Genomic DNA, 243,793 nt, shown 5'->3' with positions numbered 1-243,793 from the left:
CACAAGGTTATAATTAGACTGGACGTTCTTGCCTATTCCAATATTATCTGTTCACGACAAATCCAAAGTCTATTGCTTTCACTTGAATTATGTGTAACCTCTTCACTCCCCGGGCACTTAGGTTGGTTTTCTTTAAAGTTCTTTCCACTCGGCTGAATGGAATGCTCTAAACATGCACTCGTTTAACAGGCACAACAGCTGCCAAACAGCCCTGCTGGCGAGCTTATTTAAATTTTTAATCATCATGGAAGATGAACACAGAAGAAGAGAACTGTATAAATTCTCCCACTAGTGTAGCAATAAAAAGACCCAACTAGCGCTGGGAAGACCAATTCAACCAATTTCCATTTTGTAGAAATAAGCTTTGCTGGGTACATGGCACCACTTTTTTCTCAGTCAAAAAATACTTACAAGGTATATAGATTCAATTAGGTATTACAGGCTATATATTCAATTTGGTTTGTTATTAACAATATTAGTTTTCCCTTAAATACCATTTTTCCATTAATGCAAAAAAGATTACACTAAAGCAAGAATTTCACTTGGGAAAACAAGTCACTGAGGGAAATACGAGAATGATAAACAAATGCTGGGAAAAAAATTTTTTTCCCTCCCACCCATAAGAAAAAGCAAGAAAATGTTAAAATAGTGAAACAAACCCTTACTGACTTGCTCTTTTAAGATTCCAAAAATGAAAAAATTTCTAATTAGTTTTTCACTGTATTGATGATAAGAGGAGGCCTCTCCCACCTTTTGCAAACACTGGTCAAACTACTTCTCCCGTCCACAGTCACGCTGGGGCTTTATTCCCAGAAACCATGTGTTTCTGGGAGGTGCAGAGAGAGGTAGTGAGGGCCATAGATTCTGGGTCTAGACTGTCTGGATTCAAAGTCCGACTTTCGCTCTCAGAGGCTGTGTGACACTGGTCACAGAACCTTCCTGTGCTTTGACCTCCGTGTCTCAGTTCCTCCTGGATAATGAAGGCAGTGAAAGTGCCCGCCCCACAGGGGCATGGTGAGAACGAAATGATTTACTGCACACGATGCCCTTAGAACTGCGTCTAGCCCAGGGGGAGCACTCAGGAACTCTCAGGTGTTATCACCACCCTAACTCCCCTGAGGGTTATTTTCCCCTTCCCAGTGCACCAGAAGAACCGGGTCCAGCATGTACGGGATGGGGTCCCGTAGGGCCTGTATCAAATACACCCTATAATAATGGGGTAATTCAATAGTAACTACTACAAGCTGGCACTATTGTAGGTACCTAGAATACATCAGTGAACATAAATAAAGACCCCTGCCCTTGTTCAGCTTACATTTGGTAGGGGCAGATGAAAAATAAACAATAAATGAATGAATTTTATTTTATATTAGGAGATAAGTATTTGGTAAAAAAAAAAAAAACCAGAGCAGGATATAGGGAACTTAGAGTGCAGATAGAATGGACCAGTTGCATTGAGAAGGTGGTGTTTGAGCAAGACAAGAAAGGGACAGGGGCCATTGACATCGCAGGGTATGAGGAAGAAAAGCAGTCAGTGGGGGGACCGACCTGTGTGAAGTCCCTGAGAGCAGAAAGCATGCCTGGCCTGGTCCAGCAGCGTCTCAAAATGCCACACGAGGCCTGGCACCGTCTGCCGTTCCTGCACCTCCTACTCCTTACCTCTAACCTCGTCACTCCTGTAATGTGGTCAGTCTTTCCCGTTTGCCGTATTCCAGCCACACTGTTCCAGTGCTGTGCTCCGCAAAGAGCCACCCAGCGACCTGTCCTGGAGCCATTCTGTGCCTTCTGCCCAGAAGGCTCCTGCTCAGATACCCACAGGACCCTCACCTCCTCCAAGTCCTTGATCAAATCTCACCTTGTCAGTGAGGCCTACCCTGACTACCACATTCCTGCAGTTTTGTTTCTTAGCACTCATCATCGTAAGCTCTACAGAGTTGAGATCTTTGTTTCGTTCACTACTGTATCCCGGTACCTAACACAGTGCCTGGCATGTCCTGTGCTCCACAAATATACACTGAGTGAGCGAGGGCCATGCGCTGTTTTATATGACATTTTTGCTTTCTAAGTATTTATAGTAGTCTACATATCAATGTTGGTCTTGGCAGTATTTATCCTGATCATGTTTTCTCCATTTTGACTAACTTATGACATTATGTGAGTTAGGTACTGCTTTAAAATGCCAGGAATTTTGTTTTTACTCAGGTGAGGCCAGCAGATTAGATGACTGCTACTTAAAAGGTGGTTTGATGGATGTTATCTGATTTTGCAATATATACATATCAAATCATCATGTTCTATACCTAAAACTAATGTTATATAATGACAATGTTATATACCAATTATATCTTAGTAAAACTGGGAAAAAATATATTTTGTTACTCACTGTTCCCAAGAGTGGGGGGGAGTGCCACACCACGCGGGGAAACCCCCCAATCGGCTAAGAGGCAGAAGGAACATTGGGAGGATGGAAGCATCAGCCTTTGTGGTGGTTTCTGTAGAAAAGGCAAAACGAGGCAGGGTGAGCAGATGTAGGGTTGGTGCATTTGAGCGATTCCAGCAGGCTCTGGGCGATAGAGGCAGTCCGTTACTGCGCTTGGCCCTCGGGTGATGTAGGGCAAGGGCCTAGTGCCCGGGACTGCAGGAGCCTGACAAAAGGGAGCATATGAATATGGACCCAGGTTTGCCTGGTTTGCAGTCTGTAGGCATTAGCAAAACCTCAGAAGGGCAGTCTCCAAGGTCCCAAGATACCATTGCATCATAAAATACGGAAAATAAAAACACTTGATTAATTTAGGGGCATGTGGAAAACTACAACTCAAGAAGCCTTCTGTCTTATTCAGAACTTCTCATATGCTCTTCTGTTGCCTCAAATCCCTCCCCTTTCCTTGTTCCCATGACTGTGACTCATCCTTCAGACCCTAACTTGAAGGTCATTTATCAGGATGGCCATATAAGAGCAGAACTTGTCCTTTCCCTTCATTGCCACATCACCAGTGCAAAGCACAACGGCTGGCATGGGGCGGAGGCTCAGTGAACATCAGGATTCTAGAGAGAAATTTAACCCAAGTATTAAGTCTCAAATTAGCAGGCTCTGTTTGAGTGAAAATGACACATCTATTTCCCAGAGTTAAAGCAAATGCACTTAAAATATTTGGATGGCTATGAATCACACAGTTTTCTTTTCTTTTCTTTTTTTTTTTTTTGCTATACCCAAAGGGTTTATAAAATTGTATAAACCACTGGTGTGTTAGAGAGTTTTAAATTAGCGATTCACTTCATCAATTAACAGCCTGACATTCTGATTTGAAAGTAGTACATTACACAATTTCCTGAGCCTTTAAGCCTCCTATTTAAATTTAGTGGGCCAGATAACTTCTTAAAGACTTCACACCATTCACATTCCCTAATGCTGCTAATGCAAGTGGTTTCTCAACTGTGAAGCACATGCTCCTAATTCCAGAGTACTATTTTGGAGCTGTTGGAAACTTTAGAAATTTGACCTAGTTCCATCGTGTCTAAAACCCCCCAACTTTAATGTCACCCTACTTATGTACCATACATATTTTGTTCTATTGCCTTGGGAGAAAAGACTGAACTCCAATGCTCCTGCACTGTGTCCCCGTAACTCCCCGATGTGTACAGCAGAGAGTGGGCTGGCAGCACCCGGCTGCTCCCAAATGTCTGACAGAGGAGTGATACGTGGTAGAAAGTGCCATTTGATTGCGTTTATACATCGATTTCCATTCTTTTCCTTTGATGACAAACTTTCTGTGTTTTCCACATGAAGCTCTTTTGCCCCAAGCCATCAAGAAGAGGTTTTCAACTCTGCCCAGCCTTTAATTACAAGTGAATCTGAGAGCCAAGTAAGTGGAATTTAACACAAGATGACGGAGCTCCGGTGGCGTAATTGGTTAGAGCACGGTACTCAGAAAACAGAAGATGACATTTCCCAGGCCACAAATATAGAGTATTTTTCTGTAGAGTGAGTGGCGAGGGACTCAGAAATGTCCTTTTCCCTACTCCTCACACAATTATGAAAGGGGAATACAGTGCAAGTGAGAAAAAGGCAGGGCAACACACCCATCCTTCTCGGCTGTCAGAAGGTAAGCACGTGGCGGGCGCCAACCTTGTGCCCAGCCCGGGACTCCGTGCTGGAAACCTCAGCTGAGAAATGCAGTCCTTGTCCTCACAGAGATCGTTCTGAAGGAGTTGGCAAGCTTGGCTTTTCTCCTTATGCCACCAAAGAGACATTTGTGTTAGGTGGACCTTTTGGTTTCAAGCAACAGAAGTCAAGTCGATTCACATTAAGCAAAAAAGGGGGATTTCTCATAAGTGCATGGTTATCTAACAGAATTTAGGGGTAGTGCTGAGGACTTCAGCAAGGATGACAGGGGGAGCGCTTTTGTCATTGGAGTCTGGCAACGTTTGGTTGCTGTCTCCTCTCTCTGTGCATTAGCAACATGTTTTTCTACCTTGAGGCCTACTTTCCTTGCCTCCTTGGACCACAAAGCTGAAAAATGATCTCCCTCGAGCACTGAAGTTTACATTTCTTCCATGAAAAGAGACATGATTTGAGAATTATTTTAATCTCCAAGCTTTCAGGAATTGTAATATGCTTGACCCCATTTGCATCAGAAGCCCCCCTGTGGACCAAGTGACTGTCAGCAAGAGGTCAGGGTCATTGTATACACTTGGGTTCCTGACCTAATGGATTTAGAGGGGGAGTTTGGGGACATCTCCCAGACAAGTTGTCTAGCTAGACAAGTAATGCACGTGTCCAAAATAGCATTGTAAATTAACTTTTTTTAACCAAAAAGTAATAGTCACTGTGAGAAGTTTGGAAAATATTGAAGAAAAATGTAAATACTTGTAGTTTTGACGTTAAAAATCCACTAGTAACATTTTAGTATATGTACTTTAACTCTTCTGTCTATGCAGACTAATCTATTTCTCTATATATTTAAATCTGGTATTAAACATAACAATTTTGTATTCTTTCCAAAACTTAATACTATGTTTTATACACTTTTCATGTAATCAATATTCTTTAAAAACAATTATCAATGACTGCAAGGTATACCATTACATAATGGATATGTTTTGTTAACTTTATTTGTATTTTTTCCATTACCATTTAGTCCCCTTATACCCCCCTTACCCCAGCAATACCCACACTATTGTCTGTGTCCATGGGTCCTTTTTCCTCAATCCCTCCACCCCTAACTTCACTCACCACCATAGCTGTCGTCTGCTCTCCATCTATGAGTCTGTCCCCATTTTCCTTGTTAGTTGTTTGTTCATTAGACTACACATGTGAGAGAAACCATATCACATTTGTTTTTCTCTGACTGGCTTATTTCAGTCAGCATAATGTTCTCCAGGTCCATCCATACTGTCACAAAGGGTGAATTTTCTTCTTTTCTATGGCTGAGTAATATTCCATTGTGAATATATCCCATAGTTGTTTTATCCATTTATCTACTGATGGACACTTGGGCTGCTTCCATTTTTTTTTAATTTATTTTTTTAAAATATTTTTTTATTTTAATTGTTGTTCAAGTAAGGTTTCTTTTACTCCCATCCTAGCCCTGCTTCCATATCTTGACGATTGTAAATAACACTGCAGTGAACATAGAGGTGCTTCTGTTCTTTCAAAGTAGTGTTTTGGGTTCCTTTGGATATATTGCCAGAAGTGGGATCACTGGGTCAAAAAGCAGATCCATTTTTAACTTTTTGAGGTACCTCCATTCTGTTTTCCACAGTGCCTGCACCAGTCTGCATTCCCACCAACAGTGCAAAAGAATTCCCCTTCCTCCACATCCTCGCCACACTTGTTTGTTGATTTATTGATGACAGTCATTCTGAGTAGTGTAAGATTATATCATACTGTGGGTTTAATTTGCATTTCTCTGATAATTGGTGATATTTTCATATGTCCATTGGCCATCTGTATGTCCTCTTTGGAGAAGCGTCTATTCAGGTCCTTTGCCAATTTTTTAAATGGTTTTTTGATTTTTTGCTGTTTTGTAAGTTCTTTATAAATTTTAGATATTAACCCCTTATCAGATGCATTGGCAAATGCTCCCCTATTCTGTGTGTTGTATTTTTATTCTCTTGATGGTTTCCTTTGTTGTGCAAAACCTTTTTAGTCTGCTGTAGCCCTACTTGTTTATTTTTTTCTCATTTTTTTCTAGCCCTCCTGCCTTTCTCTGAGGCCCTAAACACTCCCCACCTGTAATGCACTCGCTTGCATTACACTTGAACTTGGCATTATTTTTCTGGCTAGAGCTGCAACATTGCATTCTAATTATTGACATGAGCTCATGAGTTCCTGGGACAAGGGCTGTGCATTTCTGTTCTTTGCATATCCAATATCTAGCACAGAGCCTAGTACACAGTATATGATCAATGAATTTGTGAACCAGTAAACCAGTGAGTGAATAAGTAAATAAGTGACTTGATTGATTAACTACTTCACTTCCCAGTAAATATAAGAATCTTCTTTATATGCTTTCCTTGAATATCTCTAGTGTTCTAGCCTGTGGAGAAAATGTGATGGAGTGAATTCATGATGTATTTAGTCACTTATCCAATAAACATCTACTCCACATCTATTACATGCTATGAGGACTCATATTTCTTGGTGATTGGTACAGAGCACACCTGGCTTTCTGCAGGTTCAGAGCTCTGAATTATGACTGTGACCTCCAAACATGTCTTTTTTCTCCCATATAATGTTTAATATTAAAATGTTTCACATACAACTCTAAATTTTTGTCTTTTCTCTTAAAAACTGGTAATCTATATGGTATGGCAATAATGTTCAAGTGGGCGATGTCCAATTTATTAATTCACATATCGAAGGAAAGCACATTCAGTGTCTGTCTTGTGCCTCTAAACTCCAGTAGGCCTTTGATGTTATGATGCCTACACGAGACTAATTCATCGAAATAGCTAGAAATAGTTGAAACAAAATAGAGTTTGTGATAGACACAGTTTGTGGGCAACTGAACTCTTGATTAAGAATCAAGAAGTCTGGATCTGAGCTCCAGCTCTACCATTATCTAACTGTGTGGCCTGGAATAAAACGTTTATGAGTATCAGTTTTCTTTTCTGTACAAATGGGGTGATTGGAGATGATCTCCAAGCTCCCTCTCACTCTAATATTAAGTTATGGAATTATCATTTTGCAAGTCAGGGGGAGTAGAAATTACCAACACATTTGGGGAGATGACAGGTTTTGGCCATAGTGGTGACGGTTGCACAACAGTGCTGACGTACTTAATGTCACTGAATTGTACACTTGCAAGTGGCTAGAACGGTAAATTTTATATGTATTTTATCATATTACAAATTTTTTAAATTGAAAAATGGGAAGTATCCACATAAATTTGGGCCCAGTCCTCCAGCTGAGGACCAGCCAGTCAGCTCATTAATGGATGAGGTTTCTAAGACAGTGAGGAGAGGAGCAGAGAGCCCAGAGGTTAGCTCAGGTCTGGAACTTGGATGACTTTGGTACAAGGGCACTCTGGCCTCCGTACCTCCCTCCCTCCCTCATCTGGATGCTCCTGCACTGTCTGCTTCCCCCAGGGACTGATGGGGTCTCCACACCATCCGTCTCTAACCCAAAGCAGGAAACCACCATGTCCTGGATCAATCTGGACCAAGTTACAACATTGTCCTATTTTCCTTTGCCTTTTCTTCCAGCTGAGATAGGTCGAGTTAAATCTGCAACCTACAATTCAGTAAGAAATGTCTGCAAAAAAGCCAAAATTGTGTGAACTTTCATTATGTGAACTTTCATTATGTGAATTATGTGAACTTTCATAGTTTCCTGCTCTGGCTGCTGCTACTATATCTAGATAACATTTAGGGCAGCTGTTTAAAGCCAGGAGGTTTTCTAATGCAACAATTCATTTAATCCTCATACAGACTCCCAAGTATTTTACATTTTAAATCTTTTCATTTATTTGGTTGGAAGTTGGTATCCCCTGTTAGGACTCTGGCTCAATACCCTCCCCATCCTCCCAGCATAGGTCCCATCTTTGCTGAAATTTCATGTTGGCATCCCGTTACCTTTTATATTTATGAAACATAAAGAAGGGACTCAACCTGAAAAGGCCACGGCCCTCAGAGGCCCCCAAACAAACAGCAGCTCTAAGGCTGCCTCTTTCTCCTAAGAGCTGACGCACATTCACCTTGTCTCTTTGCCCTTTCCAACTTTTCCATAATTAAAAGGCTGAGCTGGTATCCTTTTCCTATTCATTTGTTCTGCTTCCCATCTCTGTAAATTGATTCCTGAACACAAGCTCAGGCCGATCAGTTAGCGCAGTGAATGGCTCCCAATTCCTCTCCGGGGTCCCATTCGTGGGGCTGGCCGTGCAACACAGCACACGTTCTCCGCAGGCAGAGACACCTGCCAGCCACCGACAGTTAACACACGTGGCAGGTTCCTCATTTCTGCCCACCGTGCTTCTGCGGGGGCCGGACCGGCCTGGTCATTGTCCTGTGGAGTCTGAGCTGAGCTGGGTGACATGACCAATACGCAGATGGCAGAGAAGGGACATAGAGGATGAACATGTTTTAGGAGGGGCTGATTAATTCTGGGCAGAATGAGAATTTAAACTCTTTATCATGACAGTAAACTAGACACTTGTGATTTTGTTCAATCTTTGAGGTCAACTTTGCATGCATTGACATGCTCATCTCACACCTGTTGTTTTAACCAATGAATTTGTCCACATGACCCACCTTTCCATTACTCTACTGCCCCTCACCGGTCCGTCTCTCCACCCTCAGAGGAAACCACAGCTTTGATCTTTTGGGGGGCTATAGATTAGTTTTGCCCATTGAGAACTTTAGCTCTATGGGCTTACTCAGAATGCATCCTTGCATCTGGCTTCATTTGTCTAGATTATCGTCTGAGAGATTCAACTGCGATGTTTTGTGCCTCAGTAGTCCGTTTTTCGTATTGCCAAGTAGTGTCTTACTGCTGTGCATCTAATTTTAAATGATTTTAATGATAAAAACAGTATATGATTACATTTTGTCTTGCAAAAATTGTAAACATTATAGGTCAGAAGTCTCCTAGCCTTTGGCTACTGCTGCCCTTTTCTCTCCTCCTGGAGACCATTACCGGGCTCTGTCATTGTGGGTCCTCTCAGTCCTTCTTCCCTGCACACTCACATACCCGCACACTGCAGGAGTCACATGAGCAGTCTCTCTCTGCAGTGAGTCCTTGCAGCTATGACCACGTTTGTGCACAGAGGTCCACCTTCTTTTTGAAGCCGCTGCATGGTACATCAAAGCAGATATTCCACATTTTATTTAGTCATTACTGAGATGGTATCCAAACTTTCCATTCCAACAAATGCTTCAGTGCACATATTTGTCATGCTTCCTGGTGCACACAGGCATTCTGCAGGGTCCCTGTGGGGGGTGGGACTTCTGGGTCAGACAGTGCTCGCCACTTACATTTCAACAGATTTACCAATATACTAATTTACATGCCCCCAATAATGCTTAGACTTCTATAAAACTTAGAAATGTTGGCCCACCCATGGGGGGGTTATTTCATTTTAATTTGCACTTCATTAATTCTAGAAAGGTTGAACATGTTTTCATATGCTTACTGGCTATTTGTTGCTTTGATATTTTATTTAAAATGTTTTAAAGTATGTTTTATTGACTGTTATTACAGTTGTCCCATTTTTTTCTCCCTTTCATTCCCTTCTGCCCTGCACCCCTCCTCCATCATTTCCAGCCCTGCAACTTAATTCATGTCTAGGGTAATACATATAAATTCTTTGGCTTCTTCATTTCCTATACTATTCTTAACCATCCTCTGTCTATTTTATTCCTACCATTTATGCTTCTTATTCCCTGTATCTGTTCCTCCTCTCTCCTTCCTCCCCCTTCCTGCTGATAACCTTCCATGTGATCTCCATTTCTGTGATTCTGTTCCTGCTTTAGTTGTTTGCTTAGTTTTTTGTTTTTGTTTAGGTTCAGTTGTTGATAGTTGTTTGTTGTTCATATTTCCCTTTTACCGTTCTCACATTTTACTGTTCATATTGCTGATCATCTTCTTTTTCTAAGTCCCTTTAACATTTCATATAATAAGGGCTTGTTGATGATGAACTCCTTTAACTTTACCTTATCTGGGAAGCATTTTTCAGCCTGATTTTATTTATTGGGTAATTCCTCTTTTGCATAATAGTTTTATTAGGTTATTAATTATTATAAATAGGTGCATTTTAATTTATATTATTATTGGCAGCATCAAGCCTTTGTTCTATTTTTGCAATTAAATTTGCGTTGGCTATTTTTGTAGTACAGAGATTTTAAATTACACCAACCTCTTAGTTAAGACTTTTGCTTTTTCAGGTCCTGTTGAAAAAAGTCTTCATTCCTCCATAAGCACAGGGTCATAAGCACAGGGTTATTTTTTTCCTGGTATTTTTATAGTTGACAGTTGGTTTTGATGTGCTTATATGGGACATTATGATAAAGCAATTCCAATCTCTTTCACTAGTTTAACAAGTAAATCTATTCCCATCACTTTAGGCATCTTGAATTCTCAACTATTTCTAGTTCAGGAGACCTGAATAAAAAAATATGATGTTATCCCATTTTAGTATCTCTTGTTCCTTTTTCAATCCGCCTTAAATTCAGGTCAGAAAAAAAAGTGTATTCGCTCAGCAAATATCTTTACGTGCCTGCTTGAGACAGACGCCTGGACTGTAAGCTCAGTCTGGTGGGGAAGGCAGCCGAGGCGGCAGGACCTGCGGTGACGGTGACAGCAGGAAGCTGGGAGATAACCCGGACAGGGCGCTGCCGTGTCAGCTGCGGTCAGCCGAGGCCACACTGTCCTGGAGACGTAAATAAAACGGCTTGGAGCTTCTCTCCCAGGCCCTGTAGGAAATCCAATGACTGCCCCAAGATTTCTGTGAAGACCTCAGGGCTTTTTTCACCTCTGGCTTTGAATTTTTGCTTCACTCAACTGTTTCATTTGTCTCTCGCCCCCACGGATGTCCTTTCTGTCCTCGACTGCCCCTGAAGTCACTCACTCACGGCTTCTAATGTTTATGAAACTCCAGTGAAGCTGTGGAAAGGCGGATGTGTGAGCGCAACAGCCGAACTGAAATCCAACACTCCTTCTGCCTCCTGGCCACCTGGTGCCCAGCACGACTTTCCCTGGTTACCTTTCTCCGTGGGCACCAGAGCCTTTCCCTTCGGTGTCTTCTTTCTGCCTCAGGACTCCCCACATGTCTCTCAGCTTCTTGCTTTCCTAGTCCCTTCAGAAGCTCCATTTACCCCTATGGATTAGGCAGATCCATTTCACAGAATGAGGAACCTCATCCTTTCCCAGAACAGAAAAACGGGCAGAGGATTCAGAGCTTCAGGTTTTTTGTTTTTCATTTTTCCCCCTCTGTAAGTAGAAGGGGCCAGTTTAAAAATGAATTTTCCCATTAAGGATTACGGGCCCCTCTCTGTTAGCAGGCAGCAGCCGCCACAGCCAGTTTGGAGTTTAAACAACCATTTTCCCCAGCAGAGGAATGCAGCCAATGCCGCGTGGGTAGTCACTGAGGAAGTGGCATTGAAGCTGAGATCCGTGGAGGAACAGTAGTTATCCATGTGACAGACAGAGGCATGAGGGGTGGGCTCAGGAAAGGGTTCTGGGCAGAGAGCGCTGCCGTGCACCAGCCCTGAGGTGGACTAGAGCAAGACTTAATCCAAGAAATTAAGAGAAAGCCCTGGCTGGTGTAGCTCAATGGATTGAGCGCAGGCCTGAGAACCACAAGATCACGGTTCAGTTCCCAGGCAGGGCACATACCTGGGTTGCAGGCCAGTTCCCAGCAGAGGACTCATGAGAGGCAACCATACATTGATATTTCTCTCCTCCTCTCCTTCCCTTCCTCTCTAAAGATAAATAAATAAAATCTTAAAGAAATTAAGAGAAGATAGAGGAATGAAGGGAGTCGGGGTAAACTGGGGTTAGACTGACTTTGTCCCGAGGGCGAAATGAGGGTGAGGGCAATGGCAAAACATTTAAGTATATTAAGTCAGCAACGGGTTTTAATTTTACATTTAGAAAAAAGATTGCTCTGTCCCATACAATTCACACTCATTAGGATGACTATAACTTTTTTCAAAGGCTAAAAAAACAAATGTTGCCAACGAAGTAGAGAAACTGGAGCCCCTGGGCACTGCTGGTGGGAACCCACGTTGTTGCAGCTCCGCTGAAAACGGGCTGCAGTTCTTCAAAATGTTACAACACAGAATCACCACATGGCGGAGCAATGCAACTCCTAGCAACGTATCCAATAAATGAAAAACTGGTATTCGCACAAACGCTTGTACAGAAATGCTCCAAGTAACACCATACAAAACTGTCAAAAAGGTGGCAATCACCCAAACTGTCCATCCCATGATGAATGGGTAAACAAAATGAGGTATATCTGTATAATGGAGTATTATTCTACCACATAGAGGGACCGAGTACTGACACATGCTATACTACAGATGATGCCAAGTGGAAGATGTCAGATGCCAATGTCACATTTAGATGACGTGCGCATAGGTAAATCCATAGAGACAGAAAGTAGGTTGACAGCTTCTAGTGGGTAGGGAAAAGGGGAGTGATTGCTTTATGGGTACAGACTTTCCTTCTGGGGTGGTAAAATCTTTTGGAAATAGATGGAGGGGATGGTTGTAAAGCATTTTAAAAACAACTTTTATTTATCGATCAGTCTGCTGTTTCACCTAACCAAGCATCCATTGGTTGGCTTCCACACGTGCACGGCTGGGGACCAAACCCACAAACCCAGGGCACCCGGCCAGGGCACATAACATTTTAAGTGTACTAAATGCCACTGAATTGCATATTTTAAATGCTCAATTTTAAGGTATGTGCCACTTACCTCAATAACAATAAGACTACTGGGACCTCCCCGTGGAGAAGGAATTGGAGGGGCAAGAAGGGAGATGGGAGGACGATGGACACGCTGCTGCGATGGGCCTGGTGGGAAATGAGAGCAACTGGGACAGGCATCTCGGGTGCAGCCCTGGGAGGGGCAGTGTCCTGCGACTTGTAGCTGAAGTCACAGCAAAGGATAAGCTCCCAGGGCCAGGGCCAGGGCCAGAGGCCAGGAGACAGGCTGAGGAAGGAGGCCAGGGTGAGGTCTAGAGGTCTGATTTCAGATTATAAACCTACATTTCTTTTCTTTACAATTTTAAAATACTGGTTCAGAACGACAGAGGAACATCTACCAGTAATCTGAGGGAAAAGCCAGGTTCAGGGAGGTTTGTATTCGTATTAGGCTAAGGTAGCGTTTTGGCACCAGGGACCGGTTTTTCTGCAGACTGGGGGGTAGAGGGGCGGAGACAGGAGGCGGGGCTCAGGCGAGTTTCCCTGGCAGCCCAGTTCCTAACAGGCTGCGGCTGGGGTTGGAGACCCTGGGCTAGGGGACCCCCCAGCGCCTTCAGCTCAAAGAGAAGGAGGACCGGGGATGGGACTGCGGGCTGGCGTACTCCATGCAAGTCGCTAACTAGACCAAGAGGACACAAGCTGGTTCTAGAGAGGAGCTGGAACAGTCTCTCCTCCGGGAAGAGAGAAAGATGGGGTCAGAGAACAATCTGGATGTGGGATGAGGACTTCAAACTAAATGTCAGGGTAGAACGTAGGGCAGCTGTGGTGGCTGTGGCAGGACTGGGTGTGGGGCTGGGCAATATGGGAATGTGTGGGCACAGATTTTGAGGAGAATGTACCAGAGAGCAAACTGGGTCCGGATAAAGGGTTGCCAAAAGCCCTGCAAGTCAAGAACATACTTTTGTAGGGGAGCCAAGCTCTTTGTTATGTTTCCCCGCTAAAGCACCAGGCTGAAGTATGAACTAAGGCAGTCATCCGAGTGGGTACACTGTTCCATAAACAATGAAGCAGCACTCGGAGACAGAAGAGGAACAGTGTCAAAGAAACACAAGGAGTCTTATAAGGAGCAGGATTTGAAAACTTCCCATATGCAGTAAGAACCTTCTTCCAAAGAAATACCGTTTAAAACTAGATTGGACTTTGTGCCCTGGGGTGTGACCTGTGGATGCTCCCTAGTAAAAAAAGTAAAACAACAACAAAAACTATACTGGATAAGTAACTACACATTTAGTCAAGAGGAATTATTTTTTACTTTGATGTGTATATATGTCACAAATTATTATAATAAACTGTAGGTAGCCTTTCAAAGGCCTATGTACTGAAACTACGTTTTAGGGAGTTGAGACTTTTTACATCAGTGATAACATTAAAACACTTCCAAACATGTAACACTGTGTTAATTGTTAGCACAATATTCTAAAAAGCTGTTGTACTCGAGAACCAAACAAACAAAATGGAGCCGATCGAGAGAGAACAGATTGCTAGTTGCCCAAGGTGGGGAGTTAAGGATGGGTGAAATGAATAAAGAAGTTCAAAAGGTACAGATTTCGTTACAGAGTGAATGAGTCATGCAGAGGCAATGTACAGCATGGTGACTCTAGTCAAAATACCGGGTTGCATATTCGAAAGTGGCTAGGAGAATGGATCTGGAAAGTTTTAAGAGAAAAATTTATAATTATGTATGGTGATGGATGTTGATTGGACTTACATGGTGATCATTTACATATATATATATAAATGTTATATCATTATACTGAATGCATGAAACTAATGTCAATTATACTTCAGTTTAAAGAAAGTGTTGCACTAACTGATTAAGCAAATATTGTGGAAAAATCAGTGTGCTTCATCTACTACTTTAAGTGCTGTATATATTATTATATGTTGTAACTAATTAATTTATGGCTGCAGTTGACACTCTAGAACTTTAATCTTTTAAACAAACAATGAAGGCCATATAAAGTATAGGATATAGTCCACGAACATCACAAAGAGCAATAATAGTCTTTGCCCTTAGAAAACTCAAGTGTAGTTGAGTCTATAAAAGAGTTCATATGAGCCTTGGCTGGTGTGGCTCAGTGGATTGAGCACTGGAGTATGAACCAAAGGGCTGCTGGTTCGATTCCCAGTCAGGGCACAGGCCTGGGATGTGGGCCAAATTCCTGGTAGGGGGAGCTCGAGAGGCAACCACACATTGATGTTTCTCTCCCTCTCTTCCCTTCTCTAAAAATAAGTAAATAAAATCTTTTTTTTAAAATTCATGTTAAAATTCAGTGGGAACATTTTGTCTAGCATAGGACTGTATAACCACCAGACTGTATACCTGAAACTAATAGAAAATAACATTGAATGTAAACTGTAATTTAAAAAATTTAAAATTTAAAAATTAAAAAAAAATGCAGCCAACACCTAAGCCAGTACGAACTAGAAGTTCATGACTGGTGGTGCAGAAGTAATAGCATTGGAGTTGAGGGCCAGAGGTTCCTTTTTAAGTGGGTAAGTGGAGTTAAGGAAGCTGGTTGAAGAAGCTGTTTGAACTGAGACTTGCTGGAGTGAAAGGAGCAGTTATCTCTCTTTAGAGAAGAGAAAATACAAACAAATTTTAAAAATGTGCACAAAAAGCCACGGGAAAGAAGGAAATCCTATCTTTTGCAAAGAACTAGATGGACCTCAAGGACACTATGCTAAGTGAAATAAGCCAGACGGAGGAAGACAAATATGTGCAGAATCTTTAAAAAAAAGCCAAACTCACAGAAACAGAGTAGAGAAGTGTCTGCCAGGGCTGGGGGCAGGGGAAAAATGGAGAGGTTGGTAAAGGGTACACACTTTTAGCTCTCAGATGAGTAAGATCTGAGGATCTAATGTAAAACTTGGTGGCTACAGTTGACAACAGTGTTATAACTGACATTTGCTAGGAGAGCAGAACTTAAATGTTCTCAATAAATAAATGAGGTGATGAATGTGTTAACTAAATGGGGGGAATCCTTTCACGACAAAGGCATATATCAAATCATCATGATGTATACTTTAAATCTTTTAATTTTTATGTTTATTATACCTGAATAAGGCTGGAAAAAAACCTCATATGCAAAAAGTGTAAACAAAAACATGTATCACTTGGGGAAAGTCAGAAGGTATCTGGTGAGAAGGCCACTTGGATGGACCACAGCGATTGTACCGGGCGCAGCACAATGGGGTTCTGGATGTAAGCAGAACGTGAACTCAGGAACATGCCACTGAGGGAATTAGGTAAGTAAAGCAGTAAGACCGGAAGCTCTCATACGGTGCTAACTGAGCAGAGCTCATATCAAATGAGGTAGCAGGTGAGAAGAACTTTCCACAGTGCTAGTCACTGAGCAAACGTTCCATGTGAGTCAAAGTCATCAGTAGTTACTGGGCTGAACTTTGTAGGATGAATTCGACAACTCTAGACACCTCACACTAAATATATGGAACATAGTCAGCGCAAAAAGTGATACCACTTGGAATCATCTCAGTCAGGAACCCTTCACCCTGCTCCATTACCAAGCTGTGCTGTTCCTGCTTCCCAAATGGATTTTCGGCCACTCTGCTTCCCTCCACTTTACTGCCAGCATCCTGTATCTTACCTAGACGTGTGCAATGGCTTCCTATCCATATTTCCATTTTTGCCACCCCACGATCCATTTTCATCTCATAATGATCTTTTAAAAGTATAGCTTCACCCTCTGCTTTCTTAAAAGATCCTTTTGGCTTCCCATGTATTTCACCCACTTTTCCTCCATGGATTACAATATCCCATCTTCCTACATTTCACTTTCCCTTAGCTGGTCAGTTCTCTATCTCAAGCCCACTGCATGTTTTTGTTCTATTTCCTCTGCCTCAAATGTTAGCCTACTCGCCACCTTGTCCTGCGGACTGGCTCTCTCTCCTTCTTCAGCGGCAGCTTTAACATCACTTTCTCACTCTCCATGAGCATCGAATCTGAAGCAGATTCCTTCTGTGCCCACTCCCCCTCTATGGTTATTTTGTCTGTCACACTTTCTTTCCCTTCACAGTAAATAACTATATTTGGAATTGTATTTATCATTTTATATTTGCTTGTTTAATGCCTATGTTAGAAGCTTTTGGGTGCAGATATTGAAATGCCAATTCAAAAGGTCTTACACAAATAAGGACCTTTGTTATCTGCTTAGTGGAAATCCAGAGTTAGGATGGGGTTCAGATTAGGTCATATATTCTCCCAGTCAGCAGGAGGAATGCCTTGTGGTGGTTGCCTTGACTCTGAACTCAAGGCCAAGTAAATAGGATGAATTTACGATGACTGTGGTAGGACTAATGAGAAATACAACTCTGGGAATGAGGTTAACTCCTGGGATCGCATTCACCGCTACCCAGTGAAGAGTGGGGCAAACACTGTTACCCACTTACATCTCCACATTCAGGGAGAGAAGGGATTGCTCTGCTTAATTCATTCCCGTGTACTCACAAGTCTGACGTGTAGGTAAGAGCTCAGTGAGTATTTGCTGAATAAATAAGGACCTGGAGAAAAGGAGTCTGGAACCAGCTAGAGATCACTGATTCAGTGGAGGATACAGACAGCTTACAAACCAGTCCCCAAAATGGAAAGGGATAGACAAATGCAAGGATACTGCCTACTCAAGGACTTTGGACTTGGCCATGGACCAGATGTGAAATGAGAAAAGGAGATGAAGAAGTTCAGGGCAGTTCTGAGCCTGGGATCAGAGGCTTTGGTTTTAGCTCCTGGCCCCCTTGTTTTCAATTCAGTGCTCTAGCACCCCATGCAAGTACTAAAAAGGGGGCTGAGGACAGAACTTCAAGACACACATTCTCGAATTGGGGAGATACTGACCACGAAGGGGTGAAAATGGATTCTTGGCAAAGAAATCAGATATTACAATGGTTTGTAGTCCTCCAGAGCTCCACCCTCTCCAACAAAATCTTATCTTTTGGTATTTAATTTCTCTTATAAGGATGAGTTTAAATTAAGTAAAAAATTTTCTCCTTAGGAAGGGGCAATACTGAATTTCAAAAAGGGTTAAGAAATACTGAATTCAAGGATGAAAAAGATGCCTTAAGACCAGTGTAGGACTGAAGAGGGAGGCTGGGGGGAAGAGAAACAGAAAAATCTCAAATGTACACACATCTATATATATTGACATGCACCTTAGCTATTAAACAGACTGTATTATACAGTTATACATAATAGCCATAGACATATATATCTTTCCATCTGATTCATTTTTACTGAAAATTTAGAAAATAATTCTGAATATGGCACTGTATTTGAGCCAGGAAAATCTGCACTCTGCCACTGAGAAACAGGCCAAAAAGGACACACATGAGACCGGGCTGTTCTGATTATTCTACCAGACACACATCTAAAAAATGTAACCATCAGAGCGGGCCACTGCCAAAGGGAAGCAAGCTTGAGTCATCTTCCAGGATTTCTTTCCACACCTACCAGTTACTCTGACAAGCAAAATAAACCTGTCTGGGTAAATCTGACAAAGGCTTTCAAATAAAAATATGAAAGAAGTTTCGTTGAGCATTCCAATTCAATCCAGATAGAGGAAGACAAACTACATTTCCCAAAAGGTCTAAGATAAACGCATCTGAAAGGCTGATAAACACAGACCATGAGAACCAATTCGGGTCTGAACCGTTTGGGCCACCAGTAGGGAGGTTCCTTCTCTAGCTACATAACATGACCTGGAACACCTTTAGCCCTTGGTGCTTATCAACAGAGACGAGCGATGGAGGTCACAGACATCACGAGGCCTTAGTGCAGGAAAGGCACGGACGGGTTCTCCCTCCAGGACCCCTGCTTCACAAAGCCAGGTGTCAGGGGAGCAAAAGGGAACAATATTGGTCACGATGATAAAACGTTTCCAAAAACATATTTTTCCTTTTAAATAATAATAACAATACAAAAAACAAATGTTTAAACATTATATGCAACCTTAGGGAAGAGGACAAAAGGTCATTTAGAAGATCAAAACTTCAATCCAAATGTCACAAACCTGTATGTCCTATTATTCCACAGGAACCTTAAAACACAAGTTTTCTTATTCAGGTATAAGAATTCAACTGTTTGCCTCTAAAGTTCAAGATAAGGGAGCTACTTATCGCAAAAGACACAAAATATATTTCTGCTGCTATAGATGAGCAGACTGTCACATTTTTTAATTTTTAAGCTCTAAGTTTTGTAATTATTTTTTTTAAGGCACCAGATCCCCCCTCATCCCCCATGAGGAAGCTAGCATTGTAACGCAAAGGTTCTGATGAACTTGAGAAAAAAAACCAGTAAATCATGGAGAAGTCTGATTTTCTGGGAAGACAAGAAAGTCATCCATTCTCTCCAGCAGTTAGAGAATAACCATTTATTCATTATTAATGACACAACTTTAGATGTTGAGGAAGGGGAGCTACATCCCACACACTTTAAAATATTTGCTTTTCATTTTTCCCATTACATTTTTTTTAAGTTTCTTTGCATGTTCAAGATGGTCGAGAAGCCCCTGAAGTTGACTCCAGCCTTAGAAGGAGGTCTCCTTTCAGTTTGGCAACCAGTCTGCCAGGCTGCAAAGTGAATGTTACCTGCCTGGAGGCACAAGCAGTGGTACATTAACAAATCACTACAACCACTAAAACTGTCCATCATACAGTTTGTTCCACTAGACCGCAACTCCATATACAGAACGAAGGGGTGTCCTGGTAACACCCGTAGTTCACTTCCTGTACTGCTGAAGAACCATTCGTTTTTTTACATTATATCGTAATACCCTATCATTAAAACATTATTCAGTGAATTTTTGCCAACTACATATAAATGGAGATTTACCACACACACGGTGTAAGAATATCTTTATAACATATTGGAATCACAACATGTGAGCCTAAAATACATCACTGTGATTAGAACACTACTTTAAAATTACAATGCCATGTTATATTAGCCCAATTTGATTAATCTCTGTATACATCACAAAGCAGTTTGGTGGATAACTTCTTGGATGACTGGCAGCAGCTTCGAACTATGATTTCAAGAGAAATCTTTAACACACAATCAAAATTTTGGATTTTAAAAACTTCTTCCTTTGGGTATTCAATATTCTCAGACTCGAGATGGGATATTTTCAGATCTCTAGTCTCTGAAACATGGAGAATACATGCCACCCTCCCTTCGCCGAAAGGCTGGGGTTGTAATATTAGGTTTCGTAGAAACCTAAGAAAAGCGTTGTATGGGGAGTGGGTAAGTTTGAAAAAGAAACACAATTCCTTTAAAAACTTCTTGGGTTTCTCTGCCTCTCCCACCTCTGTGAAACACAGGGGAAGAATACTGTTTGCATTACAAAGAAAGGCGTGTGTCCACGAAATCATGTTCTAAAGACAGTGTGTGTAAACAAGTCAGAGAGAAACACTTCTTCATTTTCCCATTTTGTGGAGTAGGGCCGTGGGATGATACCAGTTAAATAGGAAACAGAACTCCTTAGTCAGAGAACCACGTCATCACACACAAAATAGCTAGGGATAACTGCTGGAAATTTCTCATGTTTCCTCTTCTCTCCCCCAAAGTTTGAGAATGTTTGAAAGTTCAATAAATAGTAGAAAAATAATCCTTTACTTAGAAATATTGAGATGCATCACTCAGAGCTTAACACGAGTTCCATACAGCAATCGTGGTATCTAGGTACCGCTAAGAAACAAAGTGAAATCCTGAAAGCACACAGTTCTCTCCGGCACGCCACGCTCCCAGTCCCAGTCTCCAGTTCGGCATATTTTTCCCTCTTCCAGTTAAGGAGAGCTGGATGCTTCTGGCTCCTCGGGACATTCCTCTGGCTCAGTGTAACGAAGGTTCCCAATGTTTCATCTCTGTGTTTGGAGATGGGTTTCATCTCTGTGTTTGGAGGTTTGCCTTCTGTTCCATTCCATCAGGATCACGGCAGGTTCATGTATCAGGCTAATTTCCCCTCCATTCCAGAACCAGCCTGGCACCTTCCCAAGTGTGATTTCGTTGCTTCTCCCTCTGTCAAACATATTAACAGGCAGGGTGGAGTGAAGCCACCCCGGACAAGGCCCCACCACAAGGGGTTTCTTGCTGTGGATTTCAAGCTGGTTCTTTTTCCTCTAGAATGTTCTGTATCTCCCAGGCCCCGTCTTCTCACAGAGGTGAGGGGACTGTTAGCATTCCGCATCCACGGTGTGAACCGTCACGGCCGCCTGGAGGTGGTGGCTGTGATGGAGGGTCGGGTGGTGTAAGCGGTAGTGGTGGAACTTGTTACTGAGTAGGGCTGCGGTCTGAGGCGGGGCGTCCAGGTCCAAGTCCTCGTCGTGGTTCCCCACATCCACCCCCGCTGACAAGGGGTCGTTGTTGCCCGGAGGGTTTTCACTGTCCTCTTGCGGGCTCATGGTGCTGTAGCCTGGAAAGGAACACAACCAACACATCGCTGAGAACTTCCCAGGCAGGGAGGTGGCACTTAGGGTTTCTAGGGCACCAGGAGGTCTTCCTACCTTTGGGCTACACAGATGTGAACGCTCGCGGGCTCTCGTCAGACGGTGAAGGGACATATTTTTAAAGACATTTTTGTTGACTGTTTCGTTCTTAAAACTATTACACGAGAAACACCTAATCATGTCAGATGACTGAGAAGTCTAGATAAGAAAAAAAGATATACAAGAACCCTTTCCCTAAAGGAACAAAATGAAAACTAAAATGAACTCATGTCCCATCTAATCCATACATAACCACCAGAGAAATTCGGGGAGCTTTCCGCCTACACTTCTCCCTGGTAAGCATAAGTAAGATTAAGATTATTATCTATTTTAAAGAAAGAAAGAAAAAAAGGCAGGTTCAAGAAGAAGACCCCAACAGGAGTCAGGTCAGTCCGGGGCTGGTGGGCGAAGCTGGGCTTCAAAACGCCAGGACGTGAAGTGACAGCGAGGAGAAACCGCCGTCATTACTGCCCACACATTCGGTGGCAGGCGCTGGTGGCACGTGTCCCTACATGCCAAAGGTGGCAGTGTAGGTGCACACAACTCACCTCTGCGTACAACCACGCCAAAATCACAACTAGAGAACAACCATCACTCAGAACCATCAGAAACTGAGCTGAATGGAAGTCCTAGAACAAGTACAGAATTAAAGAAGAGATGACAATGACTGGTAAGAGGGGTGGAGATGTGGAATGGGCTGGTCCCACACCCACTTGTGGCAGATAAAAATCAGGAGGTATATCTCAGGAGGGAAGGGTTCCAGCCCCACACCAGGCCCCCAGGCGTGGGGTTCCAGTGCCAGGAGGAGAAGCTGTCACAACTTCCAGCTGTAAAAACCAGTGGGGATTCAGGTTGTGGAAGACAGAAACTGCTGGACTCCTTGGCAGTTCCTTTTAAAAAGCCTATGCACAGACTCAGTCAAATTCACTGAGACTCACTCCCTCTGAGCTCCACTGTGGGGGAGCAGCAGATTGAGAGGCATCAGAGATGTACTGGGAGGAACTGGATTGTCTGGCATTAGAGCAGGAGCTGGGTGGCAGCTTTCTTCTAGACAGAAGTGCTGGCAGAGGCTACCATTCCTTTTCTGAGTCCTCCTCCCACAGAGCCACGGAGACAGCAGGTGGGTGCCACAGCTGAGACTCCATCAACATGGCTCACACGGTTTGCGCTGCCCCACTTAAGCTGTTTCCAGTGGTTTTTCCATATGAATGATCTGCCATGGCTCATGCTTTAGATTTTCTTAAGTGATCTTGATCAACCAGCATATGGCTTCGGCAAGCCCTGTACCTCTCAGTAAGCTGTCCCAGGCCCAGTACTAACAGCAGTGGGCCTTCATTCACAGCTTGGCTTCACCCGGGCACCTCCCAGCCCAGCTCAAGTAGCAGCCATCTGCTGATTGCTTTGTAGCTCATATTGTGTGACCCTGGACAGAACACAGGCTGACCTTGGTTGTGTCAACAGCAATCGGGGCTCAATTAAACCCCACAGGAGAGTGTACAAAACCCCACAGAATGGGTACACCTTGAGTACCCAGTTTGGGTAATACAGGAGGCTGTGCCACTGGACCCTACAGGACACCCACTGTATTAGGCCACTCTACCAAGCCTGGAAGATGTAGCAGCTCTACCTCATACATAGAAACGTATACAGGGAGGATGCTAAAATGAGGAGACAAAGAAACATGGCCCAAATGAAAGCATAAAACAAAATTCCAGAAAAAGAACTAATCAAAATGAAGAAAAGCAATCTGTCAGATGCAGAGTTCAAAATGCTGGTTGTAAGGACACTCAAGGAAATTAGTGAGAACCTCAACAACATAAAAAAGATCCAGTCAGACATAAAGGATACACTAACTGAAATAAAGAACAATGTACAGGAAATCAACAGTAGCATAGATAAAGCTGCAAATCAAACCAGCAATTTGAAATATAAGGAAGCAAAAAACACCCAGACAAAACAGCAAGAAAAAAAAACCAGAATAAAAAAAAAAAACAAGGATCGTGTATTGAGCCTGCGGGACAACTTCAAGTACCAACATTCGCCATCATGGGGGTGATAGAAGGAGGAGAATAAGAAATTAGAAACTTATTTGAAAAAATAATGAAAGAAAATTTCCCTAACATGGTGAAGGAAATAGACATGCAAATCTAAGAAATGCAGAGAGTCCCAAAGAAGATGAACTCAAACAGGCCCATCTCAAGACACATCATAATTAAAGTGCCAAAGGTTAAAGACAATCAGAGAATTTTAAAAGCAGCAAGAAAAAAGCAGATAGTTACCTATAAGGGAGCCCCCATAAGACTATCTGCTGATTTTTCAAAACAAACTTTGCAGGACAGAATGAATAGGTAAGAAATAAACAAAGTGATGAATAGCAATGACCTACAACCAAGATTACTCTACCCAGCAAAGCTGTCATTTAGAATCAAAGAACAGATAAACAGTTTCCCAGACAAGAAAAATCTAAAGGAGTACATCACCACCAAATCAGCATTATATGAAATGTTAAAGGGTCTTCTTTAAGAAGATCCAAAATATGAACAATTAAATGGCAACAAATACACATCTATTGACAACTGAATCTAAAAAAAAAAAAAAAAAAGAACAGAAGCAGAATCATAGATACAGAGAATGTTTTGGTGGCTGCCAGATGGGAGAGGCATCGGGGGATGGGTGAAGAGGTGAGGAGATTAAGAAGTACACACTGGTTGTTACAGAACAGTCATGGGGATGTAAAGTACAGTATAGGAACTGGAGTAGCCGAGGAACACATATGCATGACCCGTGGACATGGGCAACAGTGTGGGGACTGCCTGAGGGGGTGGGTGGGGGGTGCTGAGTGGAGGGGGACTAAGGAGGAAAAACTGGGAAAACTATAATAGCATAATCAATAAAGTATAATTTAAAAAATTCCTGCATACCAACATTGCATGTATTTTAATATCCATTTTACAGGTGAGAGAAGTAACGGTCAGAGAGTTTAATGAACCTGCCTGAAGGTCCCATACCTAATGAAACACCATCCCCACATACACCCATAGCAGCTAGCAAAGGAATCACCTATTCTCTGAGGAAGCTACCTCGTTGTATTTAAAGATTAATTTCTTTTGGTATTCTAATACATGTTTCAAGAGAAAATGTCCCTGTTGATCAAAGGATTCCATTCCAAGAACCCTGGCATGTTTTTAAATATTGCAAAAATCCCCTTTAACATTTTTGAGAAGTGACAGCTCATTAATATTTCCGCTGCATCTACAGTTAGCATCAATCAGCACTCACCCGTGGGTAGTGCTAGTCACATTTGTGGCTGCGAAACTGACATGCTTGCACACAGCCAAGCAGGAATAGCTGGTGGTGGAAAATGTGTGCTCCGTGAAAAATGATAAAGCTGATTCCGTTCTCAGTGAAACTTTTCCCAACTGACAGACTTAGTTAAGCCAGTCCAATGCAACAAGTATTTACTGGGCACCCTACCCACTATGTATAAGACACCATGCTGGTCACTGCAGGAGGCACCAAGATGAAAACCCCGACCTGACACAGGGAGCTCAAAAGTCAGGGCTTGAGAAATGTGAAAAGGTATAAACATGGCTACACTCAAGTATTCATTTATTGGAGACCACTGTGGGGCTGGAGGAGAGACTATAAAACATGAGTGAGGGATGTCTTTTTTCCTTAAGGATTTCATAACCAAGTATGAGACAGATATTCACAAGGCTAGGCTTACTCCAGTGCAGATAATGGTAAGTGTTATAATTGAGGTATAATTAAAATTCAGAACAGGGAATCACTACTTCTGGCTGGGGGAATGAGGAACCATCACAGAAGAACTCATATTTAATTGGTGTTAACGGGAAGAGTGGGAGTTTGGTAAGTGGATATGAGCAAAAGCACAGGTGAGCACAGCCACAATGGGTGGCGACCTACGGCCACTCCTGTGCCATGGGACTAGGATGAGGGCCCGCAGGTAGCTGGAGAACAAACAGGGCGGGTGGAAGGTGGAAAGGGGAGTTAAAGTCAGCTCCTAAAGACCATGCCAAAGCGCAGAAACGAGGAGGTAATACGAGATTTTGTAAAGACCCCGGCCCTGAAACAGGGCCTAATCATTTCTGTTTTAAAAAGAGTTATGATGGCAGCTTGAACGATGAGTATAAAAAGGGAGCGGGGCAGTTAGGGGTTGTTGCAACAGCCAGATGAGAGATGAAGAACTGAAAGCAGGGGTATGGAAGAGGCAGATTGAAAACGTATCTTAGGGGTGGAAACAATGGGAGTCTGTACGTAATTAGACCTGGGCATGCTGGGGTGAAGGAACTGTGACTTCGAGTCAGGGTGAACAGAAAGGGTGAACCAAGGATTCTGAATCTCGGGGAAGAAGATGAGCTTGGTTTTTGTACACCTTGACTGTGAGAGTCTATGGGTCACAAACGTGGGGGTGTCAGGGCACACGAGTTCACTGACACACAGGCCTGCTATCAGCGAGTGGCTTTTAGGAGCCAGGGGCCAGGCAAGGGCTCAACCGGAAAAGGAGTGAGGTGAGGCCCAGCCTCTGAGAAGTCCACAGCCAAGAAGAGAAACGCAGGTACTAGCACAGAGACCGACCGGAAAGTATGCCAAGGAAGGGCACCTGAGGAGGGGACACTTGCGGTGGCCCTCGTGGGACAGGCGGAATTCATTAGGAAGAGAAAGAGGTGAGGAAAGGTGCCACAGGCAGGGAGATGAGCACATGCACAGAGAGAGCAGCCGCAGGTTCCAGTGGATGGGTGCCTGGTGGGGGGGGGAGAAGGATGTGGGAGACGTGGCTGGACAGGGAGCCTGGGCCGGCTCAGTGAGGCCAGTCAAGGCTGTTGTACGAGTCAGGATTTAGGGGTGGGCAAGGGCAGGCACATGGCAAAGGTATACTAGATGCTTTAAGGTACCCCCTTGTGGCAGTGAGGAGGCTGGACAGAAGGAAAGAGGGATCAGGGGTTCGGAAGATGGGGCGTGTGCACCAGCCGGAGGAGATGGCAAGGGTGCGGGAGGGACAGGAGTAGTGTCTCCAGGGGGCAGCTGTGGTGACTAAATGGTGCACGTGACAAGAGAGTTGACATCCTGCGATGAGGTCAGTGTTTAGGCTCAGAGGCTGAGGGAACTGTGACACCTTCACACAAGGTGAAGAGATTAGGAGTGAGAGTGAGTGTCTCAGGTTCTTGGCTGGGCAGTGCTGAGTCTAGGATGTAAGAAAGGCTACTAGGCTCTAAAACCTCAGTCACAAAGTGCCACACACTCAAACCACCGCTCGCCTTCCTGTAAGGGGCTGAAGCTGAAAACGTGGCTTTTGTAAAGGGTCAGCGTGTGTTGATTATTTTCGGCCAACCGTCAGAGCCAGGCTGCCTTCATCTTTCCTCCATATACCTCCGGGCGGCCTCCTGTCTCTGCTCATCTACAGAGTAGCTGGTCATTAGCTTTCAATCCCTGATATCAAATTCACGGTGGGCCGTCTGCCTGGCTCACCTTCCCACCTCTGCTCATCCTGCTCTTGTGCTCCGTGCTGGGGGCTGAGGGTCTTCTCCTGGAAGCACGCCCAACCAACACCCCACCCCCCAGACCAGTGTCCCTGCTGTGAGTTCAAACAGCATTCTGTGCACATCTCTACCTTAGATTTTACCATATTATAATATAGGGCTATCTTGTCCACTACCAAGTTCTTTCTAAAAAAATCCAATAACAAAAGGACTTATTTATCTCTGTACTTCTAATATTCAATGCAATAACTCACACAAATCAGGCACTTAATTTTAAAAAAATCATATAATATATGCCCAAAGCAAAGGCATCAATGACTTTTTTAAAAGTTATCTGTGGTGGGATTCACCAGCCTCATCTAGTAATGAAGACAATCTGAGGTTCACTGGCCCTGCCTGGTGGCTCTGATGTGGGGCCCAGGAAGCTCTGAACCACACTGGCCACACACCCAGGGTGGTGGTGATGGCACAGCTGTCCCGAGGCAATGGGGTGGCACCCCCAACTTCCTGGTGCTTTCTACTGCGAACCCCAGCAGAGGCCCTTCCAAAGTGAACCCCTCACCGCGGGCCATTCTATTTCCTTTGCTTAGTCCCTCTGTGGCTTACTCAGGCCTCCCCTTATCCCGGGAATTAATGGAAATCTGAAGGAAGGGAGCAGCAAGCTGTGGAGAAGCAGGAGCAAAGCCAAACACATAGTCCCACTTAATGCATTAACTGTTTACTTAGTGCCATGCAATTCTGTTGGGCACCAGGAACAGTGCTGGCTAAGACAGACTCCATCTCTGACTCATGGAGGAGGACGCACTGTTCAAAACACAAAGGGTATTTACAAATACCTTCAAAGGCAACATTTCTCTACTATCCAAAAGTATATGCAGAAAAATCTCTGCAAGGGCAATCTCCATCAAGACAAAAGCTTCAGGAAGGAGGTCAGGTGTCCATCAATAGGAGAGTCAAGATTAATTAAGCTTCTGATCTTTGGAAGTCTGCTTCTATTTAGCTGATGGTTCCTAAGAAACCTCTCTTGATGGCTGCGGATGTCAGGTCTCTCTGGGACTACTCACCACCTTGTGGTCACAGAGAGTAATAACATCTGTACGGTCTCTTGCTGCGCGGTGCAGTTTTTGGTCAGGGTTTCAAGGTCTGACATTGGCCTGTTGAATCTTTCGGAATTTGATTCACTAGGGAAAAATTTCCCTCTTACCAAGAAAAATACTGCTTCATTTGCATATGCATAAAGTCTCTAATGAGATGGTAACCAAAATGTAGATTCCTAAGGAACAAATGTATATTGGTAGTTTTCAAGTTAAAAATAAACCAGCAGATGATTAGATGGAACATGGTATTTTCAGGAGGAATCATGGGCAAAGGGAGATCTCTAATGGGAAGCACAGCTAGGTGGTAACTGTCTTTAACCTCTGGTGACAGTGACAGTTGACAGCTGAGTGCTCACAGCAATTGTTTTACGCGGCCCTGGCATGACAAAGATCACCCTACTTTTGAAAAACCGCTCTTATTCGAATAAAGTTCTTTTTAAGATACAAAAATTAAGATTAGATTCTTCTGAATTACAAAACTCTTTTCCACATTAAATATTTCTATATTTTATAAAATGCAGCCTGGTAACATTTAATTTTAATTCTAGGACTATTACAAGTCTGAACCAAACCAGAAAAGTCTAGTGTGTGTGGTATTTATGTATTTATCTATGCCGCTCCTTTGAGTTCCCCTCTGTGTATCAGACCCCAAAACTGTTGTGCAAATACGCTCACTGAGTAGCAAAGAACCACAGACCCCTCTGATTTTACCAGCTCCGGGGCCGGCGCATGACACATCCCCCAGGGTCTCCCGCATCTCCCCAACCTTCTTTGTTCCACTCCTTTAAGAAAGCTGTCACATTCAGTCTTTTATCAGTCTTAGGAAGACACATTTCCTCCTAAACTATAAATTCCCTGAGGGCAGAGTGGGGATGGAGGTGGCGAGGTCCACCCTGAGCTCCAGTCTGCCAGACGTTATTGCATTTAATCCTCACAACACTACTGGGGAGGAGTTTCTAATCCTGTTGTAAGGATTAGGAAACTGAGGTCCAAAGTAGCCAGGGGAAGCTCTCACAGCCTATAAAGAGGCAGAGAGGTTCGATGCCAAGGGAGCTCTGCCTGACACTCTCCTATAAGCCCTTTGGCACCATGGCTGCCTCCCATAAATGACACCTTCCTTTTCTGCGACTCCCTGCCCTGTGCCAAGCAAAGAGCAGATGCCAACAGTCACCATGCAAGAAAGCACACAGATGAGCAAGAAGTGTGCCGACAAAACAATTAGATTAGCTCCTTTCTTTAATGTGTACACACATACAGCTCATCCTCTGGGCAGGACAGGGACATTCACCTGATGCCACCAATTTCCGTGACCCACCGTAATGGTTCAGGGACATGCAGTTAAGTGCTATTGGTTTTGTAGTGCATCTGGAATCATGTGGAATGTTAATATCTCCCACTTCTTTGAATGCTGCACTCTGTCTGCACGAGAAACTTTTTTTTATTCCTTGGGGAAAACGGGGATCCAATTATTGTGAAAAATGAAAGAAACCAAGCCCTCAGCTAGATTCCTTGGCTTTCAGATACTGACACTGCTCTCTTCCTTTTATCTAAGCTGTTGCTTCATATGCCGTTTTACTAAGACAATGGGAGAGCTAATGGAACATTGTCACCGTCACTCAGAATTCCAGTGGCACTCGGAGTTCCAATTTTGTATCGAGGCAATTTCTACTGGGGGAGAAAGAGGGGGAGGTGGAGGGAAAGAGTGAGGAAGGGAGAGATGGAGGGAGAGAAGGGGGAGGAAGGGGGGGAAGGACTCCGTATTTCTGCTGAATAAGAAATTATTTCTGTTGAACTTGAGTAGCCTCAAACCTGTTTTATTATTCAAAGGAGAAGAGGCACAGAACTGCCTGGCAGAATGCATTTATGAATGTTCAAAGGTTTTTAGGGAAAAAAAGGCAGAAAGTCAAAGAAACTGGGAAAGAAATTTTGACTCTCCATAGAAACCCAACGTTTCTATTTAGTTGGTGGGAACGATGTTATTCAGAGCTCAAATTAACAGTCTCCAGTTTACAATCAGAGCTTTAGCTTCTCTGTTCCAAAGGGAGTTTGAATAACGGGCTGGCGGGTAAAAGCCACACTGGTTGCTTTGACGAATACCCTCTCCTGCATTTCCTAGCACAGGTGTGGGAGCACTGTTTGACGATGTTTTGGGTTTTTTCCTCTCCAGGGTAGATGTGGAGAAAGCAGAGTCAAAGGCATAAATACATTATTTATAGATTAAAAAGAAACAACCGGATTCTGAGGAGACAACATTCCTCAAAAATTAAAGTAATATGAAAAATAAAAGGACTTTACAATCATAGGGGAAGTCCAAACCCCCTGATTATGTTTCTGTGGAGTTGCGGCAGTGCGGTGACCGCTGCTCTCCACGACGACAAGCTGTGCGGACCCCGGGAGGGTGAGCAGCTGAGTGATGGCCGGGTCTCCGGCACAGCATGTGGACTTCATAATCCATAGCTTGTCTGATCCTCAGCACCTTTTCACCGTTCAGCCTGGAGCCCCCTGAGCATCCTACGGGTACTGTATATAACTCTGTGGCTGCACACGTTAGTCCTTTCGCCACGAGTTTCTTTCCTTCCCCATCCTTCAGGGCTCCGAGCAAATGCCTCTTTAATGAAACTTTCCCTGAGCTTCCCAGGCAAGGCTGGAGGGCAGGAAGTGGAATGTCAGAGGACAGCAATGTCTTTTGTCATGACCCAAAAGTACGTGCCTGGGAGAGCTCTTGAGGTCGCTGGTGTTTGCCAAGTAACAACTTAGGCAAAACACCAGTTGGACAGTAGGACCTACGAGGCTGCTGATCTACCAAGAATCAAGTGGGGTGGTAAGCAGGTGCCGCTTATACAATCTGAATCCCCTATTCACGGAGAAAACCTAGGAAGCCCTCTGTGTGCCCAGAGGTCATCTCACCTATGCCCAAGAGTGCTGGGACACAAGCAAAACCACCCCAGGGCTCTTTATAAGAGGGTCGTGTTGGTATGTGTCTTTTCCGAAAACTATGTCAAAATGATGTGCTTGAGCACAGAACAGGAAAGAGAGAGAAGAGTGGGCATGAGCACTGGCCCGCAGGAGTCCATGGGTTCCTCGGGCCCCTCCCGCACAGGGAGCCAGACCTTACCGTGGTCACTTTCTGTTCCCGAGCGGCCCCAGTAGCGACGCCGCCTTTCTGGACTGTGGGCGTGCCGTTCGATGACTGCCGCTATGAATCGTGTATTGCTGACTGTGGAAGGCAAGGATGGTTAGTTACTCTCATGCCAGCACCCTCGGTGGGCCAAGTGCATTTCCTCTGAGCAGGCTCACTCACATGCTGGGGTTATTCTGTGGAGAGCTAGAATATGTAATTTTCAGAGAACTCTGAGGATTAAGGGAGTTGGCTTTAGACCTGGGGCAGGGAGAGGTCCCTAATTACCTGTCTCTGACACGCATCAAGAAGATATGCTCCAAGGAGCTGAAGGCCAAGCTATCTCAACATTAATGAAACTCCCTTTTGATAAAGAAATGCCCCTTTGTTCCTGAGTTGTATCCATTAGTTTAGGGATTAAAAAATGCACTCTTCATCAAGTGCATTCCCTTCCTAAAATACTATGCAGGGAAGTAAGAAGGAGAAAGAAAAAAACGGAAGGGTGAGGCGTCTTTGGCCAGAGCACTGAATTCAAAAAAGAACATCATGAGAGCTTTTGAGATTTTTCTGGAACAAAGCAAATACCTACACTTACTCCTAATGAAAACAGGGGGGGAAGAGCCCATTGTGTCACAGCTCCTTAAACTTTAACACCAGCCAAAAGGCTGTAACAAGGAGTATTTATTCTGGATTGGCCTCCTGCTGACACTTGCGCGGCGTGGCGTTTGTACTCACTGATGCCTCTGTCTTCGTGGCTGTCGTCATCTCTCTCATCTCTGTCGTTCTCCAGGTTGGACATACGCACTGACATTTCTACCCACCATTAAAGAGAGAGAAACATGACTATTTCATCAAACAAAACCAACTACTTCAACACCCTGCAGAGTCTCATCAGATGGCTGAGTGACAGCTTCCCATCGAGAATGAGTCCTGTCTTAGGAAGAATGAACTGATCCCCCACCCTTTTTTCTTTCCTTGTCCTTTCTTTCTTCTTCTTTTTTAATGGAGGGGACAGCAGGACTCACGAGAGAGAACAGGGGCTCAGTCAAACCTGACACTGATTTCTGAAGAAACAGGAGAAGAGAAGCTGATAGACTGACAATTCTGCTCAAATGCCCAAAACAGGAGGAAGGGGTCACACGCCACAGCTGGCTGTGTTGATGAGATGCCGTCACGCAACCTTATAAAAGGTCAGGCCTCAGTGAACACTGGCTGGCAGCCGTCCTCAGTCTAACGGAATCTTACCAAGGGGAAAGAACTTCGTGATTAGCCCTGCTGTTAAGTCAGGCCACGTTATCCCATGATCCCCCATCAGGACCTCGGTCAGAGCGAAACACACAGACATCACCCGTCTTTGCCGCTGCAAGGGTGAGCTCCGTGCTCCTGGCTCAGTGCAGCAGGACAGCTGAGAGAGCCCACGGCTCGGGTCAGCACCTCCCTGGGGGCTTTGAGGAAGGAGGGCGGTTTTGTGCCTTGCAAAGGGTAATAGGCACCATGTTCAACTTTTGGTATGGAAGCCATGATTACAGATTAATCATCTTGTACCTGGCTTCATTTACCTATCCTGTTTTAAGAGAGGTGATCATCCCTTCACATGTGTGTTCATTCACAATATATAATAAAACATACAATAACAGCTGTGGTAAGAATAATTCACATTCTTGCCAATAGTGCCCTGGGGTATCTCTGGGTTGCCAGTGTCTTTGGTGCAGCAAAGGCAACGCATCCGAGCTGAGTGAAGAAGAAATTCCCACTCGGCGTTCCAGCTGCCCAGCTGGCCTGTTCCAGAGCCAGCCTGTGGTGGGGGAATGTGTGTAAGAAAAGGGAGGACCCGGGAACTTCCTAAGGAATCAAAAGGGGCTGAAGGAGGAAAGCAGGCTTTGGGGGCTCCTGAATCCACTCTGCAGAGGATGAAGATGCAGTCCTGCTCTCATAAGCGCCGAGAGGCTCACTCAACTGGCCACAGTCCCCCAGCCCAGGAGCCACCTAGGACAAGGACGCTGCTGTCCAGCTCTGAGATTCGTTCTGAGCTCACCTTGGGCAGCCAGAGGAGACATGTGCTGATGACTGCGGCGGTGGATCTGGTGGCGGTATGCATACACGGCAAGGACCAGGACCATGATGCATCCCATGATGCCTCCGGCCACGGGGCCCACGGGGGCACTTTTAATCATGTTCAGTGTGACCACCTCGTCACCTTCGGGAAAGCAAACAAACAGATGTCCTGTGTCAGGATTTCCCAAGTGCAGTGGCAGGAGCGGGGATGGGGGCGAGACAGGAAGGAACAGTGCAGGGCAGGGGTTTGGTGAAGGTAGCAGGGGCTGCTTTCAGCTCTGACTTCCTCAAAACGCACCAGAGTATGGGAGCAGTGACTTCATTTAACTCCAGGTTTGCAAATGAAATGCTAATTGCTCAGCAGAGTGAGAGCACACTTAGCAAGACCTGGTAAAACCAGTCAGCAGCTGAGAATCAAAAATAGGTGGTGGTCAGTGCTGGGAGCCCCGCTACCTGGGCAGGGGAGGCTGCACTTGGAAGAGAAGTACGGAGGGGAGGACAATGGGACCAATCTCAGAAATAAAGGGCACCAGGCGTACTCAATATGTGCTAAAAAGATCACATTTCAAAGCTTATGGGTTCCCTTTAAAATACCACTTGCACTTTTTGGACAGAAAACTGCAGGTGGGCATATGAAGTGACTTTCTCGAGCAAGGTCACTTCCCCCATGTGCTAACCTGGCTCAGTAGTAACACGTGAGCTCAGAACCCTGCCTCACATAGGGGCTCTGCTTCTGCAGACAGGCTACTGTGGGGAGACATTAATAACCGAGGTATTAATCGAAGGCTTACATATTTGCCTCATGGGCCAGCAGAGCTTTAGGAGTTTGCGCTAACCCTAGGAAGACACAGAGAAAATCTGACCAAGGGGTGCAGGTGGTACTTTCGAGGTCCTGGGGCCTGACCCCAGGGGCTTTCTTCCCTATAGTGTCCCCACATCCTCAGCCACTCCAGCTGGCTTCTGTTGACCTTGAGGCCTTAAATAATGATTTGCAGCCACAGGACTTCTCGCTCTGCAGAAGCCGGGAGGGAGAGTGGCAGCAGGAAATGGGTGTGCAGCGGTCCCCCCCGCCGGTCACTGGCCCTGTGCTCTGACAGCTGGGACTCGCATTCAGACAGACTCTAGGGTTCAACCACGCGGACATCAGGCCTGGTATTTCTCAGAACAAGCTTTATGGGAATGAATTCCAGGCTTGCAAAATTTGGCAGGCAGAAGGCTGTTCAGTCTGCTGAGAATATCTAGCCAGCTTTGAAGGTAATCATCTGCCTTGGTTTTGTAACGAAAAACTATTGGCAAAGGGATCAAGGAAGGAGAGGGTCATTGCAAGATTTCTGTCCGAGAATTCAGACAGAAAAATGTGTGTTCAAGAATCACGACAGTGGGTTCTCAACAGACATACCTATTGCTCCCATGTCATCGACGTAGGGACTTTTGGCTCCTACAATCCCCCCAAAGCATTCTTTCTGGGGCGCACAGTAGGATTTGTCCAGGTGAGTCTTTCCGTCGCTGTCCACCATACACCACTCACAGTCCAGCACGCCAAAACAGTCCCTGCCAGAGAGGCGACAAGGAGAGTTCCAGGAAGCGGTGTCAGGCAGGCTGGGGCCTCAGACAGCACTCAAGACACCCACTACCCATTCGTGCTGTAGCTGCCTGAGCCTTCGTTTCCTTTCCTCGTAAAATGAGAATAGCAGTGACCTGCCCGCGGAGAGCTGCTGTCTGTCCCTCAACAACTGGGAACTGAGACCTGAAACTGCTCTGAGTCAAACCAGGACACCCACACAACATGGAGGAGTGCAGGAATACTCAAAACCATCTTAAAGGACCACATGGCCACAAGGTGTGTTAGACTCTGGCCTAACATCTCCCAAGTGTACGGTCATTTAAAAAGAAAAGGAAAAAAAAAAAAAAAGAAAGGAAGGGAGAAAAAAATGATCAAATAATTTTGGGAAATACCCAGGAAGTTAAACAGATTTTCTTACTGTCAATTTCTTAGAACTTTCAATAAGTTAAGAGAACTATGACTCTCCCTGTGTAGTGTTTCTCAAACTTAATGGACTTTGGCTCATTGTACAACATCTCAATTTATCTGATGTCCTACTCCTCCTTTGCCAAAATCTACACCAGAAGTAGAACTGGCTGTCCTTCCTACCCATTAACTCTGTCTCATCAAATGGTAACCTGCAGCTATATACATAATAAAGAAATCACCCCGCTGCCATCCCTGGGGAGGAGGGGGGAACAGGAGACATGCAGTTTGCAGTTCTCAAAACCAGCTGCTTGTTAAGGAACAACACTGATCAGTTTCAGTGCATCCTACACACACAGCCTTCCTTGACTGCTGGGTTCCGGTTCTGGAGCCTTTGAGTTGCTGCCCCTTGCCCTTGCTTCTTCGTGCCATGTCCCCTCACTCATTTACCTTCCTATTTTACCTCAAGAATAACTTTCCCACCTATTTGTAACATATGGTACAAATGCCAAGTAGCAGTAACAAGTGAAACCAGACACGCTTAAACCCGGTGGATAAAGGACTTACAGATATCAGTTTGGGACCTGAAAAAAATTGATGCTACTTTTTAAAACATCAAGAACAGGAATGATAAATACCAGCTGGGAAAGCTCAGTGAGGACGCCAGTCACTGGACTTTACTAGGTTCTGCTCCAGAACCATCATGCTGACGTACGAGAAGCGCTGGGCGTGGCTTACCCACTTTCCAGCCTCTGGCTGCACCTGCTGTTGACACACTGGTGAAGAGCATCTTGCAGGCCAGGGTCCGTGGCTGTGTATGTCACTGGCTCCTGATGCACCTCGCAGCTTGGGTTTCTATTCAGGAGCAAGCCTACAGGTTAGGACCACATATATACCCAGCTCTCATGCCCCTGGCCCCTGTGGTGTCAGATCTGGGTTTGAATCCTGGCTTTGCCACTTAGATATATAAAGTCTTGAGCCAGGTCACTTAACTATTCTGAGCTTCAGTGTGTTCATCTTTATGTACAAAAGAATTTTTAAAAATGAGGAAATCATAGATATTTAACAAAATAGGAAAACATACAGTCAAAAGTGGCTGTTGCCTCCCCTCACTCGTCATTCTAAAGCTTACTTTTCACAGGTGACCACTGTTAATAATTTAATGGAGTCCTTTCAGATATTTTTTCTATGCCTAAATAGACATATATAGGTGACCCTTGAACAACATAGGTTTGAACCACGAGAGTCCACTTATATACTCATTTTTTTTTCCAGTAAATACCTGTCTTGTTTTTGGTCTGAGGTTGGGAGTCTGCAGATGCAGAGGGCTGACTCTGGGCACCATTTGATGCCATTTTATAGAGTGGCCTTGAGCATCTCTGGGTTCTGGTATCCACAGAGGGTCCTGGAACCAATTCCCTGCACATACTGAGGGGCATTGAAGTTTCTGGGGACTCAAGAGTTACACACATATTTCAACTGTGTGGGGCATGGCATCCCTAACCCCCGCTTTGTTCAAGGCTCAACCGCACTAGCATGCACGCACACACTTTAAGTTCTGGACAAGGGACTTATCACAATGTATTTCACTGGCCTTCAAATTTGCCACTATTATCAATAATGCTATGTTATGTGTGAGTGTGTGTGTGTGTGTGTGTGAAAGACACCTACATATTTATCACAGGGTTCATTTGAAAACTAAGTTGCGTAATGTGTGTAAAATCTCTGACACATGTTAACGCCTGTAACAGTCTCATGTTTTTTACATATAGTACATATATCGTTAATTCTTCCACAGCATTTAAATTTAAACCTGGAAGTGAACTTTATTATAAAGCACTACGGAGCTTGAAACATGGCTCACTGAATAGTTACATCAGGAGAATGAACTATCGTCTTATGTCCCTTTCCAAAGCAAACCTACAAACAAGACTCAAGGTATATCTACCATATTTCTAGGACTATAAGATGCACCGGACCATAAGACACTCTTAGGTTTTAGAGGAGAAAAATAGGAAAAGAAATTTTGAAGCAAAAAGTGTGGTAAGATTTAATAACCTGTGACCCCACTGTACCGCTGCATCCCCCCACCCCCGTCACAGCAAGCCAGGTAAGCTACATTCAGATTATAAGACACACCCCCATTTCTGCCCAAATTTGACGGAAAAGTACGTCTTATAGTCCAAAAATACGGTATACGCTCTCAAATATAGCACATAATTTTTTTTTACCGGTTCTCTGCATTAGTGAGGTTGCCAGTACACTCATTGACCTCTAGAGGGCACTCACAGGGACATTCACATTCGTTTTGTTCCATTCTGAAAAGCAAGAAGAAAGCTACCATGCAGAGGGTGAATAACAAATTATAAATGCTTCTGTAACCAGGGCTTTCACTTTCTCCAGGACATACCCAGCATTTTGTTTATTTTGCAGATGCCACTTCAGAATGACTGGCATCAGGTAAAATATTCAATGGCAAGGTAAATAGAGAATATGACCCACTGCATTTTTACCGGTGACAGTTGAGACAGAGCCGGTCCACCATGCTACAAGCACAGAAGGCAAGAGAGTCACACGTTTCATTGACGATGCCGACAAACGCATTGGTGCCTGGGATCCTCGCCAGTCGGTATTTGGAACAGTGGCTGCCATGCACGAGGTTCGTCAAATCCCCCTGTAGACAGCCGGGGCGTCAAAAGTGATAAGACAACAATGCAAGACTCAGCCTCACCCCAGCGAAAACACCCTTCGGCCACGTGCTGAAAATACCTTGCAGCAAACCTTAATTTCTGACTACAAAAGCAGTATTGTTAAAAAAACTAGAAGATAAAAATCATTTATAATGCCATCATAGATAATTCTCATTGAACTCTTGTGTATGTATCATTTATTCTTTTATCTATGCTTATAAAAATAAAATTCTCATAGATGTTTCTGTAATCTCTTTTTTCCTTTTTAACACTTAATAATATATCATAAAATGGAAAAAAAGCACAAGAATAAATGAAAGACAGCTTTCTGATAAGGAATAGTTTGAAATCAAAGGCGAACCTAAATAACCACAAATCATGCATCTTCTTCCTCCCCCAATAAAAACATCTGTTCTTTTAAAATAATAAAATTATTTAAAACCAAAGCCTCTTTAAGAGGCCAGTGTCCTGCTTCCAGAATATTTTTTTAAAAATCCAAGGAAAGCATTCTGTAACAAGAAAATGTGATAGCCAGTTTCCCGAATTGCCCAGTTTGCCACCACATGAGAAAATCAAAGATTCAAAAGTGGTGCTGTAACACTCAGCACGGTCATTCTTCCCTTCGTGTTGGCCACAGGTAGGTGGTAGGCCAGTTGTTTAAAGCCATGCTTGTTTCCATGCTGGTAACCCTCATATGTGCTTGGTCCGAATAAGCCTACCTCTGAGAATCACAGAGTGGGTGCTTGGAGGTCTTGGATGAATCTCCCACTGCCTAGCCACTACCCGCCTCTACAATATAAGTGATGACATGGGCTTTGCATCTTGTTCGCTCTAAGACCCAGAAATGCTCCATTTCCATGTTGGGATAACTTACACTGTGAAGACATTATTCTGGTTCATACAGAGGTGGGCAGGAGTAGGCTTACAGCTGTGAGTACATGAAACAGTTTCTTCTTCATTATTTATTAACTACTGTATTATTTTCCGTACGAATGACCGTAAACCTAGTTTTGCCCACCGCTGTATTTCACTAAAATTTGAGTTTCTGAAAATTTTCTGCTGGAGTATCCTGGCTCTCTCTCAGGAAATCACTGTACAAGTAGATCAGACACAGCAGTTGAGACTTTCCGCTGACAGACCTCCTGGCCGTCTCCCTCCGACTACTCAGGCCTCTCCGTGTCCCCCTTAAAGAAAGTGTGGGGTCTGAGCACAGTAACAGCGACTTTCCTTGCTTTGAACACACTATCATTTTAATATATTCATTTTTTAAAGATTTTATTTATTTATCTTTAGAGGGGAAGGGAAGGAGAGAGGGAGAGAAATATCAATGTGTGGTTGCATCTCAGGGGTCCCCTGCTGGGGGATGCAACTCCCAGCAACCTAGGGCATGTGCCCTAACTGGGAATCGAACCGCGATCCTCTGGTTCGCAGGCCCGTGCTCAATCCACAGAGCTACACCAGCCAGGGCAAATAATATATTCATTTTTTAAATTCTTTTTTACCCCCCAAACAATTGTGGGTTTTTTTTTGCAATTTTTTTGGGGGGGTAGGGGGGTGACCAAGTTTAGACTTTCCCTTAACCTATGATATCTTTAGAATTAACATTTAATTATAAATTTAGTGATATGAATACCTATTTTTCAATGAAAAGCTTACTTCTTTTAAATAACCTTTCGTTTGGAATGCTGGTTCTGACATTACCTGTTTCTGTACGTTCCCAGGCAGGATTGTTTACAAATCATTCTAAAGATCTTAAGAACATCCTTAAGATCTTTAACCATATCCAGGTAAGTGTGCAGTACCTCAAATCACACAGTGTTTGGCTGAAAAAAAGATAGTATTTTTGGAAGGTGTACATGAGAACTCCTGTCTTACAAGGTGGATGACCAAGAACTGACTGAGGGTGGCTTTAGGAACTTCAGGAGACTGAGTGAGTTCTAGAACACGGGAAGACAGAAACCCATGCTGCCACATATATTTACACAAGAGAGTGGGAACGGACTTCAGCAGACATTCCGTGCCTTTGAACAAACAAAACTAAAACAAAATACCAAGTGTGAGAACTCGGCTTTATATTCCGCAATTGTCATAACTGCAGAGCTGGACTAAGGTCCTGTCCTGTCCTATTGCTCTATAATTCCAATTCAGTGAAACGGCCAAGGGTAAAATAGACATTAACATTGTTCTATTTTACATTCTGCAGTGGGGAGAAAAGGAGAGTGGTGAGGAATCAACTTACCACCAGGCTCGTGTTGAATTTATAAAACCTCTGGACTGTCCTGTCACTGAAGCTGTTGCACAGGTTTTTCTTCACAAAGTTGGGGTGGTTCAGGATATCATTTGCTACCAGGGGCTCCTAACAAGGCCAAGCAGAGGACAAACGTCACGTCATCAGTGAGCTGCAGGCTGCTGGAGAACGGAGCCACCAGCTTTGCAACCAATACCTTGTGGGTTATGTGCTGTTGTTCCACAGGAGCGTGCCCTTTGGGGTCAATGAGGGTGGGGTGTGCCACCAGGTAGCCCCTGTCCTCCATTATGAAGCACCTGCAGCAAACAAGTGACAAAACGCGGTCACTGGGGCTCTTCTGCACTTGTAGAGAGCACTTATCGTGTAAGCCACAAAACAAACTGCATTTATCTTAGGTTCTTAATAGATACTCATGGATAAAATGAAGGATGACCGACAGGTAGGCTGATACACTATTCTTTAAGTAGTGCATCACCTGGAGGTACAAAGTCTCAGGTGAGAGAGTCAGTCACACCTGCCTCTGAAGTCACCTACGTAGCTCATAGACAATGGGGCCACCCTGTCCAAGTAGGTGGGACTTGAAGATCTTTGGCAATGGAGTATAAGCATGAACTTTACTCTTTATTTTGAGGAAGGAGATTCTCAAAAGAGTGGCCTTGAATATTTATAGGCACAAAGTGTAAGTAAAACATACAATTCCTCCTTTCGATGATAAATACACATAACGTAGGACATTCAGGGGACAAATAGAGTTGATGGAAATACAAAATAAGTAAAGCCAGAACTGCTCTAATCAAGACTACATTTTGCTCTATCTTACTCTACATTCTTTATAACAATTTGCCGTGAATCCTGTTATTTCCCCTTTAAGGGCCAAAGTGAAATTTAGCCGTGATGTGAAGCATGGGTCGTGAGACTGAAATGAGAAAGCTGTTTCTGAAAGTGGCCTGCATGAAATCAAGGGAATGCCCTGGCTTTGATCAGACACGCTCTTTTGAAATTCAGGCGACAAAGACGTTAGTCGCAGGAGCCTCTTTCTGGGGAAATGTAAAAGGGACAGTCTAAGTGCCTGAAACGTGGCACAGAGACTTTGGTTTGATAACAAAGTTAACATCAAAAGTACATCCAAAAGTACCCTCTGGTCCTTCTAGCACCCCAAATGTAGGAAACCTATGATTACTGACTTCTAAAGAAACAAGAGCTCTCAGAGAATTCTGTGCCACCATCACTTTCCTGCTTATGAGACAAGTCTGTTTGTCTAAATCACAACTGGTAAGCACCTGAGAAAAAGAAAAAAAAAACACCCCAAAACCTTCTTAATAGAACACCAAGAACCTAGACTCAGTTTTTGGTCCCAACCTTGACAATGTGCCTGCCATTCAACGAGACATATCCGATACTGTTTTCCTGGTATTTCTCGGCTAGAGAGGAAATGATGCCACCGAGGGGCTCACCTTATTTTGTTGCCGCCATCCTGGTTACAAACCGGTAGTAAGTCCATGAGAACTTTGTAGAAGTATCTGAGCGTGAAGTCAATGCCCATCACAGCCACAGTGTGTCCAGACGACATCTGTGTGCTTCATGTGAAAAAGATCAAAGAGGAGAAGAGGCATGTTTATCTGAAGGTAGAAGGAAGGTTCAACAGGAAGAAGATCGTATGGTATGAGAAATACATGCCCAGAGTTTCCAACCCTATACAAATGAATGACTAAATAACTGAGCTGGCATAACATGAGGACGTGATGAGAGAAAAATTCAAAACTAAAGGTAGCCCTTTCTTAAAATGAGCAGCCCAGCTAACAGGCAGGGATTTGGCTAGTCCTGACTATTGATGTTCAGACAATGACTGGATTACTCGTTAGCAAGAATATGGGGGTGGGAGTTGGGATGCATAGCTACTGTGGTTCCTGACAAGGAACCTTTATACAAGGGGCCGGAGTGAGCCCCTTAATTATTTCCTTCATTTTATAGGTAAGGAAACTGAGATGTTCCCAAGGTTAACTGACTAGTGTAAGGTCACAAAAAATTTAGTAAAAACGTCTGGCTCTTTTTATAATACTAACGTTGGTTGCACTCATAACAGCACTCATATTTTACAACAACACTCTCCTGGGTCTTAGGCCATTTCTTCCATCATTGTACAATGCTGCTCTCAGAAATGGGAGCACCCAGGAAGACACAGTCGGGCAGTGTGACATGGTGCTTACCCTTTTAGCTCTGGAAACAAGCAGATCTGGGACCAAATCCTGGCCCTGTTGGTTTCTATCTATGTGGCTCCTGGGATAATACTTAACCTTTTTAAGCTTCCGTTTTCTCATCTGAAAATGGGGATAATAATAGTATCTACCTCAAAACCAGTATCTACTGGTTTGGGGATGAAATGAGAATGTGTGCTTAGCAAGTTGCCAAACATCAAAAACACCGGATAAGGTGTTATAGCAAGAGTTATGCTGAAGAGAACTGAATAGAGCTTAAAGTTCAGTTCTAGACCAAGAGGGAATCCATTATTCTTTTAGAGAAATTGATAGATATAGCGGAAGCACTGTCTTCTCACTTGGAACCAAGGTTCTTCTTAATCTATGTCTATGAGCAGCGGAAAGGGCTTGGTTACTTGGCCACTTTTTCGGCTGGGAATTCTCCAGGTCTATCTAGCACGGCACGTTCCAAGAGCTCATAACCATCATCATCCACCCAAATGGTCTCTTTATAAAGAACATACCAAAAGAAAAATGACACTGTTATTGACTAAAAAAACAACACAAAACAACAAGCCCTTCAAAAACTAATTGGAAAGCTCAGAAGGAATTTCCCCAAGTAAAATCCTATTTTGGAAAATCACAACTTGGGAGTGAGTGACATTAGCTTTGCCATGTAGACAACTGCCCCCGTCTGGTCACTGCCAACACTGACACTAACTTACAACAGCCTAAACCCCAGCCTCATCCCACCACCCGCTCCAAACGAATAACCAGTAGGGAAAAGGACCATGGCCCATAAAGACATTTCTATTGGAGCTTTGCTGTCAGAACTGAGTTTGGGATGGGATGGGGGAGGACCATGGTGTGGGATTATCTTTGAGAGGCTATTGCCTCAATATGAGCCCCATTTTTACTGAAGTGACTTAAATCCTACCATGGAAGAAATTCGAGACTTTATTGCCTTACATTATGGTACTAGAACAGCTTCTATTTAGGGAATGTTCACAATTTATAGGCACTCTGGTAGGCATTTATATATATCATTTCAATTACTTCTTCACAAAAATATACGGGTAATATCATTTCTAGAAAATTGAAGCTTGGGAAGATTAAGTACTTGGCAAAAAAGTCACACAGTGAATGACTGGTGAAGGCAAAAAGCTAAACTCAGTGTCTTCAGCTCCAAAGTTTATACTGCTCCTCATCATCGGGCTACACTGTCTCCTTAGATCTGCACGGCACTTAGGAGTTTCCGAACAATTTTACATGATCCATTCAATTTCCTGCTGAGATATCAAAAAGGAATTATAGTCACTACTTAAAAAACGAAAACTTAGGTTTGGAATGATTAAAAGACTTAAGCAAGATCGATCGCCTTTTATTTATGGTATACAGTCTCGCATGCAAATTTGGCTCTTCCTACAATACTTCAGCTGCCTCAGTTAAAAAATACAAATCTGGTATTTGGGGGTAAGTTAATTTTGTTTCTAAACTTCCCCTGTTTGATTGCCATCTGTTCCAATATGATCAATAAGCTGAAGTACAAGCATGCACATTGCCCATGTAAATCTAATGTTCATATTTTACCTGCATTTCAAAAATGTACACTGTTACCATAACCCACAAAGATTATCATAGAAAAATCAAACCAACCCTACATTTCTAAGTACAATAAAACATGCTGTTTTCTCTGTCGAAGACTCATCTGATTAGTCCCTCAGTGACTGACCGAACTTTATCATCTTTATCAGCATTATCACTCTCTCCAAAGAACACACACCTGCATTCTCAGGCCACTAATAATGCTTATGGAAGAACCACAGCTCTGTTACTATGAGCAAATGGTGAGTGAGCAAAGAGCCAGAAAAACTCCTCCCCAAGCTACCAGCCAAACCACACCTATAAACCAGGGCTGAATGTGGATGCCTCCCGATACGGTGAACAGCAGCTGAGGTTCCCTCTTCCCACCCATTAAAATGCCAGAAACTGAAAGCAGGAATAGAATGATAATGAAAATAACTGTCATTTATTTGGGATTTGATATTGGTAAGCACAGTGCTAAGCATTTTACATGTATCATCGCTAATTCTCTTATCATTTGATATGGGCATTCTGATCTCTGCTGTGCTCAGAGAGGCCACGGAACAGACTGATAGGCATTTAACCTTCACTGAGCCATTGCCATGTGCCAGGCGCTGTCTCTAAGGGCTTCCCATACATTATTTAATGTCCTCATGAAACCATCATTTGAGATAGACCCTAATATCCCTCTTTCATAGGTGAGGAAACCATAGTAAAAAAGGAACTTGTTTATACAAATAGTAAATGGCAAATCAAGTTTTTCAGAGTAGAACCACATCTTAGGAGATTAGGTTCACAAGTTGGCACACGAGGCCGAAATCACTAGTAATTATTTGAAAAAACTATCTTTGCAGAGAGTCCATCTACTAATACATCCATTAAAGCTATGGATGCTTTGGTTGAGAACTGGAAGTGGTGGCTGCCTTGCATTCTAAACTGTGCTGAATGAAAAATACAAGGCTTTAAATAATAAAAGCATGCTCAGCCAAGGAAATGTTCAAATGATCAAGTCCATGACACTGTGCACCAATCAAGGCATGAGCAGGTACTTATTCTTGGAATACACTCTCCCTGAGTGACTGGTGGACGGAATCCAGGATTTAAACAGCAACTGAACTCTTGTTAAGCTTAACCAAACTTGTATGTCTTAAACACACTATAAAAACTAACCAAACAAGGCAGCTGAACCTAGGTACTGTATTTTGCCATGTATAATGTGCACCCATGTTTTTGGCCAAAACTTTCAGGAAAAAAACCTTTCATTTTAATTTAATTTTTTATTTATTTGTATTTAGAAACAAAACCAATGATCATATTCCAGGGTATTATTTTGCATATGGATATCATTATTGCTTTCTTGCATTTTTAAGAGTTACACTTTTAACACATAAAAGAATTAAAAACATTTAAATAGATATGGAACTAGTACTACCCATGTATAATGTGCATCCTCATTTTTCCCTAAAAAATTTGGGCAAAAACTGTGCATTATACACTGCAAAATACGGTATTTCTAACTAGAAAGCCCATCATATTTTCATCATACTTCATTTGGACTGACACCATAAATATTTATAAATAAACTCAGTGAAAATTCTCCTACCCATTCCGATTCCCCCAAACGTGTACATGTACTAATGCATATGAGCATTAAAATCTGTACCTCCCAGTGGCAACCCTACTGTGCCAAGGAAAAGAACATCGTACAGAAGGGAGGAGGAGAAGCTAGTGGATATGGACGACGAGTGGCAGGTGTGAGAAGCCTGGTGGAACGTCAGAGACCAAGAAAGAAACACACGGTCACTGTTTTCAACCTGCTTCCCTACGATACCTTTAAGAGCCCGTTCCACTGGCATCAAAAACCAAGGTAACTGCCGCCCCCTTAAAGAAATCACCTATATTTATTTTTCTCAACTGATTAGTGTAAAAGTGATGACAGGTGTTGCCACTCAGACAATTGTAGGCGTATGCCTGGCAGATGGCCTGTTAATGAAAACACTGAAAAGGTCTGCTCGAAATGAGTCTTTCCTTGTTTACATGTGGAATATTACAGTATGGAAGCAGCTGACAGAGCCAAACGGATACAGTGCCCTGCAAAGAAATCAAAACTTGGCTGGTGGCAGGGCTCTGCTTTCTGCAGAGACACAGGTCACGATGAAATGCCACTCAGCCCTGCTTCCCAATTCTAACTCCCAGTGAACCTGCATTAGAAGAATTCTACCGAATGTCAGTCACTCGATATATAATGAGCACCAGTGGAAAGCATAAGGTTAAGCAAGGAAACTTGTCTCCCACAAATTTTTAAGGCAGCATTACAGGTACCAGTTAAAATATGGTCTTTCTTGGTTGCTAGGGGAAAAAAAATAACTACTTATAAAGTGAAGGGGTTAAAAATGTATTCAAGGTGTTTGACTTGCCTTCGCTTCACTGACATTTGCAGATTAAATACAGAAACTTCAAAAACAGGAAATATAAAGCACTCTAAATATATTTACAGTTGACAGTGACATTTTATAGCATTCCAAGAAAGTCAATTTTCAAAATGTCCTTTTATTTTTCAAGAGGCAGTGAGAAGACAAAGTAAACACAACAAACTCCTATATAATTCTAAAGAATTAGACCCCAGTACAAGAGGTCATAAATTTGATGTCTTGATTCTTTTTTCCCTCCACTAAAAATGGCCCTTTCATTTGGAAACTACTCAGTGATGATAACTGCCAGGCTCCTATTGCTGTTTCTTGGATTGGTTTAAGACTTGACATTTCTCCAACGTGCTCTACTGAATCTAACATCTTTCCTTTTCTTCTTCCTAAGCATCATCCTGGCTGCCAAGAACAGGGCTATGAACTCATCATGACTCAACCCTGTGAGGTAGTATTGCCCCCATTTTACAGGTGGCAGAAGGAAGCACAGGGAAGCCACAGTGACACAGCTGAAGAAGATACGCCTCAGCTTGCCTCACTGCAAAGGTCATGCTTTTGCCATTAATCTACTTAAATTTTCAAAATACCCTTGCTATGTTCAAGAAATGCCTAGAAATCACAGCATTACCTGGAGGAGTGGATGGTATGACTGATGGTCACCACATAGCCGGCTCCTCCAACATCCAAGTAAGGGCCGGTCAGAGAAATCAGCCCTGGGTTAGCGACTGCATGGAGGTACCTAATGGAGACCAAAGAAAGTCATGCTGTTTTAGGGTCTGAATAACTCTGTAAATTTTAAAGAAAAGAGAGCTTGTAATTCAAAACAATATTTATGGGGGACTGAGTGAAGAAAGTGAAATGATTGAGAAGTACAGATAGGCAGTTAAAAAATAATCATGGGGATGTAAAGTACAGCACAGGAAATACAGTGAATCATCATGTAATCGCTGGGGCCAGGTGGGTACTGGAAATATCGGGGGCAGCACTTCGTAATGTTCGCGACGTTAGAACCACTTTGTGGTCCGCCTGAAAATAACACAACATAATACTGAATGCAAGCTGTAAATGACAAAGTTTTTTAAAAAGGTCAGAAATATTTATTATTAATAGTGCCTATTTACAATAAAATTCAAAATGGCTCGTATCTTTAATGTCGGACCATAGCATCAACACAAGAGGTCAGAAAATATAAAACACTCCTTTAAAAAAGATACTGCACTGAACTTTGAATAGGCTCTATTCTATAGATGTTTTACACACTATAATAAAAATAAATGAATGAAACAGAAGCAAATACAATTCGGCACATAGAAACGTGTCCTGGGTTGGTGCGGGGGGAGGAACAGGCAGTAAAATCAATGGCCGACTCATTAGTCACTTGGTTACCAAGCAGCACAAGGCTAGAAATTTTATTTTTATGCCCAAGTTACTCTGCTGCTGTATCACCTGACCAGCACTTGTTTTTTGAAAGCCAGAGTACAAAGAAAGCCCAGAAGTAAAAAAAAGAAGTTTTCGAATTTATACATGTTCATTTTTCATAGGTCGTACATGAGCCGTAATTTGATGCATAATCACACGCAATGACACCAAGCAAGGTGTCTCTGCAGACACCTTGCACGCGAAGCAGGAATCGAGCTAACCTCTAGGAACTGAAATGGCCCAGCATAAAGCATTTCAATCTCAAAATTTCACCGAAGAGATAACACACTGTACACCGAGGAAACCCACAATGCTGTTGTTAATACATTTTTAAAAACTAATAAAAAAATGTTTGCAGTGCCATGAAAGTTATCTTCTTTAATGTGACTGCCTGAAGTTGCTTTATAGTATTTACTTATCATGTCTCTCCAGGATTTGGGGGGAACCTTTGATAATGCAAGCCCCGACAACTCACCATTGTCTCCTAGTGGGATCAAATGCTTTGTCCATGAGGGAACCAGGATAAATTCTGAGGACGCCATTGGGTGTTGCTATGTAACGGCGGACAATGTACGTGTTCAGGCTACTCATTTCCATTTGTGTCATCCATTCATCTGTGACGTGGCTGGTGGCCATTACTTCATTTCTGACAGAGAACTGGGCAACAAAGGAAGACATAGCAGGGATCCTTTAAGACGCACATGAAAAGAGAGCAGGCTGCTGGCAGGGCTTCCCAAAGCTCTCTTGCAGAGAAGCCAAAGCCCAATTACTTCTTAAAAATCTTTCCACAGCAGATGGATATAGCCAAACTTGGTGAAAACAAAAGCTTACTGAAATACAGCCAGTGGATGTGTGAATGTGTGATTTACTCCATTGTTCATCCAACTGAGGCAAGATCCTACAGTGAAACATCTCTCTCTCTCTCTCTCACTCACACACACACACAGAGCCCAGCTAACTCTCTGCTCCTTAAACTTCATCATATTTATCTCAACAGACAAGAGGGGCACTTTACTTCCTTCTCCTGGGAAAGTTTTATTGATCTGCAAAGCACACCTACAACCTAGCAAACCCCTAGTGCCTCTAAGGTCCCCCTAAAAGTCTTCATCTGGCTCACAGGGCTTCTTAATCCATCAGAAGGGTCATCACCAACCAACCTCCCCGGGGCCACACACTGTCTCTCTGGCTCTGCAGCCAAAGGCACAGACCCAGAGCTGGGCTTCCCGCTTTGACGATTCCCTGCCAGCAGCCCTCCAAGGCCTGAGGAGGGGCACAGCAGAAAAGGGCCAGCGCTCACCTTGAGCCCCGGGTTAGCGATGAGGCGGGTGTTGTCACTGAGATAGGCTGTGTAGTGCTCCACCATGCGCTTTGTCTCTGGCTGGCTGAGGTGCTCGTAGGGGGAGGAAAAACTGCCAGCGGACAGCATGACCGTCGGACTTTCTGAAAGAGAGCAGATGAAGCAGGCCTGAGAACGCTGAGGCTTCACTTAGGCCCAAACAGGAGCATCCCTAAGGATCTGCCAGTCCGTCAGCCGTGGTGGCATAGAGTCTCCCATAAGGAAAGCAAAGAACTTGACAATGAGCTAAAAAGGAAAAATGCCACATTTCTCTCCCTCCAGGGAGCTTATAGTCATGAGTGAACCAGGAGAGATACATGTACAAATACATAAATGCCCGAAATGGCCAATGTTCAAGATACCTCAGACCTACACATAATATACTTACTAGGACCAAGGAGGCAGGCATGTGACATGGAGTCAGATGGAGTTGAACCTGGGCTCCACTGTGTCCTGGCTAGAATGTGTCCTATTTAGTCTGTCCTGGTCTCCTGATCTCATATCCAGACAATATTTCACCAGGGAAACTGAACACATGCTCTCATATGTCAGCATGGTGGCTTCTATTCTTGATCCCCTTCCCGTCTGTGGCCCCTATAACTCAGTTTGCCAGCTGTTATGATTTTCGAACCCTAAGTATTTCAACAGTGGAAAAGAGAACACTTATTTTACAGTACTGTGAGCATACTGTGTTGTTTTGACAACATACACCACAAATGCCGAGCCTGGGCCTGGCGTACGGCAGCACGCAGTACAAGAGGTGGCACTGTGGCATGAGTGACAGCTCGGCCTTGCTGCTTTCTGGGTTACCTTGGGAGCGGTCTGTATTTCCAATAAGCCCAATGTCCTCATGCGTAATAAGTCAACTCAGAGGAAGAATGTCACAAACAACAAATGTAAATTCCCTTTTCCTTTTTAAAAATTATTTGCCTATTTCCTGAACTCTTTTGAAGACAGGGCCCTGTGGTAGATACAGATGTGCTATAGAGACACACAGGTTTGCCTTTCTGAGACTCCTTTCACTACTTCTCCACTCCTACACTGTATATCCCCCAGTCCCCATGTCCCGACCCCCACATCTGAGTGCTCGCCTCTTATCGGGCCATATCTGCAACTCTCTCTGATGGACAGTCTTTGGGCTACTAAGCCCTCTTCTTCAGGCACTAGCTGAAAGCCGAAAGTGACTATGGAATATGGAAGTCCTCACATTTCTTGAGCCTGGGCGAACTCTGCAGTATAATTAAACTCCAAAGCCCCCCCTACAGGATTAGGCGGAGGCTGCAACTTTACCTAAAATTAAACTCTTGCTTGCTTTCTCCTCCTTCCCTATCCTGTTTCCCTTACTTTGTCGCTGCTTTCTTCTGAGAGCCCATCCTTAATAAATCAACACACAAATCTTCCACCGCAGTGTCTGATGGAGAACCAGGTCCAAGGTAAGGCTTAAACTCTTTTCACTCTGGCATCCCCAAACTGGCACTGCAGACATGCAACATCTTTTTTTTTAAATTCAAACTGATATTTATGGTGAGCTATTATGAGTAAGACCACAGAGAAGCAGAGAGGTGCAAGGCTTTACCTAGAGTGGCCAGCTGCTTGAAGTGGAGGCACGCACTAGGCTGGCCCAGGAGGTCCAGCCGGTGGTAGAGCAGCTTGCTGCTCGGGACAGTGTTGAGGTTCTTCAGTTGTCTGACAGGTATTTCTGGTTGTATCACCACAATGCAGAGAATAAAGGAAGTGTCTTGTACCTGGGAAAAAAACGATAAAGAATTTCTAATACAGAAGGTGAAGGTTCCTGGGAATAGTGACTTTGCCCCACATTATATTCTGCTGTCTCCTAGCCCACATGGAAAAATGTGTGATGGGTTGATGAGTGAAAGAAAGACACAAAGATGGCAGGACGGACAATATCTCTGGCAAAGATTACATTTTATGTTTCTGATGTTCCTTTCTGATACAGGAAAATCAATGTGTGTAGTGGAAAATCATGAAGCTAATGAAAGGATCAGAAAATCTAGTCCCTTTGAACAACGACCCCAGCCCTCTTTTGCTTATTTAAGCTGGAACATGGCATGAGAATACAACTGTTATTTCCTATGGGGTTTGAAATGCAATTTAAAATACAGGGTCCAGCAGAAGTAAGGCCTGCTTGAGCGTGGTCAGTAGGGTAACAATACGGGTGTAATAAGTTATATTTTTAATTTGAACATTTCACCTAAAATGTCATATGGTGTGCTTGAGTGTGATATTGTGATGTTACAGAATTACATGCTCATGATTTTATCATAAAAATGGGGCATTATTTGTGCCAGAGCCTGTGTATACCTGGTTTTGCAATGAGGGTTTCAAGAAATGACTATTTTTAAAGCAAATTACGAATCCACATACACAGGCCATATAGAATCTGGTTTATTTGTCCCATCCAACCATCTCCCCTCCTGGTTGTATGTGACCGGGATTTCCGACTCACGACAAGTCCGGATCCTGTAGCCCCCTCACCAGGCCTGCCTGACATGTCACTTCAGACCAGGACAGGTGAAGTGCTGCAGCTTAGCCTAAATTATTCAGCTTATATGTGGGAGTACTTTCAAACTCACTTTGCTCCTAAGAATGAATGCTTGTATAACATTTAGTAAGAAAAATGTCCACCAAAGTATCAAAAACCAAGTTGAGCCACTCAGTTCTAGCTCCTTGACTTAAAACCAGAAAAGAGCCAAAATCTCCTTAAGTCCACTGTGTTAGGAGATGGACAGAATCTATTTAAAAGATAGTCTGTAAATACATGAAGAGTGATAACCAGCTAAATCAGAATTAAAGCAGCTCAAAGGATTTAGTTAATGGATCAAGGAGAAAACTTTAACTAGGCAGGTTAGAGTTAAGTGTAATTTCAGGTTTATGAGGATAGGGGCAGAATCTTTTTAAACATAGGAGAAATTTGCATCTTTTTGAAACTGCTTTCAAAATTGCTACTGCGGATATTCAATTAGATTAGCAAGTTTAATCCTCTTCCTCCACCCACCAAATTAGAAAATGACAGGGAGGTGCCAAGTGGCATTTACTGTTTCCTTTCTTCCAACTCACTGAGTCACCCTGCCAGTTGCTTTCCTGTGTTGCATGTTCCAAAGAGCCGAAAGATAAAAACTTTACCAGAATGACCAGAATATAAGTTTATGATCGTGTCTATTTAGCAAGAGAAAAATAAAGTGACTCCAAGTCCTGGACCTACTGGGGTTATCACTTAGTAAAGTACATAAATGTCTAATCATTATGTTGTTATACCTGAAACTAGTATAACATTGTATGTCTGTTGTCATTAAAAAAAATTCAGACAATTAGAAACCAAGTCACCCTAGAATACTTTATAAATATTTGTTTATGAATAGTTCATAGCTACAAGGAACACAGATATCAGTACAGGTCTCCCTATTATGTCCTTCTCTGAAAACCACAGTCTCTGCATTCCGGATTATAATGTCTGCAGAATGGCTCTCTGTGACTGAGGAGTGGATTTTTTCACCAGCTGCCCATGGGATTCACGTTTCCAAGTGAAGCATGGCTGTGCAATACAGGAACGTCATAATGCCTTCTGAGAGTCCACACTTCCTTCCCTCACAGCACGAAGCCTCCTCAAATGCTTGAAAATGGACTTGGATTACACAGCCATAGAGTAGTAATCTCTTCAGGCTGCTAACACAATCCCGCATATTATACTTAAATTAATTCAGTGAAATAATCCATCAATGCATGTTACATGTAAAGATGCTAAGCCATTTAACCAATTATTCTCAGCATAGGCGAAGTCTATTTGGATTATTTAGTAGAGGAATCTATTTTATTCCTAAAAACAACTTGAATACCTACTACCCTTCCCCTAAAGTAACTCAAAGAGCACTTAAAAATATTTACTCTCACTGTCAAGTAACCAGGCCAGCCTTTGATTTAAAACTCCAATCTCATTACTTATTACCCTTTCATTTGTCACTTGATATTGATGTTCTTGACAATTTCAGGACTCTGAGAGAGCTAATGCCTCTTCCTCAACTGATCACATGATTACACCCATGGGGTGGGACAGAGCAGCCAGAATTTACCGGCATCACTAAATAGACGGATAAACAAATAAAACTCCTATCTTAACAGAATAATACTTCTTTCCAAAATGTTAACATTGGGTTTATTTCTATACAAAGAAGGTCTTAAAAATGCCTACCTTTCTTTCTTTCTCTTTTAATGCCAGCACACATTAAGATAGGTATTTTCCTAGGATGTAACTGAGTTGTCTTCAATCAGGATAGACCAGAGGTAACGAACCTCCAATTTCAAGTACAAAAGTATTGTTCAATCTAGTATTTTGGTGTCTGGCTCATACTTTCTGATGTAAGAATTAAGCAACTCATCTTCACTTAAAAAATGTTTAAATATATAAAAATAAAGGAAGATGGTTCAATCATTCTTTAAAAATCCTGAAAATGAACTGCCTCAGAGAATTTGAAAAAGACTTGGACCTTCCTCAAATGTGTGTTATTAAATAATAAAATATCAGTAGAATTTAGCTTGTAAATATAAGTGTCTCAAAAAGTTTCATTTATTATTTTGTTTTCATTGTAGCTATTGCTTGTTGCCGTAAGACGCTTTCAGAAGCAAGTAAGAAGGTCAGGGGAGGGAGAGTCATGTCTGAACCATGCTGGCTACTTCTAACTCTTGTGACTCCTGTGCCAGATACAGGCACCGCATGAAGCTGTTTAATGGTCTGCACCCACCACTCGGCTGGATGCTCTATGAAGGCCGAGGGAGTATCGTTCTTTTTCACTCACCATAAACATAGTTCCTAAAGGGATGAATACATAGACGCTACTGGAGTTAACAGGTTAAACACCGGATGTGGCCATCCAAAGGGAAGCTCAAGTGTGACTGCATTTGAACATTAGTGATTAAAATTAGATGATAAAAATGGAAGTCCATTCTTCCTTTGGTCAATTGCAATATCAAGGGCCCCAACACAGTGTGGATGGTGCACCTGGAAGAGGAAGTTAAGGACAGAAGCGAAAGCACTGTGCATGGTGTGCGTTAGGCTGTGTTTCTCTGTGGCCCACTGTCTGAATGAGGCTGGTGGGAAAAGCCGTGGTGGGCGCCACAAGTTATGGCTAAACTGCCAACCCACTTGCGGTGAATCTGAATTATCTAAATTCTAACGTAAAAGTTTCTTTTCTTGGGACTATGGTAGTAGAGGGCATTTATGCTTTCACATCTCTTTCTTAAATTCTCTACTTCCAAAATTTGAGTTTAGAATAATAAAAACTAATTGGACAATACCTAAATGTGTGTGCATAGGGAACTGTTACAGAACTGTGGTCTGTCTATGTAATACCACACAGCCATTAAAAGTGTATGCACATGAATATACACACATACACTGATATACATTCCTGTGTGTAGATAAAAAATTGTTCAAAGACTTTGGGAAGGGAGAAAGAGAAGGAGCGAAACATTAGTGTGAGGGAGAAATATCAACTGGCTGTCTCCTGTATGAGCCCCAACCAGAGACTGAACCCACAACCCAGGCATATACCCTGACTGGGAATAATCGAACCCACAACCTTTTGCTTTGTAGGACAACGCCCAACCCACTGAGCCACATCCACCAGTCAGGGCTGGATGGAAGAGCACAGTTTAAAACTGATGAGTAACCTTACCCAAGGTAAGGTCCCCAGAATCCCTGCGTGACAGAGCGCACTGCACCCACGGCGGCCCTGGCCAGGCGCTGCCCTCACTCACCATCTTCCAGGCATAGCTGACATTGTAGGCCTCCTTCCCCGTCTCCCGCAGCTTGTTGATGTGCCAGGACAGGGATGAGTTCACAGGCACTGCGATGATCTGGCTGCCCAGAGGGAGGCTGCGGACAGAATGGAATGTTTCAGGTGAAAGATTAAAAATTAAGCATTTAATTAGAGGCTGGGGAGAAGCCGAGGTCAATGACTATCTCCAGATTTTCAAAAGCAATGAAGCTCATCACTTTCTAAAAAGATAATGCAAGACTTTCAATTTTCTGAAAGCATTGTATCAGCTCTGCACTAAAAACATTCCTCACTCTCCACCTCGGTACCCCCAATTCTAATTCTTTCCAGAAACTCCGCTGTCTCAAGTCACTCAGTTATTACTTGAAAACCAGTGAGCACAAAGACTCATTTCTCTATAGGTTACCATCTGCCAAACTAATGTATCATGGTTGGAAAAAATCCAATCTGTTTTTTATTTCAAGAGAAAATGTTGTATATGATTGCGCTGTCAACTTGGAATGGACATTACCTTGCCAAGCGATTTTCTGGCATGCTACAGAGCTGGTCCCGTAGCATGAACTTAACCTTTCATTTTGCCAACATTTTTCAACTTAGTACAATGGGAGTATTCTTTTTTTAAATGAGATAACATATATCTGATTTTACAATTAAAGGCAACGTAAACACAGAATTTGACTCAACAGACATTTCTCCCAAATAACAGTTCTGAGAGACCTTACCTATTACTCAAAGTAAACATGTTTTGGGCTATTATTAGTCTTAGGAAAAAAATAGTGAGTATACTATTGATAACATGAAAACAATTTGTACACTTGTTCTGCATCCTGTAATAAACACTCACGCCTGACCTCAAAGGATCCCATTCTCAGAGAAAAACAAACGCCACGACCCTCACCTTTTGCTTACCTTAGAATGTTTTGCCGAACCAACTCAAATTTGGGGATATTTTCATAATGAATGATGTCGGTATGAAGAGGGGGTTCTGATAGTAAATACGGCCTGGTGAGGGACGGGTGCATAAGTGTATAGCCTAAAATAAGAAAACAGAAACGCAGGCCATGGAACAAGGCTGCAGGCAGAATGGGATGTAATCAAGAGAACCGTGCAACACTCTGGGACGGCTGCCCAGCGCTCCCCTTCTCAGTACGCACTCCCCGGCCCGACAACAACTGAACGTGGTTTATGTGTTTTTGCACAGAGCCCCTGAAGTGTGGAAAGATGTCTTCAATTATCGAACATCTGCCTAGTGAAGAATATATTGGAGATACTGGTTGCTTGGTCTTCGTTTTATGCAATGGTATAATCCATCATATAAACCTTCATGCCAGTAAACCCAAAGACAATAATAGAGACCAAAAACGCAAAAAAAAAAATCTATCCGAAGTTTCACATTCTATGTGTCATTCAACTCTCAAGTCCAATTTCCTGATGTTACAAATAGCTGTTACCTAACCCTCAACACAACATAGGAACAAATGCATAATTTTAGATTCATTCTGTCATTTTTATAGTGCTGCACTATAAATAGTAGTCCTAGTCACATTTGTAAAAATATTATCATTTTCTATTTGGCTAGGATCAGAATATCTATAGATTATTTTTTTTCAGGTTGCTAAAGAAATGACTATGTCCCATGATTAATTTTTAGCAGTTTACCTTTGTCATCTATGAGAAAAGTATAGGAAGCCAGAGAGTCTTGGTAATACGTCACATCTTCAAGGATGTAAGCCAGGTTCACGTCCACACCTACAATTCCCAGAAGCAGGTTTCCAAAATAACAGGGTTTACTCACAGTCATTATCAGACCTATGGGTTAAAAAAAGAAAAATCCAAAGACTAGCAGAGAAGGATGAGGACTGGAGCTGCGCGCTGGTGAGTCACAGAGGCTGCTGCCACCCATCTCTTCACCGGGAAGACAAGTCTCCAGTGTGATCCAGTAACCAATCACTGCTTTTCCTGACAGCGTGAGAGTACCAGGGAAAGAGAGTCTTTTGGGAGTTCAAATGGCTCAGTTAAATTGAGGCAATGTGTACATTTTCCACTATTTTTCACCTTAAAGGACATGGTATTCCAGATCAGTGCCAATCATCATCAGCACTGCATACATCACTCTACTTCCTGGGGTAGGGGAAATTCAGCTGAACTTGAAAGACACAAGGTATCCATGTATCTGGATTCTACGCAGCAGTGCCCCTTGTGTATCATGCATATTTCACTGGATGTAACTTCTCTGAGGCCTGATTTCCACGTGTGCTGAGTGGACACAATAGTAACTGCTGTACTGATTTCCAGGGGCTGTGAGATGAAAAGATATTATGGATAATGGAAAGCTTATAAGGCACTATGCTTCATTCATGTATCCTATCCAAAAAACAGGAAGATGGAGAGAAAAAACTTAGGTAGAGAATCTTGTTTTCTGACCACTTAAAACTGAGCAGCTAAAGGAGACACTACATTTCCAAAGAAACATATTTCCTGTCACTTGGATGAGGAATTTACAAACTTACGTAAAGAACTAGATAGTAGGTATTTTAGGCTTTGTGGGTTATACAGTCTCTGTTACGTATACTTTTTTGTTTCTTTTTTTTTTTTTAAACAAGGGTTTAAAAATATTTTTGGCTCTTAGGCCATAGAAACACAACAGGAGAGCCAGGGAAAGAGAAAAGCACCCGGGAGGAAAATGTATAGGCGAGAGCGTAACAGCAGGCCAGTGCATGGCCCTGAGCATCAGGACAGCTGTAGTCCCCCGCTGGTTTCACCACTGTGCTGGGTTCAGTCGTGCCACCTCCAGGAATGAGACTTTTCATGTGTCAGATGGGGAGCTGAGACAAAATGATCTCTAGGACTCCATGCAATTCTACAACCTGATGGCTCTAAATAAGGCTCAAAATAAAAAAGACAAACAGCTTCTCTCAATCTTCCTCTAATATTTCCCTGGGCTTGACGGCACATCCATGCCTTAGCAGCACATCAGAAAGCCATCCTTCAATAAACATGTGGGAAAGGGCTTTGGATCCTCTTCAGGTTTTCTATAAGGCCTGGGCTTCCCTACAGAGAATCATGTATGAGGTCCACTAGGTAATATCAACATAATATTGCTGAGTTGCTGCAACGGTCAAGGCCAATCGCATGCATCCCACTGTAGGAGGAAGTGGGTACAACACCGCAAAACTTGTGAAAAGTTACGCCCAGTTACAAGATGAGTATGATTTGAGGCTGTAAGGTATAGCACATTGACTACTGTTAACAATACTGTAGTATATTTCTAAGTTGCTAAGAGAGATTTTAAAAGTTTTCATTACAAGAAAAATATATATAACTGTGAGATAATGGATGTTAACTAAGCCCACTGATCCCTCTTTCTCTTATCAGACTTAAATACTTGTTGTGGGGGGGGTGTCTGTCTCACCCATCACGGCTCGGCAGGATGCTGAGCTGGCACCCAGTAATACTGGTCAAATGAATGAAAGGTCACTCACATTTGAGGCTTGACATTCTCTATAAAAGAAAGTAACCTTGTCTAAAGGTGGGTATTCTTACTTACACACTTCCCTGGGGCCTGCCAGAAATAGGAAGGATAAAAAAAATCAGGGTGTAGCAGCAACTACCACATTTCTTCCTTATAGGAAAAAACACATCTACCTAATTCCAGAAAACACACTGTCTATAGGCTTGTTACTTTTTGTACACGAGTTTCCTCTGAATACCTGTATTCATGAGAATCCCTAGTTAATGGAACATGAACATCAAATCTCAAGTGGTTATTTTGTCTGTCTGGCTAGTAATTAACTGCCTCTTCAATCTTTTCTGTCAAGGAAGAGAGGGAAGGTGTGGGAAAAAGAATAAGCAAGAAAAATGAGAAGGAAAAGAAAAGAAGACCCTTTACTGGGCATCTACTGTTGGCCTGGCGTTTTCCCCGATGCTTTACAAATACTGGTGCAATTGATCTTCACAACTGCATTGAGAGCAGTATTATCTTTCCCATTTTATAGACCAGTAATTTAATAACTTGAAGATTAAACACTTCACCCAACTTGTGACATTAGGGTAATGATGATGGTAATAATAGTAATAGTAACAAAAACAAAATAACGAATAAATTGTGGGTAAATTGTGACATTAGGATGATAATGATAATAGCGATAATAACAAAGGTAAAATAAATAAAACAAGAGCAGTAATTACTATTGAGAAGAATGCCAGGTACTAACAAATCTTACAATCCTAATGGCCTCAAAAATTAATTACATGAAAAATGTTATTACACTTTTAACAGATGACCAAATGGGAATTAAGAAGATTAAGTGACCAACAACTCAGCTGTAGAGCGGGATTTGAGACCCTCTCTCATGCCACCTACGCCTGTGTTTGTTGACTACACCATGTTGCTCTGCCTTTGAGGCTGAATTCCAAGCACTGTTGGGTTTTATTCACCACCAACTATGCAAAGTTACTCTTTAGTTCCAACTCGCTAACTTTTGGATCTGGGGGAATCCTCACAAGTAGATATTGTTGCTCATTATGTCAACTGAGCTGGGGCCCAGGAGGAAGGAATGGATGCAGTGGGGTCAGGTGACCCTCTGACCAGGGAAAGAAACGTCCACTGCCTCACCTGCCCAGACCCTCCAATGCGCACAGGCAGGTACTGAACAACATTTAAAATTAGGATCCTCGTGGACTCACATCCACTCCCTTTCCCTTTCTTTTAACAGGAGTTTCCTCCAAACTCACCATCTCCCATCTCGTCAGAGAAGGGGAGGCTAAAGACAGCTTCGTCGATCATCCGGTTGGGAAGGTTGGTGTAGAACCTGCCGACCGTGGTCTCCAGGTTACTCAGCTGGTTCAGCACCATCATGCTCCCCTTAATCACAGGCAAGGCTGTCCGGTCCGGCACGCCATACTTCCCCGAGTTCTGTTCAGCCAGATCTCTCAGGAAAGCCAACTCTTTCAAACCAGTCACCCCATCTGAAATGGGAAGGCAAGGAAAGACAATGTAAGGCAAAATGGTGTATATTTCTATAATAACCTTGCTGTTTAGAGCTAATATTAGGGCATGGCTGAGGTCTTGTAATGCCTCTGCCGAACAATGACCCCTCCGCCAGAGAGGTCTTTGCAGAGACAATCTGGACTCTGGACGTGGATACCAGTTCTTGCTGAGGAACAAAGCCTGATGTGTATTCTTTCCTCAGATAGTCAAGAGTGCAAAGGGGTTCTTTAAAAGGCAACAATGATGCCCTGACTGGTATGGCTCAGTGGATTGAGTGCTAGCCTGCAAAATGAAAAGGTCACTGGTTTGATTCCCAGTCAGGGCACATGCCTGGGTTGCAGGCCAGGTACTCAATTGGGGACACATGAGAGGCAACTGGTCAATGTCTCTCCCCCTCATTCTCCTTCCCTTCCCATCTCTATAAAATGATAAATAACATCTTTTAAAAAAGGCAACAATGAAAAACACATGAGTAAATAAAGAAGCCCCATTTAGTGAAGATGTTCTTCCCTAAAAGTTTAATTATATTTAAAGTATTTTTTTGCATTTAACATTTGAAAGCAAAAGTCATGACTAAGAAGTCTGCATTTAATTTAAATTAGTAGATGAAGTTGTAAGAGTTTAAAGGACAGAGGTTTACCATTTCATTTCTTACATCCTCGCCTATTAAACACTTGCCAAAGTCTCATGCAACTAAATGAAAGAATTATGGGCTGCATTCAGGATGCCTCCAAACACTGTGTCTTTGAGCTCATTTTAATTGCAAATGTTTTCGTGGATGGTATTGTTAGGGTAATACTGGATTTGATGTATTTTATGTATATTTTTTACGTTTAGACAGTTTAAAAAGTTTGTAAAAGATTTAGGCATATTGGGATGCACTGTTCTGCAACATCTGTAATCTATAGCACAAAAATTCAATAAACCTTTAAAAATTTTGGTTTGCTATTGTTGGAACACAGTCAAGAGGATTAGTAACTGATCCCATATGGGTACCACTGTAAACAAATTCAAATGATTTCAATCACTACTGAGATTCTACCAATGAGTTTTAAAGAGGCTTTGCCTCACGTTCTTGAACTATTTAGTCATTAAAAAAAAAATCTGAAGAGTTTACGGCTCACCCACCTCATGTGACATTAGCACTGTATAATGGGGAGTATATATACTCTTAGCCTTGTGAGTTTATTTCTAAAGTCACAGTAGTATCTAATGGATACCATTTCTTTCTTAACATATACTGTATTTTAATAACTTGGCTTTTGGTCCCCTCATGCAATGCTTAGGGAAAGTCAGAACCAGGTTATTGTCCCCTTTGTGTGACATAAGGTTGAGATGGGGGGGTGGAAGTGGTACCTTTAGGAGTAAAAGACAACAGAAAACATGTGACTGATCCCTGATCCCTGATCCCTGACCTTCCTACCCATGAGAAGCTCTGATGCTCCCAGAGGTGAATGATAAAAGGAGACAAGTTAAGGCAATAAATACATTTTCTTTCTTTGTCATGTACTGCTTGGTGCTCTCAAAATATAAAAGAAAAGTATTTAACAGGAATATCCTCTAGCTAAAGAAGAAAAGTGTGGGATGCAAGGCTATCAAAGATTGGGAATTTTATATCAGCCTATCAAGAAATGTTGTTATGCAGGGCTGGCAGTAGAGGTGCAGACTGGTTTAAGTATGCTGGATGATTCTATTATCTACACAGTCATGCTAGGAACTACATTTCCCAGAATCCCCTTCCCTTTATGCCTCCAGGTTAAAGGTGAACAAAAGAGAAGTTGTGAGATTTAAGAGAAGTGAGAGATGGTGAAAGATGCAGAAGGACCAGAATGACCTAGTTTGTCTCACTCACTCTGATCTGATCCAGTTTCCTTCCCCAGCTGCTGGCTGGCTCCCCCAGAGTGATCCCACTCCAGACACTTCACTCAAAATTCACAGAGGCAGCAGCCACGAAAATCCAACAACCTCCCATCGACTTCCACACCAGGCTTCCTAAACAGCCTTCAATTTTTCTTGGTTCTAGAGATTCCTATAGGCTCTAACTAGTTCACCCATACCACAGCTGGCTGCTAAATTTTGAATCGCCAACTCTTCTGTACTTTCACCACAGCTGGCTGCTAAATTTTGAATCACCAACTCTTCTGTACTTTCCCTGTCTTCGCCATAATTTTGTGCACTGGAATCCTGACAATAAATCTGTTATACCAAACTTCTGAGAGTGGTCCTGCTTCCTTATGTAAAGCCAAACTGATAGAGCAGGGGAATGGGTCGGTGCCTGTGAACATGTGCAGAGACGGCACTCGGGAGGGGCACAGATGGCAGCAAGGCTGGGTGTCTGGCTGGGTTAAAGGGAGCAAGAAGAGACAGGGGTGGTTCGAGGGAAGCAGCCAGAGGTTTTCCAGAACGAAACTATCAGGGGCAGAGCAGGTACAGAAGATACTCTTGGTGGGAAGATTTAGGAGCAGTGAAGACATGGGTGAGAGCAAGGAAGCCCTTTACACAGCGTCTGCCTGAGCAGACCTTCAGATCTAGTGGGAAAGAAGATGCGATTACTCCCTTTTACGTTTCCTTACTCCTGTACTATTGCATTTAATGTATCTGCCTAGTCTGTCTGTCTTTCTCACTAGGTTATAAGCTTCCTGAGGTCAGGGACTTTGCATGATACAGCTCTAAAACCTCAGCTAGGTTACATTGTGGGCTTGATAAATTTTCCTTCCCATCCCCATTCTGATCCCTACCTTTCCCCTCTTTCCTTCCCTCCTTCCACACCCCCTTTCCTTACCTCTATCCCTTCCTCCCTCTTAAAAGAAGTTAGCCATATGAAAAAAGAGAGACTGGCACTTAGAGATAACACTGAAACGACCCAGCGTGGGGAAGCACCTCTGCCTCGGAGCCATCCTGGGACAGAAATCACAGTCATTCATTCTCTCATTCACCTGCTCCAAGGGACTGGTTGCTTACCAGGTGCTGTGTCAGGAACCTTAAATGCATCGTATCTTGTTTACTTATTATCATGGCAACCCTATGTATATTTTATTCTTTCATTTTACAGACAAAATTGCGGCCTAAAGCAAGGATGTAACTTGCAATAAGCCTCACAGCTAACAGATGGAGATTGGAACCCAGAACTTCCAGACCACATGCCTGGCACTCTGCCATGTGCAGGCCACAAAATACCTGGAAAGGACTGTGCAGCCCCAAATTTGCATTCCAGGACCCCACCCAAGAGGGTCTGAAAGAAAATCGGAAGGCACTGCCTGGGAGTCTGCTTTTTCACAGAAATAACTCCACGTGATCTTCAGCATGTTAAAATACGAAAACCACTGTCCCTAAAGCCAAGTGGTTCTGCATGGAACTCTGGACGCGGATGGGAGAAATGAAGGCCAGAGGCGGGAAGGGGTGCTGGATGGAGACACGGCCTCTTAGAAACAAGAGCCTACAGCCTGGAACGGAGAACGAGGGGCCTGGAGATGTTTTGAGAGAGCAACGCGTTAACAGGCGGGGAGACAAGACACAGCAGAGAGGTCAGAACACTGAGCTGTGGTCACACTGGAGGACAGGCTGGGCACAGAGCATTTTGTCAGATCTGCCAACTGACTAAATCCTTTCGTATAATTAATGTCCAATTTAACAGCAAAAACAAACAAAAAAACCCATAAGAACTTTAACGAGTTTCTTGCAGGTGTCGGGCACTGTCCTGGGTGTTTAATACGTAGGGTGAATCTCCACAACAACCCTGCCAAGTGGGTAGCATTTGTCTCCATTATACAGACAGCTCAGAAAGCTGAGGAGAAGCAAGTAGCAGATGAGGCTTCAGGGTGTGAGTCAGTGGGGAAATGTGATATTCACAGTCTCGCAGGAGAATGTCGGTCAGTGCCTCGACTTCCTTAAATCAGAGAAAAAACTTAGTTACCTCCATGCAGTATCAAAATCCAAGAATACGAAGGAGAAATGGGGGAGGGAGGGAAGGAGTTGTGCAGACTGCTCTGCAAGACCACATGATTGGAGAAGGTTTAGAAATGAGCTGCTGGCGGGAGAGATGAAGAGAAAGGTCTGTCTAACACACATCCCGAATGCCCACGAGAGAGAGAAAGCTGGGCTCAGGAAGGAAGCTGCCTAGGTGCCCTCTCCTTATGCCCTTCATCAAAGCACACCGCGAGGGTTCTTTTCTATTTTTATGAAAGCAGCATACACTTAGAGAGAACTTTCATCTGAAAGAGAAATCTCGAAACGCTACCTACCGTTCATGAGGGCATAGGTGAGAATCATCACGGAGTTGTTTAGGAAGCTATTTTCTTCATTGATGATGCGGAGAGTCGCCTTTTTATCTTCTTCCGAAGAGTCCTTTGATGTGATGCCAGCTGACAGGTAAATTATGACCATGTCTGTATCTAAACAAAAACATACAAATTGTTACATTGGATTTTGGCTCAAGGCAGCAGTTCCATTCCTTTGTCACATCCCCTGGACTTCACTGCCTCGGGGACCTGCCTGGCCCCACCGTTCCTGCTCCTTCGCATTTGATGCCGCGCTTTCATCTCCCCACCTCTGCTTCTCATCCCTGCTGCCCTTTGTTGACAACGAGGCCTCATTCATCCACTGTCAGGTAAAGAAGTGTTCCTAATAAATTTACCAGATAAAAGGAGACTTCCTTTAGGCACCCATGGTTCAGGTAATTTAGCTATCCGAAATGGAAGTCTCTTCTGCCTTCTGAAAATGAGGCTTCAGAACCTGATTTAATCTTTTCCTTAGTGACTCAGGGTTCTTGCCAAGAATGCACATTTTTTTTTTCTTGGTGGGGGAGGGACTGGCCTTTAAAAATGGTGGTTCTTCCAGGGGCTCTTGAGATGTGTGCAGTTATGTCCCCCATGCCAAGTAGTTCCAAACTGTTTTTATTTTTAAAACTCGCCAGGGTAGAAGAGCAGTAAGACACAGACGTAGGAGCCAGGCTGCCTGTGTTCAACTCCCAGCTCTGGTACCTACGAGCTGTGTCTGGGTGTTGCAGGCAAATTTCTGAACCTCTCTCCACCCACGCGTCCTGGTCCACAAGGTGGGGATGACAGAACTTGCTTCCCGGGGGTGCTGGGAAAGCTCACCGGTTAATGTAAGAAAAGACTGAAAGCAGAGGGGTGGCTGCCAACAGAGGGAGGGCAAAAGACAAAAGAAGAAACCATAACACAGACCCAAATGCAAAGCAAAACTCGTGCAGTGGTGTCAAGTAGCACCTGGGACTCGAGGTTAAAACTGCTTTCCTACCAGGGCTAATGGGTAGAGCTAATTAAGAAGTCATTTTAGCTCAGTGTGAAGAACTCCTTTCAAGTGGATTTACTCAAAAACAACAAAGATAGATTTCCTGCATTACAAACCCAGAGACAGAGGCTGAATAATGGCTTTAATGGAAGGAAGGAAGAGAACTTGATTTTTACATTTTCTTTTTTTTTTTTTAAATTAAATAAATTTATTTATTTTTTTTGAATTGTTTATGCTGTTACAGTTGTTCTATTCCCCCCTTCATTCCCCTCCACCCTGCCCCCCCGACCCCCCCATTACCCCCCCTTTAGCTTATGTCCATGTGTCTCAAGTCCTTTAGGTTCTGTATTTCCCATACTATTCTTGCCCCCCCCCATCTATTTTCTATCTACTGTCTATGCTACTTGTTTTCTGTACCTTCTCTCCCCGTCTTCTCCTCCCACTCCCCTGTTGCTAACCCTACTTGAGATCTTCATTTCTATGTTTCCACTCCTGATCTAGCTGTCCTTTTAGTTTGCTTTCGTTTTAGGTGTGGTTGTTAATAACTGTGAGCTTGTTGTCCTTTCACTGTTCATGTTTCTTTAACTTCTTTTTCTTCGATAAGTCCCTTTAACATTTCGTATAATAAGGGCTTGGTGATGATGAACTCCTTGAATTTGGTCTTATCTGAGAAGCACCTTATCTGTCCTTCCGTTCTAAATGAAAGTTTTGCTGGGTAGAGCAATCTTGGTTGTAGGTCTTTAGTTTTCATGACTTGGAATATTTCTTTCCAGCCCCTTCTTGCCTGTAAGGTCTCTTTTGAGAAATCTGCTGACAGCCTGATGGGGACTCCTTTGTAGGTGATTGTCCCCTTAGCTCTTGCTGCTTCCAGGATTCTCTCCTTCGTTTTAATTTTGGCTAATGTAATTATGATATGCCTTGGTGTGTTTCTTCTTGAGTCCAACTTTTTTGGTACTCTCTGGGCTTCTTGGATTTCTTGGAAGTCTGTTTCCTTTGCCAGATTGGGGAAATTTTCTTTTATTATTTGTTCAAATAGTTTTTCCACTGGTGGTTGTGTCTTTCCCCCTTCTGGTACCCCTATAATTCGGATATTGGAGCGTTTATAGATGTCCTGGAAGTTCCTAAGCTTCTCCTCATTTTTCTGAATTCTTATTTCTTCATTCCTTTCTGATTGATCATTTTTTTCTTCCTTCTGGTTCACTCCATTGAGTTGAGTCCCAGTTTTTTTTTTCATCTCTATGGGTTTCCTGTGGAATTCCATTCATTTCCCTTAATTTAGCCTTCATATGTTTCTCTAATTTGTGGCTATAGTCCACCAGATCTGTGAGGAAGCTGACGACCAGTGTTTTAAACTGTGCGTCTGAGAGATTTGCTATTTCTTCGTCACTTAGATTTATCTCCGGGACTTTGAGGTCCCCCTGCGACATTTTTGGTCTGTTCTGGCCCTTTAAGTGAAAGAAGCGGCGCCTTGGAGTCCCAGGTCGCTGGGTTGTGACGCTGTATATGGGGGCGTGGTCAGAGCGGGGAAAATGGCGCCGCCGCCGCTCACTCCCTCACCCGCGCGTAACCGGGCACCCACAGTCAACTCGCTGCCACCGCCTCCCCACTGACTCCTCCGTAGTCGCTCACCCGGTGGGCTGCTCACTAGGTCCAATCCTGGGTTTGGAACCCCGTGCGGCTGGATTCGCGCGTCTGGATTCCGCGCCCGCGCCCGGGTCGATCGAGTTCTCCTTTGTAACTCCTCACCCGCCGCCGGTTTCGCCGGTTTCGCCCCTTACGGGTCGGGCCGAAGGATTTGTTGTTTGCGGACTTCCGAAAAGTCGCGCGTCTGGGTTCCGCGCCCGCGCCCGGGTCCCGCCGGTTTCGCCGGTTTCGCCCTTTACGGGTCGGGCCGAAGGATTTGTTGTTTGCGGACTTCCGAAGAGTCGCGCGTCTGGATTCCGCGCCTGCGCCCGGGTCCCGCCGGTTTCGCCGGTTTCGCCCCTTACGGGTCGGGCTGAAGGATTTGTTGTTTGCGGACTTCCGAAAAGTTCAGTTTTCCGTGTTCTGGTTGTGTTTTCTGGTGCTAATATTTAGTTGTCCTTAAACTTGGTTGTGAGAGGAGGCAGGCACATCCACCTTAATCCTCCATCTTGGCGGAAGTCCTGAAGCTTGTTTCGATTTTTACATTTTCTTTCTAATCTGAGGTTCTTTGATTCAACACAGATTTGTAAGACATCCTGCATATCAGTTTGCGTTTTTTATTGAGAAATACCTGTTTATACAACATGTGATATGCTTATTTCTCCAAGCCCTAATTGTTGTCATTAATAGAGGTTACTTCAGAGTTGCTGTGGCAGGCGATCCCCCAACTGGACCCCCAGTGATCCCAGCACTGGACATCAGCATCCCTGGGCAATAGTCTCCCTGGGCGTGTAGGCTGGAGTTAATGACTCACAGCAGAGGTGACGAGAGAGGTTGAATTACAAGAAGACAGTGGCTTCTACTCCTGGTGCTCTCTCCCCCTGATGGAAGCCAGATACACCTAGTTAGCTGTTCTGTGGAGAGGCATGGAATTGAGGCCCTGAGAACTGGATCCCACCAGAACCCATTTGAGTGAACATGGAAGCCAATCCTCCCCAGGCTGAACTTCGAGAAAACAGCAACACTGGCCAAGAGTTTGACTGCAACCTCATGGGACACCTTTAACCACAGTTATCCAGCTAGGCTGTGCCCAAATTCCTGACCTACAGTTACCGAAATAATAAATGCTTATTATTTTAAGTCACTGAGTGTTGGGGTAATTGGTCAATCAGCAACAGATAATGTATACAGTTACTGTTTTAAAAAATTATCCTCCCAATGTTGAGGATACCATGCTTAAAGTTCCTGCAATTTATAGATTTCCAATTTAGACTTAGAAAGTGTCCTTTATTATACACCACTGAATAGATCACTTATGTTGAATCAATGCTGCAGGCAAATGAACTGATTCAATAACATTTGACTCAAAGAAGTAAATCCCTTCAAAGTTGCTATCCCTTAGTTACTACTAAGACTTATCATATAAACAAGTCTTTTAAAAATTTTTAATTATTTTACTGTTGTTCAATTACATTGCCCGTATCTTCTCCCTTCCTCTCCCCCTACTTCTCCCAAACCCACCTCCCTCCCTTGCTTCCTCCCTCCCCCTTGGTTCTGTCCATGTGTCCTTTATAGTAGTTCCTGAAAACCCTTCTCCCCACTGTCCCCTCCCCCCATGTATAGGCAAGTCTTAAAGCCAATTTTGATGCTTGAATAATTCTCTAATAGAACACTAACTTCAAATTTATATCACACTATCAGAAATTAGGAAGGGAATACTGATGAAATATACACAAAAGATCCATAAGCCTAGGAATATCCCTGTCTTAAACTGGGTGGTGATATTTTTCCAATGTGGCAAATTCATCCCTGCAAGCATCTCACTTAAAGTTTCAGACTGCTCTAAAGTTATGAGATAATCCATTGCCTTGTGGCGAAGGTACTGTGTATAAATTCCTGTAAAACTGACTTAAAAAAACCCACTGAGTTTCTTACTTGGCTTTATGATTCTGATTACGCATGTTGTCACTGAGACCTGGTTCTAGGGCACAGGCCCGTGCGTGGAAAGCTGGAAGGCCTGCAGCCCACAAGTTCCTTTGGCAGCCAGGGTATTTCCTCTCCATCCCCACAATAAGCTACACATCTGATGAGCATCTTCACTGTCTCAGCCCAGTCCCTGTCTCCATTCCCATCCTATCTTCAATCCAAATTGAGTTATTTTTCTATTCTTGGATACCACACCTGCAAATTTTGGTCTGATTTACTTTTACTTATTAGAACATCCCGTCTAGTCACTCAGTGGAACTTTAAACCTTGTGATGAGTAATGTCAGGGCTGAGTAACCGTAGGGACTTGGGGCAGAGCAACAACTTAGCATGGACCTAGAAGAAAATGCAATGCACTCTCCAGCTGGCAAGCCCCTGTCTAGGCTGCCTGGATGTCTTAAGGTCAACATCAAAAAGGAAAGAACAACTCAGATCTGGACCATGCCAATACATCGCCACTCCCAGCCATCTGCTATAAAGTGACCCAGCAAACAACCACCCCAATAACAAGCCCAGGACAAACAACCCAAATGTCGGTATTGATGGCATCAATTATAGATCTATTATATGACTGAAAAAGAGCCAGCACTAGATTAAAGTTTTAGATTTTTCTTATTAGTGCAAAGCTACAATAACTTATGACATGTGTCTTTTGTTTATATGGCTACTGATATGGGGCCGATATTTTACTTTCATGCACAGATTCATCCTCACAACAATCCTACTGGGTAGGTCTGACTCATTAGAATAACCCCACCCCATGGCCTTAAAGCAGTGCCAGGTACAGAGTAGATGCTAAATAATTTTCTGTGGAATGACCAGGAGTGATGTATATATAGTGCAAGCTCCTAGGAGGCGTATACAGACCCCCCACTGTGTTGTAGCCAAGGCTACTTTTGGGCCTTGGTCACAGGTAGGCTTGAGGTCAATTTAGGATGCCTGGGGTCTCTGCTCCAGGTTAGCTGGGAGTCTTGGAGGAAACTGAATATCATAATAACCGCAGCTACATTTATTTAATATTTATGATGGAATTCTGGATCTTATTATCACCCCCAGTTTGTGGATGAGGAAATCAGTCCTGGAGAGATCAAATAATTTACTCAAGTTCACAAGGTTAGAAAAATTTCAGAGGAGGAATTTGAAACCACACTGGTTGAAACCCAAAACCTGCATGTTTAACCACTATACTATACTGCTTCGGAGCACCTCAAACCTCTCCCGAGTAAACTGGACAATGCTAATTCCCGAGGTATTTGTTTATGCAACCCCATGGGCTCTTTTCCCCTCTCCAAACTGTCAGAAGAAGCTTTAAGTGGAGACCTGTGAGCTAAACCTGAGAAACATGTTACTTGGCCTAAAAAAAACTACTCTACGCATTAAAAACAAACAAAACACACAGAAGACAAATGCTTCCCATCAAAGTAGCCTTCTGCTAATGTGCAGTGTAGGAAGATTTGTAAGAAGAGGTTTAATGAGTTCTCTACTCACAGTTTTAGAGCTGGAATGTTAAAATTTGACAATCAAGGGATTTCACATAAAAATCCAGATTTCTGGCTTCTCTTGAAACAGAAGACCTGGCAGCCCTGGGCAGAAATTCCTTCCTGGAAACGCAGGCTGAACAGAAGAGCAGCCGCCCTCCTGGCGGAGCGGGCACTCTGCAGTGACGGTGCCCCGCAAACAGTCCTTGCCACCCTGCCTTGGGCTCACTGGACTCACATTCACCACCTGGCCACTGCCAGGCTGATACTTCTCTCCATGATTTAAATAATGCCCTCATCAAAATTGGACTTAAACTCCAAAGCTAGTTTGATGGCCAAAGAATCAAGTAGAAAGAACGCTTCCACTGAGGAATGCCAACAGGTGGACAGCACCTGGGAGATGACACCTACAGGTAAATGGCATTGACCAACTAGCCCATCATGAATCTTGAGTATTTAAAAAGTCAGCCTTATCAACTGGTCTTGCTGAACCTTGGGGAACTTTACACTTGGCCATCCTGTCATATTGGTCATCAGTAGCTGGCACTTTTCAGGGCTGGTTGGGAAAATTCTAAGATGAGCCCGATGACCGACACCCTTGCATAGTCCCCTCCCCTCCTGAGTGTGGGCATGACCAGTAATTTGCTTCTAACCCACAGACTATGGCAAAAGTGATGGAGTGATTTTGCAGATGGAATTAAGGTCTCTAATAAGTCAATCACAAGGGAGCTCAACCTCATTAAATTGAAAGGGAAGGTGGGTCCGATTGATCTATAGACAGGACCTTTAAAGCCTTCCCTGACGTGAGGAGCTGGAAGAGGAGATGCTCTCCTGCTGCCCTTGAAGAAGCAAGCGGACGTGGATTTTACAGTTGCCAGGAAATCAATGATGTCAATGACTGAGCTCCGAAGAGGACTCCAACCCTCCAATGAGACCACAGACCTGGCTGACAGCCGGACTGCACCCTTGTGCGATCCCAAACAGAGAACCCAGCCGGCTAAGCTCTACCTGGACTCCTGACTCATGGAAGCTGTGAGATGATAATAACGAACTATGAGATGACGATACCCTGACACACAGAACTCACATGCCATCTACCGTCACTAGTCACAGTAACTAGAGCAGCTTCCTTCTTTCAAGGGCCCACCATGTGCCAGGCACTGTGCTTGGCATTTACCGTGCTGCCTTCTTTCTAATGCACACGCAATAAAGAGTTTACCAAAGATACTCTTTAAATTTACCTCAAGGAGACATTCATTTAAAGAGAAACCCTACAAATAGATTTTCAAATATAAAAGGGAAAATTAGGCACACAGATTTCTTTCAGAAGTTTCAAAGCATGTGTCTTATTTCAAATATCCTTTTAGTATGCATCCTAATTCCAGATTTTCTTTGATACATAAAATTAAGTTAGAGTGCCTTTGTACATTTGAAGGGCGATGCCCATCTCAATGACAGCTGACTAGAAGATGGAAGGACCTCCCTCTTCCGGGACTCCCACTGTCCCGGTTACATGCACACTGGGCACAAGCAGGCGTCCACTCTAAGTCAGTGAGGAGGCAAGGCTGACAATCCCCATGAAAAAGGAAGCGGGTGTTCCCCTGGGAAATACCTGGGGACATGTTCTTAGTAAAGGGGCAGAAAGAGGAGGCTCTGGGAGTGAAGAAATTGTGCAAACTGAGTACCTTTGATAGGAAAAGAAGAGAAAATCTAGTTAGGACCCTAGCATGAGATGACCATTATGGCAATACACAAACATGTTTTCCTAAGTCATTTAAAAAAAATCCCTCTATACATTGTGGTGTGGTCCATTTATAATGTATTCCTATCACCATCCTTTATCCATTAGTTTATAAGTCCTCTGAGAAAATGCCCTTACTCGCTTGGAACTTGGTGTTATTGTTTGTGCTTCGAATCAGCTGGAACGCCTTCTGAAACCCCACCGCATGCTGCGTGGGACTGTCCGAGGACTTGACGCTGCTGACGAAGGTGGACATTTTCCTTTTTGTCTCACTGGTGGCGGGAGACAGGAACGTCTTGTAGCACTGGTCCAGCGAGCAGGCTCTCACAGTGTCGGCCACAGTCAGCACCGAGATCTGGAGGAGAGAAAAACGAAACCTGCTGGATAACACGTAATGGTGTTTTTTGTTTTTTTTTTAATTTCAAAAGAGCCCAAGGAATGAGAAGGCCTACAGATTTCTGAGACTTTAAAAATAAATGCCCGGAGGCACACATCTATCAACTTTGAAAAGGATTAGTTAAGGACTGGTAAGAGGGAGGGATCCCAGAGGTTGATTTTGCTCCAAGATGAAGTCAGTGGTATGGTGTTCACATATAACATTAAAAAAAAAAGTATTTCGTGCAGGAAAAAAATCTTAGCAAGTATTAACCATCTTGATTTTCCAACTGGAGGTGGGGTAAAGATGTGGGGTGTGTGTTGTAAACAATTACACTAGTGAGTTGGAAAAGTCAAAATGATGAAGCAGAAAATGTCCACGGGCAACAGATTATCGTTAGCTGTGAACACACCTGTCTCTGAGGCGTCCCAGAGACCAGCAAACCACAGCAGTCTTCCCTGCCCCCTTCCCTCCCACCCAGGTTCAGATCAAGTCCAGCCGGCCACCAACATCCAAGCCTCGCCCTTTTTTTCCTTAGCACAACTTTCAGTGTGAAAGTCACAGCTAATTAGAAATCTTAACAGGTGGCATAAAATAATTGCAAGCCTTGGCTGGGTGGGGGTGGTTTGAAAAGAGGTTTGGAATCAGAGTTGGCAGCTGCTTCCTCAAATACCAGAGTGAAAACCACGCCATGCTCTTTCCCCGACATCATTTTAAAGATGGACTTAAAAATATATGTCATAAAACATAAAGTGCTTTTACAAAGATGCTCAAGGCTGAGCCAATGCCAGGTGGGTCACTGGGATAACGGTCACCTTATCGTGTTCGTCGATGGCGCTGAGGATGACCTGGGCAGCATCCTTGGCGATCTGAAGCTGGGTGTCAGTGACGGAAGCCCCGTGGTCCAGGATCACTACTATGTGCTTTGACTGCGGCCGGACCGTAGAGACGTAGATAGGTCTAGAAGGAGCAGAAGCTCTCTGCAGTCAGTCCTGGTTTAAGCAAAAGGCCTCACCCTAACACAGCTGTGAGCACGACAGACATGCGGGCCTGCTGGTGCATACATGTTTCTCCACCAGGCACACAGACACGGAGAGATGGGCACAGGACGGGAAACTACACGGACACGCTGAAAACAACACCCCAAGGCAACAGTGTGGGTCTGCCGACCAGGGACTGGTAACGTAGCTCTTCTAAAGATTAAAGCAACCAGGAGAAGGTTTTAAGGAGCAAATCTTTTGAAAGACTGGCTTTTCCTCAAAAGGCAACCATCTCAGCTGCTCCTGACAATGCTGCCACCATTACCCAACATCTGGCTACAGGAAATGGAGTGGGGGGCCCCTCAAGCTGCAGAGAGAGCACCAGAGGGAGAAAAAGGTCCGCTTGCCAGTGCGGGGGTCCCTCCTTGGCAGACTGACAGAGTGGGACTCAGGCAGCCCATAATCTGGGAGCGTGCTGGGCAGCTTTGAATAGCAGGTTTGGTTTCTCTCCCTGCAAGACAAAGGCCAGTGCTAAGAGGGCCCTTTCCTTTCAGCACTGAAGCCATTCACACAGGTCAGCCACCAAAAGGCTTCTTATCTAAGCATTTAAAACTGTGCCATCAAATTTGCCCAAGCCTGTGATAGCCACTCTTCTTGCCAGGGTTTTGTTTGCCAACAGTAAGAAAAGGGGGGAGGGTAGAGCTCCAAAGGAGAAATGCCCCCCATCAAAGCAGTACAGGATCGTCTGTGAGAGGAGGTTTAATGAGGTCTCTATTCATGGCTTTAAAGCTGGAACAAATTAGGGGGAGCTTAAGAAAGCAAATCAGCCTCAAGAGAATGCTCTCCTTTATTGACACCCCTCGAACACTAGATTTTTCTGTGAAATGTTAGATGCCAGTTGAGTCACAGAAGCCTGGGCACAAATTAAGAAATGTAGGCAAAGTCCCAAACACCCTCAACGTGTGGCCAAGCGGACACCGCTGTTCTCAAGCCCAAAGTCCTGCATTAATACGACAGGGCCGCTAGTCGATACCATTGTGCCAGCAGTGAAATGGGATAAAAGAATCCAGGAGACGTGGCCGCAGAAATGAAAGATGGAACCGAAAAGAAGAAAATCTAACTATCCTAACACTGACAACCATGTGAAATATTGAACGTTTTAGGTCCTCCAAGCTATGTGAATGGATTTTTTAAAAAGGACACACCTTCCTCTTTCTAACTCAACTCACATAACTTGTAAGTAGAATATATGTGTTCACGGTGCCACAGCAAGTTGGTGAAAACTGCGTCAGTGGGGTATACAAATCACAACTTATTTATAGCTGGGATGCATGAAACCTCTCTAGTGCAGGTGAATGTTGATGTGTGACAAGGTCCGGCTTGTCCTTCTGGACTACCCCTCACAGGTGATTCATGAAAAACAGCATGCCATCTAATTTCTCCTCTGAGAAGCAAATGAAAATGAGATGAAGAGAGGCTCCAGTTAATTTAGACTCCCGAAAAGGGGGCGTGGTGCACTGACTGCAGAAGTTCTGGATCAAACACCTGGCACTGCAAACGGGAGACCCTGAGAATTCCTGGGGAGAGCATCTCTGCCCAACGGGTTTGTTCTGTAAGTTGATGAGTCTTGTCATACAAACGATCTCTCCATTGCTGCCCTTCTGGCTAAGTGGTAAAACCTCAAGTCATTTCTGTGTTAATGATGGATCTTTAATCCACTGTTTTCTAACAACCTTCACCCTTCTCGTAGCCAAGATTTGAGTGTACATTTCAAAAGGCTGGCCAAGCATAATATCACAGAAAGGCGAGCTGGGCATCACAAACTGTACTCTGAGACAGGCTATCAAGTCTTTGAGGACTGTACTTTAGAAGGTACAGTATCACCATTTCTGTCTCACCAAAGATGTCAGAAGCTCAGAACAGTTTGGGTGCTTCAGTGAATTCAATGTCTTTCAGTAAACACCTTGTTTAACTTGGCTTGTTTGATAGTTCTAGAAAAGCTCTGGACTCTATCATTTGCCCTTCCCTAACACGTCCACATTCGACCTGTGCTCACAGGTGAAGTCACTGCAGAACAAGCACAAGTTTCTAAAACCACAGCCTCGAGGCAGAGCCATGTATGTAGATGAAGAACCTCTATCTCACACAGGTCAGTCTTACGCAGGAATTACAACATTAGCAAGTAAGTCGACATACCTACTGCGATGCTCATAGCTGCCCTTACACCGGAACTTGTGTGCTGGGAAAACAGTGAAAATTCCTTCTTCGGAACTGAAATACTGCCACTTAATTCCAGGGTTGGATTTCAGGTTGTCTGCAAGAACTGGAGGAGGGGACATGAAATGCAGCCGTCGGCCCACAGGTGCGCGCCGGCGCCACTCCGCAGGCATCTGTTTTGCATAAACTGCCCATAGTATGAAGCGGTCCCACTAGATATAAGGCTGTAAATTTCCTACTAAACATATTCTTTGTGTCCCTTAAAAAATTATCCCATCTTAGAAAATGTAATGACTGTTTCAGTCAAGTGCAGCTATTACTCTCAACATTGAATGGTGACACTGTATGTCCTGGATTATTTTTTCCAACATGAATTATTCATTTGCAGGAATCGCTCCCGTTGCTGAGCTGGTCCCTGGTGGGTCAGCATATACTTACTGGCTTGTGGTACATTCTCCAACTGTGGAAACCAGTGATGTTAATAGGCCTAGTCTCCAGGGGGACTAGATGTGTGACCTTGACCTTGCTCACTCCATAATGAGGGAAACAGCATCGATGGTACTTGAAAGGCCAGACCCATAGCCATTCACTAACAGCTTATGGAATGATTCCAGTGCGCCAGCACTGGGAGACAGGCTTCCTTTCTGCTATCTCATTTAACCCAGACGCCAACGCCAGGCTCATCACACCCTACTCTTTCTTTCTTTTTTAAAGTATTTTTTACTGATTATGCTATTACAGTTTTCCCAATTTTCCCCCCTTCATCCACCCTCCTGCATCCCATCCCCCCTTAGTTCATGTCCGTGGGTTGTAAGAGTTGAAAAAATCTGCATAGAGAGCTTAAGGCTTCCTCAATAAATAGCTGAGTTGGAATTCAAGCCTAGGTGTCCCGGTTCCTGTCTTTACCTCATGCAGCATTGCCTCCTCTCCTGTGTACACTGCACCCGTCGCTGATCTGCAGCTGGAGAGACACCAGCTTACCGTGTCTCTCCATCCTGTCTCCAAAACTCTACGAAGTCTTTCTGATCGTCTCTCCCTGGAATCAGAGCGGTCTCTTTTCTCTCATGCAATTTGCTCTATTCCACACCAAACTCGTACACATACTTTGTGTGGGTTACTGACTCACATGCTGCAAAATATACCAAGATGACCAAAAAACAAGCCCTAATGTACTAACCAATATACTGAAAGAACTGTACACGGGGAAATGGAATAGAAGGCAATTCAATAAGAGAAGGAGTCTCAGCAAAGCCAAAAAGAAAGAAAAGTGTGAGATGCCTTTGAGAAAAACACGTATAAGAGCTCTGAATGCCACATGGCCACCGTCTGGTCCGGCTCAGCAGTCGGCAAACTTCTGTCAAGGGCCAGATCATCAGTGATTCTGGCTTTGCCCATCACGTGGTCTCAGATGCAATTATCCAGTTCTGCCACTGTAGTGTGTAAGCAGCCACGCACAGCTGTAAGTGAATGAGGGTGTGTGCCAATAGGAGCTTATTTACAAACATCAGTGGCAAGCTGGATTTGTTAAAGCATGTTCAGTGCCTCACACCTTGAGCAATTACCCTGCCCCCCCCGTACCAAGGAGCTGCAGCATGTTTTACCCTCATGAAAATCCTAGTAGCAGCAACATTATCATCCCCAAGGTACAGATAAGAAGCCATGATCAGAGAGGTTTTGACCTGCTTGAGGTTTCAGTGGACAAGAAAGAAGTCAACCCAGTGTGTGACCACAACACCTGTCCCCTCTTGGCTCTGCCAGGCGACGACTCATCAAGGTCATCACCTGGACTCAGGCAACCACGGTCTTTCCTGAGAGGGAAGGCAGATGTGAGTGCGTGTTCACGCGGAAGAGGTTTTTCCTCTGCCTCTTCTCCTGGGGGTCTGCAGCCTTAACCTCGATCTCATATTAGCACTGTTCTCTAGGCAGCCCTGCCAACCCAGCAATAAAAAGGCAAACACTGCCTTTGGAAGTAAAGGAAAGCTCAATGACCTCATTTAAAAATAACATCTGTAACAATAAACAGGCTACAATGAGACTATTAAAAGGGGAGCCATTGAGAGCAAGAATGTTTTAAAAATAAATCACAATTCATACAGTGCACGATACATTTGGTCTCACCACACACGAAAACCGCCACTCTGGTTCCCTATAATCACTGCAGCACGAGAGCTTAAGTATCAGGCTAGGTTCCTCAAATCCTCCCGCTGAGAACTTCTTTGGCAACCGATTAAATTTCATCCATTATTTGGTACTAGCAGAAGATGATGGATACGATGGTAATAAGGACCCCAGAGCCCAGAAGCAATCTTTCATCGTGGTGTGCACCCCAGGTGGGCCCCTCACTGACCCAGATGTGGAGGTGAATGAGAGCCCCATTATCCACACGGGCAACCCAGAGGGGGCTCCTCCATTCACATGAGTCAGTTAGGTGTTCTGGCCAATGGAAAACTTGGCCTGGGGTCCTGCGTACTCCCTTTCTTCAGAAATGCTGGACACTATCCAGGAAAAAGCTGGGTAGATGCCCAGCCCATCAGCCCATGATGCACCGCATCAGCCCCTCAGCTTCAAATGGGCAGGTCCCACATCTGTCAAAACTGCTCTGCACACCTACCTCACACAGACACATGCGAAGGAGGCAATGAATGTTTTTCTTCTTCATTGGAGGTTATTCCCAAGACAGAAGTTATTGCGCCCTCTGAATCCCTCCAGTATTTTACCTCTTCCCACCTTTTAGTTAGTATTATTGTTGTGATGGGTAACTTTCCACTTCATCCCTAGATTCTAAGATCCTGGAGGGCAGGGTCTCTGCCTGAGTTATCTCTGTACCCCTGAGGCAAAGCCCCCCAGTTCTCTCCCACTGAGGCGCACGCTCTAGGAGAGCCGCAGCATTGACGGCTGCAGCATGCAGGCTACGGACGGATGGTCTGCACAGTACTGTTTATTTCTCAACTGTTTTTCTAATACTGATGTTTGATAAATCCTACAATCTTACTTGCCTCTAATGTCAAGTCCAATAAACAATAAATATCGTGACTAAAGCAATACAGAGCAATGATCGTTCTAAATATTTTGAAGGGAAAAACACTCCCTTCTCCCAACAGCACCACTACAACAGGTACAGACCAGGCAGGTAAACAAAGGAGTAAAAAGCCCGCTCATCTAAAGATTTCACATGGGGTAAATGTGACAAAATGTATCAGCAGTATATTTTAAACATGTAAGTTTACTGGATGTCAGTGACAACCTCAGTAAAGCTGATGTGATAATAAAATAGTGAAAATTTACTTGGCAAGTTTTACATATGGTGTGCCGCCTTTCAAAATTACTCTTTGAGTTTATTATACCCATTTTACAGATGCAGAGCTTGCTCGAGGCCACTGGGGAAGAGTGATGATTTGGTCTGGGCATTTCTGTCCAGAGCCCTTGCTGTTCCCAGAATACCGGACTGTTTCCCTGTGTCACTGAATACATGCTGAAATGAGTCAGCAATCATCAGATAGAAAGCACACTGAGTATTTCTTGAGAGGCAGAATAAATATATTTAAACATGCTGGTGTTTCTCCATCAAAATAATCAGTTGCATTAGTCTGTAAATAGACAACGTAAACAAATTCAGGAGACATGATGAAAAGAAATGATTTCACAATTTCACAAATAAGATGTAAGGCTTAAGTAGCATTTAATGTTGTGAGAATAAACAAGCTGCTGAATTGCTAAAAATGGCACGTGCCAGCTGGGGAGTCCGACGTCATGGGGTTCGCCATTGACCCCACAGCTGGCGTACCTAGAAAATGGCACAGACACAAGCTACAGCTTACAGGGCAGAGTCAACAGTAATTACAGCACTCGTGACTCCGAGTGACGGCTAACAGACAACACGTTTTGGATAATAGAAGGGGTTTTTATTGAACTGAGACATTATATAGCTGAGACCTCTTAATTACTTTCTAGGTTTCTTCCCACCCCCCTTTCATGGGAGGAAGCATAAGTAAGCCATTTGGACACAGGCCCATTGCTATTCTGCACTTTCTATTTAATTCAGGTTGGTACTTAGGAACTAGAAGGAAGACTTGATTAATCAGAATGGGCTGGGAATAAGAAGCCATGTGTCGAAGTCCCACCTGACACTGACAAGCCCTCTGACCTTAAATCTACTCTTTATACAGCATTCAAATCAAAATGGAAATCAAATTCCACCATGGATATGCTTTAAACCCTTCAAGGTTTCCCACTCTACCCCCCTAGTACTAAATCCAAACTCGGGGAGGCTCTATACGAGCTGGCCCCTTCCTGTTCCCTAACCTTGCCTTCCTCTTGTTCAACTCACTAAACTGTATACGTTAAGAGCTTTTTCTTTCAGTTTTGCAAATGTGCCAAGCTGTTTGCACAAGATGATCCTTTGGTCTGGGGTAACTCTGGTCACACTCTCAGAGGACCTTCCCTCAATTATCATCCTCCCTCAGAGCACCCAGTGCTTTCCTTCCCAGCAAACGTGGGCAATGTTTGCAGTGTTTATCTTTGAAGCGATTTGATACATGTCTCATGCAGAGGAGCTGCAAACCCCACGAAGGCAGGAGCCAGGTCAGGTTTGTCCATCCCATTTCCAGTCTCCTGGCACATGCCTGGTTTGCAGGAAGCAGTCAGCCAGTGTCCGCTGAGGGACGTAGTAAATGATGATCTTCCTCTTCACCTACATCCCCTCAACTTCCTCATCTGTAAAGTAATTAATTTAGACAAGGTGTTTCCCAAAACCCTCTTTAGTAACCAAAAGAGAACACTGTTAAGACAGCAAAGAAGGAAGGCCAATAGGAGGGAAGTACACAGATTTACAACTAGAGAGAAAGAACACACAACTGGATGGGTTTGGTCCAGTTTATTTAAAAAAAAAGGAAAAAGGAGCATCTTTACTCCCTACTGACTCAGGAGCTGTAGGTCAGCAGCACGAGATGCTAATAGTGATCCAAGACCAAACAACACGTCCAAACAGGACCAAGAAGCACTTAGATGAGGATGATGGAGAAACTCAATACTGGCGTTTGAAGAATGAAGAACTACCTGTGACAGCACCTTGTTCTTTGAAGGCAAGCTGGGCCCCTCCCTCCCCCTCTGCACAGCCTTCAACAAACTGTCTTTCTTACAGTTCCTATGTTAATTCTAAGAAAACACAAATAACTTTGTAAAACACACTGGCTTATTTTTCTTCAACTACAATCAGAAAAGTACCTAAAAATGTGCCTTTCCCCTTTTCAGGCATTTATTTATTTTTTTACGACTCCTATTTACTGAGTCTCAAAATCTGCCTGCATACAGGGTGATTCTAAATTATAGGACCCAGATTCCATGACCCCCAGGTATTCTCCTTCCAATTCCACCATCTACATCTGACCTGTTCTAAAGCCATTAACCTCCTCAGTAAAAACAAAACCAACAATGCTGCCCAAGTCTTGCCCACCCTCTTCAGTGCTTAAATCCCCAGGCTGATGAGAAAGAGATGGATGGCAAACTGCGTGTATCTGGGCTGTCACTTCTGTTTTTCTCACTACTGTCCACCAGGGGCAGGAACAACAACAAAACACGCTCTGTAACAGGCTTGTTGCCTCCCACCTCAAGGAGCTCTGGACTTTCTGATGCCCAGCCCAACACCACCAAGCAAAACACCCAGAGCTATCTACCTCCCACAGCTTACCAAATACAAAATATAAAAGCTGTCCTAAATACACAAAGTTGCAGACATATAAAAACACACCTACTTCCCCAACAGACCCCAAATTACATAGTACCTTTCAGTCATATTCAGTGCAATAGCCATCATTTTGGAGGGGAATGAAATAAAATAACATTCTGGTGGCTCCTCACAAAAATTCTGGCATTGTACCCTATCACATCCTTCCAATTCCTGCTCCTCGCTCATATCCTGAGGATCACTTCACCATGTATCCAGGAGAGACTCTGTTTCATGGGCCCCAGATAATGTTTATACTGCCCCCGAAGTGCTAAACATATTCAGCATTTAACCATGTCTCAAGCGCATTACTAAGTCTTTTATATATGTTAGTTCAGTTAATTTTCACAACAGTCCTATGCGGTTTTATCTACTATTCAGGCAGCTAACAAGAGCCAGAAGGTAGAGGTTCACCAAAGAGATATTACTGTCCCTGTGATACAGTTAAAGGCATTCTGACTCAGAAAGGGAAGAGTGACTTGAGTTCTAAGCTGAACGAATCCAGAGCCTGCAGCCCAGTGATTCACCCATTACACTGCTTATGCTAGCTAAAACCCACTGCCAAAGTCACACTAATGACCGCTGACCCACCTATCCCACTGTATTTATTTTAGTGGAATATTAAGTAGAAGACATCCTTAAATCTCTGGTTCTGTTCCGAGCTTGTCATGTCTCTTCTAGGCTAATTCTCTAATGCAAAATTACCAGTCATCCCACCCCTGGTTCAGCTGAGACAGCCTGGTCAGGGGCTCAGAGTCCAGAAAACTCTCTGGGGCCATCAGAATGGGATCTACTGTTCTACCTTCTTCCTTTCCAGTAGGCCGTTCCCAAGGGACCCACAGATCCAGATGATTTCACACATTCATGGGCACAGTAAGAAAATACCAGGGATGGAGTTCTCAGGCCTGGCTGAGCATCTCAATCGGCTTTGAAACCTGCAGATTCCCAGGCTTTACCCAGCCAACATCCTGGTTCACTTTGTCTGAGCCAGGGGCCCAAAAATGGCTGTTTTTGACAAAGCACTCAGATGACTCTCACGACCACCGAGGTTTGGCACAACTGGACCAAGAGATTAAACTTCACTGTCCTGTTTCCTTAGTTTCACTTCTTTCTATACCATCTTTCTTCAGTGTATAAACACTCTCAAGTATTCCTAACTTAAAAAACTACCAGTGGCAGTGATAACTAAAGAAGCCTTCCTGTGGTGACCTCTAAGTGTTCAGCGACCTTTCTCCTGTTCTCAGCCAAGCCAACCTAAAAGCGTGGTGTACACCAATTCTCCTCTTCTTGCCAACCCACTCACTCCACACCTGGCTGCAACCCGCCCCCCCAGCCCCTCCCTCTCCTGGATGACCTTTAACAGTCTGCCACATTTTCTCCTTCCAGGCTGACTACACTTCCATCCATTCTCCACAGGGTCTCTCGTCTCCCCTGCTTAAAGTCTGTCATTTGGTTGACATCAACCTAAAAACAAGTCAAAACAAAAACCAACCCCCAAACAAAACTCTTCTGACTGATGTACAAAAGGCCCATTAAATTCAGGCTTAGCACTACCTTCATTTTCTGTTCCTTATTCCCTCTTACACAGAGATCTGTGCGGTCTGCACTTTCCACAGATTCTGAAATGGGACATGTGCCTGCCACCATCATGTCGCCGGGATGATCCCTGCCGTCCCGTAAGACACAGCTCAGCCTCGCAGTCTGGGTCGAGTGCCAGAGCTTACCTTACCATGATGGCACCCAGCACTGCATGGTGACTGTACTTGTTGATTTTTCTCCTCCTCCTCACTGCCCCAACACATACACACACGCTCACACAACTTGGCTGTGAACTCTCTGAGGGTCGGAACTCGGTCTTAATGACCTTGGTGTCTGCCCTATCACACAGTTGTCACCGGAGAGAAGTTCAGTATGAAGGAGTGTGAGGAAGGAGTTGGGGTTCATTCTGGGTCTCGAGTTTCAGTGAAAAATAAAATAGAGCTGCTATGAAGTGACACATGAAACATGAGCTGAGGAGGAGGTAGGAAGAGAGAAGACCGTGAGTTTGGCTTCAGACATTAAGGGTTTGAAGTGTCCGGAGGCAGTGATGGAGACGCACCTCTTCATCGTAAGCAGCCTGCTGTGGGGGGGCCACTGAGCTAGGAGTCAAGACACTATGTTTAGTCCTGTCACACCAAGCTCGATAGCTCAGTAACCTCCTCTGGGCCTGTTTCTCATCTGTAAGACAGAGTAGACACTTTCTTTGGTATCCAAGGTAAGAAAAGACAAAAGGTTTATGAGGTCCTAAGAAGCGACGGGCTGATTTTCGTGTGCACACTGTGTGTTTGGACTCAGGGTAGTTAGCTTCGTGTGACTAATTTACCCACCTGCACAGTCTGGGCCACTCTGCATTCCTGGGACGGTCACATGTGCACTGCTAAGTGAAGGAGACCAGTGCTACCTCATGGCAAATCACAACCACATTTCTTTCTTCACTAAGGTCCTTCAAAAGTCTTGGTTATTCCATGACAAAAATGAGGGAACACAATTACAGGAAAAAATCCTAGTGTCATTCATTCACTCACCCAGCAAGCATTTACCGCATACCTGCCTGCTGTGGGCAAGGCACTGCATTAAGCAGTAAGCACGCAAAAGCGAAGTAAGTGGAATAGAGGGTCAAATATAAGGCATCAAAATTCTACAATAAGAATGAGCCATACAGTAAAGTAATAAATGAGGCTGGGCCACCACAACTCACAAGGGCCAGCACAGCCACGGCTCTCCCGGCGGCGCCCGCAGACTCCGCTGAGACTGCATCTCAGGCCGTCTCTCCCACTGCTCAGTCCTGCTTCCTTCCCTCTCCCCACACGAGAGTATGGGGGAATGACAGAGACTGGTGAGCTGAAGAAATGAGAGTGAGTCCTTGAGGGCGGAGCTCGGAATGCTTTAGGAAAGACACAGGGGAGCAGACGATGAAGTTGAATGAAGTTGCAAGGCCTCTGCCTTTATCTCAGAGGTAAAGGGGAGCCCCCCGAGGTTTCTGAAAAGTGGGTTTACAGAGCAGGCATTTTCAAAATACCTACAGTATATGGGATATATTGGAAAAAAAGAGAGAAGAGAAGTAGGGTAACCTTTGGGGGCATCTCTACATTAGTTATTTTTCTAGAAAGGCAACGAGGATCTAAGTTTGTGGCATTTGCAACAGAGAAGACAAAGGAGACTCAAGACACATCTGGGAGCTACAAGCCCTGAGCCAAGCTTCCCCTCGCAATGAAGGGAGGATGGTGAGACTCGGCACAAATCGGTGTGGCGAGCGAGAGGAGGGCACACAGGTAAATGCCTGCTGATGTGTCTCGTACACAGTAAAACCTGACACGCAGTCACCCACTGGCACTTTCATGTGGCCACTGACTCAAGGAAAGGCAAACTGTTAACTGAAACCTGGAGCAGCACTGGGTGGAAAAGGTGAGGGGCAGTTCCCAGGGTAAGCAGGATGGCGGTGCCGGGAACTGGGACACAGTGAACCAGACTGGGAAATAAATTTAGAGGAAAGTTGATGGTTTTGGTGGTTTTATTTTTGAGAGATGTGTGCCCTGAAGTTGGTTACCTCATAACTAAGCTCAGAAAGAGGTCCTGGATGGAGGTGACGAGCTGGAATTGAGCAGCACATGGTGGGAGGGGAGCTGCTGGCTGAACTGAGAACATGCAGGGAGGGACCACGCAGTAAGGTAAGGAGAGACGTCTACCCTCAGAACCAAACGAGAAGGACAGGGACTGAGCAGAGAGGAGGGTGAATGGAAACCAAAGGATGGCAGTGAGAAGTTCCCACGTCCACTGCCACGCGGTGGTCCAGTAAAACTGGGGAAGGGCCATTTGAAATCTTTCAAGGGAGCAACGATAGACTGAACAGTTGCAACTTTCTAGATATTGAAGTGGAGCCGATTTATTAATTCAATAATCTTATGTAGTCACTGCTACAATGATATAAAAGTGTATTTATTTATGTATGCACAAAAGAAATGTTCAGATACATTTGCCAAAGTAAGAAAAGAAACCAGGCTGTATCCACTGTGATTATGTATGTTATGACAGAGTACAGATGAGGATGTATGTGGCTGAAATCTTGTGCAATCATTATAATAGGGTTGTGGGAAACTGGACTTTGGAGTAGTTCGCAGGGCAGGAATAGAGCTTGAAGGGGGGTGATGGTGAAGAAAAGGGCCCTCTATGGGCTGAATTTTGTATATGTGGGCGTATATCACACACACCGATAGAAACGGAATCACACAACCTTGAAACATCTGGACTGCTGAGTGACTGAATAGTTTGTAGGTGTTATGTAAATAATTACCACCTCTTCTATGGCACTAATGCAGCCATGGAGCTGGGGTAAGGAGGCATAACAACAAACTAGAGATTCCTAGTTTGGTTGATTCTCATTCTCATTTTTAGGTGGAAGGTAGCTTTTCACTCCATCCGTGTTCGCATATTTAACAGAATTTTCACAGCATTTTAGATAAAAGAGAAGAACCTATGGCACACAGCAAGTCTCTGCCATTCACAGAAGGAGGTGATGAAGCCGCTGAAATCAGCAGCGCAGCCTCCAGCGCCCACCTGTACCTCCTGCACATTTACTGCTGTAACGTGACTTACACATGCCCCTGACACCCCATGAATCCCACTTCTCAATGAAGACTGCAATGCTACCAAGATCGAAGTTTGCAACTTCAAATGCTCTTTAAATCAAACACCATAAAGAAAGTCCAGACACTTTTTCTTTTGGTGAGAAAGACGAACTCCCAGTTCCACTCTCACCTCAATTGCGTAACTCAAGAGAGCAAGAGGCAACTTTCCTTGGACTCTTCAAATAAACTCTCTTTGGGGATCAGGTTACGCACAAGAAAATAGCTCAGCAGGAATTTTGAAGAAAAAAAAAGAGAGAGAGTGAGCAACTAGGGATAAAAGCAAGAAAGAACCTGAACAAAACATTACCAGCACCATAATATAACACATGCACTGTCAAACATTAGTTATTTGAATGGAATCAGGGACAAGGAGTCAATTTAGAAAGTAGCGATCTGGCAGCAGTGGTTTTGAGAAAAAGAATACACATGTGTGCTGGATGGATGGACACATGACCTAGTTTTGGATAAATGAACTTAAGAAATCATTTACAATTTATGTGAGTCTGTTTCCAGCTAGTCTTAAAGGCAACCTGAAACTGTGTTATCAATTAGGGACTCATTGATGGATTATATACAGTCTGAAAGAGCCTAAGACTGGACATCTTACAGATGTAAATATCAGACATGCGATAGCCAGTGAAGTACATTAATTTTGTTCTGAAGAGGGGGCATGAGCTAGAGAGGAGGAAAGAAGGAGCTCTGGGGTCACCTTTCACCCTCTACCACTCCACTCCTATTACAAATGATTGCTCAAGAATGTGGACTTTGGGATGCAGCCACTGCCTGGTGGAATGTCACAAACTTGACATGCAAGCAAGTCAGTTCTCAAATACCTGAATATTGCCAAAAGCTGCTTGTAAATCTAGCTACATCAACTGCTGAGAACAGCTCTTGTTCGGTAGTATGTTCTACTTGAGACGTGCTCTTAGAAACAGCAAAATTCAGTATCTGATCTTTAGCTGTATATCTCCATCCTCACCACACTCTTCCTTATCAAATCCAAGAGAGAGTGTTAATCTCATTGAAGATGCTTAACATCTATTTGTTGAATAAATTTTTATTGTACTTTTTCATTCTAGTTAGTAGGTGGGAGACCATTACCCAGCAGAGCAAATGGCTTTTGCATTCACTAAGAAAAAGGCACAATAATACGACTATTAATGATGGAGATAGATCTCAACAATGCACTCCTGCTTATATACACAGATATAAAATAAGGCAGTGAGGATCTAGCCATGTCTGCAGCAGCTTCCAGATACTCCAAGATGTGGCCCATTAAGGTGAGTGACTGTGGCAGGGGAGCATTGCTCTGGCTCCCAAGTGAGCGTGCCCCAGCCTCTATCTGCCCCAGCCCACCCTTCTTACTGCCCCCATCACGCAGCCAGGAGGTTGACAGCGTGTCATCTAGAACCTCAACACTGAACAGGATATAGTACCAGAGACTTGTTAGTGAAGATATTGTCTACCATAAAAAGGTGAAAATACATTGGAAAGCCGTCTGTAATTTCTTCTTGTTTATCCTGCCCCTGCCCCCACCCCCACCCAGTTACAAAGAAATGCATGCTTAGTTTACAATGAAGAAAATTAGGAGTGAAACAGCCCACTGTTTCACCACTAAACATGAACAATTATGAGTAAATCCTTCTGGATTATATGTATATATCTACCTCTATATCTATATCTGGAATGCACTGACTTTTTGTTATTAATTCAACTTCAAAAAAATAAAAGAATGTAAAGAAAAATAACCAAATAGCCCACAAGGTAACATATACTGTAAAAATTTTATCGACACGTATTGCTGGACTAAACTGTGTAGTCCCTGAACACATTCAAATCTGATCCTGCTCAAAGACTGCTATTTCCACCTGCAGTCTTCAGACCCAGCAACATGTCTTGTGTTACGGTGCACGTCTGAAGAAAGAGGGATGAGTACTGAACTGGGGAACCAGGAGACTCAAGCTCCAGCTGTGCACCTTCCGTAACTCATTTCCTCTGCCCGTTCTGTGCCCTGCTGTAATCCCTTCGGTTATGTTTTCTATGAAAGTTATTTTCATTTAGCATCCTTTTTAGTAGTAAATATCACCTGTTCTAGAAGGTTTCCAGATTTTCAGACCAATACAAAAATAACTGAGGCCATTATATGAGTTGTTCCAGACAATATATGCCTGGCTGACTTGGGTTGAACCACTTAGCCAGCGGCCACAGTTTTAGATCTTTAAGCAACATGAAGCTTACAGTCCTACCTTTTCAGATCTAACAGATTACCTAGCTTGTGTGTACAATTCCCAAAGACTGCATTCTTCCCCTGGACCAAGACTGGATGGGCCTCGAAAAACAAATATTCTGGTACTCCGCCTTTTCTCTTGGGTTTTACCTGTCTGCAAGAGACTGGAATTTGGGACATACAGTTCGTGATATTTAAGGATCAGATCCTTCATCTCTCTGACAATCCAGGAAGTCTTAGGACCCTTCTGAACCTTTCATTTTTCCTTGGTAAAATCCAAGAATTGAGGCTAGTGGATGATTTCTAAAGCCCCTTCCGGCTCTGAAATGGTGAAGGGTTTAGGTTTTGAATTTCATCAATCAGCAAGTGTGTGTAACAAGACAAAGGGATGAGACACATAAACCGAAACTCTGGGGCAAGAAAGTAGAGACACTAAGACAATTTGGAGTTATGTGTACACAGGTACCTGAGGAATTCTCTATACAGCTGAGTTCCACTGAGACCCAGGAGGAAAGTTCAAACTCAATCTGAAGCACTATATGACACTGTTTATGAGCAAAAAAGCTCCCTTGCCATTCTTCCAAAACACCCCCTGACACAAATTGAGAATTATAAATAGAAATACAAACGAAGTTCGACACCTCCTGTTGCAAAAATAACTGGGTTTCTAAAGTAACCTTTATGATAACAAACGTAAAACTCCTGACAACGAGATGATGGATCAAAGAGACTAGCAAGGTGCTCGGCATGTGCTAAAAACAGCTAAAGAGAAAGTACTCAATGCATGGTAGTTGATGTTCTTCTTCCTTCCCTTTTTATGAATGTCAGCTTTCCAGCAAGAAATACCCTATTTAAAGCATATATTTTTCTTCAAAATTAAAAGGGAAAATGTCTAAAGCAATTCATTCATATACTTGAATGCAGTGCAATATAATTTATTTTTATAAAACTCAAAGAGCACTGACCTGAATTCAAGTCTCGTCCTGGATTGAAGGCCCGGCTATTAACAGTGGTAGAAAGTCGATCACAACTAATTGTTCTAGATACATTGGTATTGAAGTTCCCATCGAATCTGGAAGAATAGGAGAAAATTAGCAATATTTATTTGGTGGTTATTCAGTCTAGAAAAACAAACCAACAAAAACAAGAGGTTATATTGTATATAAAATAGATTAGCTCATAAACCGTAAACTTATGATTTAGATTTTAAATATTAAAAAAAAAATCACTGCAGAACAGTTTGGGGGGAAAATTTTCATGTAGAAGGTTTTAGAAATCAAGTTCAAGTCTCAGAAGATAAATAACCACCCTACAAACCAACTTTTCTTCATGAATCTGTGTCGGGTAAAATCACGAGGAGAATAAATTCAGACTAGAACATAAAAAATTCAGACTTGAATGCTAATGTTACCCATGAAACAATTCTTTAAATTACTCTATCTGAAAATCAACAACCAAGAAAAAAAAATAGACACCAGTGAAGGAGAAAGAATGGCTACAGAGCAGGAAAGGTCTGGACTGGAATCTCTGCTAGGTCACTATTAAATGTTTGTCCTGGGGCAGATTGTTGAATTTTTCTGAGTCTCTGTTTTCTTATCTAGAAGAAAAAGAAACAATAAAAACTCATTTTCCAAAGCTGTAAAAATACTATAAATAATGCCCCCAAGTCCCTCTCACTGCACACGGCACAGCTGGCACTGTCTAGACTGTAGTGTCGGTAAAGTCTTCTCTGCTTTCTGACGTTGGCATGATGCTGCTTCTAGAGCTGGGACAATGTCAGCACCCGGGCCACCGACTGACCAATAAATGCCACTACAATCTACGAGTCCTTTGCTGGAGCTAACGACAATCTTCAAGAAAACAACAGTCAATGTACCAGCTCATTAGTCACCAAGAGTATTTTTAAAACCGAATTTAATCCAGAGGTAACACAAGAGATGACAATTTTGAACTTCTAAGTAATCCATGTAGGATTTCAGGTACTGTGGGGACTCACGACATTTTTAAGAGTTCCCCCTCCCTCTAAAGCGAAATTCAATCTGAAATCAGGCTTTTTAAAGCTTGTGTTCAAATGTGTACACCTCAGATGATAAAGGCCCTGAATGAAATTCCACTACCACAGGCAGAGAGGCTGTATCACCTGTATCACCCAGGAGAAACCATTCCGGAGCTCAAAACCCACTCGCTTACTCACATGAGCTCTGATGATCTGTTGATGGGACCTCATAACACCCACAAAACTGAACAGGCTGTACAGCAAGGGGGCTGGGTTTGTACACAGTGTGTTGGCTTCCAAGCAAAAGTTAAACCTTTTGTTCTGAAACACAATCATCTCAAAGAAGGTGGTAACTGGATTTTAAGAGACCTTCAGTCCAGCCTCTCGCCCACTACAGAATTCCATCAACACTGTCAACTGTGCCTCCAAGGACACAGTTGCTTCACCACGTGGTCACTTCTTGGACCTGCTCCAATTTGTCTAGACGAGAAGACTGCTGCCTCAAAAGCCCCAGATGGAGAGAAAAGAGATTAGTACATCAGCAGCTGGCTGTGCACGTGCTGGCAAAAGCAGTGTAATCTCGCAGTCCCTCTCGTTTTAGCCCTTGAACTTGTATTGAGCAACAGCAGCATTATATGAGTGGCCCGCTTGCTCTCCATGCTCCAGATGCCACATTAAATCCATGCCCTCGTGTACTTTTTAATAAGACCAGAACACACGTAGGCTTTTGTGGGTCTGCCTGCAATTCACATCTGGACTCCGCTGGTCAAATTACAAATCCCTTTCAGACCTCCGCACTTCACAGTTGGGAAACATGACACCAAGGATCACAAAGAAAGTCTCTGGTCTAAAACAAACCTGCATCCCATCACCCAGCTCCCTGGTCCAAGGATGAGCCATGCCCCACACAGCTCAATTGAGGTGACACATAAGGAAGAACCTGCTGAAAGGGTCAACTCAAGAGTTTCTAAAAAAGTTTTCCAGATAAAGTGTTAAGTTTGGGGAGAGCCCCTTTTTCCCAGATGAAGTCTCCAGAGCCAGGACCTCTGCTATCAGCCCCACCCTGCAGGAAGGCCCAGGCCCAGTACTAGGCATACCTGGGTCCCCCTGGGCCTCTGCCAAGTTAATGCTTGCTCCTGCAGACTGGGGAGATCAGGCAGCTATTTTTATAAATTGTTTCCTTTTCTGTACAGAAAAGATCAAATCTAAGAGCATTAAAGAAAACATTCTTGTAACATAAAAAAATGACTCATTAACAAAAGTAGGTGCTCAGTAAATATTTGTCGTTATAAAAAGGCTTCACGATGTGGAGTCCGTCATCAATCACCCACCCAACCTTCTTTCTCACCGTCTCCCAACCCGCTGTGCTAACCAGACCTGTCCTTCAACTGTTGGAGCCTGACTGTGATGCTCTCCAGGGTCCACTGCCCCCCTGCAAAGCCCAGCTTTTCCCATCCTCTTCCCTGAATATCCTGCTGTCATTCCAGCCTATGATGGCCCTTCCTCCTCCAAACTGACTGGTGTCATTCTGCTTCTTAATCCATGCTTCTGTCTTTTTTCCTATTTTTTATATTGCCTTGAAATCGGGTTTAACATAGTGTCGTCATGACTGATGTCCATAGCTCAGCTGGTTTTAGATTCCATCAATACCAACAAAACACTAATCAGCAACAATTCAAAATAAGATTTTTATAAACAAGGAGAGAATTATCTCACTTACTTTGCCTTCTCTGATTTTGATACGGAAGCCTTCTGGTCTAAACCTGCTGCCAGCACCAGGACTCCCAGTGGTCCCCGACATCTGTCACGTTTGAGAGGCCTCGTTCCCCTGAAGGGACTGAAAGTTTCTCGAGGGTTGATAGTCCCCTCTCAGGCCCAGCACATTGCTGGGAAGTGTGCTCCATCAGTTCTCATCAGTGGCTGACTAATGAGGAAGGGCAGCGAGCTAAGTCACTGGAGAGGACTGATGTTCAGTCAATCAGAGCTATATGATGAAGACTTCCGGGCGAGATGCAGGCATAGGCAGACATGCTGCACCTCCTCACACAACTGAAAGAAGGACACCAATAATTCAAAAACAAATAACAACCAGAACTGGCAGAAAATCAAACCATGTGGAAGTCCAACAACCAAGGAGTTAAATAAGAAACATTCATTCTCACCAGTGGGACAGTCAGAGATGGGCAACCAGGTGGAGAGGACTCGTGGCAGGGTGGCAGAGGTAGACCTGGGCGAGCCAGGCAGCAGTGGGCAGACCAAGAAAGAAGGGGGCTGGTAGAGTGGGCGGTGCCACATTTGTGTGCAGATAAACTGGGAGAAACAACTGGGAAGTGGGACGGACCACGCAACCCAGGGCCCCAGGGCCCTAGTGCCAGGAAATAAAGCCTCCAAACACTGATTTGCAAACACTTGTGGGGGTTGAGGCAGCAAGGGAAACTTCCAGCCTCACAGGAGAGTTTGTGGGAGAGACCCACAGGGTCCTAGAACCTACACAAACCCACCCATGCAGGAATCAGCACCGGAAGGGCTCAATTTGCTTGGGGGAAGCAAGGAAAGTGACTGGAATCCGGCAGAGAACAGGGCAAGTGCCATTGTTCCCTCTCGTACCCCTGCTCCACATACGGCATCACAACCCAGCCACTGGGTTGCCCCGCCCCAGTGAACATCTAAGGTTACCCCCTCACTACGTAACAGGTGCAGCAAGACAAAAAAATGGCCCAAACAAAAGAACAGATCAAAGCATCAAAATAAATACAGCTAAGAGATAAAGAGATAGCCAACCTATCAGATGCACAGTTCAAAGCACTGGTGATCAACATGCTCACAGAACTGGTTGAATTTGGTTGCAAATTAGATGAAAAAATGAAGGCTATGCTAAGTGAAATAGAGGAAAATGTACAGGTAATCAATAGTGATGTGAAGGAAACTGGGACTCAAATCAATGGAGTGAACCAGAAGAAAGAAAGAAATGACCAAACAGAAAAAAAAAGAAAGAAACAAGAATTCAAAAAAATTAAGAGAGGCTTAGGAACCTCCAGGACATCTTTAAACATTCCAACATCTGAATTATAGGGGTACCAGAAGGAGAAGAGGAAGAGTAACAAGTGGAAAACTTATTTGAACAACTAATAGAGGAGAACTTCCTCAATCTGGCAAAAAGCAAATAAACTTCCAGGAAATTCAGGAAGCTCACAGAGTCCCAAAGAAGTTGGACCCAAGAAGAAACACACCAAGGCACATCATAATTATATTAGCTAAGATTAAAATGAAGGAGAGAATCCTAGAAGCAGCAAGAGAAAAGGAGACAGTTACATACAAAGGAGTTCCCATCAGACTGTCAGCTGACTTCTCAAAAGAGACCTTACAGGCAAGAAGGGGCAGGAAAGAAGTATTCCAAGTCATGAAATGCAAGGACCTACATCCCAAATTGCTCTATCCAGCAAAGCTTTCATTTAGAATGGAAGGGCAGATAAAGTGCCTCCAAGATAAGGTCAAGTTAAAGGAGTTCATCACCAAGCCCTTATTACATGAAATGTTAAAGGGACTCATTAAAGAAAATGAAGATAAAAAATATGAACAGTAAAATGACAACAAACTCACAATTATTAGCAACACCTAAAACAAAAACAAAAACAAACTAAGCAAACAACTAGAAGAGGAACAAAACAATAGAAATGGAGATCACATGGAAGGTTATCAACGGGAGTGGGAGGGGGAGAGAGGGGGAAAAGTACAGAGAATAAGTAGCATGGACAGTAGGTAAAAAATAGATAGGGGGAAGGCAAGAATAGTGTGGGAAATGTAGAAGCCAAAGAACTTATATGTATAACCCATGGACATGAACTAAAGGGGGGGAATGTGGGTGGGAGGGGAGTGAAGGGGGAAATGGGATAACTGTAATAGCATTATCAATAAAATATACTTTAAAAAAGAGCTATATGATGAATAAGGTACTGCCACCCTGGCAAAGCATGCTGATGTCACTGCAGGAGCACGGACCTGGGAGGTACACAGACCTAGACTGGAGTTTGGGTTTACGTTGCTTACTGATACATATATGAGTAAGTAATATATACATATAACACATGACTTATATTTCTAAGCCTCTCTTTTCCTCATCTATAAAATGATACTAATAATAGTATCTCATAAAATGTTAAGAATTAAATCAGAAAATGGTTAAGAGCTTAGTACATATTAAGCATTTCATAAATAATAACCAGTATTAATATATTAGTAATGATAACAGTTAACAGCTACTGAGTGCTTATCATATGTCAAGTATATTTCAAGTGCTTTACATGGATTAACTCATCCAATCTCCTCAAACCCTGAGGGAAATACTATTAATTATCTCCTTTTGAAGACCAGGAAACTGAGGCACAACAATTTTAAACTAAGAAGCCCCAGGTTCACAGCTGGGGATTAGCTGAACTGAGATGTTAAGATACTATATTGGTCCTCTCATTCATGAAGAATACATTAGCTGTATCTCAATAAATCAACCGATGAATCATCACCAGCATTATCTGCAACAGCAGAAGGAGAAGTCGGTTCTTTCAAAGGAAAGGATTATGCTGAAAGATTGTACAGCTTAGGGGAAATCTTCGCTTTTTACTTAATAGAAAATGACAGTAGCTAAACATAAGGCTCCACAGTGGATAACCAGAGAGAGATGTGGATGGGGAGGAAGAGGAAGAAGATATTAAAGACAGGCATTCTCCATTAAGTATAGATAACTTAGATTTACAAAATGTTCCCCACTGAGATAGCTGTGGAATTGGCCAACCTGAGTTATTTTATTATTTCATTCTAGAAAAGCCCCCAGCCCCCTTCCCATTCACCACTGAAATCAGCGAGGGTTAAGAGGCAGAAGAGCTGACAAATGTTCATTGTCTGCAGGGGACCGAGGTTCACGGCAAACCCGGGGCCAGTCTACCCCCGTTCCTGCTTTTCCTGGTGCCAACTTTCTCCTTTGAGAAGAAAACCTGCCATTCCAGTAATCTGAGGATCCTGAACAAATGGCTTATATACAATAAAGATAATATAAAATATAAGTAAGAAAAGACCAAGGAAGAGAAAACTGCACTAAATTCTGGGAAATTCTCACATGGGACAAGGAATACAGAATGCTGAGTGACGTAATGGATAATGCCCACAACTTAAGTTTTATATCAGTGTGGGCAATACCCAACTCAGGGGAACGCCAGCTGACGTGGTGCCTTCCAGAGATCAGACTTGACCCCCTCCCCAAAAAGAAACCCACCGAAAAAAAACAACAAACCATAAAATGCCCAAAGTTCTTTTCTGAAGGAATCCATAGGATTTTCCCAATGTTTTAGAGATAATCAATAAACACCTTGCAGGAGAACCTCAGCCAGAGGGCATTTGACCCCTCTGCTCTTTGGCTCAAGGACATCTGGGTTTCAAAAGTTTACTAGGAAGGGGTGAAACAGATTGTTACTCATTTCAGAATATGATTTATTTTAATCCTTGCTTCCTGATTAACCTGCATGTCGTGAATGCTGGTGGTTTTAAGTTAATTTACTCCTTTCAGCACCCCCCACCCCACACTCTGATATTTCAAGAATTCAGAAACATGCCAACCGCTCTCCTTCATCCTGCTCCTTGCTAGATGCTACTAAGTGGCAATAGTCTCATTGTGGTCTCAAGTCTGAGTTCCCTCACGTGCCATGTCTTTGCCCTGGAGCCAGCACACCCCAGCTGAGTTAACATGAAATGCCTAGAAATGAACCTCTGCAGCCGTCCCTACCTATGCCACGTGCTGGTCAGGTGGGGGAAGCAGGTGTCACAAGGGGGCTTAAGAGATACAGGAGAACAGTGTGTCCCAAGCTGGTGAGCCAGCTAGGAGAAAAAAACCACAGGAGCCAAAACCCTGTGATTATCTCTTCACCCACACTCACTAGTGCCTGCTTTTTTTTTCTGGACTCCAGACACAGGAGGAAAACGTGCTTAGCCACCTTGTTACCTTCCCTACCTCTGGGCCCCCGAGGGGTTGCCTTGACTAAGACAGGAACGCATTTCATAATGTGTGCCATTTATAAAAAGAAACATGCCATTCACCCTGATTTGGAGACTCTGAGAAATATGAAGTTCATGCTTATGATACTTTATCAAAACATGTCACTTACTCTTAGGGGTTACCCAAAAGATTTTTCATTGAGAAGTATATTAGCTGCCAGTCTCATGTATATAATTCTAGGTTTATGGAAAGGTCAGGAGCTGGTATAATAATAAATTTTCACATAAAATGTGCAGACAATTCAAATTATCTTTATATCTGTGCTTTAAAAAAAGTATTAACAATAAGAGAATAATCCTTTCTAAATCTCCTGTAGATCCTCTCCGGAAAAAAAAAAGGAGATGCTGGATTATGACTGCTTTCTATGCTTATTTTTATAAGATAAAACCAGTGCCTGAAATTCAGTTTCAAGAGAAATAACTCCATCTTTCCTACCCCCTTAAGTTAAAAGAAAAACTTCCTTCTGGATTTACTTTCATGAACAACTGATCGAAACTACATCCCGAGGGAGAAAACAGAACTGTGACTCCCACTTTGATCTCTTCCCCATGGAGAAACTCACTCCCTGCCTGGCTTGCAAGATGTTCATTTGATTGACGTTTGCTCTGATGTGCAAACTGCTTTGAACTTCAGACATTTAATTCCCATCAGGCTGCAGTCATTTTTATTCTCCTTCAACAGGATTTACAAGCAGGAGATCAGCAAATGTAGAAGATAAAATAAATTTGCAGAAGCTTTGAATCTTACATCAAAACTGTTCAAGCGAGTTCCAATTGGATTTCATTCAGCCTCGATTCACAGTGCAAATCAACTTTTCGGTGGAGTCCCAGTTTAGAAAGAAAAAGATATAAAAGGAAAGAGACACATACACCAGTTGGGGTTTACTTCCTGAATCTCTTTCTTGGTCTTTGTTTAAATTTCCTACGGAAAGTGATTTGCTTGGCAAAAACCACACCCACGGTTCTGAGGGCGGTGGTGAGATGTGATGTTATTCATGGGCACATTTTTATGGTGCTATTTCAAAAAAGCAAATCCCTGTGGATATCTCTGAAGAGCAGGGCTTAAAATTGATAAGGGAGTCCATAAACAAAGCCAGTATGATGACAGCAAATAGGGTAGTGGATATTTTTCACTTGTTTGTGGCTTGTTTTTAATCACTGCTAAAATGCTGAGACAGGTACAAACAGTTAAAAAAAAAATCCCACCACTTCTTCTGGATGCAAAACCTGGTATCAGATCAGAAGCTGGTGTGGGGCAGATGCTGTGAGGCTGCTTTCCGAGTTCACAGCACAAGGCAGGCTCTTGCTTCCAGGGTGAGAGCCTGCTTGCTCCTTAAAATGGAACCTGAATGGTCAGGTTCCATTTTAAGAGCAGCACAGAATTTCCTGGGAAGCCAAGGAGGCACAGCCCCTTGACCAGTAGCTGCAGGAGCCTTTAATAAAAGACGACCTGGACACTGAGAAACATCCATGCCTGCCAGACCCTCCAGGGCCAGTAACAGCCCCACAGTGTCTGGTTTTCTATGATACGAGGAAACGCATCACTTCACCTTCATTCAACCAGGTTCCTGCTCATTCTTTCTGGGAAGTGTCTGCTCTCCAAATATTTGAGCAACACCCGTTGAAAAGAATTAAACAAGAACGCCCTTATCTTCCACTTAACCACCCATGAGAATAAAGTTAAACAAAGAAAGAGCTAAGATAAAAATCAAACATCTGTACCAGCAAATATTTAAACTCTGTTTGAATGGTAGAGGAAGGGGTAAGAGTGAGATCACTTCAAAAAAGAACTATCACATTCATAAAGTAAATGATACTTGAACCCCCACCGACTGCGTTTACTTATTCAAACACCTAAATTAATGGGCAAACTGAAAAGCTGTCAAATAATGCGTTCTAAGAAATGGCGTTTCCTTCCATCTCTACAGAGATTGGAAAGATAAGTCACATTCTTTTTGTTCTTATCAGCAATAAGGATTAAACCTTCAGGGTTCAGCAACTCAGCCAGAGTGGAAACAAGGGCTGCTTTCAAATGCCCTTGGAAGGTAAGGCTTTCGGAGCAATACAGCATCTCTCTCTCCATTCAAGTCTAAGTATCACACGGAGCAGCCATCTTTCTTTTTCACGGCTTCCCCACCAAAACAGATCACTGAGAGGAGGGCCTGCTGTGATCTTGGGTCTCACGTCTAGATTCCAAGTATTATCCATTTAATCCGCTTTCTCACACAAGCTTGGGAGATTGCACAGGTGAACAAAAGGGGGACTGGAGGTGGATCTGAAACCACATTAAACATTTATCCTTATCTTCCTCATCACCAGGTTGGGGTCTGGTGCAGGGAAAAGAAGGAAGACGGGTCTCTGGGAAAATAAAGGGGAGAACAGGCAGGTGGACAGGGGCCTGGGGAGGGTGGGATCCACAGGCTCCGTCTGTGCTCCTCGGTAGCTCTGGTCCATCCTGCCACTTAACCCCGGAAAAGGACTTAACAGACTTTAAAATAATCTATTTGTATACTCCTCTCCCTTGCTAGTTAATACATACAGAGAGATCCTTTCATGTGTTTACCTCCAGGGCATAGCCCTGGAAAGTGGACAGGTTTTTAAATGTCTGCTGAATGAGTAAATGCAGAAAACCTAAGAGGCTGAGACTTCCTAGGACTACAGGCCAGAGATTGTAAATTCACGTGTTTTCTTCTTGCATGGGCACTGAGTAGTTAGCAAACAGCAGACAACTCTGAGTGGTAGGGCACAGACATCTCAGAGGTGGCAGATGACCTTGAAGGTGAACTGGTTCAATCTCTCAGGCTCATTACCCACAGAGGGAAGAGGCCTGTCTAGATCTCCCTCTTCTCTAGAAGAAACATAAAACATAAGATACAAAATACTTCTGTCTAACAGGTCTGGTCCTCAAAAGAAATTACTGACACAGTATTAAAAAGTTAATAAAGCATCACAGCTGGTGTGGCTCAGTTGGCTGGTCATCATCCCACAAACCCAAAGGTTGCTAATTCAATTCCTGGTCAGGGCATATGCCTCGGTTGCAGGTTCGGTAGAAGGTCAGCATGCATACGGAAGGCAACCACTTGGTGTGCCTCTCTCGCATCAGTGTTTCTCTCCCTCTCTAAAAAAAGTTAATAAAGCTGTGAGTGTGAAGATAGATTTGTACATCACCATACCAAACAAGCCACATCCCCTGAAAGGCATTATAGACAGCTTTTTAAATTGTGACCTTCTTTGAAAACACTTTGAATTTTTGCACAAGAAAACACAAAAATCCCAAGGGAAGTTTCTGGTCCTTAGCTACAATAGGGTCTATTTCTTAAGGCTGGCAGTTCCTTTTTAGAGACCAGATTTTTGGGGATGAAAAGAAGGAGGACAAGAGAGAGGGAAAATGGAAATGAAATAAGATCCCCCCCTCCCTAAAATCCATGAAAGGCACTGATGAAATTCAGTATTCTAAGCAGAGTGGCAGGTCTCCGTCCTTCCTCCAGTGAAGGTCACTCAGGGAAAATTCAGAAAGCAAGTCTGCCAGCAGCACCAAACGCAGGTGCTCTCTGCGGTGACGGCGCTCGTCAATAGTTCTAAAGGTAACAGTACCCATCTATATATACAGACCCCCACACACACATAAGTGACACAAACCGCTGTGCGAACATGTTTTTCAGATTGAGAAACAAGCTAGCCAGACTACTGGGAGCATTACATTTGGCCAATTTAGATACTTCAGAGGGTCATACAACCACCTCAAGTAAAATTCTCAGAAGAAACAGATAGTTTAGCATTTTGAGAGCCAGATAAACCATCCCAATTTTGCCGCTCGGTGAAAATATTTTATCACTGAAAGAAAATGATCTGGAATCAGGAAACCTGGATTCCACACCAAGCACCCTGGAGCCCTGGCACGACCTCTCCCGGTCTACGTCCTCCCTGGCAGAACGGGGGTGAGGCTGGGGAGGGCAGAGTCTCCACCTTACCACCATTGAGAGGGTCACACGAAGAAGCTAATGGAAGCTAAATAATGTTTACTTACAGATGTAAAAGCCCAAGACAGTATTTTAAGGAAGCGTAAACATATATAATTCTCTTACGTAAGTTAAATAATGTGGCTGAGTGGGCCTTCTGTAATGCTTCTCATTCTGCAAACTCTTTGTTGAATCCTGAGCTCCGCTCAAGTCCTTCAGGCACCAACAGCCAGAAAGGCTGCACCTGTGACATTTTGCCTGCCTGCAGGTAATAACAATTTTAAAGGGATTAGAGGTGGAAGTCTGAGATAAAGCAGGGAGAAGGACTTGAGAAACTAAGATTCACCATCCAGTATTATAAGGACAAAATGCAAAATGCACCTTTCTAGGGGAAGAATAGGACCTGAAATGAAATTAGTGGTCAAGGACCAAGCCTGTCACATTAGTTGACCTTGTGACACCAAAAGTGTCAGAAGTACAAAAGCACCTGGCTGAGTCACAATGTTGTATGTTCCATGGGAACAATAATAAGAAACAAATTCTCTCTAGGGTTAGATGTGTTACATCATTTGTTTTTTTAACGTGTGCTACCTTGAAATAGGGCTGGGAAAAAGTTGGAGCTGCCTGCATGTGTGCTGGCTGTTACATCTAGAAACGTGGTTTTATACAAAACTCATCTGCATTAGCACGTTACAACTACACATTCCAGCTTTGTCCCTGCTTTGCAACTGCCAGGCACATAACATGACCACGGGGCTGAAAACATCCGTGGGATAAAAAATGACACTACAGGCTAATCCCAACTGCGTGCCAGACACTTACTTCCCAAGCATGATCCACATGCAGGTCAAAATTAAAATCTAGATGTTTACACTGAATTCACCTTTGACCTTGTGACACCAAATGAACAAAGGAACAAGAGTAGTAAGTACAACAGAGTGTGACTAAGTCAAAATGTTGTACTGTTTTTAAATAAAAATTTCCTTTTGCTCTGATTTTCACTCTTTTGTTAATTGATTCATAACCTGAGATGCTCAATTTAAAATTCAGAACCATCTTTTAAAATGGCCCTCCCCACCCAAATCACCACTGAAAACTACTTGGCAGCTTCTAGTAACCCACCACTACCCTGGACATCTTTTGTCTCCCTACAGTCCTCCCTTGATATGTCATTACTTTTCTCCTAGACTATTAGGATGGTTCAATTTGACAAGCAACATGCCTTTGCACCACAATTGATCCCTCACTTGCAACTAATTCTTCGTCCCAAATCACAGACCTTACTTTAAAATCTACTGCTTATCGAGAGGACTTTGCCCAAGTGATCAAGGATTCTGAGCCCATCACAGCACATCTCTTATCTACCGCTCCAGCTGTGTCTTCCACCTCACTGCACTCAGTGCTTTATGGATTCTCGCTGTTTTCTGATCGGAAGCGTCCTTTACCCCAGATCTATCTGCAGAAGTTTCATTCTTCAAGGCCTCAACTGCCACTTCTCCACCAAGCCAGAGTCTAAGAAGCCTCTGTCCATAACTGTTCTTCTCTAAAGGAGTCACTGAATCCCTTTTCCGACGCTTGACAGTCTGCCTTCGCTCACTCTGAGTTCCTGGAGGTACAAAGCACTTTATTCACCTTTGTTTATCAGACAGTATCTAGTACAATGTCTTGCACGTTAACTCCCGTGAACATGATACAGACAAGTTGAGTAGAAAATGACACAGAGTAGCCCCCTCTTATCTGCAGTTCCGCTTTCCAGTTTCCATTACCTGTGGTCAACTGCAGTCTGAAAATATTAAATAAAAAATGCCAGAAATAAACAATTCATGAGTTTTAAATTGCACACCTTTCCTAGGACCATGATGAAATCTCGTGCCTTCCTGCTCCTTCAACGGGACCATAAAGCACCCCTTTGTCTGGTGCATCCACACTGTATACGCTCCCTGCTCATTAGTCACTTAGGAGCCACCTTGGTCATCAGATCAGCTGTCGCAGTATGGCAGTGCTGCTCAGGTAATCTTTATTTTACTTAACAATGGCCCCACAGCACAAGGGTCGCTATGCGGGCAATTTGGATACTGCAAAGAGAAGCTGTAAAGTGCTTCCTTAGAAGAACAAAGTGGAAATTCTTGACTAAAGGGAAGAAAAAAACATAAGATCTACAGCAAGAACAAATCTTTTATCTTGAACTTGTAAAGAAGGAAAAAGAAAGTCATGCTAATTTTGCTGTTGTACCTAAAACTACCAAAGTGACAAGAGATGCTTAGCTAAGATGGAAGAGGCACTGGATTTGTGGGTAGAGGCAAAGACAAAAAATGTGTTCTGACTGATGGCAAGGAAGACTTCAGCAAGAGATTTCCCTGAAACAATCGGCCACCTACACAGAACTTTATTGCAGGACATTGTTATAATTGTTCTATATTACCACTAATTATTGTTGTTAATCTCTTAGTGTGCCTGATAATGATAAATAATAAACTTTATCATAAGTATACGTGTTTAGGAAAAATATGGTATGATATACAGCTCAGTAATTCTTTGGTTTTTAGGTGACCACTGGAGTCTTGGACCATATCCCCTGTGGATGAAGGGAAACTATTGTATACACAGGTATTTGGAAATTTTGTGTTTTAAATTCACCTTGCATACAATCAGTTAATATTATGTCATAATAATTATTCATATCCATTATTGCTAATGACCTAATTTAGCTGATAGCTGTAATAACTAAGTCAACATCAACTTCAGTTTTGCATCAGGGCTTATAACAATGGAATAATACTCAGATGAAAACAACAACTTTCATGAATGGGTATAAAAAGTACTTGAATCTCTGCCTGTAGGAAAAGCACCTCAGTAATTCTGACATCATCACCATCGCCATTTCTCAAAAACTAAAGACAAATCTGGTTTGCTGCCACAGAGTAACACCTTCAGCAAGTATTTACTGAGGACCTGTTCAAGCAAGGTTTTGAATACCAGGTTAAATCTGACAGGGTCCCTGAACTCAAGTGAAACTGAGAAGAAGGATGAGGGGCAGAAGGGTGAGAACACGCCTTAGAACCTGCTACTGAGCCCCCTGCAGTCACCCAGAATTAACCTCGAACACCTTTGGATCCTCCCTCTTCCAACACCCAAGAGTGAGTGCCACCACCATGTCCCCCTCTTCTTCCTCACTTACATGAATGAAATCAGACTATGTCTTTTAGTCACTACATGGTTGACAAGTAAAATCCCCTAAGAGCTCATCAGTCATCATTTCATTTTGTTTCCTTTGTCAAAAACTTAAGTCAATAATCTCTTTCAAGAAATCAATATTATTGGATATGTACTATTATACAGTAACAATAAAGTATCAAGTGAGGACATTGTCCTTTACTTCATTTTCAGAGCCTATACTCTCCTGAACGAAGTTCAAGTTCTTCAGTCTGGCATTTTTAAGAGTCTCTGTGAAATGCTACTCATCCAACTTCTCAGCCACGTCTTCCATCACTTACTCCAGATGTCAGAGCGACTGGCCATTTCCAGCAATGGGCTTTTCTTCATATTGACATTTCCCTCCTGGAAATCACTTCCTCCATATCTTTGCATTTTCAAATCCTTTTTCTACTTACACACTCAGCTGAAATGCCTCCCTCTCCCATAGGCGATTTCACAAATGATAATTTTAAAAAAATGAATAAACAAATGAGTGAAGGATTTGACATCTGCAGGCCTTGCTGTATAGTATCTTTTTTCCTCCTAGGTGACTCTCAAAAAGAAGAAACTAAATTTCCTCATGAACTCCAGAATGCCCAACTTTGGGCAGTGGGAAAAGTTGTCCGTAATGGCAAATGGCTCCAGTTAAAAACAAATCTCCTAAGAAGGTTGAGGGAAATCAATGACTCTTGAGAGATGGGTCCCTGGAGGATAGTTCAAACTGCTCATTTTATAGCAGAGGAAACTAAAGACTAAAAAGGCTAAGTGTACTTCCCACAGCAAAGCGTCAGAACGGAGGTCCGCCCAGTCTTAGTACTATATTATTACAGTCAAACCTGCATCACAACTGAACTTAAACTGAAAGGAAAACTGTCTTCACTGCTAAAGGTACTTCTTTCCACCATCCTGGAGACTGAGCTGATTTTTAAAAAGGAAACAAAAAAATGTAAAAGAAGCTTGCCTTTTCTTAAAATGAGAGAAAGCTAATGTTTGAGTTTAACTTAAAGACAAACAAAACAAAACAAAACATGAAAATCTGACCTGAAGCTAAATTCCTGGAGAGCTTAGCACAGGGACGTAAACATTATAGGTCAGGAAGTTAATCATCAAAATTAGAAATAATTCTCTAAGTAATTTATTTCTGGCTCTAATGATGTCAATAACACTTAAAGAACCTGAAATGTGAATAGAGAAATATGCACACCTAAATCATGACAACAAAAGACACAATCAATTTACATGAAAAAAATTACTCAAATGCTAGGATTCCTTTTTTTCCAGGTAGCCCATTAGCAATAATATTAACATTCTTAAAAAATTTAGGAATAATTAACATCATATTAGAGTCATGTGTACTACATAATGATTAGATATTTGCATATGTTTTAACTGTTCACCACAATCATTCTAGGTAACATCTGCCACCATGCAGTGACAATTTTTTTCTTCTGCTGAGGACTTTAAGATCCACTCTTTTGGCAACTTTCTTTTTTTTTAATTCAATTATTGTTCAAGTACAGTTTTCTGTCTTTTACTCCCAACCCAGCCCACCCTCCATGCTCCCCACCTCCCTCCCATTTCCACCCCCCTTAGCTGTTGTCCATGTGTCCTTTATACTAGTTCCTCTAAATCCCTCCCCCTTTTCCCCTGAAATTCCCTCCCCTCTGGTCGCTGTCCCCCTGTTCTCTATTTCAGTGTCTTTGTTTTTATTTTGCTTGCTTATTTGTTTCGTTGTTTAGCTTCCTGTTAAAGGTGAGATCATGTGGTATTTGTCTTTTACCACCTGGCTTACTTCACTCAGCATAATGCTTTCCAGTTCCATCCATGCTGTTGCAAAGGGTAGGAGCTCTTTCCTTCTTTCTGCTGCACAGAATTCCATAGTGTATATGTACCATAATTTTTTGATCCATTCATTTACTGACGGGCACCTAGGTTGCTTCCACCTCTTGGCTATTGTAAATTGTGCTGTTATGAACATTGGGGTGCATAGGTTCTTTTGGATTGGTGTTTTAGGGTTTTAGGATGTAATCCCAGCAGTGGAATTGCTGGGTCAAAAGGCAGGGAGATGCAAATTAAAACCACAATGAGATACTACTTTATACCGGTCAGAATGGCCATCATAAACAAAGCAACAAACAACAAATGTTGGAGAGGTTGTGGGGAAAAGGGGACCCTAGTTCACTGCTGGTGGGATTGCAGACTGGTACAACCATTATGGAAAACAGTATGGAATTTTCTCAGAAAACTAAAAATGGACCTTCTAGCAACTTTCGAATATGCAACACGGTGTTATTAATTATAGTCACCATACTATACATTACATCCCCATGTTGTATTTATTTTGTAACTGGCAGTTTGTACCATGTGACCTGTTGGCACATTTCTCTGACCCCTCACCCCTACCAACCTGTTATTTGTATCCATGAGCTTGTGTTTTTTTTTAAAGAAGATTCCAAATATAAGTGAGGTTATATATTTGTCTTTCTGTCTGAATTTTTACTTAGCTTAATGCCCTCAACATGCAACCATGTTGTTGCAAATGAACAGATCCCATTCTTTTTTTTATAGCTAAATAATATATTATCCACTTCGTATAGATACAATACTACTTCTAGGTCTATTCACCCATTGATGGATACTTGGATTGTTTTCATAATTTGACTATTGTGAATAATGCTGCAATAACACGAGGGAGCAGACATCTTTTTGAATTAGTGCTTTTCTTTCCTTCAAATAAATACCTAAACTGGAATCGCTGGGTCATAGGGTAGTTCTCATTTTTCAAGGACTCTCCGTACTGTTTCCCACAGTGGCTGCACTAATTTACCTTCCCCCCATCAGTGCACAAGGGTTTCCTTTTCTCTACATCCACACCAACACTTGTCATTCTTGTCTTTTTGAGAATAGCCATTCTAACAGGTGTGAGGTGATTTCTCATTGTGGTTTTGATTTGCATTTCCCTAATGATTAGTGATGTTGATCACCTTTTCATGCACCTGTTGGCCATCTGTATGTCTCTGGATAAACAGACGTCTAGTCAGATCCTCTGCCCATTTTTAAACCAGATTTGTTTTATTGCTATTGAGTTGTATGAATTCCTTATATATTTTGGGTATTAAGTTCTTGCCAGATACATGACTTGCAAATATTTCCTCCCCTTCAGTAGGCTGCCTTTTCACTCCTTTGATGATTTCCTTTGCTGTGCGGCAGCTTTCAGTCTGAAGTATCTCACTTGTTTATTTTTGCTTTTGGAGTCAGATCCTGAAAATCCTGGACAAGACTGATGTCAAAGAGCTTACTGCCTAATGTTTTCTTCTGGGAGTCTTATGGTTTCAGGTCTTATATTCAAGTCTTTCATCCAGTTTAAGTTGTTTTTTGTATGTGGTATAAATAGTGGTCCAGTTTTCTCAACACCTTTTATCTAAGAGACCATCCCTTCCCCACTGTATATTCTTGGCATCTTTGTCATAAATTAATAAACCATACATGTGTGAGTTTATTTCTGGGCTCTCTGTTCTGTTCCACTGATCTCAATGTCTGTTTTTGCTTGTTTCCAATACGTTTGTAATATAGTTTGAAATTAGGAGAGGTCTCCAGCTTTGAAAGGTCCACAGAATGAGAGTCTATAGCATCCTCCAATATAAACATGAGTGTTCATAAAAAGTTAACTTCAACATTAGATCTTCTATCCCAATTTTCTCTTCTTTCTTTGAAAGGTGGGTATGATGGTTAATTTATGTGTCAGCTTGGTTGGGTCCTGGTACCCAGATATTTAGTCAAAAACTATTCTGGAATGCGCCTGAGAGAGGTTTTGAGGGATAAATTGGTGGACTTGTGGGTGAGCCTCATCCAGGCAGCTGAAAGGCCCAACAGGACAAAGTCTGACCTCTCCCAGGCAAGGAACTCTGCCGTCGGACTGAGACTGCAGCGCTTTCTTCAGCCTCCGTCCTGCTGTGCTACCTTGCAGATTTTGGACTTACATCGCCACAGTCGCATAAGCCAATTCCTTACCACAAATTTGTCTCTCACCCTATTGGTTCTGTTTCTTTGGAGAACCCTGAGTCACACAGAGGGTTATAACAGTGGCTATTCAGGGATTGTAACCAGGAGCCTGTTTCTTCATCAGAACCCACGCCAGCTGCTTTGCCTACAGCACAATACCCCCAACAGGTGGACTGATAAGACCTGACTCTTGAATCATACAGTTCTAATGGGCACCAGCTGGGGATGCACTAAATTTGGCTCCTCAGAAAATGACATGAGTCCTACCTGCCTTCCGCAGTGACTGTATCAACCTCAATCGATGCTCCAACTAAAAAAAGCAACTCGTAAAATAGCAGGGATCCAATTTCATAATGGTTCCAAAGTTTCTTCATTTTTTGGAATCAGGGAGCCTTTTAAAGTCTCCCCTGGTGAATATGAGAAGTCTCTATGGAGCTACCTCCAGGTGGTTGGCTTCAGAGAGCCTTGGAAAGAAGTCGCTTACTTATTCTAGCTTCATCGGAGTATCACTTTGTTATCTCAAACCTAGTCTAGATGCCTTAATGCCAATTCCTATCATGATTAACAATTAACAAGCATGAACCGAATGAGGTTAATAGCACTGAATCCACTTGGAGACACAAAAAAGAAAATCTAAGTTCATTTTCCCAGTATTCACCCTCAAGTTTACCCTCTCCATTGTTTCCTTTTCTTAAATAATGACATCAAAAATTAAAAGTAAGAATGCCACTGGGAAGGAACATCTATAGGAGAGATTGTGGACTGGGAGGAGAGAAATGGGTTAAGAGACGTGGCAGATAAAGTTGCTGATTGGCCTATGTAAAAGCCAAGTGTTGTCAGGGCCTGCTGGCTAAACAACAGCTTCTGACGCACACAGCAGAGCCCTATCTCTGTAGCAAGCCAGGTTTCTGCGATAGATGTTCTTGGTGTTATGCATAAAGGCGCTATATCCTTTACATTTAAGAGAATGAGGATGCATGCTTAAGTTGCAAGAGAAGGAAATGCATATGGACATTTTCTTAAGTGGAATTTTATTAACATTTATAGTCTTTTCAGATCATGAGTTGCAAAATCACATGTAATGGGAGCCAAGCAGGCAATGAAAAGTCTGGAGAATGGGTGCATATAATACATTATGGACTTGTGGGAACGGTGGTGAATGGGAGAATGCATGTCCTGTCTTCAAAGGGGAGATGCCCTGTGGGAATGTGGACTCACTAAGCCAGATCTTCTTCTGAATTGCAGAGAAGACTAAAATTTGGATTTTTAACATGTGTAACCTCCCAAAGTTTAAATGTTGGCAACAGATTTTAAACCTTACCAACTTAAAAACCTTTAAAGCATTTTGTGGGGCCAAGATAAACACACCTGTAGGCTACACACATCCCGTGAGTGTAACTGCGAGTCTGTGTGTTTGTGTGCTTTTTGTGGAACAGTCTAGGATCACACGCACCCTCATCACCTGACCCGATACAACATAAAGGGAGCTGTTAATGAAATTACAGGAATAAATTAGCTTCTTTCAAAATTATGTTATTGTGAGACACTGGAAATGAATTTGTCTTAGATTAAGCCTTAACTTGTCTGCTTTTCTCCATATTTCAGAATGGTAATTCTTCAGATCATTCCTTCAGCAAGCAGTGGCGGAGCACCCGAACACTGGGCAGGGTCCTGTACAAAATAATTAACTTCTAGGGCTCCTGCATAAGAATTTTAAGAGTTGACTGATTCAAGAAGGAAAGTATCAAAATCATCTGAAAAATCAGATTTTCTGCTGCCTTGCAGGTTCTCTCTGTTGTCACCATAGCATAACCTTCAGGGTGGGATCTGTGGAGTGCTCTATGCTTTAAAGCCCACCCCCCTTCAGCACTGGGAGTTTATTTTCTTAAATATGCATTATTAAGGCTTAGAGAGAAAACCGAAATACTAATTATAAATCAGTAAATATAAAAGTCTAGGCCTAAAACAAAGTGAAAAGTTTCTTCCTCATATTACTTTACACATTTGAAGAAGCAAGGTCTACAGGCCACAGGCACTTAGAATGTTTGTGACAAGTAGCTGGAGTGTCACTGGGCCAGTGCTGAATTTTTTTTAATGTTTACAGGGCCACATATAAAAAATGGATGAGATCCAGATCTAAGACCACAGACCCTTCATCTCAAATCTGGTTGCTTATATATTTTTGTAATGGCTGTATTAATACACATGCATGTGGCCAGATGTTGGAAGGACTTTAGCAACACTCTTGAGTCCATTTTTCATAAATTTCAGTCATTACCATATCTATCACCTTTAAAATTTTGGTTGCATTCACTTGATATGTTTATTTCAATGAACTCCCTTTTAATTTAGGTATATTTATTTTTTAAAAAGAAACTTTCTGTTATTGCCATAAGAGAAAAAACAATATCCCATGATATAGAGGATAATACTGAAATGCATAATGATCACATTTACAAGTTATGACCAAAACCCATCTCCCAGGTAGGAGATGTGAGGCGGGTACTGGCATTATCCTCATCCCACTGATAAGGAGTAACCCTGCACAGCAGGTACTATCTCACTGGTAAGGAAACTGAAGGTCAGAATGAAGTGACTTCCCAAGGTCAACTCATGAGTGAAAAAGGTATGGCTCAAAACCAGATTTGCCTGGCATTTAAAATATAATTATTTTTAGTGCATCTTTAAATTACTTCCCAAGCCTTGGAGTCTTCTTTTTTGAACTTACCTCCAACATGAACTCCCTAAGATTCAAATTGTAGATATTTTCAGAAGGATTGGAAATAGGAGAGACAGAACTGAAAATGTGTGCGGGAGGGCACCAGTTACAGGATGCAGAGAAAACTGTTTTAGGAGAGCCTGGAACGAAGGCAGCTAAGTATTTACCTACAACTAACTCTGTCCACTTTTGAATCTTCACATAAAAGAGGTGAGAGACTATTGTAATTTTAGAAGGTGTTATTGTTTAGCTAATGGCTAGAAAAGCATCAGCTCAGAGTTCACGCTGAAAATTCCTACACACAGGCCCCTGGAAAGTGAGCTCAATGCAGAGCCAAGAAGACTCAGTTAAGAGAAACGGTAGCCGTCACCTGCCACTTCAGTGGCAAACGGGTGTTATCAGATCTCTGTAATGTGCCACCAGAGGGGCCTGTCTTTTGCTCACCTGTACATCTTCTGATTACTCAGCGTTGGAGTCAGAACTGCCCTGGTTTTGCAAGACTCATCTCAAATGGCAGTTCTCAGCTCTGTCAACCAGTAGTGAGGAGGGAAGATTGCCTCAGAGTCTCGCCGAGTTTCCGTGCGACACAGTGCTGTGGTCTCGCCTCTTAAGGAGGAACAGCCTCTCACACTAACCTGCGTGCTCAGTGACATGCATCCTTCTAGGAGTACAATTTAGGTCTCTTGGACGTTAGACTGAAATAATGAGAAATTCCTGGAGGGCAGAAACTAAATGCAGTTTACGTTTCCTTGTATTCACTAAAAGGTAGACCACTGTGATTCTGCCAAATACCTGGATGGCTCTCTCAGACCTCGCCCTTATCTCTGCATATTCAAAATGGAAATGAATGTCCTTCTCCGAAAACATTTTGGTGTGACTCCTCCCAAACTTTTAATGAGTGTGTGTGTGTGTGTGTGTGTGCACATGTATGTATGGCCATTTTCACAAGTAAGCCAATACTCTTCTACAGCATGGCTGCACCTTATCATCTCACTTTTATAGGGTACAACCCCTTCACTAACAACCCCTATAGCTAGAAAGTTAGGGCTTTTACAATGTTCTCTCTTCTGATTGACTTTCTTCACCTGTTTATCTTTATAAACATGTCCGATAATTTTCTTGCGATATTCCTCCAAATGACCACATCAAATACCATGCCCATTTCTCAAGTTTATAGAGTCTTTAGTGATGTTACCCACCTGGTACATTTCTCACCTTTGAGGAACCACATTGCCTCTCAGCTGTGTCACATTTTGCCTTAACTATAAATTATGTTCAGTATTTGCCCCCCACCCAATAATTTTTATATTTGCTGAGGAATTCCTGTGAGGATGGAGGTGTAGGTAGACATGCTTTGCCTCTTCGCACACCCACAGAAGGCATTACAACCAAATCTCAAACTAACTAACATTCAGAACCATCAGAAAATTGAGCTGTATGAAGTCTGACAACCAAGGATTTAAAGAAGACACATACATCCAGATGGGTAGGAGGGGCAGAATCACAGACATGGGCAGAGAGGTGGCAGCAGCAGAACAATCGGTCTCACATTCACGTATGGTGGATGAAAATCAGGAGGATACCTTGGGAGTGAGTGATCCCAGCCACAGGCCAGACCACACAAACACAGGGTTGTAGCACTGGGAAGATAGATCCCATTACCTCTGACTATAAAAACCAGTGGGGGGTGGGAGGCAGAAGAAACTGCTGGATTTTTGCTGCTTAAAGGGCCCACATAGTCTTTACACATATGCAAACCCACCCACTCCAGAATTCACCACCGGGTCAGCAGCTGGAAGGGCACCAGTGGCACACAGGAAGAGGGTGAAGTGACCAGAAAAGGGGCGAGTGCCAGGTGAACCTCCAGAAGCCAGGGGGCAGCATTGTCCCCTCTCCAAGCCACGCCCACATAGATAATAAGCAGTCAAGTGGTTGTTCCAGCCTTGCAGTTACCTAAGGGTCTAACCCACACAATTTACAGGTGCCTTTTCTATAGTAGGCCATAGTACTAAGACAGGGAATCAAAGCAGCTCTACCTAATACACAGAAACTAACCCAGGGAGGCTGCTAAATTGAGAAGACAAAGAAATATGCCCAAATGAAAAAACAGAACAAAACCCCAGAAAAGGGACTAAGTGAAACAGAGAGAGCCAACCTATCAGACACAGAGTTCCAAATACTGGTAATCAGGATCCTCAGAGAACCTCCTGAGTACAGCAACAACACAGAGGAAGAAATGAAGGTTACACTAATTGAAATAAAGAAAAATTTACAGGGAACCAACAGAGAAGTGAAGGCAGCTGGGATTCAAACCAATGATTTGGAACATAAGGAAAAGATAAACATTCAACTAGAACAGAAAAAAGAAACAAGAATTCAAAAAAACAAGGATAGACTTAGGAATCTCTGGGACATCTCCAAATGTGCCAATATCTGAATCTTAGGGATGCCAGAAAGCGAAGAGTAAGAGCAAGAAATTGAAAACTTATTTGAAAAAATAATGAACAAAGCATTCCCTAATATGGAAAAGGAAATAGACATCCAAGTCCAAGAAGCATTGAGAGTCCCAAACAAGTTGGTCCCAAAGAAGAATGCATCAAAACACATCATAATTAAAATGCTAAAGATTAAAGCTCAGATATCTGGTTGATTATAGCCACAAATTAGAGAAACATATGAAGGCTAAATTAAGGGAAATGAATGGAATTCCACAGGAAACCCATAGAGATGAAAAGGAAACTGGGACTCAGATCAATGGAGTGGACCAGAAGAAACCAAATAATGGCCAAACAGAAAAGAGTCAAGGAGCAAGAATTCAAAGAAATGAGGAGAGTCTTAGGAACCTCCAGGACATCTTTAAATGCTCCAATATCCGAATTATAGGGGTACCAGAAGGGGGAAAGACACAACCACCAGTGGAAAAACTATTTGAACAAATAATAAAAGAAAATTTCCCCCATCTGGCAAAGGAAATAAACTTCCAAGAAATCCAAGAAGCCCAGAGAGTACCAAAAAAGTTGGACTCAAGAAGAAACACACCAAGGCATATCATAATTACATTAGCCAAAATTAAAATGAAGGAGAGAATCCTAGAAGCAGCAAGATGGATCACACAAGTAATAACGCATGTTGAATAGAGAAAATAAGCATACAACAACGCAAAGTTGGTTAAAAGCCAAGCGTAGGCACGGAAGAAGGACAAACAGACGATGTATGAATGTGAGCGGAGAGAGGGATGAGGGGGTGAGATACAGAAAACAATAGATAGAAATTAAAAAAAAAAGATTAAAGCTCAAGAGAGGATCTTAAAAGCAGCAAGAGAAAAGCAGATAGTTACCTCCAAAGGAGTTCCTATGAGACTATCAGCTGATTTCTCAAAAGAAACTTTGCAGGCTAGAAGGGACTGACAAGAAGTACTCAAAGGGATGAAAAGCAAGGACCTACAATTTAGACTACGCTATCCAGCAAAACTATCATTTAGAATCAAAGGGCAGATAAAGTGCTTCCCAGACACGGTAAATCCAAAGGAGTTCATTATCACCAAGCCTTTATTGTATGAAATGTTAAAGGGACTCACTGAAGAAAAAGAAGATCAAAACTATGAACATTAAAAAGGCAACAAATTCACAACTATCAATAACTGAATCCTAAACAAACACATAAACAAATTTTAAAAACCCTAAAACAAACTAAGCACTAAACAAACAACCAGAACAGGAACAAAATCTCATAGGTATAGAGATCATTTTGAGGGCTACCAGCTGGGAAGGGGAAGGGAAAAAAGGTGTAGAGAATAAAAAGCATAATTGATAGGTACAAAATAGGGGGAGGTTAAGAACAGTACATGAAATGGGAAAGCCAAAGAACTTACATGCATGACTGACCCATGGACATGAACTAAGGGTGGGGGGACTGCTGGAGGGAAGGGGGTACTGGGTGGAGGGGGGCAGAGGGGGGAAAATTGGGACAACTGTAATAACATAATCCATAAAACATACTTTAAAAATAAAATGCAGAATATAGTAAATAAAATAAAATATTGGCTATAAGTATTATAAAGAAGTATAATACTTAAGTATTACAAATAGGAAGTTTTTGTAATTGTTCCCTTTCTAGAGATGAAGACAGAGTGGCTCAAAGGCAGTAAGTATTCAAGTCCCTCTGAGTATTATGGGCTGTAGGTAGGAGTCATATCCAGAGAGTCTCCTTCCAAATGGTATATACACTTTACACTTAATTTAGTAAACAACTAATCTGAGCTTCCTTGGGTCACAGACAGGGTAAGCAGAGAGAAAGCTCATAATAATATCGCATAGATGGAGATATAAAATATCTTAAGGATAGTCTGCTACCAACATAGCTCACCAAGAAACTATAATAAATAAAAACTTGCTTGCAGAAGGCAAAGCATCATTTAACCACTAAACAAAAAACCGCAAAACTATGTCATTTTCATCTCTTGAATGATCTCAGGAGTATTTATTGTGCAAAAGGGAGTAATACATACTAATTATGGTAACATTTACATTCACAATTTTTAAAGTATGTTAATACAGTTTACTCATTCTAAATAGCCCTAGAAAATTGGCATAATAAAGACTGCTATTCACTGGTAGAAAACTGCACATAAAAACAAACATTAAGTAACTTCAGATCACAGCTAATTAATTAAAAGCCAACTCAAATTGAAAAGTAAGTTCTTTGTACCTCTAGGTAAGTGTTCTTTCCACTACAATTTCCAGCATCACGTGACACTCCACTGTTCCAGGTATAAACATCACTACCCCGATAAATGAACATATCCTCAACCATACAGATAACAATCCTCTGTCAATATTATCTGAAGCCACATTTTTCCTGGAAGCTTTAAAGGTGGTATCTACACTAAGATAAGAAGTGGGCATTTTTGCTGCTCTTATTAAAAGATGAAAAACACTTGCTGAAATTAGGCAAAGTGCCAGAATCAGAGAGATGACCTTATTCATGACTTACTAGTTGACACATGACAAAAAGTTTGCAACTTTCTAGACTGATCACTCTGCTCTCAAACAGGATCTGATGCTTCTGCACCTGAATTCCAGCCTGACAAAAAGATGAGCTCGGAGGGTCCAGGAATTCCCTGGACATAGAATATAGAGTCACACTTCTTTACAAATTACTGGTCTGTGTAGTAATAAAGGACTTATTTAAGACAAGAATACTGTATACACTGTGCAATAAACAAACACAGGTATATTGTGAATAGGAATGGAGAGTAACTCAATTCCTGGCTACAACGACAATAAACAATCATGACATCTTACTCCATCATGGAAGGTGGAATGGTACAGCAGTCCTGGATCGCAGTGAGCGGGGAGGTCAGGTGAGCTGTGTAGGAGGCTTCCACAACTTGCTTGTTCCGGTTGACCACGTCCAAGTAACGGTTGAACTTCTCTCGGATTTTTTTGGCTAGCTGTGGGGACGACAGTACACATAATAAATAGAAAGTCCAAGACAATAACCCACTGTACTTTTTCTCATAAGCTACTTTGTGTCACAAACTGTATGTATTAAACTTCAGGTGAAATAACACATACCCAAGTCTCTTATTCCACTGTGTTGAGATTAAAAATTGTAAAATGCCCAGAAGTCACAGAAGAATACTCAGATAACAATAAAGTACCATATCTTGCCCTGTACGATGCATACTCTTTTGCCCAAATTTTTGAGGGAAAAATAAAGATGCACATTATACATGGGTATAATGATTTCATATCATGGGTATAATAATGGGTGTGATAATCTCATGTGTAATGTGCACAAAAACATGAGTGTGCCTCATACATAGTGTATTGTGCACGGCAAAATCCGGTAATATCTCTTGTTCTATAATAGAGGATGATGCATTAAGAACTTTTTGCGTGTTCAAATTCAAATTCAAATAGAACAGTTATTGCCCCATAAAATGCCTTGCTAAATAGGTAAACACAAACTTTCTTGATATCACTGTCCACACGACAGTGGGCATTGGCTGCTGCGAAGCAACAATAATGACTGGAAGGAAAAACTCCACTGCTCATGGCTCTGGATTCACATAGATTTTCAGGGGAAAATACATAAAGGAAGAAAAAAGACAGTGTCTCATCCTATGCAACTTCAGGGAGCACATCAGACCTCTGTGTGAGGGGCACATCCCTGGAGTTGTGCAAGGCAGACACCCCTATAAAACAAAATAGTTAGGGACACACTTGGTCAGTTACACCTTGTAAATGGACAAATGTCTTTCTTAACTGCTGTGAACAGAACAGTTCATCATAATTTACTTTCATGTGGGAATAACAAAAGCAAATTGATAAGCATATCAATTTTCCTCCATTGTTCCCATCGAACATCACAGCTTAATTACAGATCTCCAAGGAAAACGGGTGTTTTTCTTCCCCTTCAACAGAATGTTACCCAAATGAAATGACTGACAGAATTACAGCTAATTGGTTTTGTGGAGCTATTCATTATCAGCGTGCTAGTGGAGAACTAATCATCTCCTTTGGGTCCCGCATCCCACACAATCCGATAGTTTACAGGCTAAGAACATGGAACCAACTCAAAACATCTTCATTTGTTACTTTCAACTCAATTTTAAAATCTGATCTTCCTCCAGTGATATATGGGAACTTTCAGTTTCAATTAAATAACTGAGGCTCTCGGCCTTGTTAAATATTGCACAGACTATAGAGTTTAGAAAAATTTCTGGACATAATGAGAGTGTGTATGAGTGTAATGTTTAACTTGATAATGGGCTGTCCAAATTCATTTCAGCATTTTCAAAGGAGGAGTTTTGTGTCTCAAAGATTAGGAAGCCCACCTGCAATTCTACTCCCTGAGCTAGAGTTTTCACCATTGAAAAGAAAAATACACTTTTCTCACTGGGGCCTTAGCAATAAAGTGTAGAGAAACAATTTATTTTCCCATCTTAGTGTAGACCATGGTGATTCCCTCCCCACCCACCCCCCTATCCCCCGGAATACTTGGCAAAGTTTGGAGACGATTCTGGTTATTCCAACTTGGTAGAGTGTTACTGGCATCTAGTAATGGAGGCCAGAATGCCCCTACCAGCCTACAACCTATAACGCACAGGGCAGTCCCCATAACCAAGAATTCTACAGCCCAAAATGTCAACAGTGCCCCATCTGAGACAAACTGATAGAGAAATGTCAGAGACAATTATCCCAATTTTCTACACAGTCAGTAAGTCCCAAACTGTTCTTCTAGGTTAGTTCTCCACCCATAACAATGGTACCTTAAGGAGGAAAAAAAAATCGAACAAGTTTCAATATTTACAACTTTCTGCTTTGTTCTTTTTCCTTTCTCAAAGTAATAGGAAAAAGGTTTCACATGTGTCTACAGTTCTTTAAAATGTAACACAAACACAGAGACACAGGACTCTTCCCCCGTTAGTGGATGTGCTGACGTGGTCTTTTAAACAGCAGGTTGCACTACTGTAGCGATCCATTTCCTGGCTTCTCACATTCAACGATCCCTGTTTCCTAGCCTCTCACATTCAAGTTGAGGATGGGAGACAGAGTAAGAAGTTCCAGCTTAACGTCTAGTAACACACACTACACCTTAACGCTACCATCCAACATCTGGTTACCCCACTAGACTGAATGCACCACAAGGACAGGCAATCTATACAGATACTTGTTCTCTTTATCTTCAGCACCTAGCCTACTGCCTGGCATTTTAGGCAGACAGAAATTACTGAATGAGTTAACAAAGGCCCCCCCAAAATTGAGCCTGAGACTGAGTCATCAGCCTTATCTTTTGGATTAGAGAGGTTGTGGAACCTCTTTAAAAACATGGAGTGATTTTAAAAATATGTAACGATACGTAGTTCTGGAAACTCCAACAGCAAGTTCTATCTTTTCCCTTTAGGTTCTGAAAGAAATTAAATATCATGAGTTTTCCACCTACAAGTATCAAGAACCCTGGAACGAAAGCTCTACAGCAGGATAAAAATGAAGCACACTTGAAAGGCCTGAAATTCCAAATATTTTCACGAACTTATTCCTGAAGTGAACATGGAATTTGCAGTCACTTCCTTCTCTCTGATACTTAGAAACACACACAAAACACTTGAGAAGTAGCCACATGTTTCTTCTACACATTTGGAAAATTCTGATTTAAAAAAAGTCAGATCTAGCGAATCATGGCAGACTAACCCGGCTCACTGCCTGCTTTTTCAGGAGCTAAGAACGACTGTTACATTTTCACATGTCTTTTTATAAAAAGGCATTTTGTGAAACTTAACTACTCAACATTCAAATTTCAGTATTTGTAAGTAAAAGTTTTATTACAAAGGTCAATTGTTCACATATTGTTCATGGCTGCTTTCATTTACACAGCACATCCTTAAGTAGCTGCAGTGGAGACTGTGCGGCCTGCTTTGCTGGGTGTGAAAGTCGGAAGCCCTGACAGGTCCCCAGATAGGAGCCGTAATCCCATATTTTTATATAACTTTGTCGAACATGCCTCCCCATTGAGAAGTGGGTCTTAATGTTCCTTGTCTCCCACTGCTTGAATCTGGGTGGGCTTATGATGGCTTCTTCCAGCAGAGTAGGGAGAAAGTGACACCATGCAACTTCTAAGGCTAGGTCATAAAAGGCCATGCGCTGCTTTTTGCCTGTCTCCTTGGAATGCTCTCGGCCACCCTGCTGTGAAGACGTCTGAGACCACAGTTAAGTGTCTGGTTGGCAGCTCCAGCTGAGCAAGTCTTCAAGTTACCCAGCCCAGGCTCCAGGCTTGAGTCAAGAAGCCTCCCGACAATTCCGGCCCCCCAGTCTTCCCCTGATGAAGCTCCAGATGTCACGGGCAGAAACAGTCATCCGTGCTGTACCTGGCCCAAATTCCTCACCCCGAACATTCATGGACATAAAGATACAGTTGTTCCTGCCACTACATTTGGGGTGGTTTGTTATGCAGCAACAAGTAACCGGCACATGGAGGAGAGGCAGAATTCCATCCTAAGATAAACATGCTGAAGCTAAACTAAACAAAGCTGCTCAGATCCATGCACTGTATCTACATCATCAGAATTACCAGGATAAGAGCCTATGTGTTATAAACCCATCGTCAAAGGATTTCAGGTCCTTCAGAAAATTCTAATAGCTACCATATAGTGGTACTTACCATACATTAGACCCCAAAACCCTGCAGGGCAGGTATTTCAATTTATAAAAATAAGGTTATTTTGTGGCCCAAAGCTATAAGATAAGCAAAAGAACTCACTCACTTATTCAAAATCGGAACTGTCTGGTCTACAAAGCCTGTGTATTCATCTGCTCAGCTACAGTGCCCCAGACAAACCCAATTCAAAAGAAGCTGAGAAAAGGTGGCTTGAAATAAAAATATGACAAATCACAGAGCCTGAGGAATGGAACGTCCATTAACATAGCCAAGGCACAGAGCCACGGGAATGTCTGCCGTTGGCTTCCTGGCTAGGTTGGGCCTCAAGCGTCATTCTTCATCAGTGGGGGGCAGTGCCTGGCATGCAGAACCCATACACATGTGACAATTAACAGAGTGTCTCAAATGCAAGCTCTCTCCACCTCTGTCGAAAACTCCTTGGCTTTCATGTTCTGGCACCCCATCTTGCCCTATTTACAAAAACATAATTGACAACACTTGCTGACTGCCAACTCTGTGTGGGGTACCATTCTAAGCACCCTACATACATACACCAAGCCTTCAAAGAACCCCAAAAGGCACACATCTCCATTTTCCAGAACCAGACACTCAAGGTTACAGAACTTGCTCAAGGTCACAAAGCTAGTAAGCAGAGCTGGGACTCAAACCCAGAAGTATTCTAACTTCACAGCCTAAGCTTTCAACCTTTATGCAATGCTGTTCTCTTTGTAATACACAGATTGACAACCTCCTCCCCCATTTCTTTTCAAATCTTAACAAATCCTGTGAAATTCTTGGCAGAAAACCCTAGCCACACACAGTCTTATTACCTTATAATAAGAATTAGATGTTTCAAAATTAGTATTTCATTTACAATTCTTCATGATTCCTCTGAAAATCAAGATGTTGGGGAAATTTAGAACTGCACCGATATAAAAACAGGACAGGGCCAAGTTTGACATAATGTATTCTCCAAAAACAATGCTTACCTGTTCCACTGTAGTATACATTCCATCACACTAACTTCCACCATTCCACCAGGGTGTGTATTTGTCCCCTTGTTCACAACCCGGACAGAGAACGGAGTAAACATACTGCTCCTTTTCTCTGGGAAATGAATTTCAGAATTTAATATGTTCCCCTGGACTTGCATCTGAATTGGTTTAATCTGCCACCACAGGGTTAAGATGAAACTGTACTTCCCATTGTACAAGGGAAGAAACTGAGGCAAATGGGGAGCATAAGGGTCTCCCGACGCCCAGGGGGTGAGCTGCCTCCCTTGACCCCACTGCCTGAGATGACCTCCCTGTGCCCCTCAGACAGGCATGTGATGGGGACTCACTATGGAAACCTCCATTCGTGCTCCACTGCGGGGTATTTTTTCTCTCTCTGAAAGCAATCTCTTTTAGCATGCTAACCAAATCCAGGTTGCTCGGCAAGCGTAACAGAATCTATTAGAGGAAAGATAGCCCACAGAGAGATTAAACCCTGAATGTATCGGTCAAACCGAAGAGGACCGGCTACCAGTGCAGACCTTTTTCCCAAAGGCCAGACAGATTCTGGGGCAGTCACGATCTCTGCAGACAGGAGAAAACAAAGGACCTTCTCGGCAAAAAGCTACAGGTGGACCCGCAATCCTCCTCAGTGTAATTAAAAACATTTTTCTTTCCACAGCTCAGCTTTCATCTTTTATCCTTCTTTATCCTCTCCCCTTCATCCCCTAAGGGGTTCCTGAATGCTGATGAGACAACAGGACTAAAACCATCTTGTCATCTTTTGGGTCAATTCTTCGGCTAGCTAACACCCAGCCATGGGTCAAATGATCAGTAGGTACTGCATCGGTCCCCATGGGAACGGATTCTAATTTGTCATCATCTCCAGTGACAACGTTTCATCACAACATCAATGAATTTCTTTCTTGCTGAATTTCACTTCCCTTAATTTTCCCATAGACAGTTCTGTCATTTGCATACTTCCCCAGAGCCCTTTTTTTAAAGCTCTTTTTACCTTAGCTTTATACTTCTGAAGGCTGGGGGTGGGGTGGGCACATGGTTAAAAGAAAACAAAAATGCAAAGGCACAGTACACACTTTATTTATGTCCCCTTCCTAAAAGGAAGGGCTGGAAGGAATTTCAAATGGAAGGGAAAGCTTTATTTAAAATACAAAACAATGAAGCTGACAGGCACAGACAGGAAAGGTACCCGGGGGGACCACAATTCATAGCAAAATTCCTATCAACTGTAGAAGAGTTTAACATTTGACATTCAGAAACCTTGTGCCATGATTAAGAATTTAATAGCTGATCCCCATCCTTCAGTTCCAGTCTAATTACTCAAAAATACACCTTTTGCTTTCCAGCAAGTTCCAGGATTTGGTTATTTAAATGTAGGTGGCAGAGAAATAATTTTAAGTGTAAGCAAGCAGAAACATTTAACATCACCAAGTATCACACCACGGCACTCCGAAATCCAAGTAGAAAACATCCACACTGTTCATGTTGCACACTGTATATGGGATGTGAGAATTGCTCTACCCTTGCTACTATTTTTATTAGTAATAGTTGTAACATTTCAAACAGCTCTCTCAATTACTGGTTGGGAATGTGGGCAAGTTCTTTGAATGCCTTTAGCTTCAGAGTTTCAGTTTCCTCGTGAGTAAAATAAGAATAATACCCTTTTTCAAGGGCTTTTTGTGATGATCAAATGAAACAATGAACACATAAAGCCCAGGATAAGGACCGGCATTATAGTTACTGTTCCACCCCAGGCTCTAAACTAGAAAGGGCACGTGGTGCTGATAGGGAAAAATAACGTGGGAGGTCTAGATTTTCCAACAATAGAGCCGTAAGTAAAAGGAGCAGCACTACCTGAACATTCACCGTTTTATTCATTTAACTCATATCCATGCCTAATCCTCCACAGGCAACCTGGCACAGGGGCTGGGGGTGGGGGAAACATTTTTTTTCTCCCTTAGATGAATAGCAAAAGAGGCCTTAAGCTCTGGAGTCAAATAAATGAGTTCAATCCAGCTCTATCCGTTATTAGCTAAAGGGAACCAGGCAAATTATTTCTCTAAGTCTCAACTTAATGACCTCTAAAATGGAAATACTACTAGTTGCTTCATGATGTTGCTTGAGAAATAAGAGATATAAAGTTTGTATTTAGCCGAGTGTCTAACACATGGTTAAGTGCCAGAGAAATAGTAGTGGCTGTTGCTTTACTACTGTTGTTACTGCCATTTGCTGCTGTTGTGGTTGTTATTGTTTGCAGGTCTTTACACATTGACTCAGGTACTCTGAGTGGACATCCCAAGAACGTATTTTTGGCTACTGGAGAGGTGTCAGGATGATGTGTTAACAGTGGGTTCTGACCTTCCTGGGGCTGTCAGTGCCTCTTCCAAAGCACTGTCACTCAGGTCACATAATGACAGTCTTTGGTAACCAGGGAGCATTTTGCCATGTGAAAGCATTTTTCCATAACTCATCTCACGAGTGCCTTCAGTATCCCTGGGACCTACACAGAGCAGGTATCCCTCATCCCAGAGGTTTGTGTTTTGTTTGTTCTTTTTTTTTAATTCAGGAAATCAAGGCTCAGTGGTGTGCCTAAACTCACTCTGAGTAAATGTAGAAAACAAAGAGACCATTTCTTCTAATCCCTACTCTATTCTCTTCCTGCTACAAGCTCCCCCAAAAATTGCAGAAAAATGTAAAGTCTCCCGGATGCAGCTCTTTAAGCTCTACTCATTCTTCCAGTACCAGCCCAATGTTTGCCTCTTTGAAGGCCTGCCAGACCCTCCTATTCAGAAACCACCCAGGACTGCCCATGAGCGCCACTGGTAACCTGACTCATATTATTGTATCTCCTCATTTAGGGACTCAATTTTCCCCCAATAAGACAATACATAATAATAAGCATAATAATTAGCATTTACTGATTGCTTACTATGTGTTGGGAACTGGAAAGTGCAACTTTACATGATGCCTTTTAATTCTCACAACTGTTGGTAACTGCTGTATGCTATCTTTACAGATGGTTCTGATAAACCGCCCAAGGTCACTCAGCTAATAAATAGAATAATTAGATCAAACCAATACTCTCGAGACACCGTACTATGCATTTAAAAAAAATTATTGATTTGAGAGAGAGAAAAAGGGAAAGGGGTGGGAGGGAGGAGGGAGAGAGGAGAAAGAAACATCTATTTTTGTTGCCCCACTTACAGTATTATGCATTCATTGGTTGACTCTTGTATTTGCCCTGACGGGGATCCAACCAGCAACCCCAGCATATGGGGACAATGCCACAACCACCTGAGTTACCCAGCTAATGCTTGCTTTTTATTTAATATAGTGCCTGGCAACGAGAAGAGAATTAAGAGCATTCGTTCCTGTATTCATTTGCTCCCCACATAAAAAAATATACTATTATTTGCCACACTGGAAAAATCTGATTCCAGTTTTAGAAAAGAACAGATAACCTATGAATATTGCTTATATCTAGTTCAGCCGATCAGAAATTCTGGACTTGTCGAGTTCCCGATTTTGACCTTCCTCTAGGTATCATTAGCGGCTTGGAAGTAAGCCTGGACAACAGGAGGAACATCAGTCCTGATGGCAACTGGCCGGAGTTGTGACGTAGCTGCTCCTCCACTGTGACTTTGGGCTTCACGAAGTCACTCAGCAGGGCAGAGCCTGGGTGTGGCAGGCAATGAAACGGGACAAGATCTATGAAGACCCAGAGACAGCACAGGGCCAGTCTGAATTTCCGATGGCCTGCAGAGCCTTCGGGATTGTCTGAGGGGTGTGTGGGAATAGCACATCCAGCGGAGAAGAGGGGCAGCTGCTGACAGACGAACTGCAGGTGGACCGAGAAGATTTATGAGCAAGGCTGTCTGGGCTCCAGGGTCACGCACCCCGATCCTGTGAGAGGTGAGGCCCCGCGGCCGAGCTGGGGAGGAGTGCAATGGAAAAAACAGAAGGCAAGTGCTGACATGCCAGAGAACCGGAGGAGGCTGAGCTCTGGGAAACGGTTGAAAGTGGCAGCTTCTCTCGTGAAGCAAACAAAATGCAAGGTTTGCTTCAAAGGTTACAACGGGGTTTGGTTTGGGCAGCAGTTTATATTAGGTATTCCAGGAGAGTCACAGACACACACACACCCATGTCTCCTAAAAGCCAAGGTTATCAACTCAAGGGCTCTTGCCCTGCTTTTCACCCCACTCTACCCTTAACAACCAGATCATAACAACAACAACAAAAAAAATACAAAGGGAAGGTCAGGCATCAACCCACTTCTCCTCACTTTGCTCTGTAACTGGAGCCCCTGAGCTGAGGTTCCTTTAAACCAAAAGAAGCAAGGGCTCAGGCCTTGCAAGTCTGCAGCCTGTTGCTTCACAAGGAAAAAGAAGTTCAACCTAGTCTTGATCTCACAAAGATTGAGAGGCTGAGAGAGCTGCAGAGCGGGGGAGAGGCAAGAGCCACAGCATACAGTATAATCTCTACCATTCAGTTCACAATTTTGGGAATAAGTCTGTGCAGGATATTAATCAAGGAGGAAAGGGGTAAAATGCTCTGGGTTCAAGAACTCAGGAATTCACCGGTGGCCTCTGAAGTACACAAGTGTGGAAAAGGAAAGACAACCCAGTCCTTTTACTCTTACCTTGTAAAGCTCTTATTTAGAATACAAATGTACATAGAAACACCAGGTGTAACTTAGAAGCAGTCCAAGTAAGGGGCAGAGGCACCTGAGGAACCAAGGAGCAGCTGGGAGAGCGCTGGGAACATGCAGCCTCTTTTCCCCACACCCAGTGCAAATAATACCTCATCGTGCACCCTGTTTGCAACCTGGGCCAGAGCCTGGCACCCTGCAGGGACTCAGGAAATGTTTTCTCTATAAATGCAGGACGAAACCTGACCTACTCTCCAGTTAGAGGCCAACTGACCAGAACGGTTTCAGGGCTCTTCAGGCCCTTTGAAAGCATATTGATCAAATAGTTGCCAGCCGAGTATCAATTAGCTCAGCAATGAAGTGGAAAAGATGTCACTGGCAGGGAAACACACATCTGCTGTCACTAACCACTTCCTTACCCTCAGCTTGACCAATAACTTATTAAATGCAATTCCTGTAAAGACAATCGTTGAGACACAATTTATAATAGGTACCGTGCCATTTAAGGGCTTCAATGACACCCAGTCCTTGCCCTGGTGGTGGAGCTTAGTTATACAGTAAGTATAATGTCACTCTCAGTTCCCCACTGCAAAAAGGTAAGTCAGTGTGAGGCCCAGCCTAATGCACAGTGCAGTCCATATTTGGAGTAACAGTTTTTTACAACACAGATTCCCTTTAAAACTAAGGGAAAATAATAGTGCAAGAGAAAGCATCTTGTAAACACTTGATTTCTCCAGCTGTTGAGAACTGGCGTTGAATACCCACAATCATCTGAGTCTGGAGTATGGCAGGACAACAGGAGGAGGCGGGAGCATGTTCTCTCCCCGTCCTACCTTCAAACAACGACGCCAGCTTGTAATGTGCTTATCTCAGTAGATAGAAAAGGCACTCCTTGGCTTTAGTTTCAACATGCTTGAATAGTGGCAAAGCAGCGCCTGAGATCAAGGGGTCTTTCTAATGCAGGCGTGTAGCTGTAAGCACCAATGCAGAGGTAGGATTTTTTTGGTTTTGTTTTTTGTGATTAGGAAAAACAACAACACTCACAGATGAGGTGCAAATGTTCGATGCTAACAGGAAACACACTGCTATTAAGACTTGCTAGAAACAACACCACCAGTAATGTTTCCCATGTGGGTTCCAAACCAGAGGAATGAGGATATTTGCCTCAACCACAACAATTTTATTATATCCTCCTCTCAACTATTCCGTGTGTTCCCTTGCCAAGCGGCATCTGATATCATTCTCTAACTCACAGTTGGATTTAGCAAGGTCTTCTCATCCCCGATCTGATGACAGGGAGGATTGCAAACAGAAGAACCACGGCACGTCTGCTCTCCATTGGCTGCTTGTTTCCATAGGATTCAGGGCTAACGCTTTCCTTGGGAGGCTGTGCCTGAACTGGGTGCTGGCCTCCGTGGCGGTGATACTGCTCAGTGATGACTCTGAAGGACCAGTGTGTACTTTGCAGCATATAAAAGGACTAAAGACTGCTTAAGTAACAACCAGTGTGAATGCCCACGAATAGCTATTTCAGTACAATCCTACCTGCCAGAGTCTTCTAATATTAAAGTAATTTGTAATTCTTGGTAAGCTTCCAAGTTGATGATACCATGTGTTATTTCACGGGTCCGGATTTTCAAAGCACTTAGCCAGTCCAGGAGTTCTTGGTATTAGCAACAATCAATTCCTCCATATCATTACCACAGGTATTTCCTATTGCACCGAGGAATATATTAGGGATGAGCTGGTCCCTGTTCTTAACTTTCTTGCCAGAATTTAAAATACTCTCTGAGTTGAGTTTCTGTTAGTAGTGCATTCTGCCAGTGCAGATTATTTGAAGTTATTTTATTTTTCTAGTAGGAGTGGCAGTTCTGGTGGAAGATGGAGTTGAAGTTGGGAGTGAGGGTGTGGAGACTTGGAGAAGACTTGACTGCTACCTTTTCACCGGCATTTCTGGGTGCTCTCCAACCTAAGATACTGGAAATGTGTGTAAAGTGAACTTGTTTCCATTTTTAGTGGAATATTCATTTCTCGTGATGAAGGCTTCCTGGCTTTTAAAATGACAACTCAATCTATTTCCTCTTACTGAAATGAAGCTTTGAGGGCTTGAGTCAGAAGCTTGGGCCCATAGTTTCAAGGGTCTGCTTCACTGAGGGAAGGTATGTGCACACATGTGAACTGCAGAGTTATGTGAGGAGCTTATGTTCCAGCCGGGGCAGGGTGCAGGGAGACTGCACACCACGGGGAGAGCTCACATGCCTTTTCCTGCCCTGCCCCAAAGGCCCTGCCCGTCCTCTCTGCTGCTGCAGCCTCTTTTCTCCAGCTGCGCCTGCCTGCAACACCCCGGGGTGGGGGTGGGGGGAGGAGGGCGGGGTGGCTCCCCTGCCTTTGCTGATGGAAAAACAGTACCAGCCTCTTCGTTTGTTCCCTTACCAACAGCGGAACACAAAGTGTGGGAATGGAGGGAATGAGCAACATGGACTATTCTGGGTTTTTTCAGAACAGCAACACACGAAAACTATAACCAGAATTTTCAAGCCTTAAGTATTAGTGCATGGTGGTGGTAGGGGACATAGAGATTTCTATTTTCTATCATTGGTATAGGTATAGATATATAAATGTAAAAATGAATACTGTTATAAACACTATGAATGTGTGTACAGAGCACAATTTATGTAAACAATAGATATATACAGCATGTATTTATGTGTTCAAACAGAGTACATTATATAAAATGCGCGAGTATACAGGAGGAGGCGGGGATGTGTTAGCAAGATTATCTCAGTATCTTGACACCAGGCACATACATTGGCTAATAATGTACAATATGTGCCCTTGAAGCCAGCTGGTCTATATTTAGTACAGGAATTAAAGCTTTCATGCACGCATATACACATACTTTAGCAGGCAGGCAGAACATATGCTGCATATATTTTTCCTTAAAATATAAACAAGATAGTTAACTACTTTAAATTGAAAATTACTATGTATTAAATAGTGAGCTAGGTAGCTGCCAGACTGCTTCCTCTCTCCTGGCCCATCTTGCTTTTCCCCCAAGAAGCCGGCTGAGCAGTTTTCCAAGTACACTAGTTATTGTCAAAGCTTTATATTGGGAGAGAACCTCAGAGTCCTGAGAGGGAGCTGAGGGTCTGCTCCATTCTTCAGGGAAAATGCATTAATAAAAGCTTTACCAGCCACCTTTCTACATGAAGAACGCCAGAGTTCAACTTTTCCTTGTGTGCGCTAGAACAGAAGCTCACTAGGTTCTACTTCACCCCCACATGCTGCTAGACCGACTGCCACAACCTCTCTCCATCCGCTGAAGTTCTTATTTGGGAGTACTTACTTACTATAACAACGTCAAACCCCAACAAAACACAACAAAAAAAATCAACAGCCCAAGGAAATTCCAAAATGACACAAATTAGAACCAACTGCCTAAAGTTATATTAATAATAAAGTAATGATAAATTGCAAAAAAGACAAGAGCCCTGTCTTCAAATACATCAAGGGCTTCATTTGTTTTTAGATCTTGTTTATGTTACTGCAGGATGATCCATTAGTATTAGAATGCCCTTCCTCACTGGGCACAGCTTACATCTTTTTGATTTCCCAGAGCTAAAAGGCTTTTTCCCAACAACACAGAAGGCGGTCCACACCACTTTTTAACCCATGTCAGCTGAGCATTTAAACTCCATCTTTTCCTCATTTAGCAGCTAAGTTTTCATCACAATACTTACAATGTTTAGACATTATTTGTATTACTTTGGTTGATGTGCAATACTCTCAGGAGAGAATAAACCACCTTCAATTAAAAAAATGGAAAATGTGGAAAAACTGGCAGTGGAAAAAGTATGAAAAGTAACATAGCACAGTGGTTACGAATATGGGCTTTAGAGTTAGGCCACATTGACTGAAATTCTGGTCCTACCTATTGTCTAATTCAAGAACAATTTTGGGAATGGATTAAAGACCTGAAACCATAAAACTGCTAGCTGAAAACATAGGTAGTAAACTTTTTGATATGATCTGAGCAATATTTTTTTGGCTATATCTCCTTGGGCAAAGCAACAATAAACAAGTGAGACTACATCAAACTCAAAAGCTTTCTGCACGGCCATAGAAAACAAGAGCAATGGCAAACTATTGAAGAGGAGAAGATAGCTACAAATAATGTATCTGGTAAAAGCTTAATATCCAAAAATAGATTTTAAAAAACTCACACAACTCATACAGAAAAACAAAAACCAATGATCCAATTTAAAAATGGGCAGAAAACCTAAGATACTTCTCTGAAGAAGATATACAGGTGGACAACAGACACATGAAAAGCTGTTCAACATCAGTGTGCATCAGGGAAATGCTAATCAAAACCACAATGAGATGTAACCTTACAACTGTCAGAATGGCTATTATCAAAAAGATAACAAATAACAAGTACTGCCAATGATGTAAATAAAGAAGAGGGAACTCTTGTGCACTATTGGTGAAATTATAAATTAGTGCAACCACTATGGAAAACAGTATGGAGATTCTTTTAAAATTTTTAAAAAGAACTACCATAGGATTCAGCAATTTTATCTCTGGGTATTTATCCAAAGAAAACAAAAACAATGATTTGAAAAGATGTACCATATACACTCTTGTGTTCACTGCAGCATTGTTTATAATAGCCAAGATATAGATGCAACCCGGGAGTCTATCAATAGATGAATGGATAAAGAAATGGTATATATACATAAGAGAATACTACTCGGCCATAAAAAAGGAATGAGATCTTACTATTTGTGAAAATATGGATGGACCTAGAGAGTATTAGGTTAAGTGAAACAGGTCAGACAGAGCAAGACAAATACCATATGATTTCACTTAGATATGACATCTAAAAAACAAAATAAACAAACAAAGCAAAACTCATACAGAGAATGAGCTGATAATGGTTGCCAGATGGGAAGAAGATTGGGGAATGAGCACAAAAGAAAAAAAGGAAATTAACAAGTACAAACCTCCAGTTCTAAAACAAGTCACGGGGACATAAGGTACAGCATAGGTCGTACAGTCCATAGCATCATAACTAAGCACTCTTACAGATGGCTGCTAGACTTACTGTGGTGACTGATCTCTTTGTAAGGTACATGAATGTTTGATCACTGTGCTGTACACCTGAAAGTAACAGAATACTGCATGTCAACTATAATTAAAAATAAATTTCAACATTTAAATAAAGGCATCTGAGCCTTGTTTTAAAAAAGAATAATTTTGAGAAATATACCTGACTCTCAATTCCTCGGCTCTAAAAACAGGAAGAGAAAATGTATTTGTATCACAGGGTTGTGGTAAAAAGTTAATGGAGTATCTCACAAGAAGCAGTAGTTGTTGTTAAAGAAACAAACTGTCATGTTAAATAAATAATCTTTTATAAAATATAACACAATCCAGATACATACTAGTTCTTATACCCATCCCCCATTTATAAACATTTTAGAAAACACATACATAATTTGAGCATAACCCAAAGTACTACCATACTGAATGGGATCTACTGTCTATTTAGACCACCAATCTGCTTCTCATAAATGCCCACAGAGGGCCTTTCTGTCCTTCAGGGCATCACCTGCAAGGGATTAACAACACATACCAAAATAAGAACACGTTTTATTCCGTCTTGTGACTACACTGTGTCCTTGGGATAGGCTCTTTGTTTCTCTTCTTATAATGCCAAGAACATAGTAATTCCTAAGCAAATGTTTGCTGAATTAATCAACTGCCTACCACTTACCAGAGGCATGACAGAACCTAATTTTTATTTTTGGAAGAGGTAACAAATACCAAAAATGTCCTCTTTGCTATAAAAACATTTATTTAATATTTTCTTAGTCCTTCCAAAAGTTTACAGATCATCCTCTAAACATGATATTGTTGCATTTCTTTTAAAACACATTCAAAGTCAAACTTGGATGGTTTTTCTGGGAAAGCACTATGATGAAGTGTAATGACATAAATATTTCCTTTTTCTAAAGTGATATACTATTAAAAAAATCTCATACTAAACTCCAATATACTAATCAAGTAAGGTGAGAATTGTTAGAAAAGAGATTCGAAAAAGAACAGACCCTGGTCCTTTATGTCCTATAATAAAGTCTGCCCCTGCCCGATTCCTTAGGAAAAAAATTTGAACATATATAGGGAAGCACTGAATCTAAATACATTGGAATTCAAAATCTGGTTCTCTAACCTCTTAGTCAGCTGACTTTGGATCAAATATTTCTTTGTTCATAGTTTTCTTTCTCAGTAAACCTTACAGAGTTGGTTTTGAGAATTATTAATTCATGTAGCAAACAATGACTTGGTCAAAAGTCCATTACGTTATTTTTCATATGATGGCTCTAGTAGTTGCTTAGTTGTCTTTAACTTCATGTGAAACAATTTTGTTAGATTGTATTGTGACAGCTGTCATATCAGCATACATTTTTTTAAAAAATTATCAAAACCGGTGAATTTCTGTGCAGTCATTTTAATATTGAAGATGGAAGAAATATACAACATTTTTGCCATATTGTGCTTTATTATTTCAAGAAAGGTAAAAATGCAACTGAAATGCAGGAAAAAGATTTGTGCAGTGTGTGGAGAAGATGCTGTGCCTGGCCACACAATTCAAAAGTGGTTTGTGGCCTGGCTAGTATCGCTCAGTGAACTGAGCACAGGCCTGCGAACCGAAGGGTCGCAGATTTGATTCCCAGTCAGGTCACATGCCTGGGTTGCAGGCCAGGTCGCCAGTGGGGGCCATGTGAGAGGCAACCACACATTGATGTTTCTCTTACTCCCTTCCTCCCTCCCTTCCCCTCTCTATAAATACATGAATGAATAAATAAATAAATAAATAAATATTTTTTAAAAAAAGTGGTTTGTGAAGTTTCTTGGTGCTATTGACATTCTGGCCAAACAATTCTTTGCTGAGGGCTGTCTTAATGCTTTGGAAGGTGTTTAGCAGCAACCTTGGCCTCTACCCACTGGAAGCCAATAGCAGGAGATAGCCAACATACTCAAAATATCCAAATCAATAAAGTTATTGGTGAAAATAAAAAATGTCCTTTATTTTACGAAAAAGTTTAATGGGTTTTTAGGCCAACCCAATACTTACTCGCACCTACCATATACCACTTGAGATACTTTTTCATGGTACTGGGGTCATGACAAGGAATGAAACAGACAAAAATCTTTGCTCTCACAGAACCTGTATTCTATTAGAAAGTATACACAATGAAAAAAATAGACACATATATGTCCTAGATGAACAATTTTTAAGATTTTAAAAAGCAGAAGAGAATGAAATAAAGAGGGGTACAATAAAAAAATTATAAATGGGCCCTGGCTGGGGTGGCTCAGTGGACTGAATGTTGATCTGCAAACCAAAGGTTCGTCAGTGCGATTTCTAGTTGGGGCACGTGCCTGGGTTGTGAGCCAGGTCTCCGGTTGGGAGCGAGCAAGAGGCAACCACACATCAGTGCTTCTCTTCCTTCTCCTCTTTCTTAAAATAAGTAAGTAAAATCTCTTTTAAAAAATTTAAAACTTTTAAACAAATTTTATAAATGGGTCCTCAAGGAGGGCTTCACTGAGTGGTAACATTGAGCCAACGCTGAAAGGATATACAGAAACAAACCATGTGGCTAAGAGAAAAGATTTATGGCCAGTGCTTAATTAATAACATATTAATTAGTAATATATATTCAATAAATTATGCTAGTTATTATCACAGCCAATACTATATAAACAAAGAAAGCACAAAACTAGGATTAAAAATCTGTCTCAAACACTTTAGCGTTTCTACGAGGCCTTAACTACTTAATATATCTCTGAGTTTTCCCATAGGGAAAATGAGTTAATAGAACCTGCACTATTTACATCATTAAGATGCTAAAATGAGAAAACATACATGGCAACACTAAAAAATACTTACTTAACTATTACAACTATCCCATCCCCTCTTGTATCATCTTTCCCAAATGAGAGACTACCATCCTGTCTTGCTAACCAGGCATCCTAAGATTTGATAGGTAGTCCAAGAAGAGGGTTTTCTGAAGTAAAAATTAGCTTATCCCCTGAAGAGCCAGACCAAGAACAGTAAGAGCTGAAACAGACCTGGATTGATTTCCAGTCAAGAAACCTAAACACTAACCAGCTAAACTTGCTGGGGCTGTGGTTTGAGAGAACAGTCATTTGTTTGCTCTGATCCTTCGTTGATTCATTATAATTCCCCACCTGGGCAGCTTCAATACCTCGCAACCTTTCTTTTGCCTTCTTCCAGATTTAGTGCCTTTTATTCACCCATTCAACAAACTTTTAATGAATACTTATAACACAGAGCCAAGTGTAGATTTGGCTAAGGGGTAAACTAAACCAGGATGCAGCCTAAACAAATATTCTGGGAATAGATGGGGAAAGGTTGAGGGCAAAGAATGGAATCCATCCACACCACCTCCGGGATTCCTCTAGTCTGGACAAGTTTGAGCCTTGAACATACTTCACTAGGTAATTGCAAACAAAATGAGAGCCTTCGGGCTACCACCACACGGGTTACACGTGGCAAGCCAACACCAAAACACAGCTAGGTACGAAAATATGAATATTGAGATGCAAGACTATTTCCAGTCCTTCTCCCTATCACGACGTCCCCTCCCCCCAAATATTTACTAACTTCCTAACTAGTACCAAGCATGGAAATCCAGAAGTCAAAGACAAAATTCCGAAGTGCTCAGCTCTTCCACCCCTTCTTCTCTTATCTAATCATTGTCCCTTTTCTCCCAGTGGTCCAGTGCATAGTTTGATAGCATACCTAAACTTTCCTACAGTGGGGTGTTTCTAGGCGTAGAAATACAGAGTAAACACAAACTCAAAGCCAGTACAAATCCCATGTCCAGTCTCACATTTCTTGACTATTTAAAGGTCCCATGAGTCCTTCCCGGGGCCTTTCTGTGATCATTCTCTCTTAGAAATTCTCCTAAAAAAGTTTACAGATCTTTCCTTCCAGGCATAAGTTACTTAAGAGGATTAAATAACAAGACTAAAAATAGAAATCATCTCACTAGTGTACCTTTGTATTTACACTCTACCACCATTTTTGTATTCTGAAAGCAGAACACAAAATACTGAAAGCCTACTCTGAGCTAACCACATAATCTTTAAAAGAATCTTGCAAAACACACTATTTCACATTTTATAGATCAAATTGATGTAGACGCAGAGTTAAATATCATGCCAAGAGTCAAGCAGTCATGACAATCCTGTCCGAAGCTCAAATTTTCCAATCGAAAGATAGTGTTCTTTAATTCTCCACCCCAAGCTACAAGGCGGCTGTCCAAAAAAAAAAAAAATGGAGGGAAGTTTCCTAACCTTTCTGCCCTTGTACCCATGGTCTTTGAGGTCCCTTCCAGCTTTAAAATCCTACAGCATCATGCTAATTAGGATCAATTCTTCACATATTAGCACATAAACAATTGCTACTTTAAGACTGGCTTGCTATTCATGATCTCTTTTTTAAAAATTTCCATACACACTTACTTACAAAAATTTCAGAGTATATTTTATTGATTATGCTGTTACAGTTGTCCCAATATTTTCCCTTTGCCCCCCTCGCCTGGTATCCCCCTTCCTCGAGCAATTCCGCCCATCCCCTTTTGTCAATTCCATGGGTCATTTGTGTAAGTTCTTTGGATTCTCCATTTCCTATACTATTAACATCCCCCTTTTTTGTTTCCACCAATTATGTATCTTGATACCTATACCATTTCTCCCTCCCCCATCCCCCTTCCAGCTGATAAGCCTCCAAACAATCCCCATACCTATGATTCAATTCCTGTTTGCTGGTTCTGGTTGTTTGCTTAGTTTGTTTTTGTTTTTTTGATTCAGTTGTTGATAGCTGAGAGTTGATTGTCACTTTAATGTTCATAGTTTTGATCTTTTTCTTAAACAAATCCCTATAACATTTCACTTAATAATGGCTTGGTAATGATGAATTCCTTTAGCTTTATCTTGTCTTGGGAGCATTTCATCTGCCCTTCCATTCTAAATGAGAGCTTTGCTGGATAGAGTAATCTAGGCTGTAGGTCCTTCCTTTTCATCACTTTGAATACTTCTTGCCAGTCCCTTCTTGCCTGGGAGGTTTCTGTTGAGAAATTGGCTGATGGTCTTATGGGAACTGCTTTGTAGGCAACTCTGTGCTTTTCTCTTGGTGCTTGTAAGATTCTCTTTTTATCTTTAATCCATGGCATTTTAGTCATATGTCCTGGTGTGTTCCTCTTTGGGTCCAAATTGTTTGGGACTCTCTATGCTTCCTAGACTTGTATGTTTATTTCATTCACCAAATTGGGAAAGTTTTCTTTCACTATTTTTTCAAATAGACTTCCAATTTTTTGCTCTTCCTCTTCTGGCATCCCAATGATGTGAATGTTGGACCTCTTAAAGTTGTCCCAGAGGCTGCTTGGACTACCCTCTTTTTTTTTCTTATTGTTCTGATGGGTTGCTTTTGCTTCCTTATGTTCCAAATCATTGATTTGATTCTTGGTTTTATCCACTCTACTGTTGTTTCCCTGTAAATTGTTTGTTATCTCAATTAGTGAATCCTTCATTTCTGACTAGGTTTTTAAATGCTGCTCAGGTCCTCATTTAAGTTCCTTGAGCATCCTTATAACTAATGTTTTGAACTCTGCATCTGATAGATTGCTTATCTCCATTTCATTTAGCTCTTTTTCTGGAGATTTTATCTGTTCTTTTATTTGGGCCATGTTTCTTTATTTCCTCATTTTGGTAGCCTCCCTGTATTTGTTTCTATGTATTAGGTACAGCTACTTTGACTCCGTGTCTTGGTAGTGTGGCCTAATATAGTAGGTATTTTATAGGGTCCATTGGCATAGCCTCCCCTGTCACCCAAGCTGGGTATTCAAGGTGCACCCTCCATGTGGGCTAAATACACACTCCTCTTATAGTTGAGCCTTGGTTGCTGTTGGCAGATCAGTGGGAAGGATTTACCCAGGCCAGCCAGATTGGTTGTGATCACTTACCTCCAACCTCTGCCCTCCATGGAGGATCAATTGTGCAGGGGCAGGATGGTGATGCTCTAAGTAGTCTGTAACTATCCCCTGTGTGTGCTGGCCCTGGGGTTTCCTGGGTGGTGCTGGCCAAGGGCAGCCCCAACCTGTATTTTGCCCAGGGCTATCCTTCCTGAGTTACAAAGCAATCTGAGAAGGCTACTTGTGATGGGCTTGGAGACTCCCAGGCAACGCCAAGATGTGAAGCTAGACTGCCTGCTGCTAGTGCTGGGGCTTGCTGAGGCCAGTTGTTGCTTATTTGATAGGATTTAGGAAGTTGTGAAGCATGAGCCAAGACCAACCATTTATGTGAAAAAGCAGCTTCTGTGAGTCCTTATGTTGGATGGGGTAGAGTTTCTGGGGACCTCCAAGGTAGGTCAAACAGTATTAGCCAGGTTGATGCAATCTCAAATATGGCAACAGCCTGCTAGCTCTGTAGCCCAAGGGCTCAGAAAAGGGACAATGGCCTCTGCCTGCCTTGACGCCAAATACTTCAGTCTCTCCGTGTACACCACTGGTGCCTTTCAAGCTACTACCTCAGTGCTGGACCTCACAGGTATGAGTCTGATTAGGAGAGTCCATGTGGCTTCTTTAAGAGGAACTACTTGGAGCTCCAGAAGTTTCTTCTACCCACTCAATCCCCACCGGTTTTTGCAGCCAGATATTGTGGGGACTTCTCTTCCTGGCACTGCAATCCCGGGCTGGTGGGGATGAGCTCCTGGTGTAGGGCTCCTGAGATACCCCATCCTGAATTTTTATCCACCACACATGAGAGACCAGGTTGCTCTGCATCTGTACCCCTCCTAACCAGTCTGGATGGATGTGGTTTCTTTAAATCTGTAGTTGTCAAATTTCTATTCAGCTTGATTTCTGATGGTTCTGACTGATGGTTGTTCTATACTTGTAATTTTGATGTGGTTGCTCAAAGAGGTGAGCCAAGTTTGCCTATGCCACCACCTTGACCAGAAGAGTTATAATCTCTTTAAAGAAAGAGCTATTTAGTGGAGGCCACAAGTAAATTGTTCTGCTACAGAGTATCTCTCTTCTCCTATGCATAAAGGCATATAATTTTGTGTAGGATTTAGATCTTGCTTTTCAGATGGCTCCTAATCCACTGCTTCAGACTCATACAAATTCCTCATGACTGGGGGCTCGAATTCATACTTACATAAAAGAATAATTTGGAATATTAACACCTAATAAGCATCAATTTCTTTTTTAAAAGAAGGTTATTTATTTATTTTTAGAGAGACAGGAAGGAAGAGAGAAAGAGAGGGAGAAAAACATCAATGTGTGGTTGTCTCTCGAGCACCCCCTACTGGGGGCCTGGCCTGAAACCCAAACATATGCCCTGAGTGGGAATCAAACTGGCAACATTTTGGTTCCCAGGCTGGTGCTCAATTCACTGAACCACGACAACCGGGACAGCATCCATTTCTTATAAAACCAATATGCTTCTCCTTTACTCTGTCCCAGTAAATGGTAATTGGTAATGTGAAACATTAAACTTTGAATCTTGCATGTAGAACTGTCAGTATCAATAATTCATAAAAACAATTTTAAAAACTAGACTTCTACCATAATGTTTTTTAAGTGATAGAGTGTTTGAAACACCTTTGGAGGCAGAAAAATTCTTAGATCTCTAAACTATAAATGTATACAGTAAACTACATCTAAATAAACTGAGCTGAAATTTGAGCTACTGATGCAGACACAAATTATTAGGTTGTGTCCAATAAGTTAATTGCCTACTAAAACAAACAAAATAATCAGCAAAAGCAAAGTGTAACCTCAATTCCAAAGACAATCAACAGAGATCAGCTTCAACAGATGTTAGAATTAGCAGACAGGATTCTAATGCAGTTATAACTCTACTCAAGGATACAAAGGAAAATATGCTTGCACTGAATTGAAAAGAGAAAAAATAAGTCAGAGGGTAAAAATATTAAGAGAAGAGGGTATTATCTCAGGAACTGGCTGTAAAATATCAAAAGAGCTTCCATAAATTGAAGTCCCAAAAGGAGAACACAGAATGAGTTAGAAGTACTTAAAAAAATAATGGTCAAAAGTCCCCAAATATGATGAAAAACATAATTAACAGATTCAGAAAGCTCAACAAACACCAAGCAGAATGAAAACTGAGACTCCTATGTCTAGGTAGTCATAGCCAAATTGTTGAAAACCAAAGAAATAGTGAAAAATCTCGAAAGCTGCCAAGAGGTAGGGGTGGGGTAATGACACTGCAGACAAAGTAAGAACTTGAACTGACTTTTCATCAAAAAACTATGTAGTCCAGCGCACAGTGGAACAGCATTAAAAAAAATTGTTAATTCAATATTCAACCTCAAGCCAAAACATCTTTGAAGAGAAAAGACAAAATAGAGACATTTTATGAGTAAAATACCATGAAAAAGTAATATAAGCCTCCGGAGCCTCAACCATGAGCCCACCTCTTATGCCAGAACTGCGACTGCGCACCTAACCCTGGCCCCAGGTGGGGGCCCAGCCTACCGTGACCCTGGAGGTACGCCACCAACCCAGGCGCCCTCCATCTCGTCCAGCTGCCCTGTAGTGGCTGCGCACTCTCACCCCCGAAACCCCGGAGATAGTGCACACCAAAACCCATGGCCCAGCGCCAGTCCCACTCCAGCGGAGGCAAAAATGCCCCAGCCCACAGACAAGAGGGCAGAGCGCGCCTGACCCCGCTGCCCCTGTTACCGGAGCAGCTGCAGCGGAGGCCATGCGCTCACACCTGGAGCCCTTGAGACAGGGCCCACCCAAACGCCCCACCCAGCGACTGCCAATCCCACCCTAGTGGAGGAGGCCAAGCAATTGTGGCCGCAGCCCCAGGGACTGCCAGCAGCTGAACCCGCCATCTAGTGGCTACCTGGCTCACCCCAACAGCAGAGGCTGAGAGCTCAGGCCTGGCAACCCTGGGATGGAGCATACGTGACCCCACCGCCCAGAGGTATCTCTCGACTAACCCCACCAATCCATCCTCAGTTTACTGGAGCCAGGAAGACCAGCACAGTTCCACTGTGCTGGTTTTGCTTGTTTAAATCCAGCCAGAGGCTTCCTTTTTTTTTTTCAATTCTTTCTTCCTGTCTTTCCTTCCTTCCTAATTCTTTCTTCCTTTTTTTTAATTCCCCACATGTGAGGTGATAAAACCTGGAGCTTTGAAAGTACCAGAGTTAGACCCAAAGAAGGGTCATCTCAACAACTGAGACAGTGAGACAAATTTCACTTTGCAACTCCAGAGAACTTGCAAGTTACTGTATATTTGTAATGTTATTGTTTTTCATTATTTTTACATCTTTTATTTTATTAGTATTTTTTAATTTTTTCTTTCTGTTTAGTCTTCTTTGCTTGGTGTGTTAAATTGCATTGTTTGACTGGTTTCTTTTGTTCTCTCTTTTGTAGCGTATTTTGATTTTCCATCTTTCGCTTTACTTGTGTTCCAATAGCACACTACTGTAAGTCCTGTACCTCCAATTCTTGTTATTCAGATCCCACAGATTCTGTCACATGACTGTTGCTCCATTACTACTGTAAGTAACTGCAATTCCATACAATTGTAAATACTACACAGCATCCCTCTCAGACTTCATTTCACTTCACTGTTTCCAGAACTTCAATACTGTTGAGATCACACTACACCTATTTTTTATCCCTTACTCACTTCACCTCATAATCTGACCTCCCACAAGCTCACTGCCTTCTAGATCCAACTCACAATCCTTCCCCACTCTCCCGATAACGAGACTCTCATCTCTTTTCCACCCTTCCTAAAAAGTGGTTACTTGGGTGAAATATCACAGTTAATACTACACATATCCAAAAGATTTCCTGTCTCTTCTCTATGGGTTGGTAGTTTAAATACCATAGAATACATTCCCACTGTATTAAACCAATTTGCCCTCCCCCTCCAACTGAATACAAACAAACAATGGGAAGACAAACAATCCACAAACAAAAGGAAAGGAAGAAGCCTCAGAAAGAATGCTAGATGAAATAGAGGCAAGTCAACTATCATACTGAGTTCAAAGCAATGGTTATCAGGAAGCTCAATGAGCTCACAGTGAATTACCAAAAACTAAGGGGAAACTACAATGAACTCACTGCAAACTGTATCAACATGAAAAAGGAAAGGGAAACTATCAACAATGGCCAAGAGAAAATGAAAAATATAATTTATGAATTGAAGACACAGTGGAAGGAATCAAAAGCAGGCTAGATGAAGCAGAGGATCAGATCAGTGAGCTGAAGGACAAGGCAGAAACACCCAGAAAGAGCAAGAAAAGGAACAGAGACTCAGAAAACAAAGAGGGGTTAAGAGAAATGTAGGACAACATAAAACATAATGATATCTGTATAAGAGGAATACCAGAAGGAGTCGAGCAAGAGAAAGAAAACCTGTTTGAAAAACTAATGATGGAAAATTTCCTTAATTTAATGAGAGAAAAAGTCACACAAATCTAGGAAACACATAGAGTCCCAATCAAGATGAAAGAGGCCCACTTCAAGACACATCATAATTAAAATGGCAAAATTCCAAGACAAAGAATCCTACAGGCAGCAAGGGAAAAACAGGAAGTAACATACAGGGAAGTCCCAATAAGACTAGCAGCTGACTTCTCAATGGAAATGCTCCAAGCCAGAAAGGAATGGCAAAAAATACTCCAAGTAATGAAAGCCAGAGGCCTGCAATCAAGACTACTTTATCCAGTAAGGCTCTCAATTAAAATAGAAGGCCAAATAAGAAGCTTCCCAGACAAAAAAAGCCCCAAAGAATACAGCTCCTCCAATCCAGCTCTGCAGGACATGCTAAAGGATCTGCTTTAAGAACAGGAAAAAAACCATGAGAGAGAGAGGGAGGGAGGGAGGAACATAGGTACAAAAATTGGCAATGAATAAGTAAATATTAGTAATAACATTAAATGTAAGTGGATTTAATGCCCCAATCAAAAGACATAGAATAGCAGAATGGATAAGAAAGCATGATCCATACATATGCTGCCTACAAGAGACCCACCTCAGAACAAAAGACCTACACAGACTGAAAGTGAAGGGCTATAAACAAATATTCCAAGGAAGTGGACAGGAAAAAAACAGCTGGGGTAGCCATATGGATATCAAACAAAACAGACTTCAAAAAAAGAGCCATAAAGAGAGACCCAGAAGGTCACTTCACAATACTCAAGGGAAGAATTCATCAAAAAGACAAACATTGTAAATATATATGTACCTAACATAGGAGCACCCAAATACATAAAGAAAATCTTGGAGGACTTCAAGAAAGAAATTAACAGCAACACAATTATAGTAGGGGATTTTAACACCCCACTGTCAAAAATGGACAGATATTCCAAATAAAATATCAATGAAGATATTGTGGCACTGAACAACTCCCTAGATGAAATGGGCTTAACTGATATATACAGAGCCCTTCAACCCAGAGAAGCAAAATACACATTTTTTTCAAATGCACATGGAACATTTTCAAAGACAGACCACATCACAGGACACAAAACAAGCCTCAACAAATTCAAGAAAATTGAAATTATATCAAGCATTTTCTCCATCTACAAGGGACTGAAACTAAAAACCAACCTTAAGGGAAAAAATCCCCAAACCCTCACAATCATGGAGACCGAATAGCATGCTATTAAACAATGAATGGGTCAAGAATGAGATCAAGAAGAAATCAAAAAGTGTCTGGAAACAAATGAAAATGAACATGAACTCATAATAAACCAAAACTTATGGGACACAGGGAAGGCAGTCCTGAGAGGGAAGTTCATAGCAATACAGGCCTACCTAAAAAAGATAGAAACATTTCAAATAAATAACCTAATCCTACACCTACAAGAACTAGAGGAACAACAACAAAGATAGCCCAGACCAAGTAGAAGGAAGGAAATAACCAAGATCAGAACAGAATTAAATGACATAGAGAGTAAAAGCACAATTCTAAGGATCTATAAATCCAGGAGCTGGTTCTTTGAAAAGATAAACAAAATTGACAAGCCATTAAGCAGGCTCATCAAGAAAAAAAAAAGACAGGATCCAAATAAGCACAATTAGAAATAAAAGAGAGATTACAACCGGTATCACAGAAATACAAAGGATTGTAAGGAATTACTACGAAGAACTATATGCCAAGAAATTTGAAAACTTAGGGGAAATGGACAAATTTCTAGAAAAATATAATCTTCCAAAATTGAGTGAAGAAGCAGCAGGAAGCCTGAACAGACCAATAACACCTGATGAAACTGAAGCAGTAAATCAAGCTTCCAACACACAACAGCCCTGGACCAGACGGTTTCACAGGAGAATTTACAAAGCATTTAAGGAAGAGCTAACCCCTATCCTTCACGGATATTCCAAAAAATTCAAGAAGATGGAAGACTTGGGGGTCTTCCCAAACTCTTAGTATGATCATCCTAATCCCAAAACCAGATAAAGACACAACAAAGAAAGAAAACTTCAGGCCAATATTGCTGATGAACATAAATGCTAAAATCCTCAATAAAATATTGGCAAACCGCATCCAGCAATATGTTAAAAAGATCATACACCATGATCAAGTGGGATTCATTCCAGGGATGCAAGGATGGTACAATATTGGAAAATCAATAAATGTAATACATCACATAAACAAAAGCAAAGCCAAAAATCACATGATCATATCCATAGATGTGGAAAAAATATCTGATAAGATACGGAACCCATTTATGATAAAAACACTCAGCAAAGTGGGAATAGAGGGAGCATTCCTCAACATAATAAGAGAGACCTACAGACAACATCATACTCAATGGGCAAAAACTTAAAAGAGATTTTCCACTAAGATCAGGAACGAGACAAGGTTTCACCACTTTCACCACTTCTATTCAACATAGCATTGGAAGTTTTAGCCACAGCGATCAGACAAAAAAAGGAAATAAAAGGCATCCAAATTGGAAAGGAAGAAGCAAAACTGTCATTGTTTGCAGATGACATGATCATGTACATAAAAAATCCTACAGACTCCAGGAAAAAGCTACTCGACCTAATAAGTGAATTTGGCAAAACAGTTGGATCCAAAATCAATATTCAGAAATCAAAGGCATTTTTGTACACCAACAATGAAATATCGAAAACAGAAATCAGGAAAAAATCCCATTTGATGTAGCAACAAGAAAAATAAAGTACCTAGGAATAAACCTAACCAAGGAGGTAAAAGACCTGTACTCAGAAAACTACACAGCCCTGAAGAAATAAATTAAGGAAGACACAAACGAATGGAACCATGTGCCATGCTCATAGATTAGAAGAAGTAACATCATCAAAATGTCCATACTACCCTAAGCTATTTACAAATTCAATGCAATCTCTATTGAAGTGCCAATGACATATTTCACGGTTATAGAACAAACATTTCAGATATCTATATGGAATCATAAATGGCCTCAAATAGCTGCAGCAATTTTGAGAAAGAAGAACAAAGTAGGAGGGATCACAGTATCTGACATTAAACTGTATTACAACACCACTATAATCAAAACAGCCTGGTACTGGCATAAGAACAAACACACAGATCAATGAAACAGGATAGAGAGCCCAGAAATAAACCCAAGTCTCTATGGTCAATTAATATTTGACAAAGAGGGGAGAAGCATAAAATGGAGTAAAACAGCCTCTTTGAAAAATGGTGTTGGGAGATCTGGACAGCTACATGCAAAAAAATGAAATTTGATCACCGACTTACACCATACAAAAAAATAAATTCCAAGTGGATAAAACACTGAAATATAAGCCATGACACCATAAAAGTCCTAGAGGAGAACAAAGGCAGGAAAATCTCAGACATTCCACATAGCAACATCCTCATGGATATGTCCCCTACTGCAAGGAACATAAAGTAAAGAATAAAACAACAGGACCTCATCAAATTAAAAAGCTTCTGCATGGCCAAAGAAAACAGCAATAAAATAAAGAGAGAACCACCTATATGGGAATACATATTTGCCAATGATACCTTGGACAAAGGTTTGATCTCCAAAATATATAAAGAACTCACATGACTCCATTCCAGAAAGACACAAAACCAGATTAAAAAATGGGCAAAAGACTTGAACAGACACTTCTCTGAGGACATACAGAGGGCTCAGAGACATATGAAAAGATGCTCAGCATCACTAGCCATCAGAGAGATGCAAATTAAAACCACAATGAGATACCACCTCACACCAGTCGGAATGGCCAACATAAACGAATCAACAAACAAGTGTTGGAGAGGATGGGGAAAAAAGGGAACCTTACTGCACTGTTGGTGGGAATACAGACTGGTACAGACACTGTGGATAACAGTACAGAATTTCCTCAGAAAACTAAAAATGGAACTGCCTTTTGACCCAGCAATTCCACCTCTGGGATTATACCCTAAGAGCCCTGAAACACCAACCCAAAAGAACCTATGTACCCCAATGTTCATAGCAGCACAGTTTACAATAGCCAAGTGCTGGAAGCAACCTAGGTGCTCATCAGCAAATGAATGGATCAAAAAACTTGTTACATTTGCACAATGGAATACTATGCAGCAGAAAGAAAGAAGGAGCTCCTATCCTTTGTGATTGTATTATGCTAAGTGAAATAAGCTAGATGGTGAGGGAGAAATACCATATGATCTTACCTTTAACTGGAACATAATCAACAAAATTAAAAAGTAAGAAAAATATAACCAGAGACATTGAAACTAAGAACAATCTGACAGTAACCAGAGGGGTGGGGGGAGGGAATAGTGAGGGGAAGGGTTTTCACGAACTACTTACTATGAGGGACACATGGACAAAACTGAGGGGGGAGGATGGAAGCAAGGGGAGAAAGGTGGGTTTGGCAAGGGTTGGGGGGGAGGAGTAAGGGGGGAGGAGTGGTTGGGGGAAAATGCAGACAACTGTAATTGAAGAACAATAAAATAATTATTAAAAACAACAAAACTAACACAATTTGTCACCAGGAAATCTGCACAAGTAAATATTAAAGGAATTCTTCAGATTCATTACCAGCTGGTACTTTTAGAACGAAGTGGTTAAGCACTGGAAATCGTAAATATATAGAATTTTTCTTTTAATTAGTTTAATTTATGAAATTCATATGACAATTGGAATATTAAAGGAATTCTTCAGATTCATTACCAGCTAGTACTTTTAGAACGAAGTGGTTAAGCACTGGAAATCGTAAATATATAGAATTTTTCTTTTAATTAGTTTAATTTATGAAATTCATATGACAATTGGAAGCAAAAACAATAACACTTGTGTGCAGTTTGTAACATTTGTAGATGTAACAGATACAATAACCTTAGGAAAATGAATAGTTATAGAGAAATGAACCTTTAAGGTTTTGAGGATTCTATATTTTACATAGTGATAAAATATTAACTGTAAACAGACTGAAATAAGGGTATATATTATAATTTCTAGAGTATACGTTTAAAATATGTAAAGAAATATAGCTAAAAATAAAATATATTGACATGATTTTTTTTTTAATATTCAAAAATCTGTAAGAGGGTAGGGGAAGGTGAAACCAAGAAACAAAAAACAGAGGGAAAATGAAAAACAATAAAATTGTTGACACAAACAATATTAATTGACTAATCCCAATTTCTAGACAGAAATTGTCAAAATAGCTTTTGAAATGTCTCAACTATATTCTATGTAAAGAAACACACTTTTAGTAATAGACATATTGAGTATAAGCTTACAAAGAGAAAGCAAACAAAGATTGGAGGATTATATAAATATCAGGTAAAATAGAGTTCAAGGAAAAGAGCATTACCACCAGAGATAAAGAATGACATTTCATAACATTAAAAGTAACTCATCAGGAAGGTCTAACGATGTCATTCACCAAGATAGAGCATATGCTGGGTCAAAAGCCCAAGTTTTAAAAAAATTAAGGATATAAATCACAGAGTTATATAACAATATTTGAGAAGACCTCAAATGTTTTGGAAACTACACAACACACTTCAAAGTAATACATGGGTACAAGAAGAAATCACAAGAGAAATTAGAAAATATTTAAAGAGCAATAATAATGAAAAAATATACATCAAATTTTGTGGAATGTATAAAGCCATGCATAGAGGAAAGTTTAGAACTTTGAATTCTTGTATTTGATAAAAGGGTATAAAAATCAGTAACCTAATTTTCCAATTTAAGAAGAAAAAGAACAAAATTAACTTAAAAATACAAGAAAGCAAATAATAAAAAACACAAGTTTCTGTGAGACAGAAACAAACAAAACTAATGAAACCAAGTTTGCATAACAGTTCTTTTTACCAACTTGCCCATTTCAAAAGCATTCTGATTGATGTCTTCTAAAATTAGCTGCTGCCAACAATCAATACTTTATGAAATACTGCATTAATTATAAAAATATGCTTGCCATTTCATTGAATAAAAAATTACTAGAGCATTTCAGAAAAAGTTAGAGCAAGCTCTTGAAGTAGTATGTCCACGGTGACTGGCTCCTTTGGGGATCCAATCAAGGGTCTCTAGAGACTCTTTCTCCTTTTGTTTCCTCTCTGCTGCTTTTTTCATGGACTGTGTTTTGCTATCTTCTGGAGCGCTTGATCAAACATTTATTTTTCTTGATTCAGGTTCAATTTCATATAATGCTTTCACGTGCTCACACAACTTAATTTCTCAAAGTCCTGGAAAATGGAGTCTATGGGAGGCGTTCCGCACAAGAATGTGTGCATGGGATTTGTATTTTCCTGAGGCTGTTGCCATAGTTTTTTGGCAGCACCCTACATATACTGAACTAATTAAAGATTCAAAACACACTGTTAAGCAATTCTGAACCACATTCTGAAGGTTAATTTAAAAGAAATAATGAGAAAAAGCAAAGAAAAGTCTATACCATAGAGAGTTTTGTGGTAAGAGTCAAGAATTCCAAAATGTTTTTTATTAGTTTTAATTACTTTGCTCCTCTAACCAGAAGATATAAACAACATGTTAGATTTAATGCCAAGTTATATAGAATGCACCAGTCAGATCCAACTCTCAATAAGATTTGATTAGTAAGGAGGAGGAGGGTAAGAACCCATGGGGCTCTAGTTTTCATTACCCCAAATGAGAAATGATGGATAAGAATCTCAAGTCAGGATTCCACAGACTACAAAACATCAAAAAACACGCATAAATAAGCGCAATATTTTCAACTAAAGATTGTGAACTAAAATTAAGAGCACAAAGGTCAACAATCTACTTTGATTAACTAGTCTCTTTTTGGCTTATCAAACAAATTGCATACACAGTTGTAATTATTCTTATAATTGTTAAGAAGCCAGTGTCCTGAATGAAAACCAAAATCACTGTTAGAGACACTGAGTTCCCAAACAAGGGGAGAGCCAGAAATCTGGGAAATAAAACAGTGCCAAGCCCTGCTTGCACCCTGACAATGTGTGCACGATCTGGAGGCCTTGAGGGACCGCACAGGGCACCAGGAAAGGAGATGAAGTTTAGGGCTCGGCCAGGATGGAAAAATCTGATACTGGGTGGGCCACACAATTCATTTATTTTCTTCTGTAAAATGAAAGACACATTTTTCACTTCCACAAATAACTTTATTGATTTGGATATTTTGAGTATATTGACTACTTTCCAAGGGGTATAATGTTGATTGTTCTCAATTCAAGTCTTCATTTGATCACTATCAACTTCGACTGGTCCACCAAAGTATACAACATAATCTGGGGAGAAATCTCCTGCACAAAACTTCACAAACCACTTGTGGCACATTTGACCATTCATAGCACCTTCTCCATATTCTGCACAAATGCTTTTATGAATTTTAGTTGTGTTTTTACTTTTCTTGAAATAATAAAGCATAATATGCCAAAAATGTTGCAAATTTTCTTCTATCTTCTATATTAAAATGGCTACACCAAAATTTACCAATTTTGATGTTTTTTCAAATGCACACTGATATGACAGTTGTCACGATACTGTCTAACAAAACTGTTTCCAATGAAGTTCAAGACAACTAAGTGCTACTAGAGTCATTGTATGGAAAAAAAAACAAACGAGCCCTGGCTGGTGTAGCTCAGTGAATTGAGCGCGGGCCTGCGAACCACAGGATCGCGGTTCGGTTCCCAGACAGGGCACATACTGGGGTTGCAGACAGGTTCCCTGTAGGCCAGTTCCCAGCAGGGGACGCACGAAAGGCAACCGTACATTGATGTTTCCCCCCCCTCTCCTTCCCTTCCCCTCTAAAGATAAAGTAAATAAAATCTTTTAAAAAAAAAGAAAAAAAACAAACGAACTTTTCAGCCAACCCAACAGAAGACTCTGCACAGACCTGCAAACCAAAGAGTTCAGTATGCTGGGAGAGTATAGAGAGGACAGAAAGCTTAACTAGAAAGACTGCACAGATATCTGGAAATTTTAAAACATACTTCTAAATAACAGATCAAAGCAATGATCATCAAAACTAAAATATACCTAAAACTAAACAATAAACATAATAGATACCATTTTGTGACCACTGTCACCGTACCTATGCAATACTTTTCTGGAGGTCAGTGTAGCAAGACACAGGAAAGCAATAAAAGGTGTGAGAATTAAAAGAGAGACTCAAAACTGTCTTATATGATTATGTGACTATGTACACAGAAAATCCAAAGGAATCTGCAGGTAAATTATTAGAACTAATATGATAGCTTCAGAAGATAACTACATGTAAAATATATACATAAAACACAAATGGCAACAATTAGAAAACTGTAATTTTTAAAGCTATTGTTTACAATATGAACCAGAATATCTAGAAATAAATCCCACATGCATGGATTTTCAATTTTTTGTGAACATATTACAAAACCAAGCTGAAAGGCATAGCATAGTAGAATTACTAAGTACATGAGAGCTATACATGTTAGTAAAGATATTACCTTCAAATTGATCTATAGATTCATTATAAAGCCAATTAAAATCCCAATAGGATTTTTTTCACAATTAGACAAACATTCTAAAATTCATATGTAAGAGCAAGTGGCTGAAAATTCTTATGTAAGAACAAAGAACTACACATACTCTCAAGAAAAATAGTGAAGGGGTGGATCACCCTACCAGACATATGGTACCAGCACAGTGAGAAAATTCACCAACAGAACCAAGTCAAACTCGCACATATGTGGAAACTTAAAACTAATGACAGAAAACACACTGAAAACAAGTCAGGGGAAAAGATAGATTGTTCAACAGATAGTGCTAGGACATTTGGAAATACATATGGGGGAAAAATGAGAAATTAGATACCTACTTCACATCCAATGCCAAAATCAATTTCAAGTGGATAAAAGTCTTAAATGAGAAAGGCAAAAAGTTTTAGAAGACAAGGCAGGAGAACATCTTTATATCTTTGGAGTACGAAAGAATTTCTTTAACAAAACATAAAAAGCAGAAAACAAAAAGGAAAAGACTGATTTTAAAAACTATGAAAATTAAATATGTATTCTTTTAAAAGGTATCATAAGGAAAGTGAAAGGAAAAGCACAAATTAGGAGAATATATTTATGAAACAAATCTACAAGGGAATCTTATATGATAACCACTGGCCATGTGTGGCTGAAAATTTAATAAAATTAAAATTCAATCACTCAGTAGCTCTATCCACACATTGGGTGCCCAGAAGCCACATATGGCTAGTAGCTGGTCAGTTAGCACCGATATGGAACTAATCGCCTCAGAAAATTCTCTTGGACAGCACTGATGTAGAATATGTATAGAATTTTTCAACTCTAAACTAAACAAGCAACCCAACTTAAAAAATGGACAAAAGACATTAGTAGACATTTGACAGGAGACGAAATACCTAAAAATGTATCATAAATATGCAAAAAGTCATTTCAACCTCATTCGTAATCAGAGTAAAACAAATGAAACTCATTAGATACCATTTCAAACACCCCAAACTGATAAAAGATGAAAAATCCGTCATACGAAGTACTGAAGTGGATAACGAGCAGCACGTTCCTAACACACTGCCTGCAGGGAGGTGGCCAGTTCTGTTCCAGGAGGGGTTCTCCACCCGAGCTACAGCCCTTCTCCCCACCTCGGGCATTTGGAATCTGTGCAGATATACCCACCACCACCACTACCACCACTTCACTGGCAGAGGCCAGGGATAAAAATGTTCCTTCAATTAAAAGAATTACTCTACTTCACCTATGCACCAAAAGATAGGAACAAAAGTTAAAAAAAATCAAAACACTAGAACAGCCAAATATCATCAATAAAAAATGTATACCTATACTGGGTTTAATGAAATAGCATAAAGAATTGAAAACAAATACACCGTACAGATCTCAACACAGGTGATTCTAAGGAACATAACACTGAGTGAGAAAGTAGTAAGATACATGAATATAAACAATATACTTAAAGTTTATATAAGGATATAAGGAATAAAAATAGTCAAACTGTGCAATTATTTAAGGAAGGAGGGAGATACCCTCTGGGAGGGTGACACAGGCCTTTCTACTCGTGGTTATGCTGTATTTCTTTAGATGGGTATCAGGTTGAAATATTCATTTTGATTTCTTTACTCTCTATGTATACGTTTTATATACTCTTCACGTGTTTAAAAAAACTTACAATTAAAAAAAAGCCAGCTTAATTACATATTAGCTAGGACTCCCTGACCTTTCTAAATTACAGAGTAACTGCACCTCTTACAGAATTATTCTGAAATTCAAAGGAGATGAAGGTGTGCGAGAGTGAGTGACTTGGATGGGGGCCTGTTATTTAGCAACGAACACAGGGATAAGCATTTCCCTAAAGATTTCATCCCAGGTACTGTCCGGCATCGCAGCGTCCAGAGCTCCTGGGCAGTTATTAATCAAGTCAAGCAAGATATTAGGGGTTTCTGTTTGCTCACTACAAAAGGGGCATAACTCCTGTCCAATTCCACCCCCAGGAGTATTGCAGTGAAGTGATAGCAAAGTGTTCGGTACCTATGCAGATGTCAGCTTTATTACCGTTAATTGTTTCAGTGACCACAGAACTGAAAGGAAAGTCATGTCAAAGAAGAAGAAATTATTTAGGACCTCAGGATTTTCTTTCTTTTTTCTTCTTCCAATTTCATTTTGAATTGGTTTCAGGTGTACAGATTTGTGGTTAGACAATCATATATTGATACTTTACATAGTATTCCCCTCAATACATCCAGTATCATACACTGATACTTTACATAGTATTTCCCCTTGATATATCCAGTAGGCACCATATGCAGTTATCACAACATTATTAACCATATTCCCTATGGTTTACTTATATCTCTGTGACTATTTCATAACTACTGATTTCTATTTCTTAATCCCTTCACCTCCTATGCCCATCGTCCTAACATCCCTCCCTCTGATAACCACCAGTCCCTCTCTGTGTCTATGAGTAGCCTCTGAGTACTTTCAAATTTAGGCTAAATGATAATGGTAATGACGTAATTGTCTCCAAGTACTGGATGCAGAAGAGGCATAGGGTCCGTTTGTTCAGGGCTCTTTCAGAGGACAGACACACTGGACAGACCGGAGACAGACGTACACTCCAGGTCATTATCAGAGAGAACTCTTTGGATGTTCAGAGAGAGGAGAGACAGTACTGAGTATATGGGTAATTCTCATTCATTTGAATTATTCAGACAAAAACAAGAGTTAGAAGAGATTCCTATTTTGGATGAAAACACAAATTGTTAAAATAAATTCTGTTAAAAGAAAAATAGAGAACTAGCTTACTTAACAGTCCTGAGGCTAGAGGTAACTTGTCTGTTGGAGTTTCAGTTCCCTCATCTGTAATAAGGATAATATCTTTCCTACAAAGTTATTCAGGAAAATCAATGTGATAATAAACTGAAATTGCCTAGCACCAGTGTTCCATAAGTGCTCAATCAGCTGCTATAATTTTAAAAAGATCACCACTGAACACTTCCAAACTTGTTCACAGTTAAATAAAGCAATGACATCGGTACAAGAAAACAAAACAACTTGCACACGTGAGAACAGCTGAAGGAAGAACTTGTATCTGTTACTTAAGAGAAAGAAGCAAAGCTGATATCCCTGGATCAGTTTCTTTAACCACGTTAAAGCGGCTATCGGTCTCCCCAAAAGTTTCCTTAAACATACTTTGTGCTGAAACCCTCCCCCTGTAAAACCCTTTTAAATTTCATGATTCGGAAATGCTTTCCAGTTTGCTGGAATAAAAATAACACAGGAATTATGAAGATAATAAATCATTTCATATTCATTATAATTTCAGGTCATCCATATTTTTAAATATCTAAAGCTAAGAAAAAAAAATATATGGCAGCTTACATCCTGTAAGTTTAACCTGAAAAAAAAATTAAAAAATTTTAATGTCTATAAACAGGAAATGCTGAACTTCAAGACTAAACTTCAGGAATTTATTGTAAATAACTATCCTATATATAACTTCACTCTAATGACACTTGCAAAACTTCCGAAATTCAGATCAGGTCAAGCTGTTTTCCATGAATAAAACAAAGGCAGCATCTCAGAGAGTTTAAATTATTATGTGTTTTCCTATAGTAGTGATCTCTTTACTCTGTGGAAGTACTCTGCTACACTCTGGTTTTTAGCCTGGTGTTGTTTATTACTTAAATTTCCAACCCAGCATCAAATTACCAGTTGATGGTCACATTGTGTAATGAAGTGGGTGGATTAGCTGAAATTAAAACCCAGAATCCCCTTTACCACCCTTCTTTTCAAGTGCAGATCAATTATTTATGATGAAGTTCACTAACACTATGTTTTAATTTGGGAAGCAGTCCATTTGAAGCCAGCTATAAATAAAGCGAATAGAATCTGTCCTCAGAACTTTCTGACCTTACAGAGCACTGCAAGGAGATGAAGGGAAAGAAGCAAAGAAGAATACAAGAAGAGGAAAGAGAAGTGAAAAAAATGAAAGAAGCCAGTATCTACTGAGCTGCTTCTACGGCCAAGCCTTCCACATAAGGATTTCATTTACGCTCAATGTGACATCACTTCATTTAATTCTCAGAATCTCATAGGGCAGATATTCTATTCCTTTTATGCGAGACTGGGGACCTGCAGGTCAGAAAGGCTCACTTGCTCAGTGGGGGTCACGAAGCAAGTAGGAAAACCAAAGTTTGACCTGCAGCTTGTCTGATTCTGAAACCTGGGCACTTTTTCCTATCTCCGATGAAATAATTTCCTAATATTTTAAAATATGAGTAGTTTAGGAATTTCCAAAACAACAAAAGGGAACCCAATTACATTTCCAACATAACATACAACAGGGAACCGTCCACGTAACTATTATTTCAACTGCCTGCAAGAATCTGAAGTGTGAGGCTGTTGCCATTATGTTTTGGATGTCTACGAGTTCATATTCAGAGAACAGGAAACCCCTCATGGAGACTGTGTGTAAAGAGTAACGGAGCCACATCCAAAGGCCAAGACAGAATGTCAAGTACGAAATGACCTCTTACCTGCTGCACTTCACTTTCTCCATTTGAGATTTTCTCAGTGTAAACAAAGGAGTTGAATATTCGCTGCAACAAAAGAAAATGAACACGCATTAGATTTTCTAAATAACAGCCAATTTCTATACGAGTGTGTGTGAATAATTTGTTTACACCATAAATAGAGTCAAGCACCAAAAATTTAACTGAAATAGTTATTTTTCACAGAGAAATCTAAATATCAGCCAAAGTCAATCAGACTTACATAAGCAATACCCAGGCTCCTCTGTAGTGAAATAAACCAGATGTTATAACGTATTTTTCATTTTCAAAACTACATTTAATTATAGATTTCCGGAGCCCATGCCATTTTATCCGACCAGTATAATCTGACAAAGTTGTGTTTCTCATTTAAATCCTGCACTCCCTGAATGCTGTAATTGTTTACAGACACTAACATCCAATGTAATAAAGTTCTTTCAAAAGGATTCTTTCCATAGTCTCTCATGTCCCTGTACAACCAGTACCTACCCAGTATTATCCATCACCTTCGCTATCTAAGCACCCCCTCGGGAGAGTAACAGAACAGGGCTTGCCAACTACACGCGGCCTTAAGAGAAGACCCAAGTGCTTACACGCCAGGAAATATGGCCGCCGTGCCAAGACATTAGTCCACACCAGGACACACAAGCACACATTCTTTCACTAGCTGGTCCCCACTCCTCCGTACATCGCCTGCATTTAAAATGTAGACTAAGGACTTTATCAAAACCTGTCATTACTAAGTAATCACAAGAGATTAACGTACAACAAAAGAAAAAATGAGAATCTAAGATATGTATCTGGTAGAGGCACCAAAAAAAAAAGGAGCAGCAGCCTCATCATTTATCCTAAAACTTTAAAGATATCTCTGGAACTCTCCAGATGAGTAAGGAGTCAGACCTGGAGATATCAGCCAAAAATTCCCCTTTGCCTTTCTCCCTTCCTGCCAAGGGTTTGTCAGCATCTGGGACAGCTTCCCAGACAGCCTACCACACCTGCATGGTTGTGATGAGGAAGTCAAGTGCCAAGTTCATCAAGTATGGCGCAAATGGAGGAAGACCGAGGTGCTAGGGGGTGGTGTTGGGGAGGCAGGAAGCAAACAACCTTGGAAAGAACTGAAATGGAATAGGACGGAATTATAGCCTAAAAAATTCTAACTATGAATTATAATTGTTTTGCTCCACTCATTCATTCAACAGATATTTATTTTCTCTCTCTTTCCTAAAAATGACTCTGATAGGAAAGGTACAAACTTTTAGTAGTGAGGATGATAACAGTGCTATTGGCTACTATTAATGAATGCTGATGATGGGCAGGCACTAGTCTAAGCACATTATACCTATTTACTTAAGTTTCATAAAACATGTTTGTGACAGGCATTGTTATTATCTCTATCATAGAGATGAAGAAACTGATGCATATTTATTGAGTGCCTAATGCAATACATACATCGTGCTTTGCATGCAAACGTTATTCAATCTTTATAAGAAAATGACTGCAGCTCCCCAAATGAAAAAAAATAAGACCCTGGAAAGTTAGACAATTTACCCAAAGTCACTTGGCAGGGCTAACATTGGAACCCAGGCAGTGTGGCTCCACAGACGGTGTTCCTGACTCTCTTGTCTCATAAGAATTTGCTACCTGCCCATATAAAAAGCACTCTGGTCAGGAGCGAATACCCAAACATAAAGCAGACCGACCATCCCTTCTGTGAATTCCCAAATTCAACAGACACTGAAAATCAAAAGCTTTGCGGGACACATTTGTTAGTAAAATATGACATGACCTGAACTTGTTTGGCATTAAATCCTAACTTCAACGGATGTGTATTTATAGTTTTCATCAAACCATTTAGTGTGAGCATTCATTCACTTTGATGCAAAAGTATTAATGCATTTGATTATAGGGTTCTGCTCCAGATCTTACTGGGGGTGTTTTATTATTAAGAAGCATTCTGAATCCTAAAACAAATCTTATTTCAGGAAAGGGATTATGAACCTGTACACTTCCATTCCCACAACTCTAAGTTCCCAGTTTTCTGGGAAACACCTAATGATGCTTTTAGAGGCCGGGTCAATATCACTGGCATGCACATTCCCAGACCACATTCTGTATTTTTAGAGAATTTGATTTTTAAAACCTGCTCAGTACCAAGAAAACACTTATTAAAAATTAACCTAATTCCTGTAAGCATCTCCAGTTCGTAATGAGTGTGCTTAATTCCTGATTTCATTTCTGGCGGTGATGTTCTGATGTTAAAAGAATGATGAATTTCTCAGCAGTAATAAGGAATACACATGGGCGGGGGGAGTATTTTGTGCAGCTGTTCCAGTCCTTATTTACTCATTTATTACCCTAACATTGGTAAACAATGATTGCTAAAACTCCTATATGTGCATCTTTTTATGGCTTATAAGCATTTCTATATTCTCTACACCTAATAAATGTGGGCAGGTGGAAGAAAAATTTAAAGCAAGAAAGAAGTTCTAGAGATGAGCAGTAGTGATGCTGACTGCCTCATTTATGCAGCCCTGTAACTCCTCCCTCCCCCAGAAGTGAAAAATGACCTGTAATAGTTTGGGGCTCTCACCAAAGCAAAAATTTTTGCCCGTCTCCTTTCCCCTGTGGGAAGGGGTGTTAGTGAGAAACCAGAAGAATCTAGACAAGTAACTCATAACTAAGCAGGTCGGCCAGTGGCGTCTGGTGCAAGGTTAAAAGTTCAGGCTTATGTGTGTGTGCACGAGATCTCAAGGTACAGAGGGAGTTTCCTCTGCACTGTAGGGCAGCGACTTTCAGCTGGTGTGCAGCAAGAATATTTAAAACATGCGATACCTGACTATTTAGTCAGGGGCACTGACCTCTTTCCCCTTAGACTGTCAAATAAAATAATGACAACAGCCTACACAATAGCCATCCGGTGTGACTGAATCAAAATTATACCTATTTTTTTTGTCAGATTGGCAAAATGTTCAATACATATATTTTTGGTGTGCCACAGAGTTTTAGTAATTACGTCGGGCGCTATTAGAGGAAAAAGGTTGAAAATCGCTGCTCTGGGTCAATGGGCGGTGTTCATCTGTCTTAAAACACAGGGTCCGCTAAGCCCAGCTCTCAAAGGCTTAGGTTTAGTACTTTCATAGTGTATAATGTCACATAAATGGTCACATTTGATCCCCACAGCAACCCCATGTGGTAGGAAGGGCAGCAATCTGAAACCAATTTTATAGATTTAAAAACTATGGCTCAAAAGTTAGAAAATGTGTCATAGGTAAAAAAAATTCAAGTGCTGAGCTCTGAACCTATGTCTGGAGTTAAAAACAGGCATTGCTTTTAGCAAAACTACTAAGTTTATTCTACTCACCTTTTCGGTCCAGATAATCTAGGAGCCCTAATGCCCGCATGTACGCCAAAAAAAAAATAATAATAAGGATTTGGGCTTTTCTTTCCATTTCATTTTAAGCAAGACACAATGCACTGCTATAATCTTACACATATGACCAATGTCAGGAGTAATCAGGAATCCCAGACAAGAGTTTTATATTTAATGACTTTCTATCGTCATATGAAACTGTGAAAGGAATGGAATACAGGATTCCAGGAGCTTTTGTTTTTAATTTGAGCCAAGAATTCCAAATGATATACCTAGCTGACATTTTGTTGACTTCGGAGTAAAGAGTTTCTTGGTTACTAGAGGACTTGGAAAATGGAAGTGGAAAAGTTTTCCTGAAACATGAAAATGATGAACAATCCCAGAAGATCAGCTTCTTGAGTCCTCGTGATGATTTACGCACAGTAACAAGGTTAGGGAATGGGTAGGTGGGTACCCCGCATTCTATTTCCAAGTTGTCACATTCCCTTACACCAGTTCCCTGGAGGAGCCAAGGAATTCCAGCAACTTGAACTCTTGGTCTGAGACTCCCTAGAGGGAGCCTGAACTCTCCCCTCGCTGTGCAAATCCCTCCAAGGAACGGCCAGGAGAGTGCCCACCTTTGCTGGTTACTCTTTCTCACTCCCGTGAAATACTAAAAGTGAGTATGTTTTACCGCAGTGAAAAGATAAAATGGGTGAGGAGTTTTAAAAAGTTCTTTTAACTAGAAACATTTCACCAAATCCTCTATGTTAGTTAAATTTATTTCCACAATACAAAGAAAACATCAACAACAACAAGACGCCTGATTCTGATGCTCCTGAGAACTGAGTTCTATGATCTGAAGACAGACTGACCTTTCTCTCATTAATACTTTGGAAAAGTGGCCATATCTTCTAACATTAATTATATGCATATCCCATGACCCAGCAGTTCCCATCCTTGGTATAAATTGAGCAGAAACATGCTCATATGTTTATCAAAAGAAAAGCATAAGACTTGTTCGTAACAGCACGACTCATAATCGCCCCAACCTGGAAAACATTCAAATGCATATCAGCAATAGGATAGACAAATAATTTGTGGTGTATTCACACAATGGAATACTCGGTGAGGAGAATGGACACACGAGCACACTATGTATCCATGTGATGAGGCTCACAAACTTAATACTGAGTAAAAGAAGCCAGGTACGAGAAGATAAAGTGTATGACTCATTATATCAAGTTTAAAAAACTGGCAAAACTAATACCCTCCCAGAAATCAGAACAGTGCCACCCTTTGTGAGACAGTGAACAGAAAGGGGCATAAAGGCTGCTTCCACGAGGCTGAAATGCTCTATTTCTTGATCTGGGTGCTGGTTACAGGCATGTGTTCCATTTCGTGAGAACTCAAGCTTCACATTTACGACTGTGCATTTTTCTGTATGTATGCCATATTTCAATAAACTTACTTTAAACATGCATTCTAGGCAGTCTCTTTAAAATATACCCTGGTCAAATACTTGGATATGTTGTTTGCTGTTGCTGTTGTTCCACTTATTTATGCATTCATGAGTTGATTCTTGTATGTGCCCTGACCACATATTGAACCCGCAACCTTGGCCTATGGGGACAAGGCTGTGACCAACGGAGCTACCCAGCCAGGGCCCTTGTGTGTTTTTAAAACTATACATTTTTAGAAAGGACAAGACTCTATTAACTGGGTTATTATAAATACTCAAAGAAAAACCAACACCCCGATCTGTACTCCAGATGAAACTGGGACAGTACCCACTCAAGAGTCACAAAGGAATTCACAGACAAGGTCTCCTGAGCCCTCCCTGAGGCTATGTATTAATTGCTCCCTCAGACTCGAAGTACATAACATTACTCGGTTCTTCAGCGTCCTATCCAATAGTTCTGTGCACACCTGAGTTTTCGGCAAGAAAAAAAAAGGTGTCTTTATTAGAGTTTCCTCCAACCTGGATGTTCTAAACTTATATAACACAATTGAATCAAATCTCCTTGTTGCCTATTCTGTTCCTTTATTCCCTAAGCACTGCCTTCCCCCATCTCCCTACAAAGGGAAGTTCAATTCAAATAAAGTTAAAAATTAAAGAGTCATGTACCTATTGAATACAACCCCCCTACCTCCACTGCAAGAGGAGAAGAGACAGTCTGTTCTGTCTGTATCTGTGTTTGTGTGTGTGCGTGCGAGGTAGCCTGCGCCTCCTCTCCCTCACCTCCTCCGGGCTGCTCCATAGTCCTCCCCGGTCCCCATGCCACGGACCCGCCTCCACATCTCTCTATTTAATTGGGCCTGCTTAACAGATGGCAAGAGAATCCCACTTTGCTGGAACAGGAACGATTATGTGAGTGTTTAACAAGGTGGTCAGTCCAGACAGTGGCCTTACCTTCACCCTTCCAACAGCCCTGCCAAATTTTAACTAGATATTTAAATGCACAGTGTAGCACAATACTGCAGTGAAGAAATAAATACCTTTATAAGCCTAATGAGGGTCTGTTGGTCTCCCTCCCTGATCTCTGCTAAGAAAATGCAGGACTGGATTTTTATTCAAAAGATTATTCTCTTGATGTTTACAGGTCTCTGTCCCCGGCCAATTTGGCTGACAGTTCACTAATAGCTTAATTCTGCTCTGGATTTCTTCCTACGATCTAGGAACTGTGCCCAAAGAGGAGGAAAATCTCGATTACCACTGTTATCTCAAGAAGCTAACATTAACCATTAAAAGAGAAAGTGCTGTCACTAAAACAAACTCCAACAAACACTGCACAGGGAAAGAAAGGCAACTCAATTTAAGTGTTTCGGGAAAGAAAACATGTGCGTGTCTTTATTCTGCCCTAACCAGGCCCCACGAATAATCTTTTACTAGCTTTAAGGGATCCCCCCTGCCCAGATTGGACATTGTCTGATTTTTAACAGATTATTTAACCTCACACGGTAAAACATATGGAATGTCCACAAGATGACATTATCTAAGGAGACTTATCATTCTGCATTCAGAGGTCACAAATCTAGTGCTATAAATCTCAGCCATTTTCAAAAATCTCTCAACTTGTTCATTCTGAATACAGGTAGCTCAAGAAAATAGCTTACTGAGAACATCAGAAAGGGTACCACTAAAAAGAAAAATCGAAAATAACCTAAAGGTCCCAAATAGGGCAACGATTAAATTGCTCTTCATCTAATCAAGAATATATTACACAGCTTACACAATAATTTTGTCATTGTTAGTATTTAAAAGTAGCATTTACATATACAAATATTGTTCTAATTGTGTGTATGTGTGTATGTGAGATGCATTACATATAATAATGTTAGCATATATATTATCAAGAACCAGGATGGATTCAGGTGCTTCACAACACATCTTATTTAATATTTACAACAACCTTCTATTGAGTTACTTTGTCCTCATTTTGTAGATGAGGAAACTTGACATTCTGAAAGTGGTGACGTGCCCAAAGTTGAACACAACTAAGTAAGTGGCCTTACTTCCAAGTTTATGCATCATCTTCTATGTAAACACAATATAATAGAAAAAGCTTATGTAAAACCTAGAAAGTAACCAAAATAGTAACCGCTTGTGACTAAGGAATACAAAATGTATTTTCTCTCCCAGCCCCCATCTCAAAATACAGCGTGCATTTCCTTCATAACAGTGCCAAACAGTTTTCAAAGAGTTGTCACACTCAAAAGAGGGGGCATACTTTTGGAGTTACAACTAAACTCTACAAAGAACCATCTGCATTAGATCCCCATCTGTACAGCTTTTGGAGGCAAAAATCAGTGCAAGGGCTTATGCCTGACCCTCACTACAAAAACTAGACTTTGAATATCACAGTGACTTACTAGAAACAGGGCTATTCCAGTTTCATGACAAAGGGAAATGTTTAGGTACTAAAAATCATGGCAGAGGAAGAGGCCTACATTGGAAATTTAAAACAAAACTAATCAGTACACAATGGGTGACCTTGTGCAAATGGTACACAGGGTGTCCATGTCCTGGTCTAGCAGACTTCCTTGTTCTGGTTTAAAGGTTGCTATATATAAAAATGGTAACAGCTATTGCTTATACAGTGCTGTCTGTCTTGCGCTAGGTACTTTACATGTATTCACTCATTTAACCTCATAAAAACAAATGTGAGGATGAATTTACATAGAGTACACTAGAAATATTATGAATGTATGTCACATACTATTATAATAGTTACTGAAATAGCATTGATAGTTATTTTATTGTTATTCTACTCTATTACTGTTAATCTTTCAAGACTATGCTCTTTAGTTATTCCATGATGGAGGTACAGGGAGAGAGCAAATGTATCTGAAGAGCTACGAGCTATTTACCAACTCCAGTCCCTCAGTCCCTCTTCGTTCTTAAGCAACCTCCCACGAATGGTAACCTGATCCTTTTCTGAACTTCTGTAGCAAAGACTGTCTATGTTACAAATAAAATAGTATGCTCACTGTAGAAAATTTGAAAATATGTAAAGGAAGAAGAGGAAAGAAAATCTATTGCCTGACTACTCAGTAAAAGCCAATTACTGTTTACATTTTACTCTATTTCCTTCTGTTCTTCTGGATTTCTAGGTCCTAACTTTACCCGTGCCTCAATTTCTTACCACTGTGCATTGTACATAGTAAGCATAAGTAACCATTTGTGTATCCATTAATCTAGGCATTAAATCATTCAGATCATTACTGTGGTTGGTAACTCAACCAGCTAGCACAAAAAGGAGGAAGGTATCCTTTCTCTTTAAGATAAAAAAAATGTTCCCCCCTCACCCACTTTTCCTTCCCTGTCCTGTTTTGGCTCTAAATGTACACAGGCAGCCTTGCAGATACTTCAAGTTCACAAAAGAATCAAACTATTAATTCCTTAGTCTGATGGCATTTAACTTAACACCCTTCAAACCACCACGAACTCTGAATAGTAAGAAAGCATGTGGGAGAGTCACACGTTGTGACAAGTGTCACCTTTACAAAGGGCTGCCTGTTTTGGCCCACTCTACCCCTCAAAAGAAATTACTGCCAAAAGAAGTCGTTTGCAGTCTTGATTTAGCAGGAAAAATCTAAAGCAATAATCTCAGCAAGCAAAGTTTCTAGTCTTGATCACTTGATTTCCTGTTGTAGCATTCAAAACCAGGAGAGTGGTGGGTAAATATAAACCCAGAGAACAAAGACAGGCAAAACAAGACAGAAACACTTCCCTAAATGCAATAAAGCTTCAGAAGGGTTATTGGAGTGTGTGTGTGTGTGTGTGTGTGTGTGTGTGTGTGTGTGTGTGTGTGTCGTTGTTTTGGCTTTCAAAGGGGGTACGAGGGAAAAAGGCAAGTAAATCAGTTCCACATGTTGGAAAGATTCTGCCTTTAGCCAATGTAACTTGACTATAAGTAATATTCATGACAATGCACATGGCAACCTCTCAGAAAAGGAAAGCTGAGTTGCCCAAACGCTTTGCAGACGGTGCCAAATTTCCACTCCCCTAACTCCTAATTCCCCAACTCTCCACCCCCAAGATCTCCATTAAAGTTTTTTTTGGGGGGGTTCAACCTTGAAAGAAAAAAAAGGAGGGCAGTTATTTAATGGCTTTGCATTTATTCTTGGGGTGGGGGAGGATACTTCAGGTGTATAAGCCTTCAATATTTAGTGTTCTGTGTGTGCACAAACCCTCACAAATGCTTGGGTCTTAGAGAACCCATCCATTAAGGACAAAGGCAACTGGAAATCCTGAAATGCTTAACCATCCAAACTAAGTCACGATGTTTAATTAGTAACTCAGTCAATCCATCATGTCCTTTCTGAAGGAGTCAGAAACCACGTAAAAGATGGTCCTGCATTCTTAAGAGGCTCACCCTCCAGGTGGGTGAATAAATGAAAAAGTAAGAATAGTGAACAATACAATACAGAACTTGGTATGAACTCAGTATGTTTGGCAGAAGCTCAAAGTGCTGTCCCACTGGGAGCAGGGTAAGAGGAGGGAATGAGGACTCTGAAGAGATGAGGCTAGGGCTGCACCTTGAGGTCAGATTTCAGTGGGAAGAGAGAAAAGCAGCCTGGGTGAGAGCATGTCAGAGCATTCGCAGAGAGGGTCTGTATGGAGCACCTCCAGCTGAGCAGGGTTCTAGATGAGAGGGATACAAAAATGAGCATAACGGACAAAATCCCTGACTATGTGCACACCACATTCTCTCGGCCTCAAGAAAAACCTGACAAAGGACTTACTAAGCACTGGTCTGTATACTTGCAGGGGTATTCAAAGATAAGGACATTGCTTCTTCTTAGGAAAAACTCCCATTTTTGGAGAAAGATCCCAAAGTCAATACTTACAATATAAAGCCAGCTTCCTAAGGGGAGCTTTTGGAACTAAAATGAATAAAATGGAAAAGAGATGATGGGGCCAGACCGTGAGTTATTTCAAACAAAGAAAGAAGAGTTGGATTTCATGCAGATGGTAGGAACTTAGTAGATATATCTTGAATGAGTATTTGAATAAATGACTATTTGCCAAAAAGAACGCACTGTTAAAAGGATTTTTAGCTGGGGAGTAACATGGTAAAACAGGAGCTTTAAGAATACTTATATTCCACATGGTCAGAGCCATACAACCACTCTCCTAAAACTGTCCATTTCAGGACAGTCTCCACCCCAAGGATCTGTGACAACTTTAAGAACCAAACAACCTGGATCAGTTTCTAGAACGACACTTGAAGGACCCTGAATTTGAAGTTCCCCATGTGTCTTATTTCCTCTGTAAAATTATAAAATCCTCTAAGGGACTGTTTCACTCAATTTTGCATAAATCCCTACAGCACTGGGGCAATGGTATGGATTGAGACCGAGAAATACTTGTTAAAAAAATAATTTTGAAAGAACTTAATGAAAAACAACTGCTGCAGTTGGAAGCACAGTTGCAATGTTGCATTCTGACATCAGAATTAGTTAAAATATGCTACTGTGGGGCTGTTTGGGTGTTTTTCTTTCTTTTTTAAAAAGATTTTATTTATTTATTTTTAGAGAGAGGGGAAGGGAGGGAGAGAAACATAAATGTGTGACAGAAACATTGATTGGTTGCCTCTTGCATGCCTGCAACTGGGGACCTTGCTCACAACCTAGGCATGAGCTCTGACCAGAATCAAACTGGCCACCTTTTGGCTTATGAGATGTCACCTGACCCACTGAGCCACACCAACTGGGGCTGTTTGGAGGTTTTTCAAATGAAATATTCATTTCTACCATATGCAAATAAAGAACTTTTATAAAGGCAATTCTGATATCTCCTTTTATTTAAAGGGATACCTATTTTTACATAAGGGATACTTATTTAGTACAATGATTAAGTACAGAAACTATAAATCAAAACATCACAAAATTAATAGTGTCAAGTTGCAACTCTGTACGAACTAACCCTCTGCCTGGGGAAGTCATTTAGCCGCCCTAGGCCTAGTTTCCTTCACCTATAAAATGAAAAATGGAGCTAGATTATATAAAAACTCGATGATCCTAAAAGTCCCACTCTATTGTTAGAATTGTATTGAAATACCAATTGCTAGATTTTTGAGAAGCTCCTAATGCTGGGTCTCTCTGCCATCTGGCTGGATATTTCAAGAAAATCATATTTGCTGATCTAATCTGAACTGTTTTTTTTTTAAATGTTATAAACATATCTGAAAAACACTGCAGGAAGAGTGGCCAATTATTGAAGGGATGAATTTTTTCATATGACAGTTTACATACAGAGAGAAAGCCAATCTTGAGAATGGTGGGTTTAACCGTGGACGTTTAGGACATGAATCAAAGCAGAGTGCCTTTCTGCAATCAATGTGATACTAACATGGATGCATCAATGTCTCCCTCGTCCTCCTGGCTATTGTTTTTCAGGCTCTCGCAGGCGGGGTGCTTGTCACACACATTGAGCACCATGGCAACAGCCCTGGCCTGCAAGGGCTCCAGCAGGACACGCCATGAGTCTCAACAATAATTAACTCACATCTTGATGAACGATGGCTCTCTGCACTCAGATGCACAATATAATTTTAATAAATAAATAAGTGCTGTTTAAAATGTGCCTTCCAGTTTTAGGGCTAAAACAATAGAAATGTGAAAGGAGAGTTTTAAAAAAATCCTATTGTTAGAGAGGTTAGATTAACCCCATTTCCAAATTTATAAAATAGAGGTGATAGTTAATAGGCACCTCATGGGGTTAGGGGGAGTTTCAATACACGTACAGCACTTACTCCTTACATACGATAAAACTCCATATATAGTAACTTTTATAACTCCTTCAAAAAGAACAATGATTCCCAGGAATAAAAAGTCATTTGAGAGGATCAGTGTCCCCATTCGAATGCCAGGAACTTTTCCAAGTCAGCATTTCTGAAGCTTTGCAAAGTGACAAAACTTGGTAAAACTGTTATTTCCAGGAAATGGTTTTCACATGAGTTCCCAGTGCCTTTACAAGCTTGGCTCCCAGTCTCAACAAACTGACTTCTTCCAGGTTCTTTAGAAATCCATATGCAAGCTGGGTCCTCAAAGAAAGTGACCTTCCCTCTCGATTACTGATGGGACCCTTTCCGAGCACACCCCTAAATCTGCAGTTTACCTGAGCACAAGGCTTTATAAACATACCAAAGAGGCCAAAGGAGTAAAGTGAGGTTGGCAAATAGGTTGCAGAGGTGCTTGCTGGCACTTCCCAATCTAGTAGTTCTCAACAAACAGGGTTCTCCTGACCTCTTGCAGAGCAATACCAATACCAGGAGAGGTAAGCGGTCCCTAGAAGTCAACCTGCACATACTAAGCAAACAGGACCTGCAGGAGATGGGGAAATGCAATCACCAGCTATTACCTCCAACAGAATGCAGGGACTCATCTGAGATACCTTCACAGACCTACTACTCAGAGACAAAAAGATTAAAGCCTCTTTAGTACTGTCACTAAATATTTACCTTCACATAGTACTGCACGTATTTGTTTATAAACATCAGTAGTGACCTCACAGAGGGCAAGGACAACTCCTGCTCCCCTGGATAGGAGTGCGGAGATGAAGCTCTGCGCCCTGGGATCATCCAGACCTCAGCTATCACAGTTGCACAGCAAATTATTTAAACCTTCTGAGCCTACGTTTCCTCATGGGATTTAAGCAAAATGCCTTCGACTCCACAGAGACAGAACAAAGTGATAATCACCACCACTAGGTTTGCTGTTACAACTGAACAAAATGACAAGCTAGGATGGTGTCTGGAGTATTGTTTTTGCCCAATTAAACACAGCTGGCATTGAAATTCTCATCACTTTCTCTAAATATGTAAAATCCAGTGTAATCACTATTCCATGTCCAATAAATACTTAATAAATAAAAGATTTGCTACAACTTCCTCATTTGACAGAAGAAGAACCAAGTCTCGAAGGAAGGTGACAGGTCACCAACCAGGGACACAAACACAGGGCTCTCCCAGCTTTCAGTCTTCCACAAGCATATCTTTAACATGCTGATTTTTCATGTAATTAAAAAAAAATCTGGCTGCACTTTATACTGAACTAAAAACCAAGCCCTATTTATTTACCCTATAATGCCAGTTGGAACAGAAGGGGAGACTGTATTATCTAAAACTGCTGAACAGGGATAAAACCAGAACATCAAATCATCCCCCCCCCCCCAAATAAGTATTTAATTTGGCTTGAGTGCGGGAGCAGAGCATGGTATAGTGGAAAGAGGATGGCTTTGGAAGGAAGGAAGTTGGATTATGGCCTTCAGCTCCCTGCTGTGGGGTGGGAGGAGTGCTGTTCAAACATCCACAGCCTCCATTTTCCCATCTCTACAAATGGGTGTAATAATACCTACCTTTGGGCAGGGACTACTAATGCATATAAGGTTTCTTTTGGGGATGGTTAAAATGTTCAAAATTAGATTATGATGATGGTTGTATAACTCTGAAAATACACTAACAACATTGAATTATACACATTTATTATGTGTAATTTCATATTGTGTAGAATTTCAATGGGTGATTTAATGGAATACAAACTATATCTCAACAATATTTTCCCTATGGTCATAGCAGGAAGGATGTAGTGACTATGACAGAGAGCACATAGTAGGTGCTCAGTAAGTTATATAAGGCAGATTTCCATTGCTTAGACAGTAATTATCAAATGTGAGTGGTACAAAACTAATCCTGGTTGGCCTGTTATGAAATGCAGATTCCTGGGACCCCACCCCCATAAGATACCAGTCCACTAGCCCAGGGGAAGCCAGTCTATACCATCAAGAATTACCTATACTATCTATACTATCAATTATCAAGCATGTCCTGGTGGAGGTGATCTACTACTCACCACTTGAAAGGCCTGCACTAGAGAACCTTTCAAATCGTTAACACTTCTGTGAGTCTCCCTGATAGGTCCGCAGTGGTCTCCCTATACTGAATTCCTGTAGAGATCCAAATCTCCATTAAGTATACTTTAAAGTATGGTCTGGAAAAAGAAACTCACTTAAAAAAAGAAAAGAAATTAAGAAAAAGAGGGGAGGAGAGGGAAAGAGAAGTGCCCACTCCTGCTGATCACTCAGAGGGAGGCAAAGGGGCGGGGTTTCGAAATTTTCAGGCACCAACAGCTGCTCTCCTCTACTTGCAGCCAATATTTAGAATTAAAGATGAAATAAGCTTTGGGTGGGACTTCCTGGGAGGACAAGAGGAGGAGAGGCAGGATGGGCCCTTTGATGAGTCATGCCTCTGCCTTACCACCCCCTGGAAAGGTGCGCATCAGTATCCCTGCTTTACAGATGGGGAAACTACCAGAGATGCCAATAAATAGAAACAAATCCTCTTCCTTTTATCTATTACCGCTACTACTGCTGCTGCTGCTGCTATTACTTCACTACTCATTACATAACCTTTCAAGGTAAGAATAATAAGCCTCATTTTATAGATGAGGAATCAGAGGTTTTTTAAAAAATATATTTTATTGATTATGCCATTACAGTTGTTCTATTCCCCCCTTCATTCCCCTCCACCCTGCACACCCCTCCCCCAAAACTCCCCCCCTTTAGTTTATGACCATGTGTCTCAAGTTCTTTAGATTCTATATTTCCCAGACTATTCTTGCCCTCCCCCCTATTTTCTACCTACTGATATGCTACTTATTTTCTGTACCTTCTCCCCCCTTCTCCTCCTCCCACTCCCCTGTTGCTAACCCTCCATGTGATCTTCATTTCTATGGTTCTGCTCCTGATCTAACTGTCCTCTTAGTTTGCTTTTGTTTCAGGTGTGGTTCTTAATAACTGTGAGTTTGCTGTCCTTTTACTGTTCATATTTTTTATCTTCTTTTTCTTAGATAAGTCGCTTTAACATTTCATATAATAAGGGCTTGGTGATGATGAACTCCTTGAATTTGATCTTATCTGAGAAGTATTTTATCTGTCCTTCCATTCTAAATGAAAGCTTTGCTGGATAGATCAATCTTGGATGTAGGTCTTTAGATTTCATGACTTGGAATACCTCTTTCCAGCCCCTTCTTGCCTGTAAAGTCTCTTTTGAGAAATCAGCTGACAGTCTGATGGGAACTCCTTTGTAGGTGACTGTCCCTTTATCTCTTGCAGCTTCTAGAATTCTCTCCTTCATTTCAATCCTGGCTAATGTAATTAGGAACCTTCAGGACATCTTTAAACATTCCAACATCCGAATTATAGGGGTACCAGAAGGGGAAGAGGAACAGCCACAAGTGGAAAACTTATTTGAACAAATAATAAAGGAGAACTTCCCCAATCTGGCTAAGGAAATAGACTTCCAGGAAATCCAGGAAGCTCAGAGAGTCCCAAAGAAGTTGGACCCAAGAAGGAACACACCAAGGAATCAGAATTTTAAGTGGCAGGGCTGCAATTTGAACTTAGAGGCTGACTCTAGGGTCAGGGGCTCTCGTCACTTCCAATCCCAAACTCCCCAGCAGCTTCCCAACCAATTCAGAGGAAAAGCTCAAGTCCTTGCCCTGGTTTTGAAACCCCATCCCGTCACATGTGCCCTTTGACCTCCCTCCCCCTTTCGCCTCACCTCAATCTGCTCCAGATACACTGGCCTCCAGCTTGCTGCTCTGATCTGATGAGCACTTTCCAGGCACAGGGACTTTGCACTTCCTGTTCTCTCTTTCTGAAACACATAGGCTCTGGATGGTCTTTCTCTCTGCCTCCAGGGTTCTGCTCAAGTGCCATATTATACAAAACAGCAACCCCAGCAGTTCTTGTCACATCTGACATGCCCTACACTTTACTCTCTGCTGCCTGTGTCCCCATATGGTAGGAATGCTGCATGAGCACAGGGACTTTGTTTCGTTCCCACAGTGTCCTGTTCCCAGTGCCTAGAAATGCTCAGTGAATGAATTCATGAGGGGGCACAAGCTGTACATCTACCATGAAGAAAACCTAGCCTGCTGGGAATTTATAACCCAGGGAGATTCATGCAAAGAGGTGGTTTCCTCTGCCTAAAATGCACTTTACCTCTAATTTACCTGGTAAGTTAAGGCTCTCTTAATTTTCACCTCTTGGGAAAGTCCTTCCTGGTCTCTCTGCAATGAGAGCATCCCACTGTTACACTTAACAATACGCCTTGCAATTATTTCTTTACATATCTACCCGTCCCCAACCCCCCTATCCTGTGAGTCTCTAGAAGATAGGATACTCACTAATCTTTGAATTCCCCAGCCCACCGAGTAGGCATGTTATTTTTGACTATATGGTGCAATTCTAATATGCCGCATGGACGCAATATTTAGGTAATGGTCTTAGAGTCTGGCATTAACCTAAACCGTGCCATGGAAGATCTGGGCACAAGGAGCAGTATCACCAACTAAACCAGTCAGTGCATGAACATGCTCAGAGTGTTTGTGCAGCAAAGAGACATGGCGGGGGGCGGGGGCAGAATAAGCACATTAACAAACTGACAATCACTCTAAATACATTTCTTTTTGTAGATATGAGTTCTGCCAGAGTTTATGTTCTTGTTGACCTTGTGCACCTCCCCAAAATAAATTCTTCAAGGAGATCTTTCTATTTCTTTTTTTTTCTCTTTCATGCCTGCGTGTGTGCATGCACACTTTTGTCTGTGAATCTGTACACCTGCCTATACAATCACATTTACCCCAGGTCACGAACAAGAGAAAGGCAAAGGGGCAGCAGAAGCAGAGGTACTTGCTAGAGTCTTGGGATTCCGTTTCTGATCAATCAGATGTCTGTCTGATTTCCTCCTTCCATAGTCTCTTTGACCTTAATTAAACATCGGAAGAGCCCGTAAACGCTCTAAAAATGCAGGCAGGTGAACATTTTGCTTCGTGTCAGTAGAATAATACTAGACTGCAGTGAACGAGGTCCCCTGCCGCTGTCTGATTTTCGGACTGCTGCAGCGTTTCCTTCCAAAGATGCTCAGGACCGGCATCAAATAAGGGTGCTTTTCATTATGTCTACAACAGATTAATTCCAAGTTTAAGGAACTAAGCCAGTGCTCAGTTCATGCAAGGAACAGATTTGCTCTGCATTAGAGAACTAGTTGAATGTGATACACAATTAATTGCTAATGAGATATCCTCAGACTTCTTTTTAAAACAAACTTCTGCTACAGGATGAGGCTTAGGAAAGAAGTATTTCATTCTTCCAGTAAAAAGAAGATGGGATACTAACTCTCAAGTGAGCTCATTCCTTCCCATTACCTGTTCAAGGGAAAAGTCGAACCATTACTAACAGCTGGAAAATCCCTGCATCACTCTTTACCTTGATGGGATAAGGCCAAATGAATACCTCACTCTGTATCTTCACTAGTTTTAAACTTGGTCTTTCTCTAACTTTTCTTTACAGACGCATACAATGAGGATTTCTAAGATCTTGTGGATGGCTTTGATTTTCTTCTCAAATGTCCTTTCATAAATGTAAGTTTTCACTTCTTTAAAAGCTGCTATTCTTAAACCTGTAGGAATGAATGTTGAGACTCACTGTGAAACCAGGACTGGGAAAAGTCAAATGGCCCCAGGTAACGCCGCGCTGCTGGGGTGCTGGGCAGCAGCACGGACGCACCCAGGGTTCTTCCATTTAAACCCTAAAGCTACATGTCGAACCTCATTTTAAATTTGAGAGGAGTTCCGTGCTCTCAGACACAAAGGGCACCTGGCTCTTTCTAGCCAGGCACCGTGTGCTGTGTCGGCAGATACCATGTGATTCTAATTATAGAAATCTATCAATGTTCGTCTCCAAGGCCTCTTTCATATTCCTTTTTGTTTTCATTCTAGCTAGTCAATCCTCATCAATCATACACATTAATAGGGATTTTTTTAAAAAGCAGATTTGGGTAAAATCATGGAGGACCTAGAAGCAAAGCTGTAAAGGCTCAGAAGTAATAACATCATGTAATGAGCCTTTGAAGTGATGTTACAGAGCAAGGCAATGAGTTGATCTGACCTGGACATGTAGGAGAGTAATTTGCCAGCAACAGAGAGAAGACCCATTATTATTATTAGCAAATTGAACCATAATATGGGGTTGAATAGGGGTATTAGGGTCAGAGGCTGTTGTGGATTCAAATTCCAGCTCAGTCAATTACTGAGCAGCCCAAGGCACATTACCTAACTCCTAAGACTCCCCCGCTCTGTGCCCAATTTTCCAGTCCATAGACTATTATTAGTAACAAAATAATTCATTTATAACAGTGCAAATGTGGTAATTGAGTAGGCAACACATAGCAAGTAATCAGTAAAAGGTAAGTTTTGTGGCTGCTACCGTGATAAGCCAGAGGGAGAAGGAGAGGGAGGAAGAGGCAGAGAGAGAGACAGAAAGGTGATGGTTTAGGAACTAAAATAAGGACTATGAACGTAAGGGCCATTTCTGAGCTCTCAGTTGCTAATTAGTTGTGGGGTATTGAGAGATGCAGCAAAAATGCCAAAGAAGTTTGGAAGCCGGGTAATTACAGAAACAGCAATGACAGGTTCCATTTTTAGCGTGTTACTTTTACCTAGTCCAACGGAAAGGAACAGGAAAGAGAAAGAAACAAAATTCTCCACAATCACTGCAATGGCAGAAAAAATTAACCCCTGGAAGTTACTCCATCCTTTCAAATGGATAGATCTGAAACAGATTCAAACAGAGATTAAGTCATTTCTTTTAGAAAAGGGGTTTCTCAAGAAAATCTCATGGAATTTAATTGAAAACATTTTTTGAAACATAGATAAGTTATACTCTTACAACAGTGAGCACCAGAATGATAGACTCATAAATTCAACCCCCATTTTCCCAATTCATAACTGATACTTGCAACGACAGGCAATGAGGATAGAATATAACTCTAGGAAAGGTAGACAAGCATGGGAAGGAAAGAAGGTAAAGACTTTTTTTTTTAATGTCAGATGCCAACATTAAAAAATAAATCCAAGAGTCTCCTATCTAGCCCCATGCCATCAAATTAGGGGAATATCATCAATTATTAGAATATTTTTAAAAGATAAAAATAGATTTCAAAATTCCATGTCAATGAAGTTATTCTTAAATAATAGTAGTGATGATAATGCTTCTTTTTAGACATCCCACAAAGATGTTTATAGTACTCTAAATCTCATGAGTCTACAAAAGTAAATAAAGCACTAGTTTTTAGCAAAGCAGTAAATGCAGGAATTTTTTTTTTCCTGACAAAGGCATTTTCTCTGGTCATCTGACTTTACTCTTAACTTTAAACAAAATAAGAAGGGGGTAGAGTTTTGTCTCTGGAGACAAAACTAGTAATTTATTCAAAGTAAATCTCTGCTGTGATATGATGCAGACAGATCCTATTTATATTAACTTCATTATTTAGGACATCCCATGCTGATCAAATATATAATGTCATCTTCATTAAAAATAATTAAGATTCCCTAAGCAGACACTCATGGTTGAATGGAGTGGGGAGGGCAAGTCTCAATTTTTTATATCACTGCAAGCTTTTCTAAAACTCATTCATATTTAATTTTTAAGAATGCTTTGCAGCCCATTAAATATTTAACAGTCAGAGGGATTTCAAACCAGAATGCTAAATGTCAACCGATTCCTCCAAAATACTTATTTCATTTGCAGTAAATTAGCTGGACCTCCCTTCAGAAACAGGAAAGAAAAAAAAGCCTTCAAACTTAACTCACATTAGGACACTGAGATAATAATATCTATCTACATAATTAGACCGTGTAAGAGATTTGATTTTAAATACTAGGCTTATTAAGTATTGTAGAATTCTAAAGTAGGGCAGCTCACATTATAAATGGAGATAATCTCTCAGAAACTCATGCCCCTCTCCTTTCCAGAATTCATTCTGCATTGTGCAACACCCATTAACATGGAGAATGGATGTGATAAGTCAGCACTAGCAAGAGCAGAGACAGTGAGATTCCACAGCCCTGAGCCAATTAGCAATACAAAATGACAACTGAGAAACATGGCTCACCACTGGACCCTAATTAAGAAGGTGTCTTAGAAACCCATTTTGATTTTTTGGGGGAGCTAGTACTGTGGGGTCACAGACCAGGGAGGTGGTGATCAATACTTGCTAACCTGTTACAAAAAATAAATCATCTTTTTATTTGTTTATACATTCATTCCATATTATAAGTGATAATAAAATCTGCTTTACTTAAAACAGAGGGGAGGAAATTGGTTTTAAACTATGATGATAAGGAGAAAAGAAAAAAAAGGTATTTTAAAAAAGGAAGAATAGAAAATCTCCAAGACTCAGAGAATCCACGAGACTGGACCATGTTGGGTCAAAATTTAGTTCCCCCAGACTTAAACACTGGGCCCACACCATGACACCAACAATTCCACACCCTGGCCAGGTGGTTCAGCTGGCTAAGGTGCGGTCCTGTACACCCAGAGGTTGCGGGTTTGATCCCTGGTCAGGGTGCTTATGGGAGGCAACTGATGTTTCTCTCTCCTGAACTCTACAATCAATGAATATGTCCTCAGGTGAGGATTTTTTTTTAACTATTTCATAATCACACTGTGTGAAAGTGTGTTCATGCTGTTAGCCCACAAAATACACGATCACAAAACTTCCTGAAGAAATCAAGAGGAATCCAGCAGCTTCACAATGTGTCCATAATAAAAAAGCAACAGTATGTGTTAGAAAGGCCAGCAAGGAGTGTCGTCTGGACGCTGCACGGGCTGCATTTGGGTATCCTTGACCTAGAACAGTTTCTGTACAGATGGAAAGGTGGGCAGGGCAACAGTATTCCATCCCCACCCTGTTCCACTCTCCTGCACTCACCAAGAAAAAAATCAAATTATTTTTCTGACCATTTTGGAAGATGCTCTTGCAACACAAAGCCTCCTCTCACTCCCTGTGGTGTTCTGGTCTACCCAAGAAGAAAAATCAGGGAGGCTCCACCAATGTCAAGTTGATTGCTACACCAAAGGTTTGCCGAGTGCCTGGACAAGTGCCGCATCAGGGAGGCTCCACCGATGTCAAGTTGATTGCTACACCAAAGGTTTGCCGAGTGCCTGGACAAGTGCCGCCAGTTAACCCACATGGGGACCTCTAGCTCAGTGACTCATGGGGCTGTCCTCTTCCTTGGAGGGGAAAAAGTCATGGTATTAATCTGAGGCCTATATTCTACGGCTCAGCAATGTACACCCAAGTCCCAAAGGGTGTCAGGGAAGGGGGATGAAGAAAAATGGTCTCCGGGAGCACTGGGGCTCCCACATAGCATGGCTCCAGACACCCCGAAGGAAAAGAACAGGTTTCTGAACAGGTTTCTGACTTAAGGGGAAAAAATAAATCTGGAGAGCTTTTTGCACTGGCAAGAATGGGAAATTGCTTCACTTCATCAATTTTGAAACTTTAACATAATTGCTTCTTTCCCTAATGCCCTTCTCCCACCCCAGCAGTCTCTTTTAACTTTAGAGTCTAAAAGAAACCCTGTTACACAGCAGTCAGTGGGCCCTCTGGGAGGTTTTCAAATTCCAAAACAAGTCATAGCAGGCTAGAACTCTTCTTCCGGGAATAACGTTATTGTTATTAACTACATTTGTTTGTCTCTCAAACCACTTGAAAAAAAAAAGTCACTTGAGGTCCTCACGATCCCCATAGACATGGGACATGAATCACTTCTTAAAAGTTTCACTACTGACAGATGAATGGAAAAGAAAGGGGCAGCTGGGAGGCGAAGCCACCCATAACTAAGAGTCCCACACATATTGGAAGCATGGCTCAGGAACCCATTCTACATACAGTCTCAGCAATAAAAACATCTGACAGCTCACACAGCCTCTGTGAGGAGCAGACATCATGGCAATTAGTCCCATTTTACCAACCAATACACGTGGGCCCTGAGGGGTCAGGGCTTGCTCCAAATGAGTTGAGCTCAAGCTCAAACTCCCACCTTCTGACCCTAAGTCCCAGGGAGTTGCATAGTTCATGAATCAAATACAGCGATGCTGGCACTGGTTTTTATTTGGCCTGAAGAGTAACACTTAATAACGATTCCATTTTTCCCAGTTCCTAGATCATCTATCCATTTGAAAGCAAAAATAACATTTAAAAGTAAGCACACACCCAGAACAAAAACAAAAACATTAATGCTTTCATTCCTCAGATTTTTTATAACTACATGAAGATGGAATAGGCAGTGTCCTCATGCTCACCTACGGCTTTCTGGAGAGCAGTAAAGCTGGTGGATGGTCAGTGGCCCACTTAGCGGGGTCCTCCTTCCTCCCCTTTCCTGCTGCACACAGGCCTCTCTGTGCAGTCACACGGGCAGGCTGCGGAATGCAGTGTGGCTGTTACCCAATGACACTCCAGAGTGTCCAGAGAGAGAGCTAACTGGTTACAGAACATGGCCCATGTGGGCTCAATTAGGTGGAGGTGACCTTTGTATTCAGGAAAATGCTAAAATGCCAGCCACCCCCCTTCAAGTCTGACCTACATCTGAAACTAAAGAACAGCAATAATGCTTAAGATACAAGCACTTCAGACTACTGTATTTGGTCAGCAGTGACACAGTGTAGGAGGAGGAGAAACCAGGGGAAGGAATCAAGTGAGCTGCACTGAGAATCAGCATGTCAAAACTGGACAAGATTTTTCAGAGCATCTAATTTGACACACTCATCTTCAAGGGGAGGAAAAGAATACTTGGATAGGTTGTTATTTTCTAATTTGGGGTAAATATCTAGTTGACATTCTCTGACTATGTATTAATCATTGAGAGATTCTTCACTACCTGTCATTTTAAATCCTTGGAGGATCCCATTTCCTCCCCTCTGTCTCTGATGATGAACACTTGTTTTTCAATGCCACTCTTGACAGGAGACCTAAAGCCAAACTTTTCTTGTCTAGGATTTTAGGAGTTTCAGAATTATACAGCAGAATACAAAAATAACATTATGATCTTATAATTTGGTAGTATTTGTTCATGGTGAAGAGAAATGGGCAAGGGCGTATTTGCCAAGACTGCCCACCAGTGGTGGGACCGTAATGGGAACAGGAATGAGGAACAGTAGTCAAGGATCTTCAGCGACATGAAATTCAAACCCTGCTTCCCCACTCACTAAGGATGCAATTTTGGGCCAGTTCCTTGGCCATTTTTGCTCAATTTCTTCATCTGTAAAATAGGCATAACAACTCTCTCACCCATGGGATTGCTGTATTGAAAAAAAAATACACAGAAACCAATCAGTAGCCAGGATTATAATAATAAGCACAATAAACTAAAGCTGTGGTAATCACCACCACCACCACCACCACATCAGTGTCTTAGTTTCCAAACATTTTCCTGCATTGGACATGATATTTGTGTGTTTTAAAAACATGATTAATGCCCTGGCTGGTGCAGCTCAGTGGATTGAGCACGGGCCTGTGAAGCAAAGGGTCACCGGTTCGATTCCCAGTCTGGGCACATGCCTGGGCTGCAGGCCAGTTCCCAGCAGGGGACACATGAGAGGCAACCACACAGTGATGTTTCTCTCCACTCCTCCTCCTTCCAGTCCCCTCTCTCTACAAAATAAATAAAAATAAAATATTTAAAAACTTTGTGGGAAAAAAATGATTAATTTTTTCCAAGGATAATTTCTCCCTAATGCGGGCATTCAATTGTTCTTACAATCAGAAGGTCAACTCTGAAATCCTCCTTTTCTAGAATTCTGCTCTGGGTCTTGGTAGTGAAGTATGAACTGTCATTACTCACACAGATTCAGTTGGGTGGGTAGGTAGATACAGTGTATTTAAAGGACTTTTTACATAGTTAGGTGCGAAACGGTATATCGTTCATACACTCTTCCCGTGAGGCCAATAATGTGAGCGATGGCACCCAGTGCAGCGCCAAACGCCAGCGCACGGTGCTGTGTGACCCCGGACGCATGGCATCACAGCACAAATAGGGCCAAGTGTGACAACTCGCTCCAGCGGGTGTGCTGGAAAAAGGGGAAACTCTTCCTACACACAAATCATTCACATGGAGCTCAGTACTCATTCTTACACTTGCTTATCATTATTCAAAACAGTAAAACAACCCAGAGCTGCTCAAAGTTGCTCCTTTCAGCTAGAAAAACACAGACAGTTTCATTGAAAAATATGTAAAAACAAAACAAAACAAAAAGTCAGCAAAGCCTTTACAAGCCTTTTCAGCGCCCAGCACCACTGACATGACAAAGTTCAACCATCAGGAGAGAAGCTGGAGTGGGAAAGTGTTATTGTACCAGCAAAACCAAGAAAAAAGCGGAGAATTAACGTCCAGATGGTGCCCTTTTTTGTACAGATTTCTCAGCTCCACGTTGGTCTGAAATCTTTAGTCATCGCAATACAAAGCTGCAAGAATTCTATGCAAGAACTTTGTTCCTGGGTAAAGACTTACATACTACATTTCCTGGCACTCCTAGCCATCAGAAAGAGGGCAAGAAAAAAATAATACAGCCCATGAAAGTCTCTTCTACAAAGGCGGGGATCGGTGATTAGAAAGAACACAGTTCAACCCCAAATGGACCAAACTCTCTGTAGACTATCTGACTTTTTCTAGTTATCAAATGTATACTCATACAGGGACATTTTAGATATAAACTTCCATTTAAAAAGTGCCAAGATTTACAGAATCATGCGTTTAAAAAGCTTCAGGAAAATAAACTCAAACAACTGTGAAATGAAGGGCATTGCAGATTAGCATCCAGAACACCCAGAGTGAAAAGGGCACTGTAAGCCACAGATGAATGTCATTAGGGCTCCGCGCCCTCAAACGGGGCCCAGAAAGGCTCTGTGAACTCAGGTTTGCCTGGAGAAGTGTGTGTTCCAGTCATGGGTCCTGAGCACTCCTCCAGCGGGTGTAGGCTAGGGTGTCCAGCTCCCAATGAAAATGCCTCTCAAATCTCCAATGCTACATTCAAAATGCACATGCCCATCCAAAACTCTTTATTACGGAAAACCATAAAAGACAAAATAGCATAACAAACTGCCACACAACCATGATTTAGCTTCAAACATTCGCAGCTCCCAGTCTGGTTCATCCATATGTCCACTTTCCCTATAATATCATCCACAAATAGTCTGTATAAAACTCTAAAAGATAAAAACAGTTTTTGTCAAAAGAGAAAATCACAATGCCACAATCACACTAACAACAATTCCTGAAATCCTCACGTAGCCAGGAGGTTCCAAATTCAACTGCTCTACTGGACAGATACTTGGCCTAAAGGCCTGAGAGCAGCAGTGAGGGGCGGGACGTTGCAGGACTGTGTGCCTTTGGGTCACAGCTGTGCCAGCACTTAGGGCATATTGTGGCCTAGTGCCATGGACACATCATTCCCAACTTTACTGTGGGTCCCCTCTTTTCCTTACAGCCAAGACGCACTATTCTTTTATTTGGAGAGGAGACCACATTAGAATAAAACACAAGAAGCCATTTTCCTCACTGGTATTTTCATAATTAGGAAGAAACTACTAGATAAGCCCAAACCTCCTGAGTGTTGCCTGTGCCCCAAGGACATTTTTTTTTAATGTTTTCTTTTTGGTAAAAAGAAGTCAGACTTACAGGTTGCAAATATAGTACAATGAGTTCCCAAGGTCTACCTACATTCCTGGTGATAATGCCTTACATAACAGAACTTTCAAAAAACTAAAAATGGAACTGCCTTTCGAACCAGCAATCCCACTGCTGGGACTATACCCTAAGAGCCCTGAAAGACCAATTCAAAAGAACCTTTGCACCCCAATGTTCATCGCACCATTATTTACAATAGCCAAGTGCTAGAAACAGCCTAAGTGCCCACTGGTGAATGAACAGATCAAAAAACCATGGTACATTTACAGAATGGAATACTACACAGTAGGAAAAAAGGAAGGAAGGAGTGCCTACCCTTTGTGACTGCATGGATGGAACTGGAGAACATTATGTTAAGTGAAATTAGCCAGATGATGAAAAACAAATACTATATGATTTTTATCTATAAGTGGAACCTCATCAACAAAACAAACAAATGAGCAAAATAGACCCAGAGACTTGGAAATAAAGAACAAACTGACAGAGACCAGAAGAAAGCGAAGAGGGAGATAATGGGGGGAAAAGGAGGGGCAAGTGAAGGAACACAAAGATAGGACTCAGAGGCACAATGGGGGGGGATTGACTATGGGGGGGGATGGGGTAGGAGAGAGCAATGGGGAAGAAGGCAGGTCAACTATGGCTGAACAACAATAACATAAAAGAGAATGAAAAAAAAGAATGTGTACCAACCCATGTATCTATGGTCCACTGATTTTAGAAAAGGGTGCTGAGGCCATTCAATAGTGAAAGAAGGGTCTTTTCAGGAAATGCTGCTGGGGCCACTGGAGAGTCACATGCAAAAGAATGAAACTGGATCCTTACCTCACACCCTGTATGAAAAGTAACTTAAAAATGGCTCAAAAGCCTAAGTGTAAGAGGCAAAACTACAAAACTTCTAAAAGAAAACATACGGGCAAGTCTTCACGATTTTGGATTTAGTAAAAAAAAATTCTTAGCTATGACATTAAACACGTAACCAACAAACGAAAACAATATAGCACTTCATTGAAACAAATTTTGGTGCTTCAAAGGACATCACTAAGAAAATGAAGAGGCAGCCCATACAACGGGAGAAAATAATTATAAATCATGTATGTAATAAAGAACTGGTATCTAGAACACACAAAGTATTCTCACAACCCAGTAAGAAAAGTGATTCTAAAATAGACAGGGGATCTGAACAGACATTTATCCAAAGAACATATACAGCCAAGAAGCACGTGAAGAGATGTGCAACATCATTGGCCATCAGGGAAATGCAAATCAAACGCCACAAGGAGATACCACTTCACATCTACTAGAATGGCCAGGCACAAAAAGTCAGGTAAGAAATGCTGGTGAGGCCGTGGAGAAATCCGCACCTTCATACAGTGCTGGCCGGAGTGTAAGATGGGGCAGCCAACGTGGAAAACGAGTCTGGCAGTTCCTCAAACGATTAAACAGAGTTACCATACAACTCAGCGATTCCAATCATACGTACACTCCCAGGAGAATTGAAAACGTGTCCACACAGAAGCTTGTACACAAATCCTTATGGCAGCATTATTCATAGTAGTGATAAAGTAGAAACAACCCAAATGACCATTAACTGAAGAACAGACAGATGTGTTATACCCGTACAATGGCATAATATTCGGTCATGGGAAGAAATCACCTACTGATACGTGCTTAGCCTAAATCTTGAAAATTTCGGCTGAGTGATAGAATCCAGTGACATAAGATCCCATACGACCTTATTCATAAGAAATGCTCAGAGCAGGGGATTCTGCAGAAACACAAAGCAGATTACTAGTTGCCTGAGGCGGGAGGAAGGAGAGGAAGGCGGGAAGGTGCCAGTGATCAGTGTGGAGTTTCTTTTTTTTTTTTTTCCTCATTTAAGAATTTATTGTTTTTAGACAAGAAATATTTTCTTTGTAAAATACTGTCTGTATAAAGTCTTGTTTTTTTTTTAATATTATTTTATTTAGTTACTTTTCAAGTACATTTTTTTTTTTAATCTATTTCTCCCATCCCACCGTACCCCCCCCCCCCGCCCGGTCTCCACCCTCCCTCCCATTCCCCCCCCCAGTCCTCATCTCTGTGTCTTTCATACTTGTTCCTCAAAATCCCTCCCCCTTTTTCCCCTTAAGTTCCCTTCCCTCTCCCCTCTGGTCGCTGCCCACTTGTTCTCTATTTCAGTGTCTTTGTTTTTATTCTGTTTGCTTGTTTGTTTTATTCTTTAGCTTCCTGTCAAAGGTGAGATCATATGGTATTTGTCCTTCAATGCCTGGAGTTTCTTACTGTGGTGACGGAAAAGCTCTACAATTGACTGTGGTGATGGCTGGCGACATCTGTGAATGTCCTGAAGCCACTGAGTCGTGCACTTTGAATGGGGGAAATGTATGGTATGTGAACTACATCTCAATAAAGCTGTTTAAAAAGTAAAATCCATAGATACTTTAAAAGCTGATTTTACACTACTGGCTTTCAGTCCCTAATTCTGTAGTTTTAACCAGTTTTTCCTGGTCTTGGTCAGGCACATGTCACTTCCCTACACCAGAAGGAAAGAGAAGTGCAGACGGCTGTCAGAGACTGTCAGTGCTTTTCTGAAGTTCTGAGGAGACAGACGAAGGGCAACATCTAAACTTCTCATTTCCTACTTAAAAAAAAAAAGAAGTACCTGAAGTTTATGCGCATGCACACACACACACACACCCTTTTTCTTTATATATGGTACGATCAGATGTAACAAAGATGCTCTGCAAGGGAAAAGCAACAATTCTCTGTTTAGAGGGACATATAGGATATGAGTAAGTCCTCAGTGTGTTCCATTGGACTGATCTGGGAACAAAATTGACTTGTGATAGAAAAGCACCAATGGGCATTCCAGAATCTTGTACAGGACCGCACCTTGTACCTAGCGCTGCCTGTTAATAACGGTCCACTAGGAAGACCTCTGGTCCAAGAGCACAGTGCCTTCTGGAAGCAAGAGCACACAAGTGGGAATTAGAAATATGTGTTCTCCTGGCTGCAGGGAGAGTAAGCCACACGCTCTCCTTCCTCTCTGGCGCCCTTCTCTCTCCCTGTGAACAGTGGCACCTCTGGGAAGAGGGCGTAACTGGGAAGGGGCACAAGGGAGCCTTCAGGAGTATTGGAAAGGCCTGTTACCTTGGCCTAGGTGGGTTGGTGGGTTACACACGGATATACATACGTGAAATTTCATCAAGTTATATACATTTAAGACTCACGCACTTTATCTTGTATCTCAATGAAAAAATAACATAGGAAATAATGGTTTCTGAGAAAACACTTTGTAAATTGTCAGGCTTTATGTAACTGAGAGACATTATCATTCGAGAACACTTTGAATAAGGAAGGAGTCATGCATTCTCCCACAGTCCTGACATGTGTGATTTTCCTCCCTGTGACAAGAAATGGCGATGAATATGTGGAAGTTAAGCAATGCTTTGTGAGCAAAGGAATCCTGACAAATCATTTCAAAATCTAACTCCTACAGAGCGCCACTGGTAACGCTGGTTTCCACCATGGGGTCCCCAAGGCGGCGTTAAGATGCCTAATTAACTTAGCAATAATTCAGTATAGGTAATGTGGTATCACGTGCGAGTTAATTAGGTTAAGCTACAACTCAAATGCAGTTGGCATTATATTCAGGAAGGCCCAGCCCCAGGGGCAGGCGGCTCGGGCTCCGAGAGGAAAGCTCACGCTTTAAAAAGAGGTGCTGCAAGTGTTTCCATTATCTGTGTGAATCAACACCAGACGCTTTGCCAACTGAATGTCAGCAGTGGACTGGGCAGGGTGAAATGAGTGGCTTATGAACAGGCATTGTAAATATCAGAAATGGCCCACACCGCTGAGATGAAGGATACAGCCAACCTATGAGAATAGGCCAAAATTTTTCAGAGCTATCCCTACCTGTGAATGAACAGAGTGCGGCCTCGGTGAGCTCGGAAGGGTGTCGGTTGCTTGATGCTGATTATTAAGGATAACAGAACGCTCCTCTGGAATGTTATCACTTCTAGGAGTAAAGGTTCCATGCAAGGCAGTGCTCAGAGCAACTCAAAGAAGACAGCTGAGTCTTAATCAAGCATGCACAGTGATTTTGTGTGATCTGTTTTGTGCCCACTGGCTGATGGATGGCTGTTAATCAACATCGGTATGTGTAGCAGAATCATGTCTCAGACTTGTTTTAGTTACAACCAGGTGGCAAGGTTGTGGGATAGTAGCTAAACCTGACTCACCTCAAATAATTTGACTGCTATCAAAATCTGCCCCCCAAACACCCCCGGGAGTTTATGCACAACCAAACTCGCTGAGGTCAGTTTGCAACAGGTGGCAATGATTGAAAGCTGTTTGCAATTTTCTTAAAAAGTCAAAACTTGCTTGTCATAAGATTAAAACATCAACTTGTTTGGCTTGCCCTGGAATGATATCAATTTAGTATTATAACTGTTTCATCTGAGCTGCTCAGGGGATCTGGTTGACAGTTAATGGCAGTCACTGATAACTTTTTGCTGGAAGGAAAAAAGAGTTAATTTAGACTGAAATAGTTTGGTAGGTATTTTTAAAGTATTAAGAAATAATAATGATCTCCCTATCACTCCTTTTCATTTTAGAGATAAGGAAACTGAGGCCTGGAGCAGATGAACACTAATTTTTCTGAGGTGTTCCACAAGTTCCCATTTCTGAAGTCAGAACTCCCTCAGGAATCTGGTGTGACTGTCCAGTAGAGATTCCTGGCTGGGCCTCAAACAAAAGGTCCCACTGCCTTAACCTGCTAGCCTTGGTTTATTCAGCATCTGGAATTTTCTTCCCCCATTTCCATTGCTGATGGCAAAAAGTTTATCAATCAGGCCCCAAAAGCTATTCGAGTCTCTTTGTGACTTTCGAGCAAATTCTTCCATTAAGTCTGTTATCAAATGGTAACAAGGGGTTCATGAGATAAAATACTATTCCTTCTCAAGAGTACCCTCTCTCAACTGTACAGCTTCAACTCAAATTAAGTGATGCCTAGCTCCAAAGTTACTCCCAAATAATTAACATGAAGAAAAAAATATGGGGTATCACGAGTGGCAGAAAGCTATTTGTAGGACCACTAAATAGAGAACACGTCTCGTTACCACGTGGGTTTGAAGGCACAGGATGATGGCCTGGTCAAGGTCATTATCTACAGGGTTCTAGAAAGCAGTAATTTGTAGATAACCCGAAGAAAGCCAACAGCTTCAACACACAGGAAATGCCCAGGCTTGACATGATGTTGTCTACAGATGGTTAAACAATAACCATCCCACCCTCTTTCTGTTCCCAAAGAGTAATTTCAGCAGAAAAGTTGTTACCAACATTTGGCATCACAATACTAGTAACTTGGTGACATCTATATACCTTATCCAATGAAGCAGAAAAGGCACATGTGACCTTAATCCAATGGAGGTGGGGAAACTCGGACAGAGATGTCCCAGTAACACGGCTACTTGACAAACCCGGGCATGAAACCTGGTGCCTCGGATTCTAACCCCATGTGCTCCTCTGTTAACTTCTGCACCATCACCCTCGCCCATCTGTCTATCATTCCCCTCACATCACCAAATTCCCTGGCATGCATTAAAAAAAAATTACATATTAATTTCATTGAGAGTTAACAGGATACAATTAGAACAGTGGAAGACTGTCCCGGATGTTGAGAGCCAGGTTTAAGAATCGCTGATCCTCACTGGAGACATTGTACAGAAACATCTTCAGTCCCCGTGTGTGCTGAGGGTCTGGCTGCCTCTGTTATCTGGGAGGAGAGCAGTTAAGCGTGGGTCATGAGCTGACAAATGAGTACACTTAAGCTCTTCCTCCTACCCCATAATGGATCTTCCTCACTGTAAAGATACAAACATTTAAAAACCACTAAACCAACCAACACCTCCCAGGATCCTCTACAAAGATTTCCTGGTTCAGCGAGGGAAGCCTGGAAGACATCAAGTCATGTTCAAAGAGGATCACAAGCTGTGCTACCACAGGATTCTACTTTCCTTCCCTCTTAAAATCTAATCATTTCCTTTGTTTCCCAAGGAATACAACCCTGACAGCCACAGGACTGCCAAGTTCAATCAATGACAGAGTACGCAGGGCAGCTACCCTGGGGTGGTGGAATATACTTCCCCCCCCCCCCACCCCCGTACACTTGAAGTGTAAAAGGTTAAGCTAATAGGAGAAAGAGAAGCAAGGAGCTACACTGCTCAGGGCCCTCCTCCAGATGAGAAGCGGAATGGTGCCACTCCTCTGCTGAAGACCCCCGATGGTTCCCTATTACTCTCACGACAGCCTCTAAGGCCCTAATTGTCCCTCTTACTGTCCTTCTGCCACCTTGGTCTCCTTGCTGTTCACCTCCACCAGCTCTTCCACATGGCAAACTCCCTCCCTGCCCTCATGTCTTTGCTCAGTTAGCATCTTCCCTGTGAGGCCCATGGGGAACACTTTATTGAATGGCAACCTGAAAGGACACCCCAGGCCCCTACAAATTTTCTTGATCCTCCTTACCTGCCCTTCCTTCCTTTTTGTTTAATAGCACTAGCCACTCTCCAACATGCGATACAATTTACTTCCTGATATTCATTATGTCTATTGCCTAGCTCTTCCCTGCTGGAATGCAACTGGAATGTAAATTCCACGCAGAAAGGGGTTTTTGTTTGCTTGGATAACTGATGAATGAGTAGGATCCAATAGTATGCACTCAAATATTTGCTGAATGAATGAATAAAACACACCCCTGGGCTGACAACCAGGGCAGGTCACAATTCGGAAATTATGTCTCAGACACACAGTAAGTGCTTCACCTCCATTATCTCACATGACCCCTACAATCATACGGATGGGGATGAAAGAGGTACCAACAGTATCCCTAATTTACATAAGACAAACTGAGACGTAAGTGACTTGTCCAAGATCGTCACACTGTTAATAAACAGAGAAGCCGGAATGAAAACCCAGGTCTTGCTGACTCCAGTTAACTCCATTGCTGCGTTTCCCATTCCAGCTTTCCTTGGCAAGTTTCTGTGGTTTAGTTTTTGGTGGAATTCTGCTAGTGTTTATTCGCGGGAAGGGTTTAAAATCTGTAAAAGAATTGCTCTATTAAATTCAAGGAAAGAAAAATGTCTAGAAAAAACTTTCCTAGAAAGATTACTGTATTAAAAAATATTCGCCTGTGGTATAACGGTAAGAACAATAAGTAGAGGGTGAAAACCTGGGTTCAGATCCAGACTCTTCTTCCTAACCAGCCCTGAGACGTATGTGGGGCTAATAAATAAAACAGGGATGATGATATGATGCCTATTGTACAAGATTGTTTTAAGGATTAAATAAAACAGTGTTCCCAGAAGTGAGAAAGAAAAAAAAAAAAGAAAGAAATCAGGCTCGTTATTTAGTCCTTCCTTCTTTCCAAAGTCGACAACCTCACTGATGGAAACTTTTGCTTGTTTATAAATTTATATACATTTATTAAGCATCCAGTGTGTACCAGGCACCATGCTGGATGTTGTGGTGACAAACACAGTAAGATAAAGCCTCCGGTCCAGAGCAGAAGCAGACAGGCAAACCAGCTACTCTAGAACCACACGAGGAATGAAGCCACTGAGTTATGCACTGGACATCACGGACACATAATGCTGAAACGAACTGATTCTCAAATGAGAATGCACAGACACTGATCATCACCAAGCTGCCGGGAAAGAGAGAAGAGAGTATGAAAAAGATAGGTATGTTAAAAGTTGCTACCACACTGCTGAATAAAGGACCTATGTTACATTATCCTTAGCTTAGAATTCATCAAAAATGCTCATCATCAGTCCAATTTAACTGCTACTAATAAAAAAAGACTACTTGAATAAAGTATTTCCTTAGATATTTGTCGTCTGTATGGGAGAATCCTATTACAACAGTATCTTCTACCACTCCTCTACAAAGCGCACCCTCAATTCCAAACACCTAGAGATCTCAACATCTCAAGCTTTATACATACTTTACATTCAGAAATGGAGCCAGGCAAGGGAGGAAACCAATGCCCTTCCTAATTTTTCAACGGACTTAGAAGCATGAATCCCAGCTACTTTTCTTCTAACACAGAAAGATTAGCATGTTTAGTTTAATTTCTGTCTATACCACTTCAGACCACCTGCATCCCCAAACAGTGCCAGAGAGCAGGCCCTTCTTCACACATTAATTTTACATGACCCTCTCTCCCAGGCAGTCAGGGAGCTAACAAGCAGTCCCCGCGGCTCCATCTGAACAGACTGGCATGCGCTCAGGCAGCACAACTACCGCTGTTGCATAATATCATATGAGGAAGCCATTCCAACACAAATACTCATAGTCAACATGATTTAAGAAGGAAAAAAATGCTTTGAGGTACTCTGAACTCTCAAGGATAGAAACTCATTTTCGTTTTTAATTGCATAAGCTTATATTCCAGAGGTCCTAGACAAATGTCAAACCAATCAGACTGCAAGTGCATCCGGTCGGAGGAGACTCTTGGGGTAATTGAAATTCAGTCTCTCACAAGCAGTGGCAGGGTTTGTATTATTTCCTAGCTGTTGTCATTATCACCTGAAAGTCTGTAACTTTTCCACAGCTCCACAATTCTGTTTTCCAAAGTGTGTGACAAAGAAATGAATTTTTAAAAGTATGCTATGCAATTCAGGTGAGTAGATGTTTATTGTTACACTGTTAAATAGTTTGTATTTAACAAACTATTTGTAATAAGATTTCAGGATTCTGGGGGGGAAATCTAAGAATTCACACTATCCAGATTAATCTAGAGCCCTTTTTAGCTCTGTGTGTGTGTGTGTGTGTGTGTGTGTGTGTGTGTGTGTGTGTGTGTGTTCCCCTCCCAAACCATCCCATACTACTGGGACAAAAATCCCATAGATACCAACATGCCAATGAAGAGCTCTGAAGAACTTGACATTGGGAAAATACCTCCATTATGACCAAAGAGGAACAGATGAACTGCAGAGCTTATGAACTAGTCAACTTCATGCTTTCTCAGCAAAATTTGAGAACAGACTACTTAATTATAATTACTAAGGACAAGTCAGAGTTCTGTAACAACAAATCAAACCAAAGTATGCCATTTACTTTACTAAAACAAGTAGAAATTGTAGAATTAATACATATCTTGATTTCCTCAAGGCATCTGACAAAGTAATTTCATGCTCCATTCTTAAGAACAAGACGGTACACTGAGCTTAATGGTCAGACAAGATACTGCGATGCCGTTGTAAAAAGATAAACTACCTCTGGAGACTTAAAAGAATATAAAGAGGGGTTATCACTAGCTTTGCTGCTGAGATAAAAACCAGTAATCCTATGGTCAACTATGAGTCTGGTTCAACTGCCTATAAACATTTCTTCCCCACCCCATAGTTTAGGTTTTCAAAACCTAGGAGTATAAGAAGAAAGAATTCCTTCCCTACAATGTTAAAGCTAAAAGACTGTTACGTAAAGCTACAAACAAAGGAGGATGGGGAAGAAGGAAGAGGAAGGAGGAGGAAGGAGGAAAAAGGAAGAGGAGGAAGGAAGAGAAAGAAGGAGGGAAGAGGAAGGAGGAAGAAGAATGAGGAAGGAGGAAGAGAAGGAATAAGTATGAAGGAGGAGGAAGGAGGAAGGAGGAGGAGGAGGAGGTGGGAGGAGAAAAGAAAACTCAGGCTGGCAAGAGTCCTTCTTAGCTAGTCATATGGACACCTCTTGAAGAAAGCCATATGGTTCTACTTGTTATTTTTGGCCTCCTTACCTTTAACTTCTTTCTTGTATATAGAGGCCTCCAGTTATTACCACCAAGTGATAAATCACTTTGAATTTCCAAGGCTACAAAAGGCATTTACTGGCAGCCATTCCAGGTTTCACTTTTAGCTGAGGACTCAGGGGAATTCTTAAGTGAAGGATGCTCATGCTTTCCAAAAAATGTTGTTTTATTTAAACTAGGTCAAAATTTTAGATCTAAACTTTATCTTGATAGATAAGATTCAAATGGAGAAAGTAAAACATGGATAAAAATAAAGAGTATACAGTAAGAGGAACATACCAGTTTAACATTTCCTCTAATAGCTTTTTAAGTGAAAGAATGAAAAAAAAAAATCCTTCGTCCCCCCACCCTAAAAATATGACCTGGAACAGAGGCTGTAAACTGGCAACCTAACTTCACCTCCATCGGTCTTTGTTTGACCATCACAATGAAATTAAGCTAATGTTTAATATTTGGGAAATTTCCTATTTTTACAAAAATCTGCATTTTAACATCTTTTGATAGACTCACTGCCAAAACTGGGCAACACCAGGCTTCCATTGAACAACTGTCCCATTTCTGTCATTAGCATAATCTCCAGTCTGACACGTGCATTTAAGGCCTACTTCTCTCATTTCCGTCTTCTGGTTCTACCTTGCCATCACCTTCCCCCGCCATAGCTGCTTGGAAGCAGGTGGTTACTGTATCTTTTCTTCACAGCACTGAGCTTTACCTGAAGTAGATACTTAGTGAAATGTCTAGTAGTTACCTCAAAGCTCTTCAGCTTGCAACAGGCATTTACATATAGAACAGTGTTCCACCTCATAACAGTGTTTCTCAGCTGGGGGTCAACTGTATCCCCTATCAGGGGAAACTGGACATTCTTGGTATCACAACTGGTGCGGGGGAAGGGGGAACGAACCACTGGCGTCTGATGGTAGAGACTAGAGATGTTAAATGTTTTAAAATGCACAGGACAGACCCTTTTCCACACCACCACCAAATGTCATTAGTGTCTAAGTTGAGAAAGCCTTCCTTACAATCACTCTGGTAAGAAAAAGGACAAGAAACGGTACAATCGTGCAGACAATCACAGGCTAGGAAAGACCAACAAAAGGTAAACTAGTTTGCAGTAGAACCAAGGGTTTGAACTCTGGTGCCAGGCTCTTGGATTCTGATGATAGCAATTGACAGAAGAAAAATTGGACCCATTAAGGATGGAGATTTGTGCCTCCGGCATGAACTGGCATTGAATATTCACAGGCCAGAGATTAACATTAGGCTAATATAAAGTGTCTCATCTTTTGTGAAATATATAATGTGGCCTGATAATGGTGCAGTGTGGGGCACAGCTGATAGAAATAAACCAAACAGTATCTTGCTGCATTTACTGAGTTCCTGTACTGAAAAGCAAAGCTGTCCTCCTAAGAGCCTTTTTATATTAGCTATTCAGAACAAATGTATTTAGTGACACCTAATCCAACATGTAGATGAATATAAATGAATAAAACGACATTTTCAAAAGGAAATACCTTTTTACGAGAAAGCAAAAAGGAAGGCACAGCAATTTGAGGTGCGGAAGTGCTGGACTTAGACCACGACTGTCACGTCCGCTGGACATTTTGTTTTGTCTCGGTGACCCTGGTCGGCCTGCAGCAGCCTTTCTCCAGAGTAGGGGAGTGATGGGCAGTGTTCAAATGGAAAGACCAATACTTAAGGTACTTACCCCTGAACACCACGATTTCCACTTGCTTTTTCTATGACTCTCAGAAAGCTCCATTAGTTTTCATGATCTGAAAAACGGGCATAATAATTTCTACCTCCGACAGTTGTGGCAAGGAACACCTTATAAAGCTTTATAGAGCCCTGGCTGGTGTACCTCCGTGGATTGAGCACGGGCCTGCAAACCGAAAGATCTAGGTTCAATTCCCCGTCAGGGCACATGCTTGGGTTGCAGGCCAGTTCCCAGCAGGGGCCAGTTCCCAGCAGGGGATGCACCAGAAGCAACCACACATTGATATTTCTCTCCTTCTCTCCTTCCCTTCCCTTCTAAAGATAAATAAATAAAATTAAAAAAAAACTTTATAGAAAGTCGACACGCCAGTGACTGTGTCCTCCTAACAGTACGAGGTGGCCACCATTTATAGATGAGGAAACCAGGCCTTAGAGATTGCATGCGAGTTGCCCAAGGCCCCTGCTAGCAAGAAGAGGAACTGGGATTCAAACCAAAGCACTCTGATTTTTAGAAATCTGGTTCCTGACCACTTTGCTGTCTAGCTTTATAATGATTATTTTTAGTTACTAAGAGGTTATGACTGGTAGAGAGGTAAACCTGGAGCCAAAGGAAATTCTGAGGTTCATAGAGAATACACTTCTAAGAGCCAAAGCCGCCCACAGATGGCACAGGCCACCTAATGAAGTAAGATGCCCCCACCACAGCTGCAGGAAGAGGCTGGGTGACCATTTCGATGGAGGGGTGATCAGCCGGAGAGGACGACGAGCCTTATTCCTTCAAGGTCTTTTCTAATCTCGCAATTCGATGACTCCTTTTCCTTCAATTTCTCAATAATCTATCTCTGGAACCGAATGCTTATTTATTTTCCCAGATAACTTCTACTTCTTTCTCTCGTCTTTCTTGCTTCCCTTTTTTTATTTTCCCTTGATCCTAGCATGCACAGCATGGAAAGTACTTGGGTACTGAAACAGAGAAGGCCTGGATGGAAATGTTCAGTCTCCCAAATAATAGCTAATTGATACAGAACAAGTTACTAAGACTTCCTCTCAATGAGGATCTATGAATAAAGGAAGTAACATCAAATGAGAAAAAAAAACAGATTAAAGTACAGAAATTCAGTAAATATGAGTCTTCTTCATTTGCACTGTTCTCTCAGCCCCATCTGCTACACTGTCATACTCCCACAATCAGCTTTATGGTGTCCTGGAGACCTTGTAGAGATCTAAGTTACGCAAAAAGTAAGTACAGTCACAAAATAGCTGTGCATTTAACTTACCACATAGTGAAAAGCAAAAGGAAAATGTTCTGCTTTCTCTGGTTCATTGTGGACTTGATTCTGCACCGGCTGGACCATCACCAAATTCTGGGCCCTTTCTTTGACACTGTGAACCCCAATGTAGCCTTGGCCATACTAATCCCATAGATTTCCCCCTCATTAGGGGGCATGAATGAATGCACAGGAATTTAAAGGTCCCGCAGCTCCAACATCTCATTGAAATCATACAACAATCTTGCAGGGAGAATTACAAGAACACCTGGCGTTTACCTGAATTTATCTGAGTCTTAGACACAATGGGCCAACTCTTTGCCAATTTCTGGTTTTTATAGTTTAAAAACTATGCAGTGCTAGAGGAGGAATACCACCAGCAAAAACAATGTATCGAGATGACAAATTAACTTCTTTGGAAAAGGAAATGACTAGAAACATAGTCAGAGGCAGCCTCCGTGGATGGCCACCATGGACACCTGGCTGTCCTGTCCCTGGAATCCCTTCTCCACAATCTTAAATCATTAACTGTCCTTGTCAATTGCTGCCTGAATACTTCCAGTCCCAGACAGGAGTCCCTGGGGGCCACCTGGTGTGGGTACCACAACCATGACCCTCACTGTTATGGAGCAGGGAGAAGAATCAACTGCCCTACCCTGAAAGGGTTGACTAAATAAAATGCAGGGCAGCCCAAACAGCAGCAAATGTTCCGAGTCACCGAATCTTCATCACAACCCCAAACCTGTGGGAGTGAGTCTACTGTACCCCCCACTCCGTTCTTGACAAGAGAAGGTATTGACTTGTTCAGGTTCACACAGCTGGTCAAGTACCAGCATGAGGATCCATCCAGAACTCCTGATTCTTAATTCCCAGTAACAATCTGTTTATCACATTACGACAACATAATGGTATCACAGACAACATCATGGTAGTTACCAGAAGGAAATGGGGTAGGGGTGAGGTGCAAAAGGGCAAAGGGGGTCAAATACATGATGTAAGGTGAACACACAATGCAATACGCAGATGGCGTATTACAGAATTGCACACTAGAAACTATGTAATTAACCAACCAATGGTATCCCAATAAATTCAATACTTAAAAAAAATCTGTTTAAAAAGCAGCTTTAACAAGCCCCCTAACTTGCCCTAGATATTGATTTTTTTCATGAATGATCGTCACTATTCTGTAAACATTCAATATGCAAATACCCAGTAAATATGACTGTGTGTGTACATGTGGAATATGTGCTGTCTAGGTTGTCTGTCTTTCAGGAACTTTTTTAAAATATATTTTTCTGAAACCCATCATTTCTTCATAATCCTGAGCCTAAAAATCTTAACAGTAGTTGTGCGAAAAACATCTGTCAGAGTCTGAGAACCATCTGTCTCTACTACGTCTTAATCTTTCCTATCATTATTAAACAGAAAAAATGCAAATGTCAATAATATTAAAAAAAGGTGTATAAATTAAGTTTTGGAAAAAAACATGTTTTCATAAAATCCACCTGATAGTTTTCACTTGGTATTTATATATAATGGTGCAGCGATTTCTCCTATCCCTAGGGATTTAACACAATTTCTTTACTTTAAAAAGCCCCCGAGGGCTGATTTCACGGTCAAAGAAAAACAAAGCCTTACAAAAGAACTCAATAACTTCAGTATTTTGCCCTAAGACCCTTTTCCTTCCTACCCATTTTTTTTAAGCCAAGAAAGATAAATGAACTAAGCCGTTCATCTTTAGTTGATTCAAATCTACCATTTTAATAGCAAATGGCTGATGCCAAAAAGAAGGATTAAAGACCGTGTTCTTTCAACAATTCCTTATTCTGGCCTGGGATTTGCTGTGCAATTAGTCCCTCCTGGACAGAGCCGAGACCAAGTGAACTTGTTATTACTCTGTCTGGCAATCTCTGAAAAATGAGAGCTCCCGTGTGCTAAGGGGCGGGGACAACAGCCAGAAAGGTGCCCTGGTAGAGGAAGTCGTGCGGTCTGCGCTGACGACAGTGCAGAGGGGTGGAAAGGCCCGCCCCTCAGAAATAAAAGCAGAGGCCACCTCCCATGATACATACAGAAGAAGGGAGCACAGAAAGCACAAACTTCAGTAAATTCTGAGTCCTGTGTAAGTCTCAGAGTAATTTTTCTAAGATGCCCTATTACTTTCTCTGTTATAATTAGCAATAAATCATTTGCTTTCTCTGTTATAATTTCCTTTCCTTTAAGAAAAGGGGGTAGGGATCTTTCTCCTTTATGCTTGACACCTGGTCAGCAAAGATGTAGGAGCAGCAGCCAATCATGTAAGGGAGGAAGATCCAGGGGTGGGGAGAGTGGAGAGGGAAGGGGGAGGAGGAAAAGGGGGAGGGGAGGGGGAGAGGGGAGGGGAGAAAGTGGGGAGAGGGGGGAAGACAGAAATGGCAGGGGACACCAAAGAAAAGGCAAGTGGCTGGGAGCCCAGGCACCTTCTCAAGGATAAGAGTAAAAACCACGGAGGCAGCTTATCCAGGCTGGAGAACCTGTCTTGGTCTTAACATTAAAAAAAAAAAAAATAGAATTTGTGGAGGTTCACCAGTATCAGAACTAAGAGAGTTAGGTAAGCACACTAGGATGATTCTCAAGTCACCTCTGTTTTACCTAGCCTGCTATTTTAAAAAAATATTTATTGACTTTAGAGAGAGAGAGGAAGGGAGAAAGAGGAAAAGAGGGAGGAAGGAAGTGAGGGAGGAGAGAGGCAGACAGACAGACATCAATTTGCTGTCCCACTTATTAATGACCAGAGATCCAACCTGCGACCTTGGTGTATTGGGCCGACGCTCTAACCAACTGAACACCGGGCCAGGGAACCTAGCCCACGACTGGAACAATGAGGACAACGACAAGTACTTGTGGACTCAGTCGGAACACATCTATATGAGAGAATAGCACGTATTTCATGTCAATCACTGAAGCGACTTTTGTGTTCCAACTCAAATACATTCTTCCTAGCAGGTCCATTAAGTGGAAGGTAGGCATTACCATGCTCATTTTACACACAAGGAAACTGAGGCTTCACATGCTCTCCAGTCCACGGAGTCTTAATGCAACACTCTTTTCTTCTATGGAAGTTCTCTCTCAGCAGGATTTGTGTTGCGCTTTACACTGAATCCCAGAATGCTTCCATGGGCATCCTTATGTAATTCCTACAAAAATGTGTTAGGGGGGTTCTAACTTTAAATTGCTTGGCTAGGAATACACTAGGTAACTCTTTAAGGTACGCTCTTTCCTTGAAATATCACACTTTTGACATACCAGAAAGAAGTTATTTCCCATGGAGTACAAGTTCCAGGCTCACTCTCAGTGCCTGAGCGCTCGTCCTTGTCTTCCTTCTGGCTCATCTTCCTAATTCAACCTGAGCTGCCACATTCCCTACCTGCTGGCTGTCAGCAGATTCTTCCTCCGGTTCCTCCATTCTCTTGCCACACTGCTCCCCCAGAGGCCTTCCAGCCTTTGCTTTCCATGTCTATGCGTGATGTTCCTTTTCAACCTCAGAGAGTAAAAGAATAGCAACACAAACTAAAACCATCGCCTTTCATCTCAACATTACCCTGGCACCTTTCATCTCAACATTACCCTGGCAGCCCATCAGTTTGATTTGATCAGGATGTGCTATTTGCAGTCTCACACGCAGAAGCAAAGCTGAGTAAGGGCAGTGCCTGACACAAGGACCTCATAGTCCAGTGTGGCGGGCAGAATGCACACACCTAGCAAATGCGAGACTCTGGCAAGTGGTAGAAAAGTGAGAGGAACTGTTTCTGCCTGGAGAAATTAAAAGAGCAAAGCAAGACGCATGGACTCGTACTGACTTGCAATAATGCTCTTACAACACGGTTCTGCCTAATCCCTTAAAGTACTTGCATCTCACAAGAATAGATGGCAGAGTTATTTACTGACCCCATTGTACAGACGAATAAGATGAAGTGCGTGCCTCACAAATGGTCACAAAAAGAAATGAAAAGCAAATTCAGCTCCCATCTATCAATGTTTCAACCACTTTGGAACGGTGTCTTTCCTAACTGCTCCAATAAAACATGCTCTAATAGGGGAAGTTACTCCCATAAAGAACAGGCAATTTGAAGTATCTATTCAAGAAAATCCAAACCAAAATACTAAAGAGCTTTCTCTCCATTTGAAAACATTTTCTGGGTACCCTGCGACCTTCTTCTATAAACCAGGCAGGAACACAACCACGACACACAAGCTACACCAGACCACCAGGCACTCTGATCCTTCTTGACACATTACCCTGCTCCAAGTAGGAAAAGCACACTCCCCCCCACTGGAGCCACTCAGTCTGCCTGGCTCTGACTCGGACACAGCTCTGCTATCCTTAAGACATGGCCCTGAGTAAGGTCATTCCGTCTTGGTCCCTCCATATCTTCCTCTGCATTAAAATACTAACAACAGTACTTACACTTCATTGCTGGTCGGGAAGGTTAAGCAAATTAATACACAGGAACTGTTCAGAACACTGCCCAACCCATCATCACAAGCACTCAGTAAGCTGCACCACTTTATTCATCTGGTTTAGTGCCGTGGTTGAGAGCACCTGGGTTTAAATGCTGGCTCTTCCATTCATTGACTGTAATTAGAGGGTCAATCGTATTATCTACCCGGTAGCAAAGTGGTGAGGATTACGTAAGGTAAGAGTATTACATGCAGGTAAGAGTATTTAGCACCTAGTAAGTTTTCCATGCATAATAGTTGCATTACCTGTCTGCATTAATAAGGAGCTTTGACCTCTGAATTTTTTTTTAAATTCCTAGAGCCCTGCACAACACCAAGCACAGTGTTAAGCACTTATTAAATGCTATAATGAATGAGTGGCAGGCAGCAGTTGAGTTCAGACAGGTGAAACTCATCACTGGTTCCTTCTCGCCCTTGTTTGTCTGCTACCACCTGGCACTTAATAGGAGCAAAAGAAATAATGACAAACCAGTGAAGGGCCGCAATTATCCTGCAGTGCCTCAATTCACCATGGTGTTTTGCATGGAAAATCTGCGCCCATTTAAAAAAGTGCCTGTTTGTTTTTTTATTGATAGCACATCAGTAACCTTAGGTTTAAAAAAAGAAAAAGAAAAAAAGAAAACCTCAGCCCAAAGAGGGTAGGAGTGGCAGGGAACTGGAGGTGGCAGAAGAGGTGACGCCTGGGCAGCAGCCCCGGGGCAGGCTAGCAAAGTTCGGTGGGATCCTCGGGAGAAGGTTTGGGGGTGGAAAACAAAGAGCAGAGCACTGAGCTGAGAAAGGAGTAACGCAGAGACTGCAGGGCGGGAGGGTGCCCCGGCCCACGGTGGGGAACAAAGAACTGGGACTCTGGACGGGGATCCCTGTGACCCACCGTGAAGCCTCGGCTGGGGGAGCGCTGGAAGGCCTACGAGGGGGCACTGCCAAGAATGTGGGGTCGTTGGCAGGGGGCAGGTGCAGTGTGGAGGGGGGGGCGACTGGGGTGGTGGGGAGACGGAGGCAGGAAGACAAGGCCCAACTCCCAGAGATAACCTGCGCCTGGTAAGGCTTTTTAGACACTTCCCTGGCTCCCAGAGGCTTAGCTTAGGAGAGTCGAGTTTATGGGGCAGCCTTATCAAAGGTGCGAGGACAAGAGTCCTCGCTGAATAGTCATGGTTGGGAGAGGGGCAACGGGATGACAGCTTTTATTTACCGCCTGCTGCTTTCGGGAAAGGAGAGCAGATGCTCTCTTTGGTATGATTTGGGAAAGGGGGTTAGACTGGCGTTTGCTGAGGTTCCGGCTCTCATTCCAGGTACACGGGCTGCCGCCGGCCTGGCACTAACACCTGCGACTCCTCTGCCAGGCTCACCAGTGGCTCCTGACTGTTCTGTGTTTTGTCCCTTCCCCCTGCACTCGGGATAATGACGCTACAAGACCCAAGAGCTACTCTTGCATGGACACCCAGCACTTGAAACTGTGTGGTATTGTAATAGAAACTAGTTAGCTCTACCTCCGTCTTGACCTATACTCAGAATAGAAACGCTCTAAGTGAAAAAAATTGTTTCAGAAAAACAATTTAGCTGTCTTAGTCCCAAGAGTCATTTTTTGAGACCATTAGCCTCACGAACATCAAGTCGTGGTAATAAAACTGTAATAGCTACTGCCATTTATGGAACAGCTACAGGGTGCCTCTGTCTTCACCATCCATCCGTGCAAACGTCCAGTGGGGGGGGGGTCTTCCATGAAGCGGCACCATGCCAGGTGTCTGGGATTATAAATGTACGGAGGGAGGAAGTCCCAGGCCTCTGGGAACTTGCAGTGTATCCCAAAGTGGGTACAATGTGCAGAGGAGGAAATTTACAGTAGGTAATTTGCCCTTGGCAATGCCCCGAACAGTCTATGCACACTACCACACCCCACCTCCTAAATGCAGTAGGATTTCCGTGTTAACATCTGCTTTACCCTCCCACTTAGGGAAAACAAAAGGAAACCAAGGACTGGTGCCTACAAACAAACTGAAAGAACAAAACCCACAGGTAAATCGAACCTAAAACTAACAGAGAGGATTCTGGTAACACCTGCAAGAGAGGTTAAGAATTACTAGAAAATTCATTAACTCAAAGACCACATTCCTCAAGATTCAAGTGTAAAGATACCATTAGTTATAAGATGTGATTAAGATATAGCATCCTTTAAAAAAGAGATCTTTCCTCTGTTTTTAAAATTTTAACCTTTTATATGCGTTTCTATTATGCTCATCACTATTAAGTGCTATGTTAGGAGTTGTCGAAGCTTGGCTTACATTCCAACAGTACGCAGAATAACAGAGCTCTAAAGGGCTACCTGCAACCTCTTCACTTCCAAGAAGTAGGGAAAGAGTCCCATCACTGGCGGATGGCTGGCCAGACCAGGAATCCGAGCCTCAATCTCCCAACCAATTACCTTCTAAATAGCGTTAAATCTAACAAACCCCTGGCTTATTCTCATTGAATTCTCCAGAGAAGCTCTTTAGCTGCCAAATACAACTAAAGCCTAAATTTATGTGTGCAGGGGGACTGGTCAATAAAAACATTTCTAATTGGATGTCTCAATTTATTTAATCTAAATTACAGGTATTCTGATGCTCCAACAAAACTCATCAGCTCTACTCGCTATACTAACCCAAAAACATGTTGAGAACATGTGGGCTGGAAAAAAAATCCAGCAGGTAGTCTCTCCTGTGACAGGCAAGGGTGCATGAAGACATCTCAAAAATAGGAAGTCGGACTTTGCGTGAATAAAGGTGATTCCTAAAAGGCATCACTCAGTACAATTTCTTTTTTCTTCTGCTTGTTTTTTTCCGCATAAATATTTTCTGTACTTTCTTTCAAGTAAACCAGTGCTTTCAGAGATTTTAGATTTTTCTAAATCTAAAGGCACTATTCAATTTCAATGTCCTTGGAGTGTTTTATCTGGGGATTAAACAACTGTACCAAAACACAGCTGTTCCAGTTTTTTTCCTCTTTATTTTTCACATTTAAAAATTCTCCCACTATCAGCCAGTCCAATTAGTTACTCGCTATCAAACACCGGCTTTGGCCTTTCATGTTCTGGAAAACTGGATCCGAGTGACAGGGTGTCATGGAAACTGTATCTCGGGTCATTTCCTGTTTCCATTGTTTAGCCACATACACACAAAAAGTTCAGCTCTATCAGACGGAAATTAATGAATGCTTGCTGTTGCCTTTTGAAGTGCATGCTACTAAATGAAAAAGTAATTATCCTTTTTGACCAAGTTTTCCCACCAACACCAAGGAATAAGGGGAGATCAGTGCACCTAAAATGAGAAAAGAAAAGTACTTTGATGCAATGAACCCAAGCCTTTTTCAGTTCAGTTCCATAATTCGGTGGTCAGTTTTAAGGCTGTTCCACTTGGGTTGGAGAAAAGTAATACAAGGTAAGTGGTTTTAATTAGAGTTAACTGTGTTCTTACCCTTCCACTTGCAACAAAATTTTACCTCCTCACCCCAATTTTGGCATTAACTAGACAGAGCTGGGGTTCTCCTCTTTACCTGAAATCCCCTCAATGTAACAGGGATGTGTAAATGAAACAAAAAAATTGTAATATAATCTGCAAAGACTTCTTGCTGTACTTATTTTCTGCTAACAAAAGAAACACATGCGTGCACACACACATACACATACACACACGAGGGAAAAGCAGAACTTAAGGCCTACAAGCAATACCAGACAAGCACATGTGTTTAGGAAATGAAGCCCTGGCTGGAGTTCAGTAATAATGAGCCCCTTAGTGATCTAATGTACACCAGCGTACTCTGCGGATGGAAACCTAGTGCCAGACAGGACAACAGGGAACTCAACTCGTCCTTAATACATTTCAGCTCTGTCTAAATAACTGTTGGCAAAACACGGGGAAGCAATACAACAAATCAATTTCAGGGCTCCGGAGGATTTGCTCCAATAAGAGAGCTATGAAGTGTCTGTTATGAGGGCTGTTCACAGCTCCATTGTGGGAAAGGTGCCCACTTGCACGGATGTCCTCTTGAGGTTATGGTGATATATCCCCCCTTTTCCAAAACCGGAAGTGTGTCTGTGCTTGTTTTTCTTAGACTTAAAGTAAACAACCGGAAAAACATCCACCCAAGCCAATTAATGTTCAATGTTATCAAAGTAAGCTAAGCTTTCTACTACTTATATCCAAATTACTATTTGGACAATTTCTGTAGAGAAGGTGGTGAAGGGAAAAAGGAATACTATCTGAGAGTAACATCAGAGTCCTAGACCTTTCATATGTCATAAAGCCACTGTGTGTGTTCAATCAGTGCCAGCAAAGACACATCCAGACCAAGCTTATCCACAGTTGCTCTCCTAGTTGCTCCCACGTGCCTCCCAGCTTCTCTCTCCAAATCTACATGTGTGCCCCGGAGATACTATCATTTATTAAAAGTAAGGAGAAGCTGATCATTTCTAACTAGAAATCGCTTCTACTTCTTTTTTGTTAGCCTTTGAGGAAAATAGAATATCCATACTTTTACACTTCGTGGGGAGAAAAGTCTCTCATTTAGGAGAAAGTTACTGGCAGGCAATCTTTCAAAGTATGTATATTATACTCACCATGATTTGGTCTTTCTGTACACAAAACACCACAAGTAGAAGTAATTTCACCAGAGTTAATATTTGCCAAAAGTAAAGGTTATTTCTAGAAGCCATTCGGATAGTATTTTCTTACAGAAAATATGGAACTACTAGTTAAAATATGGAATTAACTGCTGAAGGCATCAACAGAAAAAGGCATAGATCAGTTCAAAGAAGTCGTGAACCTAGAGTCAAGTAAATCTAACAACACAGCTACAAACGAGACTTGAAGGCCTCTGGTCATGATGAGTGAAGTTGGTTTTATCCCAAGAGAAACAATACATAAAATAAAGATGCAGGTGGTACAAGGGGTTGTGAACTGTGAGAGAGGCAAGAAATACAGTCAGTGTATTAAGACAGACCATCTTTATATTCTGGTCATAACTCCCTGTTTTTCTTTCAATATTTTTTACCCTAGAAACTGCCATGTCAGTGAGCTCATTGCACTACCTTATTTACTAAATTGGAAGGGGAAGAAACAGAGACTTTTTATTTGTAAGCAGCAGTTCAGTTACAAAAGAATTATAATAAACATTCATTATGTACATAGGAATAGGTTAATTTTTGTAATCGGTGTATGAACTTCGGTACTGAATTTTGTGACAATTTCGACTCCGGGTTGTGTCTGGTTTGTCTGCGTGCCCAATCGAGGAGACTGTTGAGAACACAGGTATTTACCTGGCATCTCCAGTGTGGAAGGTACAATGCTCTAACAGTTTTGGACAATGAAAGCACACTGTTCTGCAGCAGACACGCATGCTGCCTCCTAGACATCCCAAGTGCTCTACCATACACCCCAGGCCCTTTGCGGTACGGTGGGGGTCCTACGATCAAGTGTGGCCAATGGGTCAGGATCAGAAATGATTTATGACAGTGAACAGACACCCAGGACTTCAAGATGGCCATCGGTGATAGCAGCAAAGGAGGAGAAACTCACGGACATGAAAAAAGGGGGAGCCGCCAAGCTGGATACTACTGCCGGATTTCAACCCTGAAGGCATCGTTGCAGCGTTTCAGAGCTGCTAGTACCAGTATTAAAAGTACGTCATTGTGGAGAATGGGGGCATCTCCGGGTTTCCAAGGTGCTGGCAGCTTACATGTTTTAACCGTTGCCTTTCCTATAGGAACCCAGATGTGAATAATTATGCAAGTACCACCAGATCCTTGCCCTTCTTTGCTCTGGCACCCCTCCTTGAGGGACATGATCCTAACTGAATGCTTTCACAGCCTAATTGAGAATTAAAGCCCCTAGAAGAGGGCTGGTGTGTGTAAAAAAAAAAATCAACCTGTGTCACGACCTGGCCAAAGCCTACAAAAATGAGGATAAGGTCTCCATGCCTGTCTTCTCCTGTTGAGGCAAACCTGGAAGTCACGCATTGAAGTGTTTAGGTCTCAGGATAGGGGAAAGCCAAGTCAACCCCTAACAGATACGAAGTGAGCAAGAAATATGCGTACACTGAGGTGCAGGGACTTTTTTCCATCACCGCAGCCTGTCCGAGGCCAGGGACCCTTAGTTTTGTGTGTGTCGTAAAGCCCAGGGGCCTCTTTTCAGAACATTTTTATGTAAGTGCATAAAACAAAACACCCAGGACTATAAAGAACACCAATTATAAAATGTTTTTTAACTTACATAGGTGTGCTTCCTTGTTAATGCATTAATCAACAAGATAAGATTCAGAAGTATGTCTAAAAACTACTGTAATTTCAAAGTAGTAAAGATCATGTTATTTCAACTTATCTGTGATACCTACACAAAGTTATTAAAATATCTGCGATTTGTTTTGATGATAAAATCTCAGGTACTGCCAACACTATTGGGATTTATTGTCTACATCATTATGGAAAGAGATGATACATTTCTGTTAGAGGTTTTTGTTATAATTCTTTTTTTAATTCCGTGGAGCCCAGAACCAGAACCCCCAAGTTTTACCCTTTTCTGAGTAATGCAACCACACTACGGACTCTCCAGCAGAGCTCCGCGGGGCCGTCCACTGTAGAACTCTGCCAACAGATGACACGGTTGACAGTTGAGGGCACTGCAACACACAACACACAGTGTGTTCCTCTGGGACTTTTCTTCTGCCCCTGAGTTTCGTGTTCTCACCCATGTTAAACACAGCCATAGCTGACTAAAGGAAGGGTATCATTCAGGTTGCTAAAATGCAAATTTATGGAGGCTTAGGTGCCTTCGAGGCAATCATCGAGAAAACTGATAAAAAAAAAAATCAACCCGTAAAAGGGGTCTAAGTCAAGTCTGTTGACATCGTAAATAACACCCAGTCTGGGAAAACTCACCAACAGTTGTACAAAAGGCAGCTGGAAAATACTCTGTCCAGAGACTTGTCACGACTTCAAGAAATGAAGACATGTGCAGATGGCCAAGAGAGGATGCTGGGGTCACAGGGTCGGAGTGCACCCAGCCCTCACCTGGTCTGCTCCACACACGACTCCTGGAGACACACCAGGGATGTGGGAGGTCAGATCTACTTAACAAGCCTCTGAAGGCTGAGTAAAACAAGACAAGTAACTCATACTTCCCAAAGTATTCCTCCATTCTGTAAGTTGCAGAGGCAGAGAGGGAAATGATCAAGGTACGTTAACATAAACCATTGTTGCACTCTCTTAAATCAGCCTAGCATGGGAGTCAACACCTTAGTCAAGAGTATGTGAGCCCTGGTCAGGTGGCTCAGCTGGTTTGAGCGTCATCCCACGCACCAAAAGGTTTGTGGGTTCAATCCCCCGTCAGGGCACATACCTTCAATCCCTGGTCCTGGTGTATGTGGAAAGCAACCAATCGATATTTCTCTCTCTCACATCAACGGTTCTCGCTCTCTGTCTCCCTTCCTCTTAGGCAATAAACATATCCCCTGGTTAAGAATTTAAAAAATAAAAGAGTATGTGACACTATAGACAACTGAGCTCTCAGCCCTGATGGGGAGAGAAGGATCAGAGAACCAAGAAAGCATTTTAAATCAAGAAACAAACCCTGCAGACGGGACTTGAGAACCAAGCATTTGAGGCCTGGGAACCAATCTTGTTTCACGTTTACTAAATTACTAAGTGGTGGTGCACTGTGGTAGAAGCACCACTGAACGGAAAGTCAGGAGACCTGGCTTTTAATCTAAGCCCCATCTCCAATTACCTGAGCAAACCAGGTCAAGAAACTGCACTGCTCAGAGCTTCAAATTTCCCTTCTTTCGAATGAGGAAATTCACATTGAAGGTACCGCTCACATAAATTTAAAGATTTGGTAACTTGAAATCTCAGGAAGATGATAAAATAAGTCGAGTATACTGTAAAAAAATATAATAAAAAACAGACTTAAATTGAAAGTTTTGTAAAGTAAAGAGTAGTTCCATTTCAAATGGTGAGAAGGTAAAGAGGCGAAAAGAACAGTTCCCAAGTACTGAACCTCAGTGCGGTGCTGGGCACTGCGTTGGGTCCTGCGCAGACGTGAGTTTACAAGCTGCACCAGTCAGTATCTACATGCTATTGTGAGGTCCCCCTGCTTTCTCTCCGGTAGCCCTGTCTGTGCTTATGACACCTAACCACTGATTTAATTGTCTATTAGCTTCTTGAAGGTATAACACAGTTTGGTTTAGGGGCATATTCTCCCAGCATTAGAAGAATCAGGGAAGAGTTCTCTGGGGAAAAGAAGAAGGTGGGAAGGCCCGCCGAAGGGTCTGAGATGTGGTCTACACTCGCTCCCGGTCCTCGGTCAATGTCCCCTGCTCCTGTATTCTGTCCTTGTACATCCTGTTATTTTGATTATTTTTCTCCCTGGGGACTGACCCCTTGACTAGCAGCAGAGGGCTCTTCAGATAAGCAAGACAGTAAGTCACAGTTTAATGTCTACTGATTCCAGGCTCTTTCCCAGGTATGTTTTACCCTGAACTGTATAATTACAAATTGCCTTGGTTATCATAATCATTCACATTAATTTCACCACATTTGGAAACCTCTTTATTCTTCCTGGCTAAGGGTCTCCTTCCCTGTTGTGCTGGTCAACCACTGCAGGCTGACGCTGTGCAAGTGAAATTCCCCAACTAGGAAGGACCTGTAGACTCCACCCCGCCCACCAGCACAGGAAGAGGATGCACAGACTATGTCCTTTTCCACCTCTACCCCAGGGCCTCCGGAGGCACTGCACAACACACAATGGTGGCTAAAATTGTTGGCTACATGAATGGATGCTCAGAGGACCACAGATGGCCAAAACCCCGCAACATTATTGGCTGATTTAAAAAAAAAAAAAAAAAGGATGAAAACAAAAACTCTACCTTCATATTGAGGAGAAAGGCATTATAAAATCAGATTATTTCCTTCTCTCTCTTTACTGCAAAGCTAGTAACTAATTAATAGCCAATGGACTGATTACTCCTTGACCCTCAGCATTTGGGAAGAGAAAGCCAACTTGTCCACACACACACACTGGCGTGTGTGTGTGATTGGGGAGCTGACAGAAAAGGGGTGTGGAGTGAGGGGGAAATTAAATTTCAACCCTGCTTTGGATACATAAATCCTAAGGCTCCCCAGGTTAAAAATGACAGCTAGAGTCCTTTAATCTTGAAAATGTTCTCTCCATAGAAACCTTGAGGACAGGAAACCACTTAGGCAAAGCTCTTTTTTTTTTTTTAAGGCAGCCTCTAAGGAAAATCTAGGCTTTTGAGGAAATTGGGCTTTCATGCACAACTTCATATATGAAGACAGTCCAGGTCATGTGACCTCACCGATCCACAAATCAGCCCATGATCGGGCTTTCCGAGCTTGGCTCAGCTGGAAGAAGCCGGCTTTCTCCATTCACTTCTGATTCTTGTTCTCAGTGCACCATCTCCACCACTAAGATATTAATCAGACAGAACAAGGATTCTGTACTATGGCCCACCCATTTTCACCCAAAGCCAGCGAATTTTGTACACTGTAATTTTCAAGTTCATCAAGCACCTAAATGTGAGGCTTTTGACTACAACAGACAGGGGAAATGTGAGCACATAACCCTAGAAAATGAGACCTGGAAGATTACAGGAGGAAACTACAGCACAGACAGGTTAAGGGATTAGCTTAGGTTCCTGCCAGATACAGAGCACAGTTTCCTAACACAAAGGTTCCCAGATTTCTCTTGACTCCCCAGCATACCACCTTTTAGATATTCCAGACCGGCTAAATGTAAAAATAATAATTAGCTAAAAAGCAATAAAAATATTTCAATAAGAATAAGATGGAGCAGTTGTGCAAAATCTTGACATCATTTGTAGAATCTGGAGCCTATTAGTAGGAGTGAAATATTCCATATATTTCAAAGGATAAGTCTAATGTAGTTCAAACAAGCTCCAAACCTCCAGTCACTTTCACAACCACCCAAGCTCTAGGATGTGTTGTCTGGGACATCAGCCAGGTTGGCAAACAAATCATTATAAAATGCAAAGGTATTAAGTGCCCTCTTGCCTTTGGCAGTACACTCAAAGCTATTCAAATGCATTACAGTAAAACTAAAATATAGCAACCAAGGTCTCAGCCAAAAAGAGGGAGTGAAGTCTATGCATGTTTCTTTTAAAAATTTGTTTCGGGATTCCAACTTTTGTTCTATTTCCTTGTGAAAGACAAACCTAGGAAGAAATGCAGAAGGGGGGAGACGCAGCCATAAGCTTGTAGAAAAAAAGAAGGAAAAAGGTTGGCCGTGATGAAGAAATTTGAGGATTTCAGTGCTAAGGGCACTTTAAAAACTTGTAGAAACTCGGGTTCAAAATGGGTTAAAAAATAAAAAAGCTAATTTTCTTAGGTCTGAGTCAATAAAAAGGAAACTTTATTGCCTGTTTATGTACATCTTTCTATTTCTCTCCGAACCAACAACTGAGGGACAAAGCCCTTCTTCCATCAAGCCCATGGGGAACACACTCTTTTGTATGGTAGATAATGGAGAACTTAACAGTCTTTCAGATATATGAAGAGACTGTGTGTACAATGACAGCAGCCACTTTATCTCTTTCAACAGAGGTAGCCAAGAAGAAATAAACTTAAGATTACACAGGGCAGTTTTCCTAACACATCAGGAAAGAATTCCAAAATACAGGATAGACACTCTACACCTGAGACTGGAATTCGGCATTCTGTTTTCGCCTTGTCCTCCCTCCCCCAGCCACCCACCACCCCAAAATGATGACAATAACACTATATTTGTGTCCATTTACAGTTTCCAAAATACTCTTACATATACTCCATTCTCTCCAAAAGGTGGGGGGGGGGGGATTTACCCACAGAAGAATGAACTAAACAAATGTATCTTTGACGAAGGGATCTGCTCAGTATTTCCTGTTGTCTGAGCCACAAAAATGCCAGTTTCTCCCATTACCCACTCATATTCTCTCAAGTTTCCTACACACACACACAAAAAAAAACAAGATTTATCCAGACAGCAAATAATAAGGGGCTCATTAAATGCCGTATCATTTCATGTAACTAACCTAAGTCTCAAGCAGAAGCTGACATAGACTTGAATCTAACCACTTCCACTGTGTGACTTTCAAAACTTCAACAAGTTGTTTACTTTCTGAAGTCAGTAACTGCATTGGAAGCAGAACTTTAACCCCTTAGCATAAAAACCTGGCATGTAAAAGGAGCCCTCAAAAGTGTGCTATTAAAAGTCCTACTTACCTATACAATATTGTCCTCAGGAGATATTTTTTTCCTTTCCTAGCAATTTAAGGAACCATATCAGGCAAAATCCTGTGGTTTCACTGGTAGTGAATAAAAGCAGCTTCCATTTGGTTGAATTCTAGATCCAAGCTTACAAAATTAATGCAAGAAAAGAGAAAGTGTACGTCCTTTGTCTAACACAAAGCTTTGGGATGCTGTCTGGGAACTTGAGAATTGCTATCCTTTATAAGTAAATCCTCTTTGTGACAACTGCTCATGGTATGTCACTAACGCAGCTTGAGTTGTCCACAAATAAGAATGTAAAAATTCACTTTGAATTAACAGAAAACGGGGGGGGGGGGAAAGACATTGGAACAGATGTGAAAATTTCACGTGTCTTACGGGGCGAAGCCAGAGCCACAGCACCACACTGCAAACCCCTACCTGGTCTAAAAGAAAGTTCTCTAAAGCATTAACTAAGAGGATAAGAAGCCACCATTGTTGCAGGCTTAAAGTGAGCCACTTTCACTAGGGCTCAGGGTAGTGGGGCCCTCATTGAAAATGCAAAATCCCTAGCTGGGGGTGAGAAGCAGAGAAAATGTTTAAGATGCTCAGCTCTGGAGTGCCAAGACCAAGGGTCTGCGCATTCCAACACCCAGTCTCCTCCCTCACCCCCCCCCCCCCTCACTCTGGAGCAGGTCCTTCCTAGCTCTGCCATTCAGTGTCAGGGAGACTTGGAAAGTGCCCGGGAACTGCTGAGAGATGGAGAAATACACAAAGGCTCCCTTCCACAAAGCATTCTTTCACAGAGGCAGCCGTGTCTATTAAATACGGCCCCTGAACGTGCATACACTTCTATAAGGAGATTATGAGGACCACGAGCTCACTCAATTAGCCCAACAAAGTGTTGTTAAACCCACTGCAGGGAGGAGAAAAAGGTATGCGTGGCAGGGAGGAGGAAAGACTTAAAATTAGTGGCAGGGGGCCTCCCCTCTCCTTGGTAGTTCCCAGGGGAAAAGAAGGTGCACACAAAACTGTCCAATAAGGCCACTGGGCTGAGCCAGTTGGCGCCCGCACAATTCCTTTCCTGCACTTGCATTCTCGTATTGCCAGCTACGGGCCGTTACACACTCAAAGTAGCCCTTCCTAGACGTAAGTCATGAGAGAGAGGCTCAATTCCCTGTGCAGTAATACATGCTTTTCCAACTGCTCCTCAAAAGCTGAAAGTACAAAACGTAGTCATTAATTTTCCAATAAAACGTATGATACATTTTCTCAGAGTATATGCAAGTATTAATGAGGTGCCCAACTATGTACGTGTAAATTATCAAAGCACTCGTGGGCCATCACGGGCTGAACAAATAAGTTCTTCACTTCATCATTTCTTCAAGATTACTTCTTCCTGGAGACTAAAGTGGTCACACAAAGAACAAGCTGACGCGCAGCAATAAAGGCAATCAATGTCCTTTTATCTAGATATATGAAAGATAAGACATCTTCACTCAAAAAGTATTTTTGAACTCTTAGAGTGTGATGTGTATTATTTTATAATTCACAAAGGGACTTTAGAGACAGTTGTTTGATATAACAATAGCTCTGTGAAGTGTTACTTACTTCCAGAGTAACACTTGGGGGAAGGAAGAGACTCAGAGGGATTAAGGTGAAAACCCAGGGTCTTTGCTTTCAAACGTATCCATGCAGCCATCCATCCATCCAGGTATCTACCCACCCACCCAGGCAGCCAGCACTTACTGGGGATCTACTCTTGCCCTGGGCACTATACAGGTATTCAAGATTCAAGGAAAGCAGACTTAGTTTCTTCCCATAAGTAGCTCACAAGGGCAAGTACGGAGTTCTAAGGGGTCACAAAGTAGCAGTACTCAATCCAAACATAGGCGTAATAAAAGAGACAACTTTCTAGAGTTAGGAAGTACACTTGGTTGTCTAGTGTAGATAATTAAGGCAATGCCATAACTAAGTCCTCAAGGACAAACCCGGTGTTCTCTTCATACCACTATGCCTTCCCCTACTCACCAAAGTTAAACCAGGCTAACAAAAAATAGACCTGATGATAGTATTTGTTCCAGAAGATAAACAACTGCACAGGAAGTCCCAGCAGCAAGGCTGTCTTTGACACCTATACAAAGTCTGAAAATAAGGTAAGTGAAGTATAAGTGTCGCAGGGCACAGGTAGGAACTCCATTAGGATTCACATGTGACAAAGAATTGCAGAACAGCGGAAGTTCCCTGCTGTGATGAGCAGAAAAACTCATTCCTGGGAGATGAGCCTGGAGAGCCCTGGAGCCAGGATCCATTTGGTCCAAAGGCATGAAGTAGACACATGGCGTGGGAAAGGGGACAGAGGCCGGAGCTGCTGCCCAAAGGCCTTTTCTAAGAAAATAATGGAAGACGCCAGCTCCATGCTATGAGAATAAAGGCTATCCTTCCCTATATGTTTCGGAAGTTATATAAATGCCCTTATCACTGAAGCAACCAAGATTTCCAGTGGCCTTTCATTAAGGGTAAAACATCCCCCAAATACGGCTGCTGTTTATACTGCAGCTGTAGAATATGTCCTGCGGCCCTCTACTTTCTCCTAAATGAATAATGCTATCCAGATTTAACATTTTTTTCATTTTTGAATCCCAAACTTCCTTTTAAAATCCCAATCTTTTTAAAACCATGGAAAAACACTTTGAGAGTCTTACGGTTTCAAACCATCTTTAGTCAAAAAAGAAAACTGAGTAAAGGTCTTTTAAGGAAATCAAGGACAGTGTAAAATTTTAACACACACACACACACACACACACACATACAAAGCTGGTTTCTCACTCTTTATTTTTAGTGATAATTTCACAAAATGAGAAAGGTACCTAGTTTCCCACTGCTTTGGGTCACTAAACAGAGGATCTGGACATTCATGGATGGAACCTTTAAAGTTTGGACCATTTGAAAGCAAACCCTGTCCAAGTTCTAAATCATGGTAATAAATTAGAATCATTAATAATATTATAGTCACATCATACTGGTCTCTATGGGTTATTAATAAGAAAGTTTGATTATGTACTTCCTTTTTAAAGCTACTTAAGCAAAGTTTTTCTACAATCCTCTTTTTAACACAACCTAATAGGGTTGACAGTACAGGGAATATAAATTTGCAGGAGCTTTCGGCCCTACACTTTGAAAGAGAAAATGTTACTCTGCACCTGTATTCCCACCATCTGCTGTCTCCCCGTGAGTAAAAGTCTGTACCCCAAAAGCCTGATAGGAAGCAGTTCTATACATGCGCCTTCATTTGGTCTTCACTTCAGTCCTTCGAGGAAGCTAGGACTCCCCATTTTACAGACAAAGAAATTGAGGCTCGGAGGCTACCTCACGCAGCCTTCATACAACTGCTCTGTCATTGTTCCTGAGACACAAACTGGTTTTGCAACTCACTGAATGGGACCTCTGTGGGAAGTGCAGGGGTTTGCTAACACCAAGTGTGTTCTCTCCCCTCAGATGTCTGAAGGGCACACGCATCTTCCGAGAGATGGAAAGTCATCAGCTTTAGGAGAAAATGCCAGGTTTTAAAGTGAAGCTTGTTAGAGAGGGAGCTATCACAGATTATTAATTTAGCCTTCTCTCCCAGTGAGTGTTTGATGTAAATGGCAAGGGTTCAAAGGTCAAAGAGGAAGAAGTATGTGCTTTAATTTCTCCCCCCTAGAGGTGCATGAGTGTTTTCTATTAACAAAAACCCTGTAGCCAACAAATCCTGGGCTAGGATCAAACAACCCCTCCATCTTTTAAGTTATAACATCACAGGGAGGCATTGCAAGAGGAAACCAGGCCCAGGCAGACCTGCACTACCAGGGAGAAGGCTGCTCTACCCTTTGGGAATTTGAAAAGCATCTTTCTTTTTGCTGAAATTGCTTAGTGGCAGACAAAAATGTCCCCAAATAGTCATTCTTGATCTATAGATAGGGACTAGGTTGGGAAAAAAAAAAAAAAAAAAACAAGAAGTGGGCAGGGGCTGAAACAGAGCCATTTGTCCCTGAAGAACCAACCCCTTTGGCCAAAGCTTTTAGGAACAGACATTTAAGCAGCAAGCTGAGTCTGTTGAGCTTTGTCTGAGTTGAATGAAAATAGACAATATTTAACCTCTATTACAGTACACAGTACATAGCTAACACTCAATCCAATAGTAGGTAATATTATACAGCCCTCTCTTTCCCCCAGACATGAATGTCGGAGAATCGTCCTACTTCATTTCTCACCCCTATCCACCTAAGACCCTCACTACTGCTTAAAACCCAGAAGTGAGGGGTGGAGTGTTAACTTCTGAACCCCAGCAACGAATCCCTTCACAACGCAAAGGCTACCACTTCGTGAGACCTCTGACATCAGGCTTCGTGCCAGGTAGTCTCCCAGACTTTCTTATAACCCTACAACCATGAATGTACCCGATTCTCACAGCGAGAAACCTGAAGCTTTGAAGGACAGTGAGAGGGCTTCCATGAAAAATCTGAGTTCCTCAAAACAGGCTTTTTTGTGAGTTGGCCTGGGTACTGGCCGCGCTTTTATAACCGCTTTGGGTGACCGTTGTTTCAATCAACAGACTTTGAAATGAGTTTTGGAAGCCAGAGTGTTGTAAACTGAGGATAGCTGGAAGCATTCGGCTTTCTTGTCACCTTTCAGGAAGGCCTCTGTACTCTTTAAAAATGGCTTCTTTTTCTTTTTCTTTTTTTCTGCAGCACATCCCCAAAGCCTCCAAGAAGGTAAGCATTCGCATTTCCTAACAGGACAGTCCTAGGAGACTGGAGAATGAGGTGAGTCTCAGAAAGCTCAGTTAGAAAAAAGAAATAAAAATCCAAGTTAAGGGTTTATAGGAAACACACAGAAGAAGAATAAAGCATGGTAATTGTTTACAGGCCACTTGTGAGTCTTTGGAAAATGCCATAAACAAGAAATGTGGCTTGCAAGAGACTAGCTTAAAGGGCTTATCCCTCAGAATCTCTCAGTCTGTGACCCCTCCGCATCCATCCAGCAGAAGGCTTGATCACTGCATGTGCATAACCTCCCGGAATGACCCTGGTCCCCCACTGCTCCCAGGCTGCTTCCTCATCTCCCCAGGAGGATGTCTGCTCCAGGAAAGCAGGACTGTACTCTGCCGACGACTCTCTCCAGCGTCTCCAAGAATGCTAACGAGCAGCAGACATTCACGTGTGTGAGCTGAGAGGTTACTATGTCACCATTTACTTAACTGTCCTGGTTAAATTGTTTAGATACAAGAATCATTTCTAAAATTTTAAAGAAGTTATATAGCCATGCGACTGTTTTAAGAAAGAGTATTTTTACAGAATTCTAATGTGATCATAAAACTAAGAAGAAACAGTCCAATATCTATCTCTACAGTTTTGATCTTAGTCTTGTAACTAAGAGAACCAGTGTATAAAAATAAAATTCTAATGAAATGAAAGATACCAAAAATTACAGAATGAGGCGCGCTGCTTGGTAGCTTGTGTGTACACTGTCAGTGCGTCAAAAGAATGGCTGCAGGGACAATAACGGCCATGGTTGCAGGCTTCCCACCTCTTGATTCAATGGCAGATATTATGAGAAATGGCACCACATACCTTTACTTCAATAACCTATGAATGTGCTAAGTGGAAATTGTGTAATATTCAAGTCCTGAACTCTTGAATCAAGATCGAATAGACACATTTTTGGAGGATAAACTAAATAAAGATATTTATCATACTCTACCTTCTTGCTAATATTTTATTATGTCAAAATGAGATTCCCTCAGCAATGAATTCTTGTGAACTTTGTCCAAAATACATGGTAATTATTTTTGTAACTACAAATCTCACATAAATCATTTATTGAAATCCAATAAAATGTGTATTTATGTTCATATGAAAAGGCGCTAACCATTATTTAGTTTTAGTCACTAAATGAACTAAATGCAAGTTGTTTAATAATCACACTGTAACGCAGCAATTCTCTTTATGACTTTTTGAAACGTCATCATGAACCAGACACAGACAAGCCAAAGAATTAGGGATGGACAAATGGAGATTGACCGAAAAACTAAAATTTGCAAAACACAAGTTATAAGGTATCTCCCATCGGGTGCTTAGAAACATAATTCTGACTGAAACGTGTTATGTGAAGAAACATATTATGTTATTAGGATGCATCTCTAATAACAGGTTTCTAAAATATAAACTCCACTAGTGTGGGTAATTCCAAACCATAATCATCTCACATAAAGCTAAAATTATATTTTAATATATAAATTGTTAGAAATCCTCTACACTAATTGATTTGGATTCTCCACTAAGCAAACAGAGTAAGCAGTCCCAGATTACTATGCTAACATAACACCATCAAGTACTTCCTATGTTTCATGCAGGAGCTCAGTAAATAGTTAAAATTTTAAAGGGGGGGAGGGAGAGTCCAACAAAACTAAGAGACTTGCCAAGATGATCTAAACCATTCCCATATTCTCCTGCATGGAATGATGACAGTGATAACTGTAGTGAACGTCTATCTGTGTGACCGTCCTGCTGCCCACATCACTAGCCTGAGCACCAGGCATGAGATGTGGGTGGCATCAGCCCGTGCCCGGCTCTAGCAGTAACTCCTGATTGGCACAAACTAATGTAATCCCATCCTCCCGCATCCCACTCACTGCGGTCAAGTCCAAACAGGGCGAGCCCAAGACATCCTCCAATGAGTGGAAGAGGGTGGTACCCTCTTCTGAAGAGTACAGGATGCCCCTGAGTGGTCTAGAATCACTGCACTCACTTTACCACGGGCAAAACCAGCCTGAGAATTAACTACTATCTGGAGGGTGAAAGAGGCCCGAGTTAACGGGGAGAAAACATGGAGCCAGGGCTCTGATCAAACCATGTCTGCAGCTCACCCACACTATCTGGAAACCTTTAAGTTACTGAAGCCAACAAACTCTCTTTACCCTTTAAGGCAGTTTCAGGTGGGGTAAGTTGTTTCTTGCAATTCAACACATCCTATAACAACGATGATGACAATGAATCTGACACATGTTGTGACCCTTAACAACCACCCAGGGTAGACAATTTTTCTATTTATAAAGTGAGAAAATGGAGGTTATGAAGAGGAAAGAACTTGTCAAAAGTTATACTGCTGGTAAACTAAGTCTTAACTGCCTTTAATCCAACAGCTCAGCAGAGAGTATCTATGAAGGTAATCAGTGTTGTCTCGTATTTTCTATATTGACCAGTCTTATTTTCCTGAGTCTTTATTCTATTGCAGCTGTCCTACCTTCTTTCAAATTATAGCCTTGACCCAGTGGGCCCTTGTCGATGTGCATACAAATAATACAATTTCATATTTAAATGAAATCATAAAGGTCAACATAGAGAAGAAATACCTCCATTACTCTCTCCACCTCCACCCACACCCCATGTAATGAGGGTCCCCAATACCCAGGGGGGATATTTCCAAAGCAAAAGTCAACCAGGTCATTCTTGTGCCTAAAATCCTCCAAATGCTTCCCATTTCAGTCAGAATAAAAGTCAAACTCTGGTCTCCACAGTGACCGTATCCTTTCTCATCTTCCCCCACCCCCGCCCTCCTCGGTGCCCTCTCCCAGCCCCCTCGCCTCACACACCCAGGCCCTCCCCATCCCAGGCCCTCCCCATCCCAGGCCCTCTCCATCCCAGGCCCTCTCCATCCCAGGCCCTCTCCATCCCAGGCCCTCCCCATCTCAGGCCCTCCCCATCCCAGGCCCTCCCCATCCCAGGCCCTCCCCATCCCAGGCCCTCCGGTGGCTCCTCCTCCTTCCCCCAGTGCCTCTCAACACTGTTCATGCCGCGGCTCAGCTCCAGGAGCAGCGCCCCCACGCCCAGGAGGCCTCCTTCGGACAGCACGTTAACCTGTATTACCTCGGTCATAGAACTAAGCAGGTTCCAATGTTATATTTAATTTCTGCATATTGAAATATCTGCCTCCCTGTTTTAGAATGTAGGCCCCTCGAAGGCACGGACTCTGTTCTCTTATCACTGTACCCTCACACACAGAGTAGTTTAGAGAGAAGTCCAATCAGTGGTTACTAACAGACCGACTAAATCTAAAAAGCCACACTAACCAAAACTAAGTGTTGGCCACGTTCACCAAAACTTTTCTTTTTTAAGAGGGGGAATGGAGCAAGAAAGAGAGGGAAACATCAATGTGTGGTTGCCTCTCACGTGGTCCCCACTGGGGGACCTGGCCTGCAACCCAGGCATGTGCCCTGACCAGGAATTGAACCGGCAACACTTTGATTCACAGCTTGTGCTCAATCCACTGAGCTACACCAGCCAGGGATAACCAAAACTTATCAAAAATGCTTTGTTTTGAGCTGAAAACAAGAACTGCAAAATCCACAACTTTCTCAGAGATTCTGGTCTATCCTGGATTACACTTTATTCTTTCTAAGCCTGGCATTATTAAGTAATGAAAGCAAATTTCTTGTGAGAACAATGTCACTTAAAAAAATACTTAAGAGTAGTAGTATTTGGCACTCCTAAGGAAAATAAAATGTACATCTGAATAAAAAAACACCTCTCAGAACTCAACAATAAACAGCGCAGACAAACTTCTGGGGCGTTACGGGAATGTTATATAACAGAATGGTGGTGATCACTGCACAAATCTACAAACTTAATAAAATCAATAGTAAGGAAACAACCCAATTTAAAGACGGGCAAAGATTTTGACATTTCACCAAAAAAAATACATGTATAATGTATATATAGGAACGGCAAACAGGCACATGAAAAAACACTCGGCACCATTAGTTGTTAGGGAAACGTCTGTTAAACCCGCAATGAGATACCACTTGGCACACTTTGCAATGGCTAACATTAGAATGACCGGCTGACCCCGGTCCGGTGAGGGCGTGGTGCTGTCAGGACCCCCACACACCGCTGGCGGGAAGTCCGAACGGTACCGCCCCTCTGGAAAGCAGACTGGCGGTTTCTTACAAAGTCCAGCACACACTTAACTTATGACACAGCAACCCCAGCCCTAGAGATGGGAAAGCATACGTTCCAACAAAAACTTGTCCGTGAATAAACATATAGGAATGTTTATGGTAGATTTATGACCTCACAAAATTCCAAATGGTTTTCAGTTGGTGAATGGATAAACAAACTGTGGTACACCCACACAATGGAATTCTACTCAGCAGTAGAGGGAAATGAACTATTGATACGCACAGTATAGCTGAATCTCAAATGCATTATGCTACATTTAAAAAGCCAGACTCAAAATGCATACCATAATGCATCCATTTACACCCCATTCTGGCCAAGGTAAAATTGCAGAGCTAGAGACGATTTCCAGGAGTTCCAGGTGAGGGGTGAGGGAACTTACTACAGAGTGTGGGGGGGCTGATGAAACGGTCATGTGTTCTCACTGCGGCGACAGTTACATGGCTGTGCATTTACAACAACTCAGGAACTCCATACCCAAGGGAGTGCATGTTCAAACTTATTAGGATGGCTATTATTTTACAGAATGCGAGGGTTGGCAACAAGAGTGTAGAGAAATTAGAATTTTTGTCCACTGTTGATAAGAATATAAAATGGTGCAGCCATTATGGAAAAAAGCATGACTGTCCCTCAAAAAAATTACACATAGAATTATCCCACGATACAGTCATCCCACTTCTTGGAATTTTGGGTGTAGATCCAAAAGAACTGAAAGCAGGGACTCAAATATTTGTGCTACCCATGTTTACAGTAGCAGTAGTGACAGTACTCAATTGATGGAAGCAACCCAAGTGTCCATCGATGGATGGATGGACAGATAACATATGTACATACAATGGACTCTTATTCAGCCTTAACAAGTAAATTCTGATTCATGCTATAACATGCGTGAATGTTGAAGATACGGTAAGTGAAGTCAGTCAGTCACAAAAGGACAAATATACAATTCCACTTATGTGGGATTCCACTTATGTGTGTAGAGACAGAATGTGGTTTCCAAGGGCTGGGGGGAGGGTAAGTGAAGAGCTGGGTGCAGTGGGCCCAGGGTTTCCGTCTGAGAAGATGAAAGAGTTCCGGAGACGGCGGCCCGACAATGTAGACACGCTGGATGCCACAGAACCGTGCATTTCAAAGAAGGTTACAATAGAAAACTGTATGTTGTGAATAATTTACCACAATTTTTTAAAAGAATGAAAAGATAATGTGTGATACACCTCACAAAATCTGGTTCTAAAATTTCAAAGCCACATTAAAAAAGTGATCTTTTTTTTTTAAAGTGATTTTGCTATTTGTCGGGAGGGAAAAAAAAGAGTACATTTTACTGTATATAAACCTATCCATCAATCAATTGATCTATCAGTGCACTTCAGTGGGGGGAAGTACAGCTGAGTCATCACTGCAAGAGTTCATTAGAGGCACAACTCAGACATACTGCAGGTTCAGTCCTGACCACTAACAATAAAGCGAACATCACAATAAAGCAAGCTGCATGATTTTGGGGGTTTTCCAATGCACATAAAAGTTATGTTTACACTACACTGTAGTCCACTAAGCATTACGTGTATGCATTAATTTAAAAATACTTTAAAAAAGCAATGTGTATGCATTAATTTTAAAAATTATTGCTAAAAAATGCTAACCATCAACTGAATGTGTTGGGAAATGGCACCCAGACTTGCTCAGTGTGGGGCTGCCACAACCCTTCATTTGTAAAAAATTCGATGCCTGCAAAGTGCAACAAAGTACAATAAAAAAGGTATTCCTGTACTGTATTCAGAGTTGGCTCTAGAAGTTTGGTTGGGTTGTTTTTGGTGGGGTTTTTTGGCCAAGAAACAGAAAAATAACATGCAACGCATGAATTGTTTAAAATTCTAGATACAGAACAATAAAGCTACATTTTAACACTTTTATTTTCCGCCCTGGCTGGTGTGGCTCAGTGGATGGGGTGCCGGCCTGCGAACCAGATGGTTGCGGTTCCGTTCCTGGTCAGGGCACATGCCTGGCCAGGTCCCCAGTAGGGGGTGCTCAAGAGGCAACCACACAGAGAGAGAGATGTTTCTCTCTCTCTCTTTTTCCCTCCCTTCCCTTCTGTCTAAAAATAAACAAAATCTTTTTAAAAAATAAATAATATTTTTTCTTCATGATATATTTTAAGGAAGCCGTAGTTTCCCTTCTCTCTCTCTACTGGAAGAGAGAGAAACAACTGGCCTGCACAGACATTCCAACTTCCAGACTTGTCTACAGATCCAGGGTCTTTGACCAGCATGGTCACCCTTCTATGGGTCCTTATCAGTAAGGGCGTGACCAAAAGAGTTATTAGAAAACAACTATACTTGCACTCATTAGGAATAAGAACCCAAATTCCTCCCTTGCGCCACCCTCCTGCTGTTCATGCTAGTCAGCTGACCAGCTTTCTTTCAGTTCTTCAGGCATGCCAAAGTCCTGCCTTTCCAGGCAGGCTCGTCCCTCTGTTGGAATGCTCGTCCCTCTGTTGGAACGCTCCTTTCCCCAACCCTTGCCTGATTCTCCCTTTTTCCTTCTGCTAGTCCCCGATTCCTCCCCGACTGGCCCCTCCTCCTGTTAGCCCTCCACATCCGCCCCTGATTAACTCCTCCCCCCATCACTTCCTCAGATCCCCCCCATGCCACCTGGTACAGAGCTGTCAATCCCACTCGGCCTTGTCCAACTGAGTGAGTCTCAGTGCCAAGCACCATTCCACTGGAAAACAGCCGTGAACAAAGTTACTGGGGCAGGTATGTGCCTGGAGTGTTGGAAGGACAGTGTCTCTGTGTGGGGGAAGGGTGGGAGCCAGGTGAGAGAGCGGGAGAGAAGCCACAAAGGTATCAGGGGCCAGATCATATCTGGCTGTGAAGGCCACTGTAATCTGGGGTTTTACTTGAAGTCAGATGGGAACCTTTAGTGAATTTTAAGCAGAGAAGTAACATATCTGACATATTTTTAAAGGCTCTCCCTGGTACTCTGTCCTTATTTCCTTCATAAAACTACTCAAAATCTGTAATGTATATTTATTCATATGTTTATTCCTTTAATGTCTATTTCCCCTAGTAGGTGGTGTGCTCCATAAGAATAGGGATCATGTCTCTTTTAATTAATCACAGACTCAAATTCAAGAATGTGCTCATACAGTATGTGCTCAATAAACATTTGCTAAGCAAATTAACCAATGAATTTAACCTCTAGGATAAAGGAGCTCTAAGCACACAATTTGCAAGTATACGCACATTTTTCCATTGTTTTATATTCCTAAATGTCCTCAATATAAATCCAACTTCCTCTAATATGAAAAAATTAAACATCAGAAGCACCTAATACTTGGAGTTCTAATGTGCCTGATACACTGCTAGACACTTTCACTCATCTTAAACATTTTAACTTTTTAGTAGCAAGTAAAGGCTCAAGACAATTCACTAGAGTAATGAAATTGACACATGAAACAGTAGTAAAAGTTTGCTATAATAACTTCTAGAGAGTTACGCAGTCTGTTGTTTAAAGATGGACACACCATTTCTGTAGTCCAGACATTTTTGAGTCCTCACCATGTGCCAGAGATAGTGCTGACCATACCAGGCCCACAAATGAATAAATCTGGGATCTTTCTTATGGGAGTTCATGCTCTAATAGCTCTCAACCATACGAAGCTTTATTGTCTGCAACTCTTGCCCACAGTTACTATCTGAATATACACATATGCAAATGAAATTATCCAAGCCTCTTTGATGGCCACCTGAATTTACACTATCTCTAAGCATCTCAACCCACAGCAAATAAAATTGCTTCACAACAACACTGAGTCTAGTCCCCTTCCAAGGCTATGGAGGGGCAAATATCTGTTTCATGTAGGGTCACTGATAGCAACTCTGGATCCAAAAGCCAACAATGCTGAAAACCTCAGTTCTCCCAGCTTTCTCCAAACCTGCCCAAGGCAGCAACAAACCAGTGACAGTTTCCTAGGGAGGGAGCAGAAGCAGCAGCAGAGCAAAAAACTGGTTCTCCTACTCCTACACTGGCCAAGGGCAGCTCTCATTCAGAGCATGCTACCCAAGACAAGCGCAGCACCCACACTTCAGCACCTCCTGTTTCTGGACTGCCAGGAGACGCACTGGCTTTGGAGAAAGCCAGTCAACAAACATGCGCGGAATTAGGACGAATGAGTCCAGTACGCTGGTAGGGGCCAGCAAAGCTCCATGAAGTTTCATCTGAGTTAGCAAATGATTGAGGATGGACAAAAAACCCCAACAGGCCTTTCTATACCTCTTATTTCCTAGAGATAAATGTGATGATCACAGTAAAACTTTTAAGACTATCTACGTAGGCCAAGACCAAACCATGGCAAATGCGCCTAATCTGGGAAGCTAAGAATATCTACAGAATGCACATATTCCACCGATAAGGCCGTAAGAGTATCCTCGTACCATTTATAAATATTATAGCCCACATTGGGGAGGTGATGTCCTTCAAAATTTCCCCTTCAATTCCTATTGTGGTTACACGTAGCCCAGTAATTCTCAAGTTTTATGGCTTCCCTGTGATTTCTTTTCTAGATAGAGCCCTCCCTTTATTTTCAAGTGACACAGAAATAGAAAGACCATTTTCAGTTTGTTATTATTTTATATGTGGAGTCGGAGCAGATCGATGCATCTGTACTTCAGTGTACTGATGGACCATTAATTTCTGGCCCTTCCTCCTTTTAATTAATTTTTAAAAAAGAAAGTTGGCCATCATATACTAGGCTCGGTTTGTCTTGTTTCCTTAACATGCGCCTTATCAGCTCTGCCACAGCTGAAGTGATTTCAAATTGCTTCATGACACACTTGGATTTTCTCCCCCTAATAATTCCTCCTTCCTGCCCGTGACTGGCAGGCTTCTTCCACACCGCAGTAATGCAGGACAGCTAATTATCTACCAATCCACCTTGCTACTCCGCACTTGGCAACTTTTATCTGCACAGGACAGCTGCACTCTCCCTGTTTGAAGTAAAATGTCAGTCTCTGCTAATGCAACAAGACTTACATCACTAATGATGTCTCCACACTTTGAAGAAGCAACTCAAAGCCTAATTAAAAATTCAGATTCGTTCTCCCTGGCTTGCTGGTTTTCGCTGCCCTTCCACCAGGGCTTGGAGTGGCTTTTAAAATACTCCATGCAAAAAAAAAAAAAAAGAAAGAAAATTTCAGGAAATATCCAAGGGGAATCGAGAAAAAAATGCCGCCGTCTTGGTCTTTTTGACAGAGTCTTTAAAATAACTGTTATGGTTGGAAGAGAAACAAACATTATCACATACAACAGATAAGAATTTCCTCGACTGGCTTCCACCCTACAGTCCCAATAAAGCACACAATTTCCAGGGAAACGATGGACCAAGCCAGCCACTCTCCAGTCGTCGATCCACTGCAGTATTTAGGTATTGGAACTTTTCTAATGGTAATTAATTCAGAAATTATTTAACCATGTAAACGTACAGTAGGGGAAATTTCTTTTGGACTCAGAAGAGAGCAAAGTAACAAGCCATTCACATGACATCATCACACCTTGTTTCAGTATCAAGTCACACAACCCTCCCAAAGTAGTAACACTATTTAATTTCTGAAGGAGAAGGAAGAGAAAGAACAAACTTACTTCTTACTCCTGGGGACTGTAAATGACAATGGAGAGAGATGCAGGTCCTGAAATTCAATCTAGAACTTTGCCTGAAAATTACAGGTAGAGTTTCCTTCTGTGGCTTTTACAAACACCACACACACACACACACACACACAGACACACACACACACACATACACACACACACACAACCACTGTTCCTCCCCAACATTTTTTCTTTTTATTTGGTACCTTTGTAATAAAAAATCAATTGTGGTGGTACAAGTTCACAATTATAAATAACTGTTGACCATTTACATGTGCTCTTTTGAAAAATATCTAAAAACACTATAGTAAGTCTGAGAACTTTTGTATTTCTTCAGTGGCTCACTGACTTCTAGGTATTTAAGTAACAACTTTTTTTAAAATTTTCACCAGAGGACATTTTGGTTTTTTTAGAGAGAGGAAGGGAGAGAAGCATCCCTTCCGTGGCACCCAGACCGGGGACCATATGTGTCTGGACCTGGAATGAACCCACAACCTGGGTATGTGACCTGCCTGGAAATCGCACCCACAACCTGTAGTTTATGGGATGATGCTCCAACTACTGAGACATACTGGCCAGGGCAGTAACAGCTTAACTTAAAAACAAAACAAAAGAAAAAGCCCCAGTCAGCTGCCAAATGAGACTATTAGAGCTTTAAGTTTTCAACCATAATATAACTAAGCCAGACTTTTTTTTTCCAGAAGAGGAATGTAAAGGTTCCTAATTAAGTCAAGTTTTCTTTCCGTTTTAAGGTGACCTTCCTTTGGAAAAATGGAGCTCCCACAGTATTGTGAAAAGGGTCAAAGCAAGAATCCTGAGACTAACTTGAATTCTAAGTCTACCGCTTACTGCTGGTATGACATCCAGGCGGCCAATTTCCCACAGGGCCTGTTTCATCTGTAAAATAAGGGAAGTCGATCTGACTTTCTCTCCAGTCCTTCCCAGTTCCCATGGCACCCAGTGATCTGTGGACCTGAGAGGTCAAGAAGAAAAGGCATGCCAAGAGCGGCCCTGCTGAGCCTGGATTTGTACAAGCCATGAGGGCAGACCACAAGACCGCAGTGGGAAGCTGGCCAGCCAGCCAGTCTGTGAGCCAGAGGCAGGAAGACCACAAAGCAGGCCCTCCTGAACTGAGCTCGGGGAGGCAGAGTCCAGATATGGGTCAGGCTCTGGCTGCTGGTGGCTGCTGATGGGGCCTGAATCCCAATCCTTCAGCTGAGTGACAGGTACCAAGCTTTCTCCAGATTTCCATGTCCTCTCTCCCAAGAGACACATCTCCAAATACAAGCAGCAGCTAGTTCCCAATTCAAAAGGTGGTAACCTAATGCCAGCCATGTTGAAACAAAGGGGAGAACCTGGTTAAGAAAAGCGGGCATGGGAAGAGAGAGAAATAGGGTTCTGACTACATTGTTTGAGCCCTAATCCAACCCTGCCCCCAAATCTACCCTGGACTGTTCAATCACATAAGGCGGTAGGTTGCTTTCGCCTTCAAGATAATAAAAATTGGGTGTTCTATTACCTGCCATGTAAGTTGCAACTGACGTGAAGGATCCAAGGATCCCATGATGTGACCTCTTTTGTGCCCACTCTTCCCTGTAGTGCCCTAAACTCCAAACCTTAATACTATCTTTCCATTCCTCAAAGGTGCCAGTACAAAGGAGACTTCTGAGAACTCCATTCTTTGACTAACCAACTCCGATTCATTCCACCTTTTCCAGGAGGATTTTCAGAATCCCCTTCCACCCCACCGAAAGGTCAACACACTTTCTCTAAGCACCCAGAACCTCCTCCCTCATAACCGTCACTGCATCGGAAATTAACGATGGTGGATACCTCAGGCCAATCATGGCTGCTCAGTGTTTCTCTGGTGAAAGGCACTATTTCTTTAAGTAACTCTGATGACACTCAACTTCCAAAGCAATCCAATTTAGAATTCCATCAGAATGTTTTCCTTTCTATTACACAGAAACTTGCTTCCCCACGACCTTACACACAAGCACTGATTTTTACCTCCTGGGATGCACTGAACAGTTCTAATCTAGTCACTGTGAATTGATATCGGGCCTCTGGCCCGATGCAGCCTGCAGACATGTTTCATTTGGCCCCCAAAATCTGAATAGTTGCCAACCTGTTAAGAATCAAGAGATTTCGTCTAAAAACCAGATATCCAGCTTCTCCTGAAAAAACAGAGGCATGAGGCAACACTGGACCCACCCTGACCGTGGCAACCATTGGAGGCACTGAGTAGCATCTGCCTGCCGTCAGCCTGGCCCGGGCACTCCTGAAAAACAGTGTGTCCGGTCTTTACTGACCCTCGCCTGGCCCCCATCACTCACTTTGCCTAACTGACCCCTGTAAATGCTCAGTTCAGTGACACTCAGTATAATCCAGGTCCCATATTCTAGAATTTCTTCTATACTGGCTTGACCTATACACACTGGGGAGCCCCCCGATCAGATGTGAGCTCTCAGAGATGTGGACGTCCTGCACTCTGCCTCCCTTCAGCCTCCAGTCCTGCAAAATGAGGCACCCAGTGAATATCTGCTGACTGGCTGGTTATTAGACAAGTACGCATGCAGTCTGGCTTCTCCTCTCCCACCCTCTCCTTTCCCACCTACCGTGTATCTTGCCTTGTGCCTTTCTCACTCTTTCCTCCTCTCGAAGGGGGAGAGAACAGGCAGTAGAAGACATGGCCCACACTGCACGGCCCTGAGCAGAACGCCAGGCCTCAAAACGAGGGCCGCGTGGCGTGTACAAGGGAGAATAAACGGGTTCCAGAGGAGCTTCCCAATGAAGCTTGGGTATTACTTCTAGAAGGCTCAAGAGGCTGCTCAGCAAAAATACTCACCATTTGTAAAAGGCTGGGGACTCAGTAGTGATGGCTTTGCTCGAGCATATTATCATATAAAAACCTAAGTATACACCCTCCAAAATATTTGTATTTACATGTGGATTGCAAATTCTACATGCTGGTGTACCAATATTATGTATAGTATAAAGCATTTAAACTACAGAAATTAACTAAGAATGTCATAAAATGTTATGGCTGAAATGATGCGGTATCTGGAATTAGCTTCGAAATAATCAGGGGGCGGGAAAGAGTGGGCAGAGGCAGAAAGGAAACCAGCCTGACCATGAGCTGACACGGTTGAGGCTGAGTAAGACACAGGGGCATTTTAATGCTATGCTCTTTACTTTTGTGTGTGTGTGTGTTTTTTCAAATCTTTGTAATACAAAACTTTAAGTAAATAACCATGAATAGCAGGTCTAATATTTTCTTCATAAACCCCAAAGGATGGTTTTGCACCACATCCTTGAGGCCGGCGCACCACACTTTTGTAACCCCCGGGACAGAGGGCTGACAACACTGAAATATGCAGGTTGTAAAAATTAGATTTCGGATTCATTCAGGCTTGGGAGCTGTATGTTTGTTGCCTTCCAGGTTCTCTGCCCTGGCACTAAACAGGCTGTCCCATATTTACTTCTGTTTACTGACTGTTCCTATGTTATTCCTTGTGCTAACCCCTTTTAAAATATATTCCTTTCCACTCACCAAATGAAGCACTAAAACACGCAAGTTCAGAGCCATTTAGTTAACACAAAAGTTACGCAGTTAAAACCAGCTGAGTCAGAACGACTGTCCCCAAATGTCAACTGTAACTGAAAAATAAATTTGTTTAAACTGTTGCCCCTTCCTATTTTGAATTTCCACACACGTTTACACCAGGTCCAAACAGATCCGAAATAAATCCCACTGCACGTAATCCCAACATGCCAGAGTTCTGCAAGGTTCCTGCCTGCTCATCCACTTAAGCTCAAGGAAGGAACTCCTCAAGCAGCGACCAGAAATAGCACCAAGTTTAAAGTGTGAAGCCCTCTCCTTCCCTTCCCCCCTACCCCTCCAGACTCAAGTATGATTGGCATGAAAAACATTAAGCACAGGCGAGGATGCCAACTATAAGACAGGTATTAGTGGAGAGGAAGTGAAGGAAGTCCTAAGCACAACAGGGATAGTCCATCCAAAATCTTCAACATGCTATTTTGTTGGGTTCATTCTCACAAAGTTCAACTCAGAGTCATCCATCAATGGTCAATTTTCTTCTACTCCAAATATTCACTTTCGGAAGAGAACAGGTCAGCAGGTTTTCCATGAGGGCTTATAGTGGATACAAGGCATAGAATCAAACCATTTTATTTGCAAATACAGGTGATTTCTCACCTCTAAAACATTATATATTATCTAAGTATACATTCAAAGCATCCTCAAACATGCCGTTCCTGGTAATGATGGACACTATTTAAGGGAAGATATGAGCCTTACCAGAGCATCGCTGCACACCAGCACACAGTAATAGTTGAGCCACTTGGATGTTTACATCCAGTAACCACACAAGCTCTAGGGGTGATGGAACCAAGACATGAGGCCATATAAAGAGGTACAGGTGTCACAGCCATGCCCTATTTAGGCATTCAAAATACACCAACTACCTTGTCCAGTACCATCAACAGGAATTAGAAATGTCTGATGAACTACTGATTTGGTTACCCTTCAGTTTGGAGGTGGCGGCTGCTGCTGCTGCTTTCAGAATTGGCCCGTGTGTATCGACAGTTCACTGAACAGGCTGAAGGAGGAAGAGCCACCTTTTGTGACCCCACCAGATGGACTGGGGCAGCCATCATCTGGACTCCAACAGTGCCCCGTTCCTCTCTCTACCATGGCACTAACCCACTGCATTCTACCACCTCTCTGCCTCTCACTAACCCCTGCATCATCAAACCTGTTTTTGCATGTCTCCATCATCAGCTGAGACCTTAAGGGTGAATAAGAACCAGGCCTTATTCACCTTCCCTATCCAGCTTAGTCTAACCAGAGGCCCTTCACAGAGCCGAAAACCCCTCCCCCAAAGTTTGCTGAACATTTGTTGCAAAAATGAACAATGAATTTAGGCAACGCTGTTCAATTGCATAGAAACCGAGCCTCCCTTTCACTTTCAGCTGCAGCCATTATTTACAACCTTGCTCCACATTTTCAGCCAACACCTCACCCCAGTCCAGCCCAGCCCTTCAGTTCCTGAAATCACATCTGTCCTGGCTGCCACTCTTTCTTCAATTTGACTCGAAGCTCTAGTTTTTGCTCCTGGCATTTCTTCTGCCTCTACTAGAAGGACCCCTAACTCCTTCCAGGCCACATACAGCAGCTGTCTGACCAACCTGCTGGTGTGTCTGCCAAGTTCACAGTGACTATGGCCGGCCCCACAGAGCTGTGTTAGAGCGAACTTCAAGGAGGGCACGCTGGCCGCGTGCCAGGCTCTCGCTGTTAGGAAGCCTGTATTGTCATATAATGTTAAATGGGCCTTATAAGTGCCTGGTGAAATGGCTCCCAGAGCCAGATATGCCTTCTAACAAGCAGGCATTGTTACTTCACCAGTTTACCTGCGCAATCTTGCCTCCTCCTCCAGATTGTAAATGTAAGGAGCTGTGCTGGAATACCCCCTCCCCTAAACACCCAGCACAGTGCTCTGTGCACAGTAAACATTCAATGAATATTTCTCAGTTTAAGAAAAACCACATCCATCAACATTTCTCAGTTCCAGCTTCACATTAACGGGTGCCTTCACATGCACTCTTTCCATTACATCTACAGAGCAAATCTCTGGGAAGAATTATCATTCCCAAATTTGCAGATGAAGATCATGCAACTTAAAGTGTCAAAGCTGGAACCCAGTATAGAGTTCTTTCCCCTCCACCCTGCAGCTTGATAAAAACTTGTTGCATGAATGAATAAGCAAAAGCAAGTTGTGTCTCCCTGGACACAGCCACTCTCTGTTCCCTAGACCACGATCTAGATGGTTTTACTGCACCAGACCCCCAAGGAGACGATGATTAGGTTTTTGACTTTTGCCCATGATGTATGATGCCCTCTGCCGGGGGGGGGGGGGGTAAATATTCAGTGACAGCTTTCCCAGGGCACTGGCAAAATCAGTTGGTGCAAATTATTTCAAGATTTTTTAAAAGTGTCTCCATTACTACAACGCAGCAACAACCACAACAAAAAGAGCAAGCAGCCTCCAGGAGAAAACCTTTCCAAGAAAATCTTTAAGATGGAACACTTTTCAGACTGCCTCCTCTATCAGTGGGCACAAAACCTGTGTCATGGGAAACTCCAGTGCTGAAAGAAGGCTGGGTTTTTTTTGTTTGTTTGTTTGTTTGTTTGTCTGGTGGTTCCCCCCCCCCAAAAAAAAATTACCACTTGCAACCTCCTGTGAGCAGTATGTGTTGCCATTTGAAATGCTGGAACAGGCCTTGTTTCAGGACTGACTTTGCAATTTCTCAAAATTAAAAAAATGCCTTTGCAGAATTTCAGCCACAACAGTGCAAATGAAAAAGTCTGAAAATAGGCTCTTTACATATATGCTGACTTTGAAAGTTTTTCATCAAGTAACATGCTGTCCTGAAAGGTCTGCATGAGCTGGAAATGCTAAGGCCAAATGAAAGAAGTCGATCCCTTCACTAAGGAAGGACATTTTTCCTCCTGCAAAGGGACACAACCTTTCCCCAGCCCTCTCATTAAGTCCGACCTGCTCACCTTAGCGTCCACATGAGCCTTCCTACCTCTGAACAACACTTGGCTCTACCGCTATAAAATTCAACATTCCACGAGGGAGGACCATATGATCTGTACTTTAGGTAACTAGCCCCACAAAATTTCAGGCCCACTGGACAAGTTCCTGAAGATTACAGAGGAAAATATGAGGCTCACAATCTTTGTTCTAAGGGTCAAAAACCTAATCTGCCTTAGACTGGATTTTACAAGTACTTCCATCCACCCCCACACCCCCTCAAAAATCTGGCACTCGAACAAAATTCAGAAGAGACCCCCCCCCCATTTTCCCAGGCGAAGGCAAGTGGCAGATCAATGTACAGCCCAAGAAGAGGAATTTAAATATTAAATACAGTATGTGTTTCTCCTTTCAAAAAAGGAGAGAAGCCACTTCACATTTTGCCGGACAAAACCCTGTCCCCTAGGAGGCCAGCTTCTACAATGAGGTTGCAAAGGTGTTAGAAAGAGGCCAGTTGGGAGGAGATAAAGGGCCATTTGGGCACAAACCCCCCACCGACCAGAGCTTTTTTCTGAAGTGTCTCCTTTTCAACAGGGAAGCCTTTTAAAACTACATTTGCTTTGGATCCCTACCTGAATGACAATGTGTTAGGATCCGATTTCACCTTTTGTCAAGGATCGGGTGAGAAACAGAAAAACTGCTGTCAGTATCTTAGAGAAAGCAAACCCTTAGCTTAAATGGGGAGGGAAAAAAAATCCTGGTGTCCCTTGTCCAGCCCTAGTGATGAGGTGAAGGTGACAAATGCCTACTAATCTTACAAGCAAAGTCCCAAACAGCAACATATTAAATTCCTTTTATTAAAAGAGGTGTCTCTATGCAAAACTACAATTGTTTGTGCTCTGAGTAGAAACATGCACCGCTGGGGGAAAAAGTCCTGGTTTTTTATCCTAACATTTTGGTTCTATTTCCTCTAAAAGTCACTTCACTCCTAAGAACTCTGTCAACAGTCATCAGAAATCACAAAGTGCATATGGAAAAAATTATAACTGGATCTAACCCTGAAAGATGTGCATGGAAAAGGACAGTTAAGTGAGGTAACTTAAAAGCTTGTCTATTATTCTTCAGAGGAAGAAGAATCTGACTCTACTGCATTTCATGGCCGGATGTCTGCAAATAAATACTGTACAGAATTATCTTTCCAGCAAACCAACCACTCTTCGATTTCACCTCAGTGTTAAAGAAAAATCCTAATCGTCTTCTACTTTAGTGTAAAAGGTCTGTGTTAGTTGCTTTACAAAAACTGCACCATCCTGGGAGGAGCCTGGGGAGGTCATGGGGGGGGGCAGTGTTAAAAAAAAGACGTCAGAAACCTGAATCCCACCGAAGCAACTCAAAACACGTCTCCCTCCTGGTAGGAGGTGGACTAGTGGTCACAGTAAAATCGAATTCTGAAAGCTATTCCAAGAACACATTCCTGAAAACTTCTTTCTTTCGAAGACCACATTCATCTTCATTATTGTTAGAAGGCATAAGAGAATGAGGTTGTTTTCCCAAAGAATGGTACATATAGCAAAGGTTTCAGACTTCTGAGGTCATCTCAACCTCTCCTAATCCAGGGGGCCTTTCGGACCTAGTAGGTTAAAATACCGGCAGATACAATCTCCAGGTGGTTGCTGTTTAGCCATTTTTACTACTGCTGGTTTTAGTAACATCTTCAGGATTCCTAATTAGCCCCGCTCTTTTTTTTTTTTTTGAAGCCCCCTTCTTCTCCTAGGGAAGAGCGAGACGGTAAACAAACTACAGAAATAGGAACCTTATTCACTGTGCTCCCCTTCCCGCCCCGCCCCCCAAAAAGGCATACACAAAACAAAACAAAAATCGTACAGCGGACAGCGCTCAATGGACAATGGCAACAGCAACAACAACAAAAACTCTCCCACACAAGACAAGAGTAGAGAATCTACCAGGAATATACCAAACCATCCCTTCCCCCAATGCACCCGGACGCGGACAAGGAGCGCGGAGCCCGCTCCCGAGCCGCTCTCCGCCGGGACCCAGGTGGCCCAGAGGCAGCTGCTGGTGCCTTCCCTCTCGGCATCCATGAATGAGCCTCGGTCCGAAGGGACACGAGGAGGCGGTGAGAGGGTAGGCTAGGGGCTTCGGAAAATCGTCCCAGCCAGACGGGGCCGTCTGCCCCGGGATGGGTACACAAAGAGGGAAGGGGAGTTTGTAGGGGCCGTGGGGTAAAAACAAGACCGCGGGGGAGATTAGAACAAATTAGGGAAGGAGATGCGAGGGAACTGGAGAAACCTTGCCGAGTTGAAGGCGCTGGGCGGGAAGGAAAGTGGGTTCCGTGCAGAGATCAGGGGCTTCTGCAGAGGGGTAGGGTACCTGAGTGCTACGAAGAGTTGGTGTGCAGCTGGGGGTGGGGGGATCCTGTGCAGAGAACACAGGTATCCGGTGGAAAGCGTGTGGGGGGTGGTCTGTGCATGCCAGTGAGGTCGGTGTACGGTCAAGGGGACCTGTGCTGGGAACGAGAATCTGCGCAAGAGACACCGAGTACCTGGCAAGTTGGGGGGCGCAATGGGAGCCACTTACTTGCATGGTGACGACCCCCAGCTCCTCGGCCGCCAGCCTCCTCATCTGGCTCGCCAGTACTTGTGCCTCGTCCAGAATGGAGAAGTCGGCGTTGGCCACCGCGCCCAGGAACCCGCACGCGACTAGGCAGAACAGCCAGAGGGACGGCCGCCGCGCTCCGGCCCCGGCCCGGCCGGGCTTGCCTCCGCAGCGGCGGGCCCGGGCCGCTGCCCCCGCCGTCTCCTCTTCCTCCGGCTCACGGGCCATGCTGCCTCCCCCCACTCCCCGCCAACGGGCTCCAGGCGCCGGAAAGCGGGGAGAGAGCCCGGGAGGTGCACCCAGGGCCCGCTCGGCGCACCCCGCAAAACTTTCTTCCCCTAGTGCAGACTCCTCTCCGCGCCGCTGCGGCTTCCAAACTTAGGGGGCGCCCGGCTACAGCGCGGGAGCGCGGGCGGCCACCATCGCCGGGCTCCTGGGGCCGGCGGGAGAGGAAGCAGCGCCCGAGCGGTCTCCGGGACCCGGGCAGGGCCCCCACGGCGCTGCGGACGTCTCGAAACGCGGCGGCGCCCGCACCGGGGTACGCTGGCCGCGCGGCCGCGGGGCTGACAGGCGGAGCGCAAGCTGGGAGCCGCCGAGCTTTCGCTTCCCGGAGTCTCGGCGCAGGGAGGCGAGGGCGGCCGGCGGCACCCAGCGGAGGCGGAGCAGCGACCCGGCTGCGTGGACTGGGGCAGCCACCCGAACGAGGACGGAGAGGGGGAGGCTTGTGGGATAAAAAATAATAATAATAACTGAAAGAAAGAAAGAAAGCGGTGGGGGAAAAGGGAGGTGTCTAGTGCCACCACGCTGCGCTTCAGCTCCGCGTACTTCCCGGCTTGGCCGCTGCCTCGGCTGCGGTGATTTATGGAACAAGCGAGAGAGGCGGGGAAATTCCCCCAGTGGCCCCTCCTCTCTTTCCCTCGCTCCCGCCCCAGAACTGGCCCCGGAGACGCCCGGTGCAGCAGAGCAAGGCTGTCTTCTCTGGTACCAGCCCTGCCACGGCTGGGGTCACTTGGGCCCTCTGGTTGCCGGGGACTGTGCCCCACCCCAGCTCTCGCCGCCTCTACCAACGCGAGTGACTCCGGGATCCCACCCGTTCAAGGTTCCATCCATAGAAAGTCCCTTAAGTTTTAGGACGTTGGCTTTCTGCCTGGCAGAGATTTGGGAAGGGGGGGACTGCCGTTTAAGCGTCCACACTGCTTTTCTTCGATGTTGTTAATGACAATAGCTAGCACTGGTTGGATCAACAGATCTCTTTTTTTAATCAGCTACTCTGTGCCCTGCAATGTGCTCTGGGGTTTGTAACATTATCCTTTAATCCCCGCCGCATCTAGATTAGGTACATATGTTTATCCCAAATTTTTAGGTAACAAAGACCGAGGCTTAGAGAGGTGGAATAAATTGCCAGAAGATCACCCAGGGGATAAGAGGCAGATCCAGAATTTAAGCACAAGTCTGACTCCAAGGCTCCTGCTCTTAAATACATCATTTTTCCCTGTCTTTGAACAGGAGCAATCTGATCCCATCAAAAGCAAAAAACAAAACAAAACCCCCCACAAAACTGCTGAACCGGAGCTCGCCCCACACATACTCTCTGGAGCATGAGGGAAGCAAGATTGTTAACCGTCCTATTTTCCCCTGATTCCTGGCTAAGGTCGCTGAGAAATCACCTGTTGGAAGCACCTGGAACAAGTGGATGGGGGAGGGGTTTTTTAAAGCTGCCATTCTTCTCCCAAACCTTGTGAGATTGCTATTTGTAGGTTTCTAGAGAACACAGCCATGCCCAGGACGATTAAGGACTAGAACCTGGATGTAGTGCCCTCCTCACTGTCCAGAAAAACCTTCTGTTTTCCTTCTTTGACTATATTGTATTAAAGACGCATCTCCTGTAATCTTTCCCTGGGCCATTTTACCTGACTGGTTGTTTCTCTATTCTGAATTCCCTAGTCAACGCTGTCTCTGCTATACTACGCTTTCATTTTGTGATGACTCTCCACTCTGCGCCCCTTGAGAGGAGCACATCAGACTCTTGCAGCATTTGGTATCTGCAATGTTTGTTTTATGGAACCCACACATATCAGAACTAAGGTAAGCCTTTTGCCACCAGGGGCTAATCCATCACTACAACGTCCACAGTTAGCTCCTCGATACTAAAGTAGGTGCCATAAAAACGATTCTCGAATTAATAACAGGATAAAAAGATATGTATGTTGTCTTCTGTTGCCAGAGTTGAAGTGACATATGGTAGATGATCCTGTGACTTCTGTTTTTTGTTTTGTTTTGTTTTGTTTTGTTTTGTTTGCTATATCACTGCACACAATAGTGAACCAATCAGTGAAGCAAAATATATCAGCCATGTGGTAAGTGAAGAGAAAAAACCAAAAAGTCATCCTGGCTGGTGTGGCTCAGTGGATTGAGCACCAGCCTGCAAACCAAAAACAAAAATAATAATGACATCCAGCATTATTAATTTTTTGTATTGGATTCTTCAAGATTACTGTCACCAAAGTTGTCATACGTCTCCCAGCTGTCCTTCTGAAACTCCTTTGACCATTTTCTGTATATTGTTATTATGAGGGGACCTATTTTTCACCGTTCTAGGTTCCTTTTCTTCATTCTCACATTCTTTTTGAGGACTCTCAGTACACCTACGCCTTCAGTTATCACCAAGACATCAAAGAGTTTTTGCAAATTTCTAAACTAAGCTCAATCTCCCTTTGGAGGTGGAATTTCATTTTCCCAACTATCTCTACTGGATATACCTGAACTAAAACTCATTCCTGTTTTCCCCTACTCTCCACCTCAATCTGTACCTGACTGCAAATGTGGGTGGGTGTCACCCAGGCTCCAAGGGAGGTGCCTTACAGCCACACCCACCACCTGCAGATCTCTCATGTCTGTCCCTGGCTCTCCATCTGTATCCCAATGGCTGGCTTCAGCTCCTCATCACAGCTCCCCTATGATTATGACCACTGTTTCGAGTCTCCATGCAGTCTGTCTCACCCCCAACATTCTGTGCCCCACACTGAAACCAAAATCCCCTTTCTAAAAGTAAAATCTGAACCCATCTCTCACTAGTCTAAACATTTCTGATGCCCCATCTTAGAGAAATAAACCTACACCAAACAAGGCTCTCTGTGCTCCGGCCTATCTGCCTTTCTTGCCTCATTGAAGCCACTCTGCCCCCAAAATTCTCACCATTTTGCAGAAAACAACTTTGCCCACAGTCTCGAATGCCCTCCTCCTCCTCTTCACCTGCTAAGTCCCTGCTGAGCTGGGAGTCGTCTCTGGGAAGCCTTCTCTGGCACCCCCACCCCCACAGTACTTATTGTTCCCCCTCTGGGGCTCCAAAGCTCTTGGCTCTTCTCTCAGCACGTAATGTCCCCCAGCAGTAATGTCCCCCAGCAGTTAATAAGCAGCATTGTGATTAGCCATTTGAAAGGCTTATTTTCTCCTCCCTAATGCTTCTCATGAAGTCCCCTGACCACCTGCATCCTTAGGGCACACCTAATAAACTGCAAATCCTGTGCTCCAATCCAAGTCGACTACAGCACAGTCTCTGGAGGTGAGCTGGGTCCTAGAATGTACATTTTATGGGCACCCATCCCCCAGAGGAGTCTTACGAAGCACTGCTGTTGGACTGCAAATGAGCTTCCCGGATGGTAACACATGCACCTGGGAGCTCTAGTGATTTAGCTCGGTCCCTACACCCAATAGATCTCAATACCCAGAAAGGGCCATGTGACATTTATGTCACCAGTGGGGAAAAGTTTTCAGAGAAATAAAGTCATTAGCCCAAGGTAATACAACTTGGGTGCCAGTGTGCGACCCAGGTCTTCAAACAGCAAGCTCTGAACTACTAGTCTGGTGTCAGGGGAAAAACGGTTTACACACATAATCTATACTGGTACATGACAGACCAATAAAAGCTTGTTGCCTAATAAACTACCAACGTTAATGTCCCCAGCCCATATAAGCGAAATTGCCCCACCATCTACCTCTGTTCAGTATTAGTTTGTTGTTTTCCAGGGGGATAACTTACTGAACCAAGCTGGGCATGTGACATGAAGGTAGCCAACCTACAGCACCCATAGCATGGCAAAAAAAGGTCAGCTGGTGAAGCAAATTTTCATTCTCAAAAATTTTAGTTAGAAAATACTGAGGGTAAAGGCAGAAGTGATCAGTGAAACCAAAAGGACACAAGAAGGAGACATAGGGGCTGCAAGTCTCACAAAACTTCTTACAGGGAATATATAGCTATATATATGCCCATATATACACAGAGATATGTATGTAGGGCTACATATTCCCGGATGTATGTTTATGGCTCTCTCTACATAGTCATATGTGTATGAGTAAGCTTGTAGCCATTAAGAGCACAGATCTTGGAATCAGAAAACCTGGGTTCGGTCCCAAGGACAATAATTATTAGATGTATCATTTCTGTAAAGTTTAACTTTTCTTACCCTCAATTTCTTCATCTGTACAATATGAACAATAATGTCCAGAGGCTTTGTGAAAAGGCACACAAAGCACTTAACATAGCACTTGCTACACACATAGAAGCACCCAGTAGATAGTGGGTATGATTCTGCACACAGAAGCTAAGAAAGCCAGTCAGAGGAAGTGCAGACAATAGAGCATGTGGCCTGTGAGAAATCATCACCAAGACCCAGAACCGATTTTCCCATTCCAATTCCAGTCTACACATTCTATTAATAACATTCCTTTTTTCTCCCTTCGTCTTCATGTAACTCCCAGGATCAAGTTCAATCATTCATTCTACATAGAGAGGACACTGTTGACTGTGTAGCTATTTGAGATACAAAATAATGAAAATACTGGTAAGTGAGTCACGACTGTCCCTAGAAGGCAATAGACAACCATGAAGATGGTCTTCTTGCATGTGACAGAGTTGGACACCTGTTCATTATCTGTGTCGTCTCCGTAAGCCCAGCACTTAACATGTGGCCTTGTAATTGTCCATTTGTCATTTTCTTTTCTCTACCTTGATGTTGCTCCAAGTGTGGTCTACAAGCACCCACAGCAGAATCACCTGTCAGGGACTGTGTCCGCTTTATTTGCTACCGCTGCAGAATCTAGCACAATTCCAGACCAGAGCAGATACCTCAAAAAATGTTGAACCAAAGAAAGGAGAAAAAAATAGGATGATTCTTGAATCATTAACTGTGCAAACAGGGGCACAAGCAACTTTGTTCTTTGACTGCTAAAAAAGAACAGCTCAATATTCCTCACCAAATTGGCTGTTCTTCCATGTTTTGGGGGGTACAAGTCCACTTCAGTGACAGACCACTTCATGGTACTTACTGGGCAAGATTCTCACCACGGAGGAACCCCGTGTCGAACTGCTCTGGGGAACTCTAGTTCAGATTTCCAAAAATGCAGCATGGTGTTTCCAAGCCGCTGCAATTCCCCTTTCCATGCTCCGAGTGGAAAACAGGGCCAAGGTCACACAAATTCTCAGCCTAATGCTGCTGGCAGACCTCCCGTTCAAAACAATAACTGCCTACAAATGACATTGAACCTATGAACTCAAGGAGCTCAGGAGACTAGAACCACTAACTCCAAGGGCAGAAATTAGCACTCGCTCATTAACTTCTACAATAATTCAAATCTCAGCAAGTGTGCTTTACTGTGAAATACACAGAAATGGCTATCGGTCTAAATAAAATTCTAGAACACAGGTCTTCCCTGTTTTTCATATTCTTTCTGCTGATTTAAAAAATTATCAGATTTCCCATTCCCCTTCAAAGTGGGAGCTATCACAGATAGAATAGCAGTATGAGATGTAAGTTTTCAACACCCCAGCATGGGTCAGGTACTATATATGGCACACAACATATCATTTTTTGAACTTTTAGTACATTTCCTATGTTTTATCACTTAAGCATCAGAACAGAGAAGACAAGATTATTAATACAATTTCATGCACAGGCAGACTCAGACTCAAGGTTATAGGTTAATAAGCAGCAAAGCTGGAATGGAAACCCAAACTCAACTCTCTTGCCGCTCTATCAATGGCCTCTGTCTGAGAGAGAAAAGAAAGGAAGTAATGATAATTGGCACCCATAGATACCTGCCTAAAAAGCATTCTTATTTCCAAGGCAACAACTTTTTTTTCTGTTCATTCCAATAAACATCTATTGAGAATTTGCTATGTACCAATAATTTTACTGAGTGCTAGGGATACACAGATGAATAAGATGAATTGTCCATAAGAACTTTACAGTACTGAGGAAGGCAGAGGATTTTAAGACGGATAATATCCGTACAGCAAGTGCTCCAGGGCCTTTCCACTTGCTGTTCCCCGTGTCCCGAATGCTCCTCTTCCAGATATGTGTATGCCTATAATTGTCAAGAACTGTGAAGTCTGAGAGACTTTTCTTACTTGCAAGCCAGTAAGTCAGCCCACCGCAGCCCCAGGGATGCCTGCAGAAGAGGCGGGCCTCCTGGGTTAGAGACAAATGACTTCATTACTCACAGCAACAGCAGTAGCCAGCATGTGAGCGTTTGTGCCAGTTTCCCAAGCCCCAATCCCCACTGGCAACGTGATGAGGGCCAGGTGGCACGAGCACACATCAGGTAGCACTGAAGAAGAGGAACCCAAAGTTTAGAGCATGCAAGTCTCATTTATAATGAAATGCAAACGAAATTGTCCTTTGTCCCAGAGGAAGATCTCTTTAATATGCTGGACAGAGAGCAATTTTTTCCCTTTGTCCAAAGAGAGATGGTATTTCTACTTGCCAAGGCTGTTCACTAAGTAATACCTTGCTCACAAGGCATGCAAAAATGCAAGGAACCCATGGAGACCTGTCTCCCCACAACACCTTCTTTTGTCTGGATTCCAGTATGACGGGAGGCCTTTCCTCACTATTCCATTTAGGATTGTAACCCCAGGAATTCCCTATATCCTACCTCTCTGATGTACTTACACCATCTAACATCATATATATTTGTTTACTTATTTTGTCTACGGTAAGCTCCATGAAGGCAATAGTTTTTGTGTGCTTTGTCACCATATCCTCAGTGTTTGAAATAGTACCTGGTATGTAGTAAGTACTCAAGAAATAGTTGTTGAATTAATAATTCTGATATGAAATGGTCTAGAGAAAGAGATTGTATGTTAGGTACAATGGGAGCAGCTGTTGATCTAATTGAGGGGGGAGGTCAGGGAAGGCTCCATCTGAGGAATGTCATCAAGAATAGGTAGGGGTTGCCCTGGCTGATGTGGATTAGTGGTTTGGCTGCTGGCCTGAGAACCAAAGAGTCACTTGTTCGATTCTCAGTCAGGGCACATGCCTGGGTTGCAGGCCAGGTTCCCAATAGGGGGCGCTTGAGAGCCAACAACACATGGATGTTTCCCTCCCTCCCTTCCTTCCTCTCTCTAAAACTAAATATATTTTTTAAATTAAAAAAAAAATAGGCAGGGATTACTCAAATGTACAAAGAGCAAAATAAAAACAATGTGAAGAAAAGACCTGGAAGTTTAGGACTCTACAGCGCTAAGTGGGAAGGGGCAACAGATGAGAACTTTGGTGCAAACGGTAGCCTTGGTCCTTGGGCCAGTGACTGAGACTTCCTCCTGTGAGGGGTGGTGAGCCACAGCAGGATTTTACGTGGAGGAGTGACATTTTAGAAAGATTACACTACAGTTGTGTAGAGGGTGGGTTTAAGTCAGGGACTTTTTACTTAGATTCATTGACTGAACTAAGTAACATCTCAAAAGTATCTACATAGTTCTACCTAGGACCTTTCTAAGGGAAACATGTAAGTTTTCCCTTAAAAAAGACAAAAAATAAAAAATACCCTGAGCTTTCGCAAACCCCTCATGATTTCTTTATAAACATAGTAGTAATAACTTAAATATAACAGGGAGTTTTAGAAAGCACAGAGCAAGAATCGACCGTCAGCTATTCATTTACTTACACGGAAATCAGATGACCCTTTCCTTTCATGAGCTTGGTGACCCCGTATTGCAGGGGGGTCAGACGCATTTTCGCCGGGGGCCACATCAGCCTCGAGGTTGCCTTCAAAGGGCAGAACGTAATTTTAGGACTGTGTAAATGTAACTACTCCTTAACTAGGGCAAGGAGCTCAGCACTGCCGCTGGGTAGAAGCAAGGTGCCCGGCCAGATGAATCAAGGTGGAGGCCGGATTCAGTCCACAGGCCTTGTGTTGGCCACCTGTGCCTTATTGGATATAAGCAGTCTAGTTTTTTCATCTTACCCAAAGTTTTAAAATTTTCTAAAGGCTATTTAAGGGTGATAGAATGATCAATACACTAAATCAAAATAACAATAGGGTGAACATTTACAACAGGAAATGGAGCACACTACTTGTTCTGAGTTCATATTCCAGCCAGGGAGGCAAGAATTAAAATGTAAAAAATGAAATCACAATAAGAGATTTAATCACAGATCAAGGCTGCAATAGAAGAGATGGAACAAAGCATGTGAATGAGACGGACAGTCGTCGGCGTGGTGAAATGGTGACTATATATGGAAGTAAGTGCATAGCTAACGTTTTCTGTGTGCTTATAAGGTTCCAGGCATGTTGTTCTGTGTTTTCAATGGAATTATATCATTTAATCCCTAAAACCATCAGTCACGATAATAATAGCCAATATTTATTGAGCTCTCAGTAGATTCCAGGAACTATGCTAAGTGTTTAAAAATCTTTTAAATCTTTTATTTATTTATTTTTAGAGATGGGGGAAGGGATGGAGAGAAGAGAGAAACATGGATGTGAGAGAGAAACATCAAACTGTTAGTTGCCTCTTGGGCCTGCCCCGGCTGGGACTGAACCTGCAACCCAGCCAAATGCCCTCACCAGAATCAGACGGCTGAAACTTCACTTTGCAGGATGATGCCCAACCAACTGAATCACACTCGTCTGGGCACTATGCTAAGTGTCTGAAATGGATTATTTCATTTTATCCTTGTGAGGACCCTATTTAGTAAGGACAATCATCCCCAGATTACAGATTGGAAAACCAAGGTTTGGCGAGATTGAGTTCTTTGCCCAAGGTTTTACAAGTACTATGTGATGGTGTCATCATTGAAGTCCAGGCCTTTTTAAAAAAAGGTTTCTTTTTAAGCAAAATTTTAACCTTCACCCAGGGATATGCTTTATTGACTTTAGGAAAGGAGATAGAGGAAGAGAGAGAGAGAGGAAGAAACATTGATGTGAGACAGCAACATCCATTGGTTGCCTCCCGTACACGCCCTGACTGGGAACTGAACCTGCAACCCAGGCATCAACCTTTTTGTCTGTGGGACAAAAGTACAACCCAGTGTGCCACCAGGCCAGGGCCAGGCCATCGCTCTTAGTTACAGTGCTCTCCTGCTTCACACTAAGGTGTAGGCATTATTATCAAGTCCATTTTGCAATGAAGGCAGCTAGTGCTCAGAAAAGTGGAGCCATGAACACATGCCCATGTAAACAACAAAACATAGTACCTTAACTGTCTTGAAGGAATAGATTTTATGTTATCAATGTCATCCAGCTGACTTGCACTTGAATTATTATAATTTAGTGATAAACGGGGCAAATCAGGTTTTGACATCTTTTGCTATTCACTCACACCAGGCACTTTATCATAAGCTGGAGAGCTGAGATGTGGCAGGCATATTTCATGCCCTCAAGGAGCTCACACTTTGGAGACAAAGACAGACATTGACTAGCCATTCTAAGGACAAGTGAGGAGACACTTTCATATTGATGGGGGAGTTTTGGTGGTTTGCTTGTTTGTTTATGGTACTGATGTCCTCACAATGCTAGGGAGTTCTGGAATTCCTGCTGCAGTGGACGTGGACATTTATACTGAGTATTGTAACTTCACCCCATAGCCCCAGGGGTCAGGGATAGAAAAAAGAAAAATCATGCCTATTTGTGTTTGCCCCCACTCGTAAATGCTCAAGCCACCTTTGCTAGTGTTGTACCAAAAATTTGCAATGGAAACCTCTAAAACAAATTAGAAGACCTCTTATTTCATCTGCCATTCATCACTCTAGTTTTCCCTGGTCTATTCAAGCCCACTCTTGACCTGGCCAGGTCCCCACACTCAGTATCCCTGGGTTTGATGAGCCATGTTGGAGCCCCTGTATCAGTATGTCACCTCAGAGACATTTGGACCGTTCACTCTCTGGCACGAGGCATTTGACTTTGGGTGTTGTTGCCTTCCTGTCAAAGCACTGACTGGCCAGACCTCTTCCTGCCCGCCCTCAGAGGAGGGGCTCACTCAAGTGCAACCTGATGGTGTCAAGGTTGAAACGAAAAAGCCATCCTCAAAGTCTCTATTTTTGAACATGGTTAAATCACTTCATATCTCGGACATTTATGTATCACTGATCCCACATAATCTTCAGGGTGAAATGGAGATTCTCAGCACAGAAGACCTTGCACAAGCCGGACCTGGATACGTCTCTCTGTTTCCCCAGCGCCACTCCTCCCAGCATGCACCTATGTCGCCAGTCAAAACAAGCCACCTGAATCCCTGACACAAACCCTCCTTGCTCTATCCTTCCCTGCCTTTGCTTTTTGAATTTCATTTGCATGGAATGTCTTTCATCACCTTCCCGCCTGGATAAGATGAGCTTATTTCTGCAGGTTCAGGTGGAATCACCTTTAGCTAGGAAACCTTTCCTGACCGCTCTGCCCTCTCCTGCAGGTGGAGGTCAGTGCCTCTCCGTGATGCTCCCTCAGCCTTTTCCAGACATCACCTTCCGCACTCTGCATTGCAACTCTCAGCTCTTGCTGTCTTTCTCAGAGGGCAGTCACTCCGCTGAGGGGAAAAGCAACTTGTTTTTAACATCTCACTTCTCAGCAGCAGATGGCACACACTGGGGACCTAATAAACATTTGTTGAATTGGTGAATATGAATTTCCTACTTAGCCTTTTACTAATTTGGAGGCTAAGTGTTTGTAGAAATATCACATTCAAATGCTTACGGAGACCAGATAGGTAGTGCAAATATGTTGACTAGCCATGCAAGACACATGTCCTGTCTAAAGTGGCCTCTGGTTTCAGCACAAGGTGTTTCTCGGAGATGAAGAAGGAACCTGGGCAAGTCATCTATTTACTCCTTCTGCCAAGAGATGAAGCTTTATCTTTTTTCATATTTCCAAGTAAAGAGTTTCACAACTTTCCCTGAAAGTACTATGCCAATAAGCTTAATGTTAAAACATCAAATTACCTTTATCTTTCCTACCGAGTTTTCTCCCAAGTTTCTCTGCCTATCACCACAAGAGCAGAAACTCTATTGTTCACATGTTCTGTTTACCACTTAGCACATGGTGGGTGTTTAATTAGTGTTAAAAGAGTAATCATAATACACTGAAGGTGAAAGAAAAAGTTATGTATTTATAATAAAAGAGTGTGACAATTATTTTCCTTTTCTTTCAATTACTTCCCTTTTGAATATGCATTCAACTTAAATGTAATCAGCAATAGGAGAGAGAAAATAAGTTTACGTCAGCGTAAAAAAAGCATTTAGCTCCTGTCTTCTCTATTTTGGTCATTCATTTATTCATTCAACAAATACTCTAGGCTACTCTGTGCCAGGCACTGGGATTATTACTCCATTGCTTTTAGTTCATGCCTCAACCTTCTGAAAAGACCCAGGTGTTCTCCTCTGTTCCTTGTTGCTGGCTAATTTCTGGCCAAGGTCCAGTTTGCTGCTGTGAACCAGAGCTTGTTTCCCATAACTTTCAGTGGATGTTGGCTGGAAACAGTGTGCCACCGCGAGGGCGCCCTCCCACAGACTCTGCCTCTGAACTCCAGGGTGACATTTATACCCAACATCCCAAGCTCTTCATGGGTACCACGCGCTCTGCTAAACAATCGACCCTCATCCTCATTCAGCCCTTCCCCAAACTTGATGATGGAGACACTATTATTATCCTCATTTTATGGGTGAGAAAACTAAATGACAAAACAAGAGTCACACACACACACTATGTGGGTCCAGGCACCAAGCTTGTCATCACCGTGTTAAATTACCAAGAGTCACCCTCCAAGTAAATGGCTCTCTCAGTCAATAGTAGTCAAGAACAACAATAATAGCAGACAGTAATAACAATGACTTGGTGTGTGGTAGAGACTCCTAGTTGTTTTTGACTATTGAAGATCCCTTTCTTTTATAATAATAACATCTTTAATTTTAGCCAGGCAAATGGCTGCCTATAAACAAGAGTACATTTTCCAACCCTTTTTGCAATTCTCTATAGCCATGTGACCAAGTTGTAGCCAGTGTTGTGGAAAAGAAGTAGAACAGTTTCCAGGAGGTTTTAATTGCTTTGAACTCTTGACAGCATTCTACAAAAGAAATATATTATGTGATGTTATATGTGTGTATATGTGTGTGTGTGTGTATACACACACACTACACTCACATATAGTCCTGAGACAAAGTTTCATGTGGGTATATTTACCTTCACTATATGGTAAACACTCTGATATCTTCTGTTCTATTTTATTTTTTAAAGTTATCCTTTACATCATTTGATGACTCACTAGTGAATCATGTCCCACAGTTCAAAAAACATTGTTCTGTCAGACAATGTATATGTGCTCCTCTCTCTGTTCTTCTATGTCCATCTACCATCC

The 243,793-nt window shown here is 42.4% G+C and overlaps 1 protein-coding gene across 1 annotated transcript; it reads right to left on the bottom strand.

Annotated features, from left to right (window-relative positions):
* Positions 1-19,296: 19,296 nt before the first annotated feature.
* CACHD1 (cache domain containing 1) lies at positions 19,297-231,983 on the bottom strand. The gene is made up of 27 exons (XM_037136252.2): positions 231,151-231,983; positions 153,442-153,504; positions 115,321-115,469; positions 89,070-89,176; positions 75,471-75,597; positions 73,110-73,254; positions 72,057-72,273; positions 64,083-64,232; positions 59,586-59,819; positions 56,511-56,660; positions 55,761-55,884; positions 54,832-54,949; positions 50,636-50,804; positions 49,021-49,163; positions 48,199-48,380; positions 46,933-47,043; positions 41,557-41,679; positions 40,299-40,398; positions 40,094-40,210; positions 37,678-37,838; positions 37,396-37,482; positions 35,903-36,019; positions 34,595-34,746; positions 33,176-33,337; positions 31,876-31,953; positions 31,138-31,239; positions 19,297-21,351 (listed from the first exon to the last, which is right to left on the bottom strand). Exons 1-27 carry the CDS (start codon positions 231,394-231,396, stop codon positions 21,113-21,115), a joined length of 3,873 nt encoding a protein of 1,290 aa, XP_036992147.2. The 5' UTR covers positions 231,397-231,983; the 3' UTR covers positions 19,297-21,112.
* Positions 231,984-243,793: the final 11,810 nt, after the last annotated feature.

This window comes from Artibeus jamaicensis, unplaced genomic scaffold (assembly GCF_021234435.1).
Source record: "Artibeus jamaicensis isolate MK-2021 breed Jamaican fruit bat unplaced genomic scaffold, CSHL_Jam_final scaffold_1019, whole genome shotgun sequence".
Taxonomy (NCBI): domain Eukaryota; kingdom Metazoa; phylum Chordata; class Mammalia; order Chiroptera; family Phyllostomidae; genus Artibeus; species Artibeus jamaicensis.
Note: the sequence above shows the minus strand (reverse complement) of the source record. Positions and strands in the feature narration are given on the sequence as shown.

What these genes read in the sequence shown, in the direction of transcription:
- CACHD1 (XM_037136252.2), bottom strand. Translation starts at nt 231,396, where the DNA reads ATGGCCCGTGAGCCGGAGGAAGAGGAGACGGCGGGGGCAGCGGCCCGG. An exon ending in TTTTCTCATAGATGACAAAG is followed by an intron (nt 55,885 to 56,510) that starts GTAAACTGCTAA and finishes TTCTTATTTTAG; the next exon opens with GCTATACACTTATGCACCCG. An exon ending in GTTCGGCAAAACATTCTAAG is followed by an intron (nt 54,950 to 55,760) that starts GTAAGCAAAAGG and finishes TTCTGTCCGCAG; the next exon opens with CCTCCCTCTGGGCAGCCAGA.